This window comes from Chenopodium quinoa, unplaced genomic scaffold (assembly GCF_001683475.1).
Source record: "Chenopodium quinoa cultivar QQ74 unplaced genomic scaffold, ASM168347v1, whole genome shotgun sequence".
NCBI classification, from domain to species: domain Eukaryota; kingdom Viridiplantae; phylum Streptophyta; class Magnoliopsida; order Caryophyllales; family Amaranthaceae; genus Chenopodium; species Chenopodium quinoa.
In genome coordinates, this window is record NW_018742815.1 from 329,607 (window position 1) to 532,340 (window position 202,734).

General features: G+C 33.5%; 20 protein-coding genes, 1 long non-coding RNA gene and 1 pseudogene across 29 annotated transcripts; 14 read left to right on the forward strand and 8 right to left on the reverse strand.

Moving 5' to 3' along the window:
* Positions 1 to 8,833: 8,833 nt before the first annotated feature.
* Positions 8,834 to 14,681, reverse strand: LOC110725553 (crooked neck-like protein 1). Its single transcript, XM_021905006.1, has 8 exons — positions 14,507 to 14,681; positions 13,006 to 14,209; positions 12,856 to 12,921; positions 11,501 to 11,645; positions 11,200 to 11,418; positions 10,372 to 10,588; positions 9,354 to 9,549; positions 8,834 to 9,164 (listed from the first exon to the last, which is right to left on the reverse strand). The coding sequence occupies exons 2-8, from the start codon at positions 14,160 to 14,162 to the stop codon at positions 9,053 to 9,055; spliced, it is 2,112 nt and encodes a 703-aa protein (XP_021760698.1). The 5' UTR covers positions 14,163 to 14,209; positions 14,507 to 14,681; the 3' UTR covers positions 8,834 to 9,052.
* A 7,930-nt stretch (positions 14,682 to 22,611) lies between these two features.
* On the reverse strand, positions 22,612 to 23,402 carry LOC110725556. The gene is made up of 2 exons (XM_021905009.1): positions 23,231 to 23,402; positions 22,612 to 23,138 (listed from the first exon to the last, which is right to left on the reverse strand). The coding sequence occupies exons 1-2, from the start codon at positions 23,324 to 23,326 to the stop codon at positions 22,917 to 22,919; spliced, it is 318 nt and encodes a 105-aa protein (XP_021760701.1). The 5' UTR covers positions 23,327 to 23,402; the 3' UTR covers positions 22,612 to 22,916.
* A 184-nt stretch (positions 23,403 to 23,586) lies between these two features.
* On the reverse strand, positions 23,587 to 24,352 carry LOC110725558. The gene is made up of 3 exons (XR_002512190.1): positions 24,217 to 24,352; positions 24,056 to 24,121; positions 23,587 to 23,962 (listed from the first exon to the last, which is right to left on the reverse strand). It is a non-coding gene; the product is annotated as an uncharacterized LOC110725558 (long non-coding RNA).
* Positions 24,353 to 24,776: 424 nt separating this feature from the next.
* LOC110725552 (pyrophosphate-energized vacuolar membrane proton pump-like) lies at positions 24,777 to 31,460 on the reverse strand. The gene is made up of 8 exons (XM_021905005.1): positions 31,128 to 31,460; positions 27,844 to 28,418; positions 27,337 to 27,716; positions 27,078 to 27,164; positions 26,663 to 26,993; positions 26,022 to 26,432; positions 25,586 to 25,645; positions 24,777 to 25,422 (listed from the first exon to the last, which is right to left on the reverse strand). The coding sequence occupies exons 1-8, from the start codon at positions 31,369 to 31,371 to the stop codon at positions 25,216 to 25,218; spliced, it is 2,295 nt and encodes a 764-aa protein (XP_021760697.1). The 5' UTR covers positions 31,372 to 31,460; the 3' UTR covers positions 24,777 to 25,215.
* A 13,787-nt stretch (positions 31,461 to 45,247) lies between these two features.
* LOC110725560 (mitochondrial acidic protein mam33-like) lies at positions 45,248 to 49,243 on the reverse strand. The gene is made up of 3 exons (XM_021905011.1): positions 48,907 to 49,243; positions 48,498 to 48,835; positions 45,248 to 45,877 (listed from the first exon to the last, which is right to left on the reverse strand). Exons 1-3 carry the CDS (start codon positions 49,063 to 49,065, stop codon positions 45,649 to 45,651), a joined length of 726 nt encoding a protein of 241 aa, XP_021760703.1. The 5' UTR covers positions 49,066 to 49,243; the 3' UTR covers positions 45,248 to 45,648.
* A 909-nt stretch (positions 49,244 to 50,152) lies between these two features.
* Positions 50,153 to 55,805, forward strand: LOC110725561. 2 transcript variants are annotated; one of them, XM_021905012.1, is made up of 4 exons: positions 50,153 to 50,631; positions 52,477 to 52,520; positions 53,531 to 53,840; positions 55,105 to 55,805. In XM_021905012.1, exons 1-4 carry the CDS (start codon positions 50,571 to 50,573, stop codon positions 55,407 to 55,409), a joined length of 720 nt encoding a protein of 239 aa, XP_021760704.1. In that variant the 5' UTR covers positions 50,153 to 50,570; the 3' UTR covers positions 55,410 to 55,805. The 2 variants fall into 2 exon arrangements, with proteins under 2 accessions (XP_021760704.1, XP_021760705.1); XM_021905013.1 differs by having other exon boundaries at positions 50,155 to 50,631; positions 53,534 to 53,840.
* A 4,985-nt stretch (positions 55,806 to 60,790) lies between these two features.
* Positions 60,791 to 66,165, forward strand: LOC110725562 (monogalactosyldiacylglycerol synthase 2, chloroplastic-like). 2 transcript variants are annotated; one of them, XM_021905016.1, is made up of 8 exons: positions 60,791 to 60,860; positions 63,514 to 63,686; positions 64,185 to 64,346; positions 64,442 to 64,583; positions 64,721 to 64,945; positions 65,035 to 65,097; positions 65,196 to 65,270; positions 65,513 to 66,165. In XM_021905016.1, the coding sequence occupies exons 2-8, from the start codon at positions 63,565 to 63,567 to the stop codon at positions 65,771 to 65,773; spliced, it is 1,050 nt and encodes a 349-aa protein (XP_021760708.1). In that variant the 5' UTR covers positions 60,791 to 60,860; positions 63,514 to 63,564; the 3' UTR covers positions 65,774 to 66,165. The 2 variants fall into 2 exon arrangements, with proteins under 2 accessions (XP_021760708.1, XP_021760706.1); XM_021905014.1 differs by lacking the exon at positions 60,791 to 60,860 and adding an exon at positions 62,044 to 62,744.
* Positions 66,166 to 71,799: 5,634 nt separating this feature from the next.
* Positions 71,800 to 78,353, forward strand: LOC110725563 (ATP-dependent Clp protease ATP-binding subunit ClpA homolog, chloroplastic-like). 2 transcript variants are annotated; one of them, XM_021905018.1, is made up of 9 exons: positions 71,800 to 72,317; positions 72,709 to 73,318; positions 73,542 to 73,657; positions 73,762 to 73,875; positions 74,037 to 74,222; positions 74,872 to 75,305; positions 75,979 to 76,054; positions 76,131 to 76,220; positions 77,048 to 78,353. In XM_021905018.1, exons 2-9 carry the CDS (start codon positions 72,718 to 72,720, stop codon positions 78,233 to 78,235), a joined length of 2,805 nt encoding a protein of 934 aa, XP_021760710.1. In that variant the 5' UTR covers positions 71,800 to 72,317; positions 72,709 to 72,717; the 3' UTR covers positions 78,236 to 78,353. The 2 variants fall into 2 exon arrangements, with proteins under 2 accessions (XP_021760710.1, XP_021760709.1); XM_021905017.1 differs by having other exon boundaries at positions 71,801 to 72,317; positions 72,691 to 73,318.
* A 782-nt stretch (positions 78,354 to 79,135) lies between these two features.
* LOC110725564 (actin-related protein 2/3 complex subunit 3) lies at positions 79,136 to 82,317 on the forward strand. Of its 2 annotated transcripts, none has more exons than XM_021905019.1 (5): positions 79,136 to 79,247; positions 79,351 to 79,434; positions 80,013 to 80,121; positions 80,229 to 80,498; positions 81,332 to 82,258. In XM_021905019.1, the coding sequence occupies exons 2-5, from the start codon at positions 79,432 to 79,434 to the stop codon at positions 81,472 to 81,474; spliced, it is 525 nt and encodes a 174-aa protein (XP_021760711.1). In that variant the 5' UTR covers positions 79,136 to 79,247; positions 79,351 to 79,431; the 3' UTR covers positions 81,475 to 82,258. The 2 variants fall into 2 exon arrangements, with proteins under 2 accessions (XP_021760711.1, XP_021760712.1); XM_021905020.1 differs by having other exon boundaries at positions 79,140 to 79,247; positions 79,385 to 79,434; positions 81,332 to 82,317.
* Positions 82,318 to 87,272: 4,955 nt separating this feature from the next.
* On the forward strand, positions 87,273 to 93,248 carry LOC110725565 (leucine-rich repeat receptor-like serine/threonine-protein kinase BAM3). Its single transcript, XM_021905021.1, has 2 exons — positions 87,273 to 90,208; positions 92,567 to 93,248. Exons 1-2 carry the CDS (start codon positions 87,604 to 87,606, stop codon positions 92,980 to 92,982), a joined length of 3,021 nt encoding a protein of 1,006 aa, XP_021760713.1. The 5' UTR covers positions 87,273 to 87,603; the 3' UTR covers positions 92,983 to 93,248.
* Positions 93,249 to 95,990: 2,742 nt separating this feature from the next.
* On the forward strand, positions 95,991 to 101,219 carry LOC110725566 (translocase of chloroplast 90, chloroplastic-like). 3 transcript variants are annotated; one of them, XM_021905023.1, is made up of 3 exons: positions 95,991 to 96,366; positions 97,414 to 97,548; positions 98,650 to 101,219. In XM_021905023.1, exons 2-3 carry the CDS (start codon positions 97,431 to 97,433, stop codon positions 100,878 to 100,880), a joined length of 2,349 nt encoding a protein of 782 aa, XP_021760715.1. In that variant the 5' UTR covers positions 95,991 to 96,366; positions 97,414 to 97,430; the 3' UTR covers positions 100,881 to 101,219. The 3 variants fall into 3 exon arrangements, with proteins under 3 accessions (XP_021760715.1, XP_021760714.1, XP_021760717.1); XM_021905022.1 differs by having other exon boundaries at positions 97,431 to 97,548; XM_021905025.1 differs by lacking the exon at positions 97,414 to 97,548.
* Positions 101,220 to 108,337: 7,118 nt separating this feature from the next.
* LOC110725568 (bifunctional purple acid phosphatase 26-like) lies at positions 108,338 to 113,260 on the forward strand. Of its 2 annotated transcripts, XM_021905028.1 has the most exons (10): positions 108,338 to 108,566; positions 109,195 to 109,395; positions 109,512 to 109,623; positions 109,710 to 109,945; positions 110,331 to 110,469; positions 110,675 to 110,895; positions 111,043 to 111,164; positions 111,811 to 111,972; positions 112,352 to 112,398; positions 112,961 to 113,260. In XM_021905028.1, exons 1-9 carry the CDS (start codon positions 108,384 to 108,386, stop codon positions 112,395 to 112,397), a joined length of 1,422 nt encoding a protein of 473 aa, XP_021760720.1. In that variant the 5' UTR covers positions 108,338 to 108,383; the 3' UTR covers position 112,398; positions 112,961 to 113,260. The 2 variants fall into 2 exon arrangements, with proteins under 2 accessions (XP_021760720.1, XP_021760721.1); XM_021905029.1 differs by lacking the exon at positions 112,352 to 112,398.
* A 436-nt stretch (positions 113,261 to 113,696) lies between these two features.
* On the forward strand, positions 113,697 to 120,288 carry LOC110725567 (bifunctional purple acid phosphatase 26-like). Of its 2 annotated transcripts, none has more exons than XM_021905026.1 (10): positions 113,697 to 113,952; positions 115,223 to 115,449; positions 116,543 to 116,743; positions 116,852 to 116,963; positions 117,389 to 117,615; positions 117,989 to 118,127; positions 118,460 to 118,680; positions 119,068 to 119,189; positions 119,297 to 119,458; positions 120,050 to 120,288. In XM_021905026.1, the coding sequence occupies exons 2-10, from the start codon at positions 115,258 to 115,260 to the stop codon at positions 120,108 to 120,110; spliced, it is 1,437 nt and encodes a 478-aa protein (XP_021760718.1). In that variant the 5' UTR covers positions 113,697 to 113,952; positions 115,223 to 115,257; the 3' UTR covers positions 120,111 to 120,288. The 2 variants fall into 2 exon arrangements, with proteins under 2 accessions (XP_021760718.1, XP_021760719.1); XM_021905027.1 differs by having other exon boundaries at positions 115,226 to 115,449.
* A 279-nt stretch (positions 120,289 to 120,567) lies between these two features.
* Positions 120,568 to 130,142, forward strand: LOC110725569 (annotated as a pseudogene).
* A 498-nt stretch (positions 130,143 to 130,640) lies between these two features.
* LOC110725571 (probable histone chaperone ASF1A) lies at positions 130,641 to 133,637 on the forward strand. The gene is made up of 4 exons (XM_021905032.1): positions 130,641 to 130,806; positions 131,617 to 131,740; positions 132,797 to 132,912; positions 133,004 to 133,637. Exons 2-4 carry the CDS (start codon positions 131,632 to 131,634, stop codon positions 133,406 to 133,408), a joined length of 630 nt encoding a protein of 209 aa, XP_021760724.1. The 5' UTR covers positions 130,641 to 130,806; positions 131,617 to 131,631; the 3' UTR covers positions 133,409 to 133,637.
* A 556-nt stretch (positions 133,638 to 134,193) lies between these two features.
* LOC110725570 (synaptotagmin-5-like) lies at positions 134,194 to 142,897 on the reverse strand. The gene is made up of 13 exons (XM_021905030.1): positions 142,372 to 142,897; positions 142,159 to 142,263; positions 141,903 to 141,953; positions 141,332 to 141,452; positions 139,041 to 139,162; positions 138,462 to 138,563; positions 137,979 to 138,053; positions 137,073 to 137,152; positions 136,833 to 136,983; positions 136,505 to 136,735; positions 135,306 to 135,590; positions 135,050 to 135,163; positions 134,194 to 134,572 (listed from the first exon to the last, which is right to left on the reverse strand). The coding sequence occupies exons 1-13, from the start codon at positions 142,474 to 142,476 to the stop codon at positions 134,429 to 134,431; spliced, it is 1,686 nt and encodes a 561-aa protein (XP_021760722.1). The 5' UTR covers positions 142,477 to 142,897; the 3' UTR covers positions 134,194 to 134,428.
* A 3,811-nt stretch (positions 142,898 to 146,708) lies between these two features.
* Positions 146,709 to 150,117, forward strand: LOC110725446. The gene is made up of 9 exons (XM_021904925.1): positions 146,709 to 146,945; positions 147,035 to 147,100; positions 147,304 to 147,579; positions 147,737 to 147,886; positions 147,997 to 148,122; positions 148,544 to 148,609; positions 148,861 to 149,330; positions 149,424 to 149,819; positions 149,916 to 150,117. Exons 1-9 carry the CDS (start codon positions 146,875 to 146,877, stop codon positions 150,026 to 150,028), a joined length of 1,734 nt encoding a protein of 577 aa, XP_021760617.1. The 5' UTR covers positions 146,709 to 146,874; the 3' UTR covers positions 150,029 to 150,117.
* A 6,152-nt stretch (positions 150,118 to 156,269) lies between these two features.
* LOC110725572 (protein KTI12 homolog) lies at positions 156,270 to 158,800 on the forward strand. The gene is made up of 2 exons (XM_021905033.1): positions 156,270 to 156,529; positions 157,507 to 158,800. Exon 2 carries the CDS (start codon positions 157,587 to 157,589, stop codon positions 158,490 to 158,492), a length of 906 nt encoding a protein of 301 aa, XP_021760725.1. The 5' UTR covers positions 156,270 to 156,529; positions 157,507 to 157,586; the 3' UTR covers positions 158,493 to 158,800.
* Positions 158,801 to 160,375: 1,575 nt separating this feature from the next.
* LOC110725573 (putative chloride channel-like protein CLC-g) lies at positions 160,376 to 166,530 on the forward strand. Its single transcript, XM_021905034.1, has 7 exons — positions 160,376 to 160,727; positions 160,855 to 161,055; positions 161,161 to 161,338; positions 162,159 to 162,421; positions 162,698 to 162,967; positions 163,106 to 164,234; positions 165,398 to 166,530. The coding sequence occupies exons 1-7, from the start codon at positions 160,579 to 160,581 to the stop codon at positions 165,527 to 165,529; spliced, it is 2,322 nt and encodes a 773-aa protein (XP_021760726.1). The 5' UTR covers positions 160,376 to 160,578; the 3' UTR covers positions 165,530 to 166,530.
* Positions 166,446 to 172,238, reverse strand: LOC110725574 (calmodulin-binding receptor-like cytoplasmic kinase 3). Its single transcript, XM_021905035.1, has 7 exons — positions 171,936 to 172,238; positions 170,373 to 171,080; positions 169,829 to 170,145; positions 168,310 to 168,469; positions 168,133 to 168,222; positions 167,301 to 167,599; positions 166,446 to 167,058 (listed from the first exon to the last, which is right to left on the reverse strand). The coding sequence occupies exons 2-7, from the start codon at positions 170,686 to 170,688 to the stop codon at positions 166,852 to 166,854; spliced, it is 1,389 nt and encodes a 462-aa protein (XP_021760727.1). The 5' UTR covers positions 170,689 to 171,080; positions 171,936 to 172,238; the 3' UTR covers positions 166,446 to 166,851.
* Positions 172,239 to 181,221: 8,983 nt separating this feature from the next.
* LOC110725575 (probable sucrose-phosphate synthase) lies at positions 181,222 to 190,150 on the forward strand. The gene is made up of 13 exons (XM_021905036.1): positions 181,222 to 181,666; positions 181,861 to 181,950; positions 182,583 to 182,809; positions 184,699 to 184,762; positions 184,851 to 185,564; positions 186,458 to 186,571; positions 186,755 to 186,886; positions 186,990 to 187,166; positions 187,290 to 187,343; positions 187,434 to 187,496; positions 187,609 to 188,532; positions 188,614 to 188,741; positions 189,460 to 190,150. The coding sequence occupies exons 1-13, from the start codon at positions 181,484 to 181,486 to the stop codon at positions 189,737 to 189,739; spliced, it is 3,150 nt and encodes a 1,049-aa protein (XP_021760728.1). The 5' UTR covers positions 181,222 to 181,483; the 3' UTR covers positions 189,740 to 190,150.
* A 4,807-nt stretch (positions 190,151 to 194,957) lies between these two features.
* On the reverse strand, positions 194,958 to 197,991 carry LOC110725576 (heptahelical transmembrane protein 1-like). The gene is made up of 4 exons (XM_021905037.1): positions 197,402 to 197,991; positions 197,135 to 197,224; positions 195,993 to 196,050; positions 194,958 to 195,908 (listed from the first exon to the last, which is right to left on the reverse strand). The coding sequence occupies exons 1-4, from the start codon at positions 197,656 to 197,658 to the stop codon at positions 195,243 to 195,245; spliced, it is 1,071 nt and encodes a 356-aa protein (XP_021760729.1). The 5' UTR covers positions 197,659 to 197,991; the 3' UTR covers positions 194,958 to 195,242.
* Positions 197,992 to 202,734: the final 4,743 nt, after the last annotated feature.

The following is a 202,734-nucleotide window of genomic DNA, read 5'->3' on the forward strand; positions in this document are numbered from 1 at the left end:
TATAATCTTTATATTGTCAAATTATATTCCAAGAATAATTATATATGGAGTATATGGGTACCACTAGACCTTTATATGGTGTAGCATCTGTAAAATTTAGAGGGAACAAGTATCCTTAGCTAGCTATTACAGCTAATTAGGTTTTTTTTTTTTTTTTTTTTTTTAGGAGAGTCACAAGGGAGGGTGATGAGAATCGATCCCAGGACTACCTAGAATTAGGAGGGGAGCTAACCACTTGAGCTATCCCTCACTCCCAGCTATTACAGCTAATTGTAGTTTATCTTCTTTTAATAATATGTTATGGTGTGTTACTTGTTTGAGCTCATTTAAAAAAAAAATAGACACTATAAATATATGTCTCTTTTATGAATAAAAGAAGATTTAGACGTCACATAAAAACATCTTAGCTCTACTCACATCACATGTGCCTCTAAATTCTCAATATAAATATATAATGAATTCAACTGGCCATAATAATACAGCACTCCGTACAACATTTATACGTATAATAACAATCTCTACAATGAAATACGGTAGTATATTAATTATTACCCAAAATAAACTTATTAAAATAAATTAATAAATATTTATTGCTACTCGTAGTTTCCATTCTTAACCAATGATGAAAAATTCAAAGAATACGCCAAGATACATGATTTTCATTTCATATCACTTGATTAAAAAAAAAAAAAAAGAGAAAAAAAAGAAAGTGTGTAATGAGGAATCTAAAACTTTGACACTTGTAATATTGTAAGATTTGTTGCTTAAACTAATTACAATTATGCACATTTCTAATCTAATTTTATTACTAAATGATTTTATTTTTTAAAATTTAAATCAAAGAATATAATTCAATACCCGTGTGAATTGACTATAAAGTCTATAATTTATTAATAAATAGTTAGGCACATAAGCCAAAAACATAATGCGAAGTATGCAAGCAAACAATAGCCATCACCTCATTTCATTGACCAAAATTTATGCAAATTTTAAATATTCATGTAAAATTTTCACTTTAATAATTAAAGATGTGAAGTTATTAATTAAATGTTTTAAAAAGATAGTTAAGGATAAGATCAAATAAATCATGCGCAAAAAGCTAATCTCACTCTCGGTCCGCTTCTTCTCATATAATTGCGGTAATTAGGGGTTAATTAACCTCAACCCTATACATGTAACAACTCTTTAATTATTATATACGATTATTCGTACCTTTTGATAGGTGTTTTTGTTGAGCAGGTTTAAATGGGTTAATTTTCTCAACGCTATACAGCAAATTGAGTTGAATTAAACACATATATTTGATCAAAGTCGCTTAGTTTGGTTCATATTGTAATATTTAAATACTCCCACCTTTCATAATGTTAGTCCCATATATACTATTTTGGTTGTTTCAAAATGATCTACCCATATTGAATCTATTCCTTTTTTTATTTTATTTTATTTTCCTAATTTGGTCTTATAATTTCTAATCCCATAAGTGAATTGATGACATGGCAGTAATTAAATATTCCCATAAGTGAATTGATGACATGGCATTTGATAGATATTCCTCACGTTAAAGTTTAAACAAGCATTGTAATTGATGCTTTCCAAAGAAAAAAATCAGGAACATTTAATAAGATAGATTTAATTAAACAATTTTTATACTAAAATGTAAGATTTCAAATATTATTTATTCTCTTATTTTTTTGTGATTGATTCTATATGGGACTGACAAAGTAAAATGGAGAGAGTAACTTTTAATTGAGAGTGTATTATTACTATCACGTCTAACAAATTTTAAGAGTCGCCTTATCTCTGTGACAACCACTTAAAGGATAGTTTTTACAAATTATTACATTATCATTTTGATTAGGACATTTTGAAATAGAAAAGTATCCTGTAACTCATGTCAAAATTACTTCAAAATTCATTGACAAAAAGATGGTAGATAAAAGAACACATCAAAAAATAGATACATAGTAAAAGTAAGAAAATGAAAATCTAACGTTGTTATTATTACAACCAAGAAACATTATACCGACAGATACCTACTTTTGTTGAGCTTATTCTCACAGCATGTTTAGTAGGCTGAGAAAATAGATGTTTTTTAAAATATATATATATATATATATATATATATATATATATATATATATATATATATATATATATATATATATATTTTCTTGAACTTGTAAATTAAATTATACCACTGAATATACTCTCGCCATCTTTAATTATTTTTACTTTTTTTAGTTTAGTTAAAGTTCATCAACTTTTTTTAAATGTAATTATCTAAATAACGAAGTATATGTATGTGAAATCTTATTCGAAGTATAAGAAAATAACGAAGTTCAACCTTTTATTGATAAACGAAGTATATAAGAAAATAACAAAGTTTATGTACGTGAAATCTTATTCAATTCACATTATCATAAATTTGCAAGATATAAATTTTTATAACTATTTGCTAATAAAATGAAGATAATGATGGTAAAATTATACTCCGTATTAAATATGATTTCTTAAAGACTAAGCTAACAAAATGAAGGGATTACTCCGCCCTTCGTATTACTCACTTTAAGAGCAAAATTGTTCCATTTTATTCATTTTGGACAATCTAGAAGGTAATACCTCATCGTTTTAAGTTTCATAATTAAAATAGAAGATTTAGTTACTAGTAATTAACTAGTATTAGTATATCACTAAGTATATGTTTAATCATTGTATGTACTTGTTGTCACATGTTCATTGATAGTCAAGCCGTCAAGCCACTTTTACTAAATATGAATAATTTGACCAAAAGTAAATTTCCACGAAGAATGGTTCGTCACACAACTAGGCATACATAATAAATGAAATGATTGATTTGGTCCAAACCAATTTTGTTTTTATTTCGAAGTCATAATTTAATCGTGTATATAAGATAGGCCTTGATTTTGCTCTTTATTATGATTGATACTTGGCTTAAATGATTTATGTTGTGTCAATTTAATAAAAAAATGAAGTAGAACATTACTCGCTAAGGACAAGTTTCATAAGCTCGTCATGTTCGAGAGCTAATATAAGCTCATCACCTTGTCTTTTAGCGGAATTTGATTTAATTTGTTATAATTTGTGTATACTTTTCATGTCAAAAGTACGTGATTAATATTGAATAATAAATTTTAAACGGAGTAGAAAACTTCTATAGATATAGACTGTAAAATCTCTACACAATATGTATAGTGTTTCGGGGTTTTCTGATGTCCTGCGGGAGAGTTACAACACCAAGACTGGAACCGGCCGCCTGTACCTGCAAAATAACGGAGACTCCTGAGAGCTCCGCCTCCAACGGTCAAGTTAGTACTTGTTTGAGGAGTAATAAATGCGGAAATTAAAGGGGGGAGATCTGGTTCCTCTAGGGGAGGAGTGATCAATGTGTTTAGACTTCTCTAGGTGAGAGTCATTCTGTTGAATATGGAGGCTAATGACATGTTTATATAGCCTCGAAGTATGTGCCCAATACTAGGTTTTCTGGGAAAACCTAAGACTGATTGGGCTTGCCTCGGGAATTGGGCCTGCGATGGCCGTTTTCCAGGTTGGCGGATAATGGGCCAACATGATGTGACCTGATTAGTCCATGTTGGACCTATTAGGGTGACAAGTGGCGGACGCTGATTGGCCCACGTGGTGGACACGTGGCAGGTCCGGATTGGTCCATTTGTCATGGGTAATTTTACCCTAAACATTTGCCCCTCGGAAGGAGTAATTTCTCTTTCCAGGAGGGATTGCTCCTTTCGAAAGTTAGACCCTCGAAGCTTTGCTAGGTCGGCATCTTGTCTAGTTCTAATGGGAGATGGATTTGATTAACTTAGAAAATTTTGATACCTTGGGCGGTATGACATTTTCAAAGTTAATCAATCATAATAATGATTGCCGCCGAACTAGACAGATGCCGATTCTTTGCCCTACTATGCAGATAGCCCCTGATCAGGTGGACTGTCAACTATTGCATAAGGGAAGCCGCATGTATGCTCATACATTTAATCTCATTCGAAGCTTTGGCGTTGAATGGACGAATGCTCAGGAAGCTAAATGTTTATACAGCCGGTTGTTTCCACATTCCACCATAATAGCCGGTTGCTAGTTTGCTGGATACACAACGAAATGCGTAAAGATGGCCGACTGTATTATTTGCCCAGTGTCTGAGCTATCCACATAGTGCCGGTTGACTTGCTTATTATGCATTGTCTAACAAAATTCGAAGATTGCTTTGTTTTCATGGAGTTGAAACCTTTTCGCCTCGAACTCGGCATTTGGCCGTGTATTTTAGAGTTAGCTTGGCACATAATTGCCGCTTGTTTATGTGGAGTTGGGAGGCTTGTTGGCTATGCTTGTGATACTGCCGGCTACTTTTATGAATTAGCCGGCTGTTTTGCTAATCATGGTTGGTTTTATTGCGGCTGTTATATTTCCTGCTAGCTTGAGGCTCGACATTGGGGTGCCGCATGTTCAAGCTTCTCTCTAATGTACTTGTCTCTTTAATTGTTGTAGTGGGTTGCCCCCTAATGAAAGCAGGCGTCAAATTGCAAATGCCACACTTCCTGACACACCTCTCTAATGTACAAATTTCTCAGCTTTAATTATTGTAGTGGATTGCCACCTAAGGCTCTTAAGTGGAGCTTTGCCATACATATTACCACAAGTTAAGTGGACCAGGCGCCAGATGTGGAACGAGGCGACTGTCAAGCTGACAGTTCTGAGAGAGGGACCAAGGTGTTCCCTTCTCATCTAACCGTGGACATGTCTAATTTACCTTCTGCTCCTTCTAGGGGAGAGGAGGCGGGCCCCTCTAGGAGAGGGGAGGCGTCGTCCTCTTCGGACTCGTCAGGGGACGAGTCCGATTCCAGCTCTTCTGACCATAGTTCTTCTGACCATAGTTCTTCTGACTCAGAAGAAAAACATAACCGCCTACAAGAGGCGAGAAGTTCCCATGCAGTGGAGAAGGGGGATAATTGGGCAGAGCCGTCCGCCTCTTACAGAGAGGAAAACACCCCCTACTACTGCAGGGTGCCCCGGGGCCGGATCGCAACCATGCGAGACAACGTGGCGAGCTTTATTGCTAACCACAAAATGGGCCCGGAGTATTTACTGTTTGTGCCGGATCCAGAAGATACTGTCGTCTGGCCGGCTGGTACCAGCTATGGTGACGGCTGTTTTGGCTGCTATGATAATAATAAATAGCTTACAAGCTTGACCGTCTGACTCTTTGCATTCGGCCGTATGACGCCTGCAGTAGTTGGCCGCCTGGTCGGATGCTCGGAGGTTGGTATATTGCCGGTTGTACCCAGTAGTTTCATGCGAGGCGCATGTAACTTCAACTGGGAGTGGTTTGATCTGGCCGACTGTTCCTTTGGTGGAGCGGTAGCCTTTTTATTGACAAGCTCTTGGATCTTTCCCTTGAAAGTACTCATGAGGGCCATGAGTTCATTCCTGGTTATAGGGGCAGATCCCTCGGCCGCCTGTTGATTTAGCCAGGCAGGCTCCCCGTTCCTTCCTTTCGGGTGCGTCGAGCTCTGAGGGACCCGTCAGGGGCCGTGTGAGTCTCAACTTCATATTCTTCGTCGGTATCATGGTCCGACTGATCTTGAGGGTCGTCTAGGGGACGCCTCTCTTCAAGAGTCGGTACAGACGTGGATGCCATCTCAGAAGTACTCTCCCCACAGACGGCGCCAAATGTTTCGGGGTTTTCTGATGTCCTGCGGGAGAGTTACAACACCAAGACTGGAACCGGCCGCCTGTACCTGCAAAATAACGGAGACTCCTGAGAGCTCCGCCTCCAACGGTCAAGTTAGTACTTGTTTGAGGAGTAATAAATGCGGAAATTAAAGGGGGGAGATCTGGTTCCTCTAGGGGAGGAGTGATCAATGTGTTTAGACTTCTCTAGGTGAGAGTCATTCTGTTGAATATGGAGGCTAATGACATGTTTATATAGCCTCGAAGTATGTGCCCAATACTAGGTTTTCTGGGAAAACCTAAGACTGATTGGGCTTGCCTCGGGAATTGGGCCTGCGATGGCCGTTTTCCAGGTTGGCGGATAATGGGCCAACATGATGTGACCTGATTAGTCCATGTTGGACCTATTAGGGTGACAAGTGGCGGACGCTGATTGGCCCACGTGGTGGACACGTGGCAGGTCCGGATTGGTCCATTTGTCATGGGTAATTTTACCCTAAACATATAGCATGAAGGTTCAAGAGATTCCTACCAATAATGAAACTTGTCAATAAAAGACTACCTTGGATTAATGACATTAAAAGCCTTAATTGTATTCCTCTTGAGATTCTTTATAACAACTTGTATCCTCTTTTTTAATTTTAAGCTTGTTAATAATACTTTGACCATCTTTATTTTGATGGTATTCAGTGTATTTTAGTATGAATCTACCTTAATTTGGTAGCTACTAACAATTCATTTCCAATCAATTTTTCTATTATCTTGATAATGTCTTACAAATACTAATTATAATTTGACATTTTGTAGATGATAAATGGTGTACATATGTTTATATTTATATTGCTAGAAAGGTACATTAAATAACACTTACTCATCTGTCCAAGAGCAAGATATTGCGTAGCTCCAATCACTTACTACTCAAGTCATTTTCATTGTATAATAGAATGGTGCTAAACCTAGAGAACAACTCAACCATAACGTTTTAGTATCTTGGATGGATTGAATTTCAAATTCAAAGCAATACTCCTATATTTTGCTACTAACTCCAAATACCAAATCTTTCTAACTTCTTTTGTCACTTTCGCTCTAATATTTTCCCTTTTAACCATTAACCCCGGATAAGTTTTAAAATTAAAAAACTCTATATTTATAGTACTATACAAAGCAAATGGGCTTCTTCATTGATACATTTTGCTTTTCCTAAAATACCCATCTACTTTTTTTTGAAAAGCTAAAATACCCATCTACTTTGTAAAAATAACATTATTTATCCATAATTAAAAAAAATTATCCTATCATAACTACCTGTAAACATAAATCATTATTTTAATAAATAAAAAAATACATTGTCATATCATAACTACCCATAAAATAGTAAAAGATATTAAATTATTTAATAATAATAATAATAATAATAATAAAGGTAATAATAATTGTGCATAAGTTAAACCACGTTTGAATAAATTAACTGTACAATTTTTTTAAAAAATAAAAAAACAGTTTCAATCACAATATTAGGGGCCGTTTGGTTCGCACGAGAGAATCGAAATGGAATGAACAAAGGGAAAGGAGAAGAATGGAATGAAAATACCCTTTTTTTGCTTTGTTGTTTGTTTTTAAAACAAGGGAATCAATCCCACCACCATACCACCACCACCACAACCACCACACCACCACACAATTCATATGGTTTTCATCATTCCCAGCCACGAAACCCATCGCCGACCCTCCCCCTCCCTTCGCCGGCTCTCCCCCTCCCCTCGCCGCCCTTCGCAAACTCTCCCCCACCACTCGCTGGGGCCAAAACAACGAATCTCACCCTCGAAAAACCTCCCTTAGGGTTTTCGGAGGTTTTTCGAGGTAGGGGAGGGGTTTTGGGGCGGCGAGGGGAGGGGGTTTTGAGCGGCGCGCGTTTATCGGTGGGCGGCGAGGGGAGGGGAAGGGGCGGCTAGGGTTTCGCAGGTGGTGGGAGAGAGATCGGGGCTAGGGTTTTGCGGGGCTAGGGGTGGTTTTTGCGTGGGAGGGGAGGGCAGCGAGGCTTGGGGGGGCGGCGGTGGTCGGGGTAGGGGCGGTGGTGGTCGGGCTGGTTTTCCGGTGGTGTTGGTAGGTGTGAAGGTGGTGATGTGGTGGTGTGAAGGTGGGTAGGGAAAGGGAATGGGAAAGTCTGGGGAGGTGGGGAATGGAGTTGGAAGGATTTGGGGTAATGGGGAGGGTAATGAGAATGATTAAAAGTGCTAAACAAACATCAACAAAGGGAATGGGGCCAGTTGATTCCCATTCCCTTTCCTGATTACCCCCAACCAAACGGCCCCTTAACTCCTTTTTAAAGTTTTTATTTTCAATCACCGTCACTTTTTTTTTGGGACAAGATGGTGAAAACACAGTTAATTTGTTATGCTTGGATATGATAAACTTGAAAGAAATAATACGAGAGTATGGAAAATTGGAAAGGAATTCTTAATAGCTGGCATATTAGTTATAAGCAAAATAAAACTTGCCATTTTTTTCAATAGTTATAATTATTAAACATAATTTATTTATTTTTTTTTTTATGGTTGCACACACACTGCGTGTGTTTCTTGGGCCTCTCGGCTTGTATCTTGTATAGTTAATGGCTAGAATAACTAGTTATGTTTAGTCTTGTCATGATTGTGCCAAATGAATATACGGATTGTCCGAATCAAATCTAGCAACAGCCATGTGCTTTTTAATCTTTGCTGTCCTCAATAGCATGGACCACTAAGTCTACTATATAAAAATTACCCAATTTCTAATTATATAATTCTCAAAGTTGCTCAATTATATAATATATGCAAGGATAAATTCAATGAATAATAATATCAAAAGGTATTTACAATAATAGGAAGGTGTATAAAGTCACAAGGACGGACAATCGATTCCGAGATCTCCTGAAATCGAAATTTATCACCAAAAATTTATCAAGCTATTCCCGTTTCGAATGTAACCAAGTTTAAAGGTCAAAACTTTGTTCGTAACTCGTTTTTGGGTCAGGCGATTTGATATTGATCCAAATGTTATGTCCTGAGAAAAGAAAGTGGTCGGCTTACCAAGTATAGCTTATCAAGTATCAACATTTAACAGAAATTGTCGAACCATGGTATCATAATACTACTCGTATAAAGATGCAAATTTCAATTTTAACAATAACTTTCTCAAGGGAAATATCATACAAGTATTGAAGTATACAACACTTGCAAACAATTCTACATTGAAGAATAATTTGCCATTGAAATTTTTTTACATCTACACATACAGAGATACTACAAAACTGAGTACAAAGTAACTGATTTACTGGGGAAAAAAAAAGGTTTAAAGCAGGTACTCGTAATCACTCGTTAGCTCCAGTTTTTTGCTTCTTCCATTTGTATGCTGCCTCCAAGATCTTCAAATTGGTAGTTTGTGTCTCTTCGGGGAACATATAGTCGAAGTACTCCTCGAATCTGTTAGATTTTAAGAGTGTGAGATCATGTCACACCAGGAGATACAATTTCAAAATAACATGAACAAAATGTGGACAAAACTAGATACAATGAATTTCACATGCCCTGAATCAGACCAAAGGGGTCAACCTGATTTCAAAATATAACACATGAAATGCAAACAAGTGATGGCAATAGACTTTCACATACCCGGCTGGACCATCCTCTGTCATTAGAGGTCGTCGCCTCTTGAGTTTCTTCGGCATTTTAGCTTGAACTGAACCAACATCGCCAAGCTCGCCGAAATCTTTCTCCATCTTCAGCCACTCATCCAAGAGCATAGCTCTCTCCTCTTTCAGCTCAGGAGCGGAAACTCTAAAATGATTTAGAGCTTTTTCAAATACCCCTGAAGAATGAAACAAATAAGTTAAGAATTTCAGCTCAGCTGTACAAGGCTACAAAAGCAGAATCTTTTGATGAAAAAAAGGGGTTTCGCAGATAAGCATTTGTTGTAATGCAGTTGCAGAAATATAAAGTACAAAGTTGAATTTGCAGCATATCATAACATAGACCCCAAAGTTCATGATGGGACGCAATGTCAAGATAAAACTAATCATTACCATTGCCTAAGATTATCCTAGTCTCACACCAAAAAAATACCCCAAAATACCTCAAATAAGGCTCCAATATGACAGGTAGAGATGAAATTCACTTAGCATACCGCTTATATCACAGCATTACGAGAAGATTGTAAAATAAAAATTAAAACAAGAAAAGTCCATTCACTTGACTCTAAATTAGTGGCTACAAAATCAATTGACACCTAAAGAAAGAGATCAATACTCAGAGAAGACATAAAATGGAGGCATCCACTTTGGGGTCACTGCCATTTTCATGTGTTTTAGACGTGAGATTTTAAAATCATATGAAATAGTAATAATATAATTAACTAAATACTAGTCATCCTTGTACCAATCACTTATTTTGATAACTGACAATAATATATATAAACAAAAAAAAAAAAAAAATCTTTCTCAGGCTTAAACTAATTTTTAATTTTTGAATAAAACTGAGAACACAAAAAAATTGCAACGATAACGAACAGACTATTTAGATACTGGTTAGGAAAATCACACACATATAACTGGTATATTTCTAATGTGTCAGGTATAGTATCTTCTTGAAAACTCAGTAAAGAATTCCCACATTAAGAGGACGAGATGCTTACGTCTAGCACGTTGTACACACAATCTCTTCTTTTCAAGTAGAAGTTCTTGGGGCTCATCCTCTGGCACGTCTGAGCCACCATTTTCCTCTGCAGCAGAAGCTTCGAACTTGGCATAGCTGATCCACACCTTCAAATGCTTTGTTCTGTCAAGCAATCTCTCATATAAAGCTCTTGTATTTTCAAATTCGCCCTCTGCTATCTCAAAATCAATGTATGCCTGTCAAAAGCCAAAGTGTTAATATAAATTGAGATATGTTTTCCTGTCATAAAGCCAAAGGGTTTTTATAAACAAAGATATGCATGCCTCAGAAGTCAGAACGTCCAACATGATCCAATTAACACATCAAGACTCATAAGGAGGTTAATTTTTTCTTAAAGACCAAAAATATAGCTCAAATGATCTGAATGCAAACCTACACGTCAACTATGCTGAATCAAGATAAAAGACACATTAATCAAATACTTATAGATAAGTAGAGACCAAACAACCATAATTACTTAGGGCATGTCAGAAATTGGATTGATAAAGTAAGAAACTACCAGAAAGATCGCATCTAATCCTTATTTTATTATACAGAAAAGATCGCATACTTAGGAAAAGATCCAATTTTATTATACAGAGACTGAATAAATGAGACCAGGCCAAAAGAGTCCACAGGCTATCAAAGTATCAAAGCAGGAATCTCAGATACAAGGAAGCGGCTTTATAGCAATTGCAAAGCTAGAACACTTTATCCATCACATAAACTTCAACTAGGAGTTTACAAGTACTTTTTTCCCCAATGATAAAAGCAAACAACATCCAAAAGGAAGGTCATAGTTAATTACCTTCCACAACAGTTCCGGCATATCCAATGCAGGTTGAGCTATGGCAAGCTCATAGATAGCCCTAGCTCTTTCAATTTCGCACAAAGAACGCTCCAACTCAGCATACTTGGTCCATGCATAGCAATTCTCTGGTGACCACTCCAAATATTTTTCATATAGCTTCCGACACCTATCTATGTTTCCCAATTGCAGCTCTATTTCTATGTATTTTTTGAAAATCTGTCAGGGAAAAACACAATTGTTATAGCATGAACATATAAATTTGACAGCTATGTAAATGAAGTTCCACACATGATGCTACCTTATCCTTTGGCGCCCTCCCAATGGCATTCCCCAATATCTGGCGAGCTCCATTGAGATTCAATTGTCGTAACTCAAACTGAGCTGCTAAAAGCCAAATCTTTGCAAAGGAGAATTTGTCGTGAGGAATCAACTTAAGGCACTCCCTGAATGAAGCAAGGGCAACAGTTAGTACCCACAAGACACAAAACTAAATGAAAAAAAAAAAAAAAGGAAACCAAATATATCCGGAATATTGTGTTTTAGAGACCAAATTTGGAGGGTGTTGAGTTAAAAACAATTTTCCTCCACAGTTAGTACCCACAAAACACAAAACTAAATATTGGCCAATAATTTTTCAGATGTTTCAATCCTCTTCCTGATCTTACATTATATATGCTGCTATGCTGGGGTTTAAAAAAGGAAAGAATTTCCAAGTTGAACTGATTACTACAATCTGTGAAAAATGGCAGGAGAGGATTGGGATATTTATTTACTAAATGCTAGAGAAATTTACAAAGCATCAAATTGCAAAATTAGTCAAACTAGTGCCTGAATGTGATGATGATTGGAAGTAAGTATCTTCTTCTTTTTCAGGTTTCATATGTCTTTTCTGAAATTTACCTAATCACTTTCAGTTCCAAGATAAGTTACTTCCCTTTTCGACCGTTTCCCCTGGACTACAGGGAAGTGTTCTTGTACTGTGCTGCTTTTGCACTTTGTAGAGTAGGGTCGGTTGTAAAGGTGTGTTTTGTTTTTATTTTAAAGGCTAGCAGTCATCCTTTGGGGAAAATGAGTTTTATAAACATTTGTATTTTCCATTCCCTTAAAAACTCTTATGACATTACCACATCCATTTTTACCATCTAGATCAGAGTTTGAGGCACACTGGCATTACAACAGCATCAGGTAGCCAGTGTGCACTAAGAATCTATACTTAGTCTCTAGATGAACGGATGTTGTAAAAGACATTTTACACCCCAAGATGAAGCCTGATACCTACAGTTTAAGAGCTAATTTATTCCTCCACAGAAGGTATTAAACAAGCATGCCAATATCTAGCACCGAAAAAAGATAAAAACTCAAAGCTATAAGAAACAAAATATTATAAGACTAGACAAGCATCCTACACTATTCTTACATATCTACATACTGCCAACACATCTTCATCTAAGCACATATGTGGGTCAATTCTTCTTCGTCAAAGAGAGAAGATGGCTGGCATCTTCAGCCTAATAAGGCTAAGCCTTATTACACTAGAAATGTCATTACAGATAACTTTCATTCATATACATATATGAAAAGTGCATGCGACTCCCACATTTGTCCAACAAAAGGTGAAAGACATTAGCGTCAATGTAGTAGTCTAAAATATACCTGTATACTTCTCTAGTTCGCTCCATATCTTGTGCATCAAGTTCTTCATATAGAGCATAATTGATCCTAGAAATTAAACAGAAGATGCTCAGTATTCACTACACTTTAACAAAAACAGATACACTGCAGAATTTTATTATCAATACCTACCATAGGTAAATATAACGCTGCCAATAGCGTTTTTCCTCAGCTGGAGGAACATTGGCTATAGCCCTCTCATAAACTTCTCTGACTCTATCTGTGACACCTACACTTTCCTCCAACCGAATGTAATCAAACCAAGTGTCATAATTAAAAGAACTCTTTCTAACTTCATCTTCATATTGAAATCTCCTTTTTCCCACAATTGCATCATCAATACCTCCCTTATCTCCATACTGCTTCTCAAAAGCAACAAACTTCTTATACACCTCCTCTGCTCGTCCCTTAGGGATATGGTCGAGTGCAAATTTATAAATACATCTAGCACGTTCCGTCTCCTTGCACCTTTCTTCAAACTCCGCAAAAGCCACAAACAGCACCTCTGCTTCTTCATCATCTGCCAACTTGTCAACCGCTCTCTCATAGACATTCCTAGCTCGAGCAATTTCCCCATTTTTCATTTCAAACTTAGCATAACGTATCCACGCATCAACCTTTGGATGACACTGCAAAAACTTCTCATAAATACCCCTAGCGCGATCAATCTCATTATAACGCAACTCAAACTTTATGTAGGAGCGCCATCCTTGCTGGTCAGGCTGCCACATCATCCATCTCTCAAACACCTGCCTAGCACCAGCCACATTCCCAAGCATCTCCTCCATATGGATATACTTATACCACAGTTGATCCACTCTCGGGAGCAAAGACACAGCACGATCCCACACATTCCGAGCATGATTTATAAACTTATTCTTCATCTCCATATCCGCATACTTCAACCACAATGTATGATTCCTATAATCAACCTCCAAAGCACGCTCCCAAACCGAACGAGCACGTTTAAAATCCTTCTGTGACTCCTCCCATTTAGCATACTTAACCCACACACTAACATTCCACCGCACCCTCCGGATTAAATCCTCAAACTCCTTTCGTTTCCTAAGACGATAATCTGCAAGCTCGGTCGAATCAGTAATCTTCTGCTTGGGTGGACGGATTTCAGATTCTTGCCTTTCACGAGCTTCACGCAGAATTTGCTCAGCAGTGATCTGAACAGGAGCAGGAGTCTTGTTCTTGACTCGGGTGGATCGAGGAAGCTTAACTTCGGTTTCCTTCTTTGTTAGGAACCCCAACGAGGGGTCCGACTCCTTGTACGAACCCATAGTATCCGGCCAACTCGCGACCTTCCGCTCACAACATAAATATAATACTGCATAAAACACGGATATGAACAATAAAATTAAAATAAACCCAACATCGTATGAGATGCGAAATCAAACAAATCATCAAATACAGTTCAATTATAACATTAAAATTGATTGAATCATCAGGGATTATGAAATTTAAAGCAACACAATCGATAGTTATGATCTTTCATCTAATCTTAGTAATAATTTTGGAACCCTAAACTTATTACACTGACAATTAAATTAAATAAAATTAAGTTAAAACCCTAGATTGTGAAATTGAGATGATGATTTGAAATAGAAACAGCAAATTAAATTACCTCTGAAGCAGCTTTAATGGAGGATAGGAGTATCAGAAGGCGCTTCAATGGAGAACGATGAGTGCGCTTCAACGGAGAGAGAGGGAGAAAGAGGAGGTAATCCGGTTTTTTATTTACTTCGTACGGAATATTTTTTAGTTTTTTGTTTTGGTAATCGCAATTAGAGTTGAGCTAAACAAAAAAAAAAAAAAAAAAAAAAAAAAAAAAAAAAAACCCTAACCCGCTGCAGCTATGAATGGGTCAAGTGCTTCCTCCGTTTTTATAAGTTGACATCGTTTGAATTTTACGCTATTCATATAGCATGTTTTGAGTCGCTTTTGTGCTTTATAGATACGATAAAACATATTCATATGGGATCTTGTTTAAATCGTTTCAATGTATATTTTATTTATAATTTTACAATGTTAATAATTAGATATATTAATCATTTAAAACATGCGTTGGCAAGCGAATTAATAAAAAAGTGTCAGCTAAAAAAAAACAAAGGACGTTATACGAAGTGATTTCAAAATTTAGGATTGTTTATTGGTGGTCAAATGTGAGAACTAAGGACTTTTGATTTAAGTGTTTTGAGTCATATTTACATGATTCTTCTCCAACTTCTTTATTTCTCTCCATAGTTGGTTCATTGGTTGTGGGGATAAAGAGTCACATACTGCTATATGGCCTATATCAATCAAGGAAAGAGAAAATGGATATAATTTTGTCGAATTCTTTTTTTACCTATACTTTACTCAGAAGGTGTAGGTTTCGACCATGCATTTTCTATAGTTTCTATTGCCGTATACTTTCATTTCCCTTCTTTTTCCACATTAAATTCTCGATTTTCAAGCAGTTTCTATAAACTCTCTTTTTTATTTCTCTCAAACGCTTAAATTTCTTCAAATAAAATCTAAACTTAGTTTATACTTCGTAGCAAATTAATTTGTTCTGTTACAAACAACCAATGAAATTGTTAATCTGCTATGTTTTGATTAAAATCGGGAGGCATAGGCTATTCGCTTTAAATAGGTTAAAGTCCATGTAGCTTGGTAACCAACTACAATTTTTACACTAGTCCCCTGTGTAGCTTCCTCTACCTGCACCCCCCTCCCCACGGCGTCGTTTTGCTGCGTTTTGACTTTGATGATTCTTTTTTTTTTTCTTTCCCTTTTTTTTCTGCCATTATTGGCTAGTTTTTTAATTTTCTTTTTTTTTATTCCTTTTCTTTTTACTCAAGCTATGTATATATATATCATTTTAAACATTTATTTTCTCTCTCTTCAATTGATTTTGTTCTTATTTTTTCTCTCTCTTCAATTTTATTTCATCTAATTTCTGCGTTTTTCGTGATGGATGATTTTTCTACTGTTGATTTTGATCGAGATTGTGAAGCTGTTCTTCCATCTGGTGTTCCATTGGTTGATTCATTTGTTCATCAATGTGAGTAATTATGATCCTAATTTTTTTTTTTTTTTTTTTGTGTTTATGTTATGCTCTGTTTTATTACTTTATTTTTTATAATTTCTGGATTTGTTTGTATTTTGATGCTCTTTTATTCTGTAATTGATGAATGTTTCCTGTAATTTTGATTTTGTAATTGATTTCGATTTTGTAATTGATTTTGATATTGTAATTTATAATTTCTGCATGTTCATTGTGATTTTGATTATTCACGAATTCTGATTTGTTTGTATTTTGATGTTCAGTATTTCGCTAATAATTTTGATTTGTTTATCGATTTGATTTTTTGCATGTTAAGAATCGGAGTATATTTTAGTACATTTTGTTTTGCTAGATCTTAATTTAATTTGTTTTTATGTTGTAATGTGTTTTAATTTGTTCAATTTGTTAAACATTTTATAGGTTTTTTTGATCAAATGTATTATTCTAAATAATCATTTTTATATTATCATTTGTTACTGAGTTACTGATATATTTTCATATTGTTCATTTTAAATTGATAAATGATCATTTGTGTACATTATCATTTTTAATTATATTAGATTTTAAATTTATTTATAGTTGATCATTTGTTGTTTTGTTATTGTACATTTTATTTTTGATATTGATCATAATTTTATTTCACATATTTATGTAGTGGGAAAAAAGGATGGTATTGTATATCAAGAGGCAGAGAAGTCTGAATTATTGTATAAAGAATTTAAATCTGAAGACGAAGCTTATGAAATGTATAATGAGTACGCTTTTAGGAAGGGTTTTGGAGTTCGAGTTGGGAAGTGTAAGTGGAGAAGAGATGGCTCATTATTGAAGAAACGATTTCTTTGTGCTAATGAGGGTTATAAGGATGATAAGTGTAGGAATCGTAGGGTTTATGAGAAGCTTGATTGTCGAACTGGTTGTAATGCTTTTATACAGTTTTTTGTTGATCATGATGGTGTTTGAACATGTTCAAGACATGAAATGGTTCATAATCATGATATGATTCCTGTTGAAAAGAGGCATTTAATAAGGTCTCAAAGGAGTGTTAATGATGAACAACTTCGATTTATTTCTACATTGAAAATGAGTGGAGTAAAAGTTGCTGATTCTTTGAGGGCTTTAAAAAAGGAGGTTGATGGGTCTCCTAACCTTACTTTTACGGCTTCGGATGTGTATAATGCATTATCATGTGATAAAGCTGCCAAACTTGATGCATGTGATAGCAATCAGCTGATTAAGTATTTTGCAAAGAGACATGTAGATGAAGCAGATTTTTATTATGATTTTGAACAAGATGATAGTGGTGCCTTGGTTATTTTTTTTTGGCGCGATGGAAGAATGCTTAGATATTATCATTACTCTGGAGATTTATTGGCCTTTGATACAACATATAAAACTAATAAATATGGAATGATTTGTGCTCCTTTTGTTGGGATGAACCATCATGGTAAAAATGTGATGTTTGGTATGGGTTTTACTCTTAATGAGCGCACTGATTCTTTTGATTGGTTATTTGATACATTTCTTTATTCAATGGGAAAGAAAAGTCCCATTACTATTATGACTGATCAAGCACAAGCCATTGCTACGGGTATAAGAAACACATTCCCTTCAACTGTCCATCATCGATTATGTGTATGGAATCTTGAGCAAAATTCAAAGAAGCATATTGCAGCATTGAGAGCTTTGGATGGTTTTACAGATTTGTTCAGCTATTTACTGAAATATTGTGAAACCCCTGCTGAGTTTGAGCATTTCTGGAAAAGGTAATATTTATATATTTTATTCTTTCTGTCTATTTGATAATTCTTAAAATATGATCATTTTATTATTCATATATGTACATTAGTTTTTTTAATTTGATCATTTGTCATTCTATTATTATATGGAATCTGTACATCTTTATGGTTATTTAAATTTTGTGTTTAAATATGAACATTTATATTTATATAAATGTTCATGCAATTACTTTATGTTCTTTATTGAAATGATAAATGTTCATTTCTGCTTCACAGAATGTTGGTGAAATATAATTGTGCAAATGATGATTGGTTGTGTGATTTGTACAAAATAAAGGAGATGTGGTGTCCAGCTTATTCTAAGAAGTTTTGGTCTGGTGGTATTCTATCTTCTCAACGTAGTGAAACTACTAATAAGTCAGTTTCTCATAGACTTAATAAGACACAAGGTCTATGTGACTTTTACCATGTTTTTCTAGATGTTGTTTCTGAGTGGAGGAGCAAAGAAGGTTGTATAGATTACAATAATTTGAGGGGAAATAGACATTTAGATTTTGCTAACATTGGGATTTTAGTTCATGCAAGAACTATATATACTATTCAGGCTTATGTGCTTTTTGAAGAGCAGTTCATCAAAGGTACTGCATATGATCATCGAGATTCTGGTTTGCATTTTCCTGAATACTCGTATCATCTTTGGCATCCTGGGAAGGACATTGTTAAACATGAAGTTATTTTTAATAAAGAAACACATGCAATCTTTTGCACTTGCATGTTCTTTAGTGAAACTGGTTTGCTTTGCTCTCATTCTCTACGAGTATATCATTTGCATTGTGTTCGTAAAATTCCACAAGAGTACATAATGAAACGCTGGACAAAGGCTGCTATGTGTAGTCATGGTATTGAAGAACCAACTTTGAGAACTAATGTTGTGGCTACAAGTGTGTGGAGGTCACAAACACTAAGGAAATTTGTCAAGTTGGTAACAAGTTGTCAAAATTCATTGAATGCAAGGGCAGAGGTTGATTGTTATTTTAACCTTTTAAAGGAAAAGGTTGAGAGTGTTTCTGGTGCTATAGATTTTAGTGAGCCTGCTAAAGGTATTGAAATTGTTGATCATGAAGTCAAGAATCCACCAAAATCAAGGCCTGCTGGTGAGAGGAATTTTAGGTCAAAGAGTGCCTTAGAGAAAGCATGCAACAAAGCAAAGGGTAATTGGAGGAAGAGGAAGGCTATTTATACTCCTTATATACGAGCTAAAGGTCAAGCTGTTGTTCAGGTATTTATGATCATTATGTTATCATATATGTTCATTTAATTCATTATATACAATATTATCTTCAGGAATGAACATTTATATAACTATATTTGATTATATATTTCACACATAATTTTTTTTTTTTTTTTGCTAGGAATTTGATGAGAATGGATTTGCAATTAGTTATGCCAATTCTATAAATGATCCTACTGACTTAATTGTTCTTGAAAACCCCTTACATCAGGTTAATTTATTTATTTTCTTTATTTTATGAATATTATTATATTTATTTTATAAAAATTAATTTATAATAGTAAATTATAGGTTGTAGATATTCCTTCTAGCTCAAAGGATTCTGATCAAAGTGTTCTAAATGAGGTTGATCAGGTATTTACAAAATTTTTAATAGATGCATTTTGTACTTTCCATTTTATATGTACATTTTTAACATTTTCAAAATATTTTTTAAAGGCTACTGGCGAAAGCTCTCTTCAATCCAATATATCTGTTGATCCAGATATTTCTGCTATTGCTAAGGTAATATCATCTTATTTGTTCATTTTGTTTTTAGAAATTGAACATTTAATTGTCTCATAATGTTTAATTTTCTTGTGCAGGAAAAGGATTCACACATATCTACAAATGTTCAAAAAAGGGTTCATTTTGGTTCTGTGAATGATAATGCTGCTAGTAGAACTCCAAGAGTTCCAATACGTTCTTCTATTCTTTATTCTATGCAAAAGAATGTTCAAGCCAATGCTAGTAGATATACATCTACAAATGTTTCGAAAAGGGTGCGTGTTGGTTCTTTGAATGATCATTACGCTTTTAGGGCTCCTACAGTTCCAATACATTCTACTGTTCTTCCTTCTACTCAAAAGAATGTTCAAGTTGGTGCTACTTCTTCAAGGGCTAATAATGAGAGTGCTTCTAATGTTACAAGAAATGATGATGTTGGTTTTGGACAGTTTTCTACCAAGTATGATAGATTTTTAGCTTTTTTTTATACTAATGTAGCTAAGAGATTAGCTAACAGTGGTAAATAAGAGAGCTAATACTTCTTCAAGTATTATTATAATCAGTATTTCATACTTGTTTTAAGAATTATATTGTCAGATTATATATCTTTTTTACACCATTATTGATATTTGAATGTCTTTTTACCAAATATTATTAACAGTTCCATTTTTTTATATATATATTTTGAAAATATGTTCTTTTTATTATTTATATATGTACATTATGTGTTTATATTTGATCATTTATCATAGTATTATATATGATTTTATCAACACATGCAACTTTTTATGATATATGGTCATATTTGAATATGAACATTTATGCTTAAATAAATGAACATTTTATATGAAATTTTTGTATACATGAAATTGATTAAAAAGAAATATCCAAATACAAACTTTTTAAAATAATAATGCTGATATGTAAATGAAATTGTCTAAACATGAAATATTGTTTATACATTGAAATTGTCTTTATATGAAAAATGACTATATTACTACTATTTTTCCAACTTTCTTGTTTTCTTCTGTTTATCCTAGACTCAGTGTTTTCTTCAAAAAGCATCAGTTCAGCTGTGTATTGCATCCTCAGTTTCCTTATTTGGTTCAGCTGCGAATAAGAATGAATTATAAGTTAAGAACAATTATATGTTATATAAATGAACATTACATGTTATATAATTGAACATTTGATATACTTATGTTGTTTGCTTTCAAATCACAAATCCATTCTTCATTAGGATCAGCAGTGAAAGTTTCCATATGCTTTATAATGTAAACTCCACAGTTTTTGTAGTCTGCATTGTTGCGCCATTTCATTTTTTCCAATACAATTTGATAATCTTCAATGAAACTTGCATCCTCATAACCAATATGTTTCATGTATGCAGCCAATCCTTTTAGCTGTTTTGAACATTTATCAATCAACAAGTGAATATTTATTGATCATAAAATGAACATTTAAATTATATATAATAAAAATTAGTCATTTATTAAAATGATTGAATAATATTTTAACTTACAATCATTTTTGGTTGGTCAAGATACTTTTGAGGTACTGATACATGTTGTGGTAACTTTCTATTGTCGATGATATGGATGGTATCCTTCATATGATTGATGCACAACACGAAAAAATGATTGGCAGCTGCTACTGGAAAAAATATCTGAACAAATAATATATTATTATTGAACATTTAATTTATTAGAATTGAACATGTTATAATATATGTATTGATGTTACCTGTTTGTATCCAACAATGCTTTTGATTTTGTACATCTTCAATTCATTGTTTATTCTTTCTATGAATTCCTTACATCTTTTTTCCATTGTTGACCCCTCTCTGCAAACATTATTTGTGCACATAATTTGCTGCATTTTTAAACATGTAAACATTAATTAATAAAACCTTTGTTGAGTAATAAAAATCTAAAATAATTGAAATAAACTTACATGTGGCATTGTTGAGAAATATATCTTGTTTTTTGTGTTCTTATGATTTAGAATTGTTGCCCATGAATCTATGACACAATTCATAACTTGTACATCATCTCCAAGTGTTTTCATTTCTGCTCTATTTATGTTATTTAATCCATCATGATATAAAAGTGCACTGCAAATGAACATTAAGCAATGTGTAAATGAGTAATTTCTCAAAAACTTATAAAAGTTTATGTATTATGAATAAGTTACCTTTCATCTTCTCTACTATAAGCAAAGTCACATACAAGTTGATTCATTTTTTTCTCATCTTTAAAAAGATCTTTGTATTTGATCATATATAGAGATCTAAATGCAAGAGGAAGAGTTTGGGATTGACGCTGTGGCCTCTTTGATGAACTGAACATATTATGAACCAAATATTATCATATATGTATGTACAGATGAACATTTAAAATAATTAGAAAATTAAGGATTGTATTTTATACCTGTCATCTATCTTCTTTTCAGGTTGTGTGTCATTTGACTTCTCGATGACTTTTTTTTATATTTTCTTCCTTGAACAAAAAGTAATCTATATATGAACATATTAGTTCCCACAAATTTTCATTTATTTGTAGAGCAAGATATGTAATATCTTTACCTTTTGCCAGTCCCTGAGGAAAATGAATCTTTCTTCTTTTTCTTTATTGTCAAAATTTCCTTCTGTATCTCCACTGTTAGATTTTTCACTTGTTTTCTGAAAAATCAAATCAAGTTAGTAACATGATGTTATGTTTATATTTTAACAACTAAATTATTAATAGAAATAGTTTACACCACACAAAAACTAATTAATATTACAATAACATGTTGAAATTCATAAATTACATAACCCTTACTTGTTCTTGATTTAATAAAACATTCTTCAAAGTTACATAAACCTAAATTGTTTTTTTGAAACACCAAAATAAACTACATTATTACTAATAATACATGGGACATCACTAATTGCTGGGGGTTTTGTTTTTTACCCCTGTTCTTGTTCACTTTCCTTGTTCCTCATAACTTCACTAGCTGCTGGAGTTTTTTTTTTTTGTGAATTGTCTTCTACAACTTGTACAGAACCAGAGGCTTGATTTTCAGTGCTCTTTGGATCTGCCAATTCTGCAGTTTATAAAATGAACATTAACAAATATGAATATGAACATTATACATAATAATTATGAACATTTTTTTACCTATAGGAGGAGATTTTCCAGTAGGATTTTCATCTTCTACAGAAGTAGAAGCTTCAGCTGCAATAACACCCATTGTTGTAGATGTTGGATTTTTTGTATAAGATTTCATTTTTTTACAAAAAACAATTGTTAGTTAAACATATCATTAAATATATTGAGTATCATATTTAAACATTTTTATTTTGTTCTTACCTATTTGTGGAGATGGGGGAGTAAGTCCCAAACTGAATGCTTTGTTGATGTTGAACTCCTCCTTTTTCTGTTTTCCTTTTTTGTTTTTCTCCATATCAACTGCTTTAAAAAATTCCCTTTCAGCTTTTGCAATTGCATTCAAGAAAATCTTCGGAGCCATAGATTTCTTCATCTTGGCTTAAGATTGAAGGTTCTCTTGCCACTTTCCCCATAACCTCTACAACTTTCTTTACCAAGTCATTTTCAGGGAATATTTCCTTAGCTTTCAACAGTTTGCTTGATAGTTTTGACAAGGAACGACCAGTTTCAATCACCACATCAATGAAATCATTCATAAAAATCTATATTATAGATAAATTGTTAGATTTTACCCAAAATATTTCATATTAAAGAAATGAACATTTATGTATTTCAAAGTGTTCATTTTACATACCTCAGGACTGATTTCAGCTTCTTCAACAATTCTAGGAAGTATCTTCCCTTTACCAAGTCCCAATTCCAATTCATTTTTGATTCTTTCAACAACCATGTCCCGTTTCCAAACAGAAATAATTGGAATTGTTCTTGGTGGCTTTTTCCCCAATCTCTGGACTCTATCAAAATAGAACAGCTACAAAAAAAATAAAATGATTAACTATCAGATTATATATGATCAAAATTATATATTATATGATTATATGATTATATGATTATATAACTAAGATCATGATAACATTATTAATAATCAAATCCAAATAACATATTAAACAATTATAAAACCATATGGTCGGATACAAATAGTATATTCAAAATGAACATAATATATTATGTAAATGATTATATACCTTGAAATTGGAGACATTTTTAGATCTGTACCACTTGACTTTTCAATATCTTTTAAAAGTTCAGGATCTACAATTGGACTTTTTTCGCGCTTTTTTTTCAATTTATCTACTCTTGAGTGAAGAAGTATTTCATCATCATCTCTGTTTTGTTTAATTAATTGTTAAAATCACACTATAATTGCAAGGAATTTAACAAAAATTATTGTTCACACATTAAATCGCAAGAAATTGAACTAAATTAGGGTTCATACATTTCTTCAGTATTTTTCTCCGAATTACTCCCTTCTGAAGTGTTCTTCTGCAAAATGTTCTTCTCTGAAATGTTCTTCTGCAAACTCACACTACAATCGCAATAAATTGAACATAAATTAGGTTTCATATTTAAAATCGTACTACAATTGCAAAATTAAATGAACAAAATTAACATTACTTACTCTTGTTCCGATTTTGCAGTTTCAACTTCAATAATCTTCTTCGAAGTCTCCTTTTGTGAAATTACACTTCAATCGCAAGAAATTTAACCAAAAATTAGGTTTATATCCAAAATCGTACTATAATTGCAAAAAAAATGAACAAAATTAACAAAATTACTTACTCTTTTGGTAAATCTTGTTCCGATTCTGTTTTATCACCTTGAATTTCAGACATTTGTACTAAATTTCAAGTAATTTTGGACAATTTTTTGCTGTAAATGCTTCGTATTGTTTTGAATTTTATGAGAGAGAAAATGGAAGAATGTTTGAGAGGAATGTTTTAGAGAGAGAAAATACTGGGTTTCTTTTTTTTTTTTTAATATATATATAACATGGGGTAGGGGCGGTTAGTTTTTTTACTGCGGTTATTGTGGGGTTAGTGGGGTTCCTGGGTTGCGTGAAACACAGCGTATAGGGGGGTGTAGGTAGTGGAAGCTACACTAGGGAGTAGGTGTTAAGAAACCAACCAATAAATCAAGTAAATTAAGAGATTATCTTGTTTTAACTGCTGGCCCAATTTCGTACGGAGAAGAAGTATTATCTTTGACAATTTTCCTCGAGATATTATAAAAAGTTTTATTTTTGATATTTCTTCCCCGGTTAACACGTACACTCGTTAAGTCATTAACACTCCATTGAATCAAGCAGTGGTGCTATGAAGCGTATCATTGCAAGATATATATGGATGACAACAATCTGTTTAGATATATATGTGTTAACAACAATGCTCAACAACAGAATCTCTCCGGCGAAAAACGATGAACACATACACTTTCTCAGGGGGGAAAAGACGACTGCAAACTAAAATTGAAACCGGATTTTGCCCTAAAAAAGTTTGCAAAATGATTACTACAATCCCGTTGGTACATAAAAAGAAAAAAGAAAAGAATATTGTTGACCATATAATTCTATTTAACCAAGACTGACCCAAATTATCATCATCGTCAACCTCCTACCCCCCTCAATACAAAGTGAAGTAGGAGTTTAGCCCCTCAGCCTTGCCTTCTAACGACGTTCAAAAATTGTGCGATAAAATTAAAAACTACCAAATTTGTAGGCGACAAAATGGGGAGAAATCACCGCGAACTCCTCCCTTCGTTGCCTGCATTCGTTGATCATCTTTAGAAGATCTTGAAGAGCAAGCCACCGTGGGTAGCAAAGAAGGGGGCAAACACTAATGACTCAACAGCCATCAGCTTGATCAGGATGTTGAGTGATGGTCCAGATGTATCCTTAAGAGGGTCACCAATGGTGTCACCGATCACAGCTGCCTTGTGTGCGTCCGATCCCTTAGGGCCGAGCGACACTGCATGCTCAGAAGCACCAGCCTGCAACAAGTTATTGTAACAGAATTAATACAATGACCTCATTTCATAGAGTTGTTTCTGTTAACACAAGACACACTATTGTAAAAGAATTTACTAGTTTTTTCAGCATAGAGCTAAGGCAACACAAAGTGGAAGGTAGAATCATGGGGCGTCAATTGCTTACCTCAATGTATTTCTTGGCATTGTCCCAAGCACCACCAGTGTTGGATGCAGAAATAGCGATCTGTAATGCAAATAAAGGATTTTAATCTTAATTAACTAAACAACAAAATACTATATACAAGGAAAAATCTCAATACAGATGCATGTTGATTCTAACACGGGGATTTGATTTAGGTGCAGAAGAAAATCCCAATTCTCATCTTAATAACTAATCAACTAGACAAAACTGTAGAAAAATGTACACAGGAATTTTAAATCCAGCAATTGGAATTTTAGACTCCCTATAAAACATGCGGTAATAGGAAGGTTTGCGTCTCTCTCCTATACCCCCCCCCCCTCCCCCTCCTCCCCCCGCACCCAAAAAAAACAATTACACATATTCAATATAACTCAATTTTTAATAGACAGCACAGTCGAAGAAAAGGACTTATTCTTACCTGTACACCAGACACGAGAGAACCAGCAAGAACACCAGAAAGAGTTTCAACACCGAAGAGGGTTCCAACAATCAATGGTGTCAGCATGACTAGAGCACCAGGGGGGATCATCTCCTTGATGGAAGCATCAGTGGAGATCTTGACACAGTTAGCGTAGTCAGGCTTGGTAGTACCTTCCATCAAGCCAGGGATTTCATTAAATTGCCTACGGACCTCTTCAACCATCTTCAAAGCTGCACTTCCCACACTCTTCATGGTCATGGCAGAGAACCAGTACGGAAGCATGGCTCCCACAAGAAGGCCAATGAAGACTTTTGGGGTCAAGACATCAACAGTTGAGATAGCAGCACGGCTCACAAAAGCACCAAAAAGGGCTAGAGAAACAAGAGCTGCAGAACCAATGGCAAAACCCTGAAAAGTACCACAGCAAATTGGTAAGAGAAGATTATTTTTTGACATGCTTACATAGGCAGGTGTTAACCAATAAAAAACCTCAAAGCTGATCAGAGGTGTAAACTAGCTTATTAGCATAGCCACCAGACATTATATGTAAGCTAAGTCTTGGGGCCAACCCCATATTTGATCAGCCACCTATTGGTTATCCAGAAGAATTATACACCAAGAAATAAGAATTGCAATACCTTTCCAATAGCAGCAGTTGTGTTTCCAGCAGCATCAAGAGCGTCGGTTCTCTCACGGATGCTGTGACTCATACCAGCCATCTCAGCAATACCTCCAGCATTGTCACTGATGGGGCCATATGCATCGATAGCTAATCCAGTGGCAATGGTGCTCAGCATACCAAGGGCAGCCACAGCAATTCCATACATGGCTGCAAAGCTAAAACTAACAAATATACTGACAGCAATGGCAAATATGGGGATAATGACTGATTTGTAACCCAAAGCCAGGCCAAAAATAACATTTGTGGCAGCTCCAGTTCGGCATGAATCAGCAACATCTTGCACAGGGCTACAATTGTAGATGACAGTCAGAGTTTAGCCAAAAACAAAGAGCAAGTAGATTAGTAGAGATGGTAGTTATCATGAGAGATACCTGTATGCATTGCTAGTATAGTATTCAGTTACAAATCCAATGATGAGACCAGCCCACAAACCAACAGCAACACATAAGAACAATTGCCTACACATTGAAAGAGAAGCAATTAGCCCAAAGAAACGATATGAATACTTGCATGATGTGGAAAATCAAATCAAGTAAACATACTACTACTCATAAAAAATACAGCAAAGTTTTGATATTTAAAGAAGCTTATAATACAAGAAAGAGGCTAAGGGTAGGAGAAGTCGCTTACCAGTTCTTTACCTCCCTCTGAGTTCCAAAATCAAAAATGGTAAATGAAGAAGGAAGGGCAACCCATGAAATAACTGCAACTGCAACAGTCATTAGACCAGTGGAGATGACTAGTTGCTTCTTGAGTGCAGGCTCAATCTCCTTAACAGCCTTGATCTCGAAGAAATCAGTTGCAAATAAAGTTGTGATCAAACAGATAACAATACCAACAGAGCTGATCAATAGTGGGTACAATATTGCAGTAAATTCATGATTGATCCCAAATGAGGAAATTGATGCCACGACAAGAGCAGCACAGGATGACTCAGCAAAGGATCCAAAGAGATCGGAACCCATACCAGCAATATCACCAACATTATCACCGACATTGTCAGCAATAACCTAAAAAGAAAAATAGGCACCCATGTAAGTCAGTAGTCACCATGCTACAATATACAAACAACTCATTCAACTATTAAAGTTGAATATAAATATCTAACATTTCACTGAGAGTGAGAGGAAGGCTTACAGCTGGATTCCTAGGGTCATCCTCGGGGATGTTTCTTTCAATTTTACCGACAAGATCAGCACCAACATCAGCAGCTTTGGTGTAAATACCTCCACCAACTCTGCCAAAGAGGGCCATGGAAGATCCTCCAAGACCGTAACCAGTGATAGCCTCAAAAAGACCTTCCCAGTCATCACCATAGTACAGCTTAAAGAGCAGGATGGTAATGTAAAGCACCAAAAGACCATTTGCTGCAAGCAGGAAGCCCATGACAGCTCCAGACCTGAATGCTACAATAAAAGCTTTACCAACACTCTTTCTGGCCTCTAGTGTTGTTCGTGCATTTGCATATGTTGCAATCTTCATCCCAAGGAAACCAGAAGCCAAAGAGGTGATAGCACCAAGCAAAAATGACACTGTGCTGAAGACAGCAGTGGCAAGTGCAGGTTTGCAGGTCTTGGATTTGTCATAGGTGCACTCCTGGTTTTTTGTACTGAAACCCTCCACAGATCCGAGGAAAACGAATATCAGCACAGCAAAAGCAACCATGAAGATGCCAACATAAAAATACATAGTGTACAGGAAGGAGGTTGCTCCTGTAAAAGTAATGCACAATGTAATGTTAGCAACTCATCAATTAAAAAAAATACAAAAGAATTGACAGCACATTTGAAAAATGATAGTTTATGCACAGTTTTATATCTCTACCTAAGTTTAAATTCCGCAAAACATATCAAGAAAAAACTTCAGATACACAAGCATTCTTTTCATAACCTAACAGCCAAAATCTCAACTAGAACTAGAATATAAGATCCAGCCAGCATATAAAGTGTCTTCACATCCTATTGTGAAATAAGGTAATGGTAAAGCTAGAATCATGACAAAATATTTACAGTGCAACCAGAAGAGCCACCAAAAATCAAAAGAAATTATATAATCTATTCAATTCTGTTATTTGGTCAAGTTTGCTTTCACGCAGCATTGATGAAGCTAACACATTGTTTACATAAAATACTTTTTACAGTATCATCACATCACAGGAACAGTATCATACCATGCAGAAACTTGACATCAAAAATTCCACAATTCTAAACAATACTCTTAAAACTTTGATAACAAGAATAGAGGCAGCTTGATGTCATACACTCATACGACTAAGCAAGAAGCTATACATGAAGAAACAGATATTTCAAACTGAAAAACTAGAACTCAAACATCAGAGACGGAAGGAATCAATTAAGCAAAGCAGCATCATGGAAGCTCAATTCTCCGACTAGTCACTGTAACCCACAAAGGGAACTATTAGTTTTTAAGATTGTCCAAAAGCCCACCCACACATACACAAATGGGCTTAAAGAAAACAAAGACAGTATACTTGTCAGTTGAAGTCAATATCATGGCCCACGACATAAAACGGCCCATAACAAAATTTACACTGTCTTTTAATCAATGTAAAACAAAACATTACAAAAAGAAAAGAAAAGAAAAGAAAAAAAATCAAAAAGTAAGGCTATTTGGAAAAATATATAAACAAATAAATTAAAGTATGAAGAATAAAATTAAAGAATAAAGTAGTCGTAAATGGGAAGGGGGAATAAACAAATAACTAAAACACACAAGCAGTACAAAGCCGAGCATTATACAAGCCTTAATGTCCCCCATTTCCCAGTAACGCCGCTAAAACAAGATCACAAGCAGCATGTTCCACAATATATTAGTCCTGAAAGGACAACATGCCAGTTCACACTTGCAGAGCTATACTATAAATACAAATCCCAACTGCACAAACAAGATGCCATACAGAGCAAATGTGCATATTTTAGAACTAAAAAGAAATTGACAAAAAGCCTTGATTTGTAAGTCTGCACACCATGTGCAAAACATTAAAGATATAATTAAACATCAGATCTAGATTGAGAACTCCTAGGATTTGACAAATTATATCACTAATTTTACTATATAGAAATCTCATAGCGGCACAGTATCCCAACATTCGTGGGCATCGGACCCAAAATCAGCATAATCATGATCGCAACAACATGACTAGCAAACAAATATAGCACATTAACCTCACAACTTCCGAATCTTTTCATAAATCCTACTAAACCCTACCGACTTAAACCACAGCTTATTGAACAATTCCGTAGTTCCCTACATGAAAGTACACAGTCAAGCGCAATATCAAAGCTTAAACAATTATAAAAACAATCAGATCTGGAAGAAAGAGTCAAATGCAAAAGGTTGAATGGCACAAACATATACATAGTTGATAGTATTGAAATTAAATTTCACAGGTCATGTATTCCACAACTTATTGAACAATTCCCAATCTAAATTATCACCACACAATGTAAGCCACACAAATAAATTAATCAAATAACAAAAATTACAAGTTCTAAAGTTTTCTGCTCTTTTCTTGGTCCAAAACTACAACCAAATGACAGTTACAAATTCGAAAGGTTTTTGCTCTTTCCTTAATCCACATGTACAACCAAATTGCCAATGCAAGCTGAAAATGTGTGAGCTAACAATGAATTTAACAGCAATTGACCGACACTATAATATCATATTCCATGTGATAAAATCAATCTCTTCAAATGCAGATTAAAGGAGAAGCCATTTTCTCCACCAATCAGCAATTATAAGAGTCCAATTATATTTAAGTATCAAAATTCCAAACCAAATCTAAAAATTATGCAAAAATTCCCAAATGACTATAAATTGCAAAGAAATATCCAAAATTAATTTCTTGAACACATAGAATATATTTAAAGGGTCAATAATAATTCAAATCATAAGCATTTACATCAAATTCTCCATTATCATTTTTAATTCTAAGCATTTAAATCACAGCCCAGATAAATAAATAAAAAGTTAAACTCAAAATCTAGAATTGCCGATAAATAGAGCTCCCAAATTTGATTTTTTTTTATATAGAATTAATTTATGAAGTAAAAATCCTACTTAAAGAACCCCACAAAATTAAAATCACAAAAATAATACACACCCAAAAATGAATTAATCTTGGACACATTTCCACAAAAAAAAAAACACACACACACACAGAATTTCGATTCCATCAATGTATACAACAAAATATCCAGCAAAATTAACACAAACCCATAAATCATCCAAATCAAATCACACAGATTAGATCAAACAAACCCAGAAATAAAAAATAAAAAATAAAAAAAAAAATCAAAATGAACCCAGAGATTTAAGAAAATAAATAAATAAATCAATCAAAATGAACTCAGAAACAAATATTTAAAAATAAAACCCCAAAAAATGAGAAATTAGTCCACCTTCAGAAATAGCACTCTGAATCTCAGCACATTTTGCAACAACGCCAGGGTCATTGAGACCTTCTTCTTCTTCAATCAAACTCTCAGAGTATCCATTCTTATTATTGTTACTACGCCCAGAATCAGGGGAAAGCTTAACCTGTGAAACGATGTACCATTGAACTAAAGAGAAAACGATTCCAATTACCCCACAAACTGGAATCAAAATCTCTGTTCCGAGATCTGGAAGAAGAACAACACCCATATTTTTTTTTCTTTTTTTTCTTTTTTTTTGGGGGGGGGGGGAGGTTGATGAAGATAAGGAGAGAGAGAGAAGAAGAGGGTTTGAAAGAGGAGAAGAGGAGAGGAAATGTGAGATTTGTGAGAGACCGATTTTATAGAGAGAGAAATGAGGAAAATTTTTTTTTTTTTTAAAAAAAAAAACTATTTTTTATTGTTTTTTTTTTTTTTTTAATATGAAGTACTTTTATTTATTTATTTATTTACATAACTACATACTTGTTGTGGGCTTGAGTCCTGTGGTATGAAATATGAAATCTTTGTTAAAAAAAAAATTATTGAAATCTTCCAACTTTTCCTATTAAGTGAGAACTTAAGAATGATTGATGGTGTTTTGTCTAAAATTGGTATTTTCAAATGCAATTTTTACATTTTCCTTAAAACAAAAAATTTACTTCCATCATTTTCTACACTGAAGCCTCTAATTATTAAAGAAAAGTTTTAAGACCAAATGTGAATAAAAGATACTAAGGAAATTGGACACAAACTCATTCACTTTAAAACAAAATACAATCTAATATAATCTATGAGTTTAAATAGATTATCATGTGCATATGAATATATGATGCATCCTTAATTTACTTTTTTGCCAAAAAAAATAATACAAAAGTATGCATTTCGAGATCATTATTAAGCCATATATAACACTAATATACTCAATATCATATACTACTTGTACGTATTATTAGGGATGGCAGTGGATCAAGTTAAATGGGAGACTTGTCTCATCCTCGTCCTGTCCCATACCCGCCTTATACCTATCCCATAATCCCACTATAATAGTTTAGAATTTTTGAAACTTGATATCCCCGAAGGCCCAATCCGCCCAAACAATAAGACTACTAAATTTTTTAACATAATTTGATATAATTATCATTAATTTGATACAATAAAACATCATGACGAACTCACAGATTATATTGCTTCAGATGAAGGTTTCTATTAAAGCGATTACTAATCAAATCTACGATGTATTATTTAGTTTTAAGGTGTGTACTTGTGTTGAAATTCTTGATTCTTTGGAATTATATGTAAATGACGTTTGACTTTATTTTATTAATGAAATCTCTTTTTCTTCTTGTCAAAAAAAAAATAAAAAATAAAAAAAATCATGGCAGTGGGCAGGGTAGGAATGGCAACGGATCGGAGTCGGGTCGGACCTTACTATGTCCGAATCCGATCCGATTAACAAACGGATCCTATATTCACCTCCAAGTCCGCATCCGAATTCGAACCAACTGCATCCGAATCCGCGTCAATCGGTCTTGGACCTCCGAATCCGAATTCGAATCCGGCAAATTTAAATAGCATTTGGTGATTTTTTTTTCCAATATCTTTGAAGGTTCAATACTTTAATTCAAAAAAATGGTGTAATTAAACATGAAACATAAAGGTGAAAGAAAAGCATGAGCCTGAAATAATTTATTAGCAAATTTCTTAAATTAACAAACAAAAATATAACATAGTATACGAAGTAAAATCAAATCTTAAAAATTCAGATCTAAAAAATGAGTACAAACTATATACATCAAAATCTAGAAGATGTGTAGCTTTGATATTTGAGTCTTCAAAACAATAATAACTCCAGCGCGGCGAAAACTTCTTAAATTGATGCTAATCGTATAACTGGTAGTATGCAGGTAAAGCAAGAGTAAGAGTTATGAGGATTGAGGAATGTTATCATGAGTATTGAGTTATGAACTTATGAAGGTGTGTTTTCAGTGAAAAGTAAGGAGAGAGAAAGAGGCAGGGTAAAGAGAATGAGTGAGAAAATGAAATAATGGAGTAAAGAGGCGGCTTTTAGGAGGTTTAGGGTTTCTTATTGGGCTTTTATACCAAGTATATAATTATGTATCTACCACATACTTAAAAAGCCGGACTTGGTCGGACTCGGATCGGACTCTTCACAGGGTCCGAATCCTATTAGGACTCGGACTTTTTTATCGGTTTCGGTTTCGGATTTTTTCTATTTCGGATTCGAATCGAACTTTTTCCTTCGAATCGAATCCGGATTAAATTGCCATCCCTAGGACGAGGGCGAATCTAGAATTTATTTAAAAGAAATGTGCAAAAAAGGGGAATTGAACCCTTAACCTTCTCACATCTATACATCAAGTATCTAACCAACTAAACCAGCTACAAAACTTATATATTTTACACAAGATTTTTTATTTATATGTATCAAAATATGGGCATAGGGGGGCCAAGGCCCGGGTACACCACCCTCTAGATTATCTTATACTCGGCAAGGCAGGTATGGATGTGGATTTTGTACCCACCACGGGTGGTGAGGCGGGGTCGCGGGGATGGGTATAAGATTTTTAAGAGGGTATGAGTATAGAGGTACCATCATCCGCATTCGAGCCACCCCATTGTCATCCCTGCGTATTATATACGAAGTATGGTATAAACTAAATCTATAGATAATTTGTTTCTAAATTTTGAAATGCCTTTCTCTCTACTTTTTTTTCCGAAAATATGTTATGCGCTATGCGGTAATGTCAACTACTAAACAGATAACGTGCCACTTGTCACTGGTGCGGAAATTTTTTATTTATGAACTTAAGACATTTTTGTCCAATTGGAACCAAATATGGTTGCTTAAGTGAGCACATTTAATATGGAGAGGCAAAGGTTCAAAGTGTAGAGACTTGAATTTATGGGTTCAATCCTCATTAATTTCATATAATGAAGTTTGTAGAAGGTAATCATACTACAAATCAGTAATTAATGTTGGCAATTTTTGTAGTTGGTCCTAAAACTATTCCTTCACCCAAATTCTCAACTGTTTAATATTCAAGGTTTTTTTTTTTTTTTTCATGTGAATGAATTAACTAATTTCTTGAATGGGAAGAATTACCTTAAATCGCATTCTTCATTAAAAAAAAATAATAAATATAATTGGGCATAATTTTAAAGGAACGAGTGCGCAACTACTTTTTATCATTATTGAGTCTAGAAAATTTTATAAGAAAGTCATTTTGGACATTGGAGGGAAGAGGGGCCAAAACTCAAACTGTACCTTCTAGCTACTAAGGGCCTGTTCATATTTACTGAATTGAGCTTAACTGAAATAGATTGAATTGATTGAAGCTGAGCTGAATTAAACTGAACTGATTATAGCTGAAATGAATGAGAGAGAAAAAATAGGAGTTGAACTGAATTGATTGGAATTGATGTGAACTGAAATTAAGCTGAAGTGAACAACCCCTATTTAAGTTAGTACTCACCCCTCTAAAGTTCAACTCATTAAGTGTGGTTTAATTCATAGTAATCTCAAACTTTTTATTTTAGTCTTGGAAAACACATTAAATTACTCAATTTGTGCTTTATCACGAGCTTTAATTCAGTTTGACATTGTCATTTTTGACAAAATAAATATATGTTTCATTCTTACAACCATATACAATGCAATTAATCTTTCACCTTATATCCCAATTTACATATAGGAAGTATTACTTTCAATAAAAAGAGATAAAACACCCAAAATTCCAAAATTGTGTTTTTTTTTGTGTTTCTTTACCAATAATACATAATTATGTCTCCGTATTTGTGGGTGTACATTTAGGGTCTGTTCTGATTGACTGAACTGAGTTGAATTGAACCGAACTTATTGAAGCTGAACTGAACAAAATATTTAATGAGAGAAGGAAATTAAAAACTGAATTGAATTGAACTGAACTGATTGATTGAGCTGAACTAAATTGTAAATAATTTCAAGAGAACAGACCCTTAAGTCAAGTTTGTAAAGTGGAGCTAGATAGATAGATCAAGATTGAAGAGAATGCACTTTGTATTTATTACTCCTTGCGAGCATCTTTTAAGGCAACGGTTGGTTGTCCACAATACATAGCATTCCCTATAGCACTTTGTTTTTTTCATTGGTCATTCACATGGTTAAACTTAAAACTTAAAGATATTATGGTAAAATGTGTACATTTAAATTAACACAAACACATGAATAGAAATATGTATCCAGAACATATGATATAAATATATTGTTGATGTGGCGTTTTTATCTATAACCCATTTTCAAAATATTAAATCTAGATTAAATTGTTTCATCTTATCCATATCGTAAAGAAAAGTAAACATTAAAATAAGTGTTTTTAAAGAGAAAATCACTTGTGAATATATTCCAAAAAAAGTTAAAATCCTTACCAAAAAATTATTGTATACTATGGTAAAATTTGCCAAATGTAGAAAACATTGTTGTAAAACTTATTTTTCATTACATAATTTATGATGTGTTTTTTGACAGGACAAAGATATACGTAGTATTTGGATCATGCCCAACTAAAGAATAAAGATGATGTAGGATAATTACCAAGCAACTTACCAAATTAAGTTTTTCACGTCAATTTTAAATAAATAAATTACTTGTAAAAATCAATGCATGTTGATTTGAAAAAGGATGACAAAAAGCCAACGGTGGAGAGGATAAAGATTTACAATACACGGTTTTGTGACGTGTAAAATATTTAAAAATGGATGGCGCCAAAAGTATGGGCTAAATTTGGGTGAGAAATTGGCTAACTATATTACAATATTACATAAGCATCCCTAAATATTGCATACCATAAGAAAAAAATATATTGGGTGTTACACAAGCAGCCCTAATTAAATAATTGCATATTGATTGATTTTTTAATTATTATATATTATCCAAAAAGTATAAAATTCATTCAATATAATCCAATAAGTATGAATATTCAAATTACACTATATGATGTGTTTTATTCCCTTAATTTTTACTCATTTAAACTAATTTTTTAAACTAAACTTTTCAGGATTTACCTAAACTCATTATACCTTACTAAAACCTATTTTATTTGTATTTGTCAAAACTTATTTTTTTTCTAAACGACACTTATCTAAAGTCTAAACTTAACTGAACTTAGGGCATGCTCGCATTTACTGAACTGAGCTGAACTGAATTAATTGGAACTGAACTGAATTGAATAGAGTTGAAATGAATATTTTATGAGAAAAGGAAATTAGGAGCTGAACTGAACTGATTAGAGCTGAATTGAACTGAACTAATTGAAACTGAACTGAAATTAAGCTGAAGTGAATAGGCATGTTCTCATTTTCTGAACTGAACTGAGCTGGACTAAATTGTTTATGAGAGAAAGAAACTAGGAGCTAAAATGAACTGAAATTAACCTGAGAGAACAGGCCCTAAGTGTGTTTTATTCGATTAATATCCACTAGTCTTATCTTATTTGGACTTATTAAAACTAGCTTTAGTTGTAATTAGAAGTTAGATAACTCTTATCCATATTTATTTTTGCTAAATTGAACTTATATAAACTAATTATAACTAAAATTAGTATGTGAAAATAAGATAAGTAGGACCCTTAAATTTAAAGTTATCTTAACTTATTACACTTATAATAAGTGAAAATAATATGAATAATCAAAGATTGTTGAGATTTTCAACTTTTAAAACTATAGATAGATATTACCCTTGTGACAAGAAACAAGATTATACTACCATATAATCATCCAGAGTATACAAATACCTTCCAATTCCATAAAGTTTTTTACACATCAGTCATTGGAATCATTATTAATTCGTCGGAATCACTTTTTGTACATGGATAAAATTGTTAGCATGGCAATAATCTACTCTTTATGTTTTAAAAGTTGGAAAAAAAATAAATATATATATAAATAGGCAGATAAGGTAGGAATATTTCTCTTATCTTGGTTACACTAATTCAGTGGCATAGAATTTGTTCTAGAACAGAATTTAAATGGGGCGAATTTTATTCTTCGATGCTTTTTTTTATTTTTTTTTCGTTATTTATTTTTTTTTTTAGAAAAATTTATAATTTTATCCGTTGTGGTTATAATTATTATTTTTATTATTGATTTTCTCTCTTCGGCTTTTACCTTCAAACCTTTTTACTCTTATTATGAAAGCATGACAGATAGTATAGTGACATAAGTTTTATAACCAACCAAACATATCATTGAAAGGTCCACCAAAATATCTTTTTTTTTTTTGTAAAGAGGATACAAATCATACAATAGTTGATTTTCATTTGATGTTACTCCATAACAAACTACTCAATATATATACCGATCCCACTTAAGAAATCTATCAATAACACGAATCAAAATCAAGAGATGAGATTTGAGAAAACTTCATTCAAGTTGCATATACAAGTAGGAATATTTTTTTATTTATTAATTTATTTTTGTCTATTTCTCACGAACTTTAGATTTTCCCGCGACAATATATACCTTGAATTTTTTTTTTTAATATATAATTAGTGTTATAGATGCCAACAAATTAAAAGAGTTGGTAAAGTCTAAATCAAGAAGTACATGTGACTACGTGAGTGCCAAGATTAAAATCTGATTATTGTGTGGTAAGATTAATATGAACTAATTAATATCGCAAGTGATAATTATGTAGTGTATACGTACAAGGTGGTATATATGAATAAAATTTACTCCCTATTAGTTAACCTATCACTTTCAAGTTTCATTCATAAGTATTACTCCGTATTTGAAATCCAATTCAAGTCCATGTGTGTATATAATTGCCCTCTTAATTTAATCAGCACTACTTGACCCAAAAAAAATAATATAAGAAATAAGAATATAGCATATGCTCAGCTCAACTATACAAGTCATGACTTGCATAACACGTATGAGTTGGTCATAATAAGTGCTAATTAATTTCTATTGTCATTAATGGGGTTAACACGGAAGGTTAAAATACATAATAATGTTTGCCGTAAACATGATTAGTACTAACTACGGAGTACTAAACAAAGACATGGAAAATGAGGTATGATTATTTTATAGAGGATATTTCGATATTTTGGATCAACATGTTATATGCTAATATAATATTCCAATTCTATTGACTTTAATCAATGAGCTAAGGCAAATTGCTTCTCTCAGTCATCATAATAAGCCGAATCAATTCAATAACTCCTTACTTTAAGGGCATGTTCACATTTACTGAACTGAATTCATTGAAGCTGAATTGAACTAAACTGAACTGGACTGAATAGAGAGCTGATTCATGAGAGAAGGAAATTAAAAGGTGAACTGATTGAAGCTAAATTGAATTGAAATGAAATTAAGCTGAATTGAACAAGCCCTATTCTAAGCTTTTTTACAATATGCATTTAATTAATTTAAAGTAATAAAAAAGCTTAATTTATAAGGTTTTAAAACTAACTAAAGCTAATAATGTTAGTATAAAGAGTGAAGTATATGCTATACTTAATTTTATCTTTTTTCTTGACATGGCTAATTCATATGTTAGCACATTGAATTGAAAAATTACATAAAACTATAATCGATTTTTTTTCTTTTGCTTTTAGAGTTATAATGAAATAGATGGTACCAACCACGAAGTATAATTGTAATGATGGATGGGGTGTGGATGGTTGAGTGTGGATCTTAGATCTTATGATTTTGGATGTACTTACCAATAATTTAATGATTAAGACAATCTTGAACTTTATAAATTATAAAAACTGGTATAATTATGTCTAAGATATGACTCATATGAGCCTGTTGTTATTAATTGTTAGCTAGAAAAATAAAAGCAAGTTGATTAAACTTATTGTTAATTGTGTGCGTGCTAATTACTTAGTTAATGAATTATGCTTTGTATAATTTAATAACTGTACTATCTAAGCCCAGACCTTTGGACGATGGGAAGGATAACGGTAAGGCCATATAGAATTTCAATCCACAAGTGTCGTTATTGGACTTGAATCTCATAAATGATTTCAAGGTTACGACGAACACCCTCTTAAATCATGACAAGTTAGATAATTTTTTGGTCAGATTAAGGTAAATCAAAGTAGTATATTAACATTGTAATTATTTAGGTTATAAGTTAAAAATACATTTTATTATTAAATTCATTTTTGCTAAATTGATTTTGTTTTTAGGCATGAGTAAGTATTTAAGACAATTAGGTATGCATGGGGCAAAGTTTGCATTACTATGGCATGGACACAATAAATGATTTGGACATTGAATTAGTCCAATGATGATTAAAAAAAACTGGACCATGAAAATAATGGTTAATAAAAAAATCTTTTAAAAAAATAGAAAAAAAATATCTAAAAAATGCATGCAGAATAAGGTGAAAAGGCCCACGTAAACATTGAATGGTGTGCAATTGGGTGATTGAAGAATGAAGATAATAGTCGTTTTCTTTGTTTGTTTATCACTTTCAATTCCTTACTATTATTGCTCGCTTCTCAAAGGGGACATTTGGATTCCTAGCTTAAAATGCTTTTACACCCATAGAAGATTCTTATGTTAGTTTCTACTACATTATTTTTTTAAAAAAGATTTTTTTTTTTCAAAAAATTAATAGATTCATAATTAAATTAGTGAATGAGTTAAAAGTGATTGATTATAAGAGTTTCTATAACCTCATGAATTTAGAAAATGCTTCATAATGTGCAAAAGATTAGGGACATGTTCGGCAAAATATAGCTGTAAAGGTAGCTGTAGCTGTGGAGATAGCTGTGAGCTGTGTATGTAGCTGTTAGCTGTTAACAAGCTATTAGCTGTGAAAAAAGATAATTTAGGTATGATTGTTCGGTAAAGTAGTGGTTGACTAGCTGTTACATTTAAGAATCAATATTTTATTTTTAAAACTATACATTAAATTTTCAAAAGCTACCTCAAAAGCTACCTCTAACTTCAAAAACTAATAATCCTAACTTTTAATAAAAGCTACCTCTACCACTAAAAGCTACTTGAACCATTACTTTGCCAATCACTCACATTTTTTGTTGAGTAGTGATTTGACTTGGTCAAACCACTAAAAGCTACTCAAAAGCTAGCGCCGAACACACCCTAGATTTACTGCTTGATTTCTTTTGAAATCGCTACTCATACATATACATGAGGAAAACTAACATAGTAACATTTTACAAAATCATTGAAAATTTCGAATGCAAGCAAAAAAGCACAAAATAATTTAACCAAATGTATGCGCCCCTAAGATAATATTAGATAATTAATATGCATACATAAGGGGAATATATATGTGGTTAAGCAGCTTAGAATTAACTTAAATTTGTAAATGCATTGTGGATTTGAGTCTCATCTTATACTCGTATAAGACTAGCTAATTTAAAAAAACGATCAAAAAAGGGATGATTGTGTGTGTTTGAGCCAAAAATACTTTTTAATCTTGTCTTATATAAAATCACATTTTGCCTGAATTAAGTGAAATTAAATTCTTTGAGAATAACACGTCTAAATCTTACCCTCGAATCTTAAATAAGCATTTGGAATATCATCTTGTTTCTTAGGACTTAAGACCTACTCAGCCACTCTTAAGTGTTTAACTAAATTAAACAAGGACCCACTAAACTTTTTAAGAAAAAAAGAATATGTTAACATGAGTAATATGCACTTTTCTCATTCGTCTTTATTCCCTATCGTTTTATCTACTAAATACCAATGAAGTAGAAGTGTGAACTTAATTAAACTCTTATACAACTTTTTTCTTACTTATTCTCAATTGAATTTGCAATTGTCAATTCACACTTAATTCTAACCAATTACCTTTCAACAACACTAATTTTAATTGTGTATATATGTAGTCTTATTTTTCATTGCTCGGTTGTCCAAATTGTTGAAGCAATAATCAAACATTAATATTCCCTATCAAATAAGGGAAAATAAAAGTTAATCTGCCAAATAAACGAATTTTTGTTAATCTGATGACATTTTTGTATATATATTGAAAAAATAGGGTCATTTATTCAATACTTTTGGTGAGCTGTCTAATTACTGTTTGCTTTTTGCTTTTACTGTTTGGTGAAAAAATTACACATGTACCCCTCAACTAGTACATGAAAAGACGCATATACCCCTCCATTGATACTCGAAAAGACAATAATAAACTGGGTATAGCCCATCAAATAATATGGACACGTAATATATAGATTTTCGTATAAAATAAGAAGTAACATGTTTTTAACATAAAATACTCCTTAATTACATGCTTCAAAAAGACATTTTTGTTTTATTTATTTTTTTACACAATGTTATAGAATATTTGTATTATAGAACCAAACTTAAACAACATTAAGTATTTTCAAATTATTTTGACATGATTCTATAAAAATGTTATCAATCTTAAATGGATGCAATTATATTATTTTCCTTCAATTTGGTCTCATTTTTTGTTACTTCGTAACTATTTGGTTGTGAATAACACAAACTCATACTTTAACCTTTATAAGTTCATCGAATTCAAGATCATAAAACTAGAAATCAACGCCACTATATTGAGAATGACAAGAAGCAAGTCAAGTAACTAAATCTGTAATTCATCGATCTATTCAATTCGTCTATGAGATGATATATATCCTATTAAACAATTTCCAGGGACACCAACCAAATAAATAAATAAATAATTGTCAATAAATTAAGGACCTTGGATCCTCTTGCTGATCAGATTTGATATCAACTATCAAGATCACTTGCCCAAATTGTAGATGCATGGGATAGCTAAAATCTCACCTAGTTTACTCACCAATAAGGTCCACTTTTAGATCCTTGTCTAACACATGACCTAAAATTAATCAATTGTTTCACCAAAATAACAACAATAATAATAATAATAACGCAAAGTTTTACATATGTCGCTAGCCACACCGTGTCACCGGTGTTACATGGCCAGAGGTTACTTGATCGATCATGGATTACCAATCTATTAGAGGTTACTCGGTCAGAGGATTCAGTTAATTAAAAGTTACTCGGTCAGTTAGGAGTATTTGTAATTAATTTATTAAAAAAAAATAGTTGTACTGTCCCAATATAACTAAATTTAGTTGTGGGGTATTTGTAATTTAGCTAATTAAATATATGTCCCTACGTAAGCCAGGTTGGATTGTTTGGCAAAATAGATCAATCACAAATTATGCAATTAAATTTGCAAAATCTGGCCAAATTTCATTTCCACTCAATTTGGGTTATTAGCCTTAGGCCATCACCCTTCTACTTTTCCCTTTCATAAACAACCTGTCGTTATTTTGGCTTCTTACTTACTCCTATGATACTTTTTCTCTCATCATTTTAATGTTTTTGTCCTTGTGTTGTGTTTGTACAATATTTATTATGGTACCAATTACTTTGCACCTTAATTGATTTAGGAAAGGAGTGGAAATCACTACTCCTCTTATCATTCCTCACATCTTATAATAGGTAGTGTTCATCCTTGTTATCTTCTTTTAGGATCGAGGTTTTCTTTCCTCTTACAGCCTTGTCATCTCCGATTCTTGGATACGGTCTTAATTGATAAGTCATTGGTCAATAATATCACAAATCACTGTACCCTTATTAATAAAATTTAGTCTTTGAAGACAGTAATAAAGCCAAAGATATTGGTAAGTGGATTCAAATATTATTAAGTACAGTTAATTTTTTTTATTTATTTTAATTTTTAAAATCGTTAAAGTGTTGGAGCATAAGTTTACATTAAAAAAAAAAAAAAAAACTTTTTTATGTTAGTGGGATCAATTGAACCCACTTGTTTCAATGTTGTCATAGGATCATAAAATCGATCTATTGATCATTTTTTTTTGTTTGTTTTATACAACTTTAACTTACCTTATTTAAATTTAAATATACGTTAAAATCCACAGAAAATCTTGAACCCGAGGTTTATACACACGAAATTGACATTATATTGAACAGAGTGACCCTTAATTTTGACATAATAACCTTATTTTTAACATAATAACCTTTATTAAAACTAGTATAACGTTTAATATTATTGTGAACTTAAAGTACAACGTTATGGCCCTAATTTTAACATAGTGATCTTTATTATTCAAATTAACCACTATATAAAATATTTCATTACAAAAATTAACCTTTTATAGCATATATATTACCAAAATGACTTTTATTTCAACATAGAGACCTTTTTTCTATTATAATGACCGTTTTTTTTCTAATAAAACAACCATGATTTCCCTAATGTTAGTGGTCCACAATAAATTAGTGTGAACCAGTTCTATTTAAGAATTTGTATAAAATCCATTGCTTCCTTGTGAATCTTGTCCATTAATAGCACATGTGAGAATAATTCAGTGATAGAGTTATTATTAATCATGAATCTTACTCATTTGTATATTGCAAGAGGAAAATGATGAGACATGGTCAGGTATTATAATATGAGTATAATTCTTGTATTATCTTATGGTTGAATCACAAAAAAAGATTTCCTTATGTGTATGTCTACATGTTTGACTGTTTGTAACATAGTATCCAGCAGGCAACTAGGCACTGTCCCTGTTATATTTTGCATTAAACAATGACAATTTAACCGGGGGATAGAAAAGGAATTTGCTCTAAATACTGGATTATTAAAAACAACGGCTTATATTTTGAAACGAAAAAGGTCAACTTTAAGGGCCTGTTCTCATTTGTTTATTTTCAGTTCAGTTTAGTTTAGTTTAGTTTAGTTCAGTTCCTAATTTTTTTCTCTTATAAATATATTAATTTCAGTTCAGCTCAGTTTAGCTGAGTTCAGTCTATGAGAACAAGCCCTAATTTTTTGTAAAAAATCAAACCAATAAGGCTAACCAAGCTCTATTTACCACAGTATAATAGATTAGATGGTGCTTTGCCAAATCACCAAAATCAACTTTTGAGATAGTGCTTTGCTTGATCTAGAGTAACATAATTTGAAAAATGATACAAATATATCTAATTCTTAACAAAATAACCCATTTTCACCTTTGGGAAATTTTCTAACATCTTCCTCTGGTAATTTTTAGTCCTGACATTTTCTTTTCATGATTGTCAATACATAAATTATTTTTGTCTTAAGATAAATTGAGATTAGTAACAATGTTACTAAATACTTTTCCATTCTTTTATCTCTGTCAAATTCTCTCCCCTAACCTTTCTCAGCCGTAGTCTGCAAGACCATACCGACTGCTATCGGTTAGTTCGTATTTATTAAATTGGTGAGACAATCGCAGAGCCAGAGGGGATCGATGGATCATCTATATCCCCCACCATCTAAACAAAAACACTAGAAAAAGTTTTGAATATCAACTATGAGTATTGAGACTATTGAGTAGTAAAATACTCATGCAATAAGACAGAAGAGGAAACCTACATCATTGCTAAAGAGTTTAATCCACACAAAATTAAAGAGAGATCAACTTTATCTTTTTATTTATCTAGAAGATGAGTTTATCACTCATCATCAACTCTTTAAAGCAACACATTAATCAACTATCATTATCCGTAAATGACAAGCTAAGGCCCAATATTGGCTAACATCATTTCACATTTTTAAAAGGTGGTGTGGGCCAAAATATATACTTGTAAAAAAGGTGTTTCATAGAATTATATAGTTCATGGCTTCATGTGATTCATGAACTTCGTATAATACTATATATACTTCGTATTTTTTTTTGTTTCTAAAAAAACAACGGCTAAGTTTTAAAGACATTATTTGTGATGTGATATGATCACAAAATCTTAGACTAACACCGATTTAGGAAATACTACGTATATTACAGAGTAATACTACGAGTAGTACTTGGTCATTACTCATTAGGGTTGCATATATCATGATCACAGAATAATCTAAAGTAATGGCACATATCAACTTTTATTTTTATTCTAGATTATAAGCCCGAAAAAATCAAAATAATAGTGCATGTACATTGTGTTGCCATGTCAAGCATTGATAGATAATGTCATAAGAAAAAAAAACAAGAAAATTTTCTGTGATATTCTTTAGCTCTTTGTTGGCACAAGGAATTTGGAAAAAAGTTGTCCAGAAAATATACCATCTGAATACCTGGAAAGACACTGACGAAAGGCCAATACATTTTCTTGATCAGAATATGAAGAAAAAAGCTATACAAAATGTTCAACACAATGAGTTGTTTACTACAAGAAATCTTAGAACCAGAGATGGTCAGTGACGAAGGCCATTGAAATTGTATGACTACTCGACGACTACAAAAAGAGCATCATCTATATTAAGTGAAGCATAGATTAATATAAACTGTTGAAATAAGTATAAGCCTGTCACCACGAAGATTTTCCTCAACTGTGCAAAACTGAAGAGCATCAAGCAACTCTAATCTCTAGACGTGCAAATAACGGTTCACTTGTTAACTAATCTCAAAACAGGTACATATCTGATGTCCCACCAAATTGGCAATATAATACTTGTATAATAGCCTAAATGTTGCAAAGACTATTAAGCACCTTTAGCAGCATTGGATTTACTAGCATTAGCAGCTGCCTCATCTGTTCCTTTGTCCGTCTCGCGTCCATTGACAAAAAGACCAACTGACCTGAACCAGCGCATAAGATTCCGATGATCCTTTACATATAGCCATGCTTGAAGGAAAGGAAAAAGACTCTCATTTATGCCACGTTCCTCTATATAATTGTGAAAGGCATCTCTTGTTGCTTCATCAAGATTTCTGTTAATGAGAGGGACATCCAAGTTTATTAAATTTCAGGAAAACAAATCTGTTCACCTTCAACATTTCAAAATATTTGCTAATAAGACATTAAGACATGCTATAACCTTACATAGTCAAATAAACAAAACAATATCAAATGAAGCTGCGAAACATATACGCCTGGTCAAAATCCAAGGTAGACTCTTAACGACCCAAATATCTGTTATACAGCAATTATCTTCGATATTGTGTGCTTCATACCAATTTGAAACATACAAATCTTCCTTAAAATCAGCTCATAGAAGAAAACAGTAATTCTCAATCAACAAAAAACTCAATTACTAACACATCTAGACCAGAATTCAAATTGATAAGAGTAAATCAAAATAAAAGCACAAAACTTATGAATCTGTGATAAACTGATTAATAATCCATTTATCCTAACCAAATTACCATTTCTCGAACAACTCCCAATCTGAAACTAACACCTATACAACCCCTCAAAAAAAAAAAAAAAAAAAAACTTTAATTAACTTGGATATAAGTCAAAAAGCCCATTTCAATATCAAATGCCAACAAGTATGTGCATTTTGTGTCTTAAACAAGCATTGATGCTACACCAATACAGGATTTTGTCATGGGCATGGCACAAAACAGGACGCCCATCAAGCATAAATAAAAAAGTACATGATCAAAAGGAGTCAAAATTAAACATTTACGGATAGAGTTGTGGGGATCTATTAAACCAAATAAAAAGAACAAGAATCCAATATCTAATTTAATTGTTCAAGCAAATAGTATTCAACTATAAATAATCTGTAGAAATGACTCAACTCTCCCCACTATTCCAAATTTCAAAAATAAGGTATTCCTGACAACTAATTTTCTGATTTACCTTAAAAAATACATCAAATAATCAAAATGATAGATAATTTGATAATCTTCCTCCAATTAAATTAGTTAAAGATAAAATTTTAAAGCTGTATCCAATCATGAAAAAAGAAATAATAATAATTAAACCAAAAAAATTTGCATAAACACTCACAAGGGGTACGATACAAAAATAAAAAAATGGGTTGTTCTCAGCAGTCCCATAAAACTAGTTGGAACTTGGAAGTTACAGTGAAAATAATCAAAATAATTTGCCGTTTGAAAACTTTTCTTCTATTGCAAATTTCCCCCTTCCGTTCCATTAGTTCTCAAAATTGGTGTTCCCGGCATATCATTATTAGTTGTACTACCTAACATATCAACTTTGATTACATATTGTCTGTAGGGAAATGAACAGAAGAAAATAGCAGAAGAGACATTGATAAGAACAGAGTGAGACCCTAGTGTATCAGGTTATTGCTTGCCAATGTATGCCCTAATGCTGACTATATCAATGAATAACCATCGTGCTCTGCAGGTTGGCTTAGACTTGAAATATATTGCTCTAAATAAGCAAATATAAAGTTGATTAAGCTGAGCAGTATATCAGGTTGATGTTTGCCAGGTGTGCCCTATTGCTGATGATATATATCTATGTTGTCAAATGTGCTCTAGATGCCACAACTACAACTCCATGGATAAAAAATAGACATCTTTTTTTTGAATAGATAAACAATAGACATCTAGTTGTGTATGAGGCTGGGTATGGAAATAGAATTGTTTTTAAGGATCATAGAGGCATATAAAGGTAAATATTTCAACTTTTTGATTCAAAATCAAGAATTAAACAATAATCCATCCAAAATTAGAGCAGGCAATTAGTAAATGACAGAACAATCAACAAAAAACGATAACCTTTATTCAATGAGTGGCCAATGCAACCCTATCCTAAACAGAAACATTTTGTAGAGGGGAAAGACCTTGCATAGCAGATGAAAGGCAATACAGATGATTAATTAGAAGAATACACTACTAGACAAGTTGACAGAGTAAGTCTAACCTTCAAATATTTCTATGATCTAATTGTAAGATAACTACAACAGCCTTCTTGGTATCAAGTTGCTTATAAAGTTATAATCTTTGCACCTCAGTTGATACATCATTGACATATAATCACTACATCCAACTGCTAGTTTCACAATAATTATCATTCAAAGTTCATACCTAAGCCATTTCCATCAACAGCAGAAACCCTTCATATACTTGACGTTAAGGATTCTAACCTATATCATTGACCTGGGCTACTCCACTTCACTAGAGGCAACCAATCAAGAAAGCATATACATCGATCCATCTCTACTTCCAAAATCAAGCAATCCACCATTCCACCCCACCTCACATCACTTCAATAATCTAGGTTTAGAAACCACACGAAATGGTCCTATTCACCCCCCCAAAACATCTTCAATTTTAGTTTCCTAAGCAAAAAAGAATCACCATTTACAATGTACCTTACCGATTATTCACACATCAAAACCCCCCACAATCTCATGGAACTAAATTGACAAGAACACAACCGGGCAAAAATAAGCAAATATTCTTAGGCACTTCAAAGTTAAATACACCTTCAAAACCCCATTACAACCATATCAAAATATCAAATCATTGAATAAACGAACATTATCAAGTAACCAACAAATACACAATATAATTTGATAATAAACAAGCAAACAAACTATCAACTAATAGAGAGAGACAAGAAACGAACTCGAAAAGCGGGCCGGTGTATTTGTTAGGAATCATAAGGAACCCCTCATCAGTAGTCTTAGGTCTGAGTGCAACAGAGTGAATCCCCACAGCATCCGGGTACATCCAACAAAGAAAATGCATAGAATCACTCATCCCAGGTTTCGAAACATCAACATGAACAAACAATTGATTAATCCCACCATCATCATCATCATTTTCATCTTCCTCAGTAACAAAATTAGCTAATCTCATTACAGAAATACTAATTTCCTCATTTTTGTAATTCCTCTTTAGTACTGGGCCATTAGAATCCAATGCCCCCTTCATAATCGTGAAATCAGCAGGTGGGTTAACTTTCTGCAAAACAATCAATTGAATTATTGAATAAACAAATAAATTAGGGTTTAACAAAAATTAAGGATTTTTACCGGTGGTGGGGCCATCTTGGAGACTTCAAGGTAGTGGTCTTTGAGTGAGCGGAGTAAGATAGAGTTGACGGCGGAGGATACGACGGAGGAATGTCGCCGGGAAATCATGCGCCATGGTTGGTGAACGCCGGCGCCGGCGGCAATTGCTTTTCTGAACATCTTTAGATATTGATGAACTCTGCTTGAGGTTAGCTCTTTTTGGGTTTTGTGTCAATAGACTTTGGGTTATGATAGATTTTGGGTTCGAGAAGGCTCGATGAGGAATTTTTTGCAAGTATTTTTGAGTCGAGTGGGCTAAGAGGAGTTGAGTGCTATTTCGTAGTTTGGTTGAATTGGTTAAATTCTTGGTCCATGTGAAATGATTAAGAGTTTGTTCTCATACGATTATTTTCAGATCAGTTCAATTCAGCTCTAATAAGTTAAGTTTAATTCAATCAGTTCAGCTCCTAATTTCATTCTCTTATAAAATATTCATTTCACTTCAGTTCAGTTCAATTCATCTCTAATAGGTTCGGTTTAGTTCAGTTCAGCTATAATAAGTTTAGTTCAGTCAATGAAACACAAGCACTAAGGGCATGTTCACTTCAACTTAATTTCCATTTAGCTCATAATTTCCTTCTCTCATAAAATATTTATTTCACCTCTATTCAGTTCAGTTCAGTTCAACTTCAATCAGTTCAGTTCACTAAATGTGAACAGGCTATAATAGATGAAGTGTTTATGATTTGTATAGAATATTACGCAAGTACACATTGTATTTTGTAATTTGACTAAATAATGTATTACCTCCATTTCATATTTTTTGCAACTTTGGTAAAAAAAAAATGGATGCTACACGTTATTTGCAACTAATATTTTCTTTCTTTTTTAGGTTATCATTTTTCTGTATCTCTCTCTTCATCACATGCATTTCTAATTTTCTCTATCTATCTTACACTCACAAAACAAATTTAGTCTAGGAATTCATGCACCCTTCAGAGTTGCAAAAAATGTGAAACAAAGGTAGAGTACATTGGTGCACTTTAAAAATAAAGAGCCTATTACACTATTCAGTTCCATTCAATTCAATTCCTATTTTTTTTTTCTCATAAACAATTCAGTTCCATTTAATTCAGTTCAACTCCAATCAATTTAGTATCACTCAATTCAGTAAATTAGAATAGACCTTTTTTTTTTTTTTTTTTTTTGAAACCAATTAGAATAGACCTTTATTCTATATAATATAGATAGAGTAAACCAACTTTGAGTCTTTGATTTGAAGTATTATACTAGTCGGCATTTCTTTGAAAACTCCATCAGATATTTTAGATTGAGAAACATTGATCGTCAGAAATATCAAAGCAAAGCAAACAATCTGGAAGAAGCTATGAGATTCCCAACATAAAGATAAAACAACACGTGTCTTCAATTGACTTCCCTTGAACAATTGAAGAAATTGTTGATCATAATTTTACATCATCTTTCTCTCTTTCTCCGCTATTTCTTCCCTTTTTCTACATTTCCTCAATTTTCTTCGACCCAAAATCTAGCGACCCATTGAGAAAATCAGAGCAGCAAAATACTACTCCTATTTTTTTTTTTTTTTTTTTTTGGTGGATTAATTGGCAAAATCACCCATTTTCAGCCGCTTAAATTTTTAATTTGTCCAAAATTATCGGTTAATTATGGGGAAAAGAAAGCGAACAGGATCATCTGCTGCTCTTTACCATCATCCTTCTCCTTCAGGTTTTCCCTTTCTCTAATTTTTTTTTTTGGTTAAAATTTCAAATTATGCAAGTGTATTTGGTGGGTTTTTGCTAGTTCATGTAATTTAGTGATGGGGTTTGATTGAAATGTGAAAATGTGGAAAATTATGTCCGACCCATTTGATGATTTGATGTTAAGGATCGTGGGTTTTGTTTGATTTTGAGAATTTTGTGTTGATTTCTGGAATTTATGTAAAAAAAAAGGTGTGCTTTCAGTGTGATTTTGTAATTTCCTGTGATTTAATTTGTTTGCTTTTTGTTTAGATTTGTTTGATCAAAGTTTCGATCTTGTTTACTAAGAATTGAGTTTAAATTGGATACAAAAATTAGTTTTCAGTAGAGCTAATGAAGGGGTGTTAGCTTTGGATCTATTTTTAGCTAGTTAAATAAGTGGAGTATTTTTTAAGTGTTCAAAAGATTTTTATGATGTCAATTGGTGAAATGCCATATCGTAGATACTTTATTTAATAGTCAAATATTGTGGAACATGAGGTAATGAGGTATGAATATGACTGATCAATATGTCGATTTTGGACAAATTTTAGAAAATGAGCAGTGTTGGATCCCTAAAAACATGTGGCGCCTATGTTGTGCTTTGGTGCTCGAATTGGAGCTGCGTTTAGTTGGATACTTGGATATTCATCAGGACATGTGTATGAGCATCATGAATCATAGACACATTTATGTAGATCAAATTTCGTGGAAACTGGCCGTGTTAGATTTTGAGACATGCTTGTATTGGACATTGATGCTATTGTCCAAATTTAAGATACACTTTGTCTGCTGGCCAGTATTATTGGACATGGTTGTAAATGGTGTTATCCTAGACATTGTGAACTGTCGAAGTATGAGAAACTTGACAAAGTTGGGCCTCTAATCACACCTGCCTGTGTTAGACATTGGTGCCTATTGCCCTAATTCAGTTTGAAGCTACATTTTCTCGAATTATTATGATTGTAGGATGGCCAGTATTATCGGACATGGTTGTAAATGATGTTATCCTAGACATTTTGAACTGTCAAATTATGAGAAACTTGACGAAGTTGGGCCTCTAATCACACCTGCCTGTGTTTGACATTGGTGCCTATTGCCCTAATTCAGTTTGAAGCTACGTTTTCTCAAATTATTATGATTATAGGACGATGATATGAACTGCAGGATTCCTGTGCCAAGGAATGCCAAACTTTAAGGAAATTTACTGATTTGGGTTTTTACTTTTTAGACACATGCATGTGTTAGCTTTAGCACCGTATTTCAGATTGGAACAGTATTGTCAAATTTTAGGATTTTCAGGCAAGAGTGATAGCAGTGGACTTGGAGAGCCATAAAAGTTGGCCAATTATTATAATTAAGGCTAAAGTTCCCTCTTCATCAATTAAGGCTGAAGTTCCTTCATCACAATTAATGATGAAGAGGATGAATCTGTAGAATCAGGGTTTTTTCGGGCATGCTTTGGAATTTTTTTTTAGCTTTTGAGGTCTTATGCTCTTGGAAGCCTCAGTTGGACGGTTATTTTAATGCTGGGAAACACTGAGATTTTCTCTAGTCTTTTTGTTATAGTTTCACTTATACTAGGTTTAGATAAAAATGTGATACTATCTGCTGAATTCTGAAATAGACCTTCCAATGCATGTTGAGTACTAATATATATAGTACACCATATCCCTATGTTTCTCCAATGCTAAATATTATAATAATCATTCTCACTGAATTAATCACTTGACAAACCTTGACAAGCACTTTGGGCGGGGAGCTCACATTAAGATAAATTGCTTTTGGTTGTGTTACAAATGGTCATCTTAACTTCTTGATTCTTATATTACAGATTCCATGCCATGTTCATCAGGAAGGGATCTGACACTTGGGGAGGTTTGTCTTCTCCCTAGAATTGCTACTGCTACTATTCTACTAGTACTGCTTTTTACTATTGTATTATGTTATTCATCTTTGGTTATTAAATCTGCTGGCATTTTGCAATGCTACTATGCTACTGATAAAGCTCCCAAAGCTGCTAAACTAAATAAATCAAATCTAGTTAGGAATTTGGTATCACAGCTACTCGAGACCTATATGAAATTTTTAAGGTCTTCTAGCAATATCAAACATAGGCAATTAGGCATACTTTTATTCAATTCTTTGGATGTATCAAATATAGGCATAATTTAAACCTGGTAACAGTTGCTGTTCACGTCTTGGAAGAAAGTTCAGATCACTGTAGGCTGAGACCCTTTCAACCAACCAATCTCTGTACTACACTCTTATTTATTTCGTACATGTTCAGAACAGGTCAAAGATAGAAAATAAAGGCCCAACCCATTGCTAAAGCAGAGTTTCCATTGTCTAAACTCTGAAAAAACCATTCCTAGGTTTTTCACCTTTTCCCCTTTCTTGTTTGTGTCTTTAGTCAGTAGTTGTATTACTGCCATAGTGCCATTACTACTATCTCTACGGCTCTACCTTATATCTCTATCTCTTCATTATCGTTAATGCTTTTATGTTTGTGTATTTGTATCGTTTCCTTTATTTTGTGCTGAAAATGTTAGTCTATCCTATTTTTACTGTTTTCCTTTTTAAAATGTTCCCTAGTGGACCTTTCAGAGATAGTCTCCTCTCTTGTACTAGTTTGTGTCAAGGAATAGGGAAATACTGAAGCTGCATATTCAGATCTTGTTGCCCGGCAGGGTCTATAGTAGATGGTTAATGTTACATTTAGATGTTTTCTTGGAAAATTTCCACTAACTGCATGCGCATTTTCATTTGTGAACCCCGGAATTTGATTTGAAGTGAGCTTTTGTTTATTTTATGCTTTCAATGTAATGTGTTGCTACTCTTTTATTGTCTCTTCCTGATCCAAGGGCTTCTGTTGTTTACTTGTGTAGCAGAATGCTTCTGATCCAGAAAACAGTGGTATGTTCAAGCCTCATTCTTCTGTTAAAGAAATCATGGATAGTCATGGAAAGCAACCAATCTCTCAACTTGCCCTTGGTCAACATCATCATCATCACAATCTGAGCCGCTCAATGTTGTTGAAGCGCTCACGTCACCACTTTGGAAACCAGTATTCTCGTCGAAACTCATCCAATTTCCATAAGCCCTCTGCTTCTTACGGCAAGAGTAGCCCATTTCACGATGAGCGATCATGTTTTAAGCTGGGTAGTAAATACAATTCTGATTTTGGACATCATGCAGGTTTCCTTCTTTCCTCTTCCTTTATCTCATGCTATCTCTTCCTTATAATCTGTAATTCTCGGAGGTTAAGAATATAGTGTAAATTTATGAGAACTAGATGCTGGTGTTATAAGTTACATTATGAGTACGAGGATAACATTTCAAGGGGCTTGAATGCTTGATTTCTTGTTCCTCATACATGTTTAGCATGCAATTTGCTGGCTACTTATAGCAAGATAAAAGTTCATTGTTAGATCCAGGGAATAGGCTATATTGTACTTTTGAGGATTATTCTGAAATTCTCATCCCACAAAAAGATCCTACATGTGGGGAAACTAGGGATGTGGTTGCAACGAGTTGGGGTTGGGTCAACGAAATGGGATGGAAAAATGCAATTCTAAAAATTATAAAACAGTGGGTACTGCGGCGGCACACTATTAAGTAAAGTAATTGTATATCGCCCGTACTAGAGCTTATTGGGTACGAGGACAGCTATAAAGTGAAGTGCCTGTGCTACATAAGTAGGGAGTGTCAGATTGGAATATCAGTGCACTATTATCTTTCTCAGTTTTTATTAGAACTTTTTTTGAGGGTGGCTCACTGGAAATTTAAGGTTATTAAAATATCAAGTGTTTTGACCTTGGGACCTCATATTCAATACAAAATCAGAATTCAGAAATGAATTTGACCTTGGGACCTCATATTCCCAATATGTCAGTGTGAGTACTAAGCTAAAACCTTATTGGCTATGATACTTGAAGTCTCAGGTATAATCAGAAATACGGGAGATTTAAGGAGATCTTTATCTTTGAATCTAATGATTCCTCCAATGCCTTGGTGAAAAGGGATAGATACATGACAACATTCAAGTTACAAGATGACCTAGTTACTAGACTAATGAGTTGGTTTGTTTACTTCATAACGATGGTCGCTACAGCCTACAAGTGCATTTATATATGCGTAGTCATTTTGTTGATAATGTGACAATGAAAGGGTTTTTATGTGTAGAAGCTTAAGGCTTTCTGTGGGCCTGTGGCTATTTATGATTTACAGATCATTCTTAGATCCCATAATCTGCTAGACTATTGAGTAAGTATTTAACCCTGAACTTAGTTGCTGGTATTAGCGATGGCATTTTGGTCTTTTATACTACGATCAACCTTTCTACCCATTATTGTGCTACACTTTTCTCAGCTGTTACTAAATATGTTGCTGTGCTTGGCCAATTTTCTCCATTGCTGAACACAAATTCTTACGTTTTCTATTTGTTCATTTTTAAATGAAGATTTTACAGAGTTTAGGGAAAGGGCCTTCTGGCGGCCAGAAAGAATTAGGTCGAGCAGCTCGGTCATTCATGCACTTTCATCCGACGGAGTGAAGAAGGCTTGTGGTTTGTGCCAGAAATCATTCAGACGGAAGCCTCATCAATTTGGAACCACTGCCTCGGAAGAGCTATCAATTGTTGCCATTTTAGTTTGTGGGCATATTTTTCATGCTGATTGCTTAGAGCAGAGAACATGCCTTGAGGATAAAAGAGACCCTCCTTGCCCAATATGCTCAGGTTTTGTCCCAAAGGCTGAGGTTACTTGAATCAGGGAAAAATTTCCGGGTTTGTTAACATTAAACATCGTATGTAGATAGATTTAATGCAGTTAACTTGCAAGGTTATGGGTTTGTGAATGGCGGCTGTTTACTTAACGGCTTAGAATACTGTTACCTGACCTCTTAGTCGTAGGCTTTTATTTCAACAGAGCTTGTTGCAGAGTTAGGAAGCGAAAATTGCTATGTTCAGGTGCTGTGATAGAATATGATAGTTAATGGCACCATTTCCTTACAATGTTATATGTACTGTAATATCTAATGGCAGAATCCTTACTTCGAATAGAATACCGGCTCATCTTATTTTCAAATTGTTTTTTTTTTGGATAAGTTACTATTTAGGGAGGACTTTGCAATGGAATTTACGAAAAGTTGTCTATGTTATAATCACTAAATGAAACTGCAATTTATTTATTCATTTTTTAACGACAGTCTAATAAGGAGGCTAGCTTTCAATCGACACAAGACTATATGGAGGAAATTTACACTTCTTAAACAAACTTATACAGAAACTAAAAGGGGATTGGGGTTACAAATGCTAAGAAACTGCAATTTATTTATTCAAAGAGGGTAGCTTTCAATCGACTCAAGACTATATCGAGGAATTTGGGATTTGGGGTTACAAACACTATGAACTGCTTGAAACTTCGGTTTTTTTCTACAATTTTATTATTATACAATCTCATCAAAAATAATTTTTTTCAAGAGTAAAAAGTTCTAATAAAATTAGAAAAGGAGATATTTTGAAATACCTCTTTGAATAATCAATCCCATTTTCTCTCTCTCTCCACCAACCCTTGAACCCATGACCTAGGGCTTTAGATAGTGTATCCTTAGCCACCTAAGCCATGGAGGGTCAGTGCTGCAATAATGTGCATGTTATTTTAAATAATTCAATAAACTTGGACTTACCCTTCAACGTGGCCATGAAGTTGAATATTAGTTGGATCTTGGACTTGGAACTGGTTTTTGACGATTTTATTTCTTTAGCTAACCTTCCTAACGAGTAACGACCAAATAAGTCATATAGTCCTACATACAAAGTATGTACTATTAGCAATGTATACACGTGTGTGTGCTTGTTCCTACAAAACGAGACATAAAATGTTCGTTGCCCTACTTGCCTTATTACGAGTTGTTTAGAGACTTGGAACAATTGGTGATACGTCAATTCTTTTGATCATCTCGTTAAATTATAACTTTCAAGCTATTGAAAGAACTTCTCGTAACATTTAGCTAGTACTCCAACCCTCCTTTTTTAACCTCAATTTTAAACTTATTTCTACCTACATTTTAATTTATTTTTATTTGTGATACCTATTCTCTCATTAGTAGTTTTGTATCCAACACTCCTATACAAACCTAATTTCACCTTTTTCCTTGCTCCATATGACCATACAATACATGTAACGCAATATATTCAATTGTCGTATTTACATCTTAAAATATGAAAGTAAAATTTTACAAATATAATACAGTACTCACTTTTAATATGACATTGTAAATAATAAATCGTAAACGTTTAAGTGAATATATGCAAGCAAAGAAATAATGATATATATACTAAGGGTTTGTTTTGATTTACTGAATTGAGCTGAACTGAATTGAACTGATTGGAGTTAAACTGAAATGAATTGTTTATGAAATAAGGAAATTAGGAATTGAAAATACAGTGAATTGAAATTAAGTTGAAGAAAACAAGCCTTAAGTATATTATATGAATATATATATAATGACAAAGTAGTAAACATACACAAAAAGGTCAAGAGGAGTAACATCAAATTGAAAAGGCAGTATATTAGAAAGATCGATAGCCGTTATCGAGCTGGCTGATAGTGATGACGATTGATAACATGGGAGCCTACATTAACTAATAACTGCCATTTCTTATAATAAATAAATACAAGTATTACGACTTTTATATAAATATAATTAAATAATAATTGATAATTTCTTATGAAGAAATCCAGCCAACACCAGTCTAAATCTTGGTCTCACAGCCAACTCTTAACTCTAAATTAAACCACTCACCCTAACTAACTTATATACTTATATTCAAGCTCTTTGCTAATGATAAGCAATTAAGTATTATTTTGACTTTACTAGTACTATAAATTATACCTTGATTGTCAATTTATATACTTGTATTTTACATGAGTAATAAAACATAGCATTACGAATATTATATGGTAAAGAAATGTATTTTTTTTTTGGTTAAATATACATAGCTATATATATATTGGTGCAATGCTTATACGAGTATATGGCCTTCTAAATTTGAGTCATGACCATCATATACTTCATATATACTCCGTATTAGTCAATATATTATCTTTTGGGAGAAAAAACATATACTAAAATTTATTAATCAATAATCATATGACATTAAGGTCATTAACAATAAAGTCAATTGTTTATCCTTTTAAATTGAAGCATTTCTTAAAAATATAAATCCTAGTATCAAAATTTAGCAAAATATCCTTATTGACAAAATTTAGCATAACTCGCAATATTTAAACACGCTTAAAGTCGTTTTCTCATTGAGAAAGTGATTTGAGCAAGTACAGTTGTTGAATATGATGCACTTAATGACAAATTTTAGCATAAGATATTCTATATGACGTTAGCCAAACAACTTGTCTAGGACAATTAAAAATTGTACATCATCATTTTGTACTCGTAATTTCATAATCCGTACTTTGTACGAGTATAAATTTTCCAACTCTTATAAATTCAGATCAGGTTGTTAATGCGATTTTTTTGTATCTTTTGTTGCTTATTAATATAAGTATTTAAAAAATTAATTAGAAAGCTTCCAATTTAATTAAGGACGGGCTAATAAATATAATTAGAGAACGCTAGAATGTACTCCGTAATTAACAACTTAAAATGTTGCCATTACCCGGTTATCGTTCTCAACATTTTGACAAGTACAATAAATTGAAAATGATAGCTTTGTGTTGTCACAAAAAAAAATAAAAAAATGATAGATTTTAGAATAATTTCAGGAGTTCTTGATGAGTTAAGGGTGAATAACTTTATAGTTGAGCTTTGACATCACTAATTTAAGTTTTTTTAATATTCTGATAATGACAATTTTTATGTGTAGACATTTTGGATTTGAACAGTCATTAGATACTTATGAAATTGCATTTTGGATATATCTTTACCCTCAAAGATCATTAAAACAACGATTGAGTAATGCAATAAGCAGCACATAAACATCAAATAGTCAAATGCATTTTCTAAAATGATATGTACTTTGGAAATTTATGACAAAGATATGCGTAAACGGTTTAATTAATGTTTAGTTTTTCTCAATCATTCAATTTTTAGGGTCTGTTCTCTTACGTTGAAATTCAGTTCAATTCAACTCAGCTCAGTTCAGTTCAGCTCCTAATTTCCTTCTCTTATAAAATATTCATTTCAGTTCAGTTCAGTTTAGTTCAGCTCAGCTCAGTTCAGTTCAGTTCAGTTCAGCTCAATTCAGTTCAGCTCAGTTCAGTTCAGTTGAGTTCAATTAATGAGAACAGACCCTTAGATTACTTATATTCATCTCTAAGGTATGCACACACACATATATATATATATATATATATATATATATATATATATATATATATATATATATATATATATATATATATATATATATATATATAGGATTTAGCCTTTTCCAAACTAATCTATATCTAATCTAATCTAAGGTCCTGTTCTCATTGACTGAACTCAGTTGAACTGAACTGAACTGAACTGAGCTGAACAGAATTGAACTGAACTGAAATGAAACGAATATTTTATAAGAGAAGGAAATTAGGATCTGAGCTGAGCTGAACTGAACTGAACTGAGCTAAGCTGAACTGAACTGAATTTCAACGTAAGAGAACAGGCCCTAACTTAGTATTTAAAAACTCAACCCACAATCATTCATATGCCACATCTCCTCACAACCTATTTGTATGCCACATGTCCTAACAACTCACTCATATGTCACTTGTTACTTCCCTACCTTTTCAATATTAAAAAAAAAAATTTAAAAATATTACATAATGTTAAAGTCTTTAATCTTTATGCATTCCGTAACTTGCGCATTTAAGTAAGAAAATAAAGTGTTTAATTTCTACCATGATAGAATAAAGTTAAATTAATTATTACATAAACATATGAAGTATAATAAAAACATTCTTTTTATCTCTTAAACTTAAATATAGCTTAAACTAATATGTCATTTCATATTCTACAATATTCATGTATACATACTTAATTAAATTAATTATTCCTTCAAATTCTTCCACAATTCCACTCTCACCTTTTTTTTTTTTATAAAAAAAAAGTTTTCACAGCATTCACCTCAAAAGTCATATAACAATAACTTCGTAGTTTCAACTATTGAAAAGCATACATTTATATAAAAATAACCTAAATTATAACCTTTGCATTGAACAGGCCAAAATGCTAGTTTATTTCTATTTACTCCACCATTTAAGGGAAACCAATGCTTCAATTTCAAATTCAATAAAATTAAGACTCTTATAAGATATTATAAATATAAATAATTCTTTCAAATTTTGATCTTCCTACTCACATTTATATTTTTCTATTGGACCAATCACTTTATGGGTCATTCTTTCATTGACATATTTAATAAGGGGCAATTTTAGAGATGAATATAATTTATCTATAGTGCTATATAAAGAGAAAGGCCATTTTGGTTGATAAATTTGACTTTTCTCAAAATGCCCTTTTCTTTTTGCATAATTACATCTTATAACAAAAAAAAAAAAAAAAAAAAAAAAAAAAAACATAACTTCCTTTAGGCGGTATATTCAACAAAAATAACTTCTCTTAGGCGGTTATCAGCCTATTTATTCGGTTTACTAACCACTTAAAAACTTCTCTTTTGTTGTTTTGCATACTATTCAATTGCATACATTTATATACTATATATATACTAATACGTTTGCATCACTTTTTCTCAGGTTAGTTTTTCTTTTTATTTCGTCTTTTACTTTTATAGATATTTCCTTTTTCCTTTCCTTTTTTCATGGGTATAATGACTATAATCTAATGGTTTATACAATAATTATATTATATAATTATACTGTTTTTTTTTTTTTTTTTTTTTTTTTTTTTTTTTTTTTTTTTTTTTTTTTTTTTACAGAATAGATATACTGATTTCAGTTCACTTTTCATTTTATATAGTACGTCGTACTAATCTTTCCTTTTTTTCATGGGTTATAAACTTAAATCTAATATTTCATACGCTAAGTAATTATTTATATACGAAGTATATTTTTTTGACAAAAAATATTTATATATATTGTTTGAATAGAAGTAATCAATTATATAATTAAATATACTGATTTAAGTTGCATCACTTTTTCAGGATTTCATCATTGTAATCTAAATCTTCCACTCACTAATTTTACATGGATAATTTTTGTAAGTATCTTCAGTTGTTCTTCATTATTTCTTTTAGTAAACTCGGATAAATTTTATATTGATCCGCAATACTTTGTTATTTACATAGAAAATTTGTAGGTGGCTTAATATTAAGAATTTTTGTACGTACTTGGATAATTTGTTGAATACTTTGTTAGTTTTTATATATATATATATATTTTTTTTTTTCCGTATAGTTGATTTTTTGTAATTTAATTTGTCATTTGTTTTGGTTAGAGGAAGTAAAAGGTTATGACCTATTACAGTGGTTGCCAAAGTTTCGGCAAAATTTGATTGTTTTTTGGTTGGTAATTTTGGTATGAAGTAGTAAATATAATTTATTGATCAAGTGATTACAATTGATTATTTAGTAATATTTTATAAGTATTCGCTCTTTATTAATGCGCACAGTTTTTATTTTGGGAGAAAATTTTAAGTTTGATAACTAATAAGGAGAAAATCTTAAAAGTTTCGGTGTATTAATTTATCTTTGAATGGAATAAATATTAATTAGAAACATCAAAAAGATTTGGAAGGATATAAGTATATACGGAGTAGTGTTTTTTTAACATGTTGAGTTATACAATATGTTTTCTCATTACACATGAATTTTTCTAAATAATATTTAAACTATTTAAAACATCTTATATTTTTTGCACGCATTGCGTGCGCCTCTAACCTTGTATAGATAATACAAAAGTACCACAAGTCCACAAGTTCACATATACATATTTATTCTTTTACTCGAGAACATAAAAACAAGCAAACAATAAAAATTACCTTTAAAATCACTCGAGAACATAATAACAAGCGAACAACAAAAATCAGCTTATATTTCACCCAAAACCTAATGGACAAACGGATATTTAGCACAAGAATTGAGGGGCATACACAATAATTTCCTTCTAAAGCACCCAAGATCAATAATTGAGTGACAAATTAACAAGAAGATTTCCACTTGGCAAAGTTGGCGATACTATTGGACTATTGGTATCTCTTAAACAATTTGTAAACTTACCAAAGAATAAACTTCATATTATTCGCACCAAAATTTTACACAGTTAAGGTTCTGGCCCCATAAAATATTTTCAAGGACCCAAAAAAAAAAAATTATGAGTAATAAATAGAAAATGATTTTTTTTTTTTTTCCTTTTTTTTGGTTATAAAAATACACTTGGCTATTGTTTGTTTATGGGCCAATAGGAAGATCCGAATCTACTTATCAGAACATTCCAACTTTATAAAAATAAAAATTCTTGGAATAATTCCAAGCATCAAACTCACCCTTAAAAATAACTCACCCTCTTCTACCATTCAATCGCCCAAAAAAAAACAAATTTGGACCAAGAACAAATCTTTTTTACTACCCTTCAAAAACCCACAAAATTTATAGAAATTTAAACGTTGGGTGAATGGGTGTTGCTCAAAATTCAAAATTTTGATAAAAAAGTTTCCAAGATTTCATCTTTTTTACTCCCATTTTCCGGCGGTCGGAATAAATTCGACCGTTGGATCAAGTTAAGTTGTGAGAAATTATTGTTCTTTGTTTGGGTATACTTAATTTCTGACATGGTGATGTCTGTAATTTCACCAAAAAGATCATCTTCATTGAGCTCTGTATTTTCAAAAGTCGGAGGTTATTACAGTAAAAAAAGGTGTTCTTCATCTTTTTACCCTTCTTCTTCTGTGATTTCTTCATCTTCTTCAATGGATATTGATGAAATGGAAGAAGATGAAGATGGTTCAACAATGGAGATGGTTCAAATTGGAGCTTATCGCACAAAGAATGTGTTGATCTTGATGAGTGATACTGGTGGGGGCCACAGGGCTTCTGCTGAAGCTATTAGAGATACTTTTAAATTGGAGTTTGGCGATGAATATAATGTGAGTTTTTCTGGATTTTGATTTTCATTTTTAATGGGGTTTTTATAAATTTTCTGTTTTTTCTTTGTTCCTCTTAAGTTTTCCTGGGATTTTTTTCTTGATTTTTTTGGGATTTTTGTGCTGTCATTTGGTTGATTTTTCAGCTGGGTTTTATGAGTTTCTCTGACATTTTCTGGTGTTTTTCTGGGTTTGTTTTAAAATTTCTGGGTTTTTCTGTGTTCCCTTGAATGTTGTGGAAGGGTTCTGGGATTTTTGAGCTGCCATTTGGTTGATTCTCTTACTTGAATTTTACTTGCGAAGTCAGATGGTATTTGTAAGCTTCAAATTTGTTAAATTCATAATTGATAGTGGTAAATTTTGCTATTTTAAGAGTTACAAATTTACAATTCTGATATTTATCCTAGGATTTATGCATCTAATGTAAAAATAAAAATAAAAAAGGAAGTGAATTTTATAACAGGTGTTGTAAATTACCTGACTTTTGATTATTTCCTACAAATATTTTGGCCTTTTTACTTTTTAAATTTGTTGGTACTTTTTGGTTGTACTTTCAGAATGAAATTACTTGATAAAATCTGAACCTTCCTTTATTTGTTATTTTCATAAATGTTGTAAGAAAGAAATTTCTATGAAGTTGTCCAATACCCTAAATAAAGAAAAAATACAAAATAATTAAAATACAACCCTACTTTATTTTTAATCTTGCTGTCTAAATCTTTATATTCAAAAATAGAATCTGTATAACATGGTTGTCACACTGTAATTCCAGATAATTATAAAGGATGTATGGAAAGAATATACTGGATGGCCATTGAATGACATGGAAAGACAGTACAAGTTCATGGTGAAGCATGTTCAACTTTGGAACCTTGCATTTCACAGTACTTCACCTAAATGGATTCACTCCATGTACCTTGCTGCAATCGCCGCCTTCTATGCTAAGTATGTTTGTCTTTGCTTATATGATGTGTTCGATTTCTTGTCAATCCTTTGAAGAATCTATCAATTATGTCTTTCGAATTTGTAGTGTATACTGCTTTTTTAGCTCCTTATTAAAAGAGATTAGGTCTAAAGTATAGAAGCTTTATTATTGTGATCATGATCGATTTTTCCAAATGATTTATGACATACATGTGGCCTATCATTGAAATGATTGATGATTTTAATCATGGTTGTTACTAGTTCATAATGCTTATAAGAAATGACTAATACTACATGTTGGTAATCATATACTTCTTTTAGAAAGAGCCTTATTTATTGGCTTACAATTAGTCAACTATTAGGGGTGAACCATCACTAGCTACGATTTGCTTGTTTAAGGGGCATTCTTCCCTATGTTATGTGGATATCTAATGTTGTGAATAGACTAGACTTGCTTGAGTTATTACTAATACACGGTATATAAATGGCTAATGATAGAAAGTTTTTGTGTGGATGAAGGGAAGTGGAGGCTGGTTTAATGGAATACAAGCCGGATATAATCATTAGTGTTCATCCTCTTATGCAACATATTCCCTTGTGGGTTTTGAAATGGCAAGGACTTCAGAAGAAAGTGATCTTTGTAACTGTTATCACTGATCTCAACTCTTGTCATCGAACTTGGTGAGTGGCAATCAGCATTGATCACTCGAAAATCAGAACTTACTTGTCTTTGCTTTAGATTGTTTTTAACATTCAGAACCAATTTAATTTCTCAGGTTTCATCCTGGTGTCAATAGATGCTATTGTCCCTCAGAGGAGGTTGCAAAGAGGGCTTCATTAGACGGCCTTGATGACTCTCAAATCCGTGTTTTTGGCTTGCCTGTTAGGCCTTCTTTTGCTCGTGCAATTCTCTCAAAGGTGAGCATATATATGGTGATATCACTGAGCTGCAGCATTGTGCTCGTGCTAAAGAAATTCTGCTCGTGTTAAGCGTGTTTGTTTATATGAAGATCTAGGCTTAACAGTTACTAACACAGTAACACTTCTGCTTGCAGGATGACTTGAGAGTAGAGCTTGAGATGGACCCAAATTTGCCTGCGGTTTTACTAATGGGAGGCGGTGAAGGGATGGGACCTGTACAAAAGACTGCCAAGGCTCTTGGAGAGTCCTTGTTTGATAAACAGCTTGGGAAACCCATTGGTCAATTGATCATTATATGTGGCCGTAATAGATCCTTAGCTTCTACTCTTGAATCGTTGGAATGGAAAATCCCGGTCAAGGTAACTTGCCTTAACCTTAACAATATAACCTACCTTAACCTTAACAATATAACTTGTTTCGTCGAATAACAATGCATTTTGATTTATAGGTTAGAGGGTTTGAGAAACAGATGGAGAAGTGGATGGGAGCTTGTGATTGCATTATAACAAAGGTAAACCTTAAAACATCTATTACTCTTAACAATTTTCCCCTGCTTGTGCTCTTAAGCCTAAAATCGGACTCAAGTTGAATGGTTTCGGATTTTAACAGGCAGGACCAGGGACGATAGCAGAGGCAATGATCAGGGGTCTTCCAATCATTCTTAATGATTACATCCCTGGACAAGTGAGTTTATACATTGGCTTACATCTCAATGATTGTTCGTTCATGTAGACCTGTCATAAACTGACACGACCCCCAAACCTAAACGAGGAAAACCCTTATACAATAGGCTTAAAACCTCAAAATTCCATACAAAGTTCAAATACATGCACCAATCATCCAAAAAAAATTTAAAAATCTTACTCATGCATGATTTTCATAGCTCAATGCTAATATCTAGCCCCTTTTTTTTATGTTAACTTCAGGAGAAAGGCAACGTACCATATGTAGTAGAGACTGGTGCAGGTGTATTCACGCGTAGTCCTAAGGAAACAGCAAGAATAGTTGCAGAATGGTTCAGTACCAAGCGCGATGAGCTGAAGAAGATGTCCGAAAATGCCCTGAAGTTGGCGAAACCAGAGGCCGTGTTTGAGATTGTTAGGGATCTACATGAACTAGCAGACCAACGAGGGCCGTTAGCTAACTTGCCTTACATGCTGACTTCCTCATTTACAAGTCTAATTTAATTTCATTTCAGTGTGTTAATCATCATTATTATCATCTATTAGATTTAAATGGTTCAATTATTTGTTTTTTGGTAGGAAGAAGTCCCTTGTACAGCTAGTTTTTTTGTATTCTTTTGGCCCTCTAATTCGATCAATCTGTAAAAAAAAAAAAAAAAAATGAAATAAGAAAGAAACAAAAAAAAGATTGAATTTCATTAAGATTAGTTAGAGAAAATCTGATTCCAATTAAGGATAAAAGTCTTAATGTCCTAAATGGTTGAAGATTATAGGTTGTTTTAGTAAAAATGGATTGTGAAATGGGCACTTATTTATTTTTCATCAAATTTTATGTTGATTTTTTTAGTTATATATTTTGGATTTTGTAAAAGTAATTAAGAGAGTATTGTATTGAATTGAAGCTTGGGCTATATTAACGTCATTGTTCATTTCTACAATTTTTTTTTTCCCCCATGAATATGTGCCAAAATAATGTTTCGGGAAAAATAAAATGGGACGGAAATATTATGTTTTTAATTTTTGTAATCGAAGTTAATAAGATATCAAAGTTGCTTTCCTTGAATGTTTATTATAGACATTGCTTCTAATCTAAGGCAACATAATACATTAGTGCTCTTGACATATGTATGATTGATAATGACATGAAATATATTTTGCTAAAGCAAGATTGTCTTGAAAGTTACAATTAGAAGTTACTCTCATTACCTTATATTATGAAAGGGTGTTCATCTGAAAATAGAATAAGTTTTAATGCATGATGTTTTGTCTAATTAAGCAAAAGTAGTCGAAGTTGTCTTAGAAAGAGTTTTGGCTCTCACGTTCTTTAAGCAAAACGGTACAGTAAACTAGTCATTTGATCAACACATCGGTTCAGTCATATTTGATTGATGAACAATTTAGATTGGCCACTCGAGTTATAGATGTAAGTTCAGGTTTATTTGTGTCTAATCCTATAAAATAAAAAAGCTAAAGTATTGTGTAGACCGGACTGACTTGAGTCCGGTCATACAAACAGAAAAAAATAAAAAAATTCTTAATTGTCAGAAATTAAAAAAATATTGTTTACCTAATAATAGCATTAAAATAACCAATAATATTAATTATATTAATTTTTGACTCGAATACCACATAATTTCAAATGTAATATGAATTGGGTTAGAAGATATGCACGAGTGGGATTCACATGCAAGTTAATTTTATTAGGTCTAACCACTACCTTTGCACAAATAGTACTCCGTGTCTCCGTAAAAGATGATTAAATTTGTTATAAGATGTCTATACATTTCCATAACGCTAAGCTAGCTATTAATTAAATTCAAATTTTATGACAAATCAAGTCTTGTTTGTTATCACTTAAAAGTTAATGTGCCTACATACGATCATCTAGCATTTTAATTGTAACACTTCTAATAATAAGTAGAGCAAAACTACCATAACATAAAAAACAAATGTTGCGTAGAAGGGCTTACTTTTGGCAAAAATCAATGCAATAAAAAGAAAGTAATAATAAGCACTACTCAAATAAGGATAGTGATAGATGATAAATCAATGTTTGTGGTGTCTTCTTGAACATTTGTGCATGAAAATAGACAGAATGTAAAGGGAGAAAATCAATTGCCTTCAATTTGTGGGCTCCATGTAGCAAATTGTATGACTTGTTTAGCATGAAACAATCTAGTGCCGACTTGGAATTTTTGGACTAACCCTTTTTTTGAAATTACAAATCGGGATATTTTAATCACTGAAATGGCTAGTTTAGCAAAACTATTTATCAAAAATACTCAATATTAATGATGAGTAATATATTATGATTATTGGTGATGATTACTTAGCTCATAAGTTAAAGGTTTGTATAAACTATGTACAACAAATTGAACGGCACATCTTAAAAATGAATAGAGATCGAAAATGATGGAGACTAAACTATGCGTTTGCAAATATTCTTTTGCTTATTTGAAAAATAATACTATCTCCGTTACATATTATTTGTAACAATTTGACATAAAGTAGAGAGGAAAAATGTCTAATCGTTGCAAATAATATGTAACGGAGGTAGTAGTTAAAATAAAGACATTGATAAGGGTCTATTTTGATCGTCACTTAATTTTCACTTATTCAAGATTTAATTAGTTCATCAGATGAATTCAGATATAAGCTCAGATAAGTTAAGTTTAGGAAAAATAAGTTCTGATAAAGGTTACTCAAGTACAAAATACAGCTAAAATAAGTTTTAAATAAGGTTTAATAAGTTTTTGAACTTTTAAATTTTGAGATGAGATTATACTACTTTTTAAAAATATCTATAAAAATAGCTGATTTTTACTTCAAGTTCTAATTTTATCCTTTACTTAGATTTTAGTTCTTGCTATATAGATAATAACTAGCGTTCTGGTACGTGCAATGCACGATTTATTTATAAGTATACTTATACAATATAAATAATTATTTTTTAATTTATGTATATTGGAAAATGAATAATTTATAGAGGAGAAGAAGAGGTGAAAATTAAATGTAATTATAAGAAATTAAATTGGGGGAAAGTGAACAAAACAACATTCATTCATGTATTGAATTAAATTTTATTACTTTTTTATTATTTTTTTAATATGAGAAAGGGGATTAAAAAAGATAGACTAAATGAAGTGACATGTGGCTAAGGATGGAAATACCCAACGGATGATCCGACCACCCGGTCCATCCGCTTTATTAAACTGGTGAAAAACCCGGTTTATATGGATGAGAGGCGGGTGACGGGTGAATCGGGTGATGGATCGGGTCGGATTCGGGTGGTGGTTAATCTCATCCGTCACCCATCCATCCATTTAGTATAATAAATATTCTTATTTTTTAAAAAATAAATATAAATATCTTATACATATATAATATTTGCATATTAGAAGTTGTATGATACGATTATATTTTATTTTTATGTTAATATTTGACATATCACAATTATTTTACAATAATTATTTTAATATTAAAGGGTCAAAATAGTTTTCTCAATTTTTTTTTTATCAAAAATTAATTTTTATTCACCCACCTGTTTACCACCCGGCCCATCCTTTTCACCCACGGATGATGGATGGATGGATTTCGGGTGATGTATTATGCGGGTGACGGATGGATCGGTGAAACAGATGGATGCGAGTGACGGATGCGGGTGGAGCTCCACCAGATCCGAACTTGATCCATTTCCATCCCTACATGTGGCATTGAGGAAAAATGAAATTTACATGTGGCATTATAGGGATGATGGTCTGTGTTTTTAAATACTAAAAAATAAATAAAGTATAGACTATAGAGTATAGATATAGATAAGTATGTTTTTATCATTATGTGAATCTGATGAGCTTTTTTTTCCAAACGGCACTTACAAACAATTCATAGAAAATCTAAAATTCCAACACAAGTACAAATCACATTAAAACTAGTTACATCGCAGATTCGATCAATGATCGCCTTAATAAAAAACTTCATCCGAAGCAATACAATATGTGAATTAGCACTAATTCGGCTTGAGATCCACGGATGTGTAGTTGTTTGGGTGAAAAAACTCATATGGCTTTCTAGATACGTTCGGAAACGATGAAACCCTAAATTTTCAAACTTTAACACATGAACAAACAATGAAAATAGCCCTAATTGAATAAACAAATTTATGAGTAACTTTTCACACATAATAAAATTTATTTTATGGTTCAGTAGCCACTTATCATTTACGAGTAATATTATCATAAGATATCATTATAGCTATTTTATAGGTGCAACTAGGCCTGTACAAAACTATCCGAGAATCCGAAAATCCGATCTGCAACCGATCCGAATTTTTGGATATCCGATCCGAAAAAGCGGATATCGGATGCGGATTTGGATATTAATTTTCAGAATTTCGGATATCCGATATCCGAAATATAAAGCCTAAAATAATATAATTTTTAAATTGTTCATATAAAACTAACCCTGTATTATTAACTTATTGTAATATTCTTAATATATTTGATGATAATATTAATTGCAAAAGGACTACTATTTTTGTTAAAATATTTTGTACAACTTAGCGATAAAAAAACGGTAAAATTAGTGAAATTTAGAAAGTAATCATAACAATTTTACTTACTATTGGATAATGGATATCCAAAGCATCCGATTCGAAAATTTTGGATATCCGAATATCGGATATCCGAATTTTTCAAATCGGATTTGGATATCAATTTTTGATATCCGAGTCTTCGGATATCCGATCCGAAATCACATTTCGGATGGGATATCTGATCTGTGAACAGGCCTAGGTGCAACATGTAGAAAGATTAAAAGAGAGAATGCACAAAGAAAAAAAATGTGATCCAAAAAAGAGAGAGAGAAATATTAAAATCGGTGATCCAAAATGTGATAGGGAGAGTGATAGAGATCAACTATTGCTTAAGGGCCTGTTCACATTTACTTAAATTCAGTTCAATTCAGTTCAGTTCAGCTCCAATCAGTTCATTTCAGTTCAATTCAATTCAGCTCCAATCAGTTCAGTTCAGCTCTAATCAGTTCAGTTCTTAATTTCTCTCTCTCATAAAATATTCATTTCAGCTCCAATTAGTTCAGTTTCACTTCAGTTCAGCTTTAATCAGTACAGTTCAGCTCATTTCAGTAAATGTGAACAGGTCCTAAGTACGAGTTGCAAATATTATGCAATTTAACAAAAAAATAAAATAAAAAATTGTTTCAAATACTACACCAAATAACAAGTACAAAAATATCATAGAGGACTAGGAAAGGACAATTTCTTTATACTCTTTACATACCCTATTGATTTTTGAGCGAAACTTTATGAGCTTTCACATAGTTTCAACTAACATAATCACATAAAATGCGAATTAAAGTAAATATATTAATGATTTCAAATATGTATGCAAAATAAAAACCGAGCAAAACATTCTTGTACAAATGAACGTAATACTACCTCCGTTTTATACTATTTGCAACGATTTAACACAAAATAGAGATGAAAAATGTCTAATCGTTACAAATAATATAAAACGGAAGTATTATAAAAAATCGCCTACAAATTAAACAAACATAGTACTCCAAACGTAATAGTTGGTTCGTGGAGGCGGATGCACGATTCACATGGTGCATCCGCTCCAAAATATAAAAAGGCGGAATGAACATTCAGATATATACTAATGAACATGGTCATATAAAAGAATATAGTAGTCATTTATAATGTACATGGACATATACATAAAAGAACATAGTGTTCATTTGTAATGTACATCAGTTTTTTATGCAACAATTTTGTATATATATTTTTTTTAAAAGAAATTTTGTATAATGAAATAGATAAATAGTACTATAATTAATTTTTTTTACCATACACTAATTACAAATCATTTCAATTTTTTTTACCAAAAGTTCACTTTCTCTCTCCAAACAAAACTTGAAATCCATTTAGATTCCTCAAACCTCAAACAAAATTTCAAGAAATTCGAAATTTTGAGCCCAAAATTGTTCAAGATGACAAATAAAAACGTAAGGTAAGACCAAATTCGACATTTATACTTGTTTATTTGACATTCATACTTGTTTATTTTGAGTTTGAGTGTTTGTTTTTTATAAATTTGATTGAAAATTGTAATATTTGATTTGATTGAAAATTAATTGCGATTTTGATATAATTTTGTTGTTGCAATGAGAAATAAAATGAAATTCTTGAAGAAGATCAACCGATTAATATATTTTTGAAGAAGAAAGCAAGCAAATAGACAAATTTAGAAAAAGTTTTAGATCCAAATAATACAATGTACATTAAAATAAAGTAAAATGTTCTTTTTTCATATACTTATATGATGCAAATAATACAATGTACATGAAACAAGTAACCAACATTATAACATATATGTTCATTAGAATATAATACAATGTACATTATAATACAGTAAAATGTACATTTTCATATACATACATGATCATTTATACCAAATGTACATTTACTATATGAATAATGGTCTTTAATATTATCATGTTCTTTACTAATATTACAAATGTTCTTTAGATTTACAAAAAAACATATAAAACTGGATATTCTTTATAAAATAGTTATATGTTCTTTACAAAACAAATATATGTTCTTTACTAAATAGCTAAATGTTCATTCCGCCTTTTTTTAAAGAACACTGGATGCACCAAGATTTCACTCCAAACGTGGAAACAATCACAAGATTGGATTTTTCCATACTAAAAAAAATAATTCTCCAATTAAAAATAAAAAGAGACAGGAAAAAAAAAAAAAAAAGCCCAAAAATATGCAACCCCACCTCAAAATCTTGTTGTTTGTTCTATACCAATCCTAGTCGAATTTGCGGGCTTCAGGTAGAAACTTGGCCAAAAAGCTCATTAATGGGCCCTTAAATCCTTACTTCAACCTTAAATCTTTCACAAAAAAATAAAAAATAATACTGGGTTTATTACCAATTTTCTCTTTCACCTCTCTACTTTCAGAGTCTTTGTTCCTGCGTTTAGCATCTCTTCTGCCGGCAATTCCCATCTTTATTAAACAGTAATCTTCCATCTTTCGTTAATTTTCTGGGTTTTTGTTGTTGTAATTACTGGGTTTATTAGCAAATTTTCTGGGTTTTATGGGGTTTAGATTAATGGGTTAATGAGTATTCAATAGTAATTAGTGTTAACTTAATTGTTTTAATTTTTTTCGATGATAATCTTGATGGGTTTTAGAGTTATACTCTATTTAAGATTATTATGATTATGATGCCATTTTTAGTATTGGGTTGGATTGTATGCAGTATAATTGAATGAAATGATGAATGAACGAGTGAGTTTTTCTTTAATCATTTTATTGGTTCTAGTGTTAAACTGTTGAATTTATTTGATGATTGTGCTTATATTGGTTGGTTTAATTGTACTGAATGCAGAATTCTTGTTGAATTCAGATTAAAAGAATGGCTACTATTTCTGCACCTCACTTGCTTAAGATACCTGTTTCATTAAACCATCAAAGAAGAAATGAGAAATTTCTGAGTAACAGGATGATGAATTCATCTGTTAGAATGACAGCATCTATTCAATACCCTAGATTAAGAACTCAAGCTTTACCCAAGCTACGAGTGAGTACCCCGTTTTTGGGAAGCTCTAGGACTTTAGACTTTGGGTTTATGGGAAGCTCTAGGACAGTAGGGTTTGAGTCTAAGATGAAAGATGCTGTGTTGGTTCGTAGAGAGAAACCAAGGAGGGGTGTTATTACTGCGGTGTTTGATCGATTTACTGACAAGGCGATTAAAGTTGTACTGGTTGCTCAAGAGGAAACGAGGCGATTAAGTCATAATGTTGTTGGCACTGAGCAAATCTTGTTGGGGCTTGTTGGTGAAGGGTCCAGCATTGCTGCTAAGGTTCTGAAATCCGCGGGTATTACCTTGAAAATTGCGCGTTTGGAAGTTGAGAAGCTCGTTGGAAGAGGTGGTGCATTTGTTCCCATTGAAATTCCGTTTAGTCCTCGTGCTAAGCATGTCTTGGAGTTATCATTGGAAGAGGCACGAAAATTTGGTAAGACTTTGCTATTGATAGTTGTGTATTGAAGCTATAGTTCCTAGGAGAAAATGGGATGTTATCTGATATTGCATTTTGCATGCACTAATTGTATAGCAGTCTCTCAAGTATTTGGTATACATCCGAAGTTAAAGTTCTGCCTCTAAGCTTGGGGAGGTTCATTAGTGTGCCTCTAAGGCCGAGATTCATTTGTGTGCCTTTTTTTTTTTGTATGCTGAAGGTCAACATTATATTGGTGCGGAACACTTGCTGTTGGGATTGCTTAGTGAAGGTGAGGGTATAGCTGCCCGTGTCCTTGATAATCTAAGTGTTGATGCAAAAGAAATCCGCAAACAGGTTAGTAATTGTAATTTTTTTATATCTATGATGATTAATTTGTGTGTGTAGAGTTTTCATGAGCTATCTGTTCATGCGAATGACATTTTCCATGTTGTAAATAGATTATAAGCATGATGGGTGAGGAAAAGGAGCCTGTCCAGGCAGGTGGAAAATCAGGTGCTGGTATGCTCACATTAGAAGAATATGGCACAAATTTAACAAAGGTGGCGGAAGAGGTATGCACAACCCTTGTAGACCTTTCTCTTTTATTCTTTGGTGGCTGGAAATATGTGCTGGAACTCTTATTGATGACTATCAGAAACTGAATTAATATACTACTATGTCTTTATGTAGTATGTACATTGTTTTTCTAACTGAATCTCTTCTATTTGTAAAGGGAAAATTAGATCCTGTAGTTGGAAGGCAAAAACAAATAGATCGTGTCATCCAAATATTGAGTCGTCGTACAAAAAATAACCCGTGCCTCGTTGGAGAACCAGGTGTTGGTAAAACAGCTATCGCAGAAGGTCTGGCTCTGAAAATTTCTCTTGGTGATGTCCCAGAAACACTCGAGGGAAAGCAGGTATGTAATGCATATTGTGGAGCACATTTAAAGTGATGTTCCAATTTTAATTTTTCCATGTATATTTATATCTACCAAATCTTTTACCATAGTAAGTCACTCTTAATAGTTGTACGCATTAATAGTGTTTGTGGATAGCTTATACATTGAAAAGATAGTGCAATTATATTTATTCTTGCTTTTCAACCGTATTAGCTAATAGAGAAGATGGGGGCATACCTGCTCCTGTCTACCCTTTTAGAGGGGATGCCTATGAAAAAAGAACTAGGATTCCAGGAGATATGTAGTGAATACTCCATGCTTGTTTGTTTAATATGCTCATAGAATTATGGTGAGCAAGCCACTTTATATTGCAGCAAAATCACATGGATTAAGGAGCTATTCAGTGTGCAATAATTTATTTTCTTGTATTATTCAACTCAACAACCTGTTCATGAATTTATCCAATTCTATCATAGCATGGGCTGATATTGCTTTGCAACATACTAGTATACTACTATGAAAATGAAAATTGTTTCTTACAGGGTCCACTCTTTGAATTGAATCTACAAGTGATCATCCCAGTTATAGACGTTTAAGACTCATCTTTTGCTTTCAGGTTATAATTCATCTTTTGCTTTCAGGTTATAACTCATTTTTTTGCTTTCAGGTTATTACTCTTGATTTGAGTCGTCTTGTTTCTGGAACTAAATATCGTGGAGAGTTTGAGGGCAGATTGCAAAAGATAATGGAAGAAGTCAAAGAATCAGATAACCTAATTCTTTTTATCGATGAAGTGCATACTTTGGTTGGGGCTGGGGCAGCGGAAGGAGCAATAGATGCTGCTAACATGTTAAAACCAGCTCTTGCAAGGGGTGAATTACAGTGCATTGGGGCCACAACGCTTGATGAATACAGGCAACACATTGAGAAGGACCCAGCATTAGAGAGAAGATTTCAGCCTGTTGAAGTGCCTGAGCCCACAGTAGATGAAGCAATACAGATTCTCAGAGGGCTCCGTGAGCGATATGAGATTCACCACAAGCTCTCCTATACAGACGAAGCATTAATTGCAGCAGCAGAACTGTCATCCCGGTACATCAGGCATGTATTCGTTCCTTATTTTTGCTCAGCTCCTTACAGATTGCCTATCATCCATCTCTTACAGATTGTCTTGTAGCCGATCAATGTTCTGAAAACAAGTGTAAGCCAGTTGATGCGTAGTTACTGTACCACTTTGTCAAGTAATCAGGTTACATATGCTTTTTATCTATGGGGTGGAAGGGTAGGTTGCTTATGATGTCATATTGTCATCCTAATAGTACTAATCATAAACTACTCATAGCTGTGTAATAATAATTCACTTTCTTTCCATTTTGCTTCAGATTAAACATTTCTTTCTTTCATAGGTTGGCAATCTGCCCCATCTCTGGAATCTTCTTTGTTTACCCATAGTAGCTAGTTGGTATGAAACAACCTATATACTTTAAGACTCGTCTTGAGAAATATGATCCACTTTTTACTTAGGCTCACTCATAAAGATCAGTGAAACCATGCTGATTTTGGTTTTCCTTTCCTACAGTCCACAGTGTATGGAACTTTGTTACTTCTTTCTTTCATAGCCCTCCCAACTCTCAGGGGGAAAAGGAAGACAAATAAAGTTTCATGTTTGACAAAAAACTTTTATAAGATACATTTCTTCTTATATTTCTGCTCTTTTCCTTTCTAATACAGTAGTCATTTGTAACTTGTTCTAATGTCTCTGTATATTCCACAGTGATAGGTTTCTTCCTGATAAAGCTATCGATCTTATTGATGAAGCTGGTGCTCGTGTGCGGTTGCGCCATGCTGAGGTATGATATTATGCTTCCAAAGTTTTGGGCTTGAAACTTGTATGTTGGGGCCTTAATTTTGTCTCCCATCTTCCAGTTTCCTGAAGGAGTAAGAGAACTTGAGAAGCAGGTCACTCAGATTGTAAATGAGAAAGATACTGCTGTCCGCAACCAAGATTTTGAGAAGGTAAAAAGTTTTGTTTACAGAGATATACTCCTTTTTACTCATTCTTGTAAATTGTAGCACCTGTGTCACACTTTCATGATCACTAAGTTTAGTAAATCTGTGTGCTCTTTTATACTGGTCGCCAGAAAGTTATGAACTTATGATTTGAAATTTTGAATTCAATAATTTGCTACTGTCCTTTCATAATTTTGTTTTCATGAACTCATGTACAAGTTCCACTGCTTATATGACCTTGTCTTTAAACCATTTTAATGGTGTCCTTGACCCTGATATACAAGAATTTGCATATTTTATGGATCTAAAAAGATGGATACAGAAACCTCAGTATATTATTTCTTGGAAAGTTGGAATTTCGGAATGACCAAGGAGGCTTATAAAGCTATAAATGCATCTACTATCTGAATTACTCTCCTAATTACCTACTAATCCTTCTATTCTAAACATAGTCACTTCTTTAGAAGATAGCGTTCTGGTTAATTGGTTAAGAACAAAATTCTGCTATTTTTAGGTCGGGTTTGTCGATCTCAATTTTTAGGTGAATTTCATTCTCGATCTGACATTTAGTGGCCTATTAAAAATTCAAGTCAGTTTATGTTGGGTTTGGTTCGGGTCAGGTGAGTTTTCAGATTTATTTGTCTGTCTGCTATGGTTGACTATGAACTGTATCAAGCTTCCTTCTTCTGTGGGTAGGTCTATTTCTTTGAGGCTTTGAGTTGTAGCCACTTCCACTCTCTCAGTACATAGTGCTGCAAAATGCCTGACTTTTCATGCTTTGCCAGTGATATGTGGTGTTCTTGCTAAACAGTTTTACAAACTGCCATATGCAGGCTGGTGAATTACGTGACCAAGAACTAGAACTGAAGGTACAAATATCTGCACTCATAAGCCAAGACAAGGAGCAGAAAGAGGCAAATATGGACTACGTTGGAGCAGTTGTGACAGACGCAGAGATTAGGGATATTGTTTTCTCTTGGACAGGTATACCAGTTCAGAAAGTTTCAGCGGACGAATCAAGCCGTCTTCTCAAAATGGAAGACAATCTCCATGGTCGTGTAATAGGTCAAGACGAAGCTGTCAAAGCCATCAGCCGTGCAATTCGTCGCTCTCGCGTTGGCCTAAAGGATCCTGATCGTCCAATTGCCAGCTTCATCTTTTCCGGTCCAACTGGTGTAGGAAAGTCAGAACTTGCAAAAGCTTTAGCTGCTTACTACTTCGGTTCTGAAGAAGCCATGGTCCGCCTTGATATGAGTGAGTTCATGGAGAGACACACAGTTTCTAAGTTGATCGGTTCACCCCCAGGTTATGTGGGTTACTCCGAGGGTGGGCAGCTTACTGAGGCTGTGAGGCGTCGCCCTTATACATTAGTGCTCTTTGATGAAATTGAAAAGGCTCATCCTGATGTGTTTAACATGATGTTGCAAATCTTAGAGGATGGGCGATTAACTGATAGTAAAGGGAAGACGGTGAACTTTAAGAACACTCTCATGATTATGACCTCAAATGTTGGAAGCAGTGTAATTGAGAAAGGTGGCCGCAGTATGGGATTTGATCTGACATACGACGAACACGATAGCAGTTATAACAGGATAAAGACTTTAGTGGTCGAGGAGCTTAAGCAGTACTTTAAGCCGGAGTTCTTGAATAGGTTAGACGATATGATTGTGTTCAGGCAGCTTACAAAGTTGGAAGTCAAGGAGATTTCAGAAATCATGCTGAAAGAAGTTTCCAAACGGCTTCAAGTTAAAGGCATCAATATTCAAGTGACCGAGAGATTCAAAGATAGAGTGGTGGAGGATGGCTATAATCCAAGTTATGGAGCAAGGCCGCTGAGAAGAGCTATCATGAGTCTCTTGGAGGATAGCATGGCTGAGAAGATGCTTGCAAGTGAAATCCAAGAAGGTGATTCAGTTATTCTGGATATTGATTCGAGTGGACATGTCGTTGTGCTCAATAGTAACAGCAGTAGCAGTAGTAGCAGCAGTACTGACTTGATTCCTGAGTTACTTCCTATGTGAAGTTTAGAAGTATAGGTGAAATTTGACATCTTTCTACTTTGATTTAGGCATATTGATTGTATTTCATCTTCCCTTGAATTTCTCTCATCTAGTTATTCTTTTAGAATTGTCTCATCCATATAATAGTTTTTACTAGGCAGTTATCTCTTTCTCTTCACCATTATTTCAAACTTCAGTTTGAGCTTTAAATTTTGTTTATATAATAATTAGTACTTCATATGTTTGAGCTAGGGCTTGGCTCGTTTGGTCAAGTTTCTTTTTCTCTTTTTCGAATGAATTTTATAGTAATCGAGCTCATCAACCAACTCATATATTCATGTCATCTTATATTGAGGCAAAGCTTATGTATGTGACATTGGTATTAGTTTAAAAAGTTAACACTTCTAATGAACTTAGTGACCTTATTACGAAGTATTAATATTAGTGGCGGATGTAGAATATTTAAGGTGGAGGGGCACTAAATAAAAAATAAAAATAAAATATTTGTATAAAGACTTGAACCCCAAGACTTTTAAGTTAAATTCCATTCAATGCACTACCACTATGACAAAGCTAATTTAATGTTATTTGTTGCATTAAAATTGTAACTAACCTATAAATTTACATCTTTTACTTAATAAAATTTTAAAAAATAAAATAATGGCGGGGCCGGTGTCACCCAGGCCCCTTCATAGCTCCGCCACTGTATTTAATATTGAATGTAATAGTTTCGTTTTGAACAAATAAACATGTTCAAGCCTTTATATGTTCGATTTGTACGTGTTCAAATCTTCATATGTATTACTATTTCATTTTCAAGCATATTAATTAAACGAATCACCTAACCATAGTTATAAAATGAAAATAATATGGTTGGTTGTGGAAATTGTGGTCCTCCTAAACGACGTCGTATAACTAGCACTAAAACAAAACTAACCACCTAACAATTGCTGAAATCGATGAAATCAGCTCTCATCAGTGGGAAAAAAGGAAGAACTCAAAAACCCCAATATAATTCCAAGTTCTAATTTGGGTAAATTGTTCTCATCTTTCCTTAAATTTCTTGTTAATTTTATAAAAATGTTAACATTTCATGTTTCCCATTATCTGAAATGTCTTTAATTTGATGTTTGTAGAATCAAATTTGTGATTAAAATCTGTTGTGCCCAGATCTTTGCAAGGCTAAATTTCTGCAACATTGAGGTCTGAAGCTCGTTATGGTGAGAAAAAAATGACACCCTTTTCTTTAATTAAATTTGTATGACATTGGATTTAGTTAAAGATGGGAATTTTCTTGTTTATACAATTTATGATGTTATTTGAATGAAATTGAAGCATTTATACAATTTTGACTTCTGGGATTGCTTTTGATCTGGGAGTTTTATGTAAATGTGCTTTCTTTAGCTACATAATACAAGAATTTTCCAACTGAAATTTTCTGTTCTGATGATGAAATTCACGCATTTGATATGATTTTTATGTCGAAATCTTAAAATTATAATGCAATGTTATGTGCTTTGTCTGTTTCACCTTAAGTATTCGTGTTGGATTCTCGACACGCTTTAAAACTTTCGTGTTGGTGAACTGCAAAATCTTTGGAAAATTCGTGATTCGATCACCTAGACATGTACATTATGTAGTTGAGTTTGTGGAATGTAGTTTTGGAGTTGGGTTTTTCTAATCTTTAGAATACAATCAAGGGATTAATAGGCAAATTCATTGTAGTTTGGACTTCGAATTGATTTGTTTCCAAGCTTTTGATGCTAGCAGAACTAATAAGTTGTGGCTATGATCATAGGTTTACCACTCTAGTTTTGTTGATGAGGAAGGCGTAACAAAAGCTTGTGGTTGTCCGCTACTTGCTTTAAAAAGCCATATCAAGGGTCCTGCACCAATTTCTGATCAAGGTTAGGCTAATCAACATTCATTTGAACCCATTTAATGCACTCCGTAAATGAATTCTACAAACTATTTTCTCCTGTTATTGATCAGTGTGTTGTGCAAAATTGTGCAGAAAGCACTGATATTGTTGATGAAGCAATTACCTTTTTCCGCGCTAATGTCTTCTTTAGGAATTTTGACATAAAGAGCTCTGCTGATAAGCTGCTTATCTACTTAACTTACTATATCAACGTTGCATTGAAGAGGCTCGAGGGATGTAGAACATTGGCTGAAGGTACCAAGGCAATCATAAACTTGGGTCTTGAGGATGTTCCAGTCCCTGGAGAGTCTGGGTTTCCTTTCCCTGGTTTATTTACACCTCCTAAATCGCAGCAGGAAGCACGTAAATTTTCTTTACCCTTCTATGGTTATTATACAATACATGTTAACTTGCATCTTTCGTTGTGTAATCTGCTTATGTGAACCATTTGTTTCCTGCACGATTGCAGCATGTTTTTACAAATTGGATTTAGGATAATATAATTTGCCCTTTGAAAATGCATGTTTGAAGGATAAGTTCCAGGTTTAGTGCCATATAAACTTCATTTTTGACAGCCCAAAATGCACTTGTGTAGAATTTTAGGATTCAGAGCCCTTTTTGTCAGCTTCAATAATCCAAAAGGCATTTGTTGAGGTCCAATTTCAGAATTCAGTGCTCATGTTATCTTCATCCTGAGAATGACTTGATTAATTGTACATGAAATTTTATATAGCTTTACCTCTGGTTTGCTTCATCATTTTGTTATCAGATGTCATGACATAGGCATTTTATGTTCTAATAGCTCTGGAGATTGTCAATAAAACAATGTCAACTTGTAATGTATCAGTTGACTTACCCGGAATTGCGTATTGGTATGGTATATGGTATAAAAAAATGTTAATATCCTACGTTCGTGCTAAAATTAATTCCTTTTATTTTGGTCAGAAATGACTTGTCATGTATCCTCACCCCGACTTGTCATGTATCCTCACCCATATTAGAGTGTCGAGGATCTGACAATGACATGGGGTGTTTGAGGCCGTGATAATATGAGTCTGGGTTACATAGTGTATTACTGCTGCTCTACTCCTCAGATATCATCCTTGAAATATCGTGTTGAGCTGATGTCCCGTTGCCCTCCATTTCATGACAATGAGCAACAGAGCAACTCAACCTTTTTTTTTTCCCCTCAACAGTGTTATTCAGAAATTACCTGAAGCAGATAAGAGAAGAGACAAGTGGGAGACTACTGGGTGTTGCTTATCGTCCTAATGGAACACCAAACAAATGGTGGTTGGCGTTTGCTAAGAGGAAATTCGTGAACATCATCGCACTTTGATCAGCTGCTTGCTCGAAGTGTCAGAAAGAAAGAGGAATGAGAGCAGCATCCAGTTGCAACAAGATGCGAAATATGTCCTGGTGTGATGAAAAGGACGTACAAGAAACTCATTGTATGTGTCTGCCTCACGTGCCCATAGAGCTCCCTCTTCCATTATCTCCTGCAACTCCTTGGACTTCTTTCAAGTAGGCAATCAAATTGATGATTAGCTGAATAGTGTCTTGTAGGAATCTACTAACCATAGCACAGAAACCTGTTAAACATATAATATCTTATTGTAAATGTTACAAAAAAAAAAAAAAAAAAAAAAAAACTGAATTTGAAGAAATTAATGTCATCACTTATTCTGGTCATGGTGTTATATGTTAAACATGCTGTATTGTGGTTTACAGTTTACTATAGTATTTAAAAATTTCAACATTTCAGGATACTATTTAAAGATTGTGTTGTCCAGCATGATGCGAAGTCTGCGAGCCTTTTTTATTTTTTATTTTTTTATTTTTTATGCACATAGGGTAAAACGAGCAAAAATGAGTCTACCCCTCTACCGAATAAAATTACATAACAAAATTATAACAGCACAAACTATTATGAAAATTCTATATCGTTACACTTTTTTTCTTTTTTTTTTTTTTTTTCATGGAGTACTTTATTTTTTTATGTCAAAATTAATTATAAATGTTTAGCAAGTAGTCAAAAACGAATAGTAACATAAAGAGCATAAACATCATTATAAAAGTAAAAGCACATAAAATTGTAAAATAAACAACTATTAAATCACATAATAAATCACATTTATTAATAAAGCGCGATGCTTCATAATAAGTTGTGGTTTTACCCGTTACATGCAAATCTACATATAATCGGGTGTGCTTTTTACCAATTGAAAATGGGCGAAGTTGTACTCAACACAATGGCACAATTCTCAATGCATGAATAATGGATTCTTCTTTGTAAAACTTCATTTTCCCTTTGAAGAGAGTTAACATGAAAGACAATCACTCTTTTCCATGTAAAAAGAAGGCACATAGTTTCCTTTTATTTTCTTTGAATTCTCTTTTTGAAGTGGAAGATCGAAAGCATTGAACAAAAACAATGCAAATTTTGTTGCTTTTGCTTTTTCAGCCCTCTCTTTAAGACTATTCCATCTTCTAAAGAAGCTCATTTCATATATTATAAACATATAAATACCATAATTAACTAGTAAATTAATTAATTTTCACATTTTTTGAAGACTTTGGTCCCATTTTAAAAGGGCAAAGAAGGTCTTAAAGGAAAAAACAATTGAACAAAAGCTAAAGTTTTTGTTCTAAGAATGGATCAATGTACCCTTATTTTAGGCTGCAAAATTATATTTTGATCATTTTTAGAAGACAAATGTAATGATATATTAATAATCATCATCTTTTACCTTCTTACAATTCACTGTCATTGCAGGCACATGTTTCCAACTTAAGATGAACTAGCTAGGGCAAAAGGTAATAAAGTTGATAAATTGAAATTTATCCACTTGCCCACTTAGCTATGGTACTTTGGTCTTTTATTGCATGGAACTTATATCATGTATGATTGTATGAAATGTATAGTAGGTGCATACATTTTATTTTCAAGTGATACTAAAAAATCAATGATAAAGGTTTCAAAATGATCTATTTAAGACTTTAAGTAATGGCCATTCAATTTCATTTTCTTTGCCCCATTTTGAGTAGATAAATAAAACACTTATCCCATAAAATGGAGGAGTGTATGACGTGTCATCTAAAGTTATAAAAGTTGGATTTGAATCATAACATGCCTACCAATAAGTCTAAAGAGTCTCAAGAATGAGTTCGATTCAATTATGATACTATTTCGTAATTTTGTTTTGCATTATTAGTCAAAAGCTACAACAGATGATTTCAACTATCCGGATTGCCTCCTCAAATCTCGTCTAGTCCCTCGAAGTATCCTAGCCTTTCCAAATTCAAAAGAGTCGAAAATTGTAAGCCTTTCCAAATTCAAAAGAGTCGAAAATTGTCTAGAATTGAAGGTATAACCAACGATTTTGGACCAATTTCGGGAAATATTTCTAAAAATAAAGTAAGCACGTATATAAGATCTCACAGTGTCATAAAAGTTGGTTTGGAAATAATAACAAGTATATAAATAGGGCAGCAAAGTCTCGAGAACGAGGTCAATTCAATTATATGTTGTTTATTCATAATTCCATTGCATTGATTGGTATTTGGTAGTCAAGAGTTTAAAGAGATGGTTTCAAACATCCAAATGACCTCCCGAGAATTCATCATGGACTCTACAAGAATCATCCAACCTCTTTCCTTTCGGAGCCTGAATTCTCGCTAAAAATTGTCCAAAAATAAAGGCTATGTATAAATAAAGTAGTGGGTTGATTGTGAAGCAATCTCAAGTAACTTTCAATATATATCTTGAGAATATGGTTGACTACTACATTACACTTGTACCAACTCTAGAAAAGTTTACATGATCATAATTGATCAAAAGTTGGGGGATGCAAAGATTTATTAACAATGATAATTTGTTGTTTTATTTATGGTTTAAAAAAGGCTTAATTAGAGTCTTCTTCTTGCTTATTGATTGTCTTCAATAATTTATAGTGGAGTAAAGATTTTGGGTCTTCAAATCTTGAAATCAATTTCTGGCCCCCAATTAACACTAAAACTACCTGTGTTATTTTTTTGATTTTCAGCTTCTACTAGTTGCTCTCTTGTTCACCATTTTATTTAACTGTATTTACCCTTTCCATGTCATGTAGGGACTTAGGATCGGAAATAGGGATCGATATAATTACACCTTAACTACGATATAATTACACCTTAACTATTTCAAATAATGGTTGACTGCTCATTTTTGTTAGGTTTTTGATACTAAAGTTCTTTTTTTTATGGACTTGGGAGTACCTCGATCTATGTACATTCAATATATGTTAAGGTGCTCGTGTCATATGTACAGTGTCTGTATAGATTGACGGGCAGTTATGAATGAGTAGTTCACAACTTTCTACGGAAACTATACTTTCTGATAATGAGACCGACCACTTTTTAGCTTGACTAAAATTTCAATAGTTATATTACAAAATTTCAACATTTTTATTAGTATTCACATTATTAAGACATCGATTCACTCCTCTTGTCAAGTCGTCACTATTACATTTAACTCAGTATGGAGCTAGGTGAAATGAGACTTGATCCATGGAAAATTCTTGTGTAATTGAGGATTGTTGCCATTGCAAGTGATCTTCAATAAAGTGCATGCATATAATATATGCATGTTAACTAGCTAGAAGAGCTCCATCATTTTAATTTTCATATACATAGATTATTTTACTATTTTACGTACAACTTCATTAAAGAGTACACACATGTAGTGTTTCATGCATCATCAAATTGACAATTATATATATTTGGTATCATAAGAAGAGAAATACATTATAAATAGACGATGAGTACAAATACACATTACATGTATTGAATTAATTATGTAAGATGAAACTTTTCATAGTAATTGATTACACAACCTTAATGCCTATAAACATCAACAAAAATTCACAAGATCCAATGCTAATGATCATGGAAACTACTATTCTACTTAGTGACACCATTTATTCATCATGATTATTGTCTACCACATTTCACCACTTTTATAATATTTATTCACTATATATTATACAATTATTATGTGGATCCTCATATGATCAAAATCATGCGGCATCTTTATATAATTATTTTTTTCCTTATTTCTTCATGTATTATCATATAAAGTGTAACTTCATCATCTCTCCGATCTTAAAGCATATAAGTTTAGTGTACAAGTAGCATAAAAAGAGAAAAAGCAAACATGGCCTTTGATTAAAGCTAAAGGGTATTTTTGTCACATTGAATTTTTATTTTACAAAGAAGAAGAGAATCCAACTTTACTTCTCTCCTCTCTCTATCTCTTTATTTTCTTTTTTCACTTAAAATCTTTATTACCTTTATATTTCTGTTTTTCTTTTTTATTTCATTTAATTTTTTTGGGTGATCAACTTTAAATTTCTGTTATCCAAACGGCTTTATTTTCCTTGCTTTTTCTTTTCGTGGACTTTTTAATTTCATAATACAGGAAGTTCCTGGAGTTGCCCCCATCGATTTACATATTCGTTTAAGTATAGCATCATTAGCATCGCGAATAAAAGAGTAATTATTGTATGAGACGAGTCACGAGTAATAAGATTGACTCTTATTATTAATTAATCAATTGTGCAATTATGAGAGATCTCTATTATTGAAGAAAGTAAATTCGTCTTATATTATAATTTATAAAACCGTCTCACAATATTAGTCACCTATGTACAAGTTATATGTAAGCTTGATTGTAGCTTAATGAGTCTTTTCTTCTATGTATATTTGAACATGTATGGTCCTATGTATGATATAAGGGAAGTCAACCCAAATTATAACATAAACCTAGGCTAAAGAAAATACAAAAATTGATAACGAAATTTGAAAAGTTGTAGAAGGAATCATGATTACAATGTCCAAACAGCTTTTATATGCAATTTTGAAGTAGTAATATATTGCCTATTTTTATTTTTCATTCTTATGAACATAAATCCAAAATAATTTTAGGGTTTCATTACCTTTTATATGCATATGCACATCCACTTTAACACATAAATCTCTTGCCACTGAATTTATACTTGGTCCAACAAGCGTGACAAAAATGTAAATGATTATGAGTTAGTTTGAATTTAGGCCAAAATACTGGTTTGACTTGTATATATACTTATATAGTTGTCGAATTCATGATAATATTTCTTAAATTAATTTTATTTCAATAACTAATACTCTGTACTTTGTATAAAGCCAATAATACGTTGAAACCTCATACACATATATTGCGAAATTTATAAATTTTTATTCATAGCTCTTTTGTTGTATTTTGTTCATGTATATGATTTAAGTTACATACCTCATGATTCATCCAAGCTTAACTCAATTTTATATTCATTGTGATATAATTTTAACTTTTGTGCACTCTTTCATCCAAAATATTTTAAGTTGATTTAAACAAAACTCTATTAAATATAGTCTAAATTCAAAGATCGACATGGCACTTATAAGATTAAAGCATAAGAAGAGAAAGGAGAAATCAAGAAAAGGAGAAGAGTAAACAAAATATGATGAAACTAAAGCAATAAAGCAAAGAAAGAAGAGCAACTAGAAGGAAAGCAGCAAATAAAAGTAACATACAATGCAAGAAAGTAGGTTTTGTGTTTTATTTTATTTTATATGAAGATTATGAACATGTATATCAACCAACCTTGTTTAAGAAAATCTTGTTTATCATATCTACATATACTACGTCCAAAGATGACCAAAAAATAAAGTATAAAATTGCCTGCCTCTCTACAAAACAAAGCTACAAAATCCAAACAAAAATATAAAATAATAACAGCTTATGTAAGCATATTTGTTATTGCTATGACAAAAAGATTTCAACTTCAAGTAGGTCAATAAATTTTCAAAGCAAATTCTTCTTTCATTGGAAACCCATCTTTTGTATATCATGTAATATTATACTCCCTCCGTCCTTTAAAAAATTGTTACGTTTATACTTTAGTTAGCATAGTCCTTATAATTTCTTTCTTTTATTTACTACCACATAAAATAAATTCAGACAAGTAAAATGAAATTAATGAAGAAAGTAATAATATTTATAACCGTAAAAAGTAAAATCGAAAGAATAAAAAAGAACGGAGCAAGTATATATATACACACTAGGATACTATTAAGAGGCCCCATAAGTTCATTTTTTTGCAGCACCCTTCTCTTCTTTATCATCCCATTTTACAGAAAGATAGAAGAAAGAAATAAAGCAAAAATCTTTAGCTTAAATTTGAAGACTCTTCTTTTCTCTCTTAAGAGGATGTTTGATTCCATTACTATTTCACACCTCAAGAACAAGTTTCCCAGATTCTCTTCACTTTTACACTCTCTTATTTACTCACTTAAAAACCCTTCAAAATAAATAAATCTTTCCAAAAAAATGTTTATCCTCTTCTTCTTCTTCATCATACACTAAAAAACTTCTATTTTTAGCCCATTTTTCCTTACCAAAAACATCAGTAAAATGCTCACTTCATTGCTAAATTTGTTAGTATTTAGTGTCTTTTTCTTGTTGTTTTCATCATCTTCATTATCCCATGTTTTAGCCTCAGATTATGAAGCATTGCTTACTCTTAAGCAAGGTTTTCATAACTCAAACCCTTCATTGAATAGCTGGAACTACTCGAATTCGAGCTCGGTTTGTTTTTGGAAAGGAGTTAAGTGTCTAAATGGGAGAGTAATCTCATTAGACTTAACTGATTTAAACCTCGAAGGCTCTGTTTCCCCTGTTTTAGCCACCTTAGATAGCCTCATTCATATCTCCTTAGCAGGAAACAACTTCTCGGGTAGACTCGAACAAGTCGTTGTTGATAACAAAGAAAATCTTCGCTTCCTCAACCTATCTAACAACCTCTTCAATGGTGGTTTAGCTGGTTGGAACTTTTCATCTTCGCCGAATTTAGAAGTCTTTGATGTGAATAACAATAACCTTAGTTCGCCTCTTCCTTTAGGGGTAACAAGGTTGAAAAAACTAAGGCATTTAGATTTGGGAGGGAACTTTTTCTTTGGTGAAATCCCAAGAATTTATGGTGAGATTACTTCCTTAGAATATTTGTTTCTTGGAGGAAATGATCTTCAAGGAAGTATCCCAAAAGAGTTGGGTAACTTGACAAATTTAAGGGAGCTTTATGTAGGGCAATACAATGTGTATGAAGGCGGCATTCCTAAGGAGTTAGGGAAGTTGGTTAACCTTGTTCAATTGGATGCATCAAGCTGTGGATTATCCGGTCCGATACCGAAAGAGTTAGGGAATTTAGCATCCCTTGATACACTCTACTTGCATATGAACCATCTTTCAGGAAGTATCCCTAATGAATTAGGGAACCTCACAAGTTTAGTTAATCTCGATCTTTCGATTAATGAGCTTAGTGGGGAGATACCTCATGAGTTTATCAACCTTAAAAACCTCAAATTGTTCAATCTTTTCATGAACAAGTTACATGGGTCAATTCCTGATTATGTGGCTGATGGTTTGCCTAACTTGGACACTCTCAAGCTGTGGAAGAACAACTTCACGGGTGAGATACCGCGATTTTTAGGCCAAAATGGGAAGCTTCAAGAGCTTGATTTGTCATCAAATAAACTCACTGGTACTATCCCTTCAAATTTGTGTGATTCTAACCAACTTAGTGTCTTAATTTTGATGAATAATTTTCTTTTTGGACCAATCCCTGAAAATCTAGGCTCTTGTACTAGTCTTGTTAGGGTAAGATTAGGCCAAAATTACCTTAATGGTAGTGTCCCAAATGGGTTGGTCTACTTACCCAAACTTAACTTGTTAGAGCTTCAAAACAACTATCTTTCAGGTAATTTGCCTGAAAATGTTGATCCTGTCTCATTCAATCCTGCTAAACTAGACCAAATCGACGTGTCGAATAATCGATTATCAGGGCCTTTGCCTGTTTCATTGTCCAATTTTACTTCTATTCAATTTCTTTATTTTGAGGGTAACCAATTTTCTGGTCCAATTCCACAGTCTATTGGTCAGCTTAAGCAAGTGATTAAGCTTGATCTTAGCAAAAATTATCTTTCTGGGTTAATTCCTCTTGAAATTGGAAATTGTGTTCATCTTACATATCTTGATCTTAGCCAAAATAATCTTTCTGGGTCAATTCCTCCTGAAATTTCTAGTAATAGAATTTTGGGTTATTTGAATTTGTCTAGGAATCACATAAATGGTACGTTACCCGTGTCGATAGGGTCTATGAAAAGTCTTACGAGTGCTGATTTTTCCTTTAATGACCTCTCGGGCAAACTGCCCGAATCAGGGCAGTTTGCCGTGTTTAATGCCTCATCCTTTGTGGGTAACCCGTTACTTTGTGGGTCATCTTTGAATAACCCTTGTAACTTAACCTTTGTTCCAAGTCCGAGTAGGAAATCGAGTAGTGGTGAGTTTAAGCTCATATTTGCTCTTGCCCTTTTGGTTTGCTCCCTAATTTTCGCGGTGGCTGCAGTCATCAAGGCAAAATCCTTTAAAAAGAGGTCAGATTCTTGGAAAATGACTACTTTCACGAAGGTGGAATTCAATGTCTCGGATATTCTTGAATGCATGAAGGATGGCAATGTGATTGGAAGAGGGGGTGCGGGGATTGTTTACCACGGTAAAATGCCTTGTGGGTCCGAAATTGCAGTAAAAAAGTTGTTAGGTTTCGGACCCAATAGGCATGACCATGGTTTCAAAGCGGAGATTGAAACCCTTGGGCAGATAAGACATCGTAACATAGTCAGGTTGCTCGCGTTCTGCTCAAACAAGCACACCAATCTCTTGGTGTACGAGTACATGCGGAACGGGAGCCTCGGCGAAGCCCTACATGGTAAAAAATTGGGAGGGTTCCTAGGGTGGAATATGAGGTACAAAATTGGAATAGAGGCTGCTAAGGGACTTTGTTACCTTCACCATGATTGTTCACCTTTGATAGTTCACCGTGACGTAAAATCCAACAATATACTCTTGAACTCGCATTTCGAGGCACACGTGGCGGATTTTGGGCTAGCCAAGTTCTTGTCCGGGGGCGGCGCATCAGAGTGCATGTCAGCAATTGCTGGATCTTATGGCTATATAGCTCCAGGTATGTGACTATCATTCTCTCAATTGAGTGTTGCAGTTTTGCTCTTCCTAGCTTACAAAATTTTAGTGTCCTTGCATGATTCATATAGTGGATTAATTAATTAAAAAAATTAAGATTAATTGTTGCATAAATTCGTTAAGTTAGTTAATTAATTTATATGAAATGCTTATAGTGTGAGTGAACTTGTGAAGTTCTGTCAATTGGTCAGTAGTTTGTTAGTGAACAAAAGTGGCCCACTTTGGTTTATATAGTTTTTGGTAAATTGTGATTGTCTGCTGTTGGTAAACATGCCTTAAAAATAAACCAAAATAATTCTAATAATAATAATAATAACAATAATATTTGTACTCATTATACTACTTATTTTTCTAGTTTTCGTGCGTATATTATTATACTTCGTATTTGAAATTACACCATATTTTTTAAAATATTAACTAACAATAATTTTTTAACCCAAAGTATTACTTCATACTTAGTATAATAGCACTAAAAAATTAGAATAACATATTGTAATGCATGATATATAAAAGAGTAACATATATATGAGTAATATATAAGTGAATATTTTGCTCGTGTCAGGTGGTTTAAATCCATACACAGAGATTTTCCCATAAATAAATCTAGGGAGTACTTTGTATATTCGTATTGTCTTTTTTTCTTGAAAGGATATCACATCAATCGATTTTTGTACCCTGTACTTACAAAAAAAAAAAAAAAAAAAAAAAAAACTCTATAATTATTTTTATTTTCCAAGTGTTTTTATATATAATAAGAATGGCCTAATAAGAATATATAGGTCAATTTTCTAAGAGTACATGTTTTAAGTTCTCAGATTCTTTTGACACAATAATAAATTACAGTACTCCACTATACACTATTATGGCGGTAATTTTATTTTAATTTGAAGGATAAAAAGCATTCAACAATACTGTAAACATTTATCGGGAGTGTAAAATTCCAAAACTGGGATCTATTTTGAACCTTACAAAAAGGCTGCTTAGCAGTTACATTGCATTGTAGTCTCATTCTCAATGTCCAATGAATGCAACCAAACATTATCATTACTCTCATCATTAGCTCTATTTTAAACCTACCGTCACTCGCATCCCTAGATATATTCACGCTACTAGTACAAATTACACTCATAATAATTAAAACTCGTAGTTAGACATGACAAAACTGACCCAACTAAATACACATACATACTAATGAATAAGTATATATATATATATTAGGGTTATGTACGTATTATGCATAATTTGGATTATCGCTAGCTATAAGATAATATCGTATTTGAAACGGAGGAAGTAATGTTTTTAAAGTGATAGAGTTAGATTTTGAACTATTCATGCATAGTAATAGGCGTGGGACACATTTTAGTAATAGGGAAGTCCATGATTTGTCGAGGCTAAAGTGAAAGATGTGGGGGGGGGGGGGGCTATATGTGATGAAATGTTGGTGAATTGTTAGGTGTCAGAGGAGCAAATATTTTTGGGGAGAATTTTATGGAAAACAGCTAAAGAATTGTAAAATGTAAAAATTAAAAAAATAAGCAAAAAAGGAAGGAAAAAAAAAAAGAAGAAGCAAAGCAAAGTTGACTGATTAGTATCTCTGGGCCAGTGTGACACTATCATCCATCGTGTGCTGTGAAAGTGAATACCACATGCACATATATTATCGTGCCCACTTCCCCCCTTAATGTTTTCTCTTTACATAAAGAAATTAAAGTGCCTATTATGTTTCTCCTTTTTTTTAATTACTCATTTTCGTCGTGTGCGTATAATACAACAACACATAACATAATAGAGGTGACTATCAAATTATTTGAATTAGTTTTAAACTTAAATTAATAATTATTTTACATTTTGTACTCCGTAACAAGTTTAATTGAGTTAGGTTGTGTGTGTTTGAATGTTGTTTTATTGTATGTTAGGTTAACTCGGGGGTACTTTATTTTTTTTTTTGGGTGCATACTCAGGGTATCTATAATAATACAGTAAATGTAACAATTACGATTAGTTAAGTGTTTTAATTAGTTAAGTGTTTTAATCGTGCCTATATGTATGTTAAGTAAAATTTTCACACAAAAAAAAAGGCAACTTTGGAGCTGGGTGTATTAAGAATCTAATTTGGTTGATTGATTCGATATGAATCTTTCAAGGATTCAAATATATGATTTTGTTTTCTAAAGTCTCCGACAGTTTTAGAATGCGACTTCTTTAATGTGCTTAGTATCCGATACTTGAATTTTTTTAATGCATGATTCTTATTCATATTGCCGTCTTTTTTTTGTAGTTGTATTATCTTACTATATGATATTATGATAGTATCTAACTTATCAATTAATTTGACGTGCAGAATATGCGTACACTTTAAGAGTGGACGAGAAGAGTGATGTTTATAGTTTTGGTGTGGTACTACTTGAATTATTGACAGGACGTCGTCCCGTGGGAGATTTTGGAGAAGGGGTGGACATAGTGCAATGGTCAAGAGTTCAAACGAATTGTCGTAAGGAAAATGTGCCTCTTATCATTGATTCAAGGCTAACCGCGGTACCTCAAGATGAAGCGATGCATTTGTTCTTTGTGGCTATGCTGTGCACCCAAGAGAATAGTGTTGAACGCCCAACAATGAGAGAAGTGGTTCAAATTCTATCAGAGTATCCTTACCATGTTATGGGATATCAACCTGCTTCATCGACTTCATTACTCGTTAATAATAACAATAACAATAATACCAAGCAACAATCTAATAATGATGTTAAGAAAGGATAAAAGGGTTCATCCAAATCATCATGAAAAACTTGTGGTATAAGGGTTTTTTTTTTTTTTTTTTTTTTCTTTTTTTAATTTTTTGGGGAAATTTTTGAGAATTGTGTATGTCTAGAAATGTAGTTTTTTGTTATTATAGTCTTCTATTGTGAAAATTTAATATGTAACTTTTTATTTCTAGTTTCACTGTCTAATTAGATTTAGGCATAGAGTGGATATTGGTTATGGAATATATATAAATATATACAAAATAATTTTGATTCGATGAATATCTATGGTGATGTCCTAGACTCCAAACCCCTTTATTTTTGTTGAACTTATTTTGAAAGGCACGACTACTATATATGGGCACGAGCCATGCCATGTTAGTCCAAAACTAACGGTTAAAGATTTTAATCAAAATTTAATATTAATATTCTGGTTAATTGAAATTAATAATTCATGATTACTAAAGATAATACACAGAGAAAATAAAAACACAAGAGTACCAAAAAGAATTTTTCCAATTACTTATATTACACACAAATAAAACAAAAAAAAAAATTGTTAAAATTAGATGTCTGAAGAGACTAATCTAGTATTGGATTAAATAAGGTGTTGGCTGAAATACAATGCAATTAGTTGGCCCAAAGTGTGTAATAAATGGGCTTCAAAATACCCAACAAACAAAAGTAGAGTATTGGACGAACAAAAAAGTCCTAATGTATGAAGGCCTCCAAATATCAATTACAGCATATTCAAAGAAATCTCTACGTTGTGACCCCTTCATCAAAATGGAAGGATGTGTAATTTGGCTTGGTTACAAAACAAGCTTTTCTTCTCTTTTGACATGGTTGATATGTGCTAAGATATGGTTCCGAGCTTGAGACGGTAGGGGGAGGGGCATGTGTTGAAGGTGGATTTCTACTATTGCTGTAAGAAAAAAAATGATTAGCCTCTTGATTTTCAAGCTAGATGATGTACAATTTTAAGTTGTGTTAAAAAAGGGTAGACCTTGCTGTGTTTGTGCTTTAGTGCGTGGCTGTATTACTTGGTATATACTACTCTGTATATAGTTTGTATAGTTACATTATAACATGTGTTCTTTTCCAATTTTAAACCATAGTATCAAGTCACATCACATCAATATTATGGTTATATGATATCATTCTCCTTAGGAAATTGATTTTGACACGCCCATAATTGATTTTGGAACACCCTAATGTAAGTAGAGTATAGAAAACTATGAGTTGAGATCCTCCAGAGTTTGAAAATTATAGAGTTGTAGAGTTGTGAGAGTGAGAGTTTTTAATTACTTTTATTGAACTTTTATTTTTTATTTTGAAATGCATGCAAGATGAATATTAGCCATTGATCTTTTGTGGAGGGTCTAGATTTATTGAACTCTATAAAGTTCAACTGTAGAGGATCCAAACTTGAAAACTATACTCTCACAAAGAAGTCTGCCAAAATCATTTCCTTTTTCCTTATATGAGACTATTATGCTCTAATGACATCATTATTGTCAAGTCATATCATATTATGACATCACATCATTATATTTATAATCACATAATATTATGACATTATTGTCAAGTCACATCACTTCATTATATTTTTAATGACATAATTAGAATCAAGCCATATCACATTTTTATACTTATCTGACATCATTATATTTCAAAAATTCATGAATTTCAAATAGAAACAAAAATCATTCTTGGTACTTTATAGACATCTTTTATAGGTGTGTTATGGTTTCAAACCACGTTATATGACCTCAGGAGTCACCTCACGCATTCAGTTCATTTTTTTGAAAAAATGTCAAAAATTAACTCGAAATCGTGTATTATAGCCTTTAATTTTGGACAAATTTTCACTTTTTTGGACCCGAAAACATATATTGCCGAGATGCTTCCCACGGACCCTAATACACCCCGGGAATCCATTTAGGTGGGTAAAACCATCCAATATGCCTTTAAACTGTCAATTTACCCTTTTACAACTTGCACCGATTTCATAAACTCGAGGCTACTACGAACATTTATAATAACATATAACGATCATATATGGTTCCAAACGATATTATATGACCCCGACATGTATCCCCTAATGTCTCAATTAACACTTTTTGACACCGAGTCCCGAAACCTTCGAAATTGGCCAAACAAACGTGTATGATAGCTTTCAATATTGCCAATTTTTGACTTTTTTTTACCCAAAAACAAAAATTGCCTAGAAGCTACATATATACCCTAATACCCTCCAGGAGTCCAATTGGGTGGGTGGAACCATCCAATTTGCTTTTAAGCATACAATTTACCCGTTTTTTTACACGCCTCTTATATTGGCTATAAGCTTCCACGGGGCCTTTATGTAATCGACTTATGGTCGTATATGGGTCCAAATAATACCATAGGGGCCCCAGGTTGCATCCCCGTACAATTCCGTGAATTTCTGACACCGGATCCCGATACCTTCTAAATTACTCCGATTTCTTGTATTATAGTTCAAATTTGTCTTTCGTACATCATTTTTTCACCCGACAAGATTATGCATCCAGGTACTTCCACGAGTTTCCCAAAGGGTCTTGGGAGTCATGGATAATGCCTAGAGCCATCTCATTCATCCTTAATCATCATGTCTTAAGGCAACGACGACATACCCTCAAACGACAAAACTAACTACTTGTATGTCTTATCCTTGGGTGCACATGTCTTGTGTACATGCCACACGCCCCCTTGCACCATTCCACACCCCAACACTTAGGCTTTGTGACTTGTCTCAATTAAGTACTTAGCATTTTTTAGCATATAAGAAACACCGCTAACCTCGTTTTCCAAAATATAGGTGTTTAGAAGAAATAGGGTAGGAGAGGGACGAATGAAAACGACATAGAACTGAATCTCAATTAATCAAGATTAGTTCAAGCGGGTTGGAGTCGGGTCAGCTTTAGGTTCATTTACCACATGCAGAGTACTTGAGGTTCGCTTCTCAAAGCCCAAAATCCCACCAACCAATTATACGCCACATCAACAACAAAAACATTATCTCTCCTTTTCTTCCTCTTTTCTCAATCTCAAAATTGGGTTTTTATTTGTGTCTTACATTCAGATACTTGACGCAAAAATCGTCAACAAACAATTTACTTACTTCTGTCTTTTCACAATACCCAAGATTTGATTTTTAGCTTGGGTTTTATCGCCTTTTTGTGGTGTAGGTAGAAGAGTGTGTTAGTGTTCTTAGTTTTTTCATTTGATTTTATCCTCAATTTTGTCAAATGGGTTCGTCGATTTCCCCCTTAATTATAGAGTTGAAGATTCAATTTTGATGGAATTTTTCAATCTTTCAAGATCAGGGTATTTGTCTCTGTGTATTAATTGGTCGTGGGTCAACATTTGAATGAAGGTAATTTCCTCAATTTCTTTCTTTGAATTATTGCATTGTGATGAAAATTATGGAAAAAGTTTTGTGATTGGAATGATTTGATTAATTGATCGATAATCTGATTATGCATCTTTTATTTGCTGTAATTATGTTTTGGTTGGTAGTTTCTGTAATCGCTATGATAGAATGCAGATTATTTTCAGTGGTATCTGAATTTGTGTGATTGCCTTTGGTGCGTTAATAACTAATAAGAATGGAGAAAATTGGATGTTGTATACAATTGTTATCTGGACTTTTGACACTTCATTTTAGACCAAAAACATGGTTGTTTATACAAAATAGTGGAGTTGGACATTTGGACACATACCTGTGTCTGGCATGAGTTTTTGAATCCTTGTAACATATGGAGTACAGTAGTATTTTTGCTGGTGTATTATCAAATATCAGTTGCCACTATCTCAATGGAGCTGGGTTGAAGGTTTTCTGATGTAATATGTATTGTGGTTTTGGATAGGTTTGTGATAATTAGGAGAGAAACAATCTGTTTATGGTTCAATTAATCAATTTGGCTTTAGTCTTAGGTAACTAAAATCGCCGTTGCTAAGATAACTTATTATTACGAAGTATACTTCACAGTGACCATTTGGATCTTTGAAAGATTGTTAGTGGATTATATCCAAGCTAGAAGCACTAATTTTACGCTTCTTAAAGGCGTAAGTCGCAAGTAGATGGAAGATTGGAAGATTGGTAGGTTGTGAACTGCTATGATCACTTATTTGAGTTGTGTTTCTTCATTTCTTATGCTTTCGGCTTTCACTAGTCAAAAAGATAATCTTACATATGCAATTGATTAAAAGTAATTAACATAACTGTGTTGATTGTTATGCTTGTTCAGTTGCTTCTACGGTTCTACCATTTTGTTACTTAGCTTTCTAGCCTTAAGGAATCGAGTTGTTCTACTTGAATTATATTCAATTTCAGCATCTTCTATTCATTTAAGCTTTTCAGCTTCTCTTAGTTGAAAGTTTGGGTTATCACTTTAGATATCTACTTCGTATTTACTTCTAGTTCCTGTCTTCTTGAAGATGAAGAGCATCAGGGATTGGGTTTTCGCTCAGTTAGTTTCTGGTTCATTTGTCTTGCCAAGGCCTTTGTCTAGCAGTTTGGAAGAAGAACCCCAGAATGAGGAGTTTGCTTCTTCAGGTACTTCAACTTAAAAATTTGAGGAATTTATGTTAACCAAGTATTAGATATTATTGGAAAGCTGGTTTTGATGTATTTTTTATGTAACCAGATAGATTGCCATGAAGAAGTGCTACCTAGTGAATGATCGAGTGTTGCTAATAACTTTTACTTGCATGGTAGTACCAACCCTATTTACACCACAACTGATTACACTAGATTGATAGAAGATTATCCTTACACAAATGCTTTATGTGAACCCTTTTTTTTAAGTATGTGTAATATTACCTGAGTCATTATGTTGTTGGTATTCAGTTTTGTGCTTCTGTTGATGCCAGCTGTCAAAATGCATCCAATTTTTTGTCTTAAAACATTATTAGGAGAAAGCATGTTATCGAGGTTATATTGGTTTAGGTGCTATCCCCTTATGTTCATTTTTCTGGTAGAAAGAAAGTTCTATAAATCCAGTTGCTTTGGGCCTTTGTCAGATTGCTCCGTCAGTATGTTGCACCCAGGTGATTTTGAATTTTTGATGCTTGTCCGGTTGGATTCTAAGCTGCAATATGTAGTAAAACAATCAATGTTGTTGCAATTATTTGACCACCTCATAGCTGATAAATCAAAGTTTCTAAATTAAAGGATCAGCATTAGTTAGATTCTACCCCTATTACCCACACTACTCCAACCACCACCCCGCCCCCCACCCTCCCCCTCGCTTCATAGGGCTCCCGCGTTAAGATGAGTAAAAAAAAAATCTGTTAGCTAAATTGGAGGCTTGTCCCTTGGAATTTATTTTGCACCTCGACTTCTTTTTTTTTTAGCTTTACCTGTGGATTGGGGATAAAAAGTTTACTTTGCCTGTAGGCTTATTGTTTGGGTTTGAGGGCCATGTAGCACAAGTTGCTCTTTGTAATACACGATTTGTATCATACATGTTACATAAATGTAATATGAATTTAATTTTCCAAGAAAAAATGTAATATGAAGCTTTAAACATTTGATACTGTTATAGCAGAGTATGTTTAGGATATGATAGATATTCTTGGTGTAGAAACTTCACTTGGGTAGTGTACCATTAGTTTTGAACAACTTCTTATGCGATGCTTCTCTTGGTGTGTACAGGCTCTGCACAAAATGCTGGGGTGATAGCATCGCATGTAACTGCTGATTTGCTGCCTTCTTCCAACAGAGGTCAAGAAAGCTCAATGGATTCTACAGACCTTCCCTCTCCTTCTCCCAATTCTACTGGTAGAATAAAGTTGGATCCATTATCTAAAATTGAGACACTTCAAATCAATTTCTTCCGTATTCTGCAACGGCTTAGGCAATCACCTGAAGACATACTTGTGGCTAAGGTCCTATACCGGATTCATCTAGCAACATTGATTAGAGCAGGGGAATCAGATTTAAGTAGAATTAATCTCAGAAGTGATAAAGCTAGATCTTTAGCAACAGAACAGGAGGCTTCTGGGCGACCTGCACTTGATTTTTCTTTGAGAATACTTGTCTTGGGGAAGACCGGTGTTGGTAAGAGTGCTACAATTAACTCTATTTTTAATCAGACAAAGGCTATGACAAATGCTTTTAAGCCTGCTACGGATCGCATCCAAGAGATTACTGGTTTTGTGAATGATATTAAGGTAACAGTCATTGACACTCCTGGATTCTGGCCATCTTCTACACGCAATGCACGAAGGAACAGGAAAATTATGCTTTCTATAAAAAGGTACATTAAAAAAAATCCTCCAGATGTTGTTTTGTATCTTGAACGCCTTGATACCATGAGCAAGGGGTATAATGACTTCCCCCTCTTAAGGCTAATGACAGATATTTTTGGTTCTGCAATGTGGTTTAACACCATTCTTGTCATGACGAACGCTGCTGCAGAACTTCCTGAGGGACCCACTGGCTCTTCCATCAATTATGAATCATACGTGACCCATTGCACAGACCTTTTGCAAAGATACATACAGCTGGTGGTTTCTGATGCCAAGCTTGAAAACCCGGTTGTTTTGGCTGAAAACCATTCATGTAGGACAAATACGTCAGGAGAAAGAATACTTCCGAATGGGCAGATCTGGAAACGACAATTGTTGTTATTGTGCACGTGCACTAAGGTACTGGGTGATGCTAATTCCCTTTTGGGACTCCAAAACAGCATTGAACTTGGGCCATCTAATAACTCCCGGCTGCCTTCACTGCCCCATCTGCTTTCGTCTTTTCTCCAGCAGCGCCCCTCAATGACAGATGAAGTTGATGAATATTGCCTTTCAGATAGTGAAGAGAATGAGTATGATCAGTTACCTCCTATCCGCATTTTGACAAAAGTTCAATTTGAAAAGCTGAGTGACTCTCAGAAGAACGATTATCTTGATGAGCTAGATTACAGAGAAACCTTATTTTTGAAGAAGCTACTGAAGGAAGAGTCACGCAAGAGAAAAGAAAGAAAGCTTTTAGGGGATAAAATATTACCCTCTGAAGGCAATACTGATGATCCTGAAGCATTGCCAGAGGCTGTACAGCTCCCTGATATAGCAGTCCCTCCAAGTTTTGACTGTGATTCTCCTGTATACAGGTATCGAGGTGTTGTAATGAGTGATAAATGGCTCTGGAGGCCTGTGCTAGATCCCCATGGATGGGACCATGATGTGGGCTTTGACGGAGTAAACTTGGAAACAGCCGTTGAGATTAAAAGGAACTTAACTGCTTCAGTTTCTGGACAAATGAGCAAGGACAAGCATGATTTCAGTATTCACTCTGAGTGTGCCGCAGCCTATACAGATCCAAGGGGCCCCACATACTCTATAGGCCTTGATGTTCAATCATCTGGCCGTGATATGGTCTACACTGTTCGAAGTAATGCAAAATCAGGAAACTTTAAGCAAAATGTTGCTGGGTGTGGAGTTTCTGTGACATCATTCCATAACAAGTACTACATTGGTACTAAGCTTGAAGATTCCCTTCACTTAGGTAAGAGACTGAAATTGGCAGTTAATGCGGGTCGATTGGAGGGTGTTGGGCAAGCTGCATACGGCGGGAGCCTTGAAGCTACTTTAAGAGGAAGAGACTACCCAGTGAGGAGTGATAAGGTCAGTATGACCATGAATGTTCTGTCTTTTAAGAATGAGTTAGTCTTGAGTGGAAATTTGGAGACAGAGTTCCGTCCAAGCCGAGGTACAAGAATGTCAGTTAATGCAAATTTGAATAACCGGAATATGGGACAAGTTTCCATCAAGACTTCTAGCTCCGAACATGTGCAAATAGCTTTCATCGCTGTGTTCACTATTGCCAGGGCTATTTTCCGAAAAAGGGAACATAAATCTCAACTTACTGAAGCTCAGGAGGTGGGATGAAATCATCCTGCTGCCTACTCCTGGAGTTTTAGGTTGAGCATTGACATACACAGGGCTTGCTTCCCTCAGTAACCGATTAATTATCAGCCTTTTTTATAGCAGCATACAGATTTACGTTTCATTTTTGCTGATTAGTGAGATTCGAGGGATACAACCTGTTGTTTTTATAGTTCTTGGAGGGAGTAGTACTTGCTCATTTTGATCTTGAGTGTAGGAATTAGGAGGCAATTTTATTATCCATCCATACAATCAAAACTGTATGAATTTCAGCCAGAAATGCATCACAATTTACAGTATACTAGTCTCTGGAAATTAAGAGCACTTTTAATTTCCCATCAATCTATCTGTTTAAGGTGATCCAACACAACAGTTTGTTTTTGTTTTTGTTTTAGTTTCAATGCTTTTGTTGGTGTTGAGATGCACACGTGTAGTAATATTTGGAAACCGTATTTTGGAAGACAAGATGGCCGTGTATAATCCGTGTTTTAAAAGTTGTCCCTTGAAAAGAAAATTATGATCATGAGTCCTATTAGATTCGTCTCACATATAGTGATACACATGTACAAAGACGTTCATGATATACACAAATCGCGAACAAAATAACATTTAGAAACGAAGAAAGTATGGAGTTTGCAGATGGGTCACCTCGTCTCTAGTGCCTGAGAATGAGCCTTAATGGACTATGGACCCTACTATTTACCTTAAAGAAGTGTGGTTGGTATTCAAGTCAATTATTAAAGCTAACTTCATAATACCGTATGAAAGAAACCTTAATAAGAAAACTGTGTAAAAGTTCTTCAATTGATCAGACATTCACATGCTACTTCTGATGGAATTTTTGAATAAAAAGTTTCAATGTTTATAGTACTAGGATAAATACTCTCAAACAAATTTTCTTTGAATTGATCTTTTCACATTGATGTTGGTGCTTAGTTTGTATCATTGTATGTACAAAACTCATTCTCTCCCCTCAAAAAATGTACTAGTACATAATCACTTCCTCTAATACTCTCTAAGTATGATTAATTAAAATAAAAAAAAAACCTAAGTATATATGCATGCTATGTAAAATTTTATACACGGCAAGATTGGCAACTCATATTATATCAATAACGGAGTATTAAACAACATCATTACTCAATAGCTAACTTATGTACTCAATTAAAATTCATCTGCTTAAAAAAATGGTTTTTTACATGGGAAATTAAGCAAGTTTAAATAAATTTTTCTACTATAACAAAGTAAAAAAAAATGATCAAATCTCACCTCATCAAACAAATTCTTTTACATTACGTACAAAAATGAAAAATACTTACAACCGCCCAAAAACAATTAGTTACCCAAACAATCTAAAATTGATTTCAACATAAACCAACAATTTCTAAAAATTTCCTACAAAAAAAATTAATCAAAGAAAAGAACCCCATAAAACCTCAGCTTGAATTGTAGCAACTTCAGCATCAGAAAATGAAGCATCCTTAATTCTTCTCAAAATTTCTTGCTTAAAACTCCTCTTCTCTCTTTGCCTCAACCCTTCTCCCACCTCTAATTGCACTGCAAATCTTGCTAAACAACTTGCAAATGGATGTCTTTCTAAGTAATTCTCTCTTTTCCCCTGTTTTTTTCCTCTGTTTTCCCCTGTTTTTTCTCCCCTGTTTTCCTCTGTTTTCCCCTGTTTTTCTCCCCTGTTTTCCTCTGTTTCACATTCTCTTACATCAATTAAGTCTCCTCCAAGCTCTGATCTTTGCAATCCCACCAATATCTTCACTATATCCTCCTTGATCATCGCCTCGATCGCTTCTTTTCGCCCAAAATACCCGATTTCAAGCACACAATCGAACCCAAGTACTTGAACTGCCAAATTATCTGATCTTAGAAACCCAATTATACTTGGAATTTCATTGTTTGATTCAATTTCATCAACTAATGGACTTTTGATTGACTTGATCAAAGAACAAAGAACTTTCAATGATGAACTTGATGACATTGAAATCAAAGCTTTGATTGTAGGACCCATTAACACTTGACCAACAAACACATTCTTGTTAAACCTTATTAATCCTTCAATTGCAAAAGCAGATTCTTCCCTAATCTTATTTGACAAATTCGAATTAATCAAACACATTTCCAATTCATTGAAAATCCCAGCTTTCAGCACTAAATCCTGCAATTCACGATCAAATCCTTGCGAAACTCTGTTCTGAAATTGAATCAATAGATTGATCAACAACTCTGATTCTTCCACCAAATTTGGTGATTCTAAAACCAAACCATGAAGCGCTTTCACAAGAGAATCAATAAACTCACGATCAATCCAAGCTTGAATCTCTGATTCAATCGACTCGGCGACTCGAACAATTTGATGTGTTGAGACTCTACGCCTTAGAAACGACCTTAAACTATACCCACAAGTCTTATGGAGTGATTCTACGAGAGTTTTAAGGTATGATAGATGTTGCGAAAGCTGAAATAAACTTGGATCGGAAAGAATGGTGTCTGACTCTGTTTCGAGCTCTAACAGAGCTTTAATGGCGGATGAATTTGACTCAGTTGGTTGACGACTTGGGTTTGATTGTAAATCATGAGAAGCTTGTTTTAAGAGTTCTAGAACTGTCAATACTTGTTGATTTTCCTCTCTTTCAACTTCCTCCATTGTTAACAAAATTTGAGCTTTTTTTTTTTTTTTTTTTCTAATAATAATGGATGAAATGAGAGAGAAATTGATAGTTATATGAAAGAGGTAGAGAGAAACTTTTCCAAGTAAATGAAAATAAAATGAGGTCTAAAAAATATACTCCGTACCAACTAGTCAAACTCCAATTTTTTTATGAGAAAGAAATTGGGAAAGGTTGGAGGAAATGATGCCGTTTGCTAAGTTATGTGAAAAAGAGTATATCCAATTTTAAGGATACAATATAGGATTATAAAGTATAGGAGTATAAAGTTCTTCTTTATTGATCAAAATACTCAACTATTTGATTATTAGTTATTGGTTGATTGACTTTTTTTGTTATATGATTTGGTTTGGTCTGGTCTGATCTGGTCTGGTCTGGTTTGTAAGATTGTTGATAAACGAATTTCATTATCAATTAATAAAAATCATCAAGGTTAATTAAATGATCGTGTGAATTAGAAGTTGTTCATTTACATGCGACTAAATTAATAAAATAGGAAATATTTTTGTTAGACCATCTTATCATCATAAGACCATTTTTGTGAATCACGTTAAGCATGAGACTATCTCGGTATTTCTCTCTCCTTATCCCAATTTACTTATAAGATAGTCCTGTGATGATGAATTTATTTAAGAATTTGTATTGCACATTAAAATTCAATTCTAGTCAATAATGTATTGCGTCTTCTTGTTTGGTGGTGGAAATTAATCTATTCAATTCGAGCTTAATATGAATTAATTATTTTTATTTTGTATTAATACATTTTCGGGTGTTTGATCACCTTGATGGACCTAGAAATTGTTAATGGGATGATTGAATGTTGGAATTGGTTGGGGTTTGGGACCCAATTCTTTTTGTTTGTACCAATTATTTTAATTTACAATCAGGCCCAATTCATTGCTGAGAGTTTTTATGTGATCATTTCAAACCCAAAATGATCATCAAAATGCTCCTTTTTGTTAACGTCCTGTTTTTTTTTTAATAATAAAATCTCTACATTAATAAGAGCGGCATACATTTTTAGTAGCGTTTATCATGTGTTTTAGCTAATTATTGCTACAATAAATAAGGTGTAATTTTATCATTAGTATTATACGAGTATGATTCAATTCATATCGTATCCTATATTATTAGCAAATGGCTTATCAACATTATTAGAACGAATCAAAGAAACACTAGAAGCAGATCAAGTATGTTAATATAAAATCATTCTCTTATTCGTAGCTCCATTTGACTTTTAAAACCGGTCAATTAAATTAACACAAGGCCGAATATTCAGAGTAAAATTAAAAATACTCAATAATGCATAACAAATTTAGTAGTAGCTAGGATGAGTAAGTTATTAATTTGCGTGTTTGTTGCAAATCATGTAATTAAAATACTACGAAAATGCAAAGTACAGAGTAGTAGAGCACGTAATTAAAAGTCTTAATAACAATGTTATTTGACCACGTAATTTAATTATGTTACTTGCAACGAGCATATTCGGATCTTAATCAATTCATGTTTCATGCTGATTCCTATTTTTGTCATTGAGGAGAATTAATGGTTGAAGTATTTACATTTGTTTTCTTTATTTTCCAACTATTGCCTTTTTGGGTTCATCACAATTTGTGGTCGACACATGTCCCTTTTATATTTTATTAATTTGTGTTGTACTTCTTATTTTATAAAGTAAATCACAAAATTAAAAACAAAAAACAAAAAAGTAAATCACAAAATTCACAATTAGAAATCTAAGATAGTCCCTCAAGCCTCAACATTAACAACAAATAATAAGGCCCCGTTCTTTAAAGCTGCTTTGCTCTGCTCTGCTCTACTTTGCTGAAATCTGCTCCGCTCTGCTTCAATCTGCTCTGCTCTGCTCTACTTAAAATTAATACTTAATATTTAATTATTATAATAATAATTAATAATTAATAAGAATAATAATAAATAATTAATAATAATAAATAAATAATATTTAATAATAATAAATAATACTTAATAATAATAATAATAATAACAATAATTAATTATTGATATTTAATAAAAAAAATTAATAATTAATTATTAATATTTAATAATAGTAATAATAAATTAATAATAATAATAATTAATATTTAATAATAATAATAATAGTAATAATAATAGTAATTATACTAATATTAATAATAATACTTCTGACTAATAATATTAATTATAATAAAAATAATTTATTTTTATAATAACAATTAATATTAAGATAATAACTAATATTTAAAGATAATACTAACTATTAATTTTTAATAATAATAATAATTAAATAATATTTAATAATAATAATAATTATAATCAATATAATAATAATTAATATTTAACTTTAAAAATTTAATGATTATAATAATAATGCGATAATATTATTATTATTATTATTAGTAGTAGTAGTAGTAGTAGTAGTAGTAGTAGTAATAATAATAATAATAATAATAATAATAATAATAATAATAATAATAATAATAATAATAATAATAATAATAATAATCAAATCTGCTCTGCTCTGCTCTGCTCGGCTCGGCTCTGCTCTGCTGAAATCTGCTCTGCTCATCTCTGCTGAAATCTACTCTGCTCTGCTATGCTCTGTCCGAAAGCTCAAAAGAACAGGGCCTAATTCGTACAATATATGAGAATGAGAGTAGTTTTTACTCCATTCCAATCTTGTCATATCTATATATGAAACCGATTGAGTTGCACATTATGTTGTTTTGTTAGGTCATCACTGACAAGCTCATCCTAGAAAATATAATCCCTTTTATAGATAGCTATTTTTTTTAAAAAAAAAAAAAAAAAGTTTTTATATGGTATGCATGGAGTGATAGAGAGGGAAGAACATAACCAATGCAATTTTGAGAATTGAGATAGTGAATTTGAGATGACAGACTCAAAGTTAAGCTGAGTTCCTGGGTTGGGCCACATCATGGGACCAATCCATAAATTTTTATGGGCCTTACACCAATAACAATAACAAGCAATTGAAATTACCTATGATGGGCCTCATCATGTAGAGCCTTTTTCCATGATTATCTCAGTGCACCAAAATACTACCAAGGTCCAAGGAAAAAACTAATTCAACTTAGAGTGAGTGATAGTTCAAGTGGTTAGATTTCCTTTCTCGGTTCCAAAAGTCAAGAGATTTTGAGATCGATTCTCATTACCCGTCTTTATGACTCTCTAAAAAAAATGATTCAACTTATCAAAATGACGTTAGTATGCTCAATTTTCCATCAACCCTAACTTTTTATTTATTTGTCTATTTTTATATTATAATCACTTACTCTTCAATCATACTTGTAGTTAAATTCATCCTAACGCTACTTAGGGTCTGTTCTCTTACGTTGAAATTCAGTTCAGTTCAGTTCAGTTCAGTTCAGTTCAGCTCAGCTCAGTTCAGTTCAGTTCAATTCAGTTTAGCTCAGTTCAGTTTAATTCAGTTCAGTTTAATTCAGTTGTTCAGTTCAATTTAGATGAGTTCAGTCAATGAGAACATACCCTTAGTAGCTAGTCATTCAAACTTGTACTCAATGATTACAAAAAACTTATCAAGTTTTATGTACAAAGATCTCGACTATATTATAAGCTAGGACTTGATTAACTCATTATTGTGTAATTGAAACAAGTGATAAGTGACATCAATATTCCTAGGAAGGATCATAATATTCATATTAAGGCTCGGCCGCTCGGCCTATAATATTTTGAACTAAATACGAATCATTAGATAAGGATGAATTTCATTAATGAAATCTTTTTTCTTCTTGTGAGAAATAAAAAAAAAACACATAAAAAATGAGTTGTATAAACTATGTACGAGTATATAACATTTTGTGTATGACCTAATAGCTGAATATTAATATTATATCACTTTGAAATCCTAATTATTTTATTTAGATTAGAAGTTCAAACTTAATTTGACAATCCTAATTATTTTATTTAAGATCTGTTTTATTCACCTTATTTTCATATTTTAGGACTAATAAGTTCAGTTTAGGAAAAATAAGTTTTGATAAAGGTTACCTAAATTCAAATTACAACTAAAATAAGTTTTAATAAGTTTAGTTAAATTCAGATAAGTAAAAATCAGGTGAATAGAACAAACCCATTACTTTCATGATGTGCTCCTATTCAAACTACCATTATAACAAATTAAATGTTTATGTCACATTCGACTAATTTGAGTATTGTTTGATTGGAAAATTTCCATTATCATTAATTACAATCAATTAAGATCGAGTGGTCTGTGATGATACTCCAGTGCTCCGTAAGAGCTTAGCCACACGATGGTGTGCGTATGCACAACACGCGTGTGGCGTGTGTGATCCACATACACTATTATTCTTTCAACGTCGAGAGTATCCTCCTTTAAAAAACGATAGCAATACATCAAAACATTAAGTACATACAATTGTCATATGTCGATCAAGTACAATAGAAATATCTCCTCTTACACTAGAAATTTCCTAGGCAGTAACGTAAAACAATCAAGTGTGGTTGTGTTTTTTAGCACGAAGGCAATATATAAATTATAAAGCCGAATCAACAAGAATCACACGTTAGAAGACATTATAGATAACATGATAAAACTATCTTTAACACAAACCACCCAAATTTATCACGTACAATAATTCAACATAGCTATTTCAAAACGTGAGTAAATAAAATCGAACCAACGACAAAATAAACAAATAATTAAATGCTTGAAAGCGACTGCTATGAAACTTTGAATTATTTTGCTATAAATTGTCTAGAAATGAAACTAATAAGCATATCAAAGTTATAGTACAAGACTACAAACTAAGGGGAGCACAAAAATCTCATGATGGAAGCAAAGTTGTTAGTGTTGCTAATTACTATTATTATTAGCACTAATAGCTTAAGCAATGGGGTTAATGGTGAAAGTATTACAAGTAGTTATGTGAGGGTAGATCCTCCATCTACTGATATTCCTCTTGATGATACAATCTTTGCTGCTCCTGAGGCCTACAATGCTCCACAACAGGTAAATTTTGTATTTTTATGCGCATTGTCATACTTTATGACATTTATCATTAGGAAAACTTACATGAGTAATTTCAAATTTCTCACTTCATCGTTTCAATTATTCTCAATTTTTGTTGCAAATACCGCAATAAATTAGCTTCAAGGACTACATATATCGGAATGAATCTGATGTGTTGTAAAGCAGGGAACTGGGTCGAACATCTTCGACTATATAATTTCCTCATCTAATGATAATCTATATCATAACAATTCAGATAAGTTCAATTCATATAAATTCAAGTCCAATAAGATGATGAAGATAACACATCTTAAGGGTTTGTTCGAATTGACTGAACTGAACTTTTTGGAACTAAAATGAACTGAACTGAATATTTTATGAGATAAGAAAATTAAGAACTGAACTGAACTGAACTAAAAATAATCTGAAGAGAACTTGCCAAGTATGTCAATTTGCCAACTTTTTACCATAAGAATTCAAAATTTTAATCCTCAACTTTTATGCAGTTAAGTAGATACCAATGTTTCCCCATAACTCTCATCATTAACTATCACACCCAATTACTTTCCTAATAACTTCCTAAAATTTATACATGCCATTAAAATGAATTTGACAATGAAATGTGTAGGTGCACATTACACAAGGAGATTATGATGGAAAGGCAGTTATAATCTCATGGGTGACACCACATTTACATGGGTCACACACTGTGTACTATGGAACAGAACAAGGTAAATATACCCTCAAAGCAAAGGCATTCAATACTAGCTACAGCTTCAAGGGCTACAAATCTGGACAAATTTATCATTGTGTTGTTGATGGGTTGGAGGTAATTTATTACACCAAACAACTAACCCTAAAGAAAATACATTTATTTTAAAATTTAATCATTGTTTTTTTATTTTCATCAGTTTTCTAACAAATTTCTTGTGTAATCCAATGTAGTATAACACCAAGTACTACTACCAAATTGGTAGTGGTCCTTCTCACCGTGAATTTTGGTTCAAAACGCCTCCAGAGGTTGGTCCAGACTCTCCATACACGTTTGGACTAATTGGTACGTTTTAATTCCACGTGATTGAATATAAACTAAAATGATGATACATGTGAAATTCCCTTAATTTGTTTGTTTGTTTGTTTCAGGTGATTTAGGGCAAACAAAGAACTCGCTTTCCACCTTGCAACATTACATGAAAGGCGGTGAAGGGGAAACCGTGTTGTTTGTAGGAGATCTTACTTATGCAGATAGGCATATCGATGTTCCACACGAGGTTGGCTTGAGATGGGATACTTGGGGCCGCCTCGTTGAGCCTAGCACTGCTTATCAACCCTGGATTTGGACTACTGGAAACCATGACATTGACTACTTTCCTCAATTGGTAATTTTTTTTTTTTTTTTTTCACATAGACTAGTAATTAAGTTAATTAACATTCGATAAATCTTTGATGGGTTAAACCAAGCTCACACCGAAAGAGAATCTAACTACATAAAAACTAACAGGTTCTAGTAATAAATAATTTTTTAGTCCAATAGTCTTATATTTTAGTCATCCTTCATATATATTTCGCACAAATAAGGTATTTTTCTAACAAGTAACAGCACGAGTACATACCTATCATTAGAAATTTATCATTTATGTAATGTTGTGTAACGCTTGTATGTATCCCATGCATATTTTAAGTTTATGAAATACAGTACAAATGTACAATTATGCATCAAGGTCATGTATGATAAGCTTACATGTATAAAATCATTGATTTCAGGGGTTAATTGGAAATTTCCTGCAATTCAAAACTAGGTACCTTTCACCATTCATGCATTCCGGGAGTACAGATCCTCTTTGGTACGCAATCAGGCGTGGGCCGGCTCACATTATCGTGCTCTCTAGCTACTCCGGTTTTGGTAATTCAAACTACTCCGTAATAAATTGACACCATAGTAATTATTAAATTGCATATATTGTTCGGTGTAATAGAATTTCATCTCTAATATTATTAAATTGCATATATTGTTCGGTGTAATAAATTGCATAAATTATTAAAAAAAAATTTCCGTAATTTTTAGAGCTATGTTTAATATTTTCCTTTAATATTTCATATTTCGACAGTAAAATACTCCCCGCAATGTAGGTGGTTAGAGGAAGAGCTTAAGAAAGTTGACCGGAAGAAGACACCATGGTTGATTGTAGTAATGCACGTTCCACTCTACAACTCTAACACTGCTCATTACATGGAGGGCGAAAGCATGAGATCTGTTGTCGAGCAATGGTTTGTAGACTACAAGGTCGACGTTGTTTTTGCTGGACATGTTCATGCTTATGAGAGATCGGTATGAGTCATATACTTATACTTCATCTGTTCTTTTTTTTTAATTCTATATATTTTCTCATATTATGTTTAGCACTTTTTTAAAAATGTATGTTAAATTGTTAATGTTAATTTTTTTTTCCTTGTCTCCTTGATACAAAAATTTCAGCATAGAGTGTCAAATTTGAAGTACAACATTTCAAATGGTGAATGTACTCCTGAATTGGATGAATCAGCTCCCTTTTACGTAACTATTGGAGATGGTGGCAACTCCGAGGGAATTGCGGGAGAGTAAGTTCCTTTACTATGCCTCTAAACACAATAAATTATTGTGCGAAACTATTAATTGTCACATATACTATGTATAATTGAAGTATAACATCATTACCTTCTATTATTATGGATACAAATTATGATAATTGATAAAGAAATGATATCATGGAGAAAGCAACAACGATCTACTTCATTTAATTGAAAATAATCTTGAAATTATTGTGAATAAAGTATCTTATCAAAAATTGGGTTGATGAGACTCTTGAGACAATGACAAAAAAAATTATTTAACCTATATTTATCCAACTCAGGGCCTGATCACATAAAATGAGCTGAGCTGAATTGAACGGAACAGATTGGAGCTGAACTGAACTGAATTGAAATGAATATTTTATGAGAGAGTGAAATTAAGAGTTGAACTGAACTAAATTGATTTGAGCTGAAGTGAACTGAACTTAATTGATTGTTACTGAACTGAATTGAATTGAATTGAATTGCAATTAAGTAAATGTAAATAGGCCATCAGTGTTATATATACACCATATGGATACGACCATACTTATAAGTTATAAATCATCAATTGTCGTATATATATAAGTGCCTTAGGTATTTATGATCTTGATTATTGGTATTGACTATTGTTATATTTTAATAATTGTTGCAGGTACATATCTCCTCAACCACATTATTCAGCATTTCGTGAACCAAGTTTCGGGCATGCCATATTGGATATCAAGAACAAAACTCACGCTTTCTATTATTGGCATCGCAATCAAGATGGCAACAAAGTTACTGCTGATTCATTTGTGCTGCACAATCAATACTGGTAATTATATATTCATACGGGAAAAAGACAATTAAAACAACCCCTATTATTAATCATCCTTAATCGTACGTTTTTGAATACTCGTATATAGTATAAATAACTACGTACAATCCACACTTAAGTGCGAATTGTACGTGAAAGTTCATTTAAATTAGATAACCACGATCTTGTAATTCAATCATTATTCAACTTACCATTTTACCAATAAATTTATCACTGCTTAATTGATACTAATATGTATTACAATTACCTAATAAATAATAAAAACAAATAATTAAATATGGGTTAGTTGTTGTTGGGATTTTAGAATAACAACCCTAGCTAGGGGTATTATTTCATGTTTTTCCTAAAATGTTTTTCTTACACTCTTTCTCAACAGGATGTCAAAGTCGCGTCAAACTCCTATATACACTGCTTCTATATAAGGTATACATATTTTAGTTATGATAGAGAACTAGAGAAGACAATGAATACAATATTTTAATTAACTAAAAATAAGGAGAGATCTTTTATTTAATTTATTTATACAAGTATATTATATATAGCATTAGCCTTAACAATATAATAAAACCTCTTTAGTTAATAAATGTTAGTATGTCTCAAATTAACACACACACACGAAGTACAAAGTATATATTTCCTCCGATTATTGCACTATAGAGGTAAAGGTTAAAATACAAAATTGTCCATGTGACATATTGATAAACTAAAAAGTAAGTGGAAAAAAGCAAGGATATGTTGAGTATTTGTAGTGTGAACACAAATAATTTTTATCCTAAAGAGGAAATGAGACAATATTTGTGAAACTTCCTAAAAAGGCAAGTGGTGTAAATGTGTAATAATAAAAGAAAGTAGGAATTATATTTTTTTAGCATATACACTTTTTCCTTTCCAAAAATTAAGAACTTTAGCCATTTAAAAAGCCCTTATTTTCAATTTTGAAAAAATAAAATTTTTATTCACATATATCATTATCTTTATGGTGCAGGACAAGTTAAATCCAAAAGAATTCGGAGCTCTTTTGGAGGAAAAATCTTGTGGAAGTCGTATGAATAAGGATTTAATAAGGTCTCTTGAAGACATTTTATATTCTAGTTTCTAGTTCTTTCCCAAAAAAAAAAGAAAAAAAGTTGACTTTAATTGAAATTATTGTAAGTTACAAATCGAGAAATAGTTACTATTTTGGTTTGTGTCACATTGTATGAAACTCGGGCTTATTTCTAAATAACTACAGAGTATATCAAAATTAAACTTCTATTATATAATTAAAATTTGTGCCTTCGTTATATACACTTTGTTTTGTTTCCATTGTCCTTCAAACAATTTTCTTGTATCTATGAGAGTGTGAGACTATAACTACAGGCTTCCATAACTACACGTGTTATAATGAGTAGTGACGAACTTCGTTAGAACAAATACGAAATATTGTATCAAATTTAAGATAACATAAAATAAAATACGGATAAAAACTCAAGGTACTTCATAATACGAGTAAATAACATGAAATCCTTTTCCTTTAAATATAAAAGTAATTATCGTTAATCATTTAACTCGTGTAAATAAACCAAACCAAAATTATATTTGCGTTACGCATTCAAACTAGGTTAATAGTTTAATACTAATCGGTCTAATCCTCTCTTCGCCTTTTCGGCCCATCCCTAGCTCTATCTCTATGCGACTATACCAAATTGCCAATGTATTCACGTAACAAGAACAAAGAACCTAATCCTAAGATTCCTAACTCCCCTTAAAACAAAGAGTTGATTGAACAAAGAACAAATTACCCCCTTAAAACACGCGACAAATATAAAATTTGTTTGTTACTCTAAAGCATCTGCCATATAAGCATGTGGGTTTCTGATTAATTACGCATCCCAATTACATTATTAAATTCCAAATTATCTTCAATTTATATAAATATCCGCCATTTTCCCTCTCTTTTACTTCAATCTATCCACTGCAATCCGCTGATGCTTTAAGGTACCCCTTAATTTCTTCTAATGTTTAATTACTTATTCATCAAATTTATTTATACCCAATTGTATAGTTTATGCTTTTTTTCTTGATTATTAATTTAAAGATCCCATCATGTAATTTTTATTGATAGTTGAATTAAGCATAGTTATCAAGTCAACGAATGAAATTTGAATGCAGTTGAGGGGTTTTCGTTTGATCATTTTGACCCATTAGTTGTTTATTAAAGATTAAATCTTTGATTTTTCTTGTGGGGTTTTGGTTATGAAATGATTATTTGAATTGGGTCATTTGAAAAATTTGAAATTGTTGTCGGGTTGATCGTTTAAAATGGAAAATTGGTTGAAAATTGAAAAGTTTTTAACTTTATCTTTGAAAGAATAGTTGAAATGATAAGGTATTTAATAATGTTTAGATGAAAACTGCAAATTTTAATTGAAAAAGTTGGATGGAAACTAGAAAAAGCTAGATGAAAGGTAGTTGATATTTGATCCTAAAAAGCTTCATTCTTTAGCTAAAATTATAAGTTAACTCAAACTTCAAAAGCCAGCTTACCAAACACACATAAATATGATAAGCTAGCATAAATTGGGAGTTGAACATTGATTCAAATAAGTTAGTTTAATGTTTTCCAAACTAAATTAAAAGTGATTACCTAGCATAAATTCGGAGTTGAGAACGGAAAATGAGTTTGGTGGGAAGTACATGAAGTGCTTGCTTAACAAATCTCATTGATCTAATATGCCAAAAAGGGGGGTGGGGTTAACAATAGAGCATGGTTGTGAAAACATATTCTAGGCAATGTCAAATTTGGTGATACTTCAAAAAAGGGTTTTCTCATTACCTCATACATTTACAAATCCTTTCATTGTTATGATTTTATTGTTGAAGAAATATACTTTGTATGTTGATATTATGTGATAAATTTAAGAAGTAGCATTAAACAAGAAAATTGTAAAATTGGTTGAGTTATATGCCTTTTGAATTACATTGTGGATTTGCGGTAAACTGACTTCTAGATTGATATTGGTTCCAATAAGATGCCGCCTTCTTTTTCATTTTGTAATGGCATAGGGACTTGCTTTTTCGCTCTTAATGTAATAGGGTTGAGCCTTGTTTTACTATGGTTGTGGTTGGTTTTGTTACTGGGCTACTATTTGTTAGCTAATAAGCTCACTGATATTGTCACAAGTAAATTGGATAATTTTTATAATAGATGTTAATTTGTTTAGTCACAAAATTGGACTAAGTAAATTATGCCATCTTATGTATGCAGCAGTCTATGTAAGCATCCGCTGATTGTCAGTAACAATGATGAGGAAGGAGAGGATTTTGTTGTGGACAACTCAACTTCTTTTTGCATCGCTTGTCTACGTGAGTTATGTTCACAGGGTGGATGCTGGGTTAACAAGCACTTTTGTTCGGTCAGAGTGGCCAGCAACTGATATACCTCTTGATAATGAGGCATTTGCTGTTCCAGAGGGTCATAATGCACCTCAACAAGTGAGCACTTCTGACTCTAATAAGATAGGAAACACAACCTCATTAACAGTTTTCTCATTATGTACTTGAGCTCTTTCCCTGCATTGTGAATTTCGCCACTTAGATCACTAGATTAATGGTTTATACTTTATATGGATTTCATTTATGCAGATTCAAATAGATATATCAAATTTCTTATGTTTCTTTGTGCCTTGTCTTGTTTTGGTGGCAATTCATGTAAAATTTAAACTTGTTAGTGCAAAAATCCAAAATTTTTTGTTTATCAATTGTTGCACGCTATCTTTGCAATTTGGCATTATCTTTAAATTTGCGTGGGTTGCATGTGCTGTCTGTGACTTAGTATACAATCCTGCATTGGAGACATAATAATAAGTTGATAAAAATGGTGGAGGCACCCATTAGTATTTGAATTTTAAAGAATAGGAGAAGAGGTTAAGATATATCTTATTCAGTTCGAAGAATAGTAGGAAGAAGAGGTTAAGGTTTATCTTATTCAGTTCAACTCACTTGAGTAGAAATAGAAGCCTCATCTATGTAGTTCCCTGGAAAAGTAACTAAATGTGCATTCATCCCTTGATATCTGCTGAAGATGCTTGTCATTTCCCTTATATCTTTTGGTGAGAATCAAGGGTAGTTGTTATAGGCCTAACTCTATAAGGTGGTTCTACTCTATTAATGGTGCATCTCAATTGCATGAGTTTTGCTCCTGGGTTTTAAATGCTCCATGATGAATTGGAAGGCTGGTTTGGTTGAGAGGATGGTCCTGGACTCACACAAAGATGGAAAGAGTTGCCGAAAACAAGCATTTTGAAGAGTTATATCTCCTTTGTGAATAAGTTGAACTTCAAACCACTTGGAGATATAAGTTGAGTTTGAAAGTTTCAAATGAGCATCACATGCACAATCTGGACTAGGATATATGGCCATAAAAAGTCAACTACAATCGGGCTTGTATTGAAAGATATATATCAACATATTTTTTGAATAATGAATACAACATTATGTTGCCTGAAGATGAATACTAGTGTTCTGGAAATGAGATCATTGCCAAGTTCTTAATTCTTAAGTACTCTTTTGGGTGCTTTGATGGCAGGTACGCATAACACAAGGTGACTATGATGGAAAAGCAGTTATAATCTCATGGGTAACACCTGATGAACCGGGATCTAACAAAGTGCAATATGGAACATCAGAAGATAAATATGATTTTACTGCAGAGGGGACAGTTGCAAACTACAGCTTTTACAAGTATAATTCTGGTTATATCCATCACTGTCTTGTTGATGGTCTTGAGGTACTGCTGTTTGTTTGTGACTAGCTACATTTGATTGTAGTAGCTTCACTAATCACATCTTTTCTTTCCTCTTATATCATTTTCCTCCCTTTGTCTTATGCTTTACAGTATAACAAGAAGTACTATTACAAGATTGGAAGCGGTGTATCATCTCGCAAATTTTGGTTTCAGACTCCTCCTGAGATTAGTCCTGATTCCTCATTCAAGTTTGGCATTATTGGTTAGTGTTTTAGTTTCTTGTGCAAAGCATACCTTTTCTATTTATCATGAACTTACATATTTTGATTGGCTGTTTAATATAGTATGTTGCTTCTTGGCTCTTAGCTAAACTTTCACAGATTTAAACAATAAGCTGGTTTTCTGTCTGCTTTGAAAAATAGCTTACTTACATAGTTTTTGGTTGCTGCCAATTCCTGATTCCAGACAGATATTAGGATTCTGACTTGAATTATGCAAATTCTTTCTTTCTTTTTTTTCCCCCCTCCAAATACCGCTCTGTATGTGAGCATTTTTTTTATGATTACACCTGACTATGTCACTGATTTCATGTTCACTTTGCTTATCCTGCCCCCCTTTTGGTAAACAGTAAAAGAGAGATGATCAAATACTTACAGTTAATTTTGACATTCTTTTGGTCTATTTCAGGTGACTTGGGTCAGACATATAACTCTCTCTCTACACTTGAGCATTACCTTGAGAGTGGCGCCCAAACTGTCTTGTTTGTTGGGGATCTTTCTTATGCTGACAGATATCATCACAATGACATTGGAATCCGATGGGATACATGGGGTCGTTTTGTTGAAAGAATTGCGGCATATCAGCCTTGGATTTGGTCTGCTGGTAATCATGAGATAGAATACATGCCTGAGCTGGTAAGATTTTTGATGACATTGTCTGAGGACATTTTTTTTTTTAATCTATATAGAAAGATATATTTGTATCACAAGTAAATCCACTTATTCAAACAGAGATGTCAAATTTTTGTGTTGCGACTCTCGTTCACAGTACTAATAAACCATTATCTTTGACTTTTTTTCGTCCATGAAAATCAATTTTTTTTTACATGTAAAAGCATAGTATTCAATATTGAATGCTTAACAGCTATATTGCTTAAGCTTAGGGCAAGTAATCATATATTTGAATGCAATATCTTGATTTAATGATGTATGAATCATGTCTCTATCAGATGCATGAATAAATTTTCATTTCATTGCCTATTGATTTGTGGTTTGTTTCTGTATTTAGGGAGAAGTTGTGCCTTTTAAATCATACCTCCAGAGATACACAACTCCTTATGCAGCTTGTAAAAGCAGTAGTCCTCTTTGGTATGCTATCCGGCGGGCGTCTGCCCATGTTATTGTGCTGTCTAGCTATTCTCCTTTTGGTAAGCTTTAACTAATTGGCTTTCAATATTCTCATTCAAGCAACATATGTTTTTTTTTTGGTTGGGGGTGGTGGAGGGGGGCATTTAAAGTCTTGTTACATACCATGTAATTCTTTCTTACTATTTTGGTGTTCTATAAAGCTTCTATAGTCTACCCTCCCATCAAAGAAGAATACAAGCTTTGCCTACCCGGCTACCCCCCATCTATTGTTGTACATCAATTCCAGTGCTTAACATGCACTCTCCTTAGAAGCTCATGACCTTGTGTGTTTCGTGTTTATCTGACTCCTCTTTTTTTCCATGTACTTGACTGTATATAATTTCCTCAACAGTGAAATACACTCCACAATGGAGATGGCTTAGAGAAGAACTGACGAGGGTGGACAGGGAGAAAACGCCATGGTTGATTGTTTTGATGCATGTCCCAATTTACAACAGCAATGAAGCACATTTCATGGAGGGTGAAAGTATGCGATCTGTCTTTGAGGAGTGGTTTGTTCATTACAAGGTTGATGTAATCTTTGCAGGCCATGTTCATGCATATGAGAGATCGGTAGGTTTTTCTGTCTGCATTGGCTTTTTTGTGGCAAATTAACTTATTTAATTTATCTCCTGAAGGAAGACATTAAAATACCTGTGTTGGATTCTTAAACAATCTTTGAATCCAATAGCGCGATTTTAGAACACTGTTCAAGGCACTATGTTTTTTACTAGGCCATTTCTTTTGGTGTAGAATTTGTTTACAAAGGACTATTAATAATGATGGTCACACCTTAAGTGAATTACATTTGGTTTTCTGCTCCATTATGCATTTATGCATGATGTGTTTTTAATGGTCTTTTTTCGAACCTAGTCATGTAACAGACTTCTTTCCCTTGGATAGAAGAACCCTTTTGTTTGGTAGGATGAGTTAACTAATTTTTTCTTATTCTTTTTCAAGTATCGAATCTCAAACATACAATACAATGTATCTAGTGGAGAACGTTACCCTGTCCCAGACAAAGCAGCTCCAGTATATATTACTGTTGGAGATGGTGGAAATCAAGAAGGTCTTGCTGGAAGGTGATACTATAATCTTTAAATGACTAGAAGGCATCATTGTGCTCTTACTTCCTTTACGAGAACATTCTAACAGGCTTGTGAATTGTTCATACCTTTTTACCATTCAGGTTCAGAGATCCACAACCTGATTATTCAGCATTCAGAGAATCTAGTTATGGGCATTCAACATTAGAAATCAAGAACAGAACACATGCTATCTACCACTGGAATCGGAACGATGATGGGAAGAAAGTGCCTACTGACTCCACAATTCTACTGAACCAGTACTGGTAAGTTCACTATCTGATTGTGCTTATAGATAAAGGTTTCTGATTACTGATTAGTTATGAATCTCCTTGGATTTTGGTGAATATTTTGGCCACAACTAGATATACCATGAAATCGTGAAGTAAGTCTTACATTTCTGTAGTTAACAAATGTGGTGATAAAAAAGTGTTCTATAGTTGATTATATCCGTAGTCCACTTTTTTCTTTTGTAAAACACGAATTAATCAACTGCCATGATACCAAGCAGCATAATGTGTGCTGCCTCATTCTGCTGTACGCACTGTAATACTTATATGACACTGCCTCTTGAGCTACATGGTAGGACAAATTTCCCAATTGACCCTTTTGTTTACAATTTCCACCAATCACAACTACTAAATTCATCTTGAATACAACATAAGTCTGTCTTGGTTAAGGTTGTACACATCTTTTTCTTAAATTAATGTAGCATTATGAACCACCAAAACTGGGGATCAACTGTTTTCTATTCTGCATGAGTACATCAATCGCTTCTTATATGTGAGCGTCGATGTACACTATGTTTCTAAGATGTTACAAATAACTTGGAACTATCTATTGTTATGACGATACAGGGCAAGCAATAGCCGCAGAAGGAAGCTGGAGAAGCCATCTTTTGGGGCTGCTGTTTTCTAATGTCAATGTTGAGGAGTGAAATCTTGTATTATGTCTTGATTAGGTTAAGATAACATGTTTCTGTAATGAAGTTTCAGGTCTTCCAAACTTCCAGTTACTTTGCTGTAATTTTAAGGTGCCTTCTTTAGTTGGAAATCAACATCTCAAAAGTAAATGTCCAATTTTTTTCTTCAAAAAATATGCTTCAAAATATAAAAACAATTGACTAGGAAAAAAATTGATCACAAATGATCCAAACATAAAGTTTCAAATTATTTGAGTTTGCATCATTTTTATGTCCGTGCAATCAAGTATAACATGTTCGAAGTTTACATGAAAGAAATACGGTTTACAGGATTAATAAGGTGGAAACTAAAACAAAAATTTATTGCTTTATTACTTCGTACGAAGTATAAGACATGATTACATTGATCATGATAATGCAACTAGTCGAGGTGGAACGTAATAACCGAGTTGGTATTTGAGGAGCTCGACCCATGAATAGGTGACCCGTCCAAACTTGTACTAGGGTCAAATTCAATTCATACCCGGTAAGCCTGGTCGATGGGTGGATCAGGATTGGCCATTGGGTTGATCGGTCAACCCGATCCGGCCCAATAGCCACCTCTGACAGGCTGATAGCAATGTAAGAGAATCTAATACAAATTCTCACTAAAAAATTTTGACAATTGAAAGTCTTGTTTGTTTAATGTTTCCTTAATCATATGTCCTCCCATCATCTCAGTATCTAAGCATGAATTCTGTTGAATGTCCCAATTCCCAAATTGCATTAAAAAAGACCCAATTCCATAAATAAAAAAAGTCTACATTGTTCTTCAATTTATCCACCATGTTCATTCTCTCTCCTCAGTTCTTCCTTGCCATTTATGCTTCAAGGTAATTCCACCATTTCTCTAAATAAACTTCTTATATTTAAGATTAAAATTGTCAATTTACTTTCAATTTTTTTTGCTGGTGTATGTCCTTTTGTTGAATTATCAATTCAGTTCTTTTTAGGTGGTAGAATGAAAATTTAATGTATTTTTAAGGCATTATTTGGATAAATTTAACCCATTGTTTTTTCTAATTAAGGTAGTTTTTTAATACATTTAAATTTTTTGGGTTTATGAAATGATTACTGGAATTGGGTTGGTTGGAAATTTGAATTTCTATTTGTTTAATTTGATTGATTTTAGGTGTTTTCGGCTAGTAATGTGATTAAAAATTGAAATAAAAAGTTGGCTAGTCGCTAGAAAAGACCAGTTTAAACGACAAGCTAAGGTTGATGGTTATTTGATCTGAAAAAGCTTCATTATTTAGCTAAATTGACAAACTAGCTTAAATTGGGAGCTCAAAAGAAGTAAAATTTAGCTAAATGATTTGCCAAACTGAGTTTTCGGAGTCGAAATCACGAAAAATGAATGAGATGGAGGGTATCTGAAGTGCTTGCCAAGTTGCCATACACACCCTTAGTTGATGTTGTATGCCAAAAAACAATAAGAGGAAATTTACTATAGCTTGTGCACTCACAAATCCTTTGATTGTTGTTATGATTTTATTGTGCTAAAAGTACTGAAGAAAATCTGTTGCTATATATCAAGAAGAGAAGAAACATCGGAACATAAATCGTCTACTACATAATAATTTAGTCTCAAAACTGCACTAACTCACTAAGTGGTTTATGTTGATATATGCAGGAGTATATGTAAGCATCAGGGGACTGTAAGTAGTGACGATGAGGATGGAGAGGATATTGTTGTGGGCGATTCCATTTCTTTTTGTACCTCTGATGAGTGTGGTTTTATTTAGCTATATCCATGAAGAAAGTGTTGGGATAACAAGCACTTATGTTCGGTCAGAATGGCCAGCAACTGATATACCTCTTGATAGTGAAGTATTTAAAGTTCCAGAGGGCCGTAATGCACCTCAACAGGTAAGCACCTACACTCTTGACTAGTCCCATTACTCTGGATTGGAATTTCTTTATTTAAGTGATTAAACGAGGATTGAATAATTTAATTTATGCAGAAACAATGCGAGTTTAATATCCTTTGTTATTCTCTGTGTTTTGTCTTGTTAAGCAATTTGTGTTCAATTGAAATTTGTTAGTCCAAAAAACACAGTAGTTTTGCATCTCAAATGTTGCGTGCTACTTTCCCTTTGTTGTGCCCTGTGCCTTTTGAGTTTGGACTGGCTCATGGGATTTGCATATGAATTTGCTGACGTACTATGCGCTCCTGCAAATTATTTTCAAACTTTTGGGGGGAGGTGGGGAATTGGAATGGTTTGAATTTAACCTTATAAATTCTGCTTTAAGTGTAATATATACTATATAGAGTGGAGAAATTATCCATTACCTACTGTTTTTTTAAGAATGGTGAAAGATCAGAGAGAAAAATAATCTTGAGAGAAGAAGCTAAGATTCACCAATTCAATCATAGAGACATAGAAGCCATTTATGTAGCTTCCCGGTAATTTTGCTCGAAATGGTCGTCACTCCCTGATATTAGTTGGTGATAATTAGGGCTCCAGTTCTCCAGGTTATTTGGTGATAACACATCTTAGTTGCTTAGGTTTTGTTGCTTAAAGCTTTTAGATGGTCCATGATGCATTGCGAGGCTTGGATTTTGGTTAAGTGCTTTCCAGACTTGAAGGTGAAACCAAGCTCTTCATAGAGCTATAACTCTATGAAAATTTCAAAGGTGAAACCATTTGGAAATGGAGTCGAGTTGGAGAGTTTTTAATGAGCATCACAAGCATGATTTGTGCAAGACTTGAAGGAGATATGCCAGTTTTTAGTAGAGAAAGGCAGGCTGCACAGATTGCTTGTACTTGGCTGGTGCAAAGCATGCGGCAAATGTAATGAACCAGCCGTATCAGGAATACAATCGAAAATGCACAATAAACATTTAGGAAGCTTAAAGGCACACCATGGCCTGGGTAAAGGGCATGGGCATGAGGAGATGGTAGAAAAACACCTCATCTTTTTTTTTTTTTTTTTAAAAGTACCTTATTTTGGCATGGCAACACAAGACCAATTCAAGGCATCACAAGGTAAGGCAAGGAAACACAAGGCCAAGCCTAGGACATCTTAAGACATGATAACGAGAGGTGGCCAAGGCATGAATGGATGGTTTTGAGCTTCCAGTCACCAAGTGGACCAACATTGAGAAGCACCTTGGTGTTTAAACTTGCTGAGTCCAAAAATATTCTCTATTAGCCAAACTAGAAAACTCAAGTGATGGTAGGACATACATGCAGAGGTCATATTTTGTTTGTACTATCTACAGCTTGTACCCCAACCTCTCTCTTTTTTGGTCCCGTAAAAAGTTGAAAATTGTCCCTAATTGAAAGTTATAATCCTTGCTTTTAGACTTGAGAAAATTTTTCAAAACTGAAATGAGAGTGTGGGGGTGTCCTTTTGGGTCATAAAAGTTGATTTAAAAACATAATAAGCCTATTACTAGTTCTACAAATCACAAGAATGTATTCAACTTCATTATGTGGCTATTTTAATTTCAAGTTTAAATGGCTATTTCAGAATAGTCCATGCTTTCACACTAATTTTGGGAAATTTTTCCAAAACTAAAGCAAGCACGTAGGGTGTCCCGTAGGATCATAAAAGTTTATTTAGAACCATAACAAGCGTACCAGTTGGTCTACAAAGTTCCAAGAATGAGCTCAGTTCAATTACATGGATACTTCATAATTCCATTACGTTGGTTGTCAAAAGCTATAAGAGATGGTTCTAGCCACCCAAATGGCCTCCTAGGGTCTCGTGGGTTCCATGGGAAGCACCTCAACATTAATCTATTTTGGGTCTGAAAAAGTAAAATTGTTCAAAACTAAAGGCTATAATCAATGCTTTTGGACCAATTTTGGAAATTTTTTCTAAAAATGAAGTGAGCTTGTGGGGGGCACCTTGAGATCATAAAAGTTGGTTTGGAAACATAATAGGGGCTACAAATAAGTCTATAAAGTCCTAAAAATGAGTTTTGGCTTAAATATATAGCTATTTCATAGATTATGTTGCATTGGTAGTCAAGAGCTGCAAAAGATGGTTCTAACCACCAAAATAGCCTCCTGGGGTCTTGTGGAGTCCATGGTAAATACCCAAGCATCTTTCCATTTTGGGCCCAAAAAAGTCAAATATTACCCAAAATTAAAGGCTATAACCCACGCTTTAAGATCAATTTACAGAAATTTTTTCAAAAAAGAATTAAGTGTGTAGAGTACTAGAGTGTTCACCAAGGTTATAAATTTCAGTTTGGAACACCATAGCAAGCCTTCCTATAGATCTACAAAGTTCCAAGAATGACTTCGGTTCAATAATGGGGTTATTTCGTAATTAAGTTGCATTGGTACCATGAGCTACAAGTTATGGTTTCAACCACACAAATGACTTCATGGGGTCTCGTGGGGTCCATGAGAAGCAACTCAGCCTTTTTCCTTTTTCTAGTCGAGATAAGTTGAAAATTGTCCAAAGCAGAATTCTATATGATCCACACTTTCAGACCAAATTTTGTAAAATTTTTGGTAAGAAATGAGCGTGTTGGGTATCCTTGGGGTCATAAAAAGTAGGTTTGGAACCACAACAGGTGTACCTACAGATCTACAATGTCTCGAGAATGAGTTCGTTTCAACTATGCTGCTATTTCAACATTGTGTTGCATTGGTAATCAAAAGCTACAAGAGATGGTTCTAATTACCAAATTGCATCCTAAGGTCCTATTAAGGTCTCAGGACTCTTTCATTGGGTTATCAAACCCAAATTCACCCATTCATCACCCACCATATTGTTGATACATGCATCCTTGGTTTGTTTATACTATATTGCTGCTTGCTACTCAGCAACATTACCCACAATCTCCCATTGTTGATTTTGGGAGTTTACAATTATTCATAATGAAACCTTTTATGGAAAAGTACCCATACAAATGAAGTCTCATTTCATGGAGGAAGAAAGGCAGGAAATAAGCTAGAGGGATAATGAAATCAGGAGGTCTATATAAGTAGTGGAGTACGGTAGGAATAGGAGGCAGTATGAGAATTTTATTTAAGCCTTACTTAAATAGTTTCCTTTGGGAGTACGTCAAGTCTCTCGATTACTTGATCGCTTGACATTTATTTTTAGTTTTCTGTAATTTCAGCATCATTAATCAAATTCACTTTCTACCATTAATGTCTGGTCAGTTATGCTAGTTCATAACACCATTAGTGCAATTGTTCTGCCCACACTAAGTCCATCTTCTTATCTTCTTTATTTATGTGATCTAAACCGTTGGAGCATTAAGATTATATATACAGTTACCATCAAAAATCAAACACAAGTTACTATAAGCCATCTTCTTTGTGGTTAAGTATATTAAATCAAATTTCAAGAAATTCAAGGGGCAGGCATTTACAGCGAAAATCTATAACCACCTTAAAGAACAGCTTGTCTTGCCTTGGCATATTATTAACCTTCTGGTAACAAGCCTAACTGTTTATTTTCTTAAGAAGAAAACCTATCATATTGACTAAACATCAAAAATAACTATTGAATATAGTGAGGGTGATGTTTGTTGCCTGAAGATAACCTTCAGTGTTACACAAATAAGATATATTCTAGGCTTGCTCTAACTTGATTATCTGTATGGTTGCTGTGGTGGAAGGTGCATATCACACAAGGTGACTATGATGGAAAAGCTGTTATAATCTCATGGGTTACACCTGATGAGCCGGGATCTAGCAAAGTTCAATATGGAACATCAGAGGATAAATTTGATTGTTCTGCCGAGGGCACAGTTGCAAACTACAGCTTCTACAAGTATAATTCTGGATATATCCACCATTGTTTTGTTGATGGTCTTGAGGTAATCTAGTTTGTTAGTGGCTTGCTACATTTGGCTGTAACAGCTTCGTTGGCTTACATCTTTTTCTCTTCCACTTCTATCTCTTGTTTATGCTCTTCCCTTCCTTTGCTTTATTTTTTGCAATACAGTATGACAAAAGGTACTTTTACAAGATTGGAAGTGATGACTCATCCCGCAAGTTTTGGTTTCAAACTCCTCCCATGATTAATCCAGATTCCTCGTATAAATTTGGCATTATTGGTTTGTGGTTTCTTTCTTGTGGAAGACTTTTTTTTTCCTTCAATTTTTGTCCTGAATTTTCTGATCTGGTATGTAGCTTCTGGCTAAGCTTTTACATATTAGCAGTAAGCTTGAGTAGTAGAAGATTGTTTTTCAGGACAATATCAACTCAAGTGCTACTTTTAAAGACATCTCTCTTATGTAATTTACATATGCCTTTGAAAAATACTTTTAAACCCAATGCTGCTGCCTATTTCAAACATACTATTTTATCCTACCCGGAAAGGATGGTGACTCACAACCCTGCCACCACTGTAATTCGCTAAGAGTATATAAGAGATAAGATCTTTATAGTTGGAATTCTCATTCTTTATTGTCTGTTTCAGGTGACTTGGGCCAGACGTATAATTCTCTCTCTACACTTGAGCATTACCTTCAGAGTGGAGCCCAAACTGTCTTATATGTTGGGGATCTTTCTTACGCTGATAAATATCATTACAATGACATTGGACTTCGATGGGATACATGGGGACGTTTAGTTGAAAAGGCTGCTGCATACCAGCCTTGGATAGGTCTGTTGGAAATCATGAAATAGAATACTTGCCTGAATTGGTAAAGATTCTGAATTTCTTTTCCGTCTGAAGAATTTTATGGTCTTGATTTTGCATTTGACAAATTTATAAAAGGAGAAATGGTTTTGCTTTCTTGGAGTATTTATCAGGTGATTATATCATGTTTAAGAGGAATAAAATTTGGCAAAGTGGTTTACAATATCTTTGTGTGTGTGTGTGTGTGTGTGCTCGTTCTGGGGGTAGGGTGTTGATCCTGTGTGTGTTTTTTAGGTGTGAGTGTGACAAACTTTTAGAAGATTCATATATATATTCTGATTATATGATATGTGAATCACGTCTTTTCAAAAATATACTACTTTGTTGTCTTTTTTTGTTGACCTATTGATTTTTATTCTATTCTGTGTCCAGGGAGAAGTTGCTCCTTTCAAGTCATACCTCCACAGGTACACTACACCTTATGCAACTTGTGAAAGCAGTGATCCTCTTTGGTATGCTATCCGGCGAGCATCTGCCCACATTATAGTGCTCTCCAGCTATTCTCCCTTTGGTTAGCTTCTGTCTGCCTTGCATCTATCTCATTGGAATAACATATGCACTTTATTGGGATGGAGTGGGATGGGTGAAGACGATCATAGCATCCTGCCACGTACTTTTAGTTAATTATCAGGTGTTAAAGTGTCTATAGTGATGTATAAAACAGTTCGGTGGTATTTTTTCAGCCAAAGAAAATAATGTTGGTTGACATCTTGACAAGCTTTTTTAGCCTCTGATCTAAGTTATGCATCTTTCTGTGATGGGCTTAGAGTCATTATTGTATATATTGTAAATGGGCATGGCACCTGAAGATGGCGAAGAAGTGTTTAAAGCACATTCATGGACACAGGAATTTGAAAGAAAGGGGGTTTTGGAAAGTGAGCTATATTTTGTAAGACTGGATAGTATATGCAACACAAGGGGAAGGAGACGAATAAAAAGTTTCTGATAAATTACTGGCTTTCAAGAAATTTTATGATTGAGTTTAATTCTCAAAGGAAAATTTTGATAGTTTCCTTGGACATTGGAACCTTGAGGGTAAGTAATCATTTCTCAGCCATATCATAAATGGGAAAGGTAGATAGCATTTTGGTTAATTGATTTACAGTCGTCAATCTCATGATGAAAATGCCTCCTGAGCAATCCATAGTTGTGTTGACTGTTGAGGTCTGATCAGTATGATAGAGTTACAGTAGGCATGGTTTGGAAATGTCACTCATTTCCCTTGAATATGTGAGGACCAAGTATTTTGCTTAGGCTTTGGCGTGAAAATGTCCTAATCTCCTAAATTTCAAACTGAATGTAAGATCAGAGAAATGAGTGAAACTAGGGTCTCTGCTATTGCAGCAGTGGCTTCAAGATGTTTACTCGCACTTTTTATAACTGATTCATCCCTATGTTAGAGCGTATGAATTTGATCATGAAAAAACAGAATAACTAGTGTAGTAATATTTGCAGTACAGCAGTATTTTAACAATTTTGAAAAGGTTCCTGCTACATTACGGAGTTCTGAGGTGGTTTCAGGCTTGAAACCAACCTTTCTAAATATTGTTGTCTACTATCACTCCATGTTCAATGTTCGAAATTCCAGTTGCTGTAGCAAGCCAGTTTGAAAAATGAGGATTTTAATGTGGTCTGTCTGCCAATGTGAGGAAAGATCATCTAGTTGGTTTTGTGACTTGTGTCTATCTGTTTGCAACAACTTTTACTGCTTATCATGCACTTTCCACAGATATATGTTAGCATGCGTACTTTTTCCCATCTGAGACTGATATTTGATTTTTCGCAGCAAGAGGCATGCCGCAGTGGAAGTGGCTTAAGGAAGAGCTTAAGAGGGTGGACAGGGAGAAGACCCCATGGTTAATTGTTTTGATGCATATTCCTTTTTACAGCAGCAATGAAGCAAATTTTATGGAAGGAGAGAGTATGCGCTCTGTCTTTGAGGAATGGTTTGTTCATTACAAGGTTGATGTAATCTTTGCAGGCCATGTTCATGCATATGAAAGATCGGTAGGTTTTCTCTTTTAATCATCTGCATTGATTTATAGGAAGCAAAACATGTATGAAGTACTTATTCAATAAATCATTAAAATTAGTCGTAGGAAATCATAGTCCTAATTTCCTAAACAAATGTCTTAATCAGTAGGATGACATTGGTATAAAGTACGACACTGAAGAAACCAAATAATGAATTACAGTCTATTTTATGTCTCAGGTATGCTAGCATGACGTGAGTAAAATGGTACTTATACTCTATTTTTCCTTTGCTAGAATCGAGTCTCAAACATACAGTACCGTGTTTCTAGTGGTGAACGTTATCCTGTCCTGGACAAAGCAGCTCCTTTATACATTAATGTTGGAGACGGAGGAAATCAACAAGGTCTTGCAGAAAGGTGAGGCTAAACTTTTTACATAGTAATCATTGTAATACTACTTCTTCGTTGAGATCGTTTAAAACAGCAAGTTGGTTACTGAATCGAGTATTCCTTTTCATCATACAGTTTCATAAATCCACAACCTCAATATTCTGCATTCAGAGAATCAAGCTATGGACATTCGACGTTGGAGGTCAAGAACAGAACGCATGCTTTCTATCATTGGAATCGAAATGATGATGGGTTGAAAGTGCATACTGACTCCATGGTTCTACTGAATCAACACTGTTAAGTACAATATTTGATTCTGTTTGAAAGTGCATACTGACTCCAGAGATTTCAGTGTTACTCTGTAGTATAGAATATTTAATTGTGCATCTTCATTTTACTTGAAATATTTGCATCATTATAACTGGTTTGCTTAATTGTGTTTATGTTTTTGGTGAACTTTATTGTAATTTTTCGTTGTGATGGCTATACAGGGCAAGCAATAATTGGAGAAGCAAGCAATGAAAGGAAGATAAACAAAATACATTCATCATGGAAATTTGTCTCAAGATCCCTATGAACCTAGATAGTAGAGCTATTCCTAACTCTTTAATTTTTTTTGTTTTTTTTCGCGTTTACATAAATAAGATTTGAAATTAATGTCACTTTGTTGCACGTTTTTTAAATTGGATAATTCTTTTTAGTTACGTTTTTTTTTTAGTTATTTACGTAGAATTAGTATCAAATTTAACAATATGAATAAAGTAGTCATAAATAATCATATCTATTGTTTGAAAAGTCAATATTTTTATGTAACTAGAACCAAAAGTTTGAATTTTGGTGAATAAAATGCATTGAAATTTGTTCTTGGTGGTTTAAGTTGTATCAGTTGTGAAGGACATTGTTTAGTAAACATCGTTATGCCTTGACGCTATGAAGAAATGAAATTATTACTCCGTATTATCCTATGTTGTTAAGTCGTTTTTTAAAAAAAGTTATATGAAATGAAGAGAGAAGCATCTTAACTAAAGAGCAAACCCGGTGTTAAAGTTATATTGTTCAACTTTCTATCACTTCACGCCGTCACACTTAATTAACACCTAAAGTTAACTGGTAAACAAAATTTACAAATATAACCTTAATATCTCAAATAAAAGCAAATAACTATTCTTAGATAAACATTCCAAGTTGAATAAAATCGAGATTAAATATTTTCGTAAATAAATCAACTACTTTTTCTAGAATAAAATTGCTACTTTGATTACGAAAATGGTATTCCCTCCGTCTCTTTATTAGATGTCTATTTCTAGCATTTATTACTTACATAATAAAGATAAATAGACATCTAATTAAGGGACGGAGAGAGTATGTGATAAGGCAAACAGTGGTTTTAAAAGGTGGATTAAACATTTAGACATACTAATGAGTAATGAGGGCATTTTTGGAATAAAAAAATACACAATCATTTTGAACTTGTATTTCCCTTTCATTTCTCCATTTTCCCTCCCTAATTTCCCCCAAATTTCAAGATTTTCCCTCCTTTTTCTTTCCCCTACAATTTAAAGACTCAATTTTTCTGGGTTTCTCCTATTTTCATTCTCATTTCAAAGTTCTTAGATTCGTCTCCCTTTACTTCATCTTCTTCACTCACCACCATATTTGTGTTCTTAAGCAGGTAAAAATCATACTGCAAATTACTTTTATTATGTTGTTATTCTGATTTTTTTAGGGTTCCCTTTTCAATTCATTTGATTTTATGATCTGGGTATCTATCCAATTTGTTATTGTTCTATTAAATTTTCTTTTCTTTCTATTGAATTGTATTTTTGGAACTTCGATTTTGAATTTTGTTTGTATATTGATTTTGTTGGAATTGAATTTTAGGGTTTAATTCGCGATTAGGGTTACACCTTTTAATCGTGGTTTAGCAAATCTGTATTCAATTTGTAGTGTTTGATTCTGATTTCGGCGGTTTTTTTATTACTTTACTTGATTTCAGTTTACAGCACTTGTGCTGGTATGCTCTAAGAGTTCTTAATTTGTTGGTTAAACTGTTGCTGGGGATAAAAAAAACTCGTAACGAAATGAAGTTTTTATAATTTTTGGTGAACATGTTGTGTACTTTGCTTTTCAGTTGGTGTTATCACTGTTATTATGTTTAGTTAGCTAATTGATGTGTGGAGATTTCTTGTTTTTCCTCGAATCAAGCACCAAAATCAGACAATTTTTCAAGGATTAAATGTTCTTTTGCTTGAGTAATGATTAAATAGTGGCACAAATTTTATATTTGAATGGATTAATCTTGAATGGTGCAAATGAATTCTCTTTCGTTTTGGCTATAAATTTCTAGCTTCCTCTTTGCTTGACTATTTTCAGTATTATGCTTAATTCTCAAAACTAGATTTCTCATACCTGTTATAGTTATTGAATCTTGGTGTATCAATTGATCAATAAATAAGGGGCTTTTTTTTTCTTTCTTTTACAGTCAGAAAGAAATTCGATGAGTGCAGTCAACATTACTAATGTTGCCATTTTGGATAATCCAGCACCGTTTCTCAGTCCATTTCAATTCGAGATATCCTATGAGTGTGTTGTTTCTCTTAAAGATGGTAGGTCGTTCTAGCTTTGTAAATTATGCATAGTATTTATTTATTTATTTAATTCGTTTTTATTTGACTTGTTCTTGGCATTCACATGTACTTGAATAGTGCTAATATTGAGAGCCAATATGTTTTCCATTAGAATTGATATGGTATGGTTGCCTGGAAAGTGAAATCAGTTGATAGGGATGAAAATTTTCTTGATATAGGGGTCTTGTTAAAAGTTGAAATTTTTTATTAGCTTAACATAGGCATGCATATGTCATGTGCACATAAGCTGCATCCCCGTGGACATTGGTAGGCTGGTTGGGCAAGTTTGTGTGTGCAAGCGTGGCAAGGAGTGTCTGTACAGGTGTGAATGATGTGTTGAAGTCTTGAAGATTAGCCCATAGTGCTCCTAATGGAGAATGACAGGGATAGAGGGCAACATAAAAGGGGAAAGTGAGTATAACCTATAATACTGTATGCTATATGGAATGGAGGGAACTACATTGAGGTAGAGAACCTCTGAGCAATATAACCTTCACGACTATCAAATTTTTTACCCTTAACTACCTTAGGCATTTATTTCAGTAGGGAGAAGAGGAAGGCAGCATAAAACTTTCCACACCTTCACTTAGGCAGCAGGATCCTCACTGGGTTGTTTGCTGTCTTCTTTACTGGCCAAAATATATTGAGCAAATGAGGGGCATCTATTCTTTTATTAACCTTGGAAATTTAGAATGTACAATGTATTTAGCGTTACACAGGATATAAGTATGGAAGAAATAATGGTTTCATATTCTATACTAGTGCTTTTTTTTTTTGGTAGTATGTAGCTTTGACTGTCTTATTATTGGTCTGACATAAGCAACATTATGGATACACTGTGTAGCAGAAAGAACCATAACATGAGAAATTTTAGAATTAGGGCTTAGGGAAATCATTTGAATAATGGAGGCTGACTAAGCTACTTCTACAATATCATAACCGTAACATTTTGTGTTGGACTTTTGAATTTTTTGCGGATGTGGCCATCAAATTAGTGGTTGTTCAAGTGTGGTTGCTTTGTGTAATCATTTACAGATATAGAATGGAAACTCATCTATGTGGGATCAGCTGAAGATGAGACTTATGATCAACTCTTGGAAAGCGTGCTTGTAGGACCTGTCAACGTGGGCAACTATCGTTTTGTTCTTCAGGTTATCTATCATAGTATCATGCTTTTGCTACAAATTTTGGTTGCCAATAATGTGAGAATGTCATATCTATGAATTTTGTGCCTCATTTCAGGCAGACCCACCAGATCCATCCAAAATTCGCGAAGAAGATATTATTGGTGTCACGGTGTTGCTATTGACATGCTCTTACATGGGACAAGAATTTATCAGAGTTGGATATTATGTGAACAATGACTATGACAATGAACAATTAAGAGAAGAACCACCTCAGAAGGTGTTGCTTGATAGAGTTCAAAGGAATATTTTGACTGATAAGCCAAGGGTTACAAAATTTCCCATAAATTTTCACCCAGAAGAGACTGAACACAGTGAGCAGCCTGCAGCATCACCACCTGAGCAACCTGCAGAAATAAATGATCAAGAGCAACTGCCTCCACAAGAGCAGCCTGCAGAAAGCAATGAACAGAACAAAATCCCGCCACCATCACCATCTCCATCTCTGGATAAGCCGGAATAGATTTTTGCGAAATAAATGTAGTTGCTTCTTGCTGATAGCCAGAGAGAACCAGTCACTATGATTTTGATAGCAATTCTAGAGGATGTGAAACTGAATAGAAGTCATACAATGTGAATTGTTTTAGGAGATGCTCAAATGTACACAATACGCTTGTATTGTTGGATCAGCAATCACATACTAGTTTAAACCTCATTACTTATAATGATCAGCCTTTATTTTTGAGATCTTACTGTGCTCCTGGTTTAGTGTATCTTATTGTTTCTGTAACCATGTGCATGTCTATGGCCATGTCCATCAAACTTAAAGTCGTTGCTTTGATTTCTGGCAACTGAGTTTTATGGCGTGTTTGTTTCCTCTTTTCCTTGTTCGTCTATGTTCATACAAAGGGATGAAAAATCAAGTTTTCTAATTAATAATGGCTTGCATTCATTTTGGACAAGCACAACCTGTTTTTGGCCCCTTTTGGCACCAAAGTAATGCTAATACACTTTTTTATTGATAATAACAAGAATTTAGGTTTCAATGATACTAAACTACGAGTAATTTTTGGTAAGTATTAGCCATGCACCAAAAGTAATCCCTCTGTCCCTTAAAAATTGCTCCGTAGTATTATTTAAGATTCACTTTTTGAGCTTCCTTAGAAGTTTGAACACTAAACCATCAGATACATAATGAGTTATCAGTTTAAAGGATGTTTTGAGTTTGTCAGAATATGCGAATAGTAGTTAGTAATTGTACAGGCTATGTACACCCTTGATGAAGAGAAGGGCTGAAGGCAGAGAGAATTCAAGGAACAAAACTGTCATTATTTTTTTCAGGTTTCAATAATTTACACCAAATGCTTTGCAATTTTGCAGCACTATTTGTGCTGCAGAAAGTCAGGAACGTAACAAAATTTTTAAATGTCTGCTTTGTTTCAATACAACTTCTCTTTAAATATGCTTCACAGCTCCCCATTGATCCTTTTTGTACACACTCAGTGGAGCAGCATGTATAATGTACAGCAGAATCTGAGGTTTGTTAGTCGCGATAGACATGCTGAGGCGACCACTTCAAAAACAAATTCACGGTACCTGTTTTAGCTCCATCCAATGGGAAACTTTCTCTATATTCTCCTTCTAGTATAACCCTCGTCAATGTCAAGATGCATCTACCCATATAGTCCTGCAGAGTTCAGGTAAATATGAAACAAAGGTTACAACACATGCTAGCTGAAACAAGGTTTTAATTCGATAAATTAATTGTTGAATATGAGTTGATTTAGTAGCTACTGAATAATGTGGATAATTATTAAGATAAAGCAAGTTCATCAAGCAGATCCTACAAACATGCCATGCTAACCCAATTTTCCAAACCAAATAAGTTGAACACCACCACCACCACCACCCCCCCCCCAACCCCAACCCAAAAAAAAAAAAAAAAAAAAAAAAAAAAAAAAAAAAAAAGTTGCGAGGGAATAAAGAAAGACTAGGCCACAACGGAAACGTTGCCATCTTTGAGTTAACTAACTCCCGCTTCCCCATCCAACAACCACCACCATGACCAAAAAATTCCCCGGAAGGAAAAAAAAATCCTGGACTTCAAAGTGAACATTTAAGCTTTTTCAAGTTTTATAGAGTACTGATGAACATAAATCTGTACCTTTCCGAATGTGTCATGATCCCATACTTCCAGCATTAGCATGTCATGAAGCCCATCCTCAACAAGGAAGTCGAATGTTTGGTTCCAAACTGGATTCAAGCTTTCATTCACAACCTGCGAGAACAAAGATTATCATGTTACACATAAAATTTTCTATTAACAAGATAACTGACTATTAAATAAGCATCCACCCAAATAAATTGCAGCTAAAACAGAAAGGAACAAAATATCCTGTATTTGGTCATCCAATACTTACTCTAGTTTTGTTTTTTGTTTGAGATTTTTTCATAGTAAGTATCACATAAGGGTCTGACTTGCCCGTAAAATCTACTGCAGGCAAGTCATCAGCAGAAATCACTGTTACAGACAACACTCCTCTGACAATAACCTCCCTCTTCTTGGGAGCAAAACTAGACCCATTTTCGACTTCTTGAATCCCATCTTCAGTTTTAAGAACCTTCTCCAAAGAAGTCATAGAGGATGCAAAAGGATTTGTAACATTCTCAGCACCAAAAGGACAGTATAAAAGCTCCACATGTACCTACAAAAGACAATGAAACAACCTCTATTAAGGACATAACACAAAGAAAGAGATCTCAAACAATAAAAATATGCTAGATATAGATTTCAGCAAGCTTGAATTTTGAAAGCTTGTTAGTATACTAAGTGAATCAGATCAAACTTCTTCTTTAGCTTGAACGCCTTATCCCATAAGTGGGGTCGGCTACATGAACCAGTATGAGGACTTCCCAGGAGGTTAACTATCCTATTACTACTCTCAATCATAGTGGCTCATGTCAAGCGATGTGACAAAGTTTTACACTATCACTGGCCTACCGTAACCCTCTTCCTTGACCAGGTTTGGGACTGGTAGCGGGAAACCCATTGGCAGATCATATCAAGCTTGTTCACGGAAAAAAATAATAAGTTCTGTAAATGTTTTTATCAATATGTATTTAAGAAAAATGTTTATAAGTATACGTAGAGAATGTATTATAAATCAATTTTTCATTTGAGTGGGTCTCAATTAAATATCATTCTTTATTACTTTTTAGTTCACTTTTACTCTTACTTTCTCATATCTGCAAAAAAAAAAAAAAACTATTTTCCTTGACATTTAATCAACAAAACTCTACAGCAATTGTTCTACTCTAAATAGGAACGTAGGAATTATGTATTTATGTGGAGGACCTGAAGTTTCATCAGATGTAGTTAACAGTCAGCTAAGATGGTAAAACTTACAATTCATATGAGTAAATATACTATTAGTTCACAAAAGATAGTTTTATAGAAGATGTTGTAGATTTCTAGTTCATATGGATGGGGACACTTATTACGGAGTACTTAAATTTTGCAAAAATATAATACAATAACTACTAACAGCTAAGATAATAGCAATTAGTCATGAGTCCAAAATTTGGTCATGGAAAAAAATGTACTAAAATACTTTCTCACCTGCCCCCTATTTTTAGCATCTCTCTGAACCTCTAAATCTTTCACTAGTTTGAGCCAGACATCCTTCACTTTACCAGGCTCAAGATCTTTTAGCTGGAACTGAGCACAGCCTATAAGTTCAGCAGCCTGAAGACCTTCATCGTCAAAAATTTTAACCACCAAGTGTTGGGTAGATTTATCTTCAATTATGAATTCGAAGTGCTCATTCCAGATTGGGTTCAACTGGTTATTCTGAGGATCCAATTAAAATAAAAAAGTTAATACAAAGTATACATAATACAGTAAATAAAAGCAAAGAACACTGAAGACATGATAACCAATTACTTACAATTGTCTTACTGGTCTTTGTCCTGTCACGTGTTGGTCGTACATATAAAACAGCAAAAGGATCTGATTTTCCAATCAGATCTTTATTTGTCAGTTCTTTAGCTTGCACAAGCTTCACCTCTAGCATCCCAACAGGCTTTAATTCCAAGTCACTGATGAAAGCAGATATTGCAAATCAGAATGGCATTCCAACATAAATACTATGGCTCAATTAAATATTTTCCTCTGGCGTGTTGTGTACCTATAGTCCCCAGGCAGAATGGGGATAATTTTTCGAACAGGCCACATGATGGAATCCTCAATTGCATCCCTTATTGTGCCCTGCACAGACAAAAGTGAAGTTCAGTTCATCTTAAAGATAAACAAAATGCCTAAACAAGAAAGGCAAGGCAAAGCATAACAGCTACAGCACTTCAAAAATGAAAATGAATCACTAACACATTTGGTAACGTAATCACTAACTCAATGAAAAGGACAGCATTAGTCAATAAACCACTAGAACACCAAAACTTTTGAACATTAGAAACATTAGCATGAACCTAAAAATTTTAACAAATAAAAAAATTACAAATTATTTTATTTTTATCAGAATAATGCTGTCCATACGGACCATACCTGAGATCTCACTGGGTATCTCCAGATATTCAAAATTGGGATAACTAATACTTCATAGTAACAACTGGCAACTAATTCACAAGACTTCTCCTTTTAAAAGCTCATTGTAGTTTTTTCTGATTCATACAAACACAATGTACAGTTTATTTCTCCAGAGGTCTAATCTGATTAAGGATAAGCCTACATACGTCTGACACACATTCTGCCTATTATGTATACCAAATGGCACTCTAAAATTGTTATACATTGCAAGGTTATCTAGAGACCCATGTCCCTAATCAGTTGCATCAGGACAAAACAATAATATTTCCAGTGGAAGAACACAAGTAAGAGGAAGACAAACAAAAGTTAGCATGAGGTGATATGGCTAGTAGTCCGGTACCATCTGCAATTACAGGTAATAAACAAGCTCACATGGACACATAATAAGAGGCAAAAAGACTTAAGAGCATTCAACATACAATCAAATTACAGCGTTCAATGTTGTATGATAATATAAAAATAAATGATAAATAAAAAAATATGATCATACCTCAATAGCATCAGAGAGCCCTGGGATTGTACTTATATCTCCACCAATAACCTTAAGAGTCAAGTCCAACTTTTTCTGCAACATCAAGAAATGGATATTTTAGTGAGAAACTAAATGCAAGTTATGCAACATAGTGGAAATTTTGAAAATGAGTTTCATGAACACAGCATATGGCCTTTGTCAAGGCAGTTAAACTTGGACAAAATGATGCAACCTTCCCCCACTCCCCCCCCCCCTCCCCCAACACACACACACAACAACAACAACAAAACACAAACTACTTACCTTCTTAACAATGTTGAACACATAAAATATTGCTTTTGAACTTCCATTTGTTCTAGTTTGGTGAGAGAAATAGCACAAAATTCCAGTAACATTATTACGGTCATCCAGAAGCCATTATTGGTGATCCATAGCGTTAACTAATGCAAATATCCTTCATGATTTTTCATCAAGGCAAGAATATTTACAGCAGTGCATTACCTTTTTTCTCAAAGAGAAGCTGACAGCTCCGAACCCTGGAAACTCCTCAACTAAAGGCTTAAAGATCAGCCTGAAAACGCCGGTGAATCCAATATCTTTAACCTACATCAAGAATGCTAATAAATCGCCAAGGAAGAGGTTTCAATACTTACATAATAGCCAAGTAACTACTTTCCTTTGAATCAGCTAACAAAAACAAAGTAATTAACTACAAAAAGGATTAGTCATGACTATTACATCCTTAAATTCTCACGAATTAGCTTTTTTAATAATTTATTTTTCTTCTGCATAATGTCTACAGTTTAACAAATACTTGCAAAGCATTTGCATGATTTTAGTGGTAGTCTGACAGAGAGCTATGTTGTTGAGCTTAAAATATTGAAAATTGAAACATTAATTCTCAACAGGAATCAAGCAACAGACTGTCAGAAGATTGTTACAGAAGCAGGCAAATTTATTACAAAGTACTTTGTAAGAAAGAGTACTGTACCAAAACATATACATGTAAATATCTAAGACACGCTTTCACAACCAAATGGTTGACTAGCTTGTTTAAAAGAATCTAACACATTTCTTTACCTGCACAGGAAGTGATAGACCAAGTTTAGTTTTAATATCAAGAATAATGCTTGGATTTCCATCCCAATTCATCTCTAACTCCATAGTGACACCTTCGCCTGCATCTTCAAGGATTGAAACCCCTGAAAGAACAGAAGCAGCCACAACAGCATTATTTTTTATGTACATGATCTTGCAACAGAACAAAACCATAATATTGTTTACAAGCTGTGTAATTTCAGCAGGTAATTTCCCACACCCTAATCATAAGTAAGTCCACCTAAACATAGCTATCTTTGTTTTTACATAAGCACAACCACCATTATGCTGTTTGCAAAGAAAGACTAAGCTACATTAACCAATATACCTTGAATAAGCATTCCCCTTCTCATTTTTCTTCTCTCTCCCCTACAAGAAAATTAAACCATCCTAGGCTCTATCCTATCGACCTATTGAGTATTTCAAAAACGAGTTAACATAAAGACAAGGTACTGAACCTGAGTAAAGTTGCAATCTAGGTACTCAACATTGGAAAGTTGCAAATCAGATACTCATCTGGTCACTGGAGGTAAACAGTCTGGCATTAATCTCCTCTAGCCGGTTAAATGAAGTTTTCTTTTTTTTTAAAAAAAAATATAAAAATGTAATTTCTGACAAAGTAATAAGTATCTAATAAAAGCTAACCTCAGAACACTAGAAACATCATTGCATTAACTTTGACAGTCTACATATAGTTTGTCCCAGCTACAAGCCCAGTCAACACAAGTTCATGTCAGTGTAAAGACCCTAGAGTACAGGACTACAGGCTGCATTATAACACTGCTGCGCCTTTCCAAATATTTGATACAAAATTTATTAGTGAAAGTTAGCGTTTTGTGCTGTCTACATATAGTCATCCCAGCTACAAGCCCGATCATCACTTATGTCAGTGCAGACTCTATTCTACAGGCTGCATTATAGCACTGCTGTGCCTTTCCAAAAATTTGATACAAAATGTATTAGTGAAAGATAGTGTGCTTCTTAACTAAGCCTTTATAAGTACACCTTCAAATTTCAATCTTCCCGATGACTACTAACTCCACTAACCACCACTACACAGTGGTTCATCGTATAACCTATTAATAAGGACCCTCCCACCAATTTATGGCTTCATCGCTGGACTGGAAAATATATACTTGTATATAACTGCCCATGGTAATTATATTACTACAATAGTGCACCATATGAACCTGTTTAAGCTGTACCAGGTTTCTACAGTTTCAAGTCAAAATGCTTATCGTTATTCTCATCATTCTTCCCTCCCCTCCCTTTCCTTCCCCTCCCTCCCCTTCTTTTCCTTCCCCTTTCTTTGTCCAAACAAACTGTTAGCCAATGTATATTGTCTCCTCTCCTTCATCATACCATTTCTCTTCCAAAATTGAATTTGACATGGTACACATGGATCCTTTTCAATCACTCCCTAGTATTTAAATCACATCCTAGGATGATCTCTTTTCTCCCAAAACAAAATATACCCACAACATTGGCTTGTTCCAAATAAGTCGACAGGCCCATCTTCTACTCCTATTGATTAAAAGCCAAGTACTACCTCAGAATTACTTATTTTTCAATTCCCCTCATGGTCTTATTGGAGCACCTAGCAACAGCCAAATAACACAAGAATTAAAAAAGTGTAAGCTAATGAATGATATATATTGATACTAGAACAGCTCAATATCAAGCCATGAATGAGCATGTATCATGCTACATCAATAATGAAGTATTTCAAGTTTTCAACTACATCTCATTTCTACTATCACTGCCTATACAAACAGAGATTGGGACGCATTACTCTACTTCAAGTCATTGTGATATCTGGCAACAATATCATCTCTTGATCCTCAAAGTGTAAGGAAACCCAATCCATTCTAGTGCCAAGGCAGAATATTGTGGGGTTCCCATTTTTCCCAATGCCATTACTAGCAAATGTTGCATCAAAATTTGCTCCATTAACTTCTTATAATCTCTGCTTGAGCGGGCAAATATAGTGTAAGGTGAAGAAAGGAAATGGTTCTTTTTTATATCCCGTACATGTATCTATGTTGTACTCGTATTTTGGTACATACCCCTTGTACCAACATACTCCAAAAGTCCAATGCATCCTTTACCCCATACATGATATAACATGGATGAGGACCCGAAAGTAGCCGGGGACTAAACTCATTCTCACTAATTATACAATCAAACAAAGCTGACCTAAATATACAGAGTATAAACTAATAATGTATAGACAAACAAAAACAATCCAAGAATAAAAACAACATTACTAGTACCTGTAAATTGAGGAGCAACAGTTCCAAGAGTGAACTTGGAAAATTTTAAGGAAGACAATATAATCGGTCTATATTGCTCTAGTAGTGGCTCCACTGACTCCCTTATTAGCTCTGATGCTGCCTATTAATAACACAATCCACACCCAAAACTAAATAACACAATACAACAATAATCACATTTTAAAATATCAACAAATACATTCTTTTTTTTAGAAAGGCCTAGTAAACTGTAAACCTATATGACAATGTCTACTCTTTACCAATATTTTATAACACAACAACTTTCATGCCACCTATCAAATTTATCATCCCATCAAAATTTCCCTTTTTATTATAATGTTTGTTTCTAAATAAAGTTCTTGTCCAACCCTTCCCACACTTTTAATTTAAAAAATTATTTTATATACATAACATCTTATTATTCATCAATATTACATTATTACAATATAACTTGGTTAGTTCATGCCTTTTTTTATAAAAATCCCATTTATTTATTTTTACCATTACCATTATGTAAATTTGATTGACAAATTGTCTCAAAAAATTTGATTAATAAATTAAAAGGAATTACCTGATCAACAAAAGGCCAAATTTTGGTGAGATGGGAATTAAGCCAATTCAACTGCAAATCACAACCATAAAAAAAAATAGATAAATATATATATATATATATATATATATATATATATATATATATATATATATATAATAAATTTAAAAAAAAAAAAAGGAGTAAAGTCGGCAACTAAAAAACCATCGTTTAAAAACTAATAAATGAAAATAAATTGAAATTGAAAGTAAAAGTAAAAGAGAGGAAAAATAAGGACCTTTTGACGATTGGAGAAGACAACCCAAGAAGGGTAGAAAGGAGGAGGAAGCAACTTTCTAGAATCTTCCACTGTCATTCTAGAAAACGCAGCAATTGTTTCTGCCTACAAAAAAAATTCCCACAAAAATTAAGATTACCCATCAAAAATTCAATGAAAAATTATGGAATTCAATTTAATTTTTAAAAATTATTAAACAAAAAAAAAAAGTACCAGTTGAGAACGAGATTTGGATCTGGCATTTTCACAGCGAACAAAAGCGACGATAATTAAGAGACCAAGAACAGTTCCCATGAATAATCCCATGAAAAAAGACATCTTTTCTACAATTTTAGAATCAAAACTCCTACTTTAAAGCTCACTGTATTTAATATTCTAAATTTATTGATATTTTCTGCTAAAAATTGACGAATTTTTGCTGAAGCTTTCTGGGTAATTTGAGAACTGCTGCTGCAATTTTTTTTTTTTTTTTTTTTTTTTTTTTTTTTGCAGTCGCAGAGAGAAAACAATGGTGGGTTGTCTGATTAAAATTTTGAAAAAAAAAATAAAAATAATTTTTTGTTTTAGGTTTTAGAGGAAGTTGAAAAGAATTAAGAAATGGAGTGAATTTGACTAAAAAGAGTGTGATTTGATTTGTTGGGAGGAGTGTTTATACCTTCCAATCAAATATTTTTATTTTTTGACACAAAATATTTTTATTAAAGAGTTGTTTAACTATAACGCTTCATGTCTTAAAGTTGTTGCCGACATTTTTAAAAACTTTATACTCCGTACTCCCTATTTAGCATTTTGATATTGGAATTTAATTTCCATATTAATTTGTATGGAATTATTCAATTATTCTGTATATATGTAAGGCTTTGTTTTGATCAGATTATTTTCATTTCAATTCAACTCTAATAAGCTCACTTCACTTGTTTCAAAAAAAAAAAAAAAGTTCACTTCACTTTAGCTCTAATAAGTTCTGTTCAGTTCAGTTCAGCTCTAATAAGTTCAGTTTAGCTCAGTTTCTAATTTTCTTCTCTCATAAAATATTCATTTCAGCTTAGTTCAGTTCATTTCAATTTAGTTCAGCTCTAATAAGTTCAGTTCAGTTCAGCTCAGTTTAGTCAATGAGAATAGGCCCTAAATCAAATTTTTAAAAATTGCTTAAAGTTGTTTGGTAAATAGAAAGGGAGTTGTAAATTATGGGAATTTTGACTGAATTGGGTAATTAATTTCTTATGTTTTGTGAAAACCAAAAAGTCACAATTCACACATTTATACTCACTCTGTCCCTAATTATTTGCTCCACTTTCCTTTTAAGGGTGTCCCCAAAAGATTGCCTCATACTACTTTTGCATGTTTTCCCACTTGCACTCTCTTTATCTCTCTCCTCGTTAATATTTGTGTCAACCCATGTGCACCATTTTTTGCCCAAAGCCTTAATAAAGTGGATTTATGGTTTGGGGTAAACAATTGGGGACGAAGGGAGTACTTTTTATTGTCAATCAAACAAGGATTTGTTCTCTTCAACTTATTTCAGGTACTTGTTATTACTTACTTCCTCTGTTCTTTTTTACTTGACCCGCTTTGACTTTTACATTATTCACCACCCCTCCTTTGACCATCTTTTGTGAATAATATATAAGGAAAAACATATTCATGTTGGATCTTTAATGAATTTGTTTACCTAATTACTTTCATAATATTTAACTTTTATATTATTTAGTTATGGAGAATTAAAGTTATTGATAGTTAAAGTTTTGTATTGGCAAGTATGATAAAAGAAACATGTCAAAAAATTCTGATCAGACCAGATCAGATCAGAACTTTTAATTATCATTTTCTTATTGCTAAATATCGTTAATTGCGTAGTACAAAAAATTATGAAAATTACATATTTAAAAAATTCATAATGAGACGAATCTAACAAGATCCATTTTGATGATGTTTTTATTTATATATTAGTATTAAAATGCGGTCAAAATATAGTCAAATTATTTTATCAGATCAGATAATAAAAATTCAGATCATACCTTTATCAAAATCAGACCTGATCTCCTTGTTTTCAGGTGAAGAGAACAAGGTTTTTGTCCCAACTCATCCATTTTCAAATTCTCATGATTTTTCACTTCTATCATTCTCTTTGTGCAATCAAACAAGCCCTTTAAAAGTTACAGGGAGTACCATATTAACACACACATGATGTAAAGAAAATGATGTTGAAATTTAGTGTTTGTTTGGTTGGAAAATATCTCCCTTGGAAATGGAAATTTCTAGGCACTAGTATTAGCCGTAGAAAGAATAGTACAAATCAAAGTATGGACTCTTAGAGTTTGTTCTATTTTGCTTAATTTTAGTTCAGTTCAAATTTTAGCTCAGTTTCTAATTTCCTTCTCTCATAAACAATTCATTTCAGTTCATTTTAGTAAATGAGAACAAACTCTTATAGGTTATAAGACGTTCCAATATTTATGTGATAGTAACAATCTTATCAATTAGCTAAATGATACCATGAGAGGAGTTAATTGTAAATTATTCACTAAAGCCCTTTACATTATATAGATTAGCCTAATTAAGTATGTGCACAAATTAATCTAACTTAGGAAAAATAATAATAATCTTAGTTAGACAATTTTGTTCGCAAAATCTCAACCAATCAAAACAGCATGTCACAAGACAGGGACAATGACACGGGTTAGAAGACTCAGGAAATAAAACACAAAGCTCGTTGCTAAATGCACCAACAATCTGTTTGGCTGAGTCTTGGGCCAGGAAAAACAACTTCCCCTTCTCCATGTCCTCCGGATTATACTCCGGCGAAAACAAAATCCGTAACCGATCAAAACCAGGCAGCGAGCTTCAATTTCATGATTTTCATCGTTTTCGTTAACAAATCTTTGATACCGCTCGTATCCCTTCAAAGAATGAATTTCTTCATCATAATTATCATTCAAATACACCTCGGCAATAACTGGACCATTTATTTTGAGTTCTTCCTTGATCTCATCAAACTTGTGCAGGTCCTCGCTCCGCAATTTTCTTGTCTTCAACCCTGAAAAAGTCAATATAATCCCGCCCATGCAAGAATAATCGTCTGGCGTTAAACATGGCCTTTCAATCAGTCTTATATGACTTGTCTAACATGACCCCTGTAAACACAAACTTTAAATCTGCAAAATATAGATTCAAAGTAAATGAAACAAAGTGTTAATTTTATTAATATGATAATGCTGGGTACAATCTCTAATTTTGTCCTCTGATTCGATCTTCACTTTGACTTTGACGTAATTCACGAATTGACTTGATTCTCGAAAGAGGGCCGTCGAGGCTTGATCTCGATCGAAGATTTGATGCAGAACTTGGACTTTGGTGCTTGTTTGAGGGCTGACGAGGCTTGATATCTGTTAATGACTATTTGATGTAGAGGTTTGAACCGATGATGTTCTCGATGTTTCAAAGTTCTTCTTTTGTCGTGTTGAGGGTCGTCGAGGCTTGATCTCTTCCATGGGTGATCTTTTAAAGTAGAACGACACGTCGAATGCTTGTTGTTCTTCTAGGTCTGAGAGGTTTTCTAGAGAGGTTTAGAGTATTTGATGAGAGGTTTTGAATATATGAGAGGTTTTCTATGTATTTTGATCTCCTTGTTTCCTCTAGGTTTTTCCCCTTCTCAAATGAACTATAGAGAGTTCTATTTATAGAGTGAATGACTCTAATTAGGATTTCGAAGTGACTATTAAATGGGCCTCATATCCATTTCCACCTTATTTTATGAATAACCCATTTAAATTATAATTAAATCCAATTTGATGGACTTTATTAATAACTAAATGAGTCTAACTAAAATAAATAACATGGCCAAAATAAGCCATATTAATTATTTAGTCAATATACACGAGTCAACTGTTTGACTTTGACTCGAATAATATGAAACAATACTTGATAAAATTTTCGTGCCTACAACCCCATCATGTCTCAAATTATTCAACACCACAGAGGCATTAAGCGGGTCTGTTTTAGCCTCTTAGGTCAACCCCATCATGTCGCTGATGGATCGAAAGCCTTGGAAACCAACATGTCGTAATTGCTTCCTCGCCTTCAAGTCACGCCGAAAGGAGAGGAACGGCCTCTTATATAGGCGAAAAGGCGAAACCTTCTCTGAAATAAAGACAGTCAAAATTTAGTCTCTTAGGTTATACTGCAAAATTAATACAACAAACTACAGTAATGTGTTTGGTACTAATACAGTAATACTTATAAGCAATAATACTAGTTTTGTACTGTTAAAAAAAATTGAACGAAGCTGATAGGTAACAAATAGAGAAAGAAACAAAAATTTTACACATGTATAAGATGGTCAGGCTAAAGCTATAGTTACATGTAAGCCCAGCCCAAGACCCAGCTTTAACAATAAATCAAGGCATTCTTTTTGCTTCATCTTTTGGATTGAGGTATAAACATGATGAAATAGATTGCCACTATTATGTGAGACTGTGAGAGATATGATTAACTATATTAAGGCAGGCACTCTTCTTACTCATCATGTTGTTTCGAATTATTTATTAATTATTTATTACAGGTGTTTGGGATTTTCCCACTAAACAAATATACCCTTTTTTTAGGGGAAAACAAACATACCCTTGGTGTAAACTAAGTAGTCCGTATAATTCCCTTAAAAAAAACAATCGAGAAATTGCGTTTTCTGCGAAAATCGTCAAGAGAAGAGAATTGTTTATGGCAATGGCTGATGAAAGCCGCGAGAATAGCAGTGAGGTCAAGTTAAATTTCATTGAGATTATTTTGAGGTGAAAATTTGTATCCCTAATTGTTTTTCGATTTTCAATTCTTATATTCATATTCATATGATTATATTTTTCTCCTTTTTCCTTTTCAGCGACCTATGCGAAGCATTGATGGAAACCCCTGAAAGCGAAAAATACCTAATTGCGACTCTCAAGAGGTTCTTCTTTTCCTTTGAATCTTTGCTCTTACTTCCTGCTGTTATCAATTATTTATACTACTACCTCCGTTACAGGTATGTGCAACGATTAGACATTTTCCTTCTCTGCTTTATGTCAAATCGTTGCACATAACCTGAAACGAAGGTAGTACCATGTATGTATGTATGTATCTGACCATTTGTTTGGGTGAATTGCATTCTAGTATGAGCCCTAAGGCAAAGAAGGAGTACCTGAACATAAAAAAGGATTTTATTAAGAAACCCTCCAAGGCTCCATCATCTCACCATCACTCCTCTCCTTCTCCATCTTCCAGAAAGTCCTTGGTTTCGCGTCTTTTACTACTAGCCAAAAACATCACGTCTCAGTATAACAATACCACCAACGACTTTAAACTCATTCACCTTGTTGTAACCACTATCTTGGAAGCACTATTGGCTACACACTATGGGAAAACATCCTTTCATAGTTGTCTCCAAGGGTACGGTGACCCCTTCTTTTAATTCTACTACTCCGTTACAGGTTATGTGCAACGATTTGACATTTGCACATAACCTGTAACGGAGGTAGTATTTTGAATTTCATTATTAATTAATTGGTACAACCTCAATCATTTGATTTGTTATGCTCCCCTCTAGTTTTTGCCAGTCAGGCTACCTTGACCTCGAAGGAGCAACCAATACTGATACTGATACCGATACCAGAACAAGAAAGACTTATGACCGTGGTACCCCTAAAGATTTACCTCCAATAGGGGATCACCTTACCAAGGCCCAGATTATCAACAGGTGCGACAACAGCACCATACTTATGTACATTGGTCTATCATACTCCAATGAAGTTACGTGTTTATATACTAATTGGTTTTCCTTGTTTTGAATATAATACGCCTATGAAGTTTGATTTGGGAAGACTTGATGAATAAACGACAAGGCGAAGAAGTCTTTATACTAAGGAAAACTATTGTGGCTGAGTTTATCAACAGCCGGGGCAACAACATCGACGTTGCCGATCTCGTTTGCAGGTAATTTAGTTATTTTGGTTTGTTGAGCTTTTGTTTATTTGTTCTATTATTATACACACACACATGTACTTCCTCTGTTCTTTTTTACTTGACCTGTTTCTTTTATCACGCTTGTCAATGCAAAACTTTAGCGATTAATAACTTTAATTCTTCATAAATAAAAATTATAAAATTTGTATATTACGATAGTCTTTATTAAGACGATTTAAAATAGATATCATATGAATATATTTTTCCTTACATATCATTCACAAAAGACGGTCAAAGGAGAGGTGGTGAATAGTGTAAAAGTCAAAGCGGGTCAAGTAAAAAAGAACGGAGGAAGTACATTGATTTTCTTTGTATTGGTGTGTCATACTCCAATGAAGCTATGTATATTTAATAATTGTTTCTTTTTTTTTTTTTTACTTTTAATATGAAGCTTCATCTGGCATGATTTGATGTATAAACCAAAAGGCGAAGAACACTTTCTTTCTCGTCTCAAAAGGTTAGTTTTTATTTCAGAGCTTTTGTATACTTTCAGTCCTATTTGCTTGTATAGCTTATACTTGGAAATTGTTAGTACTACCTCCGTTTCTTATTATGTGCAACAAAGGGGTATTATTATTATGTGCAACAAAGGGGTATTATTTTGTTGTACATAATAAGAAACGGAGGTAGTACTTGTGGATGTGTTACAACTTGATACACATTTCACATAACCGACTCTTTTTAATGTTTTTACTTGGTGGACATCAGAATCAGTAGTAAGGCAATAAAAGAGTACCTGAATCTTACAAAAGTTTACACCTCAGAAACTGAACTTAATACTCAAGATTGTGACCCATCGGCTTCACGTCAGAAGGCTTCAACTCAGGCTGCATGTAAATCTTTATCTTCAACTGCCAAAAAATCCAACAAAACTAAGGCTACCTTTGGTGATATGTGTGAATATTTCATCCCTTGTCCTGTGCTCCCAGGAGGGCTTGTTTTGGCTCAAAGTATGTACTGTGCTAAAGTTTCTCTGTCATTTTTCAATTGCGAACATGGTACAAATTATAAGCTCATTGAACCACTGGCAAGTGCTCAGTACATGGTTTCTGGAGTCCGCTTTCACAGCAACTTCATTGTTGCCAAGCCTGAGAAGAATGCCAGACCAAAGCTGTTCTATGCCAACTTTCGGTGTAGGAATAAGAGAGTCTGTGATGTGCATTGCTGCATTGTTAATTGTAAGCTCTTTGATTACCTCAGATGAATTTAACATGCCATTGTTACCTGCTTTCTGCACATCTTACTTATGATTGGGTTTGATGGTTTTTCAGTTAAGAAAGCGACATTTGCGTGCCGTGGAGAATGCCCTCCAGTACTTGCTCACTGTGAGAAGCGTTATACTGAAGGTCGGTCAGTTGACAGATGCATTTATTTGTCAAAGGAATCGAAAGCTAGAAAAAATGAATTTTGTGCAAAAGCTGCACTGAATTTTTTTAACGAGAAGCATGGCACAAAGTATGGGCTAGTGGAATCTTTGGACAGTTTTATTGTCCCCATAAACCTTGGTACATATCGATTAGGTTGTAGGTTCAAGGCCAAGCTTGAGGAACCTAGTGCTGCTGATGCTGATGCTGATGCTGATGCTGATGCTTCTTCTCCAAAGCTTTTCGCGGCTGATTTGGTGATGTCTACTGGCTGGAAGGATGGACAATGTTACATTATCAATAGTAAGATTATTTACTAATTGTCTTTGGTCCTTTCCTATTGTGTTTGTCTACTTCGTATAAATCTCTCTCTTTTCCTTTTTTATTGCTTTGTATCAGCTGCTGAAGATCTGGACGATGATCCGATCTTGGTTTGGGCAACAGGGAACAGTTTAATGTTATTGTTAGAACTTATAACACTGCGATCAACTCTTGTAGTAAGTTTGCTGTGAATGTGATAGAGGAGAAGAGCATGTTTTTTTTTTAAAGACTGTCCCCCTTTGGGCTTTCTGTTAGTTTATACGAAGTACATTACAGTCCTGTGTTTGGTGTGATCTGTTCATGGTGTATGACCGGCCTTGGATATTAGTAATGGTGCATTGCATGCTTCTTATTTATATACCAAGTACATGTTGAAAACTTGAAAAAGGTGGGAGTTGTGGATTAGGTAGGTGGGCATGCAACAGTCCACCATGGTGATAGTTTGCCAGGAATGCTTATGCTTGCTGCAATTAAGAGTTGGTTATGTGGCTAGCAGAAGATTGCATTAGTTTTCTTAACATGCTAATCATGATAGTTAGTATGTGTTAGTTGAGACGAACACTACAAGCGGGAGGGGGGTGAATTGTATGTGAGTTCCTAGTGGATACTTTGTGGAATATAAAACAGAATGTAAAGGAATTTGTAATGCACACAGTATTTTACGAGGAAACCTTCTAGGGCCCAACTGGAAGTTAAACTTTGACTCTTCTTAAGGATTTTCAAAATCAAACCAATTCACTATAGTAGGGCAAACACATAAGTTACAACCTATTATACTCAGACCTTTAATTACAAAACTTGCTACACAGTAGGATCCTATCCTACCCAACCTAAGTCCCACACTTAGATTCACTCGTACTATGTGAGTACTACTTACTCAGCTTCACACTAGAAGCCTACACAACTGTATGCAAAGATATATTTCATACACTCACCCAACATCCCAACCAATACAAAATACTTAACACCTAGTATATGAAAGACAAGTTACGCATGAAACTCAAAACTAATATTTCCTCTGTTTTTTTTTTACTTGACCTGTTTCTTTTATCACACTTGCCAATGCAAAACTTTAACGATCAATAATTTTAATTCTCGATAAGTAAAAATTATAAAAGTTATATATTATGATACTACTTGTTGAGACGAATTTAAAAATATATTACATGAATATGTTTTTCTTTAAATATTATTCACAAAACACGGTCAAAGGAGGAGTGATGAATAGCGTAAAAGTCAAAGCGGGTCAAGTAAAAAAGAACGGAGGAAGTATGACAAAGTTATGAACTTGGCAAACTTACACAATTAAGCACAATTTGATTTCTTCACGCATAAACTCACAAAAAATAATGAAATGAGATTTCTACTATTTATACAAGACTAGCTCGTATAGAAAATAGGGTTTTCAAAAGATAAATATGTTAATTTAACCAAATCACAAAACACGGTTTTAAGTAAATCTATTTTAAAAGAAAATCTTTTTGAAAACTTATCAAAGATAAATAATCAATCGAATAACATATTTTGATAATATGTTTTTAAGAAGTAAATCTTTTTAGAAAATCTTTTCTCAAAAACTTACTTCCTCCATTTTTTAATACTTGCAACACTTCCCTAAAATGGAAATATCACAATATTTACAACACACTATAAATAAAAAGTTAAATTAGAGGACATATGTATTATTTTCCTTATTTAAAGCACATGACCTACTTAATTACACTCCTAACATCTACTCACCTCATTTTAAAGTGTATTATATCATGTGAACCCCACATATCTTAAATACCGTGAAAAAGTGTGTGTTGCAACTATTAAAAAACGGAGGAAGTATCTTTTTAAACTTTCCCTTTTTAATTAAGCTTGCCAAGCTTTTTGCCACGCTTCTAATAAATCTCACACGTAAACCTACTTATCACATTTACAACAAATCTAAAAGATAAAGACTTAACTAACTAAATTTGCTACGCCAGTATTCTGTATACCTAGGATACTTGGGCTTCACGCAGTCCAGGACTAAGTTCCTGCTGTCATTTGCACTCCAGTTCTGAACTGAAACTTTGCAGGCCAAGTTTTTCCAGAACTTGTTGTCTTCAACACAGACCCAAGTCAACCCTTTAACTTCTTGTCTTCAAGTTCCTGTTAGGGAACTTAGATAGTTCTTGTTAGATAACTCTTCTTCTATCTTGTTTAACTTTTCTTTGGAATCTCTTCATGTCTTCTTGGATTAGGTTACTCTTCCACTTCCAAGTCTACTTCGCCTGTTCTAGTCACAACACTAAGAAAAACTTTTATTAGTCGAAGTTTGCTTAAGTTTAAGTTCATCATCATCAAAACCTTTAAGCATCAACAATTTCCCCCTTTTTGATGATAACAAACTTAAACAAACTTCGAAGAAAAGTTAAAACAATAGAAGACCGTATTTTTGTATTTTTAGTTTATTGACAGAAAATAAAACACAACTTATTAAAAAAAAAGAAAAAAAAAAGAAATGCAAAACAAAAACAGAACATAAAAACAATCTAAATTACTGGCATCAATATCAGAAGAAATTTCTGATACTTTCTCAACTGGAACCCAGAACAACTTCACCCTCCAAGTTTGCTTCTTCTTTTCCCCCTTTTGGCATTATAAAAAAGTCATGTATTTTCAAGTTCTTAAGCATCTAGCCACAACCCTACAAGAAATTCATCGAGTGTGGGAAACTGAAGGCAGCGCTGCTAACTTCCCTTAAGTTAGTTTCACTCTCCTGCACAAGCTTTCATAACATACAAATAAACACATGTATACACAAGTCCAAAATATTCATTAAAAACAAAAGATAATCATCCTGCCAATTAGTTCAAAATTATTACAAGCCAAAAACCAAAAGTTCAAAAACTAAAATTGAAAATGTTCATGATAAACATCAAGAATGAAACAGGCTATGCTGGATTAGGCTGGGTACACTAGGTTGGAGATAAGCTGGGCTAAGTCTGTAGGAGCTAAAGAATCTTCTTGTTGTCCTCCTAGGTTTGTTTCATGTTTGTCTCCAGCTTGGTTTCAAGGCTCTTGATAGCCATTTGGAACTCAAGCTTCTGTGTCCTGAGGCTCTTCTCAAGTCCCTGAATTGTCTTCTCCAGCTTTTGAATCTTCCCTGTAGCTGTCTTAAGCTCCTTTTTTTCTATTTCAGCCCTGCCAAAAAGCTCAGCTACCTGTTGTGTTAACACATTGTCCTCATCATCGTCTAGTTCCAGTGGTTTCTCCATACTTGTATGTGGAGCAGAGCTAGATGACAACCTCATGTTCTTCCTCAAGGGTCCCTCTGGAACTTCTTTCTCCTTTTTCTTCCCACTAGCTGCCTTCTTCTCTTCCACTCTTCTAACAGTCTCATTCATTACCTCTAGGCTTATACCTAGTAGCTAGTGTCTCTCCATTGATTACATTCTCTGGTTTTTTCTCCAATCCACCATAGATTCCTTTGAGCTTCACCCCTAGTGACTCAAAGACAGTTGAAAGCACAGTCCTATAGCCCACTTTGTTCTTTCCAGGAACACAGTGTGCTAGATATTGATACATCAACGAAAGAAAATTTATCTTGATTCTCTTAGTTAGACAGAAGATGACAACCATATCCATCAAACATGCTTCACTCTTTCTGTGTTCTAGGCAGTATTAATTTTCTCACTAAATTAAACAACAATTTATTTAAAGGGCTCAGATCATTATGACTCATGATGTTCTTCCCCCTTTTGCCTCCCAGAAATTCAACAATATCACCTCCTAGGTAGTCACCTACCTTTACTGTAGATTTCCCCTTAATGTACATTTCAAAACCCTCAATAGGAACTTTCAGAATCGTTCCCAATCTTTCAACATCAAACTCAATTTTCTACTTGTTAATTATGCAAGAAAATTTCCCTTGTTTCACTGAAAATTTACTACAAAATTCATTCATTGCAGCACGATATAACACATTTTTAGACGCAGTAGACAAAAAGTATTCCCACCCCTGAAATCTAATAATATCAAGAAATTCAAAAAACCTAAACTTCTTACACCAAGACAAATCAAGTCTTTGACCAACTACATACTTATCGTCATGTACTTGCAGTGAGTTCCAATTGTTCATCTTCCTCTTCTTCGTCCTGAACCCTATTAAAAAAATCCTCAACTTTCCTGATGTGATCTTCGAGTGATTTTTCTTTTTCTTTCTTCTCTTTCTATTCTCTGACTCTTTGAAGCACATCTGAAGTAGAAACTTCTCCTTTTTCTCTCTTTCTCTCTTCTTCTTTCGAGGTTGAGGGTGTAGATTTAGGGTTTTCTGGAGCTTTGTTTTTGTTGGGAGAGGAATTGTAATTCACCATTGCTAGAGGAAAGGTTTCTTCTTGAATGGTTTTTTGGAGTGATGAGAATTTTCTGATGAACTTAGTTCAGTGATAATTGCCATGGTTTTCTAGGTGATGATGGTTTTTAAAGAGTTGATGGTTTTACTGAGTGGGTTAATTTGATTTGACAGTGGAGTGATAAGGTGGGTAAAAGATGTCTTTTATATTTAATGAAGCGGTGTGGGACAAATAAAGGGTAACACTATTTACCATTAATTAAACAAGTTCAATTTATTTTACAAAAATAAATAGGATGATTTTTGCCAAAAAAAAAATTCTTTCCAAATTCAAGTAATCTGTAAAAATACACTTTTTCAAAGAAATCAAATGTATTTGGAACACGCTTTCTACACATATACTACAAGAAAAATCTCTTTTCGTAGCGATTATACATTCGCTACAATATGCAAGTATGTTTGTGAAATAATGAAGGATGTCGTATCATTTTTACAATCGCTATGGTTTTCCCATATAAAATCGATACGGAAAACATAATAATACATATCCACACTATTTTTACACATTTATATAATATTGAGAAATCGTATCATTTACAATTGCCACTAAATCCTAAAAATCGATACGAAAAGCCTTTTCAACACTAGATATATAAATATTGTTTGACAAAGAATACATAAAATATGTCATAGCTTATTGGTGAAACATTTAATATAAGAGTTTGAGGTTGCATGTTCGAATCTTGTAAAGATCATACGCATGTTTTTTTTTTGTTGAAGAAAATGAGTTAAACATTTATAGCGATTTTAATCACTACAATAATCACCACGATTGGATGTAATATTTCGTATCGATTATTGAGGTCAACCCCAGCGATATTGAAAACCACTACTAAAGGCTAAGGCAACGGGGGATATTGTATCGAATGACCATTCGTTGGGAAAGCTTTTTGTTGCAATTACAATCGATACTAAAGGTTAAAATATTCGTTATGAAAAGGCTATTTTCTTGTAGTGATATCACTACAACAAATAATCACTTGTGCCACGAATTATGCCACAGAAATACAAAATTAGTGGCGTAAATTCACCTAGCCACGGGAAAAAAGAACAATGATACAACCTAAATAAGAAGAATAATTTATACCACGGGTATTATATTTCCGTGACAAAAATCATTCTTGTGCCACGAGTAATGCTTTGTCCGTGGCAAACCTTACATTTGTGCCACGAGTACCTTTTTTTTCCCATGGCAAGCTTTCCATTTGTGCCATGAGGAGCTCTTTACCCATGGCAAACTTTAAATTAAACTAGTGGCAGTGCGGCACAACCATGGGTGATAATTTTTTATGACAAGCATACACTTATGTCACAGTTTTCGCTACGAAATAAAATTTTTGTAGTTAGATCTAATCATTTCATGACAAAGGAATAAATCATAGCATACAATTACTTTACTAGGAATATTTACATGATAAAATCGATACCGGAATCACTTGCAACCGGAAAGGAAGCTCTTATCACTAAAAAATAATGTTAAAAAAATAAAATTATATACAAGTATATTTTTTTTGTAAAGAACTCCGTAAATTTTTAAAAAATACACATAAAAAAAAGGAAAATTTGCAATTATTAATACAACGGGCCAAAAGTTGTACTCCCTCTGTCCCCGAAAAAACGACCCATTTGGCCTAATTTTAGTCCTAAAAAGAATGACCTATTAGCATTAAAATACCCACCAATTTGCAACAATATTTGTGCAAAATCAGCTTCTCCATATAAATTTTGGTTTTTCCATATACTTTTATTACTATCTCTTTCTACTTTTTTATAAACCCTATATAAATTTATGTTTTCAATATACTTCCTCGGTTCTTTTTCACTTGACATGTTTCTTTTATCACATTTGCCAATGCAAAACTTTAGCGATCAATAACTTTAATTCTTCATAAGTAAAAATTATAAAAGTTGTATATTACGATAGTGCTTATTAAGACGAACTAAAAAAGATATCATATGAATATATTTTTCCTTACCTATCGAATACAAAAGACGGTCAAAGGAGAAATGGTAAATAGTGTAAAAGCCAAAGCGAGTCAAGTAAAAAAGAACGGAGGAAGTACTTTTACTTTTTTTTATTTAACTTTATTAATACCAGCGAAATCAATCCAAAAGGGTCGTTCTTTCGGGGACGGAAATAGTATTATTAATTGATTTTTTTTTTTTAAAAAAAAAAAAAAAAAAAAACAAAAGCAAAAAATGAGATCAGTCCAGCGATCCCCTCTCTAAGTCTTAACATTGTTCATTGAAGCGCACTCAACGTTCTCCATTGAGTCGGTTCCTATTCTCCATTGAAGCAGGTTCTAAGGTAAGATGTTACTTCCTTTTACTCATCATCCAATTTTAATTTCACAATCTAGGGTTTTATCATTCACAATTTAGGGTTCACTCTCCTCCTTTCTTACATTTCTATCGATCTTTTTTACTTGTTTTTGTTTGATGATTTAGGGTTTTTAGATTTTTTTTTTAATGATTAAATTCTTTATCTTTTGCCCCAAATCAAAGGATAACTTCGGCCAGATAGAGGGGGTGGCGAGCGACTACTCCGTCCGGCTTCCGGTGGTGTGGGCGGTGGCAGTATAGTTTAAGAAAGTATATAGTGCTTTTATGGAATATATTCCCTATTTTGTTAATCACCTAGACTTTTAGCTTCTAGTTGTGTATGATTTTCCTATTCTATGTTCCTAAGATATGCATAGAAACAATCTCAAAATTAGTGTAGCCTTAAGCAAGTAGGCATACGGAATAATCAAATTTGGTTCATGTAGCCGACCTCACTTATGCGATTAAGGCTTTAATTGATTGATTGATTGAAAGGCATATAGATAATAGATATACCGAATCGATCATTACTCGAACCAAATTGCTCATCCATTTTATACTCTCCTTTACTCACATAGTGCACTCGAACCACTGACACAAGGATTTTCAATCCTTTGCTCTAACTTGCTGAGCTACCTGAACCATGTAGTTGATCAATACACAGCCCTTGTATCCGACTATTTGTACACCTTTTGTTTAAAGAGAAGTTGATAAGCCGTATGCGGTGATTAAACCGAAAGGTCAAGATACCAACTTTAATGGTATCAGCTCATTTTGATCCTTTACTGATTTCCTCAGTCCCAGAGTTTTCATTATCTAGTTCCCAATCTGGTAGGTTTGGACTTATTTGTAGCCTTGCTCATTAATGTTACCATGAGTCCATGACTCTAGGGTCGATTGTATTAATTAGAATTCCTTTTATTGTCCTGCTTGTCTTGATGATATTTCCTCTTTACACTGCAGCCGAGAGTTGTGATTGGATGACCATCTTCAGTGGCTGTTAACAGAAATCTAACCCCATTTTCACCCCCATTTTCTAAAGGATGGCTTTGGTGGTGATCTGTGGGCAGCCGTGTAGTGGAAAATCAACTGCTGCAACATGCCTAGCTGAAGCTCTTAAAAACTCAGAGTCCACACTAAATGTCAGGATTATCGATGAAACTTTCTTTCACTTAGATCGCAACCAAGGTTACGCCAATATGACTGCTGAGAAGAATATAAGGGGGGTACTGAGGTCTGAAGTTGATAGATCTGTGTGTAAAGACAATATTATCATAGTAGACTCCTTGAATAGCATAAAAGGTTACCGATATGAGTTATGGTGTTTGGCACGTGCAGCAGGAGTAAGATATTGTGTATTATACTCTGATGTAGAAGAAACTGATTGTCGAAAATGGAATGAAGATCGCAAAGAAAAGGGTGAAGCAGCATATGATGAGAATGTCTTTGAAGATCTAGTGAGAAGGTTTGAGAAACCAGAAAGTAAAAATAGATGGGATTCTCCTTTGTTCGAGCTACAGCCATCCAAAGATCAGATAGAAAAATCATCGCCTGCCATTGTGGATGCTGTCTCATACTTAACAAAAAAGGTAGACTCAAAAACTAGGGATGTCAAAATTTTGCAGCCTACAATTGCTACGCAAAGTGGACGAACTTCTGAGGCAAATTCCCTGTATGAGATGGACCGGGCAACACTAGAGATAATGAACGCCATCGTAGCAGCACAATCTCAGGCACTTGGAGGACCCCTTAATGGAATTACCATTGGTCAGGGATTACCTACCATCAATATTCAAAGTGTAGTTGGATTACCTGAATTACGAAGACTTCGTAGAACATTTATAAAATTGACAGGGCAAACTAGCTTAAGTGGTCGCCCCCCTCCTGCTGATGCAGAAAGTGCAAAGAGGATGTTTGTGGATTATTTAAACCGTGAACTGGGAACCTAGTATACAACCATACGTTGGAAACGATCCTTCATACCAGAGCTTCATCTGCTGCACTCGTTATGAATCAGTTTACATGGTGCTCCTGAGAAGCCAAATATAGGTAAAAGTCGACTGTACCCTGTTGTAACATTGCTACATTATTTTGTTCCCTTGACAATTTTGATCAGCATATTTCTGTGATCTCTATGAAACGTATTTATTGCCAAAATAGTACTGTAATATTTGTTAGTGAACGTTACAAAAACTCAAGTATTAGGCAATGTTTCTCAGCTTTACAGGAATACACCGTACGTGCCAACGCTATTTATCCAAAAAGGAGTGTAATTATAAAGAGAGTAGCTAGTCCTCATTAATGAATGGTGCATGGAAGAGTGGTTCCATATTCCATGGCTATTGAGCATAGCACAATGGGCAACAATCCAAGCATAATGTGTACTATAGAATATTAACAATAGGTGTAACATTTTCGAACAAAAAATATTTTTTAGTAAATTAGTGTGATTTAATTATATTTGAAAACTTATAAAAACCACTAAATAGATACAAATGGTCTATTTTTAACATATATCACCATATTATACAAGTATCATGTGTTTAACGGTTCACAAATTCCCTTTAAAATTTGTGTGACAATTTCATTTTCCTTCTCTTTCCCTCATTCTTCAGTTTGTGAGATGCCTCTTCTATTTTTTTTTTTTTTTTTTTTTTTTTTTTTTTTAAGTAATTCCATATAAATCTACATATTATTTGTCTCAATTACAAGTTGTAACTTTTTGTTTGGAATTTACAAAATTCATAATCTAGTAGAAATCTGAGCTTGAACGAATCAATACACATGGCACTACTACAAATTTGGGGAAATGCATGTATAAGTCCAATATTAATTCATCGTTTAGTGAGAAATTTCTTCACATTTAGCCATTTATCCTAAATTCTTCAATATTCTAAGTTAACGAACACGTGATAACAAAGGTTTCAGTAGGTGAAATTTCCCTTCATATCTCTAAGTCTCTAACATTGCAATTTACAAGGACTTTCGTGATTGAACGGGTTGGAAGTTGGAACCACCCAAAATGGCTGAAGCATAAAAGCAAGAGGCCTTATCAATATAATACAAGTACTTCTTATCAATTAAAGAAATATAATATTTCAACTAACCCCACATGGCTTTTTTTTAATGATATTGAGATGTAGTTGCCATTATCATGCCATTCTTTATTAATCCAATAATAATACACCAAATACCAAATTATTTATTTATAATTTTTTTAACCACAAAAATATATAATTATAAAGGAACGTTTTGGGGTGTTAGATAAACATTTAAAGTATCACCTAAACTAGTATTAATTTGGGAAAACATGACAAAATCACGCGTTGATCGGTGTAATTAATGATAATTTTTAATTTAATATTTCTACTTTTAGCTAGTTTATCCAACGCCGAGGCGTTTGTTAGCTTTTGCTAATTATAAATAGTCAAATGTACACTCTCTTAAAGTTGCAACTAATTTGTAACGAATGAAGTAAATAAGATTGGATCCTTAATCTTAAACACATGCAATTGTAACCAACTGAATTGATTGATATCCTTATCTCCAAAGACTCCAAATTAGAACAGATTCGAGTTTATGTGTATGATAAACAAGTCTGTAAATCATGGGGATAAAAGTGTAACTTATGTGATGAAAATTGAGTAAAAACGCTACTTTTACTTCATGATAATTGATAACTGAAACTTATTTATCATAGAGATTAAAGTCCTGTTCACATTGAACTAAACAAAACTGAACCGAGCTGAACTAACTGAACTAAGGTGAATAGACCCTAACCAAGGCCGCCTCGTACACACTATATTTGCTTCCTCAATTTTGGTTAAAAAAATATAGTCAGTAATATTCAACGACTTTGTCTTTTAGTACGCAAGTGTCTTCTCTACTTGATCAACCCCTTTAAATTCCCAAAATTTGATTCTACGGCTTCAGTTTCCTGGATATTCTGCAAATCTTTGTTTTGTTTTGTTTTTTCTTTTTTTTTTTTTTTTTTTTTGAATTTTTTGCTGTGAAATTCTAGCAAAAGCTTCAACAATGACATCACACATTAATGGAGGAGATGAAGAATCACTCACTGAGCCACTTGTGAATCCCTCTAGGCGTCGATTCTCTCTCAACAACACCAATTCTCAACTTGCTCTTGTTGGTGTCAATGTTTGTCCAATTGAAAGTCTTGATTATGAGTATGTTTATCTAATTTTATGGGGTTTTAATTTCTGGGGTTTTGGCATAATTATAGAGGGTATTGGGTTTTTGGTTATTAGTATGATTGTTTGTAAAGATTGAATTTTTTTTGGTGGTTATTTGCAGAATTATTGAGAATGATTTTTTCAAGCAAGATTGGAGAAGTAGAGGGAAGGTTCAGATATATCAATACATGTTTATGAAATGGGCATTGTGTTTTCTTATTGGATTAATTGTCAGTCTAATAGGGTTCTTCCATAATCTTGGTATTGAGAATATAGCTGGGAAGAAATTTGTTATCACTTCCAATATGATGTTGTATAACAGGTTAATTTCTCTATCATTTACATTATACTAGTAATTGGTTTTAAGATTTGTGATTTTGGACTGTTTGATCAAATTTTTTACTGTAATGCTGTTGCTTTAATGTAGGCATTTGTCAGCATTTTTGGTGTTTACAGCTTGTAATCTTGGGTTAACTCTATTTGCATCATTGTTTACTGCACTTGTGTCGCCGGAGGCTGCTGGGTCAGGTATACCTGAAGTTAAGGCTTACTTGAATGGTGTGGATGCACCTGACATTTTTTCTCCAAGGACTTTGATAGTTAAGGTTAGAAAATTCACTAGGATTGATGCTAGATTGTTCAACTGAAGTAATTGTATTGATTTTGCATCACTCTTCATGAACATTTGAGCTATTTTGACATAAATGCAAATTAGATAATTTCTTGTTGATGCTTCATTTTGATATCTTGGAGGCATGTATGATGACTATTAGTCTGCAGTCTGCTACATATTCTGCATTGGAATATTGTATATTGCTTCAGCAAGAAGAAGCACCTTTTCCTTCAACCAATCAAGACTTGTGTGGTACCTAGTTAGTTTGGAAAGAATGTAAATGGAAATAGTTTCAACTTGTAGCATGCTCACATTGTATCTTGAATAATAAAAATTGAAGTGCATATTAGTCATAGTCTATTATTAGTGACTTGGGGAATAAGCTAGAGTTTGTTAGGAGAGTCTTTCTATATATAGACCTCATTAGGAGGAATAATCATCATGTTGAATATTGTTGAGAAGTCTGTTATTGACTTGTGGAGAGCACCTTCCTCTCCAAAGAAGGCATTGTATTGTTGAACAATCAGTTTGATAATACAACTTATCCCTCTTAGCTATCCTTTTCTGTCTAATTAGCTTGCTTACTTACTGTTCGGGAGCTAATTCCTAGCATGGTTCTACTTCACATTTTTTTTCTACGTAAACTCTATTTCCTTAAGCTTGTTATTAATGAGTTTGGACAGAGATATTACCTCTTTTTGAGGATAAAGCTAGGAATGTAGAGCTTACTTGGATTTGTGTGTATTTTCTGTTCAATATCACTTTTGGTTTTATATGGAACTTTTTTCTCACATAAAACATTTTTGTTACAGATTATTGGCAGCATCACTGCTGTTTCAGCTTCCCTTATGATTGGAAAAGCAGGCCCCATGGTGCACATGGCTTCATGTGTTGCTTCGTTGCTCGGTCAGGGTGGATCAAAGAAGTATGGTCTGACATGGAAATGGCTTCATTATTTCAAAAATGATCGAGATAGGAGAGATCTTGTAACATGTGGTACCGCTGCTGGAATTGCTGCCGCTTTCCGTGCTCCTGTTGGTGGTGTGTTATTTGCTTTGGAAGAAATGGCTTCTTGGTATTGTGGATACTTCTATTGTTCAGTTTCTTGAAACCCTCTTATCTTTTTGTTCTCTAATGTCAGTCCGTCTTACTTATCCCGTTATATAAGTGTACTTTAGTATCCAAGCTAGTATTATAACATGCTTTTCAATGTGGGCTAGATTCAGAGTTTCTAGATGATTATAAAGCCCTCAACTCTACTATACATTTCTCTACTTCACTTGGATGAGCATATTTTCAGATATTGGGGTTGCTTTTCTGACTAACTTTTCCTTATTATTCCAATCTTCAGGTGGAGAAGTGCACTCATGTGGAGAGCATTCTTTTGTACAGCAGTTGTTGCTATCATGCTTCGAAGTTTCATGGATTTGTGTTACAGTGGCAAGTGTGGACTCTTTGGTACTGGTGGTTTGATAATGTTTAATGTCACTAAAGAAAATGTGGTATACTACCTCAATGACGTGCCATATGTGCTGCTGCTTGGAGCCATAGGGGGCTTATTAGGAGCCTTGTATAATTTCATCCTAGAAAAGGTTCTTCGACTTTACAATTTTATTAACAGGTAAGTCCTGCTTGTTCTTACCAATAATTAAAACTAATATTGAAGACAGAAATTTGATTTTTGGTTATGGTTGATTTGATCATTTTAAAACTAAGGCTTTGTTGTTGTTGTTGACCTCCGTTTGATCTACATTTTCAGGAAAGGCATTGTATGCCAAATAATTCTTGCTTGTATAGTCTCTTTATTCACCTCCTGCCTTCTGTTTGGACTTCCATGGTTTGTAGCTTGCCAACCTTGTTCAGGTGATTCACCTGAGGCTTGTCCTACTATAGGCCGATCTGGTAACTACAAGAAATTCCAGTGTGCACCGGGACACTACAATGATCTTGCCAGTTTGATTTTCAACACAAATGATGATGCCATTCGAAACCTGTTTCGTCACAGCACCGATTCTGAATTTCATGGCACATCCATGCTTATATATTTTGTAACTTGCTTTTTCTTAAGCATTTTTAGCTATGCTATTGTGCTCCCTTCTGGTCTCTTCATACCTGTTATTGTGACGGGTGCATCGTTTGGGCGTTATGTTGGGATGTTGATTGGTTCAAAGTCAAGTCTGAACCATGGTCTCTTTGCTGTGCTGGGTGCTGCTTCATTTCTTGGAGGGTCTATGAGAATGACGGTCTCATTGTGTGTTATACTTCTTGAACTAACCAATAATCTGTTGCTACTGCCTCTTGTAATGTTAGTTCTACTTGTCTCTAAGACTGTGGCTGATAGTTTTAATGCCAATATATATGACATCATGATGAAGCTGAAGGGCTTCCCTTACCTAGAAACCCATGCTGAGCCATACATGAGGCAACTGAATGTAGCTGATGTAATTACTGAGCCACTTGAGTATTTCCGTGGGATCGAAAATGTAGGAAATATAGTTGATTCTCTTAAAAGATCAAGACACAACGGGTTTCCTGTGCTCAATGAACCAGAAGAATCTGCAAGTCCTGTTCTGTTCGGCTTAATCCTTCGAGCTCATCTTATTGTGTTGCTGAAGAAGAAAGCTTTTGTTCTTGCACCAGTGTCAGCTGGTGCTGATGTACTTGAGCAGTTCTCTTCTGTGGACTTTGCAAAAGGTGGGTCCAGCAGTATTGATGACATTGAAGATGTTGAATTTACAGACGAAGAATTGAAGATGTTTGTTGATCTTCGTCCATTTACAAATACTTCACCCTATACAGTTGTGGAGACGATGTCCCTAGCAAAGGCTCTTGTACTTTTCCGAGAAGTTGGTCTCAGGCACATGCTAGTGGTACCAACGACAGCTGATGTAAGTTGCTTGTTCTCCTCTTTGTCCCCACTTTCCCAGAGATTATATTTAGTGTATTATCGATTGTAGCTCCCCCCCCCCCCAAATGCCAGCCCACCAACAAAAAAAATACAAGCTTTTAAAAACCATCAATAAATATTTAAGCTAAAACCTCCATACTCAAATTGCATCATCCTTGCAGAAGATTTGAAAAGAAAACATCTTAATTACATAGTTGGTCCTTTCTATGGGGTACTTGGTCGAATTGCATATGTCCACTTCTTTTGGTGAACTTTTCACTTGTTACAACCCCCGTAGTGGGAAAACACTCCCCGTGGATGAGGGGACTAGGTAGGGCTCGCAAACATTGGAAAGTAGTCAGTTTTGCTAGGAAAAATATTGGTGAATATATGCTCTTTAAATTTCTCAGCTTAGTATGGGTCAAAAAATATTGGTCAAAAAAAAAAAAAAAATCTCAGCTTAGTAGCAGTTTTTTTAAGTCCCAGATATGTTTCCCATATCTCACTGTGCAATCAAATTTCTGTTGCTTATACTTCCTCCATCCTTAAATAGTTGTCATTATGTTAGTGTAATTTGAACTAGCAATTTCATGGCTGAATTAGACAGAGGATATGTTAACAAGAGATGATAGACGAATATCAATATTTCCCAATAAAAGAGCATAATGACCTTATGATCATCAGCTTGAACTTGTAGATTCCCATAAGCTTTATTTTGTATATTGGACTTTCATAAATGCTCAAAGTATAAACATCTTTAAGTTTCGTCTCTGCTGTGTCAAAGAAACATTCACTCTAACTTAACACTTCAGTAACTTCACAGTATAACAATCTTGTTTTCGCACCTGCATTGTATAAAAAGTATATTCATAATGTTATCATTTTTTGAAGTGCTAGGTATCCAGTAGTTAGATGTTTGCCCATTTTCTTTCGAAAAAAGTTAAACAACGAATTTTGATTATGGAGGATCCTTTCCTTGTGGTTCAACTGCATGTTCATTAGTTTGTCACAGTTTCCATCCAAAAACACGCTAAGTTGTAGCCTGGGACCATGTGACAACTAATCCCTTGGGCAAGAACTCAAAAATTGGGATGAATTGAATAGTTTCTGTTTATTACTACTTGTGTTCTAATGTTTTTAACTGAATTTTACGACTTGGTGCAGAGACCACCTGTTGTGGGGATGTTGACAAGACATGATTTTATGCCAGATCACATACTCAGTTTGCATCCTTCACTGGTGAATAAGAGGAAACGGTTAAGATTTCAGCTTACTCCCTTTGCGAAATTCTTTTAGGCATCATCTTCCATAAATTGGAAGACATCTTTTTTTGTTCAGATTTGTAGTTATAGATAGCTAGCTTAAGCGAAAACTTGTAATTCTCAGTATCTGTAGATTATCGACTCATTCCATGTGGTTGAAGGTAACCAAGGCTGGAATTGAACCTTAACGCTGCAGCCTTGATGGCTGGATGTGCATTTTTTGAAGGATGGAGAAAGATGTTTACAAGTTGTTGATCACTCATGGCATTTTTCTGGTTCCTTCTGAAGTTCTGATATTTTGTAAAGAGGAAATGCAAAGGGTTTTTTTAGTTTTGCATTCTTTTGATGGCCATTGTACTACTCATTATTCTTGATCATGGTAATGAATAGCAATACCACGTTCAACTGCTTTGTGCTGATTACATATTATATTAACTAAATGTTCATTTTCGTTGATGAAATCATTAATAAATAATACATAATGATAAATATAAGAAGTGAGGCTCATCTAAATAACAAGCTAGTAGTAGCTAACCATTGGAGCACAAATAATAATACGAGTAATACTTAATTTTTTTGTGTTGGTTTTGGCTACTTAGTATTTGTCTAAGCCGGGTTACATATAGATTTTGACTTCATTCTCTCTCCACTCCGTAAATAATATAAAATCGTGCAAAAGGTTATCAACTAACAAAAACAAGCTAAAGTAGTTTTATAAAACATTCAATCATTCATACAGAAGTTGTGTCAAATTACAAATGACCATTAAGTTTGCACCAAAAAAAAAAAAAAACATAAGGTATACAAAAAAATCCATATTTGTCAAAGTTTTGGCTACTTAGTATTTGTAGAAGCCGGGTTACATATAGATTTTGACTTCATTCTCTTTCGATCCTTAAATAATATAAAAATCGTGCAAAAGGTTATCAACTAATAAAAACAAACTAGAGTAGTTTTATAAAACATTCAATCATTCATAAAGAAGTTGTGTCAAATTACAAATGACCATTAGGTTTGCACCACCAAAAAAAAAAACAATAGGTATACAAAAAAACCCATATTTGTCGAAGTCGGGTTACATACAGATTTTGACCATTAGGCATACAAAAAAATGAGTAGCTTAGGTGCACCCTTTGTAATCGTTATTTTACATATTATCAGACACTAGAGGACTCTATTGAAGCAGCAAATTTCCATACTCGTATAATGTAACATAACATCCCAATGAATGGTACTTGTGTTTCGATAAATGTTGAAGCATACAGATCAAGCTACTTCTCACCATGAAGCAAATGTGTGAGAAGAGGGAATGCACCATTATACGTTGAAGTAGGAAGCATGAAAATCCCTCATCATCTACCCTCGTCTTGACCTCTGATACTCCATCCTCATAGCCCACAGCTGTTCCCCAACAGATTTCATATCTGGCCGATCAGCCTTTCCGGGTGCAGCACATTGAAATGCTAAACAAAAGATCTTCTTGAGTATTTCTACATCTACGCGTTCATTCATTAGTGGATCCACCAGCCTCAGCACATCACCTTCATTGTAGTTAAAGAAAGCCTGCAGAATGTTTTTTTAAAAGGTGTCATTTTTAGGATATTGGGATTTGCACATCTTCCACATAACATCCTGAGTTAATTTGGGGGGTGAGGGGGAAAGGGGGGTAGGGGGTCGGGATGAAGGGACACTTCAAAGATTTATGAGGTTGATAATTAACGCGAATATATGCAAAGGCAAGTTCCAGTTGTCAGTCAAACTATCACAGAACCAAAAGAATCTGGCAAGAAAAAAAAGAGGCTTACCCATCTGATGGTTACCCTCTCTTCAATAGGTCTTTTGGGTTCTACAGGACGACGTCCAGTCAGAATTTCTATAAGCAAAACCCCATAAGAGTAAACATCACTTTTTGGGGTGAGCTGATAGGTCTTCATATACTCTGGATCAAGATATCCGACAGTCCCTTTGACCTTGGTTGAAATATGAGTCTGCTCACCCTCAGCAGGACCAACTCTTGCAAATCCAAAATCGGCAACTTTGGCCTTTAAATTCTCATTCAAGAGAATGTTGGAAGACTTCACGTCTCTATGGATGATTTGTTTCTCTATAATGATCAGCAACCAACGATCAGAAATGAGAATGTTGCAAGGAAAAGAGAAATCAATGGACGGACATGACAAGCAATCTATAATGACCATACTACATGATGTGAACATGCAACAATATGATGCAGGACACACTGATTGATTGCATCTCTAAGACCACATTTTGAAAACCTAGAATAATTATCGGTATTTTACCCAACACCCCCCCCCCCCATCTAGAAAGAATTGTCAAGAACAGATCCGCTCGTTTGTTGATACCAGGTTTTTGCTTTGTAACATTCAAGTTCCCGAATTTGAAATCTAATAAATTAGATTAATTTGTATTTGTAGATGGACAGAAGAATGAGAAGATATATCCAATACAATATTCAACAAAAATACACATACACTTAAAATGAGCAGGTTCCACCAATTAGAATTGTTTCTTTATGTGCTTATATGATACACTATAGTTCTTTACTTCTTCTAAAGCATTTAACTTTAGCACAATTGAAGGGAAAACAAGATTTATAAATACAATGGTTTTTCTTACCTGAATATAGATGAAGATACGCTAAACCATGTGCAATGTCTATTGCAACCTCAAGACGCTGCTTAAAATCCAGAATTCTATCCCGCACACCTGTCAAATATAACATCTTAAACATGAGATTTACACTTCCAAGTAATGAATTTATGATGAAGTATCATATTCCTGAATTAATCTTACCATCCAGATGTTCTCTGAGAGTTCCATTTGAAACGTACTCGGTAACTATAAGCCGTTCATTTCCCTTGTCAACATATCCAAGCAGCCTGACCAGGCAGCGGTGCTCAATTTTTGATAGGATCTCGACTTCACTGTTGAATTCGGCAGAATCAAAGTGTTCCTGTGGCAAGGGAAAAAGCAAGTTCTTAAATTAGCTTACTGCCAGGATAAAGGGACATAACTAAACGTGGGAGCGTTCACAGTCATGGCCGATTAACCTAAGTTTACACTTTTGATAACATAAAAAAAAGTTGTATTCTGCTGCCAGGATAAAGGGCCAAAAGCACGTAAAAGTGCTTGTTGCTAAGACCATTTATTAAATTTACACTCTTCATAACAACACAAAAATAATTTTATTTAAAAAAAAAAAAAAAAATTACTCACTGCAAGGATAAAGGGGTAAGACTAAGTGAAAGTGCTTGTTGCCAGATTAATACACTAATTTTACACTCAATTCATAGCAACTGCAATATAATTCGGCGGAGGGCCAATGGAAAGAGACAGGCTGTTAGGCTTATATACTGAATTACATGACAGTAGAAAATTAGACATAACCAAACAAAGGGTTGCCTACAACACACATGCTTCCAAGGCGTTGCATTTAAAAATTTGAATGGTACAGTTTTGTCTCTTATTCGTTTAGGAATGGAAAATTCAAAGTGTAAAGAATAGACATGAAACTCAACCCATCAAATAACTTTATCCCAATAACTATAAGAGGCTCCTGCCTTGGGTTTTATGTACACCAATCGGCAATCCTTTCCCTTTACGATTATAGAGAGACTGTTTTAATTTGAACCTTAATCCAATAGATCAATACACAATAACCATCTTCTACTACATGCTTCCTCCGTCTTTTTTAGTTGCATCATGAGGGGGGAGGGGGGCCCTATGTGATGAGGAGATGAAAGAAAATTCACATCATCGATGTCAAATATTCCTTGTAATTTGCAAGGCATGCCAAGAAAGAACTTGAGGGTAATATCATATCCTCGCATCTATAACAAACTCTAAGGTATTCTTCGGGACTGTGGAGATCAAACTTTATCCCACTTCACTAATCCTATCCATATAATTGTCAGCTAAAATTTAGGAATGTTTGTCAAAGTTATACAACAAAATAATCAGACATGCATCAATCTCAAGTCTCAACCATCTTGATCTTTTGAGGTCATAAAAATTCACCTTAAAACCAGACATGTACTTAGTTACTACGTCTGAATTCAATGTGAGCAGAATTGTACTGTAAAATGAATTCTGACTTAAAATAAGTCATCTAAGTATCCTGTTTAAATTTTGCAGAGGTATATTCAAGTCCGAGGTACAATTATTTCTAGATTAAATTCCCAAGTTTTTTGTGGGGGTTGAGCCTCAAGAACAAGTTAATTCACAAAAAAGGCTTCTCAGTACATAATGCTGCAAGATATGGATTCATTAAAAATAAATAAATAAATTTTACAAAAAATTCTTGATTCCATACCTTTTTAGCTCTCTTTACAGCAATCCACTGTCCACCAGGTAGTTGGGCCTTGTATACGGTTCCAAAACCACCTTCACCAATCTTAAAGGATGATGAGAAACTATGTGTAGCCTTTACAATCTGACTGAAATTAAGATGAACTGATCCAAACCTATCGAGCCTTGGGGACATTGCATATCGAGGACTAGGCAGAGGGTGTCGCGATGGATTTGGACTGGATGGTGGAAATCGCGATGGGGAGGGACTAGGTGGTGCATGTCGCCATGGACTGGCAGTAACATTTTCTGGATTTGCCTCAAAGGAGGATGATAAGTCCACTGCAACAGAATCATCAACAGTCAGCCATCTGACAAACTTATAATGCTCTGTATTTCTTTTACAGTTAACAATAAACATAACATAGAAGATTATTTGAATCAGCATATGACATATACAAGCAAAGATGGAAACTTTTCAATATGTCATTGGGCATTGATTAGATACAAAACAATCCGGCAAGAAATACTTGGTGGTAATTTAGCCATCACAGATAATAAAAACTTACTTGCAGTTAAATCCCTATGCGAATCAGCAGAGTGAATATCCTTCTTCTTAGGATTACAGCATGGCCACATTAAAACACAGCCCAAAATTAGTACTCCAGGTGCAGCCATGGCCATAAGCTTTGAATAATGGTAGCCATTCTGGTCTTTTTGTAAATGAGCCGCAGGTGGTGTGGCTTCTTCTTCTTTTATTTCATCTCGGAGAAGTTTCCTTCCAGCCCCAGAGGAAACATCAACGGCAAAGACTTGCAGCCATTGAATACAAAATGATACGCATATGATGCATATCAGAATTTTTAATGTACAATGGCTACCCATACTTGGTGACCGCAACTTGTAATTGATTGCTTTTTCATACACTCATTTTAAATAAAAGAATGGATTTACAAACCACAATAGTCCCCAAAGCTCCACATATACACCTAACAACAATTTTAATAAAGAACCAAAAACACCAGTACAAAATCAGCTACTGGCAAGGTCAATGGAAATATACAGCAGGACAGCTACAGCTGAAATTGAATAGAAGGTCTCTCACTAGAGTATGCAATGCCCCCTCTTTTTAGTTAATCATTAAAGAGCCAAGATCTGCAGCTTGTTGCAGTAAAAAAAAAAAAAAAAAGCCAATTTACAGAGGAAATGGATGAAGATCGATGGCTGATGACTGTCGTTTACACCCACAATCTGATCTTTCTGCCGCGGGAGCTAAGCTGAGACCAAGAAACCCCAAAAAAGTCAGACTGCTAGGGGGAAACTTTGAAAAATAAGCTAAATTATATTGCAATATCTCAAAAGTAAGCAAAATCACATGTTAAAACAAATTATAATGGCTCAACAGCTCAATCATATAAAATCTAATGTTAATACAAACTATAATATCCTATTAAGAATACAGAATTTCATGTTACCCACTTGCTAAACATGTACACATAAGCAGCCAGACTGAAAACACCTTACATCAACCACCTCATTATAGTAAACACCCAACTTAATAATGCCTCATCATCACCTGCAAGCTAGAACAATAACAATGCCTCCGCCCCACGTGCCCGGCCCTCGAGATTAGCTAGGCCGGGCTTAATCAGCCAACAAACTCAATATAAACTAAAATAGATAACATTTTGAACTATAAAAAACCACCAGCTATAATTACAGGTATGAGAATCACATCTAATTACCTAAAAGAGTTCATGATTGAAAGCACACAAATGATTGCAAAACCCCATTTAAGGACATACATCCAAAATTAAAGTCCAATCTCATAATTGAACAAAAATGCAAAAACCATGATCACCCAACATACCTAAACAAATTATAAAATACACCAAATCAAACACAAAAACTAGCATTATTGATCAAATTCCAACACAATAGATGCTCAGAATCAAAATCTAAGATAAACCCATATACAAAATCCTAAAAAGAGACAGCAAAAAGTGCTCAAAATCATGATTTGAGACAAACCCATGTACAAAAGTATCCAAAACATTGAACTTTAAGGATCAAGTTTCACATTTAATTGACAAGCAATAATAAAGAAGTGAAAATGGATGATAGAAATAAACCTGAAAAAGAGGCGGCTGACCAGAGAAAGAGAGAAAATCAAGAACAATTTTTGTTGTTTGAAGAGTCTAAAAAGAGAGAAGATAAAGAAGAAGAAGAAAGAAGAAAGAAGAAAGAAAAGAGTGACTTGGAGAAAAGCTTTAAGGGAGGCAAATAGCTGGAAATGGAGGTGGGGTTATGGTTGATGCAACACCCAATTGGCTGTTGACGCAAATTTTTGATTTTTTATTTTTAAGTCAAGTTGGAATATTTTGACTGTTGGTGGAGAAATTAAGAAAGTTTAATTCACGCAAGATTTAGGCTTTGATTTGGTATATTCACTTCCATCATTTTGTTTCTCCTTGTGCAAATGATTGATGGTGAATGTTCACGTAGGGAGAGGGTATTATTTCCATTCTTTATCTGACTAGTTCGACGATTACACTTTTAAATTGTAGGTGAGATTGAGAAGTGATATTTAATTAAATAATACGGAGAGACAAATTTTCAAGTTACTATTAGATTTTTGAGTTGTAGGTGAGAAGTGAGATTCAATAGTCTATGTGAAGAGCACCCATTATCGAGCTTGAACATAGTTTGAGCGAATAAAACTTCTCTTAGGGTCTGTTTACATTTACTGAACTGAACTAATTGGAGCTGAGTTGAACTAAATAGAACTGAAATAAATATTTTATGAGAGAAGGAAATTAGGAGCTGAAATGAAATGAATTGATTCGAGCTAAACTAAACTGAAATTAAGCTAAACTGAATAGACCCTTATTCGAATCTCTAGCAAGCAACCAAAAACAAGGCTAAATCTCAAGGATGTACTTCCTCCGCTTCTATTTAGTTGGCGCGTTTGATTTAGGCACATATATTAAGGAGATGATTATGAGAAAAAGTGAGAGAGAATGAAAAAAATAAGTGGGGTAGCTTGTAAATACAAGGTAAAAAAGTTACTCCAAAAGAAAATGTGTCAACTAAAAAAAAAAACTTCCTAAAAAAAAATACGCGTCAACTAAAAATAAACGGAGGTAGTATGACATATTGACGTACAATGGCATAGCAAATTTGCATCAATGAAAGTTGTTACTTATGTACGCTAATTACCATTGTGTTCAAAACTTTAAAAGTTTAAAGTGTCCAACAATTCAACAAAGGGGTGGTTTGAACTGTTTCTTTAGTCTATACATTTGCAATTTTGCATCTAGTCTTAATCTTATAATTACATTTGCCTTTTTGTTAGAACAAAAGGAAACAAAAAGAACAATGTGTTATTCTCATTCAAAGTTGAATGTTATATTACAAGGATTTTATTGGAGTACAAAATTACAAAGACGATTTGATTCTATGAGATATGTGTAATAATTATTAACACAAAAAATCTTAAGCGAAAAATCATACTCCCTTTATCCCCAAAAGTTAGACTTTTTGGCCTAATTTTAGTCCTAAAATGATCGACTCATTTGCATTAAAACATCCACCAATTTATAACAATATTTGTGCAAAATTAACTTTTTCATATAAAATTTTGTTTTTATCATGTACTTATAATAATTTCTCTTTTTTTTTTTACAAACTCATGTAAATTTATATTTCCAATATACTTTTACTTCTTTTATTTAACTTTCTTAATACCCGTAAAATCAACCCAAAAGGGTTGTTCTTTTTAGAACGGAGAGTAACAAAAATGCATTTATTGCAAATATTTGACTCACTTGTACTTGTTATCATGATAATTTAATACTTCCTCCGTTATATTAATATTACAACAATGGGCTTTTTGCACTATTCATCACTCTTATTTGACCATATAATATAGATTTATACGTTAAAATATAATCATGTGGGATCTTATTGGATTCGTCTCATAAAATACTTTTACAATATCAACTTTTTATAATTTAACTCTTACACAATTATAGATATTTAGCATATAAAATATGATTTGTAATGCGTAATTTCCTCCTTGTTGTAATATTAATAGAACGGAGGAATTATATTCGTATAATCGAATTAATTTGATAAATAGTCTTACATCTTATACAACTTCACGTCCAATAGTAAGAAAAATTGAAGATAATGATGATAAAATTACACGACTCTATTTGTTTCTCAAAAGTTGACCTCCTTCGAAAAAATCAAAGTAGGTTGGGCCCAATAGTTGGAAACTTGCACGGTATAATGAAAAATTAACGGAGATGTCTATGATAATACAGTGTACTCGACTACATTGGAACAAATCTCAAATTGCACGTGGTGGCGGGAAGTAAACAAACCGTTTAATATCGTACACACCTGCACATTTTAAATTAACCATTTAAATGTTTAATTATTTTATTTATTTATTTATTTATGTTTAAGAGTTACAATGGCTTGATGAGAATCAATTTCAGAATTACCTGAAATCAGAAGACGAACTCTAACCAATTAAGTTATTCCTCACTCTTATGTTTAATAAGGTATTAATTGTCAAAAAAAAAAATATTTTAAAGACCATGTAAAGTTAAAATGAGACTACTTGTATTAGATTGAAATGGAAGGAATATATATTTGATCTATCTGATCATTAGAAACAATTTTGTTTGAACTTATTCAAGTTAATAACTTTTTAGAAACACACATATAACTTGTATGAAGTATTTTGTTTGAAATAAACTTATTTTACCAATTATGAACTTATCTAAATTTGATTTGATTAAGAAAGTCAAACACAACAAAATGTAAACAAAAACGAACCTAATTCATGGTACTGCCGATTACTACTTTTTTTAAAAAAAATTATGGTGCAAATTCCATGTATTTATCACTTTATCAGGATATTGATGCATCTACTATTCATGAGTTGAGGAATTTCTTGGAACGTATAAGGCAATAAAATATAAAAAATAGGTTGACTTTTTGTAACAATTATTATTATTAATAATAACGTGAATAAATACGTTAATTAAGAGTCAACCACACTTAAGTCAGGCCATCCAGCAAAGTCGTCATTCCTTTAATTAATTCTTTGCACCTAGTCTTCTAATATTAGCACGAGCGAGGTAGAAAAGGTTGGAAAAAACTTGACAGATTTAGCAAATATGGAGTAACATACATAAAAATAATACTCGTAGTACTAACATCTAGAATACTCACATACAAACTAATGAAGTATGTATTAGGATAATTTGTCAATTACTACCGCAAATTAAAAAAGTTGTGAATTACTACCGCAAAAAATTTTAAAATGTTGCGATTACTACCAAACCCCCATTAAACCCAACTATGACATCATTATATCCCTTTAACCCGTATTTAATGGGGGTTTGGTAGTAATCGTAACATTTAAATTTTTTTGCGGTAGTAATTCACAACTTTTTAAATTTGCGGTAGTAATTTACAAAGTAGTATTAACTTGCGGTAAAAATTGACAAATTAAAAATATAAAAATATGTGGGAGAGTGAGAAATATCTCAGGTGATTAGAGATTTTCTCTTGATTTTAGGATATTTTGGGATCGATTCTCACCCGACCCGCCCTTTGACTCGCTTTATAAACACCAAAAAAATAATACGTAGTATATAAAAATATGTGCAAATTAAAGAGATCAACACTTTATTAGTTTAGATTATATGACAAGATATCAACATTTCCTCTTGTCTCGGCCTTGAACTTTACTACGAGTCTATGACACTTTGCTTTTTTGCACGTAGTTAATTATATCACCTTACTAAGTAGATGGTCGGACGGAGTACAACTAGACACATAACTGTTATTTATTTGGGATGCATATAGGATGACTATCTGATAAATTCACTTAATTTTTATGATTTTTATTGCTACATTGGTATTTTTAATGTACTATTATACTTACAATGATATTTTTAAAGTACTATTATACATATAATTTATACTACTAGAGTATAAGTTGTTCTAGTAATACTATTCATAGCCATTATAGGTAACAGTGGTACAATATTTGTACTACTAGAAAAAAAAAATCACCGCTCTTTTGTTTTACAGCTGTTATTTACTTATCATGTAAATAACAGGTATCCACCAATACTTAACCGATTTGACGTTCTTTTTAGTGACAGAGAGGGTGTGACACATATACTTTTTTTTCGTGATGCTTCCGACATTATACTTTTATTTAAACCCAATTAAGGTAGATTATAAATATAAAATAATTGAATAAAAGGACTAAACTAGGTACCTTACCTCACAAATTCCAATTTCATACTTTACCCCAAGCTAAAATTTGCAATTGATAAAAGCTTTTTGGGTTTTTCTATACAATGCCCCTGAGGTGTTGATTTTTCCAAGTTGTGCCCACCCATTTTCAAAATTTCACATTGTATTCCTAAGGTACCTTTAGTGTCTAAGTTGTGCCCACCAAAAATAACCAAAATGCAACGTCTAAAGCTTGGAAATATAAAACAAACGGAATTGGCAAACGGCTACTTAACGACTGGGGACAACGTAGACACTAAAGGTACCTTGGGGGTACAATGTGGAATTTTGAAAATGGGTGGGCATAGCTTGGAAAAGTCAACACCTCAGGGACACTGTATAGAAAAACCCAAGCTTTTTTATTTGAAATAATGGTCATGTTTGGTAAATGGCTTTTAAATGGCTTTTTGGTTAGCTTTTGGCTTTTTTATGTGGTTAAACAACCAAAAAATGTGTTTGGTAATTGGCTTTTTAGTCAGCGATAATTGGCTTTTTAGACAGCGAAAAAGCTGGCTTTTAAGCCAAAATGAAAAAGCTGCTTTGAGTAGCTTTTTTTTGTTGACTTTTGACTTGTTGGCCCACAAATTATCTAATAAACAGCCAACAACCAACAATTAATTTACCAAACACTTTTATAAACAACTAGCTTAATTAAACAACCAATTTCAAAAGCCATTATAAAACGCCAAACATTCCAACTGGTCAAACAAGCTAAGTCAAGTGAATCATCCAACCGCCAACATCTATTTGCCAAACAATGCCAATATCTACGATAATAAATGGTTTCATGATGTATACTCTTGGGGAATGTTCTGGTTGGCTAAGATGGACTGAACTGAATTTATTGAAACTGAACTGAATTGAATATCTTATGAGAAAAGGAAATTGAGATAAGAACTGAAGTTATTGAGCTGAACTAAACTGAAAATAAGCCGAAGAGAATAAACCCTTAAAGGGTGTTTCTATTCACCTAATTTTAACTTTTTGAATAAAAACTTACTTCTTCCATTTTTTTAGCTGACACCGTTTGGCTTTTACACTATTCACATACTACACTTTTGACTTGCTTTTGTGATTTATAAATATAGTCATGTGGGACTTGCTTGAATCGTCTATATTATATTTTATTAATATCCACTTTTTATAATTTTACAATGTTGACAATTAAAGTTATTAAACGTTAAAAACATACGTTGATGAGTGTGAAAATAGAAAGATATCAACTAAAAAAAATAGAGGAAGTATTTTAGTTGTAATTTGTACTAGGATAACTCTTATCAAAACTTATTTTTTTCAAACAAATCTAACTTAAACTTATTACACCTGAAATAAGTGGGAATAAGGTGATTAAAATAGACACTTATAGTCTTGTTATAATAATGGTACAAAATCATCTGAAATGTAACTAACATCTAAATGCTTGAAATATATATACTAAGGGCCTGTTCTCATTGACTGAACTCAACTGAATTGAACTGAATATTTTATAAGAGAAGGAAATTAGGAGCTGAACTGAACTGAACTGAATTTCAACGTATGAGAATAGGCCCTAATACTAGTTGTTTCGCGTGAGCTCCAGTCCGGCACTATGACTCTTGGGATGCGTAAAGGTTTACCGTCCAATTAAACACCTGCGCAAATTAGCTAACCCAGGGATTGCTCCGATACTAAAGTCAACAATTTGATAAGAAGAATAAGAAAAAAGATAAAGAGTGTTTAAAAGAGAGAGGGAGAGAGAAAGAAATAGAGCTAGAGCTAGAGCTAGTTAGGGCATGTTCACATTTACAGAAATGAACTGATTGGAGCTGAACTGAAATGAACTGAATTGATTGGAGCTGAACTGAACTAAAATTAATCTGAAGTGAACAGGCCAGTAGAGAGATAAAAAAGATTATACCTTAACAATAAAATATATGCTTGGGTCTTTATAGGATCACAACCAAGCTAGTGCCACCTATGGACATAGGTGGCAAGTTGACTTTGTAGGCAACAGGTGCCTACGTGATCGAAAGCAGCTCTCCACGTGGCCATGGTAATAAAGGTTGTTATGGAGATTAAGCCGATATGCATATATAATACTGGATAATTAACAACATAACGTATTTTAGTGGGCTAATCCTAACAGTGTCGGCACTATCGCATACTGTAGTACATTTTTTTACTAATGATGATTGGTTTCATATGAATTGTCAAATAATCAATGAATAAATGTTACTCTCTCCGTTCCTAAATTACATTTCTACTTTCCTCTATTAAGTGAACAATAAATATTAGAAATAAGAATGTAATTTAGGAATGGAGGGAATAATATACACTGTCACTTGTAATAATAGTTGAATTTACAATAATTAAAGTACGAGCGGAGAAGATTTTTGACACGAATTAATTAAAGTATGTATATGATACGGAGTAATAAATTTGTAACTCACATTTGGGTTCATGCATTATTTTCAACATAAATTTTTTGTTTAAATAAAAACATGTCCGATAATAGTTGTATACAAATTACAAAATTACAAAATAATTATGTGAAGTTGAGAGTTTGCAATCAATTCAAGACAAACGTCTTACACTATATTGAAATGTATAAAATGTCAATAATAATATGCTTAGGGCCTGTTCATATTTACTTATTTTCAGTTCAGTTCAGTTCATTTCAGCTCCAATCAGTTCAGTTCAGTTCAGTTTTATGCATTTAATTTTTCAATTCAGTTCAACTCCAATCAGTTCAGTTCAGTAAATATGAACAGACCCTTAGTAATTTGTTTTAGTATCTAGTGTACGTCCATGTTGTATATTTTTATTAAATCAATTTTTAGAAGTTTGCCTAACAAATCTTAAAAACAAAAATAAGTGGGGGGGCAAATTATAGCACCATATATACAATTAATGAATTAATTAAGGTCAATTATGCATCATTGTCCAAAATTCCAAATGGAATAATACCTCGAATGATTCCTTAGCTATTTTCTTTTTAACTCGGACTGCTAATTTCAATCAAATTATTATATTATTCCAAACATAGTACGTGGCGAAAGGAGGCAAGTATAGTCCAAAATTAAAATATCAAATTGGTGAAAATTGTTTATTTATTTATTTATTTTTTACGTATGGAAAATGATTGTTCATCTTCCTTAAATTGCGTGAAAACTACTGCATATACGAAGTACCAGAATCTCATCCTCACATATTAGTGGACCAATATTCATATATATATATTTTTATTTACCACTCCGTATTGCATTATTTTGTTAGGGAAATCTAGCTAAACTAAATACAAATATACTGATTAATAAAAAAAGGCAAAAGTTAATAAGCGTCGTGGAGAGTATTAGATAAGAGAAAAAAGTGAAAAATATTAGAGTAAAACTAACATTGATTACACTAAATGACGCGTGATATTATCATGCATTCCTAACTTAATAATACTTCAACCAATAAGAGTTGATGTATACGTATAATGTATGAAGTAATTATCACTAGATATTAATTAAAGTTTTGAGTTGTATCTAGACTAGGATTTGAAATTAATTGAATCCCAGCTTCTTTAGTGAATTTAATTATTTTTGACGGAATCATCTAAATTCGATAGAAGTGGTTTATGGAGATTTTGTCATACTTACTTTGTATAATAATAATAACAACAACAATAATATAGAATATTTGATCATATCAATTTATTAAGACCAAAAATTGAAAAAATTATACCCCATACTTAATAATCAAAGAAAAAAATAATCAAAGAAAATACAACACCAAAGTCCCTAACAAACCCGGATGATTAACATAACATAACACATGACATGTTACCTAAAAATCATTAATGATTCCCTCTTTTTCTTTTTAGAATTCACATAAAACACAAAAAACAGTAGTTTATATTAATTTTATTCATAATTTGTATCAATTTTATTTTTAATACACAATTACTTTAAGACCAGCTAACAAGTCACTAAATGACAAATGCTTAATCACTAAAAGAACCCAACAAACTTGGTCTAGTTTCTTACGTCCCTTCTCTTTTATGGTTTGTGAAAATTGGCATATAATTTCATGCAATCATACTTTGCCAGAATCATATTTCAAATTAAAATCATAAAATAAATTACTAGTTTTTACCCAACATGGTTTTGTAAGACTCTTAGGCCCTGTTCTCTTCACCTTAAAAAAATAATATTAAGTAAAAATAATTTCATTTCAGTAAAAATAAATTCAGTTCAGTAAAATTAATTTCAGTTCAGTAAAATTTAGTTCAGTTAAGTAAAATTCAGTTTTCTTAAAGAAGAATTATAATAGAAAATCAGTAAAAATAATTTAAGTTCAGTAAAAATAATTTCAGTTCAGTAAAATTAAGTTCAGTTCAGTAAAAATAAGTTCAGTTCAGTAAAAATAATTTAAGTTCAGCAAAATTAAGGTGAATCAAACAGGGCCGTAATGTTCATACTTTAATTCATAATTCAATCAGCTACCTTTTCCATTTCACAAAAATCTTATGCATCATGTTTTAAATATTTTGACAATAATATTTATAGCTTATTTTTATAGTATATCATTATAATGTGTACTCCCTCCGTCCCTAAAATACATTCCTCTTTCTAGCATTTATTCCTCACATAATTGAGAGAAAGAGGAATGTAATTTAGGGACGGAGGGAGTAATAATTAATATAAGATCTTATATGTTGAGATACTTTCTTATACTATATGTGTACATTAATTATCAAAGGCAATCAAATTTTGATTTTTGTTAAGGTAAGAAGAAAAATCCTGACCGTACCTTAATTCTCACATTTTTTTTGGATCTAGAGGGTCAGACATTTTGAGAGTAGAGAAAAGAGTAAGGTATCAAATTTTGATTACATTAAAAAGTTTTTTGAAATACTAAAAGTACTCCATGCATAGTTTGCATAGTTTATGCAGAGCACTAATTATTTTTCTGGAAGAATTATTTATTTTATTACGTTTATTTCATGATTACTTCACTAGATTTACTATAATAAATACTTTAAATTACAATATCAATGTGACTCCGTGACTAATAATTTCGGACAAAATAAGTCTTTTTTATATACCATAATAATAATAATCAAAATTACCATAATTATACACAACAAATTAATCGGCACTCTCCCTCCTCAACACAACATTTCCTACAACTCTGTGGCACACATACAATTACACACACTCCCCAAAATCAAATCACCCTCTTCTTCTGCTGCACCTCTACTCTCGAAAAAAGCACCCATCTTTTTATACCCTTTTTTCAGAAACAAAAGAAACCCAGAAAAATCTCAACTTTAACAAGAAGAAAAATCACAATTGCTAGTAATTGGGGTAGTTTCTTCTGATTGACAAAAATGGCGGGAAATGATTGGATTAACAGTTATTTAGAGGCAATTCTGGATGTGGGTCCTGGTCTTGATGATGCAAAATCATCTCTTTTATTGAGAGAAAGAGGAAGATTTAGTCCTACTCGTTACTTTGTTGAAGAAGTTATCACTGGTTTTGATGAAACTGATCTTCATCGTTCATGGGCTCGGGTAATTTTTCATTGTTTTCATCGAATTTTGTTAGATTGCTGATTTTAGTGTGTTGATCTTTTGATTTTTTATGTGAATTTTGGTAAATTAATCATTTTCTTTTGGAGTTTTGATTGATCTGATTAAGTGGGGTTGTAAAAAATTTTTTTTGATGAAAAAAGGTTTGATTTTTGCATGATTTGATGGGTTTTCAGGCGCAAGCAACGAGAAGTCCTCAAGAGAGGAATACTAGATTGGAGAATATGTGTTGGAGAATTTGGAATTTGGCTCGTCAGAAGAAGCAGGTAATTGCAATTTTATTAATTTGATTTCCATTTTGATGATATTTGGGTTAATTTCTGTGTGTTACTGATTATTTGAGTTTCATGGATAGAGGCTGTTCAGAATGACCGCGAAATTTGGAAAAAAAAAAAGTACTCCGTTGTAGTAAATGAGACTTATAATTATGATTTGGGTGTATGATTATTGGGTTGGTTGGTTGTTCAGTGTTGTTGGAATTGGCGTGTCGATTATACAATCGGGTGTACCTAGCTAAGATACCTTGAAGCGTTGGCTAGGATGGGGTGTATAAGGTTGGTTTATATAGGGGAGAGGTGTGCTTTTTGGTTAATGGGTAGTGTATAAATACTCCGTACATCATATGGTTAGTCAATTGCTGATTTTGACACTTCTGCCTTTTTCAATAATAAAAGGTTTTTGGTCAGTCAAATTATTCGTGTGCATAAAATGGTGTTTAATTGGTTAATTTGACTTTTTGCTTTTGAAGTATTGTACTATGTATTACTTTGCTTATTTTGACTGATATGGTCTTTCACTTGGCTGTTAAGTCAACTCTGTATTGAATTATAGAGTACTATCAGGGCATGTGATGCTTGGTATATACATGTGTTTTTCATGTTTTTGGCTTGATGTACAGCTTGAGAATGAAGAGGCTCAGCGAAAGGCAAAACGACGCATGGAGCTTGAGAGAGGTCGTCGAGAAGCAACTGCTGAAATGTCGGAGGACTTGTCCGAGGGAGAGAAGGATGTTTCAGCTCATGGTGAAAGCAACCGTCCTAGGTTGCCAAGAATAAATTCTCTTGATGCCATGGAGACTTGGATCAGTCAGCAAAAGGGGAAAAAGCTCTACCTTGTTTTGATAAGGTAATACTCCATGTTGCATCAGAGTTAAATAGTGTGAAGTAAATGTTGAAAACGGCTGCATAGAGAGTTTTGCTTTACTGCTCGGGATACTCCATATGGCTCTTTCTCTCTTATATAGAGTCTTTACAAGTAACATTTTATGAGAGAGAGAAGAGAGAGAGAGAGAGAGAGAGAGAGAGAGGCAAGTAGAAAATCTAAAACTTGTCCTAGCTGGTGAATGTACTGTTGTTATATGGGCTCTCTGCAGCCAATTTCAGTTCAATCCTACACATTCCTCAAGCTAAGAATGGATAGTCCTTTTTAGGTACTACTATGATAAATTCCTAAAGTGTATTTTGATGCATCTTTTTTTAGTACCTGCCAATTGAAGGCAGACTCTCTATGTAAAATGGAAATCAATCTTCATATGTGTAGCACGCTCATGATACATTGGGTTTTTTAGCTGTATTAACTGTAGAATGGATATTACAGTGCAGAAGAACACGATGTGTAGAGTCAGACTTATAGTTCTTCTAGTAACCTGGATAGCCAAATAAGCCTTGCAGCAGCTTAAGACATTTTTCTGTATTACCCTTATGAGGAAGCCTTGAATATGATGGGTTACTAATTAGAATTTTAGCTGATTGATGTTTATCCATGCTTGATTTTCTTGAATCTGGATTGTAGTATGTGGTCTTAGTAGCACCTTGAAGTAGAATTCCTTGATGAACAATAATAGCATGATATAAGGCGTGGAGATGTGGAATTTAATAATGCTACTCGAACCGATTCAAGGCCTGTAACTCTGTAAGTAAGATCGAGTTGCTCATTAATTCTTGACTTTTCTTTTTGTCTTGTTTCAATCTCACCCTCAAAACACCATCATTATCTATCAAGCCATGAGAAATTGCTAGAGGGCCTCTGATTTTGAACCATTATGCCATTGCTTTTGCAGCTTCTCTTCTATATATTAATAAGTTTACAACAGAAATATATTGGTTCCTAAGGGTTTTCTCTTGGTTAGGTAATCAGTCACTGACTGATGGTCTTGCTCCATGATAATTAGATCCTTTTGCGCGTATAAGTTCTTGCTCCCTAGTCATCATTATATCTCATTTCAATTTATTTTAGATTTTTGCAAATACCAAATGCTTCTTGCAATATTTTTTCTTATATCACAGGTTCTTATTGAATATAGATTTAGGAGCAGATATCTTGTAAGTATTTTTCTACAAAATTGAGCTTGTTCTTGGCTTTAAGAGAAACCTCAGTACCTCACTTGATCTTTTCCAAAAATTTAGTTTCTTCCACTCCAATGTTTCATTGGCTGAACAGTTATTTGAATGATTAGCATGATGTAAACTTCATAAGAACTATAAGTCACTGTACCTCTAGAACCAGATTTTGTGGAGCTATCATTCTCTGGTCTTGAAGATTGAGTTATAATAGAAAAATCTAGATTGATTTAATGGCTTAGTCGATTGATGATTTTAATCTACCAGACACAAAAGGGTGACGATATATTTGTGGTTATGATGTAGGTGGATAAATTGGAGTATCAAACCAATTATTAAAAAATAGAATATGTTATATTGTGAATTATCAGAGGTTCAAGTTATAGCAAGAATTTTGCTGTGATTTACATGTTTATTAAAATACAATGGCAAATACCGTAAGTTTAAGAATAATTGAGGATCTGTCACCAGAATCATACGAACCTAAGGCCTAAGCTCTGATACCATGTTGAAATTTTATATCTTTATCAAATATTTTAGGGGTGCTTTATTAATTTTTTGATCCATGCTATATATTTCTTGCGGCTCATTAACTGTGATAAATTTGCAAAGTCCCCCCCTCCCCTCCCCTATATAGTGCGGCTTAATTTTTTTCCCCCACTTGATTATATGCAGTCTTCATGGTTTGATACGAGGTGAAAATATGGAACTTGGTCGTGATTCTGATACTGGTGGTCAGGTAACATTAATCTAAGTTTGTGTGATTCATAGCTTTATCTCATTATGACAGACTTATAAGTATGAATATTTCTGCCTTTGGATTACAGGTGAAATATGTGGTTGAGCTTGCAAGGGCTCTTGGTTCGATGCCAGGAGTTTATCGAGTTGATTTGCTAACTAGGCAGGTTTCATCTCCTGATGTGGATTGGAGTTACGGAGAGCCTACTGAGATGCTGAATCGAACAGATTCCAATGGTTTTGATGATGATAATGATGATGATGAGATGGGAGAGAGCAGTGGTGCTTACATTGTTCGTATACCTTTTGGACCTAGAGATAAATATATTCCAAAAGAAGAGCTTTGGCCTTACATTCCAGAATTTGTTGATGGTGCTTTAAACCACATAGTTCAGATGTCCAAAGTTCTAGGTGAACAAATTGGTGGTGGGGAAACAGTTTGGCCAGTTGCCATTCATGGACATTATGCTGATGCTGGTGATTCTGCTGCTCTGCTCTCTGGTGCTCTAAATGTTCCCATGCTTTTAACTGGGCATTCTCTTGGCCGAGACAAGTTAGAGCAGCTCCTCAAACAAGGTCGAATGTCTAAAGAGGACATAAATAATACATACAAAATGATGCGTAGGATAGAAGCCGAAGAGCTATCACTTGATGCCTCTGAGATAGTCATAACTAGTACAAGACAAGAAATAGAAGAGCAGTGGCGGCTCTATGATGGGTTTGATCCTGTGCTAGAACGTAAACTCCGAGCAAGGATGAAGCGTGGTGTAAGCTGTTATGGAAGGTTCATGCCCCGTATGGTTGTAAGTTTCACTGAAACTGATACTGGTATATAGATTTAAAGTTTATGGCCAGTTGGTTGCTGGTTTTTTATATTGAATTTTTGGATGCTTGAATAACCACTTTGATGATAAGATAATGACAACTGTAATCTGAAATCTTTTTGGTCTTGTTGATCATTCTTTGAATCAAAGCTCCAAAAACCTTTCCTAGCTAGTTCTGTCCTTTTTTTTTTTTTTAAAAAAAAAAAAAAGGATTTTGGCTGACCCATGTGGCCGGTGAATGAATTATGGTGCATGTGATTCCATGCATAGTATAGCTTTCAGACAATTTGTAGCTGTGATCACATATTGTGTTACTCATTGTGTCTTTAATAAAGTCTGGAACTCAACCATTCCACATTACTTGTGTCTTTAGTGCCTGATGCTGCAGTTCACACTTCTAGTATCTAGCAGCAGTTACATTACACTTCTAGTATCTAGCGGCAGTTACATTACACTTTTACCTGTTAAGCTTTCTGGTATGCTACTCAGTATATACTAGTACTCATAAGGGCATAATTTTCATGTGCTTTGTATCTCATCCCAGCATCTCGTGGCCTTTCCTCCAGATGTTGCCACTTAAACTCATCTTGTACGGAATAAATAACCTTTATTTTTCGTAATTTGGCAAGGTGAAAATGTTTTGGGACACTTGATGAGACATGCATTGGCTAAAAGATCTTTGCTGATTGATTTGGTCTGTCTCAAAGGACATCATTGAAAAGCTGTTTTTAATGAATATAAGCTTTTTGACTGATGGATTTTAAAAAACATGTTAATATTTTGCTCCATCTGAGGTCACCCAAACTGCTAGGTTGCATGTTTATGTACTTCACTTTTTTTATCTGCTTTTGAAAGTTTGTCATGTTCTGCAGGTTATTCCTCCTGGAATGGAATTCCATCATATTGTTCCACATGAGGTTGATTTGGATGGTGAAGCAGAAGAAATTGAAGAACATCCCACATCACCTCCGCCTATCTGGACTGAGGTCTTAGTCTTATACATGCTCTCATTTACCCTTTTTCAGCACTAACTTTCGTTTTTTTTTCCGACTATTTGTTCATGGTTGGATGCTGGTTCTCTAACATTATGCACCACATCACCAGTTTACACCCTTATACTACACCTTCTTGTTTCTGAGTTTAATTTATTGTATATATTTGTTTTGCAGATAATGCGCTTCTTTACTAACCCAAGAAAACCAATGATCCTTGCCCTTGCTAGGCCTGACCCAAAGAAGAACATTACGACTTTGGTCAAAGCATTTGGAGAATGTCGTCCATTAAGGGAGCTAGCTAACCTTGTACGTTTACGTCCATGATATTATGTTTTAATAGTTGAACTTCTTAATTATGCCACCTCCACTATTTTTACTGTATTGATTTTTTTGCCTTTGAAATTTGCAGACTCTTATTATGGGTAATCGGGATGGTATTGACGAGATGTCTAGCACCAGCTCTTCAGTTCTCATGTCAGTGCTTAAGCTAATTGATAAATATGACCTTTATGGTCAAGTAGCATATCCCAAACATCACAACCAAGCTGATGTTCCTGAAATTTATCGTTTGGCAGCAAAGACGAAGGTACTTACGCATAATTAAGTTTTTGTAGTTTTGTATAATCCCTTATTTTGTCCGGTAATGTTTTATCCTCTGTCCAAAAGTAGCAATCCGATCTATTTTTAAATGGTTTCTGTATCGGTGCAGGGAGTCTTTATTAACCCAGCTTTTATTGAGCCATTCGGGCTAACTTTAATAGAGGTACTTATCTAACTTGGCAAATCTACTTATAACTTTTTTTGCGCATATTTTTCTCTTAAGATTTTGGTCAGCATTTATTACTTCTTGCAGGCAGCAGCTCATGGTTTACCAATGGTCGCTACAAAAAATGGAGGCCCTGTTGATATCCAGAGGGTAACTTAGCTAATGAAGCCAGTTCACTTTTCTGAAATCTGTTGCTTTTTCTACATCAAGGCTGTGTAATTGTGTAGTCTGATTTGTCATTTTAACATAATACTGTTAACAGGTTCTCGACAATGGCTTGCTTGTGGATCCTCATGAGCAGCAGTCTCTTGCTACTGCTTTGCTGAAGCTTGTTGCAGATAAGCAATTATGGGCAAAATGTCGGCAGAATGGACTGAAAAATATCCATTTGTACTCGTGGCCTGAGCATTGCAAGACATACTTATCTCGAATAGCAAGTTGCAGACAAAGACAGCCTCAGTGGCAAAAACCTAGTGATGAAGGGATTGAAAATGAGGAGACTGAATCTCCAAGTGATTCGTTAAGAGACATAAAAGATATATCCCTAAATTTGAAATTCTCAATATCATTAGATGGAGATAAGGGTGAAGATGTTGAGAGTCTCGGAAATGATGGCAAAAACAATCTTGAGAATGCTGTTATGTCATGGTCAAAGGGTGATCCCAAAGATGCTCGTAAGGCTAGGTTCTCGGATAAAGGAGATCTGGCTTCTAGTAAATATCCAGCATTTAGAAGAAGAAAACATATTTATGTTATTGCTGTAGATGGAGATTATGAAGATGGACTTTCTGATATTATTCGAAGGATATTTGATGCTGCCGGTAAGGAGAAGACTGAAGGTTCCATTGGGTTTATATTGTCAACTTCCTATTCTATGCCAGAGATTCAGTCATATCTGCTATCAAAGGGCTTCAATCTTAATGACTTTGATGCATACATATGCAACAGTGGCAGTGATTTGTACTATTCATCTCTGACCCCCGAGGAGAGTCCAATTGTAGCAGATTCGGATTACCATTCACACATTGAATACAGGTGGGGTGGAGAAGGCCTCCGGAGGACTTTGCTTCGCTGGGCAGCTTCAATTGCTGTAAAGAAAGATGATAACGAAGAACAAGTTGTCACTGAAGATAATGAAGTTTCTACGGATTATTGCTTTGCTTTCAAGATAAAGAACCAAGATAAGGTATGTTTTACAAGGTGAAACTTTGAATTGGTGAACACAATAGTTGATGTCAATTATCACTTATTGCTCTCCTCATTGCAGGTTCCCCCTAGCAAGGAGCTCCGCAAGTCGATGAGAATTCAGGGTCTTCGCTGCCATGTGATCTATTGTCAAAACGGGACTAAAATGAATGTGATTCCCGTACTGGCATCTCGTTCTCAAGCCCTCAGGTAAAACTACCCCTGTAATATGGAATTGCATTTTTTGGTAATGTATCTCAGGGGTTTTATATAACTTAAATTTAAAATCTCGTCTACATCTATTAACCTCTTCTGCATCCCTTGTCGAAGGAACAAAGCTTTACTATTTGATGATAATCATGATAATACATTTTTTTTTTGCTGAGAATCTCACTTTTTCTTGAAACCTTAGATAGATCCTGTCCCAGAGCTAATTTAACAGATACTGTACATCATTTGATTTCATAGTCTCATTGTTTAGGGTACATTCGATTCACCTAGGTTTTATTTTTATTTTTACTTTTATTTTATATGAACTTATTAAACCTTATTTTAGTTGGAAATTGAATTTGGGTAGATTTTAATTTCTGTGAACTCATTTAGCTGAACTTAATCTAAATTTAGTGCATCTGAATCTATCTTATTTGATGTTGTTAACCCTTTTACCCCTAAATTAGTGGAAGAAATAAGCCTGTAGTCTGAGGGAGTACATTTTTTGTACTGTCATCAATTAGTTTAGCCAAAAATCCTCTTTTATTTCTTGCTTTTCTAATGTCAGAACTCTCAGAAGGTTATTATTTGGGGTTCCCTCTCTTGTTTCCCTAACCTCATCCCCCAAAAAAGAGATGAAAAATATGAACATGTCTAGAGACCTGGTAGGTTGGTGTTTTAAAATCCGTCTAACCTAAGAAACATAATTAATATTCAGGTATCTATATGTTCGTTGGGGCGTTGATCTGTCAAAGATGGTGGTCTTTGTTGGAGAATGTGGAGACACCGATTATGAAGGCTTGCTTGGTGGAGTCCATAAGAGCGTAATCATGAAGGGAGTCAGCAATAAAGCATTTAAATCTCTCCACGCCAACAGAAACTACCCTCTTACACATGTTGTGTCGCTTGACAGCCCCAATATTGGAGAGGTGGGGGAAGGGTGCAGCAGCTCTGAAATCCAGTCCATTGTGACAAAACTCGGAAATTCTAAAGCCTGATCAGAATCTGATGTATGGTTCATGTTTCAGAAACATCATGTACTGCTTTTGATATAATTCAGAATCACAGTATTTACAGTTGGTTCAGTAGCGATTAGTCGCTTAATAATCATATAATTATACTACCACTGTCAACTAGTAGCATCGGTCCAAGTGTAACAATAAAGGTGCAAATGCTAGTATGGAAAATAAGCACTAGCTGCACTTATTCTATCCCTTCCCTGGATTCGTTCCCTGTTTCATGTCTTATTTTTCCGAAAATGTACAGCATAGTGAATTGTCTTTAGATTTGTGCTCATTTCATTCATTCCTGTAATATTAAACTTAATCTGTTCGACGTGGTGGTTGACTGGTTTCAGTTTTCAAGTGAGCTCCAGTGCTTAGTCTGGTATAATATTGAAGCATTCATTATCTCCTGTTTGGAATAAGTGTCAAGTTGATGAAAACAGTATGCTCGATGTATCTCTTAAGCGTTTCATTTAATACTACGTAAAATGGTTAAGTAAGGTGGAAATAATGCAAGAGCATAATCAGAATTACTACCTCAGTTTTTAGTTGCTAAAATAAAACTACTTCACGGGACGTATCTTATAAGATCTTATTTGAATATATTTTCACTTGGATACATATCTTAAATCTTGGTTGAAGTTAATGTTAAATCATATTATGTGAGTTTCTCATGTGCCAGTTTGGCTTGTGCTTGTGAGATGGTGTGTAATAACACGCGACTTAGTTTTTGGGCGAGTAGTAACTTACTGTCAATTTTATGAGAGATTCATCACCTACAAAATCTGTTGCATTTCTTTTTTATCCGTCGTAATTATTTTTTTTTACTTTTGATTTTAAAATATATTTAAATAATTCCTACACGTCATACTAATAGTGTTATCTACGTGGCACGACACTTGTCGTTCCACGAAACTTGACGAAAAGTAGGAGCAACAACTATCACTGTTTCATGGCCGGCTAAAAATTTAGCTTTATATATATTAGTCATATAATACTAATAAATTTTTCCGATCTTATGATATTATTTAGGATGATAATTTTAGTAATATTATTATTTTAACATAGATTTATGATAATTTAATAGAGTGTGTAGTAGTATAAAAGTTGACATTTGATAGAGTTTTATATTGTTTAGGTTATTTTTAAAGATTATAAATGTTAATCATGATATTCATACAATTCAAACAAGGTACGGTTTGTATTTATATTAATTGTAAGATACTATGAACTCCTTGAGTTGGAGTGTATTCCATTAATTATATGTATAGGGTTACAACGGTGAGTCCTAATTACGTTAGGAAATCTCAAAAGATAATTACAGAATATTCATAAAATATATCCTTCTATACAGAATAATATCTAGAATATTTATCATATTCTAACATTAATGTTACAACAAGTATCGAAACCTAATTACCAACATAAGAGATTGATCGAGAACAGTTGTGTTTTGTTTTTTGTATGATTCTAATGAACAATTTGAGATAGACATTTGTTGATTAATTTAAAAATGAAATATATTGTCTTAAGGTTTTATCAAATTTAAATTAATGAGATCAATCAATATGAAACAAATTATATTAAAATTATTAATAATATTAACAAATTACGTGATATATGAAATTAGGTGTATTCACAATTATTTTTTACAACCGAATCCTATTGTCTGGTTTTGATTGGATATAAGTATTGATTTTGTCGAAATATATTTCGGAGTGAAGAAATGGGAAAAGCAAAAGTTTTTTCTTGCCTCAAGACTCGACAGGAAAGATAGCGGGTGCATTTAACAACGGATTTTGTATGTATTTTATTTTCGGTTTTATACTCAATGACACTGATGCTTGCTCTGTATGAAATATTAGAAATATTATCTACTATCTCATACTTGATATGATATTATCTCATACATATACTCTCCTATTTTAACTAATGTATATATCTCATACATATACTCTCCTATAATATTAACTCATACATATACTCTCCTATTTTAGTTAATGTATATCTTTCATACATATACGCTCATATGATATTATTCCGTATCTCATATATATACATATTTTTCTATTTTAGCTAATGTATATATTTTGGTTGCTATCTTTTATTCTTTGTAATCTTTAATTAAGACATTATTTTAGTTGTATATATTTTGGTTGTTATACCTCCGCTTCGCATTACTCTTGAAAGGTATTACTCCCTCCGTTCCTAAATGATAGTTCCTCATGAACAAATTTTGCTCATCTCATTTGCTTTTTCCAACTAATATTAATTTTTTACGAAAATTTCCTCCAATTTGCAAATTTATTTTGTTTTCTCATGTACTTTTATTACTTTATCTCTCTACTTTTTTGCATACCTAGTGTCAATTTACCTTTTCAATGTATTACTATTCTTATTTGTGTTTATTAATTCCCGTGAAAAATATTTAGACCATGTTTGATTCACCTTAAAAAAAGGGAAATTTTAGATTTTAACACCTCACAAAAACGCAAAAATTGATTTTAACACCCCCATAAAAAAAAGGATTTTAACACCAGATAAATTTCTAAAAATTTGATATTACCACCATTTAACTGATTCTGTTTAGGAATCCGTTAAGTGGGTTCATAAACCACGTGTCGTGTTATTATTGGCCAAAAAAATTTAAAAAAAAAAGAAAAAAAATTAAAAAAATTTTTTTAAAAAAAAGAAAAAGAATAAAAACCTAAAACTACCCAGCTACCACCACAGCACCAACCCCGCGCCACCGCCGGCTTCCCCCCCAACTCACCACATCTCTCCACGAAATTGGCCGGTTTTAGGGATTAGTGGCCTTAACCGGCCGATTCGGCCTTTTAAGGCCGGATTCGTGGCCGTTTAGGGGGGACGAGGGTTTTGGGTTTGGTGGTTTTTGGGGCGTTACGGTTGCGGGAAAGGGAGGGGGAGTGTTCAGGTGGGTTGGGGTGGTGGTTTCATGGAGGGATGTGGTGAGTTGGGGGGAAGCCGGCGGTGGCGCGGGGGTGGTGCTGTGGTGGTGGTGGCTGGATAGTTTTAGGTTTTTATTTTTTTTTCTTTTTTTTTTTTAATTTCTCTTTTTTTTTGAACAAATAAAATGCTGACACGTGTTAATGTGGGCCACACTTAACGGAATTTTTGGATGGAAACTGTTAAGTGGTGGTAATGCCAATTTTTTGGAAATTTATCTGGTGTTAAAATCAATATTTTTATGGGTGTGTTAAAATCAATTTTCGTGTTTTTGTGAGGTGTTAAAATCTAAAATAACCTTAAAAAATAATATTAAGTAAAAATAATTTCAGTTCAGTAAAAATAAGTTCAGTTCAGTAAAATTAATTTCAGTTCAGTAAAAATAATTTCAGTTTAGTAAAAATAAGTTCAGTTCAGTAAAATTTAATTTTCTTAAAGAAGAATTATAATAAAAAATCAGTAAAAATAATTTCAGTTCAGTAAAAATAATTTAAGTTCAGTAAAATTAAGTTCAGTTCAATAAAATTAAGTTGAGTTCAGTAAAAGTAAGTTTAGTTCAGCAAAATTAAGGTGATCAATCAGGGCCTTATAAGGGACTATCAATAGGGGGAGTATTTATAAGAGTAAAATATTAGAAGCCGATGTAGTATTTTAGATGGTTTTAAATAAATTCAAGCAAAATACGAGTAAGTCAAATAGAAACATATCCTAAATTTGTGATAGGTTCCCCAATCCCAATTATTAAGCCTTGATCTCCAAGTTTTACTTGATCCAAATTAAAAGTCAACGAAGACTTAACTACCTTACCATCAATCTGCTTGCATTCCCTATGAAACATTCAAACACCAAAAACCCCTCTCCACCACATAATATGAAGATCACCGTAGTACCCTTAACCACCACCGCCGGAAAACCCGAATTCGCTGCCAACCTCGAACCCCGTGCCACGATCAATGATCTCAAGACACTTGTCCAAGAAAAATATAACATCCCTATAAATCAACTACTCCTCCTCCTCCCCTCAACCTCCTCATCACCCTACCACTTCACCTCTCCTTATGGCCCTCTCCTCCCTCTCGAACCCCTTGACACGGTCTCTCTTTCCGAATGCGGTCTTTCTGACCGCAACCCCACCATCTACCTTACACTCCGCCTCCGCGTACTCGTGGAGGCGGATAGAGAATTTCTTATAGAACTTAATTGGGGTTGCACCATAGGTAACCTACGTGATCAAATTAAGTCCCTTACAAAAATACCTATAAATAATATGAATGTTTCTTGGGGTACAATTAAATTTGGGCCTTACAAAGATTGTACCTTAGAAAGTGTGTGTAATAGTCTTTGGGCTTGGAGGTGAAGGAGGGTTGGAAAATTTGTTGACACGTTTTGACTTTCATCAGAAGAGTAACACACGTTGTGTGGTTGTGAAAGGGGAGCGCGATTTAGCTACTTATTGTTTCCTTAGGAAGCTTAAGGCCGATTTGGTTGATGTTCCTATATGTGCTCTTACTGATTGTGATCCGTGATCGTTGAAGGTCCTAGCGTTCCTTAGACAACCATTAGTTGAGTTCCCTCCGAAATTGCAAAGACAATTGGGTGGTGAATGGAAGAAAAAGGCTACAATGTTTGGAGCTAAGATTGAGATCAAGTGGGTGGGTTTAAAGCCTAGTTATAACAGGTTTTTTCAGATGGAGAAGTTTGCTATGACACCGAAGAATTTGGAGACAGCAAAGGCGCTATTGGAAGATGGGTTTGCAGGGTTGTTTCCTGAGTGGGCTGAAGAGTTGAACCTCATGATTGAGTGTAAGGAGATGGCTACACTCGAGGCGTTTTCTGAGTTTGGGGAGGAGTATCTGACTTCTGTTTTTCTGATTGAAGAACTAGGGAAGCATCGTTGCTGTAGGATTAAACATAGTCATGCTCGTCGTTGAGTCATGCCTCGAGTTCTTGCAGTTGATGCAAGGCAATGCTAATTAAAGGGATTGTAAAGTAATGCCTCGAGTTTAAGGCAATGCTAAAGGGATTGTAGAGTAATACCTCGAGTTTAAGGCAATGCTAAAGGGATTGTAGAGTCATGCCTCGAGTTCTTGCAGTTGATGCAAGGCAATGCTGAAGGAACTGTAGAATCATGCCTCGAGTTCTTGCAGTTGATGCAAGGCAATGCTAAAGGGATTGTAACTTGTAAGTTAAATCATGCCTCGAGTTAAATACAACTAATTAACTGAATTCGATAAAATTCGTGTGATTGTGCAACAAATTTATACATAAAACTGATACAAAGTATTGTACAATTGCTTCTTGTCTTGGATTTCCTAGTTGTTAAAAGATTACAACAAATATATAAGCAAATGTTGTGTTGCTGAACTACTCATCAGAGCCTTGAACAGCTTAATAAATGAATAATAATAATTTTTGTTTATCTACAAATCCTATGAAACTTTCAAATATTTAATCAAGCTTACAATAAATTATAGAATATAATGAAGATGAATAAATGAAGGTGAACCCAAGGTTAATCATGGGGTGATTGTCAACATCCAACCGCGTCTCTGTACTCCATGAAAAGCAGGGCAGCACCGTAGTGAGCGAGTGCACCCAACAGCACAAACACATGAAAAATCTGATGGCTGTGACCTGCAAGATCAAACCAACCAGGCCTCCACCTCTCTGGGACACGGCTCACATAGAATCCGGTCCCAATAAGGTAAGACAAGGCCATACCAGACTCATATGCAAGAGTCAGATTCCTTCTCGGGTTATTCCAGTTCAAGACACAAGCATGTACTGCAGGGATAAGTCCAAATAAGCCCATGGACACAAAGAGAATTGCACGAAAGGCACGACATTTTCCTGATGACAGTGTAGGAGATAGTAGGGTCGCGATTGTGAATGCACCAAAGATTGATATCCCTGCAAGATAGGTAATCTGCCAGAGGGGTTGGCATTGAAAGATATAGTAAATTGGAGGGAAGAACGAAGTGATGATCATGACAGTGATCCCGGTGTAGTCCATTCGTAGGAGCCATAGGTTCATGTCGTGGGAGTGACAGCAGAAGAGATGGCATACACTACTCGAAAGAAGGCAGAACATTGAGCCAGCTAAGTATACATAAAATGGCCATCTTACTGCTTCTGTCACTATGTGATTAGCTCCTTGATGAGATATGTTCTCCAAATTAACCATGTTTGTAACACCCTGAAAACAATAGTCGTAAACAAGCTAAGAAACCCAGTTCCTGATTTACTAGTAAGTCGAAGATGAACCAAGAAACTTGCTTACCATAAAGAGTTTAGTCGAATCATGGGATGAATTTGTATCTGCTCCTGAGGGAAAAGTCCTGAAATATCCAAGAAATTGACAGGAAAATTTAGCTGATATCACACGATTTTTCGAATTAGCAAGCAAAAGCTAATAGTACATTGCTATAATTGTGGATGAAGTGTTAAGTATGTTTTTAGGATTGACAGCAATGTTGCTTTCTGTTACAAGAAAAATGTGAGTAGTTTAATTTGTTGCTTCACCTTCATTACCTACTATGTTACTCTATTGTGTTACATGAGAAAGTTTTTTGCTAAAACTATGAATTTCTTGCTAAACGGTGGATAATTAATATTATTAACACGCGAAAACTTGAATGAGTTTCTAATTACATGAAGATGAACAACCTTAAGTAGGTTCACCTACTCAAAGACCACAAAAACTACAAGATACTAAGTAGATTGTAAATTAAATAATTGTTAAGTATGGTTTAACAATTAACAACCACCTTAATAAGTCAATTTTTAGCCTAAAAGAAGCATATATACAAGAATTATTTTTTTTAGTTTTTGTTACTACATTAGTTGTAATCCTTAATTGTGGTTATATATGTTAAGATAATACAAATTTGATGCATGACCTTAGATTTGGAATTTTAAAAGTGATTTAAATATTTGGGAGTCCCACCATCGAATAAAAGAATGAATCATTAGTTTCAAGAAACTCCTAGTTGATCCTTGTATGTGGTAGATTCGAACGTGTTTATTCCGATATTATCCTTCAATCAATCTAGTTGTGAATATTCCAATATGAAAAATAATTACTTTGAAATTGGAATAAAGCATATGATCCTTAAGAGTGTTTTATCATCGCTTTATATGTATTTGTAATTTAAAAAATTTTACATCTAGGTGATCCAATAGTTTCACTTTGAAACTTTCCCAACAAATTTGAACTTGGATTACTAAATCTACTCTATGAACTTCACTGTTTCTTAAATTAACTAAAAACAATTTGAAATCTGATGCACAACTCATGAGATGAATTCAGCTAATTTGGTCAATGAAACCACTAATAACTTCAGATTTCAAACCTTGGACACAAATAAAATAAAAAACAAACAAAATAATAAAATAAAATTGAAATAAAATTCAAAAAAGTACCTAAAAATTCCAAAAAGATCAACAGCTTGTGACACATGGGCTGCATTTACAACAGTCAATCCCACAAACAGAATAAATCCAAGTAAATGCCTGCAAAATCAAACCCAAGAAAAACCATCAAAATCAAATTAAACCATAAACAACAACTAACAACAACAAAATCGAAGTCTCAAAATGACTTGGGGTCGGCTAACATGAACAGTCGTAACAAACCGTCTGAAAAAAAATAAAATATAAATAGAGAGTAAGAAAGAAAGTGATACTCACGTCCAAACATTAAGGGTCTCATTATGCCATTGAAACAAGCTAAAAAAAGCTTGTTTTAAAGGCCATTCAGCTCTATAATACTTGTGAATAAACTCATTATCTTTCATATATTCAGGCAACTCATGAAAATTCAAAAGCCTGCAATTTTTACTCTTCTGACCGTATTTTTCGTTGCATTTTTTGTTGTTTTCACAGAAATTATTCCCATTATTTTCCATAGTTTTCCCCTGTTTTCCCCTGTTTCTTGCAGAACACATCGAAAATCACACCAAAAAAACACAAAATTTGTGATTTTTCTTTGTTTTCTTGTTTGATCAGGAAGATGGGAAAAATGGGAATTTTAAAAAAAAACAAAAAAAATCTCAGATTTTCTCTCTCCTAAGTTGGTTAGTTTGTTGAGAGAAGATGTGGGTAAGATGAATGAAAGTGTCAGTTTTATATTGGGGTATTTGTAAGAGATGACGCAACTACAATGTGTTTAAATAAAAAATCAAAAAATAAACAACATTTCTAGCAAAATTGCATTTAATAGAGGTTTTTAGTTGTGAAGGTAGTAGTAGTAGTTTTATATTATTCCAGTGATTTACAGGCTTTTTATTTATGAAAAGAATGTGTATGAAATTTATATTATATGGTTAGGTTAGCAATAAATGTTTGGGTCACCTCCCTTAAGAAGAACACAACCAACTTACTTAATAATTTAGATTTTAGATAGATAGTCTTTAATTTTGAGCAACTTTTTTTTTTTTTATTTTAATTTTTGGTTGCTATAATAAGTTGTGACTACTTATTGACCAAGCTTGTGTACACGCCTATGGTGTGTATGCCTTTGGACTTTGGCCATTTATTTGGTCAGCATTTTTAAGCAAGGTTATGAAGATGCTTAGAAGCACCTTAAGAGGAGGATTCTTGTTGTTTTAGTCTTTGAAAGTAAGTTTGTGATGGAGTAGCTTGTAAAGATAAAAATGATTTTCGATCTTGTGGAGAAATTTTAGGTTATTCAGTAAACATATAATGGTCGTTAGACTAAGGTTGTAGTTTTATGGAAGAGTATAAGTGGTTAATGGGTCGAGGCTAGAGTTTATGATTCTGGCAATCATGACAAGAACATGAAGCAACCGGTTAAGAGCTAAAGAAAAAGGTCAACCAATAGTAGAATGGACTTAGGGCCAGTTCTGTTCAGCTTCGGCTTGTTTTCAGTTCAATTCAGTCAATTCCTAATTTCCTTCTCTCATAAACAATTCATTTTAGCTCTATTTAGTTCAATTCATTTCAACTCTAATTAGTTCATTAAAATTCATTTGTTTTCAGTAAATCAGAACAGAAGACCCTTATTTACTACTAAAACATTAGTAATTGATGAAGCGAACAAACAACAAGGTCAAAATAAAATAACTCACATACCACCGTTTTTACTCATTTGATGTCACTATTTTAAAATACAATCACTAAAACCATGTTTTTCCAATAAATTGTTGTCTTATCAATTGTTATAAATTCAATATTGGAATTCGATGTCAATTCTATCATATTCTTATCGATTTAATAATGCTCATTATTTTCTCTCCCAACTAACCTACCCCCCCCCCAAAAAAAAAAAAAAAAAAAAAAAATCTCACTCCACTAATTAAACTCTTCAATGCTTCCTTAAGAAAAACACCCGTACTATAAAAAATACGATTGGTATGAATATTTTGTTGTTTTTAGTTCATAATTTACAACTTATACATCGAACAGGTAAAAAAAACTAATTTTACTTAACATATTGGACCCAATTCAAAAAGCTTTGACCTTACTCATGACATCCCTGTTCCTATGGTCTTATAACCGCCAACTACTTTTAGAAGTTCACCATCTTTTCGTTTTAGGACTTCCCCATTTTTTGGCCGCCTCTTAATGGATGACCGACCCGCATTGACTCTTTCCTGACGTCACGTATTAGCAACACTACTCCGTATTACTCTACTAACCTACTAGGTGTATGGTGTATCCCCTAACCACATGCATTCAACCTTTCTTTGTTAGAAATAGGAAAGGCTCACTCCTTTGTTTTAAATTATTGTTCGAATTTAATTGGACATGTTTGCCGATATTATTTACCACACATCTTCACATTTAAAATCTCGATTATGGAATATATTTCTTGTAAAAATCGATCTCCTATCATACATTTTCGTTCTCTGTCATAATTGCATTTTTTAAAAGATGAATCTTAATAACTAAATAATACTCGTAATTTATTATGAATGGGTAGGACATATAGGTGCCAAATTAGTTTAGAATGGGATGAAGTATAATGTGATTAAGGACATGTGAGATATGACACAATTATACCTAGTGAGTATGTCAAGATCATTTATTTGATGAAAAGAGTTGTATCTAAGTGCACACTATCAATAATCGATTAACATGTTTGATAGATATTGAGGCTAAAACCCTACTTCATTATAAAATAATATTTTCATCACATTAATTGATGCATATGTTTTGTCATTAATATCTCTTAATAATGATTTAGCATAAGACTATATACATTGAGGGCATGTTCTGATTGATTGAATTGAGCTGAACTGAACTGAACTTATGGAGCTGAATTGAACTTAACTGAATATTTTATGAGAGAAGGAAATTAAGAAATAAACTAAACTTATTGGAGTTGAACAAATTTGAAAATAAGCTGAAGAGAACATCCCATGAGTACTTGAAATTGGAGAAAGGATAAGGAAATAGAACACTCAACACCTAAAAGACCCCTAGCGATATTTGATTCCTTAAGGTCTTGATCAGTTTGACATTCAATTATAGATCAAAGGCTTACGACAGAATAAATAAAAATAAAAATAATAGCCCGACTAGCATGATACAGTCGTATGTACCTTAAAATTTTCACCCGACTAGTACTAGTATCATACTATATTATTATCATGTAAATGAATTCAATTCAACACATTCAAATATTTATCAGCATCTCTCAGACTTTCATTGTAGGTAATGGGTTATCTACCTTATGGATATTGTAGCAATGTCCGTTAAATATAAATCGGTTGAACAAAACAAAACTCCAACTTCCGAGTAATTTAACAACTCGATTAAATAATGTGGCATAGCAATTAAAAGTTCATGCGTGTAAAAATTGCTTCTTTATTGTACGGAGCATACACAAGTATGAAACTATTAAACAGCCGTCAAATACGATTCTTTCAATTCCCCTAATAAAAATTGAAAATTAAATGATTTTGTCAAATAATGGTAGTTACTAGTTATAGTCTTCAACACTCATGATATTCTGTAAAGAGCAAAAACGTACACTGAAATATGATGGTCCACCATATAAATTCATTACTACTACACATAGTAAGAGTAATAGATAGTTAGTTGGTTCACTTGGTTGTGTATCATTATTTGACGATGATTGACAACTAAGACAACTGGATTATCCATTTGTACTGTACTTGATCATCTTTAAGGACTACAACTTTGAATTCTTAGGCTTGCAAGTTGCAACTGGCTCATAGTCTATTAGTCTCCCCCCCACCCCGTCGACCTGGTCACTAGGTTTTTTCAATTTTTTAAATTTTGTACGTACGGAGGTATAATTTAAAGAATACATAATCCACACACCTTTTAAATTTGACAACATGTTTGACGTACGTACAAGCTCAATGTTATGGAGTCATCGCAAAACACAATTGAAAAGTATGTTATATTTATATATAGTCTAATTCTAATGTTTCAATCTCTTTATTCTATTTGACCTGCATGTAAAACCAATCTGATTTGTACACCTTATTTTCACTTGATATAATTTTTGAAAAATAAGTTTAAATAAGAATTATCTAAATTCATTTTACAATTATAATGAATTTTAAAAAGTTTTAGGTTAATTAGTTCGATCATATCAAGATTGAGTTAATTGATTAGGTTTGTTAAAATCAAGTGAATATTATCACCTAAGAGAATTAATATTTACTAATGTTATTAGTACATTCATAAACTAATTTTTTGAACAATAATGTGGCACTTAGGGTTTTGAATATAAATGTTAATTGTGGTACGTAGTAAGGACCTTGAATAAGAAGTTAAGGTAAAACACCTTGTAGATGAAAAGAGTAAAGCAAAAAGATAGAAATGTCTAACCAAATGCTCAATAGTCAATACCACAAAAATAGTGATGTTGCATGGAACCAAAAAGTTATTTAGAGGGAACAAATTTTTCATTTGACTTTTAATTTGAGGGACCAAGTAGGCTCTCTCTAATTCCCTATATATATACTCGTATGTTTATTTTTTTTATCTATAAATGATGTGTGATTAGAGTAATTAGAAAATCTAATTTCAAATATTATTAGTGCACGTCAAAGAAAGAAATTAAAGTTTTGGACATAATAAGATACACAAATTCTCATATGAACCTTGTCCACAAATCCACAATATGAAGGATCAGTATGAACGATCACAAGATTGACATGAACATCTGTATTTTCTTACTTAATGATAAATTCTATTTAAAATTATTGTCATGGTTTCTTGGGCTTCCTACCCTATTAAAATTCAACTAAATCAATTAAATGTGTATGTATGTGTCCAAACAAAGTAACAAATAAATTAAAGAGATGGAGGAAGTCTAGCAATAGGTGCATGATATTTTTTGGTTGGGGAAGATCATCTGTATTAATTTCTAGAGATACGTAATACGGTGTAGTATTACCTCTACATATAACATACCTACTTTATTTGTCAACGTTCAATATATGCATGCAAAATTAACAGGAAATGGGCTACTTTATCTACCTAGTTTTATGTCTTAGGGGACACGTGTCCAATCAATTTATATTTTTGTAACAGAAATGTTTATCCTTGGGCAACTCCAAACCTCTAACAATAATCCATCATAAATACATGAATGATATGATATCATACTCATTTGTGGGAAAATAAAATAAAATCTTCATACTCATTTGTGTGGAAAAGAAAAATAATATCTTCATACTAAACCTCGAAATAATGTACCATTGTTTGTGTCACTCATTCTCACTAGGTCACTACTCACTACTATTTGCTCGATTTGAATAGGTCAATTAGCTTGGTTACACATTAGTTCTGAATTTTCGATTGGCTTTTTGTGACGCCAATTTAAGGTACTTCATCTAAACAATCTTTTGAACCATTTAGTATTAAGCAGACTGGCTTACTTTTTGGGTTTGGCTACATTTCGAGCTTGTCTTATTAGATCTATTACGCTTATTCGCTTTGTCCAATCTATACCCAATTCATGATCATCTTTACTCAAAAAAAGAGAAAAAAATAATTCAACACTATCATTTACTCCCTCT

Coding starts and splice junctions, on each gene's coding strand:
- LOC110725556 (XM_021905009.1), bottom strand. CDS start 23,326: ATGGTTGTTGAAAGAATCAAAAATGAATTGGAATTGGGACTTGGTAAA. Junction 23,139..23,230: donor AAGCTGAAATCAGTCCTGAG/GTATGTAAAATG, acceptor TCTATAATATAG/ATTTTTATGAATGATTTCAT.
- LOC110725572 (XM_021905033.1), top strand. CDS start 157,587: ATGGCTTTGGTGGTGATCTGTGGGCAGCCGTGTAGTGGAAAATCAACT.
- LOC110725565 (XM_021905021.1), top strand. CDS start 87,604: ATGCTCACTTCATTGCTAAATTTGTTAGTATTTAGTGTCTTTTTCTTG. Junction 90,209..92,566: donor TTATGGCTATATAGCTCCAG/GTATGTGACTAT, acceptor TTTGACGTGCAG/AATATGCGTACACTTTAAGA.
- LOC110725568 (XM_021905028.1), top strand. CDS start 108,384: ATGATGGAAGCAAAGTTGTTAGTGTTGCTAATTACTATTATTATTAGC. Junction 110,896..111,042: donor TTCATGCTTATGAGAGATCG/GTATGAGTCATA, acceptor CAAAAATTTCAG/CATAGAGTGTCAAATTTGAA. Junction 111,973..112,351: donor GTGCTGCACAATCAATACTG/GTAATTATATAT, acceptor CTTTCTCAACAG/GATGTCAAAGTCGCGTCAAA.
- LOC110725567 (XM_021905026.1), top strand. CDS start 115,258: ATGATGAGGAAGGAGAGGATTTTGTTGTGGACAACTCAACTTCTTTTT. Junction 117,616..117,988: donor TAGAATACATGCCTGAGCTG/GTAAGATTTTTG, acceptor TTCTGTATTTAG/GGAGAAGTTGTGCCTTTTAA. Junction 118,128..118,459: donor GTCTAGCTATTCTCCTTTTG/GTAAGCTTTAAC, acceptor TTTCCTCAACAG/TGAAATACACTCCACAATGG.
- LOC110725575 (XM_021905036.1), top strand. CDS start 181,484: ATGGCGGGAAATGATTGGATTAACAGTTATTTAGAGGCAATTCTGGAT. Junction 181,667..181,860: donor TTCATCGTTCATGGGCTCGG/GTAATTTTTCAT, acceptor ATGGGTTTTCAG/GCGCAAGCAACGAGAAGTCC. Junction 188,742..189,459: donor TCTCGTTCTCAAGCCCTCAG/GTAAAACTACCC, acceptor ATTAATATTCAG/GTATCTATATGTTCGTTGGG.
- LOC110725576 (XM_021905037.1), bottom strand. CDS start 197,658: ATGTGTTCTGCAAGAAACAGGGGAAAACAGGGGAAAACTATGGAAAAT. Junction 197,225..197,401: donor GAGACCCTTAATGTTTGGAC/GTGAGTATCACT, acceptor TTGATTTTGCAG/GCATTTACTTGGATTTATTC. Junction 195,909..195,992: donor ATTCGACTAAACTCTTTATG/GTAAGCAAGTTT, acceptor TATTGTTTTCAG/GGTGTTACAAACATGGTTAA.
- LOC110725570 (XM_021905030.1), bottom strand. CDS start 142,476: ATGTCTTTTTTCATGGGATTATTCATGGGAACTGTTCTTGGTCTCTTA. Junction 138,564..139,040: donor GTCTATCACTTCCTGTGCAG/GTAAAGAAATGT, acceptor TTCTTGATGTAG/GTTAAAGATATTGGATTCAC. Junction 136,984..137,072: donor ATTCTGCCTGGGGACTATAG/GTACACAACACG, acceptor TGCTTTCATCAG/TGACTTGGAATTAAAGCCTG.
- LOC110725553 (XM_021905006.1), bottom strand. CDS start 14,162: ATGGGTTCGTACAAGGAGTCGGACCCCTCGTTGGGGTTCCTAACAAAG. Junction 11,646..12,855: donor CGAACTAGAGAAGTATACAG/GTATATTTTAGA, acceptor TGCTTCATTCAG/GGAGTGCCTTAAGTTGATTC. Junction 10,589..11,199: donor TGCCGGAACTGTTGTGGAAG/GTAATTAACTAT, acceptor GGCTTTTGACAG/GCATACATTGATTTTGAGAT.
- LOC110725552 (XM_021905005.1), bottom strand. CDS start 31,371: ATGGGTGTTGTTCTTCTTCCAGATCTCGGAACAGAGATTTTGATTCCA. Junction 28,419..31,127: donor TCAGAGTGCTATTTCTGAAG/GTGGACTAATTT, acceptor TTACTTTTACAG/GAGCAACCTCCTTCCTGTAC. Junction 27,717..27,843: donor ATGACCCTAGGAATCCAGCT/GTAAGCCTTCCT, acceptor TTTTCTTTTTAG/GTTATTGCTGACAATGTCGG.
- LOC110725571 (XM_021905032.1), top strand. CDS start 131,632: ATGAGTGCAGTCAACATTACTAATGTTGCCATTTTGGATAATCCAGCA. Junction 131,741..132,796: donor TGTTGTTTCTCTTAAAGATG/GTAGGTCGTTCT, acceptor AATCATTTACAG/ATATAGAATGGAAACTCATC. Junction 132,913..133,003: donor ACTATCGTTTTGTTCTTCAG/GTTATCTATCAT, acceptor GCCTCATTTCAG/GCAGACCCACCAGATCCATC.
- LOC110725561 (XM_021905012.1), top strand. CDS start 50,571: ATGGGGAAAAGAAAGCGAACAGGATCATCTGCTGCTCTTTACCATCAT. Junction 50,632..52,476: donor CCATCATCCTTCTCCTTCAG/GTTTTCCCTTTC, acceptor CTTATATTACAG/ATTCCATGCCATGTTCATCA. Junction 52,521..53,530: donor GGGATCTGACACTTGGGGAG/GTTTGTCTTCTC, acceptor TTACTTGTGTAG/CAGAATGCTTCTGATCCAGA.
- LOC110725566 (XM_021905022.1), top strand. Junction 97,549..98,649: donor TGAGGAGTTTGCTTCTTCAG/GTACTTCAACTT, acceptor TGGTGTGTACAG/GCTCTGCACAAAATGCTGGG.
- LOC110725446 (XM_021904925.1), top strand. CDS start 146,875: ATGGCAATGGCTGATGAAAGCCGCGAGAATAGCAGTGAGGTCAAGTTA. Junction 147,101..147,303: donor CTAATTGCGACTCTCAAGAG/GTTCTTCTTTTC, acceptor ATTGCATTCTAG/TATGAGCCCTAAGGCAAAGA. Junction 147,580..147,736: donor TTTCATAGTTGTCTCCAAGG/GTACGGTGACCC, acceptor GCTCCCCTCTAG/TTTTTGCCAGTCAGGCTACC.
- LOC110725573 (XM_021905034.1), top strand. CDS start 160,579: ATGACATCACACATTAATGGAGGAGATGAAGAATCACTCACTGAGCCA. Junction 160,728..160,854: donor ATTGAAAGTCTTGATTATGA/GTATGTTTATCT, acceptor GGTTATTTGCAG/AATTATTGAGAATGATTTTT. Junction 164,235..165,397: donor TGGTACCAACGACAGCTGAT/GTAAGTTGCTTG, acceptor GACTTGGTGCAG/AGACCACCTGTTGTGGGGAT.
- LOC110725563 (XM_021905018.1), top strand. CDS start 72,718: ATGGCTACTATTTCTGCACCTCACTTGCTTAAGATACCTGTTTCATTA. Junction 73,876..74,036: donor TAACAAAGGTGGCGGAAGAG/GTATGCACAACC, acceptor CTATTTGTAAAG/GGAAAATTAGATCCTGTAGT. Junction 74,223..74,871: donor AAACACTCGAGGGAAAGCAG/GTATGTAATGCA, acceptor TTTTGCTTTCAG/GTTATTACTCTTGATTTGAG.
- LOC110725560 (XM_021905011.1), bottom strand. CDS start 49,065: ATGTTCAGAAAAGCAATTGCCGCCGGCGCCGGCGTTCACCAACCATGG. Junction 48,836..48,906: donor CCAAGATGGCCCCACCACCG/GTAAAAATCCTT, acceptor ATTGTTTTGCAG/AAAGTTAACCCACCTGCTGA. Junction 45,878..48,497: donor TACACCGGCCCGCTTTTCGA/GTTCGTTTCTTG, acceptor TCTCATTAACAG/AAATCTTGATGAAGCAACAA.
- LOC110725564 (XM_021905019.1), top strand. Junction 80,122..80,228: donor TGCACCAATTTCTGATCAAG/GTTAGGCTAATC, acceptor AAAATTGTGCAG/AAAGCACTGATATTGTTGAT. Junction 80,499..81,331: donor TAAATCGCAGCAGGAAGCAC/GTAAATTTTCTT, acceptor TCCCCTCAACAG/TGTTATTCAGAAATTACCTG.
- LOC110725574 (XM_021905035.1), bottom strand. CDS start 170,688: ATGGGTAGCCATTGTACATTAAAAATTCTGATATGCATCATATGCGTA. Junction 168,223..168,309: donor TCTCAGAGAACATCTGGATG/GTAAGATTAATT, acceptor TATATTTGACAG/GTGTGCGGGATAGAATTCTG. Junction 167,600..168,132: donor GTATCTTCATCTATATTCAG/GTAAGAAAAACC, acceptor TGATCATTATAG/AGAAACAAATCATCCATAGA.
- LOC110725562 (XM_021905014.1), top strand. CDS start 62,430: ATGGTGATGTCTGTAATTTCACCAAAAAGATCATCTTCATTGAGCTCT. Junction 62,745..63,513: donor AGTTTGGCGATGAATATAAT/GTGAGTTTTTCT, acceptor CTGTAATTCCAG/ATAATTATAAAGGATGTATG. Junction 64,946..65,034: donor AATGGAAAATCCCGGTCAAG/GTAACTTGCCTT, acceptor TTTGATTTATAG/GTTAGAGGGTTTGAGAAACA.